Below are 245,018 nucleotides of genomic sequence, written 5' to 3' on the forward strand. Positions count from 1 at the left end.
GACAGAGGAGCCTGGTGAGCTACAGCTCATGGGGCTGCAAAAGAGTCGGACATGACTGAGTGACTGAATAACACTACAATTACAAGAGTAATACTGAGTTGACTGAGGAAAAAAAGAAGAAATCAAAGAGTAATACAAATGAGTGAACTGAGCCTCATGCCTAGACCCTAAGGCATAATAGGCTCAATCCAAATTAATAACTGATGATTGATAGTCAAGTGGAGAAAACGAAGCTGTCACATCCATCAGGATGAGAAAGGAAGAATCACTCAACTCTGTGCACAGTGCTCTGCTGTGAGGAGAACTCTTGAGGAAGGTGCGCCTCATTCAAAGCAACCTCGTGATCCCTCAAGGGCAGGCACAGCTCACCTGGGATCCAGCCGTCAGGAAGCTGGCTGCCACCTCCTGGTCTCTGGTGCTCACTGCAGGGAGGCCAGCACCAGCCTGAAGGACTGGCAGAGCTGAACAGGAAAGGAAAACAGGAGCAGGATTAGCACTGTCCTGCAGCAGCTCAGCCACAGGCTCTGCTGCCCGACACACAGAACCCCAGGAACCATAAGGAGCCTCCAGACAGGCCGGGCATGGGTGTACCCAATTCTGTTCTCAGCTGGGAAGAAGGGCCCAACCCACTACACATGGCCCTTCAGGACGGTTCATGCTCCCGAGTCACAGGCTCACAATAATCCCCTTTGAGATTCTGCAACACAGTAAAGTCACCTGTTACTTTCAGGAATTTGGTTTATCCACCCACTTAAAAAAAAAAAAAAAAATCCCTACATATCAGCTACATATGCCCTGGCGCTCTCCATATTAAGGATGTGAGGGGAAGGAGAAGAAATGACAAGACAGAGTGATCCCAGATAGCAGAAATTGAGAGATCGAGCTATAGAGAACAACTCCACTGCATCTGTTTCCTACTAAAGTCAAAGAGGAAGTCAGGGAAACGCAAAACTGCGCCCACAGGTGCCTTGGTTTGACCCCTCAGCTGAGGGGTCTATAAGGAAAGGGGAACGTGGGGTACAAAGCAGTTTTCTGCACCCTATCTTCTTACTGCTTGCATCTTACCCTGCTCCTGGAAGGCCTGCGTCCCCTCTCCAGGGTCCTGGCTGAGCTGCTCCTCAGTGCCTCGGTCAAGGTCTTGGATGCCTTCCCCATGGGGCATCCCCCACTCGGGCTTGACCTCCACGGGCCCCAGGTGGACACTTGGTTCCCAGGGGTCTCTGCAAAGCGTTGTCTCCTCCCGCTGTCCCTGCACGTGGCACGGAACCTAAGAAGAGTCCCCAACACCTGTTAGAACGAGGCCTGTGTAAGGCTGTCATGAAAGCCATTCCAGCTGCTGGGGCATGGACAAGCTGGCTCAGCTCTTCCTGAGCACAGCAGTGAAAAGGTGAAAAGGAAGCTAAACTGCCTTCATCAGGCTCTGAGATCAGATACTTGTCTGTATCCATGCCATTTGACAGGAGTCCCTTCAGCTCACCTCAGTATTGATCACATTCCACCATGAACAACATCATAGAGAGATAGTATCATTTCATTGAGAACTTTAGCCCAAAACACGCATTAGGAAAAAACATTCCTCAGTTAAAGATGCTGAAAACAAAAAATATAAGGCCTAAAGTGTACAGTGAATTAGTGAGGAAAAAAATTGTTCTACAAATAGCAAGGAAAACCAAAACCCACAAAAACAGGCCCTTCCTGGTCCACTTTTAAGCTCCTACTAAAGACAAAACAAAACAACTCTCTTAGACAACACAAGAAGTCAGGGTGACTGCTGTGGGAAAGGGGAGGATAAACTGAAGGAAGGTTGTTACCTGCAAGCAAAACAGTAATGTTCGGTCCTGTCCTCTCTTTCCTAGACAGCCAGCAGGAAACTGTACCAGAGAGGGACAGAGACATGACCAGAGTCCCAGGGAAGCCTCTGAGGTGCAAGTCACTCATTATGTGATCATCTGAGCCAACATCCCAAATGTGGAAATGGCACTGCTACAGACAGCGCTCCTGAGAAAAACTGTTCACCAAGAAGAATTCCCTGCAAGCCCACATACGTCTCCACCCAAAGAGGAAGGAGACCCCTGGGCCTTTGAAATCCATCCTAACTGCCTTCCTTTTCTTTCATTTTTGACCATACCACACAGCATGTGGGATCTTAGCTCCCTAACCAGGGCTTGAATCCAGTGCCCCCTGCATTAGAAGCCAGTGCTAACCACTGGGAGGTCCACCACTGCCTTCCTGGACGCAAGGCTCACAAAGGAAATATGGCCAAGGCCCTGCCCTGATGACCAGAAAAGCAGCCACCAGCCCTTCCACTGGCCCTGCGTCTTCCGTGGAAATGGCTTTCCTTGCTGAAAACTCCTCTACCCTCCAAAAAGTACTTCTAGTGGCCCGGAAGCAGAGAAAGGAGACTCTGCATGCACATCACCCACTCCCACTGCTTCATCAAACCTCTAGATTCTTTACCGCTTCCGTTCCAATCAACAAAGCATGACCCAGAACCCCCTTCTCACCCACCGCCTTGGCTTCCAGGGCTCTCTGCGTGAAGTCCTCCACCATGGCCACTAGGGCCTTGCCGCTCTCGGGGCCGTGCTCCCAAATCCAGGCGTAGAACTCCCGTGGCAGGATGGTCAGGAACTGCTCCAGCACTAGCAGCTCCAGGATCTGCTCCTTGGTATGCAGCTCGGGCCGCAGCCACTGGCGACAGAGCTCCTGGAGCTCCCTGAGGGCTTCCTGAGGCCCGGCCGCCTCCTGGTAGCGGAACTGCCGAAACCGCAGGCGAAAAGTCTCCGGGCTGGGGTCCTCCCTCGTCCTGCCCCACGGCAGCTCTTTCTCTAGTTTTACCACATGGCCACCCATTTGCTGCTGAGGCTCTTCTGCCATCCCTGGACGCTCTACAAGCATCTTCACACCACCTCCCAAAAGACTGAAGGTCTGTAGGGAAGAACAGACAGACAACAGGACAGCATAAATAAGACTCCAGGAAGCTCGGGGTATCCCAGTTCTGCCTCTACATCAATAAACATTCCACTGGAAAACAGGATAATGAGACATTTTCAAAAGACGAGACATATATTCTGAGTCATGTCAATTCAACTCAGTATTTGCTAACCACTTACGTGTGGAGGATAAATAGAAAACATACAAGACTTAGCTTATACCCACAAATAGCTTAGACTTTCATGAAGAGGATAATACTGAAGAATTTCATGAAGAGGATAATCATTAAATGGAGATGTATTATAACTAGGTCAGTCACCAGGGCCCACTCTTCCAAAATCAAAGAAAATATACATTAAACATATATCTATGACTGGCCCACAGAAGCTAGAAACACAAGAGGGAACAAAAGTGCTTGCCCTTTGAAACTCACAAACTGGTGCAGCAGATGGAAAAAAAATGTAAACAAATATATTTAAATTATAAATGAGAATTAGTTCTAAAAAGGAAATAAGAGGGTGTTAATGGGGACAATCAACTTGGAGAAGGCTTTTCTAAAGAAATGACACTTAAGATGAGACCCAACAAATGAATGAGAATGAGCCAGTCATTCAAAGAACTTTCCAGGCAAAAGCCTGGGGGCTAGACATTAGGAGGGCAGTCTGCAAACAAACCAAAGAGCAAAGTGGCTTCAGTAGAGTGACAGAGGGACAGAACACAGGGGAAGGAGGAAAACAGATTATCCAGGGCCTGAGCATGCAGTAAGGATTATGGACTTCACTCTTACTCCTTATTTTAGTGGGGAGATATATGTTCTTCAAAGGTCACTCTGCCTGCAAAGTGTCAGCAGAGTATAGATATGAAGGGTCAAGAAGGAAAGCTGCACTTACCGTAGTCCAAGCAGGAGATAGAGACTTAGATCAGGGAGGTGGCAAAGAAGCAGACAGTTAAGGCATTTTGCAGGCAAAACCAATAGCCTTGTTGGTGGCTAGAATGTGACAGTGTGCTCAGCCTAAAGAAAACAACAGAATGATATACATACCATTACTATAATTGATCAAAAGAATTCCAACTTATGCTTTACCATTTAGAAAGCATGTGAGCACACGCTCTCATTTAATACGGACAACCATCCTAGTGAGTGTACTGAAGAAACTGAGTATGTAAAAGGTTAGACAGATGATTGAGGTCAGCCTCCCAAAACACAAAAGTGTAGATAAGAAACATGGGAAGCCATAAAAAAAAAGAAAGGTTTACACAAGTTCAAGTACTCATGAGAAAGAAGAGACCTGTAGACTTGGGGTAGGAGAAAGCGGGGAGAATCGCCTTACATGTAGCAGAGAATAAGCGAATGGCAGTAGGCATTAATATTATCAAAGTGTCTGCTTAATATTCTATTGTGTTCGTGTATCTATCTATCCTTTTCAAATGTATTTACATTTTAACCCTATTTGTTTTCTCTGCTGCATCGAGATTTCTCTTTCCTGACTTTTTAGCTATTGAATTTGTTCATCCCACGATTGCATTTACCACATTATAGTGCGAATGCTTATCCATGTGTCTCCATCTACAAGATTCCCTTTGGTAAAGAAATGTCCTCATTCTGGGGAATTCCCTGGCGGTCCAGCGGTTAGTACTCTGAGCTTCCACTGCAGGAAGCATGAGTTCTATCCCTGGTCTGGGAACTAAGATGCCCTACTGACCGGCCCAGAGTGGGCCGGGGGGTGGGGGAAGCCCTCACTCACTCATCTTTTATTTCTAGCACTGCACAAATAGAAGGCGCCACTTTATTGTTCTTTGAATGAGCTTCTCGTTCTAAAATGACCACTTTTCACTCTTCAGAGTGTTCTGCTTCGGCTCAAGATATCCGGGTTCTGGAGACCTCCCCCGTTAAGCCAACCCTGGCCGGGCGCGACCAACCTCCCTCCTACCTGAGCCGAGCGCCATGCGGCGCCCCCGGGATCCCGACCCGCAAGGCCTCGGTGCTGCGGAAGGCAGCTCCGGGGAGACGCGCGCCTCAGCGTCAGCCTCGCCGCCACCGCCGACACCCGCAGCAGCCCCACAGCACGGAACCCGGGCCCCAGCCACCTCGGCCCCGCTACTCAAACTCGCCTCCCCTCACAGCCCCACACCTGAGGAAGGCTCGCCCCAGCCAGCGGCGAGCCGGAAGTGGGCGACGGACGCGGTCAGACAGGTGCGTTAAGGAGGGGCCCCTTCCGTTTCCTCTCTAGGACTCTCGGAGGCCGGTGCGTCTCGTTGATCCCCCTTCCCTGGGGACCGTTCGAGAGAGCGCGCCAGACCACCAGAGGCTCCACCCACCTGCCTCCGTTCTTGCTCACCGTCTGCGGGCCCTTAGCGCCTCCGTGCATTTGCATCTGGGCTCCGTTATGGGAAGGACGTTTCTCCAGACACACCGCGAGATAAAGCGCCTCCCTCATGGCACTTTAGATTAGAGCCCAGTCTGTCAACACATGTTTACTGTATCCTCCGGTGCTTTGTGCGAGGCTTAGGGTCAGAGGGTGACGGAGGGAAGCACCCGGGTATTGTGGTACGCATAAGAGGCTTCTACCCTGGGTACTGTGTGGGGGCGTTGGGTAGGGGCTAGTCAGGGAAGGTTTCCCGGAGGAGCCGGCACCTGAGCTCAGATTTGCTTCAGTTCAGTTCAGTTCACTAAAGTCGCTCAGTCCTGTCCGACTTGCCGACCCCATGAACCGCAGCACGCCAGGCCTCCCTGTCCATCACCAACTCCCGGAGTTCACCCAAACTCTTGTCCACTGAGTCAGTGATGCCATCCAACCATCTCATTCTCTATCACCCCCTTCTCCTCCTGCCCTCAATCTTTCCCAGCATCAGCGTCTTTTCAAATGAGTCAGCTCTTCGCATCAGGTGGCCAAAGTACTGGAGTTTCAGCTTCAACATCAGTCGTTCCAATGAACACCCAGGACTGATCTCCTTTAGGATGGACTGGTTGGATCTCCTTGCAGTCCAAGGGACTCTCAAGAGCTTCCCCAACACCACAGTTCAAAAGCATCAATTCTTAAGCGCTCAGCTTTCTTTATAGTCCAACTCTCACATCCATACATGACTACTGGAAAAACCATAGCTTTTACTAGACAGACCTTTTTTGGCAAAGTAATGTCTCTGCTTTTTAATATGCTGTCCAGGTTGGTCATAACTTTCCTTCCAAGGAATAAGCATTTTTAAATGTCATGCCTGCAATCACCATCTGCAGTGATTTTGGAGCCCCCCAAAATAAAGTCAGCCCCTGTTTCCCCATCTATTTGCCATGAAGTGATGGGACCAGGAGCCATGATCTTAGTTTTCTGAATGTCGAGCTTTAAGCCAACCTTTTCACTCTTTCACTTTCACCAAGAGGCTTTTTAGTTCCTCTTCACTTTCTGCCATAAGGGTGGTGTCATCTGCATATCTGAGGTTATTGATATTTCTCCTGGCAATCTTGATTCCAGTCCAGCCCAGCGTTTCTCATGATGTACTCTATGTATAAGTTAAATAAGCATGGTGACAATATACAGCCTTGATCTACTCCTTTTCCTATTTGGAACCAGTCTGTTGTTCCATGTCCAGTTCTAACTGTTGTTTCCTGACCTGCACACAGGTTTCTCAGATTTCCTGGGTGGACCCAAAAGTGAGGCCGGGTAGCCCCAGCATAAGGAGCACGACGAAGAACCCAGTGAGTGGTGGGCATTAGTGCTTCCCCGCACCCTCACAACCACTAGAGCAGGTGGCTGAGCTAACTACTTAGGGTGATGGATGACCTGGAGGCAATGGGAAGCCAGTGAAAGTGTTAGTTGCTCAGTCCTGTCGGTCTTTTTGCGATCCCATGGACCCTCCAGGCTCCTCTGTCCATGGAGTTCTCCAAGCAAGAATACTGGAATGGGTTGCCATTTCCTCCTCCTAGGGATAGTCCCGACCCAGGGATGGATTCTTTACCATTAGCACCATCTGGGAAGGCCAAAGCATGTGTTCTCCCCAGTTATAACCAGCCTAGCTGGGAGGCAGAGTGCTCCCCAGTATAAAAGCACCTCAAGACTATTAAGAGGCAACTTTAGAGGTGCCTGCAGGAGGCCTCTGGCTCTAGTGAGAGGCTCAGTGCCCATGTGTGGATTGGCTAACCTGGCTTTCTTTCCCAAGGCATAGACTTGTTAGGCTCAGACTCCCAGACCTGGGAGCTCAGTGTCAGGGAAGCTTCCACCTATTACCACTCCCAGCCCTTCCCCACAACACAGACATGAGAAAAGTTCCCTGTACTGAGTCACAGTTTTTGTCTGGGAACCCATTTTTTTTTTTTTTGTCTGGGAACCCTTTTTAATGTCACTATCTCAAACACCTTCTGCTGTGGTTATATTCTGTTCAGTTTTTATTTTCCAAAACCTCGTATCACTTGGTCATTTCCTGATACTCCTCCCTCCCCTCCTGCCCTCTAGGCTGCAAGCTGGTGTTTTGTTTGTTTTTCGGTCACACTGAACAGCACTCAAGATCTTAGTTCCCCGACGAGGGATGGAACCTGTGACCCTTGCAGTGGAAGTGTGGAGTTTTAACCACTGGGCCACCAGGGAATTCCCTTGTCTGTTTTCGGAGGTATGGATTAACAGACGGTAGTCCTCTTTTTATTGAAAACACATGTCCAAAAAAATCACTCAGAAAGCTCAGGAAGAATTAAAAAAAAACGTTTAACAAATATCAAACACACGCAGGATAGAATCACTGTGAGGAGGGGGAAGGGAGGGGTTGACTTGACACTCAAAAGCCTCATCAGAAACGGCAGAGACTGGGGGAGATTGAAGAGCCACACACACTGACACATGTGCACTGGACGAAGGGCAGGGCACAGACTGTCTGGGTCTAGATAATGGTTTCTTCCTTCAGCAGCGTCTCCTTCTGCATGGAGCTCAGTTCTCCTCCCAGACTATCCAGGTTTTCCAGGTACGAGATCTCTTGGGTGTCCTCAGTACTCTGGGAAATGGGCAACAAATGGCATCTAGGGCAGGCTATTTCTTGGATGAGGCAGATGGCACCTGGGTCACAGCAAAAGTTTGAGTCAGGAGAGAGAAAGTGTATCAAGCTCAGTGCCCTGGAGGTTGGAAATTCCCTCCTCTGACCTGATTCCTCTGGTCTGCACCTGCCCTCCAATTTAGAGTTTTACAGAAATAGCAGGCAAAACAGTACATTGACAGACAAAGCATACAAATAGATGTATAAACTCAAGGAACCATGGCCAGTGCTGGAAGTCATCTGAGCAATTGTCTAACCATTAATTGGTAAGAAAACCAGGTTTCAGAGAGGAAGGTCAAATACAAAGTCCAGGCCTCTTCATGCCCAACCCATTCAAAATTCTCAGTAAGTTTTGAATCTTACTGGAAGGAAGGGAGAGTGAATATTAAGGAACAAATGGAGATACCTGACTGGATAAGAAATGCTGCATTATGGCTAAGACTGAGATAAAACAACTTCTATTTTCAGCTTTACAGTCAACAAGATACTCCCCCACTAAATAAAACTTCTAAATATTTCTTCAAAAACCTATTTATAAATACATCATCAAGTTGGCATCAGAGTAAGACATTTTCAGAAGCCAAACCATAATGATCTTAGGAATCTAGAAGGTTAAGCAAACACACAATTAGCCTTCACCTTGGAGACATCTATTCAACCCAGGTGACCCTGAGTTTCCATTCAGTTGGCTATTTAGGACACAGAAAATAAAAGGAAAGCCCAGGTCCTGTGTGCAATGAGGGGATCTAGTAAGAGTCAACCACATGAAACTGGAACTTCAAAGTTGCCTGCACGGATTCAGAATTCACAAGCACAGGCTAGCTATTATGTGGGTCTGCAGCTAGACTCATAGTACCTAAGTATTTTGATTGAGATCCTAGGGTAGTTGTTGTGCACCCAGGCACCAGGCAGAAGCAAATGCAAATCCTTTTTTAAGGAAACACTTTAAATACAGGCCTCAAAGATCTGCCAAAAAAAAATTTTTTTTCAAGGAAAATGAGTTCACAGTCAAAACCCACAGAACATAGGAAGGAACAAGGCACCACAAGCCAGGGCTTGTAGAAACAAGGGCAAGTAATTCAACTTCAAAACTTATAAGATACAGAATATAAAGTGAGTATGTTTAACATGTATAATAAAAATATATTTAGAGCAGAGATTTAAAACATAAGGAAAAAGTATAAAATGAGATTTACAGGAAAATACAATGTTTAGTTATAACATAGATTCATTGAAATAAAAATTTAAAGGCTAGGTTAAATAGATCAGACACAGCTAAAAAGTGAATGGATAAAACTGAAGATATAGCTAGATACATTATTCAGAATGCAGCCCAGAAAGACAAAGACGGAAAATATGAAATAGAAACTGACAGACATGCAGGATAGAGTATTAAGGTCTAACAGAAGTCCTCCTGGGGTTCCACAAAAGACAAAAAGAAAAAAAAAGATATTAGGGAGGAGCAAAAAATGTTCTAGAAATACCACTCCTCAGCTTCAGTTCATGCACCAAATTGTACACTTTAAAAATAATGCATGGATGAAAGAAGTAATAAGGGAACAAGAAAATATTTGAAATTGAACAACAAAAAATATTACACATCAAAATGAGAGCTTCAAATAAAGATGCAATTCTTAGATGAGGAGTAAAGCTTTAAATGCCTACTTAGAAAAGAAGAAATAATCCATGAGCTTAGATCCTGATTTAGGAAGTTGAAAAAGGAACAGAAGAATAAACACACAAAAAAATTAAGTAGTGGGGAGGGAAGTTCAAAATAAGAGGCAAAAAGCAATTTTGTAGAAAACAAACAAGAAGGTTTGTTTCAAGAAAACTAAAAAGTTGATTCTTTGAAAAGACTAAAACAACTGATAAACCCTTGACAAACTTAGTAACGAAAAAACAGAAAAATCAGGTATGAAAAAGCATACAACTACAGATGCAGAACAAAATTTAAAAATATTTTGTCAATAAAATTTAAAACTTAGATAAAATGTATAAAGAAATATATAACTTGGCAAAACTGACTCAAGAAGAAACAAAATACCTGAATAGTCATGTAATCATTAAAGAAACTGAATCATTAACTTAAAAATTCTCCCATAGAAAAATACCATGCTCCTTCTACTGGAAAGCTTAGTTACACAATTAAATACTCAAGGTAGTAAAAATAAATGAAGCTTAGTTCCTCATATTAATATGGAGGAATCTCGAGATTATAATATCAATCAAACATAGCAAATTCCAAAAGAAAAAATACAGTATCATAATGCTGCTGCTGCTGCTGCTAAGTCACTTCAGTCGTGTCCGACTCTGTGCGACCCCATAGACGGCAGCCCACCAGGCTCCCCCGTCCCTGGGATTCTCCAGGCAAGAACACTGGAGTGGGTTGCCATTTCCTTCTCCAATGCATGAAAGTGAAAAGTGAAGGTGAAGTCGCTCAGTCGTGTCCGACTCTTAGCGACCCCATGGACTTCAGCCTACCAGGCTCCTGGGTCCGTGGGATTTTCCAGGCAAGAGTACTGGAGTGGGGTGCCATCGCCTTCTCTGCAGTATCATAATACTCATATAACATTTTAAAGTATGCAAAACTAAATAATACATTGTTTAAGGATATACAACCATGTAGTAAACATAACTGGCATAAATTTCACAATAATTGATTCCTCGGGATAGAGAAGAAGGTGAGAGAAGGAAGAGCCACATGGTGGGGGGAAAAACTTCAAAGATACTTAATATTCTAACATATTTCATTAATTTTAACAAGCCCATTTTTTTCCACATGTTAACATCTTGAAATAAAGATGTGCCTTACAAGCTATGAGCACCTTAGAATTATATTTGGCATCAGTCTTTTCTTTCTCAGTGGTACATAAAATAAGGGTGTAAATTCTAAACAATGGATTTGACAAAATATGGCTAGTTCTTAAATATATGGTGGAAATATGGGTGTACAGTTTATAATTACTTATATCTTACAGATATATCCTTTGTTATATGTTCAACATATAATAAAATTGAGTCTAAATAGGTTATGATCATGGGTCAGGTTAATATTGTGGGAAGAGGATGAGGAGTAGGGACAATTAGACAGGATCAGATGGGATGAAGAACTTAGATGATGATGATAAATAAAGAAAAAGGGATTCAAGTGAGAAATAAGATCACAGATTTCAAGCTAGAGAGATAGGGATAGAAAGCCTTAGGAACCAGGATGGTGTAAGGGAGCACATGAAATGTGCAAGTTTGGTTCTAAAGTCAAGGAAGACGGGAATGGGGAGGGTGAGGGTGGGGGACAGAGTTGAGGTAGGCCCTAGAGCGGTGCTGTCCAACAGAACCTTCTGCATCCGCACTGCCCAATGTGGAAGCCACTGAGCACGTAACAATGTGGTTTTTGAATATGTGAGGTGTAGCTGGTGTGACCGAGGAACTCAATTTCTAACCTTATTTCGTGTTAATTAATTAAAGTTACCTAGGCACATGTGAAGGCTTCCCTGGTAAAGAAACCACCTGCAATGCAGGAGACCCAGGTTCAATCCCTGGGTGGGGAAGATCTCCTGGCAAAGGAAATGGCAACCCGCACCAGTATCCTTGCCTGGCAAATCCCATGGACAGAGGAGCCTGGCGGGCTATGGTCCATGGGGTTGCAAAGAGTCAGACACGACTGAGTGACTAAACAACAGCAACAGCCACATGTGACTAGGGTTTTGAGCAGCACAGCTCTAGAGCACCCACAGCTCCTGAATCCAGACAGAGGGTGGGGAGAGGGCACCAGCCCCAAATCACTCACCAGCCACCATGAACAGAAGGATGCTGAAACCCAGGACATAGTAAGGCCACTGTATGGAGAACTGCGGGGGGCTGGGCTTCATCCGCAGACTCTGGATCTCCAGGGCATGCAGCAACAAGGCCAGGAAGGCACAAGCCCCTGCGGGATCACAGGCAGGCTCCCTTGGTCTCCTCCTGCCCCTGCTCCAGCCTTCCAGCACCTGCGTGAGGCTCCCTTCTCCTGCCCAGGCCCCTTTTGCTTTCAGAACCAACAACCTTCACCCACACACCTGTCTCACCCTCCTTCCTAACTCTTTGCAAAGCCCGTGTGCCTTGCCTCTCAGAAACCCCTTTCCCAGGTACCCTCTGTGCCTGTGCCCTGGGCCGACTCCAGATGGGCCCCGGGTGTGACGCTCCCACTGTGAGCGTTCCACGTCCTCCATCTGATGGGAGCTTCCCAGGGCAGGGCCTTGGTCAGCCTATTAAAGTTAGAAGGTTCTAGAGGGCAGAGATGGTCTCTTCCATTCGTTCATCCAAGAAACATTTGTATTTGGTTTATAGTCTATATTTCAATTATATTATAACTCTATACCAGGTTCCAGGACAGCTGCTAGGATAGAGATGATGGGAAAGACCCCCAGAGAGATGTTGCCAAGCCAAGGTGATGAGGGCTGTGCCCTCTGGAAGTGCAGTTAGGAGGAGCCCCAAGGAGGGGGTGGCTGTGCCCTGGGCAACTTCACAGAGATGGAAACAGAGGAGAGGGGCCCTAGAAAGTCCCTCTCCTGACCTCAGACAGAGACCATCCCCCCATCTTTGGACCCCTCCCCAAGGCTGGGGCCCACCTGCTGCTCCCCACCTGTGAGGAAACTGATGAAGGCTGACACAAAATTGTGCTTCCGGGTCCTCGGAAAGAGCTGAGACGCAAAGGACACCATGATGAAAGTGGTGAGGAAAGACAAGACAACGGCGGACAGCAGGGAGACTCGGCCGAGGATGACGTAAACTGCAGGGGAGGGCAGGAGGGAGAGCAGGCTGGGCCCCGGCACTCAGCCCAGAGGACGGAGCCCGGCCAGCCTCGGGTCCCCAACCGTGGCCTGGGGCCAAAGTTCCAACCCCTCATGGGTAGACCGCACATCATTAACACCTTCCCAGCTGCCTACTTTCGTCTAACCCCAAGAGACAGAGAAAATGTCCTTTCAGGCATGTTCATTCTGTTCTATCTGCCCCCACCAGTCCTCTGTCACCCCCCAAACCCCAAGCTGGCCCTGCTTCCCTCCCCCCGATCCCCGCCTTCAGCCCTCCATACTGGATAAGGGTCGAGGCTTCCAGCACTTGATATGGAAGCAGTTCTCAAACAGGCCACTGAAGAACACTTCCTGGGACTCCTCGTTCACCAGCCGCACCCAGAAGGGGAAGATGGAGACCAGCAGGATAAGCAGGTAGCCCAGGGAAGTCAAGGCAGGGGCTATGGCCCAGGTGAAGCCCTTCACATCTCTGTCCTCTATCGTCAGCATCACCTGGGGGAGGAACAGTGAGGAAGCCCCACGCGGCACCAGGTGATGGAGATGGTGCCCGTGGACACGTCAGCGGACGTGGGGCTCAGGAAATGTTTGCTTTGCTTTAATTAACCTTCCAGACCTCTTCAGCTGGCCTAGCCAACACAGAAAACCTTTTCTCTCACTAACTCACTGGGTGATCTTGAGTGTGTGTAGTCCCTTCTTTGAGCCTCGATTTCCACCTTGGTAAAATTTCCACCCTCCCAGCTCTAAAGTTCTAACTTTTCAGTTCTGTTTAACAGCCCCCGCCCCACCTCCCCACCGCCCCACCCCCTCCCTCACCCCACCGCAACTGGCCACAGAGCCTCTCCAGTCAGCTGTTAGCTACTGTCTGCCCTTGGAGATTTCAGAATGACGACCAGGCAGGGAGTGGAGTGCCTTTAAAACACCCCACCACAACTGGCCACAGAGCCTCTCCAGTCAGCTGTTAGCTACTGTCTGCCCTTGGAGATTTCAGAATGACGACCAGGCAGGGAGTGGAGTGCCTTTAAAACCAGGGCCTGGAGTGCCTTTACTCAGGGACTGGCCCTCTTGCCTCAGGACCTGGGGTTTAGATGGACAGGGGTCCACCTGGTCCTCTGCTGAAAAATGAGCAGAAAATATACACACAGAAACTTTTAAAAATAGTTTTAGAGTTTCATAGACCCTCCTGAAGCCCTAGGCTCCCTCTAGGCCTGGAGGTTGAGCCCCTCAGTTAAGGATCCCTCAAAACTTCTCCATCACCGCCAGCTGTATCAAGAAGTCTTCCTAGAAGGAACACCTGTGATATGGAAGGTAAGCACTGGCTGGAATTGGCTGTAGAAGCCGTGACTGTGTCCCAGTTTTATCACTTGCCCGCTGGGTAACCTCGGGGAACTTACTAAAACTCTCAGGACCTTGGGTTCCCCATTTGGAAAAGGGAGGAGATAACACTTGCCCATTGAGGTTCTTGGGCGGACCAAGTAACATGCTGCAAACAAAGCGTCAAGCACAGTGCTCAGGGCCCAGGCGCTTGGTGAAGGATTCACCTGGTCAGCCTCCTCTGCCTTCACCCAGCCTGGCAGCCCTGAGGAACGAGGTGGAGAGGGCCAAGGAGGGGGAGGAGAGGAGGGTCGTTGGAAGCCTGGGTGCAGCAGCGAGGGTGGGCCCTGTCCAGATGGCCCCCGATGACCATAGCCACATGGCAGTGCAGGAAGGTGGCATCCGGAGGTCAGAGGGACAGGACAAGGGAGATGGGGACACCCCGAGACAACAGCCCTTGTTTCTGCTGCCTCAGCAGACTGTGCCTGGCAGCGCCAAGCTTCCAAGCTGCACATAGCAAGTGAGGGGCTTCCCTTTCCTCTCAGCCCCCATGTGTGCCCAGGCACTGGGGCCCCTCCAAGGCCCTCATACGGACCCCTCACTGCAGCCGGGCGCAAGGAGCATCTCTGAGGCTTTGAGATCGTCTGATCACAACAGAAGAACTAGCCAGAGGGCAGAGGAAATCCACTGCTTATAGAAGAGTTAACAACTGTTCCTCTTTGACTGCTGTCAGAGCGATTGGGAAATTTCTAAAGCACTCTCTCTTTCTGTCATTCCCCAGTTTTTCTTCTTCCCACCTGAAAAAATTTATCCTGCCCTCTCTGCAAAGCTACCCTTTGAGATCTCTCCACCCTCCGGGCAGTACTGATGAGTCACCCGAACTTCAAGGCCTTGGTTTCCTTCACTCTAAGAAGATGAAGTCACTGGACCAGAGAGAGTTGAGTCCTGGCTCTAAAGCTCTCCAGGTAGGAGTCATGGCCGCATCTTGACCCCATCCTCTTCAGGGAATGGTGTACCCTGGACATTTTCAACTGATGCTCTGAGTCCCTTCCTGTCCCCAACCCCCACCCCTCTGAACTTCAACTTGTCTAAACTGACCTCAGTGTCCCCACATTTCAATCACCTGCTCCATCACCCACACTCTAGTCTGGAGTTCGTGCTGCCTTCTCTGTTTCTCCCACACTTGAACCTCATCAACCGTCCTCACCTTCTCAAGTTTTCTTTCATAAAGTCTTTAAAGCACCCACCCTCCTGACCCCACACCCCCCATGACTCTCTCCATTCCTGGAACACCACAGTCACCCCAAGCATCTCCAGTCTGGGTTTCTTCCCTGAGGGCAGGTCTCTTCCCCTTTAAGCCTTTTAAATCCCACATCTTCTGCAAACCTCAGCTTGGCCCTTTCTACTCCCTGGACTCTCCCAGCCACCAGTCTTTATCCATTCACTCCACAAAAACGAACTGTGTACTTACTGGGCGCCCCATGCCCAGCTTAGGCCAACGGGGAGAATCAGGGATGAAAAAAGACAGGAACTCTCAGGCTCTGGGTAACTACTGGGGAGAAGAGACACATAAACTCGTCAGGCAGTACAGTGCTTTCCCCTCCTCACCTGAGGTGACTCCGAGCTGTCCCCTGGCCCGCCCCAGCTGCTCTCCAGAGAGGAGGACCCTGCAGGCCTTTCTCCAGGGATAAGCCAGCCTCTGCATGGAGCTGCCCTCAGTGCTGGCTCTGGACAACTGGGCACCAGGGACATAAGCCAGACTCAAAGGACCACGGACATGTTACCATAAAGGGGGATTTGCAGATCCTTTTGTACTGATGAAGAAATATCTGGAAAGGAGAACAGACTGGTCCAGGATGCCACAGTCAGTCAGAGTGGACACAGGGACCACAACCCTGAACGGCCACCCCATCTCCTCACCTCTTCACCAGTCACCACTGGCCGGCAGTTGGGTTTGGGATTCCCAAAAGTAGAGGAGAAGGAGACAGAATGGGGTGAGGGGAAGAGGGTTGCCAACTTTTTACTTTGCCAAGAACATTCAAAACAAAACGGACTTACTATCATCTACTCTCACTGACGTTTCAATTATTTTGACAAGGGCCAATGACTGGAAGAGCTGCGTGCCCGCTGGGCCTGGTTCCCGCTGGCAGAGTCTCTCCCTGCGCTCCAGCGCCCAGCCCTGGAGCAGCCCTGTCAGCAGCCCAGGTGCAGTGCAGCCCAGATAAGTGTATCCCGGGCTGGAACCGGGAAGGGAACTGTCTGGGCCCCCCGGAGCCTCACTCCCCACGTGTCCCACCAGCCAGTAATCTGAGGTCACTTGGGCTGAAAGTGCCTTAGGCTGGGTGAGGGGTTCCTTCCACTGACGACCCTCCTCCGTCCTTAGTGGTCCCAAAGCCCCAGTGACATTATCCAGACCCATAGATGGGTCCTGACCTGGCCATTGGGCCCCAGATCCAGCCCGACGGCTCCCAACAGAAGGGTAATATTTGGCCTGGGGGGCCTCCTTCACGCCCTCCCCCTCCCAACCCGAGGTTCCACCTCCGCTCGCCCCTCCCCACCGGTCTCCAGTCCCTACACCTCCCCGGCTGCTGGCACAGCCCTTTGGCCGGTGGTCAAGACCCTCCTTTGCTCTCCGCCCGCCTCAGGCCAGCGAGGGGATGCTCAGTCTCCCCACGGAGCCCACCGAGCCGGAGCCCTCGGGGCCCTACGACTGGGGAAACCTGGCCTCCCAGACGGTTGCGGTCCAGGCCTTGCTCACCGGTACGCAGAATGGGGTGGGGGTGGGTGCACCCTGAAGTCCACCGGATTCGAATGCCAGCTCTGCCATCACCAGCAGGGTGCCCTTGGGGAAGTTATTTCTTCTTCCTGGGCGTCAGTTTCCTCATCTGTGAAAAAGGCATGATCATAGTGACTTCTCCAGCGGGCTGGCTGGGAGGGCCTGGGAGACGCGCTGCCGGACCTCGCGCTCACCCCCATCCCCCGCATTCCCAGTCTTTCCCTCGGCCTTGCCCTGCGCATGCACTCAGGCACATCCCACAAACCCCGCCCTGGCCGGCAGTCCTCTGCCCTCCGCTAAAAAGGCTGTGTACACCTCTCCCAAGGCGGGCTGGTTTTAAACTTAGGCTCTTCGAAGAGAGGCACTCTAGCTCCTAGCCCTGGTGGTTGAGCTGGGGGGCTAGTTTGTGTGGCAAGAGGGGCCACACTTGGAGCTGGATGAGTCACCAGCTCCCCGTGATTTGAGACTAAGCTCATCAAGGAAAGGCATTTATAATTCTTTAAGATTTTCAAGAACCAGGACCATGTCTGGCACCTCCACACACCTCTCCACTAGCAGGCACATATTCAAAGACAACAGGAAAGGATGAGAGCTGATGAACCATTAATTTATTGAATCACCTAACATGTGAGACGTGATTATCTACCATGTGAAAGAGGGCTTCCCTGGTGGTTCATATGGTAAAGAATCTGCCTGCAAAGCAGGAGACCCAGGTTTGATCCTTGAGTGGGGAAGATCCCTCGAAGGAAATGGCACTCTAGTATTCTTGTCTGGGGAACGCCATGGACAGACAAGCCTGGTGGGCTACAGTCCATGGGGTCGCAGTCAGGCATGACTGAAGCGACTGACATACATCATGTGAGAGGCTCATTGTATAGTCAGTATTCTACCTGTCATAAGGTTCAGACCCCAATTTGTAAGGCCTCAGGCAAGACAGGTCTTTCTTGGCTTAGTTGGGGCAAGGCAGAGTACAGTTGGGAAGGCCTGGAGCCAGGCCCGGGAGACCTCTCTGCCCTGCTCTCAGAGATGGTGTTTGATCACTCCATCCCAGAGGCTGTCGTTCTCCAGGTGGGAGGGGAAATAGTCAACTTCTAGACTCACAGCTTCACTTTTAGTCACCCTCAGGAAAAAGAATGTTTTCTTCACCCTATTCCCACCCCTACTTGGTTCCCAGTTCCCCAGGGATTCTGACTGGCTCAGCTCTGGTCACAAGCTCATTCCACTCCACCGAAGAAGATGCATCAGCTGTGCCCCACAGAAGCCAAGCAGGTAGAATCATCAAAGTTGAAGGTTTTGAGGAAGGAGGCAGATGAGACCCCCAGGGAATCGCGATTTCCAAGACAAGAATAGCAGGATATGTAAGGGAGGAGGCTGGGCCCTGCTCAGATGACACATTTCTTTTCTTGAAGTCAGATCTCCCCGACCACACATGCATAGAAAAGGCTCCTTGGAGGCCAAAGGGAAGTGATGCCAAGGGATGTTCCCTACCCATGTGCCTTTTCAGTAAAATCCATCTTGGCTAAGAGATGCGTGCACACACACAGGAGGATCCTGAGATGTACCAAATATGGACCAGGCAAATCAAAATGATTGGCCAAAGGAAAACCAGAAGAAATGCCCCATAAAAGTAATTCAAACTGTCACAAGGGGGCCACTCATCGACTCTCTCTCTCTCTCTCCCTGAGTCTATCAACACAAACTGTATTTTTGTCCCGTCTTTAATACTTTCACTATTTTCTGTCTTTGTGGGAATTCTTTTCTGCAAAGCCAAAGGGTCAGGGCCCTGGTCACTGACCACTGGTCTAGTGGCTAGGATCTGGTACTACCGCAATCTCTGGCTGGGAACCGAAGCCTTGCTCCAAGCAGTTGCAGGCCAAGGCCACTAGAGATCATATCAGACCACTTATCTGGAGCAGCCAAAGAACGTTCTAAAAAGGAAGAGGGATGGTGTTCTCAGAAGAAGGAGAAATTATGGCAGACTGTAACAGCATCTTCATACGCACCCTGTCACACTTAAATGTTGTTATACAGCAAATCTAAATCACTGGTATGAATATGCCCAAGCTACCTGGGCTTCTCAGGTGGTTCAGAGGTTAAAGCGTCTGCCTGCAATGCGGGAGACCTGGGTTCGATCCCTGGGTCGGGAAGATTCCCTGGAGAAGGAAATGGCAACCCACTCCAGTATTCTTGCCTGGAGAATCCCATGGACGGAGGAGCCTGGTGGGCTACAGTCCACAGGGTCGCAAAGAGTCAGACATGACTGAGCGACTTCACTCACTCACAGATGGAAAAACTGAGCCCCTGGTTAAGAACATGTCCAAACTATCACATGAATGGTTGCTAAAAAATCATGGGCGATTACTAAAAACATTAGGCTGTGGAGGAATAGATTCTTCACATGGTGCTGGAGCTTATCCTTCTCACAAATTACTAATTGCAAAAGAAACACCTATCTTTATACAGAAGAGATCTGGCGGTCACTCCCTTAAGCCGGTAAACCAACAGTATTACTTGGGGTAGAGTCATCTCATGTCACGTGCCCCTTGAGGTGACAGCAGTATGAAGGAAGCATCGCCTGTGAGGTGCTCTTTCCAGAAGTAGATCATCAGGCCTCTAGACCTCGTTCCAGTTGAGAGAAAATACAGAGGGTAAGGAGGAAGCTAAACGCCACCTCAGGAAAACAAGGAAATCAATTTCATGGAAAGTTATAAAAGGTAACTGTTCTTGACTCCTCCAGAAGTCAGTCATTAAAAAAAAAAAGGTGGGACTCTTCTAGATTAAAAGAATCTAAAGAGATATAAAGCCAAATGTAATGTGACTCTTGATTTTTTTTTTTTCTGATTTGAAATAAGCTAGCTATAAAACACATTCTTGGGACAACCAAGGAAAATCTAAATACAGACTACATTTTAGATGGTATTATGGAATTTAATTTTTTCTTAGATATGTTAATTGTCTTGTGATTACGTACAAGAATGATCTCTTAGAAAAAGCATGCCATAGTATTGGGTTTGCCACAAAGTTCGTTCAGATTTTACTGTTACAGGAAAATTTGAACAAACTTTTGGCCAACCCAATACTCAGGGTAAAGCTTACTTTCAAATGATTCAGGGCGGGGGAAAGCACATAAATAGAAAGCAAATATGGAAATATGGTAATACTGTTTATCTAAGTGGAGGATATATAGGGTGTTCATTAGTCTACTCTTTGAAGTTTTCTGTATGTAAATCAGATTAAAAGTCAGAAAAAACAAAGAGACCTTGCCTGAGAACACACACAGCCAGAACCTGACCTGGGTTTATCATTCAGCCACTCAACACAAGTGCCTTCTCTAATAACAGATGTCAGGTGAGGTGCACACAGTCCCTGCCCTCACCAAGCTTGCAACTAGCACAACAGGAAACTAGCACAAACAGATAAATCATTTTTTTAAAGTGTGATCAGTGCACAAAGAAGTAGAGCATGCTGTGGGAACTGTAGAGTGAGAACAATTCAGTCCAAGGGAAGACATGCCAAGGAGGCCCTTCTAGACAGAATCTTATGCCCAAACAGGGATTGCAATGTGCAAAGATTTTTACCTGCTCTCCAGCAAGAACTATTGTACATTGTACTTTGTGTATATGCACCAGTGTGCACAAACAGGACAAAAGTCTGACTTACCTTTATGATGGGTGTTTTCTAGTCAATTCTAGTTCTGCCTACTTTTTTCTTTTTACCCTTTGCTGGTCGCAACTCATTACAGTAAATTAATTTTGTGCCCCCCCCCCCGCCCCGAGTGGCTCTTAACCTACATTTGAAAAATACAATGGCACCCCACTCCAGTACTCTTGCCTGGAAAATCCCATGGACGGAGGAGCCTGGTGGGCTGCAGTCCATGGGGTCGCTAAGAGTCGGACACAACTGAGCGACTTCACTTTCACTTTTCACTTTCATGCATTGGAGAAGGAAATGGCAACCCACTCCAGTGTTCTTGCCAGGAGAATCCCAGGGACGGGGAGGCCTGGTGGGCTGCCATCTATGGGGTCACACAGAGTCGGACACGACTGAAGCGACTTAGCAGCAGCAGCAATGAATTTCAGAATGTCTGGCATAAGGGGTGGCCACAGAGGGCTGGAGAAGTCAGTGGGCAGAGCTGGGATGAGAACGGTCTTGTTGATTTCAACATGAGGGCTGTGATGGGCTTTTGTGGGGATGAAAACAGTCACTTCTGGATGCCACTGTGGAAATTTGTCTTCTTCTTCCTCCTATCTCCCTTTGCCCGAAGACTCTTACCTCTTCAACCACAGCATAGGAAATGCCTCTCTCTCGGGGGGCCCAAGGCTGTATTCAAGGTATGGCTAGGAACTGCCAAGCCAGCCCCTCCCAGGATAAGAAATTGAGAAAGTGTATGTAAGTATCAGAAATTTAGAAAGTGTATTCAAGTTATCGTCTCCTCAGGAAGCATTTTCGTGCTTTCCCAGGTCTAGAGTAGAGGGACAGACAAGGGAGGAGAGAACTGTCTGTTCGAAAAGTCGGTGGAGAGCCTGTGAGCTGGAGCTAGAACCTTTAGAGTTCTGATTCCCCTGGGTTCTGTGCTTTCCTGGTCCCATGCTCTAAAGGGAAAACCCAAGTTACCCAAATTGAAGTTTTACTGCATATAACACAACCAGAACCTATCAATAAGCAGGCTCGTAGGGCCCCCACCCAATAGCTGGTTCCACTCCCAGTGCAAAGGTCCCTCCCACCACTCCTTCCATCTAGCCTGGGTCAAAAAACTTAGGGCTAAAGAAAAGTGTCCAGTGGATTAATTAGCTAAGCCACTGGCAACCTGGATATAATCAGTTTCAATGGAGCAGAAGCAGTGCCCTGTGCTAAGTGAATGGCAGTTACAAAGATAACAGCAACTGGTGAAAAAAAATTTAAGGATATGAGAGCAAAGCATGTGTATGACTAGAATTCAATCAGAGAAGGAAAATCATGATGCGACAGACAGACACACACACACACCTGGCCCGATAAAGGCAAAGAAGAATCCAGGGGAAGGCAGACTAGTTTCAGGCCCAGCCCCAGTCAGGGGAGTCAACAGATCAGCAACAATACCACATGTGAGCTACAAAATCACTGCTGCCTCTCTTCTGCCCTCTAACTCTCCCAAGAATCTCCCTGAGAGCCCAGACAGACTGAAAAACAGAAGAAAGGAGAAGTCTGACACATGCAGTTCAGTCTACTGGATTCTACACATAGCAAAGCCCATGATGTGATACTGAGAAATTATTTGGCTTAGAAAATTGGCCCATTTATTTAAAGCTTCTATAACATATAAAACAAAGAGAGATTCAGTAGTCTGCAGGATACTGAGGAGCAAAAATGGTGGCCCTAGAAAACCCAAGAGCCACTTCCATGTACAGTGACAACCAACAGGACAGGTGAGATAGAAGGAAACTATTGGTTTCAAGGGTCATCCTGCTGCTTTCCTGATCCATGAGTCTGAATCCCCCTGATTTGTTCTTCCCTGGAATGGACCTAACTCATCCTGTTTTCAGAAGATGACTGTAGAGATTTGAAAAACCAACCATAGAATCTCTCTCTGATGTAGATCCTCAAGATCAAATAAAAAGTAGTGCAAACTAAAAGTTCCATTTCAGTCACCCCCTCCATGGCGTCACTCTACCCCTTCTGCGCCCCTTTCTGACACACAGCAAGGCTCTCCCCATACCCACCATTCCCCCAACGTGAACTGGCCAATGCTGAGTAAGGCGGGAACTCTATCTAAAGGTTCTCATGCACTGAATGCATAAGAGATTTGTCTACTGTGTGGATTCTCAGGTCTTAGTAAGAGGTGAACTATGACTGAAGACAGTCCACATTCTCTACAGGCAAAGGTTTTCTCCCCAGTGCAAGTTCTCTGATGTCGGAGCTGAACTCCGACCAAAGGCTTTACCACCTTCACTTCATTTATGGTTTCTCTCTTGTATGGGTTCCCAGGTGATGAATAAGGTATGAACTGTGCTTGAAGGTTTTCCCACATTCTTTACATTTGGAAGATTTTACTCCACTGTGAGTCTTCTGGTGCTGAATGAGGTAGGAGTTGCAACTAAATGCCTTCCCACATTCACTGCACTCATAAGGTCTTTCTCCAGTGTGAATTCTGTGATGTTTGAAAAAGAGTGAACTCCTACTGAAAGATTTCCCACACTCATTACAGCCATAAGGAGTCTCTCCTGTATGGACCCTCTGATGTTCAACAAGGTGTGAGTTCCGACTGTAAGCTTTCCCACAGTCACTGCACTCGTAGGGTCTCTCTTTGGTGTGAACTCGCTGATGTTCTGTTAGATGTGAGCTCTGGCTGAAGGCCTTTCCACATTTGGTACATTCATAGGGTTTCTCCCTAGAGTGGATTCTCTGATGTCGGAGGAGACTTGAGCTCCGGCCGAAGGCTTTTCCACACTCGTTACACAGGTAAGGCATCTCTCCCGTGTGGGTGACCTGATGCTGGATGAGGTGTGAGCTGCGCCGGAAGGCCCTCCCACACTCATCACATTCATAGGGTTTCTCCTCAGTATGAATTCTTTGATGCTGAGACAGATTTGAACTATGGCCAAAGGCTTTTCCACATACATGACACTTGTAAGGCTTCTCTTGCGTGTGGATTTTCTTATGCTGAATAAGGTATGCATTCCGCCTGAATAATTTCCCACAAACATTGCACATTTGAGATTTCTCTTCAATAAGAACATATGACTGCTGGATGAAGTCTGACATGTTACTGAAGTTTCGCCCATATTCATAGGGTCCCTCATGTTTGTTTTGTTCACATTCATCTCCTTCATGTGGTCGTGTCCCTACTTCAAGAGTTTTCTGCTTTATAATTAATTGATCCTCAGTCCAGGTCTCACCATCTGACAGAAAATACAAAAAAGGTATATGTAACAGTAAAAACTCCTGGTGGGAAACAGGATGATTAAAGTATTCCAGGTTATTTGGTTCAAAAAAGTATGAAAAATGGCCTTGAAGTACAGGGGGAAAAAATGGATACAAGCTGAGCAGATCTGGAGAAAGTAGTGAGTAAACTAAAGTGAGGATTTATAAATGAAGTACCTAATCAGACAAGTACACTGGAATTAGCAGAATAGGAAAACAGAGTTTGAGGAAAGTGAGATCTTCTCAGAACACAGGAAGGGTGATGCTGGGGATTCTGAATGGAGAGAGGCAGGGACTGAGCAGATAAACCAAAGAGAACTTCACGCAAAGGTTCTGTCCACATGGTACCCTGGCCACATGGGTTGTCACTGTGGTAACAGGAAATACTCCCCATAACCAGACGCAGCACCTTCCTCATTCCTGCTGTCTCTCTCCACAGACAGACGCTCACATGCTCACTCACATGACATACTCAGACCTTAGAGGAACCGTTTTAGAAATGGTGCCAACTGAGAGGATTTGATAAAGAGAGGGGGAGAAGAGGAGGAAATGCTTAAAGTATGAAGCATGGGGTAGCAAGAAATACTTCCGTTATCTATTTCAGCTCTATTCCATATCTTTCATGTCTATTTCTAAGAGAACCAACAAAAACCAACTCTGCACCCTAGTTGTATCTAAGGGAGACAATGGAAAAAATCCGTTTACTATTAATACATTTCTCCTCCTAAGTTTTACTTATTAAATATGACTTACTGAAGTGCAGTATGTTACAGAAAGAAGGCCTCGGCTTAGAGTAATATTTCTGGAAGAAGGGGACGCTGAGGAATATCCAATGTAGTATCATTTCCATTAGCAATCAAAGTAAAACACATGCAGCCCAGATTTTAGTAGGGAATGGTCATTGTCTTTAAGGAATTTAGTAATTATCTGATATCAGAGAACCATATTTACATTTGTTCTCCACCTCCAGATATGTCTTCTATACATTCCATTGGGATATTGGTTTTAATTTTTTGTGCGTGTGATGGGAACCTTTAAGATCTACTCTATAAGCAACTCTCAAATATACAACATGGTATTGCTAACTGTAGTCACCATGTTATACCTCAGCTTCCTGGGACTGACTTACCTTAGAGCTGTAAGTTTATACTTTTGACGCCCTTCATCCAGTTCTCCCACTCCCCACACCCCACTTTTGGCAACACCAACGTGTTCTCTGTATGCATGAGCTTGGATTTTTCAGATTCCACACACATGTGAGGTAATACAATGTTTGTCCTTCTCTGACTTATTTCACTTAGCATAATGCCCTCCAGGTCCATCCATGCTGTTACAAGGGCATTATTTGCATCTTTCTTATGGCTGGATAATATTTGTCTGCTGGTGGACACTTCGGTTGTTCCATGTCTTGGCTACTGTAAATAATGCTGCAATGAACTTGGATTTCATTTCCTCTGAATAAATACCCAGAAGTAGAATCACTGGATCATATGGTAGTTCTATATTTAACTTTATGAGAAACCTCTGTACCATTTTCCATAATGGCTACACCAATTTACATTCCCACCAACAGTACAGGAGGGTTCCTTTTTCACCACATCTTCATCAACACTTGTTATTTCTTGTCTTTTTGATAACAGTTATTCTAACAGGTGGGAGTGGATTGCTGGTTTACTGTTTGTACGTCCCCTTGCACAAGTGTTTACTTACCTGTTAGACTGCAAGCTCTGAGGGAGCAGAGAGAGACTTAGGTTTCTTCTCCATCTTCCTGATCTGGCCTCTGCCTGTTTTTCCAGCCTCATTCTGATCTTCTCCCCACACGAAGCCTCTTTACTACCTGTTGAACCACTCTCGTCACATGTGATGGCTGTGACATTCTAGATAAGGTGCCTTTTACTTGGCCCACTGCCCAACATGGTTGAGACTGTCAACCTCACTGCGCTCAAGCCCTGTTCAACATCACCTCCTCCATGAAGCTGAAGGTGATCCTTGAAATATTCCTCAAGTCACATAACAGTCACTCAGAACATTTTATTGAGCACCAACAACATGCCAGGTACAGTTCCAGACTCTGAGATCTGTCAATAAGCAAAACAAAAAAAATCCTCTTCCATTTTACTAAAGGAGATGGACAACAGACTATGTAAATTACATACTGTTAAAAGATTATAAAGATGCTATAAAAGCAAAAAAGCAAGGAACAAGGATTAGAGTGCCTGGGAGAGTGGGCAAAGGAGATGCAGTTTTAAATACCATGATCAAAGGAAGACTAAGAAAACGGCATTTAAGCAAAGACTTGAAGGAGATAAGGATTTCTGAGAAAGAGGATTACAAATAGAAGAAACAGCAACTGCAAAGGCACTGGGTATTCCTGAAGGCAAGTGTGACTGGAGCAGAATGAGCAAGAGAGAGAGGAGTAAGAAATGAGGTCAGAGACATAAAAGAGGATCAGAGAACACAGGCCACTGTGGCCACAGGTTTGTAAAGAGGTTTTACACTGAGCGAGATGGGAAGCCACTGAAGGGTTCTGACCAGAGGAAGACAATATCTGACACTTCAACAGGATCATGCTGGCTGCCATGCTGAGGAGAGACCACGGGGAGGCAAGTGCAGAGACAGGACAAGCAACCAGGCTGTGGCAACAATCCAGGTGAGAGACGATGGTGACATGAACCAAGATGGCGGCAGAGGAGGCGGTAAGAAGTAATTGGACTCTGGAGAGAAATGCTGACAGTCACATGGGTGGGATTCCTGACTGATGGATACGGATATGAAAGAAACAGGGGTTTCCCTCTAGATTGAGTAGCTGGAGGGATGGTGTTACCATCTCCTGAGATGGGTGGTGAGATGTGCAGTATTCATCAACCAGCTACAGCATCTCCAATAATTAAAAACAAGATTTCCAAGTGGCAGCTGTCATACCAGTCTCTTGAGATCGACTTGTCCCAAACTGGCACATACACTTCCAGTGTGCGAGTATTTGGTATATTCTTCAACTCTCCTGCAGCTTTAACATTTTTCGGAAAAAAAAAAAACACGGAAGGAGGCAACAGTGACCAGTGACTCTCTTCTCTGCTCCACATTCACTCAGTAAACAAATACTGTTGCTTCTACCTATGATGTACTTCTTGATTTTTTGCCCCTGCTTTCCTATTATCACTGCTAATATGCTCAAGTCAGATTCTAATCACCTCTCACACTAAACAGACCAGAATCTCTTCCTTGATCTGCAAGCTCATCTGCTAGCCTCCTGTGAAGCAAAGTTTATGTGCTTCAATTTCTAACAAACAAAATCTAAACTCTTTGGCTGGCCCGGTGTCCATCTTCCACGATCTTACACCACTCTGCCTTTACAGTCATCCTCTATCAGTCTACTCTGTGGTCCAATTACTCTGAACTGTTCCCCGAACATTTATCTCCCCACACAATTCCTTCTCCATTCAACTTTCTACCTCCACCTGCTACAGGTGGTTTCACTGCCAAGGGCCCAGATTCAATCCCTGGTCGGGGAACTAAGATCCCACAAGCTGCATGGTGTGACCCAAAACAAGAAAGAAACAGGTGGACAAACAGGAGTGGGAAAGACCCTGAGAAGGCAAGAGACAGAATCAGGAGAAAATGGTGCTGCCTATACCAAAGAACAAGAGTTTCAAAGAAGAGCAATCATGTCAATAAAAATACTAAGGGGTCAAAAAAAATTAGGGCTGAAGGAAAAAAAAGTGTCCAATGGATTCATTCGTTAAGCTACTGGCAACCTGGATATAATCAGTTTCGATGGAGTAAAAGCGGTGCCCTGAGCTAAGTGAATGGCAGTTACAAAGCTAACAGCAAGTGGTGAAGGTTTTTTTTAAGAGGTATGAGAGCAAAGGGAACAAAGGTGATTACACCTCTACTGCTGAGTCAACCACCAAGTCCCACAGGCTTCCATGTAAACGTCTCTAGCGTGTGTGTATTTATTTCCTTCTGGGCAGCCACCAGTCTATTTCAGGAGCTTGAGGGAGGAGCCTGCCCTGCACTGAGGTGACATGCATGGGACACTGGGATGTGTGTGATTTGGGGAGATAGAGGGTGTAGGCAACAGTGATGCAGAAAAAGGACACAAAGGCACAACAGCAGGTAAAGCAGAGTGTTTTTGGCATCTCCTCGTGCAGACACACCAGTCTGGCAGAGCCTGTATGGGGAAACATGGAGACAACGTTTAAAGCTGGGTTCAGATCACGCTGCAGAGGACCCTGAATGCCGGGACCCGAATGCCAGGTTATAGAGAATAGACTGTATACAGTAGGCACTGTGAACTAACATAAATAAATGAGTATTTTAGGAAGGTAAATAAGACACTTGGCCTTAGAAAGATGACCACTGAGGAGCCTGTGTAAGAGTCTATCCCTTCTGACCTAAAACCTGATTCTTTTCTTACTCTAAATTCTTTCAAGGCCAAACATATGACTTTCTAAGGCCTCCAGGGCCAATATCCAGTTGACAAGGCTCTCCTCTTGTGAACTTTCACACTGTTTATTATCCCATAATCTCTCATAGATAACTATTCCAACTCAACTCTAAGCTGGTGGCAGGGGCTAGATTTTCTTCCAACTTAGTCTCAGTACCTTGTAATAACAATTCAATAAATACTTGAGTTAAAAATTAGCCTAAAACAGAATTAGAGGCTAAACATGTAAAATAGTCTCCCAAACATAAACCTTCTCAAAATCCTTGATGTGGATTATCTAAGCCCTTGTCCCTCAATTAAATAATCCAATCCACTTTTTTTTAAAGGCCAAGATACAGCTTCCCAGGTACAGCTTCCCAGGTGGCACAGTTGGTAAAGAACCCGCCTGCCAATGCAAGAGACACAAGAAACATGGGTTTGATCCCTGGGTGAGGAAGATCCCCTGGAGAAGGAAATGGCAACCCATTCCAGTACTCTTGCCTGGAAAATTCCATGGGCAGGAGCCTGGCAGGCTAGTCCATGAGGTCACAAAGAGTCAGACATGACAGCGTGCACATGCGAGCACTACACACACACACACACCAGATAATGGGGGGATAGTAGATTGAAATTTCAATGCTGATGTCTACAGTTCAATCTCATTTTCCATCAGCGGGTGGCTGGCCTGTCTACTGTACTCCACAGGCAGGGCACTCTCTTGAAGTTTATATCCTGGGTGGAAAATGTATCTTTCCTAATGATGAAAGACAGCTTGCCAAGAGAAGCCCAGTCTTTTCCTGGTACTTGGGATATAGGACACACTTGGCTGGGTTCATTCACTTATTCAGTTTACTTAGCCTCTCAAAGGCCAAGCAAGTTAACAGGTGCTGGAATGACAGATCCGAAAGACTTAGTGACATGGACAGTGCTGCTGCAGGTCTGCTCCACAGTAAGAGAGAAAATATTAGTGATAGGCTTCATTTACATGTAACAGAGCTTTAGGTTAAAAAAAAAAAAGTAAGTGTCTCGAACCAGGGTATTTCTAAGTGCACGGTTAAGCATGTCCATCTGATCTGAGGCCTCAATGGAAAGGACAAACTTTAGAAACAGAAAGCAGCTAGGTCAGCTCCTCACCCTTGGTCTTTCGAGGCTCCTGCTCGGGGGATGGACACGGGGAATCCAGGGACATCTGCTCGGGCGGTTTCTCCATGGACTGGGTCCAAACCCCGGTGCCGCTCCAAGGCCAAAGTCTTCTCTACAAGTCTTCAGAATCCGACACAGGGGAGGGGCAGCCACTTCAGGACAGAGAGCGAGAGGGGACAGATGTAGGGGAAACAGTAGGTGCCGCTTCCCAAAAGGCTCCCTGCCGGGGGTCGGACGGAGGAGCCCTGTCCTCCCAGCAGGCAGGCTGGGCCCAGCCGCGGGGAGCGCCCGGCCGGCAGCACGCCCCACCCCGGTCCCACTGGGGTCCCCCCGGCCCGACTCTCTTCGCCGCCCCGCGGACAGCCGGCCCGGCCCGGCCCGGACACTCACGCCCTCCGCTGGCCGATAGCGGCAGCGTCCGCCACCACGGCCTCCAGGGAGACCGGAAACGCGGGTTCCTCGGCGCGCACTTCCGGGGCCATCTAGGCAGCTCGGAGGTCTAATCTCGATCGCGAGTTCCCTGAGGATCCCCTGCGGGGTTGGGCTCAGAGGCGTCGTGTGGGGGCTTCCTTAGGCGTTTGTCCTCCTTCCCGAGGAGAGATTGAAGGAGGATGGAAGAGATTTCTCTTTTTGACCCTCATTGCCTAGGTGGACTTAGGACCTAAATTGGTTGTTTTTTCTTTATCATTCCGGTGTGCACCCTCCTCCGCTCTGCTCCACCCATCTCTACACCCCCGTTTCTTTCAGATCACAGGCCACGATGACCCTGCGGGCCTAGACCGGTTATCTACTCCCTCCGTGCAGCCCGTTGTGGCTTCAACACAGCCTCCCTGTTTTGCCTGGCGCACACGAAGAGGAGGAACACACCAAACGGGTGAAAGAGGAAGAAAAGCCTTAGATACAGGGTCAAGATCCAAACGCCTACTGCACCTGGAGTACTGGTTTGCAGAGGCATTATCTCATATGCTGAAGCAGGAAAAAGGGTTAAGGCAATGAGTTGTTCATGATCAAGGATTCTCCTGGTAAAGTCAAAAACGACAGCTACCAGTTGTGGAGCACTGAAAACTGACATCCCATTAACCCTCACAACAGTCCCGTAAGTTGGTATTTTTTACCATGTGCCAGAAGCGGCAGTTAGTGAGTGAACTAGAAGCAGGATTCAAACCCTGGCCTGTTCAAACCAGAGCCTGGAGGCTAACCACAATCAGCAAAGAAAAATGAAGGAAGACTGGGGGGAGTATTGTAACATGAGAAACTGCTAGAAAGAAAAACTTGTAATTATGCCCGAGTTGTAAAATTTATAGCATGGATGACATACAAACATAAGAGAGTAACCATTTTCTTAAAGTGAAGTGAATGGGATGAGGCAGCAAAATAATTCTAAAATAAATATTTTCTCTTTGATTTGTACAGAGCACCATCTATTTGAAACCATTCTTGGATTTTTCAACTACAAATTGGCACTTGTCAAGAGCATTTGCCAGCGACTGAACAGCAAGGGCATTCACCATCTGCCAGTGCTGCTGCAGTTGCTGACCTTCGATGTTCCCTGAAGGGAATTCAGGGTGGAGAGTGAGGCACCCTACTGGTATAACAGGTCTTTAGACATATTTTTAGAACTGATTTCATGATCCCAATCCTTGCATCTCCTCATATCTAGAAAAGCACTAAATCCTTTCATGATGATATCAGCTCCTCGTGACTAGCAGAAACCCTTTTATAAAATGAGTGCTTCCAAAGTTTATGCATTTTTTTTTATGCGTTTGTCACTTCTAAGTCAGGCTTTCTCGAGAGCTAACATTTCCTCAATGGTTTCCGTCTCCTCCCTCCCTCCCTCCTTTTCATCTTTTTTTCCTTCCCTTTCTTTTTCAGAAACCACCTTATCAATTTCTAAGCATTTTGAATTCCTAAAATGTGAACTGTTAAGTGGTCTGCCATTTGGCCCTAAAACAACTCTGGGCTCTCATGGCCTGTTTTTATCTGTACCATATGATTTTATTTCATCAGAACTTCATGTATTTGGACAGTAATAAACAACACAGGCAATGGCATCCCACTCCAGTACTGTTGCCTGGAAAATCCCATGGACAGAGGAGCCTGGTAGGCTGCAGTCCATGGGGTCGCTAAGAGTCAGACACGACTGAGCAACTTCACTTTCACTTTTCACTTGCATGCATTGGAGAAGGAAATGGCAACCCACTCCAGTGTTCTTGCCTGGAGAATCCCATGGACAGAGAAGCCTGGTAGGCTGCAGTCCATGGGGTCACACAGAATCAGACACGACTGAAGCAACTTAGCAAACAACACAGAATCTAAGCCAAAAAAAAAAAAAAAGAGTGCTGCTTTGCATTGAACTCCCCCTTCACCATTGCATTGAAACCCCCCTGGAGAAGGGAATGGCAACTCACTCCAGTCTTCTTGCCTGGAAAACCCCATGGACAGAGGAGCCTGGCGGACCCCAATCTGTGGAGTCACAAAGAGTTGGACACGACTGAGCAACTAACACATACACATACACCCTTCACTGAAATCTTGTATGTTGACTTACCCCCACTGCTGCTTTGGAGCAGTCTCTCAGAGCTATCTGAGGTGCTGTCTCCCAGGCTACAATCAGCATTTTGCCCCAAATAAAACTTAACTCGCAATGCTCATGTTGTACATCTTTTTAATCGACAGATTTAACACTGGCTCCTTCATGCACTCAAATCTTGAAAGAAGTGTAAGACATAATGCCATATGATACAGATGTTAAACACATCAGTTTGCAGACTCCAGCAGGAATTGCCCGTTAGAAGGCATGTCCTACCACACACCCCCCACAGTGCCTAATGATTCCTCTAGTTATATTTAAGTTCTCTGAAGCTGAGCGCCGAAGAATTGATGCTTTTGAACTGTGGTGTTGGAGAAGACTCTTGAAAGTCCCTTGGACAGCAAGGAGATCCAACAGTCCATCCTAAAGGAAATCAGTCCTGAATAGTCATTGGAAGGACTGATGCTGAAGCTGAAACTCCAATACTTTGGCCACCTGATGAGAAGAAGTGACACTAGAAAAGACCCTGATGCTGGAAAAGATTGAAGGTGGGAGAACGGGACAATAGAGGATGAGATGGTTGGATGGCATCACCGATTGAATGGACATGAGTTTGAGTAAGCTCCAGGAGTTGGTGATGGACAGGAAAGCCTGGCGTGCTACAGTCCAAGACTCAGCGACTGAGCTGAACTGAAATGAAACTCAGGGTGTCCCTCCCTGGACAATGCTAGTCCTGCACTGGTAAATACTTGCTCATTCATTCCCTCATTTTTAGATTTTATGCTAAGTATCTCTAATATGGTGGTTTTGATATTATTATTTACACTAATAACTTTTGGGCACTTACTATATGACCAGTAGCTTTTACATTATCTCATTTAATATTCATGCTATTATTCACCACATTGTATAGCCAAAACTAGGAAGGCTAGGGAAAATGTCCAAAGTCATAGCTAATAAAGTTCAAACATAGGTAGGCCTAATTCCAAACTCATTGCTTTGACTAGTCTTTTTTACTCAATGGATTAATTCATTTGATTAGGTTAACTGTATCCATTGGCTGGCACTAAACATACTGTCTGGCAACTATATGACTGAATGAATGAAAGGACATACCAGGTTAAACTTTTCAATGTGAGAAATTCCAGTTTCTGAGATAACCCGCTAGGGGCTTCCTTTGAACTTCTTAAATTCTCAGTTACCCATGTGGTATGTCCTAGGATGAGGCATTCTCCGAAGACCTCATTACTGCCTTGAAAATGCCACATTCATTCTTCTGCGGGACTTCTGACATACTTTTGCCTTAAAACACTCCATGCTCTCCATCTTTCTAGTCTCCCTCTATCTACTCTTGCTCAAGCTGAAAACCTAGGACTCAAACTTGATGTTCCCATTGCCCACCCACTTTGCTCCACCGCTGAATATAACCAGAGGCGGTAAACAAACTTTGATAAGGATATGTACCCATCAGTAAGTTCTAGTTAGCAGAAAAAAGTGCATTTGGGGCACAAAGAAGTGTAAATATAAACCTACTGATGGCAGTGGGGATCTCTTAGCAGGAGATGGGAATTTGGGAGATCTAACCCGTGGCCTAACATTGTCAAAACCGTCTGTGGGAGGGGGATGGTTCTACCTAGCTTTCAGAAGATACTGGGGTATTTTCTCCCAGCTTCCTGGAGCTCTGGGAGCATTTAGGATCAGCTGAAAACTGATGGTGAATCAAGTATGTAATAGGGAATGAAGAGCTATCAAAGAAAATGTCTCTTCTCTGAGTTCTGAGATACGTTAGACACCAACATCAAGATGACGGAAAGCTTTAGAGTCAAATATCCCTGACTTTGAGCCATTAACTTGCTGTGTGATCCTATAGGTTCTTCAACCTCTCTACACCTCAGTGTCTCTGTTACAGTTTGTTCCCTTAAAGAGCTATGAGGATTGTTCAAATATGTGCATATATACATAGATGTGTACACAAGCAGGTGAAGAGACAAACTTAGGTGTCCCAACTATTAGATTTCTTCTCTTCCTTCCCCGTCTTCAAGACTAAAAAGACTAAGAACACATATTATATTGGATCAATTAAATATCAGCAAGCTTAAATGGACAAGTTACTTGTCCTCAAGGATTATTTTGATTTCTCATTTTAAAAGAATTTTTTGATTGAAGTATAGTTGATTTACAATGTTATGCTGATCTGGTTTCTCATTTTTTGAAGTTTTATTGAAAAAACACATTCTACCTAGCTCTACTCAACCCATTTACTTCATATGCCAACAGCATCCCAGTCAAGTAACCCTTTAAAGTTGTAAACATTTAGGCTTTATTCCAGAGTTCTGTGGAGGACCAAGCACTATACCTGCAGGAAGGAGTGACCTACTCCTGCTGTGAGTCAGCTTTCTGGAAAGAATTGAGTTGCAGACAGGAAGGTGATTCTAAGATCCCCAAGTACTTTGGGCTGAGGACTTCAGATTTTATTTGAAACAGATTCTCAAAGTATCAAACACACCTTTATTCAAGTGGAAGTACAAAAAGCACATTCCTAAGCCAAACGCATAACATGTGATTTTTACATTTCCTGATATTTAGAGATTACTCAACCTGCTGTTTCATAATCACCAGAGGTAACTACTGGTGGTCTCTATTAGTAGGATATACATATTCATAGATAGGAAAGAAAAAAAAAACATGCATTTTTTTTCATATGCTTTTACATTTAGATCAATTCATTTAGGTCCCTACCTTGTCCAGATGAGATCCTATGCTTGCTGATGGCTAAAAGGTAAAATACGGCAGTAGAACTACCCTAAAGCTTATTAGGCAGAAGAGGCTTACAAAGTAAGCAATGCATTTTTGTATTAGTTGGTAAGGATCCCTAGTATTTTAACAGGTGAACTCAATCGCTGGGACAACTACTAGAGTTTTAAATAACACTTGCTTTATTCACAAAATGTTATGATGCTTAAGATGGGAAAATACAATCAAATACTTTGACATCATCTGCAGAATCATGAACTCTTGCTAGGTGTTATGACAGTGACCCTGATCTGTGGAGCCAACGTCTGTGATCAGTTTCATCAATCAAAAAAAAAAAGTTTTTATATGGCCTGTAGACGCTTGTAAAATACAAAAAAAAAAAATATATATATATATATATATGATATGTAAACAATTCCAAACAATGAAGCAACTGTAACAGTTAAATGTTTACAGACTTTTCTGCCATTCTTGAAATACTATCTTGAGATACTACACAAAACCCGCAATATCAGATGGAAGGCAGTATTCCTTTATGAAGATCTCTGATCTCTTAACGTACGTTCTTTATGTTTTGCCCTATCGAAGGCAGACTTGAGTGTTCTGCTGGCCTTTAATGGACATAAATCATCCTGAACTTAGACATGCAGAATAGACACCAAATATAGCTAGGCTACCACCAGTATTGTCAGCTTCTAATGTCTTTCTCATCTCTCTTAGAAGGCTGTGAATGCTAACACAGCTAAGAACTTGGGCGTCACTTGAAAATGTTTAGCTTCTTGCCAGACTCAGGGGAAACAGAATCCTTCATACTCATGAACAGACAAGAGTGTGAAAATCCATTTCTTCTAAAGATATTTTGCTTAGGAAAGACACCCAAAAAGTAAGTAGGGATGGCATACCACTGGCTTAAAGCTTAAAACTAGGAAACGATCACTGAAGGTGCTTAAGAGAATGGAGAAACCAACATGAACCCAAATGCTGTGGCTGGAAAGGAATAGGATCCTCAGCAAAGAGCAGGCCCAAGAGTCTGTTTTGGAAAGAACTCTGGCTGAGAACAGTAGAAAAAGCTAAATGAGAGAAACTTTCCAGAAGTTATTGTTTTAACGTTGGTGTATTAATGTATCAGGGAAGCATTTATTGGACAATAAAAACCAATTTCAGGAAAAATAAAAATGTTTATAGGCCACATTAAAATAAAAAAGCTGGAGTTCCATAAATAAAGTATACATACCTACTTATAACACCTATTAAATAAAAGAATGCCATGAGAAAACAGCACTGCATTCACCAAGTCACTCCTCTGACTAGACTCTTCCGCAGTGAAAAAGACTGGGACTATGCATTAACTATTTTATACACAAATAATAATTTTCCCTTCAATATTTTGATATTAACTGAAGCCTGAAATATGGTGCTAAATTTTTCCACTTGCATTGTATCAGACTCCAGTCTGGTGTGGACATTCTGATGATGAAAAAAGACTTGAACTCCTACTGAAAGACTTGTCACATTTCCTATACCCAAAGGACTTCCCTTGGGTATGGATTCTTTACTGCTGAATGAGGGCTGGAAATATGGCTGAATCCTCCCACACATACACATTACATTCATAGGTATTCGGCATGAAATGAATTTGATGCTCAACAAGGTAGTTTCTTTGACTGAAGGCTTTTTCACATTCATTACAGCAATGGAATTTTATTCCAGTATCAATTCTCCAATGATACTAAGGTAGGAAAATAGTGTGAAGCATCTATCACATTCAATGTATTTGTAGGTTTTCTCATTGGTATGGGTTTGCAGGTGTCAAGAGTGCAACACTGACAACTTTCCAATGTTTGTCACATTCAGGTTTCCCTCTGGTATGAATTCCTCGATGCTGAATGAAGGTTGAGCTGGGACTGAAGGCTTTACCACAGTCAGGACACACGTGATGGCTCCCTGGTGTGACATATCATATGTTGAATGAGGCCTGAACTTGATTAAATGTCTCCCCATGTTCATTACATTCATAAGGTTTCTCTTTGGTATGAATTCCTTGATGGTGGACAAGGTGGGCTCTCTGACTGAGGCTCTTTTCCCACGCATCACAATCAAAGGCTTTTTCTCTGGTGAGGACTTCCTGTTGCAGGACAAGATCTGAGCTATGGCTGAAATTATCCTCATAATCATTACACTCATAGGATTTCTCTTTCCTATGAACTTTGTGATGCTGAATAAGGCATGCGGTTTGACTAAAAGCTTTTCCACTTTCACTAGATTCATGCGGTTTCTCTGTGTGAATTCTTTGATGCTGAATAAGATGAGAATTCAACCTGAAGTCTTTTCCACATTCATTACACGTATAGGGCTTTTCTCTGGGACGAATTCCTTGATGTTTAATAAAGGTCAACCCGCAGTTATTGTATTCATAGGACTTCTCTTCATCATGGACCTTCTGATGTTCAGCTTGATGTGAGGTGTGACAGAAATCACTGCCACACACAGTACACTTACAAGGCATCTCTCTATGAACTCTCTGATGTTGAGTGAGGTGTACACTACGACTGAAGACCCTTTCACAACTGCTACATTTATAAGATTTTGCTCTAGTGTGAACCCTCTTATGCTGAAGTATGTCTGAGCTCTGATTACAAGATTTGTCAGACGCCTCACAGGATTTATCAGATGCTTCACATTTATAGGGTTTTTCTCTAGTGTGTATTCTTTTATGTCGACTAAGACTTGAACTCTGACTGAAAGATTTTTCACATTCTTTACATTTGTAGGGTTTCTCTCTAGTATGAATTCTCTGATGTCTAGAAAGGGCTGAGCTCTGATGGAAGATTTTCTCACATGCATCACATTTATAAGATTTCTCAGTGGTAGGAATGCTCTCACAGTTACTAAGGTGGGAGAGTTCCATTAAACTGTCCTTATAATCATTACTGTGAAAATCCTGCGTTAGATTTATTTGTTCCTGTTTACCCGCTGAATTCTGGTTGAGGCTCACATCGTACTTATCAATGTCATCAACATTCTGTATTCTAAGAACTCTCTGATCTGTATCAAGAGTAGAGTCCAGACTGAAGCTTTTTTCAAGTTCATTACATTCATTGTTCTTCTCACTGGTGAAGGTTTTCTTACTGATTGTTATTTGCCTAAACTCTCTCTCCAGGAAGAGAAATTTTCTTAGGATTTCCTGAAGCCTTTCTAATCTGTCCTCAGGCTTATACACTTCTCTAGTCTCAGGAACTTGGGCAATATCCTTTTTGAATCTTCCTACTCTCACTTTGTATGAATGTACTTCTTCTGGAATTTTCTGCTTAGGAATCAACAGCTTGTTCTCGTCTCTGGTATCTCCATCTGATTCAATATATAAATAGAAAATGCAAATATAATCTGTACCCTGTGCTTAGAAAAAGAAAACTTAGAGGAGAAAACTAAATAATCTACAGTCTACCAGGGTAAGAGAAGTTTATTTACTTTGAAACACAGGCACAAAATCTCAACAGCAGATGTACGGGCATGAATAGGAGCAGTGAGGCAGGATCCAAGTGGTTCAGGGTGTGACAGAAACAGAGGGCAGGTTCAGCAGAGTAAGGAGATAACCAATTAAGGTGTTTCAACAGAGATAACAGGGAACTAGTTCAACAGAATTATAGATAAGTAACTTGAATAGGGACCTACTACATCTTATGGATAAGGGACAAAATAACTGGAAAGAGTTCATCAAAAAAAAAGGGGGGGGGAGGAAAGAGCTCTTTATTCAGGGATACAGACAGAGCTCTTCACTGACTTCCAAAGCAGCTACAGCTTGGCTTAACAACTAGACTCTACTTCCCAACTAGTTCATCTGATTGATTCTGCCTTACTCACCTGAGCAGTCATCTCTTAAGACTTCTCTATTCTTAGTTTCCAGATCAAAGACTTGTAGATCTTGTTCCAGCTGGGAGATCCCATCAGGCTTGAAAATTGGAAATCCTGCTCACAGAGAAGGAAATGGGATGTGGCATTTTACCCCCAGATACTACATTTTTCTCTTAATTAGTGGTTAATGGAGAGAGAAAGTAAATTCTTAGAAGACATTAGGAAGGCCTGGAGAGTGAGAAAGCCAAAGACCTTCAACACAGAATTCATGTTTGTGCTCTAGAAAGAGGTATGCTAAGGGGCAAGCTAAGGAGCATTTAAACATACTCAGTTAAAAATATTCATTTAAACATACTCAGACCAGGGAATTTGTGCATAAGTAAGTGTGTACCTATCTTCACAGAAATTATCACTCTTACTCTTTACCTATTGCTTATAGATCAATCTTTGTATCAGACCCAATCTATAAGTATTAGACCTGGTCAAAATGGAGGGTGTCAAAATATGACTCTGCTGGACTACAGGAAGGTCAATTCTCAGGCACCTGTTGTATGGTGAGCTAAACTGTAGCAATAAAATCAGTGAAGACTGAATAAATACTGCAAGGACCAATTTCAGGAAATAATTCATTTTAGGGCATATGAGGAAACAAGTAATAATATGACACATCCTTACCCCTTAGGAGCTATACTCTTGTTGAACAAATGTTTATGGGGTGCCCACTATATGCAAAGTATGTAGGAAATAAGAGCCCAGGCAGATACAGTCCATCCCCTCAAGGACCTTACACTCTAATTGCAGAGACAGAAACAACTTACTGTAATATTATGTAGTGAGGAAAGTGCAATAAAAGTTCATTTTCACATAAAATGGTCTCTCTGGCTTGCCTAATGGACTGCTAAGATCTAATCTCTTTTAAAGCAAAAGCAAGAGGCAGTCTGCTTCTGAGGGGAGAACTATTACAGTATCAAAGGGGCAGTTTTTACATGTCCTCAGCCCACAAAGCTTCTAGTAGCACACATGCAAGGTCTCACTCAAGCCCCTCATCTCCAAAAGCCTTTCTCTTCACGTACTGAATGTCTACAGAGCGTATTATTTGTTCCTATCCTGTGCTGTGCTTAGTTGTTCAGTTGTGTCCGACCCTTTGAGACTCCACGTGCTATAGCCCACCAGGCTCCTCTGTCCATGGGGATTCTCCAGGCAAGAACACTGGAGTGGGTAGCCTATCCCTTCTCCAGGGAACTTCCCAACCCAGGAATCGAGCCGGGGTCTCCTGCATTACAGGCAGATTCTTTACCAGCTGAGCTACCTGGGAAGCCCCCTTCTATCCTGACATATCTCTACATAATGGAGTTTTATAGACGTTTAAAAACTGTTTCTTGGTATTATCATTCCTATTTGATTTATAAACTTTGATAACAGAGACTATATACATTGTATCGTGCACTTCTTTCGACTCATTTACTTAAGAGCTACTCATTGACTGCTAATTTTGTGCCTAAGTGTCAACAGGTAATCAAGAAAACTATGATAAACCAATAGCTGTCCTATGAGATTCCACGTGAGAGTCTATGAGCAGGGAGACCAGAATAGATGTAAGAAAGGCATTTACTGTGTTTCTGAATTCTCTTGGGCATAAATAGAGTCAATTCTCTTTCTGGACATTTATTAATTTAGTTAAGATCATCTATGTCAAATCAAATAGTTTTTTCAAGTTTAAGGGAAAAAAAAGGGCATGAAGCAGCAACTACCCTACTCAAAATTCTGGTAACACAATTTGCAATTTTTAATAGATATTTATTAAGATATTTCTAAAAAAAAAAAAGATATTTCTAAGTATTTGATAATCAAAATTAATTTTCGTTACTCTTTGAAGTGAAAAGTGAAAGCTTTAGTCGCTTAGTTGTGTTTGACTCTTTGCGACCCCATGGACTGTAGCCCACCAGGGCTCCTCTGTCCATGGAATTCTACAGGCAAGAATACTGGAGTGGGTTGCCATTTCCTTCTCCATAGGATCTTCCTGACCCAGGGATCAAATCCAGGTCTCCTGCATTGCAGGCAGATTCTTTACCATTAGAACCACCAGGGAAGCCCCTCTTTACTCTATATGTACACTTAAATCACATACACAGAATAAAAAAGATCATCTTCGTGTGGGATTAGGAGTTTGATTTTAGACATGTGTTTAAGGTAATATGCAGGAAGGTATAAAAGAGAATGCCTAGCAGTGAGAGATACAAGACTGCAATTTAGAAAAGAAAACAGGATCCAATATACAGGCTTAAATTTAAAAGTCACTTGTATTATCAAAATATTAAGCTAAGATTCACTAAGCTTTGGTAGGTGCAAAGTGTCATTCCAAGAATCTTATAAACTTTCACTTACTCAATACTCACCACACCTTCATGAGATAGGAATTATTACTGTGCCAATTTTACAAACAAAGATTTGGAAAACTAAGATTCAGAGAGGTTAAGTAACTCACCCAAGGTCATGATAACCAGTGAAGCTAGGGCTCAGACACTTTTATTTCAGAAACTGGCCTTTAAATAATCTGCTAGTAAAATAAATAATGATTGTGAATGATATCTATCCCTTCCTCTAAATATGTACAGAAAGAGAACAGAAGACCAACATAGTGACAATGAAGCAAAAGGTGAAAACAGTAAAAAGAACAGAGAACCTGTAATTAGAACAATACATAGAGAGTCAGGATCCAACAGATTGAGAATCATGACTCTTAATTAAAAGGGATGTAAGAGAACATTTAGTGTCAAAGAAATGAAAATCTCTTTATAATAAAAACCCAAACCACTGGGCACAGTCTGAGCAATATTCAATTTGAGAAAATAGCATTATAAAGAAATAATTGAACACTCTCCTGAAATTTGTTTGTATTAAGAAATCTGATCCATAGCTCATTCTCTCTTACTGTCCTTTCCAAAAAAAAAAAAAATTTAAGTAACTACCACTAGCCCCGTACTTACATATATAAACTAATTTAATCCTTGGCATAACTCAGAAAGCAGACATTATTTTTCATGTTTTATAGATGAAAAAAACCATTATAATCCATTTATAAATAATCTCCTCAATCACAGGCAAATGGATCTCACAGTTAATATTCTTTCCAATCTATAAGAGTCACAGAGAGCACTAAAGCAGGTTTTCTTACTACTGGCCTGAATGCTTTTTTCCTAGATTTAAGTCAAAAATCTATGCTTTCAAAATATGCATTTGCTTTAAGTTTTTCCTATCTAAAATTACTTATTAAAACATTTTGATTTTTTAAACTGCAACCTTGATAGTGTTCTAATTTTTAACTTCACCTGATCTTTAAAAACAACATTTAAAATTCACCTCATTGTTTGTTGCCTGTACCAGTGTTGTGCTAAGATTTTAGCCATCTGAAAGCTTCATGCTTCTCTTCCTGATGGTTAACACACAAAATCTCTCCTTAGGAATACATTCTTGTGTAGATATCTATTTACGATGGAATGTATCCTTTAACAATTTTACTTTTTCTTGAATCCATGCCCTTTCTGCTCCCAAACTGTATAAACTCACGCTTGTCTGTCCAATTTATTGTGCCTATTTTAAATTATCATCAGAATACTGAGCCATAAAAATATACAAAACACCACATGTGGTTGAACTGACTGTCCTAAAGTATAAAACAGTGAAAAAGCATGGGCTTCAGAGTCAGATCTGAGCCCCTAACCTAGCTTTCACCCTGAGTGGATCACTTAACTTCTCTTAGCCTCAACCACCTCAGGTAAAAAACAGAATAACATCTGCTGAAAGAGTTACAGTAAGGATTAAGTGAGAGATACATAAAGTACCTAGTATCAGTGAATAGCTGTGGCAGTGAGAAACATTCTACACAAAATCATTTCTCTCCTCATGACATTGACTTCAAAAAGGAAGGGCTATGTGCCAAACATTCCTGATTTACCAACTCCCTCATCACCCAGCAGTTCTGTTAAGCAGGTTTCTAATGCTGTCGTCTAAGAGGGCATCTGCCACACTGCCCCATGTGAAATACAATCCATGTCTTTTTCCTGATCTTAATCTCCAGCACTAAGTCACAGATAATTTCCCTTTGGGCATGACCCCCAAGCCAGTATTTCACTCACTGTCAATAGTATATGCTTCTTTTTAAGATTAAGTAACGAAAATTTTTGCCTAGTATTTTATTACTCTGTTCCTACTCTGTATATTTACACTATGTAGTGGAAGCACTTAACCAAAAGACCAAGGCTCTGATATCTGTGACAAATACAGCTCAGAGGTACTGTCATGGGAAAAAGATATGAATTGGAACCCACAGCTGCTAAGTCAGAGGCTGAGTTATAAAGTGCTTATTTTACAATGCCAAACATTAAGCTAACTACAGGTGGAGTTTGCTGAATCCCCAAATATGAAAATGACTTCCCAAAGACTGTCAAAAATAGACAGTCAAAAAAAAGACAGCCTCAAGGAGAGGCTGAGCACTTGGTCAAAGAGCAAGTTGAGTAGTAGGGTTTCTTGAATGTAATTGTGCCCAGCATGTGCGAGTGTACAAACGTGTCCTGTGCATGTGCAGAGATGACAGAGGAAATGGGATCAAATTCAGCCTAATAGTAAGCTGTGTTATTAGGCTGAATGAAGTACTAAGAAGATGCTTTACTTCAAAAAGTAGACAGGTAAACTGTTGGAAATTATGTAATTATTAGGTAAAATTAACAGTAATTTACAATTACATATCACTTTGTAATTTACAAGTTGTTAAATATACATTGGATTTAATAGCCTGAAATAACCTGAATTCTTTTGCCCTCCCATTTGCCCTCCATCAAAGAGCCTTTAAGGAACACTTGATCCAGGAGGATTATATAAATGCATCAATCTATACAATACTGTAAAGAATAAAGGAGACAAAGACAGGACCCTGGAGGGGGTCACAGGGATTTAAAGGAAGGAAAAGACTAGAATGTTAAACATGAGGAAGGCCCAGGGGTCTCAGGAGATTCACGCAACAGATGGGGCAGTTTGTGTTCACTATGGAAAAGGAGGGGCACATAGCATGTGTTCCACAGTCTAGAATAACATGGAAAGGTCATAACTGAAGAGCTGGAGTCGAACTCTGTGGTTTCTGAGAACACAAGTCGATGACCACCAACCATGGCTTCTGAATGAACTCAAAATTCAAGGTTCAAAATTCTGGTTGCAACGGAGGGCATCCTTGGCCCTTGGAAATTTATCAAAGGTGATTTGAGGAGCTGCAATTTTACACAGTGGTAGCCTCCTGGGAAACATCTACTCCATCAATCAAGTGTAAGATCTCACAATCGTGGAAAAGGAGCTTCCGAGCGGGGACGAGCACTATCGATGGGAAGCCGACACCTGGGCCATCTCCTGGAGATTCCTGCTGAAAGGATGGCAAGTGTTTCTCCAGAGAAAGCACTTGCCTGGGTATGACTCAGGGCCGGGCAGGAATTCACACTATGAATCCGGGTGGTGGGAAGGCGGAGAAGTATGCCTACAAAGATCAAAGAGCCAGGAATGGAAAACACACTACAAACCTTCCCAGCGGGCAGGCTGCCTCCCCACAGACAAGAATTAATCAAGGAGACAAAACACCACCCTGGATGCCACCAGCACAGGCAAAGCAAAAAAGAAAAAAAAAGAGAAAGAAAAGAAAGAGTGTGATTAAGTACTTACATAACAAAGAAAAGAGTAGCAGAGACAGGCCAAAAAAGAAAGAGGAAAAGGAGCAATGTTCACACCAAGGCGGGTGCTGGCAGCTCCCCCTGATGCTTCTCTAGAGCACTACAAGTTGCCTCATCTCAGCTGCCAACTGCACCATCCAAATGACAAAGGAGAGACTTGGTCTAAGTGTGAGACACTACTGCTCGGGTGAAGCAGGGATTACTGTCTGGATGACTCACTGAAATGTACTGGCAGTAAGTCATGCCTTGAGATCAAGCCTCTGAAATTCTGCCTGCTTGCAGATGAATTAAGGGGTCTTAAGAGGTGAGGGATTACTCAATGAAGATTTTAGCCTATCTTGAAAAAAAAAAAAAGGCATTTCTTCTTCCAAGAAAAATGGGAAACTCTCAGATACAGGGGCACTGAATTACCAGGAAGAAAAGTGTCTGGTTGTGGGTTGGGAGGCCCTAGAGTCCCTCTCATAAAAAAGGGAAAGATACGGAAATTGAGAACTCGCAAAGCACCAGCAAGTTTCCCTTTAGTAACAGGGAACAGATGTCCCACAAAAGCAGTAAACGTTAACTGAGGATAAGGAGTAGAATGTCTCCTCTTGACATCCCCAAAGGAAACCCACTCCCAGAGGAGATGACCTTAAAGACTGAGGTCTCAAGAGGTTCTAAGACCTGGAATTTGAGCCCCACTCAGAGACCTCATACCTACTCAAAAACAAGGAAGTAAAGAAACCCTAATAGGTAAACTGAATAATAGGAAAGGCAATCCTTACCCAGTGAGACCAGGTTCCCATAATTCTCTAACATCACTTCTCTGTAGAGAGCCCTCTGAACAGGGTCCAGGCATCCCCATTCCTCTCGAGTAAGGTGCACAGCCACATCCTCGAATGTCACAAATTCCTGAAATAACACAGCCTGGCTGCTCTGGCGAAGGCGGCCACCACAGCATCACGGCCAGAGGACAAAGATGACACAGAGGGTCTGCAGTGTGCATTTACGTTGGAAAGGAGGGAGAACAGAGGAGCATCTTGGGAATAGGTTCCACAACCTTTTAACATCTAATAAGCACCCATGATAGCACCAAGGATAAAGGAACAGTGTTTACTGGTGGTATTGGGGAGATGGAAAGGTGTTTCTGTGAAGTCCGGGTCTCTGAGGAAGACAGGCACCCAAGCCGGGATCTGCTATTAAAAAAAGATCTCCAGGCAAGGCTCATGGATGGGATGAGGAAAAGGGCCACGCTCAATCAGCAGCAATAGTCCCTGAGGAAAAGCAGAGGGTTCCTCAGCTCACCTGGTACCTGGCTGTCAGGAGCGCAGCTGCCTGGTCTCCTGGGCTTCCCTCGTGGGGAAGAGAAGACACCTGGGGAACAGGTGGAGCTGAGGGAGGAGAAAGGAGCCAAGAGTGAGAGCAGCCCTTCCCAGGGTGCCCTCACAAAAGAGAGTCAGTGGGACCCTTCTTCACATCGACATTACAGCAAAACCAATGAATGTTTATCAGATACTGAGTTTGTCCTGCACCATCTCAACACCTGCATGCCCTCCTTCCACGTGTTTAGACCCATGATTCAGGATTTTATTATGAAATCTCATATTGCACTATACCCCCATGTCATGACATGAATGTCATGTCAAAAAAGTGAGCACCATTACCTGTTTTGCAGATGGCAAAGCCAAGCATAAAGGTTCGCAGTGACTCATCCAAGGCCATGGTTATTTAGTAGACTTCTGACCCTCTCTCAGACACTGCTCTGTAAACTTTTGAGAATGAGCACTGTCTCTGCAACCAGTGTGTAAAGCCCCCAAGAATAAGGAATGGTCATCTGTTTCCTCATAATCCTTTCTACACTAGCACAATGCCCCACAGCACTTAAAAGGCATTCGGTCGGTGTTCATGACACACAGGTTATTTCAGGCACTGCAGTTGGCCACAAGTAAATCTCAAACTTCATACAAAACAAAGGGAGTACAAGACAGATCAACCTATCTCTATAACACATAAAAATGTTATTTTACAGTCTGTATGTGATATGTATACATTGCTCCAAGCCCTGGGCTCAACCAAGGAATTAAATGGTTGCTTTCTTGATCAAAATTAGAGCAGTCAAAAACACTGCAGTTGCAACATAATGGCAGCTGGTAAAGCCCAAAAGGTCAAGGAGGGAAGAAACTTAAGTTAAAGAAACAGAGGGTAGGGACAGGTCCTAAATCTAAGAGGAAGTGAAAGCGAGGCAAGGACTGTGAGGGGTGGCAAAAGCAGCATTTCTTCTAACTTATGTGGTAACTGGCATGAAGTGAAAATTACATGAAAGAAAAAAGCCTGAATAGAGTGAGTGAAGACCACTCTGCCTATTAAAGGACAGGCTGACCTCCACAGAGGGGCCCCGATCAGGACTGAATTGAGCCACATCTGTCCCTCCCTTCCAGACCTCCCTCTAGGGGCCATCCTCTCATTGAAGCCCCTGGTCTCTCTCATCCCAGGCCCAGGAGCCCCTCTACATTCCCATTCTCCTGGATGGAAGTGTTCTCTCTGCCTTACCCCCAGTGAGTCCCTGTTCCATGTCGGTGTCCTGCACGAACTGAGGCTCTGGGGACAGACCCTCAGAGTGGGTCTCCAAGGACTGAAACTGGACCACTGGAGATTCTGCTGCTTCCTGGGCTGATACCTCCTCCATCCCTGTTCTGGAGGACAATGACCATCACTGCGGAGTGAGATGAGGAGAAATTATTGTAACAAGTTAAAATAGCCCATCATTTGACACCCTCATGACTTAACCAAGTATCTTACACACTGCAGACACAGTGAAAATACTTAATAACAATTAACCACCTAAATATAGAGCAGAAAGAAAAATGGACATCATTCACTTTCAGACAGTTAAGAACCATGTCATATGGTCCAAGTTTGCAGGTTTATTTGAACTCCACTAATTCTGAACTTGTAGAATTTTTTAAAATAAAGACAAGACAATTTAATAGTACAGAGATATCTGTTGGAATTCAAAATACCTGAAATTTACAAACTTCTTTCAAGGATCAAGTGTGTACCGAGAGAAATACATTAATTCTTGAGAAATACATTATTACTCGTTATTTTTTAAAGCAAGACCCTGAGGAATTATTTGGTAAACACTGTCAGCCCATTCTGAATTACTGAGTAACCCTGAGTGAATGAGTGAGTGAAAGTCACTCAGTCGAGTCCGACTTTTTCTGACCCCATGAACTACAGTCCATGGGATTCTCCACTCCAGAATACTGGAGTGGGTAGCCTTTCCCTTCTCCAGGGGATCTTCCCAACCCAGGGATTGAACCCAGGTCTCCCGCATTGCAGGCGGATTCTTTACCAGCTGAGCCACAAGGGAAGCCGTGACTGACGACTAAATTCCACTTTGGGGGTCAGACCCTTCGATAACTCAGACTAGGTGGGCAGGCCTCTTCCCATGACCCTGACAGGAACAGGGAAGGGCTGCGACTCAAACAGGTCGGACTCGTTGTCCTTCACACCCAAGGACGCGGCAGGGCCCCGTCCCCCTTCCACACCCTCAGAAAGGGCCCTCAGAAGGCCTCGCCCGGCGCTACCGTCCTCCCACTTCTCTGCTCTGTCAAGGAAAGGTCCCAAAAGAGAGAAGCGGGCCCCGGAAACCCATCTCACAGCAGGCCACGGTCACTGGGTCCTGATGGCCGGGCCCTCCGTCCGCCGGGCGTCGGGGCGAACCCTGACTGAAGAGAAACTGGTTGTCGCACCCCGGCCCTGCGCGCTCCTGGAGACGGGAACCGCCGTCAGCCGGAGCCAGGAGATTCCTGCTCCGCCCCAGAAGGCTAAACAAGGCTCCGACCCAACGCGACCTCGGGACGGCTTCCGGGGACTCACCAGGGTGGAGGGAAGGGCCGGGCAGCTATCGCGTCGCGGACACCCGTGCTCTAGAAGCCGGCCCAGGGTTTGGCGGGGGGGGGCGCGCAGAGGAGGAGCGCTCTAGACTGCTCGGAGGCTGCGCTTCTCTCTGGCACTTCCGGAGGCGGAGTCCGCCAGCGAGGACAGGGCGGGCCCCGGATGAGGGCCCCGGATGAGGGCCCCGGATGAGGGCCCCGGATGAGGGCCCCGGATGAGGGCCCCGGATGAGGGCCCCGGCTCATTTCCTAGGCTTTTACATGTCCTGCTGCCGGTCTCACCCTCCTGCTGACCCTGACTGGCCACTCTAGCCAGTACACAATAGTGACCGCAGCCGACCCGGATTTGGGAAGGCGCCCCCGCTGGCCCATCCCTGGCTCCAGCCAACCCTCAAGACTCATCGCAGGATGGTGGCCCTTGCGCTTGGGGGTGGGTGGGTATGAGGAATGAGGACGAATGGCCCACCTAGTGGTCCGACTTCCATGAATCAGCCGGTAGGGAGCTAGCAAGGGTACAAACCACGCTGATTAAAGCCAGTGTTGAAGGCGCCTTGGTGATATGAGGACCTCAGAAAATCCTAGGACTGAAACATAACACGGTTCTTGGGGGGAGGTAGGGGCACTGAGCAAGCTGGAGTGGGAGAGAGAGACTGGGAAAGTGTTGTGTTCCTGATGGAAAGGGCTGTGCAGCAAGGATGGATAGAGCAGGAGCATGTGAACAGGCAGTCCCAGGGCTGGCACAAAAGCCCCTGGGGCATTGTAATCTCCTGGATCCTTAGGGAATGTGATGTCCTGTGGTTGAGCTAGGTCCACCAGGAACTGGCAAGTTTCCTAGAGAATATAAACAGTGATTTGAAAGGGACTTTAGATACTTTTCCTTTGTTTAGGCTCACAAATCAGGTATTACCCTTTAATGATGTTTGGCATTTCCAATTAAAAATAAGAAAGATCAAGTGTGACAGTCTCCGTGCTTTTTCAAACTACATGAGCCTCTGGAATACTCTTATATGCCTTCCCTTTCTTCCTTGAGTATTTCAGGGATCTAAAACAACTTTCTATGACATAGTCTTTCTAGCCTACAGTATTTGTCACAATGGAGTCAGCATCATAGATAGGAAATTCATTGTTTTTTAAAAAATAAAGCACTGCTTAGTCAATTGCTTGTTGGACAGCTCCAGTTGAAAACTTTTTGTGTGTTGAACAAAACTATACCTCCTGTTGATGTCTGTTGTTCCTATTGAGATCTCTGAGACACATTACTTCCTGCTTGTCATTAACAACTTAGTAAGAACTAGGTCGTTTGCCCAATGGGCAACAAGTCAAACACTGAGAAAGTGAGGTTTGCAGCTGAGAGTTTATCCACAAGACAGCCGAGTGAGGACATAGGAGAACAAATCTCAGATCTACCTCCCTGTAGGTGAAGGGCATGAGATTTTTATGGGATAAAGAAGCAGAGGTCTTAGGTGTGGGGAAAAGTGAGGTAATCAGTGTTCTACACAGGCCTATCAGTTACAGGGTTCATAATGGGATGCATGTTACCAAATACAAGCACTTAGGGACTTCCCTAGTGGTCCCGTGGTTAAGACTCCTTGCTCCCAATGCAGGGAGCCTGGGTTCGATTCCTGGTCAGAGAACTAGATCTCACATACCACAGCCAAGAGTTCAAATGGCACAACTAAAGATCCCAAAAGCTGCAACTACGATTTGGAGCAGACAAATAAAAAAGTTTTTTTAGGTGAATAGTAAAAGATGTAATTTCTGTGATTGCATTTGACAGCCAAAATGCCTCAAATTGTAATTCCACTATTATCACTCAGAAAACTCCCTGGATACATTAGCCAAGCTCAGAATCTTATAACTATTTAGTATTGGAAAGAATAATTGCTCCCCAATGAACAAATATTTGAAAATACCATCGACTGAAAAAAATGCACAACTTAAAAGTTGGGATTTATGTTTCATTTGATGGACAAAACTGGGGACTTAAAGCCTGGAAAACAGCCTCTCAGGTGACTCTGAGGGACTGCTCTAAAGATGTTAGGAAGAAGCCAGATTATGTAGGACTTTGCAACAAAAACCAGATAGCCAGAACATCAAAATACTGTTAATTAAAACCAGATATCTCACATTAATGATTTTAGTGCCTTTCTATATGTGAGAAGATGCAGGAGTCTGGACTCTGAAATCATTACTTTGATATGCACCTTAACTTTCCAAGGCCACCTTAATTTTTGTCCATCCCAAATCCCCTCAGGGTGCACAGTTAGGGGTGGCTGCTGTGGCGGCAGGTTTGCTGGCCACACCTTCTTTTGTTCACTGCTCTGGCAAGCAACCTTTTGCGCCACGACCATTCAAGCAGCAATACCCAATCACGGTACCCAGAGAAGCAACCACTTTGGTTTTGAGAAACCACTCATCCTCAACTTCACTTTGATCTGTCTACATTTTTGCTTCAGTTCCTCTGCCATAGATACAGACACACGATCACTATTACTGTTTGATAATACCTAGAATTATTACGATACCTGCCATCAATAAGAAAAAGAACTGTGTAAGTTTCTGAACAGGAAGTACTGAGTGAAACTTAACCCCTGTTTTCCCCGCCGGGAAAAACTGAGCTTAGAAAAGACATCCCCAAAGCCCGAACCATGAATTGGGGAACAAGGACCAAAGTCCTCCGTTTTTCCTAGCGAGGACCACCCCCCGTACCCCCCGCAAAGCGCAGCGCAGACCCGGAAGGCAGGTGTTGACGCACTTCCGGCTTTTGTGACACTCTGGGTTCTGGCGAACGGAGGGACTGGGAACGGGTCCACTGCCCTTTGATCCCCAGAGTCACCTCCCTTTTCTATCCCAGCACCCCGGGCTTCTCCGGGGTTCACGGTGAGAGGCGGGTCCGGCCGGGGCGGAGGGACGGGGACGTAGGTGGACGTGTAAAACCGTGTTCCGTGATCCCGCTCACCACGCGAGTCTCCGAACGGGGTGGAGGGTCGTGTCCCTGTCCTTGGTCCCAGCCTCCGCCGTAGGAAGTGCCGTCTCCCTGCAGAGACAGCCGCGGATCCTTGGTTTCTGCATTGGGATGAGATACCTATGGGTCCGAGAGGCGGCAGCCTGCGTGCCCCGTCCTCGTCCCTGGTTTTCACCCCCAAGGGGTCGGGGACCAATGACTCTAGTCTAATTTCTGTGCTCCCGGGCTTACCCCATTTCCTTTCCTTCTGGCGAGGGTTTTTTTCCCTGGTGATCTCGAGGTGTAAAATGAGGAAGACCCCAGAGGCTACCAAGATCCACGTTTTGTTTTGTTGTTTAGCGGACAAGTTTGTTAAGCCTCGTGTTTACAGATCATACATACACTTCACCCTCTTCCTTTCAGTTTCTGAAGTTTCTGAAGGCTTTTTAAAAGGAGTGATTTCTGATAGAACACCAGGTGAATTTTTCAGTTGTGGGAGGAAAATGTGCTTGACTTGGAGGGCTGAGTAATGAAGGGAGTTTGTGGTGGTGCAGTGGAAAATGCGTTGGGTCACTTGAAGACTGGTCACCACCAGCCTTTCTCTGCCACCGATTTGCAGGATGCTTGGAGAAGGCAATGGCAACCCACTCCAGTACTCTTGCTTGGACAATCCCATGGACGGAGGAGCCTGGTATGCTGCAGTCCATGGGGTCGCTAGGAGTCGGACACGACTGAGGGACTTCACTTTCACTCTTCACTTTTAGGCACTGGAGAAGGAAATGGCAACCCACTCCAGTGTTCTTGCCTGGAGAATCCCAGGGACGGCGGAGCCTGGTGGGCTGCCTTCTATGGGGTCGCACAGAGGCGGACACGACTGAAGCGACTTAGCAGCAGCAGCAGCAGCTTAGACAAACACGAATTCTGGTATTGATCCTAAATAAAATAAACTGTCTCCAAGGGCCCACCCAACTAGGACATTCATTGATAAAGGGAAGTTAACTGAAAAATCCAGCTTGACCAAACCTAATGCCCCATCTCCATTTCCTGAAGCACCACCAGTATGCACAAAAGCACTGTTACTAATGAGAGACACTTAAGTGGCAGAGGACCAAAGAAAACACTTGTACAGGCCTGTGCTAAACAGATCATTTGCAATCAATAAGTTATGGAGAATGCATTGTAAGCAAATCAATGAAACCTTAATATTTGCTGGAGAAATAGGTTGGTTACACACTGTGGTGGGAGACATATAAATAACTTACCATGGACACATAATTTATTTTTCTATTTTAAACCTGTGCTTCTGTAACATTCCTCCTATTCTTACTCAGATATTTTCTAAATAACCTGACAATATAATGGAATCTCTTTAATTTCTAAATGACAAACCCTTCCAAGTATTGAAATGCCATGCCTATAATGAATTTGTTGAACATTCTACAAATAGGCAAAAAATGTTGACATTATATTCACTTAAACAAATATTTTAAAAAATATCTCCTGGTTGCAAGTAACTATGTTAAGGGCAACTTCAAGAAATGCAAAATAAAGCCCAGTCTTTCTGCTGCTTCTTGCCTAGAATACGAGCAGGGAAACACTCCAGGAAGGCCTGACCAGGTCCTGATCTCGGCCCTGTATCTTTTGAGTTTCCCTTGCTTGTAGTCTTCATTTTGATTCACTGGGAGGGAAGGCCTCTAGGAATGTGTTATTCCACATACCCCACTTTTAAATCTTTGATCCTATCTCAAAAACCAAGATTTCTTTTCCTTGATCTTAAAATACTGGAAATAAGATTTTTCAGATGATAGATCACTAAAACTGAAAGAAAGTGAACAAAGAAAATATAATAGTTGGAGGATGAAAAGCAGCAACACAAATGATGACAGAAAATATAAATGCTATAAAATGACTATCAGGAAAGTTTAATGGGTTTCAATACTTCTTTTTAAATAAATAAACATTTTAATTTTTTTCCTCTGTGCTCCAGTGGTGGTCTTGAACACCAAACTTTGGTGATCACTTTGTAAGACTGACTAGATGGCAGTGTAGCGGCATAGTTAGGACCCTGAGCTTCAGACTTGGGTTTGAGTACTGGATCCACCACACTATGTTGTTAGACACATTATTTAATCTTTCTCAGCTTTTAAAATAGGAATAATAACTGTGCTTCATTAGGTTTCCATGAGAATTAAATGAGCTGTGTATGCAAGGTACCAAAACTGCCTGGTACACAGCTAACATGAATAACAGTTATTCAGCATTGACATGTCACACCACTGGATTTCATGAATTGTCTTCACGGATGAGGTGTTAGCCCCATAGCAATACAATATTACCTTTTAATACTGCTATTAAATTTTTCAACCCTGCAGGATAGCAAAAATGGAGCTCATAAAACATGTAGGACAAAAAGGAAAGTCCTGCAGACAGACCCTATTTGGATTAAGTGACCCAGTTCTTTGAACCTGAACAATGACTGCTGAATCCAGGAATGCTGCAGATTTGTCTCCTAAGGATACCCGAGAGATGGAAGGCATAGTGATAGTAAAAGTGGAGGAGGAAGGGACAGATGATGAAGAAGACCGTTTTCCAACAGAAAGAAGTAACACAGAGTTATCACCCCAATTTCTTAGTCGTTCCACAACTATGAACGAGAGAGCCTTGTTATCATCATATTTAGTGGCATATCGAGTGGCAAAAGAAAAAATGGCTCATACAGCTGCTGAAAAAATTATTCTCCCAGCATGTATGGATATGGTACGTACCATCTTTGACGATAAATCAGCTGACAAATTAAGAACTATACCTCTTAGTGATAATACAATATCTCGTCGAATCTGTACTATTGCAAAACATTTAGAAGCAATGCTTATGACACGGCTACAGTCTGGTATCGATTTTGCAATCCAACTCGATGAGAGCACTGATACGGCTAGTGGTCCCACACTCTTGGTATATGTCAGATATATGTGGCAAGATGATTTTATAGAAGATCTGTTGTGTTGTTTAAATTTAAATTCACAGGTAACCGGATTAGATGTATTCACTGAATTAGATAAGTGTGTTGTTGGTCGATATAAATTAAACTGGAGAAACTGTAAAGGAATCTCAAGTGATGGAGCAGCAAATATGACTGGGAAACATAGCAGACTTCTTGAAAACTTGTTAGAAGCCACCCACAACAACGCTCTTTGGAATCATTGTTTTATTCACAGAGAAGCTTTGGTATCCAAAGAAATTCCGCCGAGCCTAATGGACGTGTTGAAAAATGCAGTGAAAATTGTTAATTTTAGTAAAGGAAGCTCATTGAATAGCCGACTTCTTGAAATATTTTGTTCAGAGATCGGAGAGAACCATACCCACTTACTATTTCATACAGAAGTTCGTTGGTTGTCTCAAGGAAAAGTATTGAGCAGAGTATATGAACTCAGGCATGAGATTTACATTTTTCTCATTGAAAAGCAATCTCATTTGGCAAATATTTTTGAAGATGATGTTTGGGTATCAAAATTGGCATACTTAAGTGATATTTTTGGCATTTTAAATGAATTAAGTTTGAAACTACAAGGGAAAAACAATCATATATTTCAGTATCTTGAACACATTCGAGGATTCCAAAAGATGTTATTGTTATGGCAAACTAGACTTAAAAGTAATCGTCCTAGCTACTATATGTTCCCTACATTGTTGCAACACATCGAAGAGAACATTATTAATGAAGAATGCTTAAAGGTAATAAAATCAGAGATATTAATACACCTCACTTCTTTGTCTCAAACCTTTCATCATTACTTTCCAGAAGAGAAATTTGCATCATTAAAGGAAAATATCAGGATAAAAGATCCATTTGCTTTTCAAACCCCAGAATCAATCCTTGAGTTAAATTTGGTGCCTGAAGAAGAGAATGAATTATTGCAGCTCAGTTCGTCATTCACGCTGAGGAATTATTACAAGACATTAAGTTTATCAGCATTCTGGATTAAGATTAAAGAGGAATTTCCACTGCTAAGTAGAAAGAGTATATTGCTATTATTACCATTCACACCTACCTATTTGTGTGAACTAGGATTTTCGATCTTGACACGATTAAAAACAAAAAAAAGAAATAGGCTTAATAGCGCACCTGACATGCGTGTGGCCTTATCCTCGTGTGTGCCTGACTGGAGCGAACTGATGAACAGGCAAGCACACCCATCACATTAAATACTATCTTTATGAACTCAGGTTTCTGTACTTTCATAGGTATCCTTCGTGTATTGTATTTAAGTATTAATAAGATTGTGATTGGGATTTACTAGGTTTCATTTTCCTATATAGTAAGTATTGCTCTTTGACATTGTTTGTTACATGAATGTATGTGTATGCAGGATAATGATGTAAAATATATTTCTACGAATTACCATCAATTTTTTAAAATAGTGCTCTTAACACTCTTAGTTTTACACTCAAATCTGTCACCTTGTCTACTGCTGCTGCCTTGCTTCTTGTAGGCAAAGCCCCTTTCAGGTTCAGTTTCTCACCATCTATGTGCCTATGTGCTCTTCCTTGTCTGATTTTTGTTTATTGGCTGCATTGGGGTGTTTTTTTGGGTAGTGCCACAGAGATTGTGAGATTGTAGTTCCCTAACCAGGGATCAAACTCAGGTCTCCTGCCTTACAAGGCAGATTCTTAACCACTGAATGACCAGGGAAGTCACAGTTCGTTTTTGCTATTATTTTCTGTTTTAAAAAATTCAGCTTTATTGAGATATGATTTACTTCTAGTAAAATTCACCCCTTTTGGTATATGGTTTGTTGAGTCTTGACAGAGGTATACAATTGTGGAACCACCCCTACAATCAAGATATAAAACATATCCTTCATCCCCAAAAGATCTTTCATGGCTTTGTTGTCAGTCCTTCTCTTGTACTACTGATGGTTTTGTCTTTTCCAGAACGTCATGTATTTGGCTTTTTTCTCTTAGCATAATGCTTTTGCAATCTATCCATATTATCGTATGCATTGGTAGTTTAATAGTGACTAATGTACCATTGTATGTATGTGTATCAATTAGCTTATCAATTCTTCAGTTGATAGACATTTAGTTTTTTCAAATTTTTTATTTGTTTTTTATGAACAAAGCTGCTATAAATATTTGTATACAGGAATTTGTGTGGACATATTTCTTTGGTAACAGCTAGCAGTGGGATTATTGGCTCATATGGTAAATATACATTTAATTTTATGCATTTTCTCCAGCAGTGTGTGAAATTTATAGTTCCTCTATATCTGAGTCAGCATTTTGTATTGTCAGGTTTCTATTTTAGCTATTGTATTAAGTTTAATAGTATCTCATTATAGCATTAATTTCCATTTCCCTAATGGACAATCATTTGAGCATCTTTTCACATATTTATGGCTGTGCATGTCTTCCTTTGGTGAAGTTCAAATCTGTTGCACATTTTAAAATTCAAGTGTCTTATGAATAAGAATTATTTTTATATATTGTTTTCAAATGATCACACCCGTGTTTTACAAATGTTTTCTCCCAGTCTGTGGCTTCTTTTTTCATTTTCTTAACAGTGTTTGAAGAGCAAAATTTTAAAATTTTGATCAACTTCAGTTATCAAGTTTTTTTCTTATATGGTTCATTCTTTGTGTGTTCTGCCTAAGAAATCTTTGCCTAATCCACGGTCACAAATTTCTGTTTTCATCCAACTGTTTTATAGAAGTTTTAGATTTTACGTTTAGGTCTATAATGCATTTTGAGATGATCTTTGTAAATGGCTAAAGGAGATTAAAGAGACATGACAAATGCAATGTATTACTTTGGCTTGAATCTTTCACTAGGAAAAAAAAAAAGCTATAAAGGACATAATTAAGTCCATTGTCAAAATGGACGCCCACCCCCAGGGACCTAACAGAGGTCTGCTGGCTTTACATCAAGATCCCAGTCAAGTCTGGTAAACGCAAATAGGGGCGGGGCATCCAGTAAACACACAGGCCTGGCGCTCCTCCCTCCCACTGCCCTCTGCCTGCGCCCCCTCCCCTGGCCTCAAGGCAGGAATCACGGCTAAGGGCTGCCCAAAGCGCGGCCGGACCTACCTCACATGCACCCAACCTGGACTCACACAGAAGTGGTGGTGAGGTGCCTGGCCCTGGCTTGGAGGTCCTGAAATTGAGGATTTTTGACATGAGAGATGGATTACAGGTGAGTGATGGCAGAACGTCTAATGGACCTTCATATATATTTCACATGTATCTGTGAAATGCACCTTGAAGAGTGCCTCACATATAGGAAGTGCTACACACATGTCTGTGAAAGAAGTAGGAAAGGAAGAAAGAGAAGGAAGGATTATAAATGAGTGATTTCAACTAAATGAGGGGTTGTAGAGCAGAGGGAGGCAGAAGTAACCAAATAAGGCTTAACAGAAGAGCTGAACACAAGACTATAAAGTGAACATTCAGAACCGACCATATGAACATGGCCTATGAAAAGACTTTACTTATGGGTTGTTTAGACACAGTCACTCAAGCATCCCTTCTGCTGTCTTTGCCTTTGACCTCTCTAAAGTCCTGTATTCAGACATACTTGTGCTTCAGCCTAGCCTAATGTAATTGTTCCAACCATCCCCTGCTCCAGTGGCAAATCCCATTTCAAGACTAACACCTTTACTTCTTACTTTTTCCTTTAGATTCTAAGATGAAAGAAAAAAAGAATGAAAAGGCTTCAAGACAGAAAATGGTGGGGGGGGCGGGGTGCGGGGAGTGAAACTTCCAGGACATTACTAGGAGAAACCAAACAGCATGCCAGTGATAATGGCAAGGCTGTGAAAATTCAGGCAATGAAGAAATGCTTAGAGAGACACCTGGGAAAATAACCCAGAAACAATATTTCTGTTGTCTTCATAAACAACACAGGGGAGAATGGGAAGGGTTCTGGCAGAGTCCCTGTGCCATCAGAAGACACAAGCCAGAGAGAAGCCCTACCAGTGTAAGGGATGTGAGGAAAGCTCTAGCCAGAGCAGACCTGGGAGTCCACAGCCAGGAGACACTCCAAGTGGGTGGTGAGTGCAAGAATAGCTTTCATCGTGATCATGCCTCATCATGCCCCACATGAGGGAGAGGCCACATCACTGCCTTGACTATCAGAAAACCTTTCATGCACCACCCAGAAGGTGCATCAGAAAATCCACACTAAAAAAAAAGCACAAAACGTAGTGGCAGTGGCAAAAGCTTCATACAGAGCTCAGTATTCTCATCACCACCAGTGACGGCACTGAGGAGAAAGCCCAGTTCTTGCGGAGAATGTGGGAAAAGCTTCAGGTAAAGCTCACACCTGGATGAGCACCAGAGGAACCAATCATAGGAGAGACAGACCCTAGAGTGCAACGTGTGTGACGCAGCTTCCAACCTCAGGATAACTTTTGGCTGCACAGGAAAGAAACCCTGCAAATCCTGGATGTATGGCACCAGCTTACTTTTACACTACAGAACCTACCTGGGGGAGGAAATTCATCAGCGTCAGGCATAGAAGAGGTTTGGTCTTTTACCTGAGATACCAGAAAACTCACAGCTCCAGAATGGTTCAACAAGGAAAAAACCTGTACAATTAGATTACCTTGGTCATAAGAAACTACACCGCCCTACAAGGGGTGAGGGGAAGGGCTGACTACGAAGAGGGGGCCTGTGGAGCAGAAGGACCCGCCAGAGGAGGACAGGAGGACACAGGGCCGGGGGTGAGGGTCGAAGGTGAGGAGTGGGCTCTTTAGAATCCCAGGACCGGGGAGAGGATGCAGCCTCCCTGGGATCTGGGCAGCTGGCACTGCCCTCCAGGGGCCAAGATAGCGAGGCTGAGGGGGTGAATCTGATCTCAGGTGGCCTCAGCCTGCAGAGGCTTGGAGCAGGGTTTCAGCTCCTGAGGTCATGGAATGACAGAGCTGAATCCTGGCCACTAGACCAGTGGCTGGTGACAAGGCCCTGGGCCATTGGCTTTGCAGAAAAGAATGGCCACAAAGAGGGAAAGCAGTGAAACAAGTAGTGTTTATTAGGAGGAAAGAGTACAGTACATGCGGGTAGACTCACAGTGGGCTCAGAGACAGTCACACCCTTGTGTAGTTTAAATCACTTTTATGGGACATTTCTTCCAGTTTTTCTTTGGCCAATCATTTTCATTTGCCTGGTTCAGAGTCCTTATTTGGTGTATCTCAGGGTCTTCCCTCATGTTTACAGGCATCTCTCAGCCAAGATGGATTCCAGCAAAGAGGCCTATTGGTAGCTTGGCATCACTCCCCTTTTAACCTCCAAGGAACTTTCTAGTCAGAAAGTCTCCTTGACAAAGAGAATGAGATATATGTGGTCGCTTACCTTCTGTCTGGGCAGGTCCCAGCCTCCTCTCTCAATTGTCCTGCGATTCTCATCTTGCAGTACTGGTGCACGGGAAATGAATTCTCAACTGCTCACCCTGGGGTGGGGGGGTACCCATCTACCTACTGCCTCAAATCCACCCCTTGCAAGAGGACTTTACAGGGAGAGGCAGAGGTAGTAAAGAATTTAAAGCAGGAAAATGAGAAAGGCAGTGTTTTCCCCGGAATGAAGTCAGAAAATTCCAAGGGAACTTTGAAGTTTCTGAGCTATTTCAAAGGAAAAGCTATCTGACCTGTAACAGGGGTGTCTGGATTTACTTGGGGCAGGGGGCCAGATGCTGAGATTTTAGGTCCGCAGTGATTCCCACACCAGGATGGTGGAGGGAAGAAGGTGGACAGTGCAGCACAGATTTACACTAGAAGGGCATGTGATCCTAACTCTGAGCACTTTGTTTCAGGTCCCTAAAGAAACTGCGCATTCCCATGGAGTTGGAGCAGGTTCTTCCAGGGAGGGGTGGGGCAAGGAAAGCCCTGGTCTGAACTGGGAGCTCTGGGCCGGGACAGGGGAGGGTTCTTTCCTGTACATCTAAAGTGCTCATTTAAGCTCCTGGCTTGAACAGGTTTAAGATAAAAGCATACAATTCTGTGGGCCACTTATGTCTAAAACTAAGGTGTGACTTTGCCAACAAAGGTCTGTCTAGTCAAGGCTATGGTTTTTACAGTGGTCATGTATGAATGTGAGAGTTGGACTATAAAGACAGCTGAGTGCCAAAGAATTGATGCTTTTGAACTGTGGTGTTGGAGAAGACTCTTGAGAGTCACTTGGACTGCAAGGAGATCCAACCAGTCCATCCTAAAGGAGATCAGTCCTGGGTGTTCATTGGAAGGACTGATGCTGAAGCTGAAACTCCAATACTTTGGCCACCTGATGCAAAGAGCTGACTCATTGGAAAAGACCCTGATGCTGGGAAAGATTGAAGATCTTCAGCTCCATCAGTATGGATGTCCAACTCAGATGCATACATGACTGCTGGAAAAATGACAGCTTTGACTAGACGGACCTTTGTCAGCAAAGTAATGTCTCTGCTTTTTAATATGCTGTCTAGGTTGTTCATAGCTTTTCTTCCAAGGAGCAAGTGTCTTTTAATCTCATGGCTGCAGTCACCATCTGCAGTGATTTTGGAACCCAAGAAAATAAAGTCTGTCACTGTTTCCATTGTTTCCCCATCTATTTGCCACGAAGTTATGGGACTGGATGCCATGATCTTCCTTTTTTGAATGTTGAGTTTTAAGCCAGCTTTATCACTCTCCTCTTTCACTTTCATCAAGAGGCTCTTTAGTTCTTCATTTTCTGCTGTAAGGGTGGTGTCATCTGCGTATCCGAGGTTATTGATATTTCTCCTAGCAATCTTGATTCCACTTTGTGCTTCATCCAGCCCGGCACTTCACATGATGTTCTCTGCATGTAAGTTAAATAAGCAGGGTGACAGTATACAGCCTTGACATACTGCTTTTCAAATTTGGAACCAGTTTGTTGTTCCATGTAGGGTTCTAACTGTTGCTTCTTGACCTACATATAGATTTCTCCAGAGGCACATAAAGTGGTCTGGTATTCTCATCTCTTGAAGAATTTTCCAATTTGTTGTGATCTACACAGTCAAAGGCTTTGACGTAATCAATAAAAGAAGTAGATGTTTTTCTGTAATTCTCTTGCTTTTTCTATGATCCAACGGATGTTGGCAATTTGATCTCTGGTTCTTCTGCCTTTTCTAAATTCAGCTTGAACATCTGGAAGTTCATGGTTTAGGTACCGTTGAAGCCTGGCTTGGAGAATTTTGAGCATTACTTTACTGTATGAGCATTAGCATACTGAGCGTATGAGATGAATGCAATTGTGCTGTAGTTTGAACATTCTTTGAACATATGGAATCAAAGATTAATTAGTCGTACTATCAATTACAATTAATTACCACTAAGTCTTCTCTTTCTTTAAACAACAGCATTAAGTAGAAAAGTAAATTCCGGATAACATAATATCAGATGAATATTTTTATGCTAATAGCATATGTGTGTATTATTCATTATATTTAATTTTTTGTTTAATTTTTTTGCCTAGTCCAGGGTCGGCTCTCTAAAAAGTCATTCTGGACTCCCAAAAGGAGGGTTTAAAAATACCCAGCTACACAAAGGTTCACCCGTGGAGATCTTGCTACAATCTGTGGGAAAAGAAAGTGCTTGGGGTAACCAACCTGGAAATCACGTGGCCTAGACCACTCCATCTGCGGCGGCTGATTGGCTCCGACCAGAACGGCAGTTGCGAAGAGACGTGAGTGCCCCGCCCCCTTACTCGCAAACTCCCCGCGACCGGCCATAGCGCTTACCCCGATCAGAGAGTTGTGAATCCTCCGAGCTTCCTAGAAGGTCCTCGGGTGGGGACGCTCTGCTCGGCCTGCGCTAGTGATCGGGCGACAGGCACAAAGATCTTCCGCATGGACACCTCAGGTGGAGGTTAGCCGAGGTCCCGACCTAATTCCGAGTCTGGCCTGGCGCCTCCATAATGGAGGCCAGCTCCATGGCAGCCGCAGGTGCATCCTGAGGACTTCCTGGAGGAGGAGGCACGGCGGGGGTCGGAGGCGCGGAGGTTTGGGGAGAAGAGAGCTAGGGTGATGGGCGGAGTGGGGTGCCAGGGGAAGCCACGGTGGCCCCGCCACAGGTGTGAGAGCTGGAGAGACAACCCCCTTTCCCTCGAATCCCGTGCCCCCCACCACGTCCCTCCAAACCCCCGGTCTTCAGGGCATTTACCGAGAAACTTCCTGAAGAGGCCAGCCTCTGAGTATCATGTCAGGTCCTTTGGCTTTAGAGAAGTTCAGAGTCCGATGAATGAATGGCTGGTTAATACTATTGTTTGCTTTGGCTTTGTTTGTTAGTCGCTCAGTCCTGTCCGACTCTTCGCGACCCCCATGGACTGTGGCCCACCAGGCTTCTCTGTCCGTGGAATTCTCCAGGCAAGAATACTGGAGTGTGGCACTTCCCTGGTGGTCCAGTGGCTAAGACCCTGCGCTCCCAATGCAGGGGGCCTGGGCTTGATCCCTGGGTCAGGGATCCCAGGTCAGGGCTTGATCCCAGATCACACATGCTGCAACTAAGATCCTGTACAGCCAAATAAATGCACATTAAAAAAAAAAAGAATGGGTAGCTATTCCCTTCTCTAGGGGAATCATCTGCACCCAGGGATCCAACCCAAGTCTCCTGCATTGCAGATTTTGTTATAAATTGAATTATGGATTCTGACTTCCAAATGCACAGTGCTCACAGCAGGTAATCTACTTTAGATAGTGAAAGGGTCGATGTCCCTCCCCCAGCCATGGAGCTATTGATCACAAATGCCTCCTTGGTTAAGAGGCAAGAGGGCTTACAAACAGTGTTTTTAAAGAAGGAGACCAGAATGTAACAGACTTTCTTAAAAATGCAGTTACATGAAACAAGGTTTGCCAGTGCCCAGAAAGGCACCAGAAAAAAGTGGAAATCCTCTGTATCTCATCATTTGTGTATTCCCTGAGAGAAACATTAAATTTATTATATTAAAGAAGAACCAAAGTGGAGGCCACAGTTTAAGTATACTCCCAGGCCAGCTACCCAGAGCTGCAGAACCAAAACTTTAACTGTCCTAATTTCCCATGAAGAGCTGGCTCTGTCCTTAAAGGAAACAAGCTTTCTTCACGTCTGGGTAACCTTGCAGCTTCCTAGCAGCTACAAACAAGTAAACTTGTACCGTGGTACTCTTCTGAAAGGACCGTCAGGTCTAGTAACCAGTCCCAAGAGAAAACAATGTACTTCCTCATTCCTGTGCACAGGAGGAAAATAATTTTCTCTCTACCCTTCTGAGTACTTAGCTGAGATTCCTGCAATAAAAAATGAAGACAAACAAGTTTCTTAACATGTATACCTCAGGTAAGAGGCTTCCCAGGTGGCACAGTGGTAAAGAATCCACGTGCCAGTGCAGGAAATGTAAGAAACATGGGTTCAAACCTTGGGTCAATATTCTTGCTTGGAAAATTACATGGACAGAGGAGCCTGACAGGCTGCAGTCCACGGGGTCGCAGAGTTGGACACGCCTGCACATGCACACACGCTTACCTTGTATAAACATGGAGATTCCCAAGGAAAAATGATTAACCCCTGAGATGGCTTAGAATTCAGGTCTATTGTAAATGCAGTCTTCATAGGGAAGGGAGTTGTTTAGTTGCTAAGTTGTATCTCTTAAGACTCTTGAAAGTTCATGACTCTTTTGAGACCCCATGGACTATAGCCCACTAGGCTCCTCTGTCCATGAGATTTCTCTGGCAACAATACTGGAGTGGGTTGCCGCTTCCTTCTCCAAGGGATGTTCTTAACTCAAGGATTGAACCCACGTCTCCTTCATTGCAGGTGGATTCTTTACCACTGAGCCACTGGGGAAGTCCTAGGGCAAGGGGAGGGAGGTTCTATACCTGGAAGAGGCTGAAACTGCAGTTAGGCTAAGTATTAGGTGTCGGTTTGCTGACATGGGGCTTAGCACAAGTGAGTCCACATGGCTTGTGAGATCTTAGTTCCCCCAACCAGGGATTGAACCTGATCCCCAACAAGGAAAGCACTGAGTCCTAACCACCAGACCACCAGGGAATTCTCCTTTTGCCCCCCCCCCAACCTTTTTTAAAAAACAGCTGTTTTTTTTAAGTGCCTGCAGCTCAAAATAATCAGTTTTCCAAAGTGGTATATTAGGGAGTGGGTTATTCTGCCGCCCATTTACATGTTTTATAAACTGAAGGGTAAGTGCGGAGGAACTAACTTCTTAAGACTTTCCATTTTGAAGCCCCCTTGTTAGCAGTTTGGTTTTCACTCCATAAACTGTTCATATCAAGTAAAGTCCTCTGAATTTTCTTTTGACAACAGCTGTGCCTGCTCAGTCGCTCAGTTGGTGTCCAACTCTTTGAGACCCCATGGACCCTGCCAGGCTTCTCTGTCCATGGAATATTCCAGACAAGAATACTGGAGTGTGTTTCCTTTTCCTCCTCCAGGGGATCTCCCAACCCAGGGATCGAACCAGAGTCTCCTGCATCTCTGGCATTGCAAGTGGATTCTTTATCACTTGAGCAGCCTGGGAAGCCCCTTTGACAACAGTTAGCTCTTTATATATCATATGTAGCCTAAAATCTCTGATAACTTCCCTAAAATCATTGTTATACTCTCTGAGCTGATTCTGTGTGACGTAGAAACAAACTGCTGCTACTGCTGCTAAGTCACGTCAGTCGTGTCTGACTCTGTGCGACCCCAGAGATGGCAGCCCACCAGGCTCCCCCGTCCCTGGGATTCTCCAGGCAAGAACACTGGAGTGGGTTGCCATTTCCTTCTCCAATGCATGAAAGTGAAAAGTGAAAGTGAAGTCCCTCAGTCGTGTCCTACTCTTAGCGACCCCATGGACTGCAGCCTACCAGGCTCCTCCGTACAGGGGATTTTCCAGGCAAGAGTGCTGGAGTGGGGTGCCATTGCCTTCTCCAAGAAATAAACTAAGACCGCCCAAATGAGAGCAGGCAAAGGTTCTTCAGGCAGAGCTTGCTATACTAAGTGAACTGGCCACTATCACGTTTGGCAGAGACTCAAAAGCAAGCAGGAGAAACTTTAGAGTGGAAAAAAGGGAAAACTCAACTATGCTGAGTTTTGAGGAGATCGACTTGGAAAACCTGGAGGCAGGTTAAGTAAAAGAAGCAGGACTCCCTTCCACCCGGCCTCAGGGAGCAAGCAAGCAGGGGAACCTATTCTTTGTTCTTGCTCCCCGCTCCTGCAGTATCGGCCCCAATAAAACCTTGCTTGGGGGGAAAAAAAAAAGGGGCAGGACATCCTATGTGATTTGGTAGGGGAGCACACCCGACTTTCTCTACTGGTCCTGGATGGAGGAGGGGGACACATGTTAGGGACAAGTTCACACTTGCCACCTAAGTCCTGATTGGGTGCCTGTTGCCACGTTGCTTCTGGTTTGGGTTCCAGGCCAGAGCTACAGGTTGCAGGTTAGAGTTCTGTTTTTTCCTATAGTCTGGTCCCTTGATATATTGAGTCTCTCACTGAGGTGCTGAAGAATATATTCTAGAGAGAGGGCGAGGGCAGAGGCACAGGTTTCCTAGGATAAAAATTAGAAATTGATCTAGCATCAGAAATTCCTAAGACCATTCTAGCGGCTGCTTTCATTGTAATCCCACATTCCAACACCAAACACTGTGACTTTGTACTACTCGAGCTTTGTTGGCCCCATTGGCATTCCCCATCTAAAGTCTGTCTAGTGAGAGAGCTTTGATTCAGGGCTGACCTTGTTTTCTTTTTTTCTCCAGCTTAGCCTGATGGCCAGGATCCAGCCCCATTTTGGAGACCAGGCCATGGAAGCCATGTTCCTGCCAGTCCCATGGAAGGTGAGCTGGTTCCCCCTGCCTCCACCTCCTCAGTGTAGTCTCAGCAGCCAGGCAGTGGTTTTCACATGGCCATTGGGGTTGAGCCATCTTTATCAGCTGGGGGGTGTTTCCTTCGTGGATGATATGATGCACAGAGCTTGAACTCTGGGGTCAGACAGGATCAAATCCAGGCTCTGTTTTAGACATGTCACCTAATCTCTCTGGGGCACAGTTTCCTTATCTGTAAAATGGGTCATGACAGTAGCTATCATGAGGATTCAGTGAAGTGAGGCTCTTGGAGTGCTTGGCAGAGGATCTAGTGATGTTTCGAGCGCCCTGTAAGTTTTAGCTGCCGTCACCACAGTTGCTCCGTGTTTGTGTCAGTGAGCATTCTTGAGTACCTACTGTGTGCAAGATAGATATGTCCTTTGTGCTGGGAGAGAGACTCTTACCCTAAGGACTTTACAAGCCGTTTAGGGAAGGAGATATGGAAACAAGCTCATATAATTCTGATCCCTTGGATTAAAAGGTACAGTAGAAGTTTAGGTACTGATGGTAACAAGAGGGAGGGTGATTTTAAGAAGTCAAGTTGAAAAGTCAGTGAAAAGTCAGGAGACACATGAGGAAGCCATTGTGACAATTTGTAAAGACCAGTCGTGGACAGGAGGGAGTTCAAAGGGAACAATTTGACCCCACTGGCCCAGCATGTCCACATTTGCTGAGGGAACACAGAGCTCTGCCTGCCTTTCTGGTGTCATCTCCCGCCTTCCCTGAAACAGAGGACCTGCACGTGGGGATGTGAACGCTCTTCCCCACCCCACAACCTCCCCACCACTGTGTATCCTGTTCTCCCCGCCTACAAGCAAACTCACCTCTGCATATGTTAACACTCAGCTCAAAGATCATCGTTTCTGTGAAATCTCTGATTTCCTGCGGTAACTGTATTGCTCTCCCCTGTATTCACACGTGGGCAGAGGGCTGGCGCGAGGCTCAGAAGGACACTCCAGGGGAGCTATGAAGACTGAAGTCAGAGGGGGGTTTGTGGGGTGACTGCAGATGTGTGTGTAGGTTTTCTTTACAGAACTGGTCCAGTTAGGGGTGGAGAGAGTGGAAACAAGAGGAAGGCAGGCATGGGAGCATCTCTGTAAAGACAGGAACAGAGTGTGCATCCTTGCCAGCCTCGGGGAGGGAGGCAGAGGAAGAGCACGTGCCTAGGGAGGACACGGCTGTTTCTCTGCTTCCTCACTTCACCTTTGCCCTCAGGCATATGGGGTGTCTCTACACATGGAGCAGTTCTGACACCAGCTGGGTGCCCCATGATTTGACTCAGTTCTGATTATCTGAATGACCACAGCAGAGACCAAACAGCCAGAGAAGCCTCACACACTGACCACGTGTCCCTCTAGAGAGAACATGTGTGACTCTAGTGCAGAAGAAAGAACATGCATGGCCTGAGGGTCAGAGCTTGAGTTGAGCCCTGAGTCTGCTAATTAACTGGATGAGCCTTGCCTGTAGGACAACAATAATACTGTGGCCCACAGAGCTGTGATAAGAGCTGCAGCTGTAATGAGTCTCTGTATTTCCAGGGGTTGCTGTCCTTTGAGGATGTGGCTCTGTACTTCACTAGGGAAGAGTGGGACATGCTGGACTGGGCTCAGAAGGCCCTCTACAGGGACGTGATGCTGGACAACTACAGAGACGTCGTCTCCTTGGGTAATGAGCTGGCTTAAGATTTGAGTGTCTACGCAAGTCCTTGGTTTCTTCCGTGCAATGCCCAAAGCAGAAAAAGCTCTGAAAACCAGTTTTATCATAACTCATTTGGCTATAAGGCCTAACCTGAAGTCATCAGGTGGTTAAACCTGATTTTATCCTGTAGGAAGCTATTTATCATCCTTTTTCTCATTTGGCCTCCATATATATATGTATAGCATAATAAATATCAGAAAGTTTTTCTAAGGTTTCAGCTCAACCCCTGTTGAGGGTGGTACATAATAGAAACTATACCCACACTCAAGTCACCTTTCTGAAATCTGGAAAAATTTTGAGTCCTGAAACAAATCAGGCCTTAAAGTTTTCAAGTAAGGGATTGTGGATAATGAGTAGTTTCCTTTTGTTTTAGAGTTTGAAGACATTCATCCCCCAGCCTGAATCCTCCACATCTGTAAGACTTCTAGGAGTTGAAAAGATTGTGGCCCATGCAGATTCCAAAGTCTACCTTCTTCCTCTCTTGAAAAGTCTTTCTTTCTTCTGTCTGAAAATGGTTTCCTTCTTTGCTTATACCATCACCGGGTGCCCAGGAGATGATTCTTCACTGACTTCACTTCTGTACCTCCTCAGCTTCCACCTTCCTGGGAGCCCACCCTTGTCTCATTCAATGCAGAGTCTCCTACAGAGGGAGGCTCCTCGACGGATTTTTCTTTGTGGAGCATGTTTGACCCCATGCTGACACTCTCGGCAGATTCTTGACCACCTTTGTGGGATTGTCCACCCACCACTGGATGCTTTAATGTTTATTTTTGTTTGGAAAGCATTCAGGGGCTCCCAGACAGCTGTGTAATCACAAGGGTCGCCAACCAGTCCACTTAAAACCATTCTGTTCTTCACTAGTACAGTATTGAGTAAGTTACATGAGATATTCATCATTCTTATTATGAAATAGGCTGTGTGTTAGACAATTTTGCCCAACTGCAGGCTAATTCAACTATTCTTGGCATGTTTAAGGTAGGTAAGACTAAGCTATGATATTCAGTAGTTTAGGTGTATTAAATGCACTTCTTTTTTTTTTTTTGAAATTGCCAATATTTTATTGCTTTGGCCTACAGAAACAGCCCTTTCGCATCATTCAACCTAATGAAATCCTATCTATTTTTCATCTATCAGAAAATTAATGTAAATGCATTCTTTTTTTTTTTTTTGAACCTGGACTGGCATCTCGTTTCATACATGACATTTCACATGTTTCAATGCCATTCTCCCAAATCTTCCCACCCTCTCCCTCTCCCACAGAGTCCATAAGCCTGTTCTATACATCAGTGTCTCTTTTGCTGTCTCATATACAGGGTTATCGTTACCATCTTTCTAAATTCCATATATATGCGTTAGTATACTGTATTGGTGTTTGTCCTTCTGGCTTACTTCACTCTGTATAATAGGCTCCAGTTTCATCCACCTCATTAGAACTGATTCAAATGTATTCTTTTTAATGGCTGAGTAATACTCCATTGTGTATATGTACCACAGCTTTCTTATCCATTCATCTGCTGATGGACATCTAGGTTGCTTCCATGTCCTGGCTATTATAAACAGTGCTGCGATGAACATTGGGGTACAGTGTGGAGATTCCTTAAAAAACTGGAAATAGAACTGCCTTATGATCCAGCAATCCCACTGCTGGGCATACACACTGAGGAAACCAGAAGGGAAAGAGACACGTGTACCCCAATGTTCATCGCAGCACTGTTTATATTAAATGCACTTCTAACTTACAATATTTTCGATGGATTTATGGGAGCTTCCCTGGTGGCTTAGACGGTAAAGCGTCTGTCTACAATGAGGAAGACCCGGGTTCGATCCCTGGGTCGGGAAGATCCCCTGGAAAAGGAAATGGCAATCCACTCCAGTACTATTGCCTGGAAAATCCCATGGACAGAGGAACCTGGTAGGCTACAGTCCATGGGATCGCAAAGAGTTGGACATGACTGAGCGACTTCACTTATCCTGTAAATGGGCTTCCCTCATAGCTCAGTTGGTAAAGAATCCGCCTGCAATGCAGGAGACCCAGGTTTGATTGCTGGGTTGGGAAGATCCGCTGGAGAAGGGATAGGCTACCCACTCCAGTATTCTTGGACTTCCCTTGTGGCTCAGCTGGTAAAGAATCCTCCTGCAATGTGGGAGACCTGGGTTCGATCCCTGGGTTGGGAAGATCCCCTGGAGAAGGGAAAGGCTACCCACTCCAGTATTCTGGCCTGGAGAATTCCATGGACTGCACAGTCCATGGGGTCGCAAAGAGTCAGACACGACTGACTTTCACTTACCCTGTCCTAAGAAGAGGATGGTGTGTGTATATACACACTCACACATGTAGTTTTTTGGGAGGGAGGTGCTCTAGGTCTTAGTTGCGGCATGAAAGATCTTTCATTGCAGCACACAGACTCTCTAGTTATGGTTCACAGGCTTAGCTGCTCTGCAGCCATGTGGGGTCTTAGTTCCCTGACCAGGAATGGAAACCTGTGAGCCCTGAATTGCAAGGCAGATTCTTAACCACTGGACCACCAGGGAACACCCCAACACATGTAGTTTTTAGAAACAAATTCATATCATAATTTACATGAACTTTGAATCATGCTACATGTGAGTTTTGTATTCTGCTTTAAAATACCTGGGGAGCCTTTTCCTGTTTTAAGAAATGTCCTTTGAATTCATGGATTTTCAATATTAGCCTAATATTCTGCCTTCATTGTATCTGGCTACACTTTAATCCTTCCCCTGTTGATATTTGGTTTATTTCCAGTTTCCACTGTTAGGATTCTGCTGAACATCTGGGGTGCATTAACCTTTGCCCATTAACCTTTGCCCTCATTTCCCTTAGGCTCTATTCTTAAGAGTGAAATGACCATGTCCACGAGTGTGAATATTGTTCAGGCTTTCAATCAAGATGCCGAGCTTTCGCAAAGATGGTGCTGATTCCTCTCCTCAGATAATCCTTCTGATTATTGTCCTGATCTCTGCTTGTTGCTGCAGCCCTGCCACCCAGACCCCCAGGGGTAGACTGAGCTCTGGGACCTCTCCTACCACTTGCTAACCACCACATCCCATTTACTTCCCCACGAGTAGGATTTCAGTTTCCCAAACCTGAGGTGATCTGTCAGCTGGAACAGTGGGAAGAGCCGTGGATCCTGGATCTGCCGAGAGCGGGGACTAGGAAGGCTTCCGGTAGTGCCTGCCCAGGTGGGTGAGGAGCAGACCTGGCCCCTGGGGGTCATGTAGAGTTGGTGACACCATCCAGGAGACCCCGCCTGCACCCGGATACCAAGCCGGGAGTTTGGCTTGTGTTCTCCTGCTTGTTCATCCCTACTGTCCCCTGATGGTGGTGGGTATGATCGTTGCCCCTGTTCCCCAGAGATAATCCCCAGCTGGATTTCAAGTCTGCAAAGCTCATCCTCTTTCTCCTGCAATAAAGCTCATTCTATTTCTACTAGAGGCAGGCTGGTGCTTTCTGACAGCTCTCAGGCCATTCTAGATACTCCTTTTTTCTACCCTCATCACTTACCCTTTTTCTGTACTTTCTCTTGTTCCCTTGCTTTCATTCTGTTTTCCACATCCCCTTGGTGTTTCTTGATGTTCCTGCCTTTTCCTACTTACTGTGTCCTGATGGCTGCTGCTTTCTACCCTTTACCACATCCCTCCGCTCCTTGGATTCTCAGCCTCAGCTCTGTTGACGTTTTGGGCTGTTTGATCCTGGGCCTCACAGGATGTCAAGCAGCATCATTGGCCTCCGCCTACTACATTCTGGCAGGACCATCCCTGGTTGAGAGTCACTGCTCTGTTTCATTGGCTTTTGTGCTGTTTCTCAGGTTCCTTTTCTTTTCTCTCTGACACACTGCCTCCATTTTAAAGCAGTCATTTCTCCCAGAATTGTGAAAAACATGCTTCTCTAGAAAGTACAAGATGCTCCCTCTCTCCTAGAGCTATGTGACTCTGCTGGGTACCAACAGGAAGCTGTTTTCCCCACTAGTGGAGAAGGGTGTGTTCAGTTCTCACATTCTCTGACACACTTGTGCATATGTTAGTTGGTTAGTTCGTGATGTCAAGAGCTCTTTCTGATATGAAAGCTGAGGGTCCTACAAAAATCAGAATACTGGCTCTTTAATATGGCGATGGAACCAGGTGAGCACTTCTTAGCCTCGTTTGAGTCTCTCATATCACAAACAGTTGCTTCTTTCCTTTTCTTCTGTAGCAGTCAGGTAATTTGCATATTCTTTTTATTTGGCTAGATTCGGAAGCCAGATTCCAGACGAAAGAGCTCACCCCAATGGAGAACACTTCTGAAGATTTAATGTTATGGAAGATGTCAGCACTAAAGCAGAAAACAGCCAAGGAGCCTTCAGAAGAGTTATGTGAATATAATGAACTTGTGGACATTTACGGATTTTCACTCCCTGCTACTGGTGATGAGTGCTGTAAGGACTTCCTTCAAAGCCTTAACCTTATTCACAGTCGGAGAGCTCAGACATGGACACAGCAGGGCAAATACGATGAGTACGGAAAACCCTGCCATCAGAGATCACAGCTTTTGAGGCATAAGAGAACTCTGACAAACGCAAAATCTTATGAATGCCACGAATGTGGAAGAGCCTTCCAGCGGCAGGCAAATTTTGTTCGACATCAAAGACTTCACAGTTCAGAGAATCCTTTTGAGTGTGACATATGTGGGCAGGCCTTCAAACAGAAGTCCACTCTGATCATCCACAAACAGTGTCACTCACAAAAAAAGCCATATAAATGTCACGACTGTGGAAAGTGTTTCCGTCAGATGGCATATCTCGTTGAACATAAGAGGATCCATACCAAAGAAAAACCCTATAAGTGCAGCAAATGTGAAAGAACGTTTAGTCAGAATTCAACGCTTATTCGACATCAGTTAATCCACAGTGGAGAGAAACCCCACAAGTGCACTAAATGTGGAAAAGCCTTTGGCCGGCACTCAACCCTTATGAGCCATCAACAGATTCACAGTAAACAGAATGCCCACAAATGCAGTGAATGTGGAGAATCCTTTGGTCGCAATGTCGATCTCATTCAGCATCAAAGGATCCACACAAAGGAGGAATTCTTTGAGTGTAGAGAATGTGGGAAAACCTTTAGCTTTAAGGCAAATCTTCATCGACATGAGGTTATTCATACTGGAGAGAGACCCTACAGATGTGACAAATGTGGAAAGTCTTTCAGTTGGCGCACAAGCTTTATTAAGCATCAGGGTACCCACAGAGAGCAGGTATCTGCATGATATTAACTGGAAAAGCTATCATTTAAAGTCCAGAACTTAACCGCTATGGCAAGTATGTATAACCTGATTGTTTCATGAAAATTAATAAACAAGAACTGGTTTTTCTGGGGGGACCCTCTCCTTGTAGCCAACCTTCTGGCTGCAGTAATTAATAGAGGACTTCCTTGGTGGTCCAGGGGTTAATACTCCGTGCTTTCACTGCAGGAGGTACGGATTTGATCCCTGGTGCCCCTGGTCAGGAAAGTTCCACATACCACACGGTGCTTCCTAGGTGGCTCAGCAGTAAAGAATCCACCTGCCAATGCAGGAAATGCAGGTTTGATCCCTGGGTGGGAAAGATCCCCTGGAGAAGGAAATGGCAACCCACTCCAATATTCTTGCCTGGGAAATCCCATAGACAGAGGAGTCTAGCAGGCTGTAGTCCACGGGGTCGCAAAGTTAGACACAACTTAGTGACTAAACAAGAACAAAGATATCTATTTACACATTTATCCTTATATATAAATTTCTAAGGACTATGTATATATATATGTCCCAATTCCTTTTTTTTTTAATTTTTCAATTTAAAAAATGTGAGAGCAAACATGTTTTCTTATGATCCGTTTGACTACCAAACCTGAGATGACCTGAATTTATTTGCTGGTGAAGTAAAGACTGTTTATCCCCACTAGTGTACATATTCACACATTTTGTTCCAATGTGTTCAGTAATGGAGTGCTGGCTTCCCTGGTAGTTCATCTGGTAAAGAATTCACCTGCAATGCAGAAGACCCCGGTTCAATTCCTTGATCGGGAAGATCCCCTGGAGAAGGGTTAGGCTACCCACTCCAGTATTCTTGGGCTTCCCTGATGGCTCAGACTGTAAAGAATCCACCTGCAATGTTGAAGACCCTGAGTTGGGAAGATCACTTGGAGGAGGGCATGGCAACCCACTCCAGGACTCTGGAGAATTCCCCATGGACAGAGGAGCATGGTGGGCTACAGTCCATGGAGTTGCAAAAAGTCAGACACAACTGAGCAACTAACCACAGCACGGCACATGGAGTATTAGTGCAAACCCCTAAGCGGTTTTATGTAAAATACCTATCTACAAACTGAAAAATTCTGATTTTTGAAACATTTATGCCCCAAGGATCAAGGATCTGGGGCTTTGAGAGAGGCACATGTCACATCAGTGAACAACTATTGGATTGACAATAAATAACATCCCCACTTTAAGAACTTTCCAAATGCCAAGCAGAAGCCCTGATAAGACAAAAAGTAAAAGGCAGCTTGGTTTCCTGATGGCAACTCTCTATACAGGTAAGAACCAATCTGGAAATCAGCAATCCACACCTGTTCAGTTCAGTCACTCAGTCTTGTCCAATTCTTTGTGACCCCATTCTTGTCCAGTTCTTTGGGACTGCAGCACACCCAGCTTCCCTGTCCATCACCAACTCCCAGAGCTTGCTCAAACTCATGACTCATCAAGTCAGTGATGCCATCCAGCCATATCATCCTCTGTTGTCCCCTTCTCCTCCTACCTTCAATCTTTCCCAGCATCAGGGTCTTTTCCAAGGAGTAAGTTCTTCACATCTGGTGGCCAAAGTATTGGAGTTTCAGCTTCAGCATCAGTCCGTGCAATGAATATTCAGGACTGATTTCCTTTAGGATGGATTGGTTGGATCTCCTTGCAGTCCAAGGGACTCTCAAGGGTCTTCTCCAATACCACAATTCAAAAGCATCAATTCTTCAGCTCCATCAGTATGGATGTCCAACTCAGATGCATGCATGACTGCTGGAAAAATGATAACTTTGACTAGACGGACCTTTGCTGGCCAAGTAATGTCTCTGCTTTTTAATATGCTGACTAGGTTGGTCATAGCTTCTCTTCCAAGGAGCAAGTGTCTTTTAATCTCATGGCTGCAATCACCATCTGCAGTGATTTTGGAGCCCAAGAAAATAAAGTCTGTTACTGTTTCCATTATTTCCCCATCTATTTGCCATGAAGTGATGGGACCAGATGCCATGATCTTCCTTTTTTGAATGTTGAGTTTTAAGCCAGCTTTTTCACTCTTTCACTTTCATCAAGAGGCTCTTCAGTTCCTCTTCATTTTCTGCCAAAAGCGTGGTGTCATCTGCGTGTCTGAGGTCATTGGTATTTCTCCCGGCAATCTTGATTCCAGCTTGTGCTTCATCCAGCCTGGCACTTCGCATGATGTACTCAGCATGTAAGTTAAATAAGCAGGGTGACAACATACAGCCTTGACGTACTCCTTTCCCAATTTGGAACCAGTCTGTTGTTCCATGTCCGATTCTAACTGTTGCTTCTTGACATGCACACTGATTTCTCAAGAGGCAGGTAAGGTAGTCTCGTATTCCTGTCTCTATGGGAATCTACCCTGAGGAAGAGCCAATTACAGGCAACAGGCTTCACTATAGGAGACTAGCTACCTGCCGTAAAGGCTTTCCTTAGGCTGTGACCAAAAGCTAAGCCATACAGTCTGGCACGTGGGCCTCGGACAATTTAAAATTATTAAAATAAACCCTTTGCTCACCAAAATGAATCCAGTGTGGGTCCTGAAGGAGACAGGGTGCCAAGATAGATGCTTTAGTCTGATCATTCGAAGTGGCAATGTGATCTCTGCTCACCAAGATGAATGGCCACAGAGGCCCCCAAGCCATGCTGTCATCATGTGCCAATGATGCCACATCCACTGTGACACCTGATGGGGCAATAATGATTACCACAGACTGTTCAGAATCTTGCCAGAAGTTAAGCTTGTGAGAAGCAAGGGCTCACAGACTCCACCTCCCCAACCCCACTGCACTGCCTGGTAGACAGCCCGGGTTGGAAGCAAGGATGTAGTTAGGAGGTTAATCAGATCAGATCAGATTAGATCAGTCGCTCAGTCCTGTCCGACTCTTTGCGACCCCATGAATCGCAGCACGCGAAGCCTCCCTGTCCATCACCAACTCCCGGAGTTCACTGAGACTCACGTCCATCGAGTCAGTGATGCCATCCAGCCATCTCATCCTCTGTCGTCCCCTTCTCCTCCTGCCCCCAATCCCTCCCAGCATCAGAATCTTTTCCAATGAGTCAACTCTTTGCATGAGGTGGCCAAAGTACTGGAGTTTCAGCTTTAGCATCATTCCTTCCAAAGAAATCCCAGGGCTGATCTTCTTCAGAATGGACTCGTTGGATCTCCTTGCAGTCCAAGGAACTCTCAAGCGTCTTCTCCAACACCACAGTTCAAAAGCATCAATTCTTCGGCGCTCAGCCTTCTTCACAGTCCAACTCTCACATCCATACATGACCACAGGAAAAACCATAGCCTTGACTAGACGGACCTTTGTTGGCAAAGTAATGTCTCTGCTTTTCAATATGCTATCTAGGTTGGTCATAACTTTCCTTCCAAGGAGTAAGCATCTTTTAATTTCATGGCTGCAGTCACCATCTGCAGTGATAGGAGGTTAATGGGAGGGCACAAACCCTGTCCCTTCAGTCCCCACCCCCGAGGCCCCCAGGAGCTTCCCTTGTACCTCTGTGCCTTTGCCTTTTAGACCCTGAAGTTCTAAGCAGGCTTTCGGATCTTCCAGAATAGGGCTCAGAAATTTATAAACAAAGATGAGCTAAGACACTAGATGTAAATGACTTTATAACTCCTCTTCCAGCTCCGATCAGGTCTTCTATCACTTTGTTAACAAAAATCTAGATTTACCATCTTGCCGGATGCTGTGCTAGGGCCTACGGGAAAATACAAAGAGTAACAAGATCCCAACTGTCCTGAACTGTGTGCCCCTCACAAAATTCATGCACTGTACGCCCTACCCCCCAGTGTGACCGTTTATGGCAACAGAGCCCTTAAGGTGGTGATTAAGGTTAAATGAGGTCATGAGGTTGGGTTCCTCAAGGTTAAGACTGCTGCTGCTGCTGCTGCTGCTGCTTAGTCGCTTCAGTCGTGTCCGACTCTCTGCGACGCCAGAGACGGCAGCCCACCAGACTCCCCGGTCCCTGGGATTCTCCAGGCAAGAACACTGGAGTGGGTTGCCATTTCCTTCTCCAGTGCATGAAAGTGAAAAGTGAAAGTGAAGTCGCTCAGTCGTGTCCGACTCTTAGCGACCCCATGGACTACAGCCTTCCAGGCTCCTCCATCCATGGGATTTTCCAGGCAAGAGTACTGGAGTGGGGTGCCATTAGTACCCTTTTAAGAAGAGGAGAGAGACACCGGGAGTGCAGGGGCATGGAGACAGGAAAGACCACAGTGAGAAGTCAGCCTTAGGCAAGCCCTGAGAGCTCTGAGAAACCCACCCTATGGACACCTCAGGACGTCTTGTCTTCAACGCCTTTCCTAATAAAACTAAAAATTCAGGGTAAGTCAAATCAGTAAGTTGGGCTGGAAATTGGGGAGGGAAAAGTGGAAGAGAAACACAACCTGCCGGGGGTACTAACCACACAGCTCCTCAGGGAACCGAAGGGCAGCAGACGCCACACGCCTGTAGGACAAACAGAACTGGTTCCAGAAAGATGACCGGAAGCGCGTCACGATCCCGCCCCCCAACTACCGGGAGCTCTACCCCCATAGGCGTTCTCTAGGAATCTAGGAGGTCTTTCGGTCTCCGTGGTTCCTCTATAAATTGAGGGAATTTAAACCTCTTCCTCAGTCTAAGAAATACCTAGAAGCAGGTCCTCACTACTGAGAAAGAACTGAGGAATTGATGGGGCGGAAGGTGCAGCTCATAAGTTTTGAGAACTATTAATAGCACATGGTACCTGTTTCTAACGGCTCTTTCTGCAGGGAAAGGACCGCAAGCTGGTGACCTGGACCTGGTCACACTCAGATGGCTCTGATACTTTTGTGGGAAAGAAAACAAAAAACCTTTGACCGAATCAATCACAGTCTTCCTCCCTGCCCCAGTACTGTGGCAAACATTTCTGTAGAATTCAACCTGTGTGCTCCATGCACCAATTTACTGCTGTAAATGGATGCAGGTTCTACTGTCCTGATCCAGATTGCTCTAACTTGCGTCAAACTGACCAGACAAAATATATGACCCCAGTGGTCTGTTTCCCTTCACTTTTGGAGGTTTGCAAGGTAAGATGATGATGGATGTGATGATTGAGTAGCAGCAAAAAAAACTTAACAAATGTTCAGGTCATAAAACTCTTTTTTAAGTTTTTTCTGCAACTAAGAGATGTAAGACTCCAGGTTGGCACAGTTTTCAGCTCACTAAGGGGTTTCTGGCAATCAGAGGTGTTTTTAAAGGGAAGAGGCTGCCTCGGGATGCAATGAACCCATCGGTGGAAGGGTTTCATGTAGAAAAGAAGCTGCCAGGAAGTGTTCTCTCCAGTTCAACACAGTTATTAAGCACTTGCTGCATGCACATGTCTACAACTGAATGGTGATTCCTCCATTGAGTGGGAGGTTGAGTTTGACAGTCCCATCAAATCCTTTACAAGATTCTATTAATGTTTTTACCATTTGGATCAAAATCTTTTTCACATAAACTGACAAGAAGTTTCATCACTTCGTAATGTTTAATCATCTAAGACAGTATAGTTTGGTGCTTAAGAGCTTAGCTTTTGGAGGCAAAGTGACCGTGGTTCAAATACTCACTCTGCCACTTGTTGGCTGTGTGACTTTGGGCAAATGAATTAACTGCTCTGAATGTCAAGTTTTTCTCAACTGTAAAATGAGGGTGCTATTAAGTGAAACCATTGCATAATGTGAGGATTAAATGAGGTGATCCACATAAAGCACTTAGCATGATGTTTAAAGCACGGTGGACATTAACACCAGGCTTTACTGAAGTTGTCATTCTCAATTGTCTTAAATCACCTTTAAGTCTTAATCACCTTTAGCTGTGTGATCGTTTGTAGGTGACAAGTCTCCTTAAATGCTTCCAAGGAGGCCCTCTGACACTCATACATTACATTAAGTTGGTGGATATTTGCCCCGAGTGTCATTTTCTCTCTTTAAGCAATCAGTGGCTTTCAGCCAGAGCCACTCAATTCCACATTTTCATTTTGTTCCTCAAAACTTACCCAAATTGGTGTATCCCTTCTTATCTGTATTCCATCCCAGTTCACCAAAGTGAGTGTCTCCCAACTGAATGGCCACCACATGCCTGGGACTACTAGTGTTCCGCCCACCATTGGTGATGGGTCCTTGTTGCCTCATGGTGAGTGGCCAGTCCATTCTTTCAGGACAATTCATGGCACCATACATCTCAGATCAGGTTGCCTAAAGCAGAGCCTGAGACAAGCATTCAGACCCACGTGATTTGTTGAGGACAGGAAGGGGAGGAGGGGATGGGAGCACAGAGGACAAAAAAATGGATGGAGTCTGACAACCAAAGTCTTGCCTCTGCCCGATCCACAAAGGGTGGGTCTGGAGCATACTGCACCTGCTTCCCACCCGGAGGCAAGTGAATCAGCCTTTGTAACCCTGTATCTCCCGGCTTCTGCCCCTGACCTCAGATGTGGGGTAGCTCCTCTCGGCCGCACTTAAGTGCGCTGGTCGCAGCCGCCCGCATCCGAGGTCAGGGGCAGCAGCCGAGAGGAGCTGTCCCTCCTCCAAGGTCAGGGGCGACAACCAGGAGGACCAACCCCACGTCCAAGGAGCAGTGGCTGCGTGGGTGCAGGAGGGCCTAGAGGAGCTATCCCACGTTGAAGGTCAGGAAGGGAAGCGGTGAGAAGATACCCCTCATCCAAGGTAAGGAGCAGCGGCTGCACTTTGCTGGAGCAGCCATCAAGAGATACCCCACGCCCAAGGTAAGAGAAACCCAAGTAAAACGGTAGGTGTTGCAAGAGGGCATCAGAGGACAGACACACTGAAACCATAATCACAGGGAACTAGTCAATCTAATCAGGCAATGGCACCCCACTCCAGTCCTCTCACCTGGAAAATCCCATGGACGGAGGAGCCTGGTAGTCTGCAGTCCATGGGGTCACTAAGAGTCAGACACGACTGAGTGACTTCACTTTCACTTTTCACTTTCATGCATTGGAGAAGGAAATGGCAACCCACTCCAGTGTTCTTGCCTGGAGAATCCCAGGGACGGGGGAGCCTGGTGGGCTGCCATCTCTGGGGTTGCACAGAGTCGGACACGACTGAAGCGACTTAGCAGCAGCAATCACACTAGGACCACAGCCTTGTCTAACTCAATGAAACCAAGCCATGCCTGTGGGACAACCCAAGATGGACAGGTAATGGTGGAGAGATCTGACAGAATGTGGTCCACTGGAGAAGGGAATGGCAAACAACTTCAGTATTCTTGCCTTGAGAACCCCATGAACAGTATGAAAAGGCAAAATGATAGGATACTGAAAGAGGAACTCCCCAGGTCAGTAGGTGCCCAATATGCTTCTGGAGATCAGTGGAGAAATAACTCCAGAAAGAATGAAGGGATGGAGCCAAAGCAAACACAATACCCAGCTGTGGATGTGACTGGTGATAGAAGCAAGGTCCGATGCTGTAAAGAGCAATATTGCATAGGAACCTGGAATGTCAGGTCCATGAATCAAGGCAAATTAGAAGTGGTCAAACAAGAGATGGCAAGAGTGAATGTCAACATTCTAGGAATCAGCGAAATCAGGGAACTCAAATGGACTGGAATGGATGAATTTAACTCAGATGACCATTATATCTACTACTGCGGGCAGGAATCCCTCAGAAGAAATGGAGTAGCCATCATGGTCAACAAAAGAGTCCGAAATGCAGTACTTGGATGCAATCTCAAAAATGACAGAATGATCTCTGTTCATTTCCAAGGCAAACCATTCAATATCACAGTAATCCAAGTCTATGCCCCAACCAGTAGCGCTGAAGAAGCTGAAGTTGAACGGTTCTATGAAGACCTACAAGACCTTTTAGAACTAACACCCAAAAAAGATGTCCTTTTCATTATAGGGGACTGGAATGCAAAAGTAGGAAGTCAAGAAACACCTGGAGTAACAGTCAAATTTAGCCTTGGAATACGGAATGAAGCAGGGCAAATACTAATAGAGTTTTGCCAAGAGGACGCACTGGTCATAGCAAACACCCTCTTCCAGCAACACTAGAGAAGACTCTACACATGGACATCAGATGGACACCAGATGGTCAACACCAAAATCAGATTGATTATGTTCTTTGCAGCCAAAGATGGAGAAGCTCTATACAGTCAACAAAAACAAGACCAGGAGCTGACTGGCTCAGATCATGAACTCCTTATTACCAAATTCAGACTTAAATTGAAGAAAGTAGGGGAAACCACTAGACCATTCACATATGACCTAAATCAAATCCCTTATGATTACACAGTGGAAGTGAGAAATAGATTTATGGGCCTAGATCTGATAGATAGAGTACCTGATGAACTATGAAATGAGGTTTGTGACATTGTACAGGAGACAGGGATCAAGACGATCCCCATGGAAAAGAAATGCAAAAAAGCAAAACGGCTGTCTGGGGAGGCCTTACAAATAGCTGTGAAAAGAAGAGAAGAGAAAAGCAAAGGAGAAAAGGAAAGATATAAGCATCTGAATGCAGAGTTCCAAAGAATAGCAAGAGATAAGAAAGCCTTCTTAAGCAATCATTGCAAAGAAATAGAGGAAAACAACAGAATGGGAAAGACTAGAGATCTCTTCAAGAAGATTAGAGATACCAAGGGAACATTTCATGCAAAGATGGGCTCGATAAAGGACAGAAATGGTATGGACCTAACAGAAGCAGAAGATATTAAGAAGAGGTGGCAAGAATACACAGAAGAACTGTACAACAAAGATCTTCACAACCCAGATAATCACGATGGTGTGATCACTCACCTAGAGCCAGACATCCTGGAATGTGAAGTCAAGTGGGCCTTAGAAAGCATCACTATGAACAAAGCTAGTGGAGATGATGGAATTCCAGTTGAGCTATTGCAAATCCTGAAAGATGATGCTGTGAAAGTACTGCACTCAATATGCCAGCAAATTTGGAAAACTCAGCAGTGGCCACAGGACTGGAAAAGGTCAGTTTTCATTCCAATCCCAAAGAAAGGCAATGCCAAAGAATGCTCAAACTACTGCACAATTGCACTCATCTCACACGCTAGTAAAGTAATGCTCAAAATTCTCCAAGCCAGTCTTCAGCCATATGTGAACCGTGAGCTTTGTGATGTTCAAGCTGGTTTTAGAAAAGGCAGAGGAACCAGAGGTCAAATTGCCAACATCCGCTGGATCATGGAAAAAGCAAGAGAGTTCCAGAAAAACATCTATTTCTGCTTTATTGACGATGCCAAAGCCTTTGACTGTGTGGATCATAATCAACTGTGGACAATTCTGAAAGAGATGGGAATACCAGACCACCTGATCTATCTCTTGAGAAATCTGTATGCAGGTCAGGAAGCAACAGTTAGAACTGGACATGGAACAACAGACTGGTTCCAAATAGGAAAAGGAGTACATCAAGGCTGTATATTGTCACCCTGCTTATTTAACTTCTATGCAGAGTACATCATGAGAAACGCTGGACTGGAAGAAACACAAGCTGGAATCAAGATTGCCAGGAGAAATATCAATAACCTCAGATATGCAGATGACACCACTCTTATGGCAGAAAGTGAAGAGGAACTCAAAAGCCTCTTGATGAAAGTCAAAGTGGAGAGTGAACAAGTTGGCTTAAAGCTGAACATTCAGAAAACGAAGATCATGGCATCTGGTCCCATCACTTCATGGGAAATAGATGGGCAAACAGTGGAAACAGTGTCAGACTTTATTTTTCTGGGCTCCAAAATCACTGCAGTTAGTGACTGCAGCCATGAAATTAAAAGACGCTTACTCCTTGGAAGGAAAGTTATGACCAACCTAGATTGCATATTCAAAAGCAGAGACATTACTTTGCCAACAAAGGTCCGTCTAGTCAAGGCTATGGTTTTTCCTGTGGTCATGTATGGATGTGAGAGTTGGACTGTGAAGAAGGCTGAGCGCCGAAGAATTGATGCTTTTGAACTGTGGTGTTGGAGAAGACTCTTGAGAGTCCCCTTGGACTGCAAGGAGATCCAACCAGTCCATTCTGAAGGAGATCAGCCCTGGGATTTCTTTGGAAGAAATGATGCTAAAACTGAAACTCCAGTCCTTTGGCCACCTGATGCGAAGAGTTGACTCATTGGAAAAGACTCTGATGCTGGGAGGGATTGGGGGCAGGAGGAGAAGGGGACGACAGAGGATGAGATGGCTGGATGGCATCACTGACTCGATGGACGTGAGTCTGGGTGAACTCCGGGAGTTGGTGATGGACAGGGAGTCCTGGAGTGCTGTGATTCATGGGGTCGCAAAGAGTCAGACACGACTGAGCGACTGAACTCAACTGAACTGAACCCTGTATCAGCCAGTCATTGGCTGGGAGGGGCGGGCAGCTGACTCCTAGGTGGGGCAGCTCTCTTCACCTGAGCCTCCAGAGAACCGGGCGAGCTGTGAGCACCTGGCGGCCAAAACTCAAGAGCAGCTGGGAGACAGGTATGGCAGCCTGGTAAAGGGGACCTGGCCTGGGCACGAGTGCACACACACACAATGAACAGGTATTCATTAGGTGTTTATTGTAATTCAGGCCATCAGCAGAAGCAGGACTTCAGCGGTGCCCCAAAGCCTCTCACCATCTCTCTAGCAAACATGTTCCGGTTAACCCTCTTCCATGTCATCATCTTTTCCCCACCACTCCTTCTGAGAGCTTTCCGAAAGGCAGGGCACACCAGACCAGGACCTCCCTGCTTCTATGAATGTTTACTTTCAAATCTAGTGGCAACCCAAGTTGAAACTCATTCTTTATCCACTATCTTATGGGGGAGATCCATCTCAGGGCAACTGGGAGTTGGCACACATACTGCTTGGACCACAACTCAATTCTCAATTCGATTTGGTCCAACTCCTTCTGTGGATAAAGCCACCCTCATTTGTTTGGTAACAGAGTAAAAACCAGTCCACAGCCTGGCCTGTCAGCTCTATTACCCAAAGGTCCCACTCCCCTCTCCCTAAGACGTGACAGACCAACAGTTTCTCTTGAATTTACAAACATAACTTCTCTTCTACTAGCTAACTGTGGTGCCAGGAGAATCAAAGACAAAACAAAAAGGTAGAGTGTGTTTCATGGAGAATTTGTTGACTGAATAAGGCAGTAAGAACACATACCATCCAGCCTCTGAACCTCGTTTTTGCCCAGATATAAATACTTTAAAAATCAATTTATTTCCAAAGGTTTTAAAATACTCAAGATGGGAATGACACCTGGAGCATTCCAGTGGCTGGCATTACCGCTAAGGTTCGTTGCTGAGATACCAACACCAAGATCATGCTGAAATTTCTCTCTTTCAGTGTGCTCTTCCCTGAATAGATTAGCTGTCAATGCAGAAACTACAAATGAAGTTTATTTCTGAGTTCATGAGGCTTCTCCCAGTGTCAATGTTCTTAGATTCACGTGAAGAATGAGTGCCTTCTGAAGGCTTCCCCCCACCCACTGTATCGTTCTCTTTCATCTAGACTCTCGCACATGAAGATGTAAATGAAAGCATTTCCCAGTGGGAAAGCAGATCTGTACTTGCTGTGGATGCTCCAGTGTCCTAATTTCTAACTGAAGGATCTCAACATATGTGGTACGTTTGATGGCTACGCTGAAGAAGATGCTTGAGGTTGTGACTACATTAGTTATAGGAATAGGGTTACTCTTCAGAAAGGCGTCTCTAAAATTGTGTAAGAGCTGTTCTATGATAGGAACCTCTAGACACTTCAGGTCTTTATGGGATCTGTCCTCTCGTGACTTCTCAGATGTTTAAAGAGGCTACAACTCCAACTGAAACTCATGCCGCATTCTTTACACTGAAAGGGTTTCTCACCAGTGTGGATCCTCTGATGTTGATTGAGATGTGACTGCAGAGCAAAGCCTCTGCCACATTCATTACACTGATGGGCTTTCAGGCTGGAATAGCTTTTAGGATGTTGTTTGATGTGGGGACACTGGCCAATGCTTTCTCCACACAGATCACATTTATAGGTTTTCTCTGCGGTATGAGTTCTGTAATGCTGAATGAGGTCTGAACTATAATGAAAGGCTTTGCCACACACGTCACACTTATAAGGCTGCTCTTGCAACTCAATCTTCTTATCTTCGATCACTGTTAAGTTCCAGCTGTATGCTTCCTCGCAAACACCATTCTGTTCATTTTTCTGGCCCATGTGGAGCACCTGATGTTCAATGAGGCTAACGTACTGAAAAAAGACTTCTCCGCATTCATGACACTGGTGGGACTTCTCTCTTGAGTGGAGCCTCAGATGCCCAGCAAGGTGTGAACGTCTCCCAAAGCCTTTCCCACACTCATTACACTTGAAGGGCCTCTCCCCGCTGTGCACACTCTGATGCTGAACCAGGTGGGACCTCACTCTAAAGGCTTTCCCACACAAGGGGCAGGTGTAGGGCTTCTCCCCAGTGTGGACCCGCTGATGCTGAGTCAGGTGCACACGTTGATTGTAGCTTTTCCCACACTCGTCGCACCTAAATGGTTTCTCCCCAGTGTGTATTCGCTGATGCTGGATAAGATGTGCGCTCTGAATAAAGCTCTTCCCGCATTCGTTACATTTATGGGGTCTCTCTCCGGTGGAGGGCTTTTTGTGGGCATAGGTGACTTCGCTGAAATTCATCCTCTTTGAAGAGGGCTGTCCTAGTATCTCTTTCATGGGCATTCCCTGCTTTCTCTCCAACTTGCCCTGGTGCTCGTGGCCTTCTCCAAAATCTTGAACTGGAGACACATTTCTTTGGAGTCTACCTGTGGGTTCCATGTCCGCTTCTGAAAACTCTGAAATTTTCTTCTTAACATTCAGTTTTGTATTCTTACTTCTTCTATTGCCACCTGCAAAAGTCAAGAGGAAATGAAAATGTTATCGGTCCTTTTACAGAAGAAAAGGATAAGGAGGATAATCAAATGAAACTATGATGTAATAGAAGTAATGGAGGAGTAATGTAATAGGAGGAGGGGAGCATGTGTGTGTGTTGGTGTCTGTTCAGTGAACAAGATAGAGAGCTTACTTTGGAGGGTGATGAGAAAGACTGAGGACAGATAGTCATAGGGAAAAGCCAAACACGTTATTACACAGAGAGGAGAGAAAGGAATTCTGACATAGGAGAGGCGGTAGGAAATGTGGAAGGGATCCTCACCCCAATATGAGTCATGGAGAGAGAATGAGACAGAACAAAGATACACAACTAGATGGTGAGAACTGACGAAGACCTGAAGAATGGGAAGCAAAGGTATATGAGGGGGACATGGAGTTGGAAGAATATCCAATTAGGAGCCAGGAAAAAAGAGAAATGAGCCAGAAGAAATGTTGTCGGGAGTTCCCTGGTGGTCCAGTGGCTAAGACTCTGCACTCCCAATGCAGGGGGCCAGATTCAGTCCCTGGCCATGGAACTAAACCCCCCATGCTGAGACTGAGAGTTCAAACGCACAACTAAGACCCAGAGCAGCCAAATAAATATTTAAAAAAAAAAACCATACAGTACAAGTGATAATAAAACAGAGGGTAACTCTCCGTCCCTGCCTACTACAGCTGCCACCATCCCCACACCGTCTGTCCGATGGTTCTAAGCTGATAAAACAATTCCTGCATTGTTTACGCTCTGAAGACCAACTGCTCACACCTACATCTTTGGGATTTCTCTCTGAAGTGGCGCTTGAGGTGCTCGATCAGGTGCGAGTGGCGCCCGAAGCTCTTCCCGCACTCAGGGCAGCTGTAGGGCCGCTCACCGCTGTGCACGCTGTGATGCTGGACCAGGTGGGAGCTGACGCGGAAGGCCTTGCCGCACACCTGGCACATGTAGGGCTTCTCGCCAGTGTGGACACGCTGGTGCTGGGTGAGGTGCACTCGCTGGTTGTAGCTCTTCCCACACTCGCCGCACTTGAAGGGCTTCTCACCCGTGTGGATTCGCCGGTGCTGGATGAAGTTGGAGGCCTGCAGGAAGAACTTCCCGCAGTCATTACACCTGTGCCCCCTCTCGCCGCTGGTGGGTGGCTTCCGGGTCACGTCGGTGATAGCCCTGAGCTCTCTCTTCTGGGGAGGGGTCTGCCTTGATCTCCCCACTGGCGGGTGGACCTGCCACCTTTCTACCATGCTGTGAAGGTCGCTAACTTCTCCAAACTCTTGACTCGGGGGAATAATTCTCTCAGGGCCTCCTGAAGTCATCCAGGATGACTCAGCTTCATCAGAAATCTGCTTTACTGTGAGTTCCACATTGTCGTTTCTGGACTCATAATCTGAGACGACAGAGGGAAAATGAAAACGTTAGCTTACTCCCTGCATTCAGGAATAGAAGAAAACTACATGAAACCAACAAGTGCAAGCAAGGCACAACTTTGTAAAGCCATCTGCAAAATGACTTCACAATACAGACATGGGATGAGGATCAATGAAGTTGGAAACTGAGGTAGGAAAGGGAAGACAGAGCCAGCAGGAATGGATCAATGGGATGAGATTGGAAAAGCAGTCAGACAATGACTTCCTCTTGGTACAGGACTTCCGTCCAGTAGCTGTTTGTGAACACCTGTGCTGTGTTAACTATTCTCAGTAAAATCTGATGCTGGGTGATGTTGCTAACCCAGTCCTCACCTTCCCCTTCCTATTCATTCACAGCCTGGAGAAGAAAAAGGATCTCTCTAGCTTTTTCAGTCCCCAAAGAATCTCAGTTTGGTGTGAATCAGTCTCAAGGGAAAAAAGCATTCTTTCTACACCCGGAGAGGCCTTACGATTGTTGAGAGCTAGGTCACCATTAGGTGGTCGTTGATGAAAGAGACACTTAAAAGGCTGCAGTCCATTCCCTGTGTAACTGGATCAGCAACACGTATTTCACTCAAAACATGGGAATTTAATAGAGTCTGCAAAGATAAACTTTCAGTGGTTAACAAAAATAGGAATGTTTCTTTAAAGGCTAGAGAGATAGATCATAGCCCATTGAGAACTTTCTAAAAAGATTTTTTGTAAAGAGAAAAATTGTTTTCAAACATTATATAAAACCTTCCTGGCACCCTGTCTGGCATCCTGTGTTTCTAAGGTTGGCTAGTTTCCTACTCATTCTTCTCAACAGCTATATCAAAATGTTTGATCCTGGTCCAGGAAGATCCCACATCCCACAGGCTACTGAGCCTGTGCCCTCGAGCCTGTGCCCTCGAGCCCGTGCTCTGCAATGAGAGAAGCTACTGCAGTGAGAAGCCCACACACCACAACTGGAGAGCAGCAACTAGAGAAAAGCCTACGAGGCAATGAAGACCCAGCACAGCCAAACAATGAATGAATTAACTAACTAAAAAAAAAAAGGAATTCAAAACAGCTTGGAAAATAATATGCAGAAGAAGTGTGCCAAGTTCTGCAACTCTGAAACCCATTAAATACCTATAAAGTGATTGAAAAAGATAAAACAATACTGACTCAAATTAGACCAAGAAATTAATTTTATAAGTAGGGAACGAAAGAAATTTGCATTGAATATAATATTTATACTACATAACCAATTCCTTGAGACTACCACTAAGATCCCAATAGACAAGTAAGCAGAGGGCATGTGCAAATAACTCAAAGAAAATACAAATATGTATCAATAGTAATAAAGGAAATAGAAAATCTGAAAGAGCAGTAGGAAATGTTCCTTTTTAAATAAAAGCCTGTGAGTGCACTAAACCCTCAGACAATGTAAACTGGGATAATGCTTTTCAAAAGAAATTTGGGCTTATAGTGGATGGATTCCATCTAAAGTCCACCAGCGTGCCTGACAGTACTCTTCCAAAAGAATTCATTCAAAAGAGGCTACAAGCCATAAGCTTCAAAATATTTACCATAGTGCTGAGGTATTCTATAATTGCTCCAGGCAGCACAGCCAAATATTAGTTTCCAAGATCATTAACTTAGAAATAGGTTGAAAATCTCACCTGGGGCACAAAATTCAAGAAGGAATAAGACATGTGAAATGCAGATGCCAAGGCGAATGTAACACAGGTAGGAGTGATCTGAGAATAGCAATGAGTGAGTGAGCCATCCACGCATGTGCTGTGCTGTGCTTAGTTGCTCAGTCATGTCCAACTCTTTGCGACCCTGTGGACTGTAGCCCGCCAGGCTCCTCTGTCCATGGGGATTCTCCAGGCAAGAATACTGGAGTGGGTTGCCACACCCTCCTCCAGGGCATCTTCCCAACCCAGGGATTGAACCCAGGTCTCTGGCACTGCAGGCAGATTCTGTACCGTCTGAGCCATCAGGGAAGCCCAATGGAGTGAACTAGCCAACCATACATGAGGGGCAAGAAAAAGAAGAATGCTACTGAAAAATTCTAATAACTACTTCACCAAACGGTTATTCAGCAAAGTCTGAGATGCTCCTCAAATGTGAATTACTCAGTTAACAAGGACTCAATTTGTCAAGGAACAGAGAATGATCACTACTACAAATCTATTAAGATCTGATTTTGTAGTTTTAAGCTAAACATAATATTTGCCCAATTGCAAATACTATCCCCAAAGCACTATCAGTTCTCCATTGTTCTCCTGGCATGCTCCGTCATGTCCAATTCTTTACAACTCCATGGACTGTAGCCCGCCAGGCTCCTCTGTCCATGGAATCTTCCAGACAAGAATACTGGAGTGGGTTGCCATTTCCTACTCCAATCATACTCTTACTATGATGGAATTAATCAGAATAAGCTGAATAAGAAAAAAAAAGAGAGAGAGAGACGGATAAAGCTGATTTACTCTCACAGAAAACCAAAATAACCAAAGTCATAGCAATTACACGCGTACGTGTATAACCACCACTGTGCTGTACACCTGAAACTAACACGACACTGTTAACCAACTATATCCGATATAAAATAAAATTTAAATAAATAAATATAACAGGCATGCTTTTACTGGACATGCTAGAAATACTCTTTATGGATAACAAAATGAAGATGTCCTACACCACACAAACGAAATCATTCTTACCCATGGAAGTCATACTCCCGTAATTCTCCTTCCGGTCATTCCTATAGAGGGACTTCTGAGACTGGTCCAAATGTCCCCATTCTTCCAGGATGAAGGACACAGCCACGTCAGCCACATCTTCAATTTTCACCAACTTCTGAAACACGAGATCACCATAAATCTCTATTCCCTAGGCTCAGAGGGGAGGGACTGTGCTTCACGGAGGGTGGGGGGAGCAGAACAGGAAAACACAGTGACCACAAACCCAGACGAGCCCCGTCTCTGGTTAAAGAGATAGAACCCTGATACAGTCAGGCTTAAGGCAGCTACATGCCCAAGAACCGACATGGTCCCTTGACATAGGCACAGGGACGCCGGCTCACCTGGGACCCAGTGGAGAGGAGAGAGGCTGTCAGCTCCTGGCTGTCCTTCAGGGGAAGGGAGGAAACTTGGAGAGCAGGAAGCACTGAGAGGGGAGAAAAAGAGGAGTCTGTGAGAATCTCTGCCCAGTTCCGACTGCCATGATGTTCTGCTTTTTCTCAAGAAACCACCATGGTGCCCTGTGGCACTGAGGCCACATTCTTCTGCTTGGCCGTCAAGACGTTCTACACTCTGGATAGAGTGTAGATAGTCCTGCTGCTGACTGGGGATGGGACCATTCCCCTAGAAAGGATGCTCTCTGCCCTGCCAAGGTCAGACCTCGTCACCTTGAAGAATCTCCACAGGCCCACATCTGCCATGAAGCTGAAGCACCGCCAAGAGCCCAGGGCTTCTTGAGCTTTAAGGTGCAAACACATCACCTGGGGGTCTTGGCACAGGGCAGATTCTGCCTCAAGGGTAACAGGGTGTTCCCCATATTGTGCATTTCTAACTAGCCAGAAGGTGATGCTGGCACTGCCGCTCTTGGGACCACACTTGGATCATCAGCAAGGCCTTAGTCCACACTCCCTTCAAAACATGACTGTGGTTGGTTTATAGACAGCTGACTAGTTTGCGTCCTAGTTGGTCTACAAGTAAGTCTACTCTGTGTGTTATGAGAACAGGCAGATAAAGTAAATCTTGCCTTTTGAAACCTCACTGTCTGATGGGCAGGGCTGACTGGAAGCCTTACTGCCAGCACAGGGCAGAGAGCATTATCCTCAAGGTTCACCCAAGTTCCAGCAGGAACAGAGTGGGGGCATCTGCCGAGTGGACAGCAGGAGGTGGGAGCAGCAGGAAAGCCTTTCAGCAGGAAGTGACTCTGGAAGGAGGGGTGGGATGGACCGAGGTGGGATAGAGGTGCCTTCCCAGTACAGTGACCCACACATGCAACGCCTGGAGGGTCTGGTTTCTAGATCCTGGTGACCATCTGACCCTCTGCGGTCACCTCTGCTGCTCCTTTGTCTGAGATTCATGGTGCATCCGGACCTGCCTCGTGCACCCTGACCTGGACAGATCCACCTGCTATCAACCTTTCACCTGTTGACTCAGACCTTCCTGTGGTGTCCCAGGTCCTAGAGATGTATTAACATATGCATATGGAGCCTACTTGTGTCCAAGGACTAGGAAGATGAGCAAAGACTCAAAAAAGAGGAGACAATGGTTAGGGATGAAAGCCAGAAACAGAGTTGGATCTGAACCCAGCAGTGTGGCTAGAGTCAAAATGAGACGTGAAAGAAAGGGATAAACATAGTCTATACTGAAGCAGTAATTATGAATATAGACTACTTTCCAATATAACTGGAATAATTAGAATAACTACATCCTAAATAAGTCCACTAATATTTTTTGAAGTTCCTGTGAAACCCACTGTTTCTAGCTTTTAAGAAAATGACCTTGGCCCTCTCAAGCTCAAATGAGTCCCAGGGACAGAAAACTAGCCCTCAGTGCTATCAAAGGCATGAGGGTGCAGCCTGCCCCAGAATGTCAAACCAACCACCCAATCCAGTATTTTCTGTTGGAATAAGCAAACTGGCTGGGTCTGGCCAATAGGGCAGAAAAGAGAAGCAACACAAAAGAGTTGGACATGACTTAGCAACTAAACAACACAACCAATATGGGGTCCCACCTCCAATCCGGATGGTACATAAATCAGATCATCTTACTAAATCTTAAAAATTCTAAATTCTAAAATATATCCAGGGACTTCCTTGATGGTCCAGTGGTTAAAACTCTGTGTTTCCAATGCAGGGAACATGGGTTCGATCCCTGGTTGGAGTACAAGGATCCCATAGGCAACAGGGCTTGGCCAAATAAAAAAAGAAAGAAACTATATCCCATATCAAGAGATTCTGATTAGAGATGACAGACTTGTGGACATATATCCTCATAAATGAGATACTAGGTATGCACTTTTCCTCCTTGACGTGTCTCATAGAGGTTAGTAACAATGAGGTGAGGGTGAGAGGGATTGAAGGAGAGAAAGAGAGGTCAGATGCTCTAAAGGTCCTTGTGAAACACAGCTTAAAATCAGTTTTCACATGAACGGCCAAACAGCCAGAAGTGCAGTTAGGAACCGGAGGGCTTTGTCAACATGAGCCTTAGGACAACAAAATGAATGAGGGAGAGCTGGAAAACTATTGCAAAACCACAATGATACTTTCATAAAAGACTTCTAGATCTTTTAACAGTACCTGTACTTAGACTTGTCTTCAGCCGCAATATAGGTTTCACATGGCCCTGGATATTAGTACAGCTCCTAGCCGGCCTCCAAGCTGACCAAGGACTCGATTCCCCGCCCCCACCCTTCCCAACCTCCAGATGATGCTAACTGCGGAGAGGCTGCCCAGACCTAGGTCTCTCGCTACAAAACAGCTTACCCACACAGCTGGGATGCCCACACCCATCCCACGGAAGCCCAGATTCTAACCGTCTTCCTCCAGAAGACGAGGCTCCTGTGGCTCATGTTCGGCCTGGGGATCCACAGGCAGAAGCTGGTGACTGAAGGACTCGGGCCCGGCTCCAGGTGGCACGCTCTTTGGAGGAAGCCCTTCAGGACACGCCACAATCTGCCAATCACAACCACATTAATCAGCATGTTACAGGAAGGGCTAAGAGTCAGATATACAGATGACATCACCCTTATGGCAGAAAGCGAAGAACTAAAGAGCCTCTTGATGAAAGTGAAAGAGGAGAGTGAAAAAGTTGGCTTAAAGCTCAACATTCAGAAAACGAAGATCAGGGCATCTGGTCCCATCACTTCATGAGATATAGATGGGGAAACAGTGGAAACAGTGACAGACTTTATTTTCTTGGTTTCCAAAATCACTGCAGATGGTGACTGTAGCCATGAAATTAAAAGACACTTACTCCTTGGAAGAAAAGTTATGACCAACTTAGACAGCATATTCAAAAGCAGAGACATTACTTTGCCAACAAAGGTCTGTCTAGTGAAGGCTATTTTTCCAGTAGTCATGTATGGATATAACTATATCCATACATATAAAGAAAGCTGAGTGCCTAAGAATCGATGCTTTTGAACTGTGGTGTTGGAGCAGACTCTTGAGAGTCCCTTGGACTGCAAGGAGATCCAACCAGTCCATCCTAAAGGAAATCAGTCCTGAATATTCACTGGAAGGGCTAATGTTGAAGCTGAAACTCCAATACTTTGGCCACCTGATGTGAAGAACTGATTCATTTGAAAAGACCCTGATGCTAGGAAAGACTGAAGGCGGGAGGAGAAGGGGATGACAGAGGATGAGATGGTTGGATGGCATCACTGACTCAACGGATGTGAGTCTGAGTAAACTCCGAGAGTTGGTGATAGACAGGGAGGGCTGGCGTGCTGTAGTCCAGGGGGTCGCAAAGAGTCGCACACAACTAAGCGACTAAAGTGAACTGAACTGAAGAAAGAGCCCAGCAAGTTCACGTTCTTCTTTCATTCACTCCTTGCCCAAGTATTACCTGTGTGTCTACAACCATCTGGGACTAATTACACAGTGGCTGAATAAACATGGCCTATGTCTAGTTGAAGACAACTTCCATTAAATACACTGACACACAAATAAATACACAATTATAAGCTGTGTTACATGTCAGAAAGGAGAAGAATGTGAGGCCGTGAGGCAGAACAGATGAGACCTATGTCAGACTGGGTAGCCAACGAAGGCTTTTCTGAGGAGGGGTCACTGAAGGCAACACTTGGAGGATGAAAGGAGTCAGCCAGGAGAAAAGTGAGGAGTGACCCAGGCAGACAGAGTGACATACTCAAAGACCGTCAGGCAGAAAGCCAGAGTTGGCCAAGTTTAGTCAAGTGGGAAAAAAAAGAGAAATGAGCTTGGAAAGATCAATACAGGACTCAACAATCACACTCAGAGACCCAGAAGACCAGGTTCAAGTGGGACAGACAAATGCCAAGACTGGGGCTAGTGCATGACTGGTGTGTATCTTTCTGCTCTTACACAACCTTAGGATATCCATAGCCAGTCTCTCTACAATCTGTCTCTTCTGGAAAGTACTAGCTCAATGGCATCGAAGCAGGTAATCAGATCCTGTTTTGAGATAGAATTGCTCTCCTCGCCTCTCACCTTCCCTTATGTTTCAAAAGCACTTTCAATTTTAACCCTCCTGGTCCTGACAAAACACAGCACAGGAATTACATTAAGAGGTGGCTAGGGACTTCCCTGGGGGTCCAGAGGTTAAGATTCTGCACTTCCGATGCAGGGGTGAGGGTTCGCCCCCTGGTCAGGGAACTAAAATCCTACATGCTGCAAAGCCAGAAAAAAAAAAAAAAAAAAAGGCTGCTCCAAGACAGAGAGGACAAGCAGAGTTTAAAAAAAAAAGAAAGGGAAAAAAAAAAGAGACAGCTGCAACACAGTTGTGGCAAATATGACTCTGCATGGAAGTGTGTGTCTCCTTTCGGACCTGCTCAGGCAAGTGAAGAAAATGCCAAGTAGGTCAAAGGGTACCTGGGGACCAGAGAAGCGAAGCAGCCCCAGAGGTCCCCTGAAAAGCAGACAGAGAAACCCAGGAGGAGGGACAGAGGATACAGCCTGGGAAAAGGCTTGCCAGAGACAAGAACTACCTGGAGATAAAGATGAGGAGCAATGTCAGGGATACAAAGGGCAGGAAGGGACAAAGGCAAACACAGTGAGCTGAGCAGGCTCTTAGGAAAACCTGCACCTCTGGGCCTCAAATCCCTGATTCCCACCCAGAAATGATCTGAGTGTTCCTTTCACAGATGGGGTGCATGTCGCAATGACAGAGGTCGATGTGTAATACCTGCTGTAAATCCTCCATTTAAAAACGCTCTTGGGGGACTTCGCTGGTGGTCCAGAGGCTACGATTCTGCACTCCCAGCATGCAGGGCCCGGGTTTGAGCCCGGGTCAGGGAACTAGACCCCACATGCCACAGTTAAAGATATCATATGCCGCAGCTAAGACCCAGCACAGCCAAATAAGTATTTTTAAAATAAATAAAAATGCTTTTTGCTTTAAACTAGGATTTTGAATATTTATTACTATAAAAGAGTAGGGTAAAGTTTGTCCGCAAGTCAATGTTAGTGTTACTAACTCAGTCTTGAGTTAGTGTTACTTACTCAGTCTTGTCTGACTCTTAAAGACCCCATGGACTGTAGCCTACCAGGATCCTCTGTCCATGGTATTCTCCAGGCAAGAATACTGGAGTGGGTAGCCATTCCCTTCTCCAGGGGATCTTCCCAACCCAGGGACTGAACCCAGGTTTCCTGCATTGCAGGCAGACTCTTTACCATTTCAGGCACCAAAGGAATAACCAAATGGCACCAAGAATCTTTACTTCCTGTCCTAACAGAAGCAATAAAAAGATTCAAACACTCCTGTTTGCAAGACAGACATTCAGCTCAGCTGCAGGGTCTGGCAGAGGGTCTACTGTAGCCCCCTTTGCTGCCCCCTTGCCTCGTGGGGTGAGCCAGCCCACGATCTGAAGAACCTGAGGATGCTCTGGAACACTGACACCTGAAGGTTCTGAAACACCCTGACCCAGAAGAGAAGAAGAAAGAGGCTGGTCCTGTACAATGAAGGGCAATGGCTATGAAGAATGAGGCAGCTTCTCTAGCTTCAAACTCATAGACCTAGGATCCCATAATTTTTGTTTCTTTGCTATCAAAAAAGAAAAATTAATGTTTCAGAGAATGTGGGCCTACCAACAGGAGGGAAGTAGAAAGTCAGGTGATAAATGAGTAAGAAAGGGTAAGAAATGACAAAGGAAGAGAAGAAGAACAACGTAAAGATACAGATCTTCCCTTAAATGAACAATTGATTTCAGGCCATCCCAACAAAAATATCAATAGGATTTTTGGGGTGGTAGAAGGTAAGTATTCTAAAGTTCACATGGAAAAAAGAAAACATTGGGAAAAAAAATTTGGAAGGGAGAAGGGCAGACCTATTGAATACCAAAACACTTTGCAGAGCTCAAATAATTAAAATACTGATATGTGAACAGACAGTAAGACAATAAAATAGAATAAAAAGAACAGAAATGGACCCAAATACATGGAAAAATTTGGTATTTAATAAAGATGACATTTTAATCAATCAAGGAAAAAAAGGGATTGCTTGCTGGGACAACTTGACAGACATCTGGGAAAAAAAACCGAGCTATAAACACCGCAAACACACCACTGCAAAATGAATTCCAGAAAGATCAATCATGTCAAAGGGTCAAACAAAAACAATAACACACAATGGAGAAGAAACAATGAGAAAGGTTTCTTATAATACTGTAGCAGAGACAGCCTTTCTAACTATGGTACAAAATCCAGAAATCATAAATTAAAAGATTTAAACTGACTGCATAAAAAGGAAAAAGAAAAACCAGCAAAGCAAAAAAATCTCCATAAGCAATGACAAACAACAAAAGGAGGAAATAACTCTTGCAACTCAGATGGCAGATCCAGTGCTTGCTTTTTCTAATAGGTGAATATAAACAGAGAGTTCACAAAAAAGGGTATATGCACAGCCTTTTAAAATATGTACAGCGATCAAGCTCACTCATAGTAAGAAAAAAATGCATGGTAAACTTGCAAATGGAATACTGCGTCTTTCAGATTGGCAACAATCTCAAAGCTGGATAACACTGTGATACCAGGCTTTGAGCAAAAAACTTCTCTGATACACGGCTGCTGGGGATATAAATTGGTATAACCTCCACAGAGGGCAATCTGTCAACAACTATCCAGACTACAGATGCGTATGGCCTCTGAGTCAACAACGGACTTCTCAGTTTTGATTCTACAACTAATGATGGATGGAAAGGATATTCGTGGTAGCAAAGTTTGTTAAAGATTCAGAGACAGTCTAAAGGAACAACTTAAATAGCCTTAAATTATTGTACATCCATACAATGGAACACAATGCAGTTTCAAAGAGTGAGGCAGCACTCTATGCACTGACATAGAACAAGCCAGGATACACTATAAGAAAAAAAACTGGACTTCCCTGGTGGTCCAGTGGTTAAAGAATCTGTCATGCAATGCAAGGGACATGGGTTCAATCCCTTGTCCGGGAACTAAGATCCCACATGCCAAGGAGCAACTAAGACCGGGCACAACTACTTAAGCCCACACTATCTGGAGGCCACATCACACAACTAGAGACTCCATGCACAACTAAAAGATCCCGTGTGCTCCAGTGAAGACCCAACACAGTCAAACAAAAAAGTTTTTAAAGAGCAGGAAATACATTTTAAAGAGAAAAAAAAGCAAGAGGCAGAAGTACAAGGTGATGTAAAAAACATTTGTGTTTTTTTTTTAAAACAGCATACACGTAGACGCTAACAATATACAGAATACAGTGTACCTCTGTAAGGACAGACAAGTATCATGGGACAATGGTTGCTTCTGGTGAGAACTCAGGCAGCTGGGGAGTTAGGGGTGGGAGGGGCACTTACTTTTCATTACAACCTTATGCACTTTTTGAATTTTGTATCATGTCACTCAAAAAACAAACAGGGTAATTTAAAACAAACAAAATCGCAGACTCTCTTCTCCAGATTAACACATGGATACTGCTTCTCTTTGCTGGAGTGGCAGGAAATCTCCACAGTGGACCTAATCCCAGGAGAACAAAAGAATATGAATGAAGCACCAGGGCGCTCAAGACCTCACCCCTGCTCAGCTGCTCCTGAACTCTCTTCCTCTCCTTCCTCATTGGTCTAAGGCCTCCTCTTTCACTCACCTGTTGCTGACGTTCCTCTAGTTCTCTTTGTATATTTTCTACCACGGCCACAGCCTCCTCTCCGCTTTCCGGGTGATGCTCTCTCACCCAGGTCTGGAACTCTTCAGGCAGGATGGTCAGGAACTGCTCCAGCACCAGTAGCTCCAGGATCTGCTCCTTGGTGTGTAGCTCCGGCCGCAGCCACTCACAGCAGAGCACCCGGAGCTGGCTGAGGGCCTCCCGGGGGCCTGACGCCTCGTGGTACTGGAAGTGCTTGAAGCGCTGATAAAAAGTCTCGAACACCGGCGGACTGTACTCCTGCATCCAGGTGCAATCTTCTTCTTCCACCTTCACTATCAGAAGGTCTTCTTGCTCTGGTGAAATCTCCGAGGGAGGGTCTAGGTCTATAACTTCCCCAGATCCTGTCATTATCATTCCAACTCAGCGGGATCTCGCTCCAGGTAAACTGGGTTACAGTAATCGAATCCGTTTCTCTGCTCTCTGAGATCTTCTGAAGGACACTTTCATTACTATGCAACCTACTGATATATTGGAAATCGTTATTATCAAAGAGATGACAAAGAGGTCATCTATCCTAAAGATGACCATGCAGCAGAGTAACTGACCACAACGTGTACTACAAAACAGCCATCACTCCACCCACAAAATGATCAACACAGAATATTTCTAATATTTAAAAAGTGTACAGGAGAGCAATAAAAATCTGACCTATGGCTTCATCAAACACAATTTTAGTGGTGAAGAACGTTATAATTCATATAAATAGTAAGACGACTTACTAACTAGTCCAGACGCAGCCGCTCCTTCTCTCTACCACAAGCCAAACTTAAGTCGGAACAGATGTCAAAAACGTTACAGTGGTCAAAGTTGGTCTCGTCCCTCAAGCCATAAGAGCTTGATTGACCAACGGGAGATTTCATGGGTCCCGAAGAGAACCAGGGTTTTAGGTACAGATTTTGCACCTGGATTGCGCAACATCGCCCCTGACCCCCGAGCCACGGAAACCAGCCTGGTCAAGGTTAGGGACAGGACCCTCAACTGGACACAAAGGCCATTCTTTTTGCTTAAGGCCCCCGTCCCTGGGAGCTCTCCTGGAAGACCAAGCGCCCGCAGCCAAGGGTGGGGAAAGACGGGTTTCTTCTTACAGACGGAGAGAAAAGCCGAAGCCGACACTTCGCAACACTTCCTCGCCGGAAGTAAGCATGTCCAAGCGTTCCTGACCAGCGGGGTAGAGCCAGAAATCCCACCCCCGCCCCCCACGAGAGCACTTCCGAGTCCTCTCTAGGAATCCCGGAGGTCCTTGCCTCGCCACAGGAGGAAAGTGCCCGCCCCAGGCTCCGCCCTAAGACCCGCCCCCGGAAGGGCTGTGGGCCAATCGGTTGGGAGATGGATCCCAGTCCCACCTCCAGCAACCCGGCCGTTCCCCGCCCACCCAGACGCAGATACTTCAACGCTAGAGCCGGGTGGCAAATAGCCACTCTCTGCCCCTACTCAACGCCACAGCCGTTTAAGCAGTCCGAGTCCGCCCCTTTCCTTGGAATAGGGGCAGAGGCCGGGACTTAGGTGTCCAAAGCCCTTGCTTGGTCACAGTTGCTAGTGTCTGACTGGAACTTGCGCTCCCTCACCCCCGGCGCTCTTCGCCGCGGTTCGAAGTAGGTCCGTACCTTTGTGCGAACCGGCAACCTTCACTTCTCTTTAATGGACCCGAATCCACTCGCCACTCCCCTCACCCCGTCTCCAGACACACCCACCTCCTTACAGCAGCGGTCAGCTCAGCCGGCGGAAACACCCAACGTCAGACCCGAGCCCCCGCGGCTCCGGGGACTACAATTCCCAGGAAGCACCGCGCGGGCCACGCCCTCTAGCCAATAAGGCAGGGGCTCTCTTCGCAGCCTCAGTCTCACGGTGCGGGAAAGCTGGGAGGCGTTTCTTCAGAGGCCCCAGGGGAGGCCTGAGTGTGTCGGGAGACTAGCCTCCTGGCTGCGGAGAGAAGGCGGAAGGTCCGCGTTCTTGAGAAATTCCTGAGCGGTGTTTTCAGGGCTTCTCTAGCCAAGAGGGGTCCCATCTTTAGTCTCATTTTGTATCCATTTGCGAAGTTACTCGACAGACAGGACAAGAGTCTTTGTCTTACAAGTCACGAAGTGAATGAGGCTCACGGACTCCACTCTGAATTAGAAGGCATATATCCTCCCGAAGGCAGGAGAAGGGGACGACAGAGGACGAGATGGTTGGATGGCATCACGGACTCAACGGACGTGAGTTTGAGCAAACTCCAGGAGATGTGAAGGACAAGGAAACCTGACTTGCAGTCCATGGGGTCGCAAAGAACCGGATACGACTTAAGCGACTGAACAACAGCAAATCCTTCGATACTCTCAGGAGTTTTATTTTTATATAGTACGTTGTGAATTTTCACTCAAATCAGAGATGGGATTTTGAGAATGGCTTGCTCGTGCCGTGGTCTACCTTATGAATGAAAAAATGCAAAAAATTCCTACTATCGTCAAAGAGATCTATAGCTGGAGAGGCTTAAATTGACACTGCGGTTTGTGCAATGTATTTTTATGGTTTCACTTTTTATATTTAGAATCGTCAAAAGTTTCGGCCAAAAAAACAAACAAACAAAGACGTGAAACCATTGAATCGCTGAAGTAGTAATTAGTGAAAGTTTATTGTGTACATACTAAAAAGTTAGCAAACCGGGAGCACTCAAAGCAAAACGTGGAAAGAGGGTCAGAGGTATATTGTTTTAAAGCATCTTATATAGGGTGGAGGCGTGCTTGAGTACTAAGTTGCTTCAGTCGTGTCCGACTCTGCGACCCTTATGACTATAAATTTCTCTTCCCTCTTGATACTAAGAATAGCTGGACTTCTCCTAAGCCATTATAATAGTTCGCTCATGTAACTGATCTTGTTTTCTTCTTGAATTGGCTGCTGAGGTTTCTCAAAGCAGAACTATGAGCTATCTTTTGTGAGTATACAGGAGTGTACAGTGGGTAAGTTCTAATCCTGTCCTATCCCTGGCTCCATCTTATTTATCCCTACTTTTTTTCCTTTTCTCACTTTATTTACTTGCACTGAATTGTTTTTTTTAAAAGATGAGACATTTCTTCAGTTAACTTCTATGAAAAAAGCACCAGAAAAGGCATTGGGAACACAAAAATATATCATTCAGTGATATCAGTGGGAGCAGATGAAAGCACTTGATGTTCTGCAAGTGAAGACAAAAGTTAAATTACAGGAGAAAGGGAGGAAAGAGCTAAGCAAATCACTAAATCATGATAAGAAACCAGTCATACAACCCAGACACTGATACTATTGGAGCCAAACTGGTAATCAACAGGAAAGAAGACCTATTAATACATCTCCTTTCTCTGGGAGAAGATGAAAAATGCTTGTACTGTCTTCATAGTACATAATATTCTCTTCTGGATTCTGTTACTAGTTACGTAGATGGATATTTTCTGGAGCTAGATTTGCCTGTGCCATAGAGTTTTATTTGTGAATTTGCATTGTCCTAATTCCCTTACCATCCTTGATAACCTGATCCTAGTCAAAGCCTTGTCCTGCAAAAAAGAACTTTTGACTTCCTGCCAGATCAGGATAGCGTTCCCACACAGATGAAGAAGTAGACTTGTGTAAAATTTCTGCCCTCCAGAGACTTTCAAACCACCTAGGGAGATGAGATGTAAACATTCAACAAGTTATCTCATTAAATTATCACATGTTGCTCCAGATTTGTAAAATGACAAAGATGAGCCTTGAGAGTAGTGAATTTTTTTCTCTTTAAGTGATTTTTAACATAAAAATTGGGCTTCCCTGGTGGTTCAGATGGTAAAGAATCTTCCTACAATGCAAGAGACCTGAGTTCAATCCCTGGGTGGAGAAGATCCCCTGGAGAAGAAACTGGCAACCCACTCCAATATTCTTGCCTGGAGAATTCTATGGATGGAGGAGCCTGGCAGGCTACAGTCCATGGGGTCACAGAGTCAGACAGGACTGAAGTGACTTAGCTCACACACTGGTGTAGTATATGTGCATTATATAAGATATTTGACAAGCTCTCAAGATGTTTGATTATATTTACATGGACTGAGCGACTAACACTTTCACGTTCAACATAAAAAATAATCCTGAAAAATCTGCCTTTGCCTGTTTCATGTCCTATTAATGTCCAATCAAAACAGATCACAACAGACTAGTACAGCCACTACAACTGCTAAAACCTAAAGTAGGAATTGACTACCTGTGCTTTTGCACAGGAAATAATTTGGAAATAATTTTTAAAGTTTATATTTTAAGCTTTAATCCATATAAATGTTGTATGAAATCTTGACCCTGCTTGGGAATTTGCATTCATAAATCAGGACATTAATTGTACTTAAACAAATGCTTTTTAAATGAAAGTACCCTTAATGTAACTTACATAGGGTTTCCCTGGTGGCTCAGTGGTAAAGAACTCACCTGCCAGGCAGCAGATGCCAGTTCGATCTGTGGGTTGGGAAGATCCCCTGGAGAAGGAAATAGCAACCCACTCCAGTATTCTTGCCTGGGAAATCCCACAGACAGAGGAGCCTGGCAGACTGCAGTCCTTGGGATCACAAACAGTCAGACACAGCTGAGCACAAAACACACACACATGTAGCTTAGATAATTCTTCACTTCTTAAATAATGCAGATGATTTAATATAAATGTTAAACTAAAGTATGCATGTGCTAAGTTGCTTTAGTTGTGTCCAACTATTGCCCATATATTTAACCCAGTTTTAAATTAAAATATGTCTTCAGTCCACATGGACTTTTTAAACTTATCTCTTCTGTGAAGCCTTCTACTGTACACTCCCCATCAGGCATGGTTGTTTATTTCCATCTCTGCTTATACAAATAGATGCTGCATACACCTCAAAGTATTGCGTTTACCACACTGTCCTGTAATTTAAGTGTCTGTCTCCATTAGGGGACTGTGAGCAACTTGAGGACAGGGAATATATCTTCCCAGTTTTGCATCTATAGTGTCAACTGTGATGCCTTAGCATGTAGAAGACACTCTACAAACCTTTCTTGCCTAAGTGTAACCGATGGATAAATGACCACTTTATTGTACAACTGGAACTTTTAACTTTCCCTGAAACCAAATTTATACAACTTTCTTCACAGATAATTTGTTAAGAATGACATTCTTTCTTTTGGTTATTCTCAAATAAAAGTGATGTTTATTAAACGTAGAAACAATTGAATGGTACATATTTTTATCACATATACAATTTTTCATATACAGTTATTGTTTTAAATTTATTTTACTATCATATAAAACATACTTTTAAAACATAAGACATATAATTTGACATATTCTCCAGCTTAGTATAAATGTTTAACATGGTAATGAGCCAACTTTGAGAAGAAAGTTGCTACAAAGCTAAGGCATGTGATTGCTTTTGAATGATTTTTTTTTTTGCAAAATTTTGATTATGTATTTCATACAAAGGAATGCAAGTGAAAAACAGGTTTGATATTTTTCTTTTCTTTTTTTTCCCTCTTTGAAACAATAAGATTCCTTCTCATACTTAATCTAAGGATGAAAGATTGTCAAGAATTCAAAAGGAATGAGATTTATTTTTAAAGGAGGAATATCCTTTAGTTCTGCAACCTTAAGGACTGTAAGCTCCACGCTACAAGGTGAAAGTGAAAGTCGCTCAGTCGTGTCCGACACTTCGTGTCCTCCTCTTTGCGATCCCATGGACTGTAGTCGGCCAGGCTCCTCTGTCCATGGAATTCTCCAGGCCAGAATACTGGACTGGGTAGCCGTTCCCTTCTCCAGGGGATCTTCCCAACCCAGGGACTGAACCCATGTCTCCCGCATTGCAGGCGGTTTCTTTACCGTGTGAGCCACCAAGAGTACCTCTGGAAAAGGTTAAAGATAACAAACCACAGAGATGCACGTCACTCTTCCCAGGAGCCTAGAGAGGCCCCGGAAATGCCCCGAGGGGTGGGCACCGCAGGGAGCCGGTGACGCACTTCCGACTCGGGCTGTTCGTAATTTTTTGTCGCGGGATTTGACAGCTTCAGGTAGGGTGTCGCAAAGAGTCGGACACGACTGAGCGACTGAACTGAACTGAACTGAGGTAGGGTAGCGGTTTCTGGGTAGGAGGAGTCTGGGAGGGGCCCGGGGAGGTGGGATCTCGTTTAAGACCCGACAGTCGGCAGCCGCTTCTTTGGGGAGATCCGATGTGTTCTGCGGCTTCTTGCTGGGTTTACTGTCACCTCAGCTGAAGGTGGAACTCCGGGAAAGTGCGCACGAGCGAGAGAAGGATGAGTTGGAGCTGGACCGCAAGTCAAAGCACGATCGCCCCTCCGGCCCTAGGTGATGGACTTTGGACAGTGAAAGTGGAGGAAGACTCCTTCGGAAGTGGGGAGTCCGACCGGCCCTGGGACTGTCCGGATCCCGAAACTTTCCGATGTCATTTTAGGCAGTTCCGTTATCAGGAGGTGGCTGGACCGGAAGAGGCGCTGAGCCGGCTCAGGGAACTTTGTTGTCGATGGCTGAGGCCAGAGGTGCACTCGAAAGAGCAGATCCTGGAGCTGCTGGTGCTGGAGCAGTTCCTGACAATCCTGCCCCAGGAGATCCAAGCCTGGGTGCGGAAGCACTGCCCGCAGAGCGGGGAGGAGGCGGCCGCCGTGGTGCGGTCTCTTCAGAGGCAGCCTGCTGGGACCTCACGCCAGGTGAGGAGTGGAAGTATTCTGGGAGTGGGGATGGAGGTGTGAGGGATGCTATGGGTTTCAGAAGTTCTTTACTTCCTTATTACATTTTGCGTGAACTTTAGTATGTGCATGAAACATTCTTTGTAGGAAGCGGTAACAAATCCGTCTAGGAAGAGGTCCTTGAGTTGTAGACCTTTCCGCACAAAACTGGCACAGAAGTATTGTTTATTCAGTGTAAGACACCCTCGTATCTAACTAGATTGTTTGGGAAAGAAAGATGTCAAGGTGGAAAGTGTCCTTAAACGATGTATAAGAACAGCAGTTCCCCACCACTTTGAATATGAGCATCCTTTTACTTTTTAAGGGCTTGGATGACTTCCTCCCTCCTCCCTCAATTGATAATGATACTGCAGAGAAGGAAGAGAGGCTGGAAATGGAGTTAATAATTGATCCTGCCTACATGATGAAGCCTCCATAAAACCACAAGAGTGTGGGGTTGAGAGAGCTTCCCAGTTGGTATGCGCATCTACTTAAGTGGGAGGGTAACTCAACCCTTCCCCCATCCCACCTCCAAGGGGAGAGAAGCTCCTGAGCTTAGGACCCCCCCTCCAGACCTTGCCCAACGCATCTCTTCCATCTGACTGTTGCTGTGCTTCTGACATAGACATGAGAAGGGGGTAGAAAGAGTTAGCAATGGAGTTATATACTCTCCAGTGAATCCAAAGAATGTCTGGACGTTGTAAAGACCTCACCAGACCTACTCCCATAATTAACATTTTAAGATAACAGAATTAGTCAGAAGGTTTAATCCAGAGACTGTCCTCAGGCAGGATACATTATTATTATATAGTCCTTGTAAAGACCAGACCTACTCCCATAATTTGCATTTTAAAATAACAGGATTAGCCAGGAGATTTAATCCAGAGACTGTCCTCAGGCAGGATACATTATTGTTATATAATCTTAAGGAATGTAGAGAAAAAAATTTGTCCTTTCTTCCTCCTTGAGAATTCCAGACCCCTCTCTCCTTTCGGACACCTAGACTTCTTATCAACCTGCCTAGGAAATGACTCTCATTCCCCTCTTTTCTTTTAGGAGAATTATGTTGCCAAGGGAAAGGGGCATCGTTTTTGTTCCATAACTACTTCCTGCTGTTTAGGGGTGTGGCCCCTAAATAGTTGAGGCAACATATTCTTCTAACCCTCGTATTGAGGGTCTCTGATCCAGGGATAGTTGGAGGAGGCAGTGGCACTCATAGGAGCTTGGACAACCATTTGTAACTTAAAAGCTTTTAGATGGTTAGAAAACTCCATTATACAGTTACAGACGTAAGGCAAAATAGTCATTAAACCAAGTTAAAATCAAAATGAAAAGTCACATTATGTCCATAGTTAAATCAGTCCATGTTAAGGTTGTTAGATGTCATCAGTTTAAGAAGAGGCATCACGTGCGATTGTTGAAGGTATTTGCAGACTTTGAGAAAGTCTTTTCCTTGAAGTGGAGATGTCCACCCTGGGAATCCTTCCACTGATGAAAAGGGGAGTGCTCCACAGACCCAGCAGTTAGACTGTGAAATGCTGCATAGGAGTGAGCCCAGGACAGGAAGGCATTGTCTTGAGGATCAAATGGCAGACTCAGGATTTTTGGAGTCAGCAGAAGTAGGCTCACATAGATTATCAGGCCCAGCCTTCCCAGAGGGACTTGTGGGATTGGCCCCCAGATTCCAATGTTTTTATGAGGACCTCGGTTCCTGGCTCAAATAGAGGCTTGCTTGACTCAGAGACTGGGTCAGGAGTCCTCTCCTGGAGTTCTGTTAATGCCTGTTGAAAAGCTGAGAGCTGAGTTACGTAACTAGTTAATTCCAAGGCTTAAGGGTCTATAACAATGTCTGATATTTAAGAAGCCTACTGTCATCCAAATATTAACCTTAGAATTTAAGATTCCATTTACAACATGAGAAGTCAGTACAGTAAGGTTTCATCCACTAATTATTTTTAAAGCTTCTGCTGCCCCAATTACTCTTAGGCAGTGGGGCCACCCACGTGAAATTACATCTAATTCTCTGCTTAGATAAGCAATAGGTTGCTGGTGAGCCCTTGGGGTTGTGTCAAAACTCCCAAGGCCATACCTTTTCTTTCAGTGACAAACAAATTAAATTCTGACCCTGTGGCCAAGCTCAGAGTGGGAGCTTGCAGGAGAGCAGTCTGAAGAACCTTAAAAGCCTTTTGAGTAACTGGAGACCAAACCAGTTTGTTGGTTCGGGCCTGCTGAGTTGCAGCTATCAGATCAGATCAGATCAGATCAGTCGCTCAGTCCTGTCCGACTCTTTGCGACCCCATGAATCACAGCACGCCAGGCCTCCCTGTCCATCACCAACTCCCGGAGTTCACTCAGACTCACGTCCATCGAGTCAGTGATGCCATCCAGCCATCTCATCCTCTGTCGTCCCCTTCTCCTCCTGTCCCCAATCCCTCCCAGCATCAGAGTCTTTTCCAATGAGTCAACTCTTTGCGTCAGGTGGCCAAAGTACTGGAGTTTCAGCTTTAGCATCATTCCTTCCAAAGAAATCCCAGGGCTGATCTCCTTCAGAATGGACTCGTTGGATCTCCTTGCAGTCCAAGGGACTCTCAAGAGTCCTCTCCAACACCACAGTTCAAAAGCATCAATTCTTCGGCGCTCAGCCTTCTTCACAGTCCAACTCTCACATCCATACATGACCACAGGAAAAACCATAGCCTTGACTAGACGGACCTTTGTTGGCAAAGTAATGTCTCTGTTTCTCAATATGCTATCTAGGTTGGTCATAACTTTCCTTCCAAGGAGTAAGCGTCTTTTAACTTCATGGCTGCAGTCACCATCTGTAGTGATTTTGGAGCCCAGAAAAATAAAGTCTGACACTGTTTCCACTGTTTCCCCATCTATTTCCCATGAAGTGATGGGACCGGATGCCATGATCTTCGTTTTCTGAATGTTGAGCTTTAAGCCAACTTTTTCACTCTCCACTTTGACTTTCATCAAGAGGCTTTTGAGTTCCTCTTCACTTTCTGCCATAAGAGTGGTGTCATCTGCATATCTGAGGTTATTGATATTTCTCCCGGCAATCTTGATTCCAGCTTGTGTTTCTTCCAGTCCAGCATTTCTCATGATGTACTCTGCATAGAAGTTAAATAAGCAGGGTGACAATATACAGCCTTGACATACTCCTTTCTCGATTTGGAACCAGTCTGTTGTTCCATGTCCAGTTCTAACTGTTGCTTCCTGACCTGCATACACATTTCTCAAGAGGCAGGTCAGGTGGTCTGGTATTCCCATCTCTTTCAGAATTGTCCACAGTTTATTGTGATCCACACAGTCAAAGGCTTTGGCATAGTCAATAAAGCAGAAATAGATGTTTTTCTGGAACTCTCTTGCTTTTTCCATGATCCAGCGGATGTTGGCAATTTGATCTCTGGTTCCTCTGCCTTTTCTAAAACCAGCTTGAACATCAGGAAGTTCACGGTTCACGTATTGCTGAAGCCTGGCTTGGAGAATTTTGAGCATTACTTTACTAGCGTGTGAGATGAGTGCAATTGTGCGGTAGTTTGAGCATTCTTTGGCATTGCCTTTCTTTGGGATTGGAATGAAAACTGACCTTTTCCAGTCCTGTGGCCACTGCCGAGTTTTCCAAATTTGCTGGCATATTGAGTGCAGCACTTTCACAGCATCATCTTTCAGGATTTGGAATAGCTCAACTGGAATTCCATCACCTCCAGTAGCTTTGTTCGTAGTGATGCTTTCTAAGGCTTGCTTGGCCTCACATTCCAGGATGTCTGGCTCTATAAAGGCTGGGCAAATTCCACCGTAACCCGGAATCCAATTACAGTAGCCTGTGATTTCCAAAATTCCTCTCACTTGTTGTAAAGTCATAGGTAGGGGATGATTTAGTATAGGTGTAAGTCTCATAGGTTTAAGCCTATGGCCCTAGTCCCTTCTGATATGATTAGGCCCAGATATCTAACAGATTGTTGACAAAGCTGAGCCTTTTCTCTTGATGCCTTGTAACTGCAGCCTGCCAAAAAGTTTAAGAAATCTTCTGAGGCTCATGAACAAGCTTCCTCTGTCTCAGCACAGAGCAAAATACCATCTACATATTGTTACATCACTGCTTCAGAGCTATTAAAAGTTTTGTAAATCCCATGACAAACTTTGTCCAAATAAGTGAGGACTGTCATGAAATCCCTGGGGCAAAACTGTCCAGGTTAACTGAGAAGCTGACTGCGTAGGGTCTTCTAAGGCAAAGAGAAATTGACTTTCCTCCGCCAAAGGCACTGAATAGAAGACATCTTTCAAATCAATTACTGAGAAATATTTGGCTCATTCAGGAATTTCAGACAATAGAGTACAAGGATTAGGCACCAAGGGGTGTAAAGGAACTACAGCCTCATTTATTATTTGTAAATCTTGAACTAGTCTCCATTTACCATTTGATTTCTTTATACCCAAAATAGGAGTGTTGCATGGACTGTTACATGGAATCAATAGCCCTTGCTCCTTTAAATTCTCGATGATGGGTTTTAACCCTTCCTTAACCTCAGGTTTCATTGGATACTGCTTCTTATGTGGAAATAAGTGCGGGTTTTTGAGCTTGACAACTACAGGAATAGCATTTTGTGCTCGACCCACAGATTTTCCATCAGCCCATACTCTAGGATTTATATTTTGTTCAATTAAAGGGAGAGAAAGGGAGGGCTCCATATTCATGAAAACAGAGGCATGGACCTTGCTCAGTATATCCCTCCCCAAAGAGGGTGAGGGAGACTCTGGCACGATCAGAAACACGTGTGAAAATAGCAAAGAATCCCAGTCATAACTGACAGAAACACTGAAGTAATACCTTTTGGCTCATCCAGACAGTCCCATTACGGAAGCAGATCGGGAAGAAAGTGGGCCACGGGCTTCAGTAAGCAGGGAGTAAGTTGCCCAGTATCTAAAAGTAAATCGACAGATTGCCCCCACACACAGTTATTGATACCCAGGGTTCCTCAGGTGTAATTAGGACGGGAGCTTGTGTGGGGACCCCCGGGCACCTTTAGTCCTGATTGTCTTGAGAATCTGACCCCTGAAACCTACGCCTCTGGGGGCAGTCTCTCCTCCAGTGTGGTCCCTTGCAGACCGGACATGGAGCCAGGGGCAGCTTAGATGCCTGAGGGCAATCCCACTTGAGGTGCCCCTCCTTTCCACAGTAATAGCAAGCCCATCCCTTTTCACCTGGGCCCCTCTGGGCATTTTTCTCAGGCTGTTTAAGAACAGTTCTCATAGCTATTGTGAGGGCTTCTTTGTCCTTTTCTACCTTTCTTTCTTTTCCTCATATTCCCTACCATAATAGACTGAGCCAGTTGTAACAGATTATCTAAAGACTGATTTGGCCCATATGCCCATTTTAATAGCTTACAGCGGACATCTGGAGCCAACTGAGTGAGAAATCTATCCTTTAAGATCACTTTTCCCTCTTCACTTTTGGGATCAGTCTCAGTGAATCTGCGAAGGGCTTCTCTCAGTCTATCTAGGAATTTACCAGGAGCTTCCTTCTCCTGTTCTGTGTTTGCCGATTTGCCATAGTTTACAGGCTTAGCACGTGCCTGCCTGAGTCCTTCAAGAATACATCTGACAAAATGACTCTGACCCCATCTTCCTTTAGCTGTGTTGTAGTCCCAGTCTGGTTCTGTAGTTGGGACCACCTGATTCCCAGTGGGGAGGACCGCTATCTTGTCCTCCCTCTTCCCTACTGATTCATTACCAAGCTATTCATCTCCATAAGCAACCGCTTTTCCCAAAACTCGACTCTTTGAGTCAGGAGTCAGCATTTGTCCCAAGATATACACCTTTCCAAGTAAGGTCATAAACAAGAGTAACACCTTTAAAAGCTCTAGTATATTTTTCTGGGTCGTCTAAATAGTCTCCCAGATCCTCCTTGATTCTTTGCATTTCTTGATAAGAAAAGGCTTATTAATATTAACTCTTGTAGACTGATTATTTCTCCTGGTGGGTGCTTCATGAAGAGGCAACAGCTTGTGTGGCTGTTCCTCAGTCTCTCTGGCTGCTCTGTGCATATGATCCCAGGAATAGATTGGAGAAACCTGCTTTTCTTTATCTCTTTGTCTCCTGTCCTCCTTCTCATCTAGCAAACTAGGAGGACTGGAGGGAGCTGAAGGAGTCACACCCAAATTTATACCCTTAGGACATAAGTCTGGCATATTTCACAGAGAGAAAAAGGGCAATACGTAGGCTACTTCTACCCATTTCCCTTGTTTTCTACAGAACCAGTCTAATTGTAAAACAGAATTATATATACTTAAGAGAACCTCCAATGGATACCGTGGCCATGCAGTATCACATAGGAAGACCACGTGTGTCTTCTTTAAGCTCTGGGGATCAAAACTATCCCAGTTTTTCAGGATACAGTTCACAGGATGAGGCTAGAATTGTTAGCTCCCATCTTGTCCTGAAGAATCCCGGACGAGCCCCCAAGATGAAAGGTTGTTGCTGAATCACGCAAAGACGCCAGGATTCTTGGCCTCTGGAGAAGAATTCTATCCATTCAATCCGGGGCCATAGACAAGACTTGATCGCTCAGAGCTTTTGTGTAATAAAGGTTTATTAAAGTATAAAGGAGATAGAGAAAGCTTCTGACATAGACATGAGAAGGGGGTAGAAAGAGTACCCCCTTGCTAGCCTTAGCAATGGAGTTAAATACTCTCCAATGAATCCAAAGAATGTCTGGAGGTTGTAAAGACCCACCAGACCTACTCCCATAATTAACATTTTAAGATAACAGAATTAGTCAGAAGGTTTAATCCAGAGACTGTCCTTAGGCAGGATACATTATTATTATATAGTCCTTGTAAAGACCAGACCTACTCCCATAATTTACATTTTAAAATAACAGGATTAGCCAGGAGGTTTAATCCAGAGACTGTCCTCAGGCAGGATACATTATTGTTATATAATCTTAAGGAATGTAGAGAAAAAAAAGTTTGTCCTTTCTTCCTCCTTGAGAATTCCAGACCCCTCTCTCCTTTCAGATGCCTAGACTTCTTATCAACCTGCCTAGGAAATGACTCTCTCACTGGGATGGCAGGTGCTGAGGGGAGGTCTCATGTTGTTACAGGGGTTGGTGACAGTCCGGGATGTGGCCGTGTCTCTAACCTGGGAGGAGTGGGAGCGTCTGTACCCAGCACAGAAGCACTTCTTCAGGGAGAGTGCACCAAAGGATCATGGAAACGCAGTCTCACCAAGTAAGTGCTGGGCCTCTTCCTGTCTCCAGCTGGGTGTGACTGGTGGAGGGTTTGCTTCAGAAAATCCCTGAGCCAGGCTGCCATTCACAGAGATTGAGAGCCTTCAAGCCCCTTTTGTGACTGAGGCAAGACTTTCTGTTCTATATTGTTAGGTGATAGACTCAGCTTTTTATTTTGCTGCATATTACAGCCATAGCACCAGGTGAAGCTCTGTGTACCCCCTCGAAAGCTATCCCCTCACTCCTTCTCCAGAAGTGATCAATATCCTGACTTACCATTTCTATGCCTGTTTTATATTCTTTCTACATATACATGTAGCCACATATACACTTGTGTATCAGTTCAGTTCAGTCACTCAGTTGTGTCCGACTCTTTGCGACCCCATGAATCACAGCACACCAGGCCTCCCTGTCCATCACCAACTCCCGGAGTTCACCCAGACTCACGTCCATCGAGTCAGTGATGCCATCCAGCCATCTCATCCTCTGTCGTCCCCTTCTCCTCCTGCCCCCAATCCCTCCCAGCATCAGAGTCTTTTCCAATGAGTCAACTCTTTGCATCAGGTGGCCAAAGTACTGGAGTTTCAGCTTTAGCATCATTCCTTCCAAAGAAATCCCAGGGCTGATCTCCTTCAGAATGGACTTGTTGGATCTCCTTGCAGTCCAAGGGACTCTCAAGAGTCCTCTCCAACACCACAGTTCAAAAGCATCAATTCTTCGGCGCTCAGCCTTCTTCACAGTCCAACTCTCACATCCATACATGATCACAGGAAAAACCATAGCCTTGACTAGACGAATCTTTGTTGGCAAAGTAATGTCTCTGCCTTTGAATATGCTATCTAGGTTGGTCATAACTTTCCTTCCAAGGAGGAAGCATCTTTTAATTTCATGGCTGCAGTCACCATCTGCAGTGATTTTGGAGCCCCAAAAAATAAAGTCTGACACTGTTGCCCCATCTATTTCCCATGAAGTGATGGGACCGGATGCCATGATCTTCGTTTTCTGAATGTTGAGCTTTAAGCCAACTTTTTCACTCTCCAGTTTGACTTTCATCAAGAGGCTTTTGAGTTCCTCTTCACTTTCTGCCATAAGGGTGGTGTCATCTGCATATCTGAGGTTATTGATATTTCTCCCGGCAATCTTGATTCCAGCTTGTGTTTCTTCCAGTCCAGCGTTTCTCATGATGTACTCTGCATAGAAGTTAAATAAGCAGGGTGACAATATACAGCCTTGACATACTCCTTTCTCGATTTGGAACCAGTCTGTTGTTCCATGTCCAGTTCTAACTGTTGCTTCCTGACCTGCATACACATTTCTCAAGAGGCAGATCAGGTGGTCTGGTATTCCCATCTCTTTCAGAATTGTCCACAGTTTATTGTGATCCACACAGTCAAAGGCTTTGGCATAGTCAATAAAGCAGAAATAGATGTTTTTCTGGAACTCTCTTGCTTTTTCCATGATCCAGCGGATGTTGGCAATTTGATCTCTGGTTCCTCTGCCTTTTCTAAAACCAGCTTGAACATCAGGAAGTTCATGGTTCACGTATTGCTGAAGCCTGGCTTGGAGAATTTTGAGCATTACTTTACTAGCGTGTGAGATGAGTGCAATTGTGCGGTAGTTTGAGCATTCTTTGGCATTGCCTTTCTTTGGGATTGGAACGAAAACTGACCTTTTCCAGTCCTGTGGCCACGGCTGAGTTTTCCAAATTTGCTGGCATATTGAGTGCAGTACTTTCACAGCATCATCTTTCAGGATTTGGAATAGCTCAACTGGAATTCCATCACCTCCACTAGCTTTGTTCGTAGTGATGCTTTCTAAAGCCCACTTGACTTCACATTCCAGGACGTCTGGCTCTAGGTGAGTGATCACACCATCGTGATTATCTGGGTCTTGAAGATCTTTTTTGTACAGTTCTTCTGTGTATTCTTGCCATCTCTTCTTAATAGCTTCTGCTTCTGTTAGGTCCATACCATTTCTGTCCTTTATTGAGCTCATCTTTGCACAAAATGTTCCCTTGGTATCTCTAATTTTCTTGACGAGATCTCTAGTCATTCCCATTCTGTTGTTTTCCTCTATTTCTTTGCATTGATCGCTGAAGAAGGCTTTCTTATCTCTTCTTGCTATTCTTTGGAACTCTGCATTCAGATGCTTATATCTTTCCTTTGCTCCTTTGCTTTTCACTTCTTTTCTTTTCACAGCTATTTGTAAGGCCTCCCCAGACAGCCATTTTGCTTTTTTGCATTTCTTTTCCATGGGGATGGTCTTGATCCCTGTCTCCTGTACAGTGTCACCAACCTCATTCCATAGTTCATCAGGTACTCTATATATCAGATCTAGGCCCTTAAATCTATTTCTCACTTCCACTCTATAATCATAAGGGATGAACAGTACGAAAAGGCAAAATGATAGGATACTGAAAGAGGAACTCCCCAGGTCAGTAGGTGCCCAATATGCTACTGGAGATCAGTGGACAAATACCTCCAGAAAGAATGAAGGAATGGAGCCAAAGCAAACACAATACCCAGCTGTGGATGTGACTGGTGATAGAAGCAAGGTCTGATGCTGTAAAGAGCAATATTGCATAGGAACCTGGAATGTCAGGTCCATGAATCAAGGCAAATTGGAAGTGGTCAAACAAGAGATGGCAAGAGTGAATGTCGACATTCTAGGATTCAGCGAACTGAAATGGACTAGAATGGGTGAATTTAACTCAGATGACCATTATATCTACTACTGCGGGCAGGAATCCCTCAGAAGAAATGGAGTAGCCATCATGATCAACAGAAGAGTCCTAAATGCAGTACTTGGATGCAATCTCAAAAACGACAGAATGATCTCTGTTCGTTTCCAAGGCAAACCATTCAATATCACTTTGTGTATGCATATATATAAATGTATGTAAACATATATAGTATTTTGACATGTTTTTATGGTATATATACGTTGTATTCGGAGAAGGCAATGGCAACCCACTCTAGTACTCTTGCCTGGAAAATCCCATGAACAGAGGAGCCTGGTAGGCTGCAGTCCATGGGGTCCCAAAGAGTCAGACATGACTGAGCGACTTCAGTTTCACTTTTCCCTTTCATGCATTGGAGAAGGAAATGGCAACCCACTCCAGTGTTCTTGCCTGGAGAACCCCAGGGACGGGGGAGCCTGGTGGGCTGCCGTCTGTGGGGTCGCACAGAGTTGGACACGACTGAAGCGACTTAGCAGCAGCCTCAGCATACGTTGTATTACTATATGGTTCTTTTGCACCTTGCCTTTTTTCTCCACATTTTTGGGATTTTTATCCATGTTGATAGGTGTAGCTCTAGTTTATTCATTTTAACATCTCTATATATTTCATCCTAATATTCACTTATCCATTCTGTCAACAGATGTTAAGGCTTCTAGTTTTTCACTATTACACAGAGTATTACGCCAATCGTTCTTGTCTGTTTCTCCCTGTGTTCTTATGAAGTGGGGTTAGGGGAAGAGAGATGGGTTGGTGGGTGTAGACACAAGTATAAAAGGAAAGAAACAAGATTTGTACAGGTAAGCACATTTGACAGGTTAATTAAAATAATTTAACTTCAGGAGTGGTTTCACAGAGAACATGAAAAGGGCTTTGGGGGCATTGTTTCTCTGCTAGCAGTTTCTTTCTTTTTTTTTTTTTTTGCTAGCAGTTTCTTAATCACTCCTGCCAGGGGATGAAATGTCAGCAACTCGTATTTTAATATTTCAGGTTCGGAAACCAGAATTGTGAACAAAGAATTGATTCCAAAGCAAGAAATTCTAGAAGTGGAGCTTCAAGGGCAGCTACAAGGATTTCAGGAGAAGGCTCCCCTATCTTCTGAGTGTGGTGATGCCCAGGACAGGAGAGAGAAGTCCTTGGGAGACCCCTCATCGCTGAAACGCGAAAATTCTCCTGAAGATCAGGGAGTCACCCACATCTCAGATCTCAGGAATGGTCCCAGCGAAGAAGGAGACGTCAAAAACAAAGAATTCAGGACCAGTGCTGAGAGTTCAGACTTTGTTGCTGGTCAGTACGTCCCAACAGCAGGGAGACCCGCCACTGGGGATGAATATGGGAACAACTGCCAACACAGGTTAGACATGGTGAAACCTCATGAATCTCTCAACAGTGAGGAAAATCGCCATCATTCGGGCCTATTTGAGACTCAGAGGTGGTTCCATGAAGAAAGACCTTATACATGTGACACCTGTGAGAAGAGCTTCAAACAGCGTTCCGACCTCCTTAAACACCATCGAATCCACACTGGGGAGAGGCCCTATGGGTGTTCTGTGTGTGGGAGGCGCTTCAGTCAGAGTGCGACCCTCATTAAACACCAGAGGACACACACCGGTGAGAAGCCCTACACGTGTCCCAGGTGTGGGGACAGCTTCCGACAGAGCTCAAATCTCAGTCGACATCAGAGAACCCACCTGGGGGAGAAGCACTATACCTGTAACAACTTCAGGGAAACCTGCCACACCTCCAGCCACTTTAGTCACCAGAGGACACACAATGAGGAGCGACCCTACTTGTGTGAGGAGTGCGACAAGAGCTTCAAACGCTGCTCCGACCTCTCCAAACACCAGAGGATCCACACCGGCGAGAAGCCCTACGGGTGTCCTGTGTGTGGGAGGCGCTTCAGTCAGAGCGCGACCCTCATTAAACACCAGAGGACACACACCGGAGAGAAGCCCTACACGTGTCCCAAGTGTGGGGACAGCTTCCGACAGAGCTCACACCTCAGCCGGCATCAGAGAACCCACCTAGGGGAGAAGCACTACACATGTAAGGAGTGCGGGGAGAACTGCCGCACCTCCAGTCGTTTTAGACACCAGAGGACACACAAGGCGGAGCGACCCCACACGTGTGAGGAGTGCAACAAGAGCTTCAAACGCTCTTCCGACCTCTCCAAACACCAGAGGATCCACACTGGTGAGAAGCCCTACGGGTGTTCTGTGTGCGGGAAGCACTTCAGTCAGAGCGCGACCCTCATTAAACACCGGAGAACTCACACCGGAGAGAAACCTTACAGATGTCTCGACTGTGGGGGCAGCTTCAGACAGAGCTCACACCTCGTCCGACACCAAAGAATCCACAGAAATAAAGTCCCATCATTTTGACCTGCTTCTGCATGAGTCGTTTTATTCCATTCTCTCTTTCCCTCCTTCTCTTTCTCTTTCCAGAAACTATATTCTTTGGAGTATTTCAGTAATCATGGATTGTATTGCCTTTTGCCATCACACCCAAGATAGACTGAGTTCAATTAGTCTCGGGATGCCCATTGAGAGCCTGTTGCCCTGAAGGAGGAGGGTCTGAGTCAGGAGCACCCCCTCTCCCCAGAACATACTTTCCGCAAGAGCAAAGATGACCCATCAGAGTTGTGCCCTTGTCACTCTTCAGGGACCTCCACTTTTGGACCAAACCTTTTTTTTTCCTTTGAACTTTTTATCTTGTATTGGGGGATAGCTGATTAACAATGTTGGGATAGTTTCAGAGGAACACTGAAGGGACTCAGCCATGCGTATACATGTACCCATTCTCCCCCGAACTCTCCTCCCATCCAGGCTGCCACATACCATTGAACAGAGAGAGTTCCATGTGCTACAATAGGTCCTTGTTCGTTATTCATTTTAAATATAGCAGTGTGTATGTTGCAGGAAGGGGGACCCCTTCCAGGGCCCGAAACTGGGCTCTTGTCTAACACTCGAAAATGAATTGTCCAAGGAGACACATGTGCTGACAAAGCAAGAGATTTTATTGGGAAAGGACATCCAGGTGGGGAGCAGTAGGGTAAGGGTGGCTGGCAGTCTTGGGTTTTATGGTGATGGGATTAGTTTCCGGGTGGTCTTTGGCCAATCATTCTAATTCAGAGTCTTTCCTGGTGGCGCACGCATCACTCAGCCAAGATGGATGCTAGCGAGAGGGATTCTGGGAAGTGGACGGACACGCAGTGTCTCCTTTTGACCTTTCCCGAACTCTTCCAGTTGGTGGTGGCTTACTAGTTCTGTATTCCTTATCAGGATCTCCTGTCATAAAACAACTCATGCAAATGTTTACTATGGTGCCTGGCCAGGGTGGGTGGTTTCAATCAGTGTGCTTCCCCTAACATGTACATGACCTTCCCAAACTCCCTAACTGTCCCCCTCTTCCAGTAACCATAAGTTTGTTTCGTGTCTGTGAGTCTCTGTTTTATAAGTTCAAAATATTTTTTTTAATGAAAGTGAGTCCTTTGTTTTTTTAGTACTGATCTCCATGGGATTTATTTACTTCTTTAGAAATGTGGTATCTCAGTGCCCTGACTAGGGATCAAACCTGCACCCCTGCATTGGAAGGTGAAGACTTAACTGCTGGACCACCAGGGAAGTCCCTAGTTATATACTTTTGAATTGTGATACTCCACCAAAAAATATGAACAAGTTTATTGTGAAGTACTGCCAACATATAGGCAAGCGTAGACTAGAACAATTTTAAAGAACATTCACAAATACACCACACAGATGAATCAATTCTTGAGTAGGACATATTTGCTTCATATCATTTTTAAGGAAATAACACACTTGTAATAAATACCATGTATACTCATGAGCCCTCCCTAATCCCATTCCCTCACCTTCAAGCTGACTCATCACCCAAGAAGATGACGTGTCTGTAGTTGTCCAGCATCACGTCCCTGTAGAGGGCCTTCTGAGCCCAGTCCAGTGTGTCCCACTCTTGCCTGGTGAAGTACAGAGCCTTGTCCTGAAAGGACAGCAACCCCTGGAAACAGACTCATTATAGCTGCAGCTCCTACCACAGCTTTGTGGGCCACAGTATTATTGTCCTACAGCCGAGGCTCATCCAGTGAATTTGCAGACTCAGGGCTCAACTCGTCTCCAACCCTCAGGTCACAAATGTTCTTTCTTCCACACTAGAGTCACACGTGTTCTCTCTGGAAGGACACATGGTCAGTATGTGAGGCTTCTCTGGCCGTTTGGTCTCTGCTGTGGTTACTCAACTCTACTCTGGCAGCATAGACAACAGGAGAGTGGACGGCTGTGGCTGTGACCCCATAAAACCACTCCCGGGTCCAGGTGAGTTCGCTGACCCTGCTCTGTGCACTCCCACCTTCCTCATCACACGGTTCTTCTGCCCAGTTCTCATACGAAAGAGATGGCGCCCTCCCAGGACACTGAGAATGGGGCAGCGTGCGGGCTGCTCCCACAGGGATGGACAGGCTACTGGGACTCACTGGCAGAAGCTTCTGGGCTGGCTGTCGTGGGTACCACTATCCGCCAGGTCTGAAGAGGGAGGAAGGGAGGGCTCACTGGGATCCAGAAAGTTGTTGGAGGAGCAAGACTTGAGCCCGGGCCTCAGGGGAGGCAAAGACTTTCCCCTGTGTGGTCCTCACCCCTCCTGTCCTCTCCCCCTGGGCCCCGAGGTCATTCTCTCTCGTCTCCTCCAGGGTCTTAAGCAAATGAGTCTTTTCCCTTTTCCCCATTGTGATATTGTGATTTAAATAAGAAATGTATATTTGGTCTTCCTGCCTGTTTCTGGCAGAGTTCCTAAAGTGCTTGGAATTTCTTAGGGGATAAGTGCAGAGGAGTATCTTTTAACTTGGGCTTTTCTCTTTGGTTTTTTATTTATTTTGGGCTGTGTTGGCGCTTCATTGTTGCACGTGGGCTTTCTCTAACTGAGGCAAGCAAGGGTTACTCTTTGTTGTGGTGTGCAGACTCACTGCAGTGGCTTCTCTAGCTGCGGAGCACAGGCTCTAGGTGCGCAGGCTCCGTAGTTGTGGTGCACCCGCTTAGTTGCTCCATAGCATATGGGATCTTCCTGGACCAGGGATCGAATCTGTGTCCCATGCATTGGCAGGAGGATTTTTATCCACTGTGCCACCAGCCATCAGGGAAGTCCTCCTCAATTTCTGAAGTAGCTGCACAGCCTCAGAGGTGAGATAAGCATCTTGTTATCATAACAAATCCCTCAGCATCTGAGTTTTATGTTAATGAGGAAAACTCCTAAGGATACACCTAGTTGCCAGGGGCCAAGGCCTGTGAGCAAGTTAGAACCTTCACCCCTAGCACCTGAGGGGAGGGGACAGGCTGGGGTTCAGTCAGTCCCCAGAGGTCAGTGACTTGCCCATTACACCTACGCAAGGAACCCCCATGAAAATGCAGACACTGGTTGCTGAACTGGTGGAGGTGCTGGGGGCATGCCCGGAGAGGGTTGGAAGCTCTACTACCCTGCCCCCTGCATCCTGAGCATCTCTTCCATCTGGCTGATCCTGAGTTCTATCCTTTTACAATGAACCAGTGATAAGTAAACTGTTTTTCTCAAATATTTATTTATTTGGCAGCGTCAGATCTTAGTTGCAGCAGGCGGGATCTAGTTCCCTGACCAGGGATTGAACCGGGGCCCACTGAACTGGGAGCTGTGGGGGTCTCAGCCACTGGACCACCAGGGAAGTCTCTAAACTATTATTTCCGAGTTCTGTGAGCCATTCTAGCATCAGTGGGATCTGGTCAGGGAACTAAGATCCCACATGCCTTCAAGCAACTAAGCTCTGACGGGTGCCACACTGAAAGATCCTGCAAGCTGCAACTAAGACTCAATGCAGCCAAATATGTTTTTTTTAGGTAGTATGCATTCTGCAGTTGTTGTATCTTCTATAATGTATATGTCAATCAATTCAAGATTGTAGACAGTGTGGTTCAGATATTCTATGTCTTTAATATTTTGTCTAGTTGTTCTATCAACTTCTGAAAAAGGAGTGTTAAAATTTCCAATTATAAAATTGCCCACTTTTTAAAAATTTGTCAGTTATTACTTTGTGATTTTGGAGGCTGTGATATTAAGCACATAATATATTAATAATCCAGAATTCTAAATTTTGTGTATAACACTAAAATCGCATTCATAATTGTAACCCAATTACACATTAAACAATTACTCACCTTGGTGAATTGATCCTTTTATCATCGTAAAATCCTTCTATATCTAAGATAATATCCCTGTTCTTGAATTCTGTTTTATCTGATATTAATATATCCACTCCAGCTTCCTTATGATTAGTGTTTTCATTGTATATTTTTTCATCTTTTGAATTTTCTGTATTTAAAGTATCTTTTACATAAATCAGACCAATGTTTTTTTAGCTGTCTCCCAAATGATACCTAATCAAACTTAGAAGCTTTAGCACAGCAAACTATAAGAAAAATGGAAAGACAGACTGCTATATAATTTTTGCAAATTATGTGATCAACAAGGACCTACTTTCCAAAATATACAAACAGCTCATACAACTCAATAACAAAATACCAAACAATCCAATCAAAAAAATGGGCAGATGATCTAAATAGACATTTCTTCAAAGAAGACATCCAAATGGCCAACAGGCACATGAAAAGATGCTCGATATTGCTAGTCATAGCAACATTTAAGCCAAAACTACAATGAGGTACTACTTCACACGAGTCAGAATGGCCATCATTAATAAGCCTACAGAGAATTTCCTGGTGGCCAAATGGTTAGGGCTCTGCACTTCCACTGCAGGAGGTAGGGGTTTGATCCCTGGTCGGAGAACTAAGGTCCTACCTGCCTTGGGACAACTAAGCCCATGTGACACAACTAGATTCTGTGCACCGTGATGAAAGATCCGACATCTCAACGAAGACACTGTGTGCAGCAACTAAAACCCAATGCAGTCTAATTAATTAATTTTAAAAGGTGATGTTATTAGCAGGAGAAAGATAAAGCAGAAACAAGGACACAAAGAGCTCTTGTCAGCTAATGTAGATTGTTAATATCCTTTCGGCTGCCTATAACCCTCTTATCCCGTTAGGTTGATCCTCGTGCAGAAAGAATTTCAGTCAGTGCTACTTTTCATCCTGGTTGCACATTGATTAACACGAGAATTTTTAAAATTATTTTTATTGAAGTATAGTTGATTTATAATATTGTGTTAGTTTCTCATGGACAGCAAAATGATTTGGTTATCACTTTTTCAGATTCTTTTGTTATAGGTTATTATAAAATATTGAGCATAGCTCTTTGTGCCACACAGTAGGTCCTTTTTGTTTACCAATTTTATATATAGTAGTTTGGATATGTTATTTCTGATTTCCTAACTTATCCCCCTCCAGGACCTTTTTCCTTTGGTAAGAAGTTTGTTCTCTATGACTGTGAGTCTGTTTAGTAAATAAGTTTATTTGAATCATTTTTTAGATTCCACATATAAATCATATCATATTTGTCTTTCTCTGTCTGACTTACTTTAGTATGATAATCTCTAGGTCCATCCTGGTCGCTTCAGTCATGTCCAACTCTTAGTGACCCTTTGGACTGTAGCCCACCAGGCTCTTCTGTCCAAGGGATTCTCCAGGCAACAATACTGGAGTGGATTGCCATGCCCTCCTCTAGGGGATCTTCCCAATTCAAGGATCGAACCCCCATCTCTTATGTCTCCTGCATTGGCAGGCAGTTTCTTTACCACTAGTGCCACCTGGGAAGACCAATATTTGGAGCTCTGTATAATAAGGAGATAGTGCATAATTATTTCATCAATTCACTGCCTTCTATTCACCATGAATTTCTCCATGTTGATGATAGGCTGAACACATACTGAAAGTTTTCTCACATTTCTTATATTTATAGCGTTTTTCCCCTGCATGAGTTTTCTGGTGTTGAATAAGAGAAGAACTCTGGCTAAAGGCTTTGTCACAATCATTGCATTTATATGGTTTCTCTCCAGTGTGAGTTCTTAGATGCTTTGTCAGGGATGAGCTCTGGCTGAAGGCTTTCTCACATTCTTTACACTTGTAAGGTTTCTCTCCAGTATGAATTCTCTGGTGTCTTATGAGAGCTGAGCGATCACTGAAGGCTTTTCCACATTCATGACATTTGTAAGGTTTCTCCCCAGTGTGGGTTCCTTGATGTTGAATAAGAGCTGAACAGTAACTGAAAGCCTTCCCACATTCACTACATTCATAGGGCTTCTCCCCTGTGTGAGTTCTCTGATGTTGAGTAAGGCCTGACCTGTCACTAAAGGCCTTCCCACACTCTTTACACCCATAGGGTTTTTCTCCAGTATGGACCCTCTGATGTTTAATAAGGGAGGAGGTGTCATTGAAAGCTTTCCCACACTCTTTACATTTATAGGGCTTCTCTCCAGTGTGTATTCTATGGTGCTGGATGAGGTACGTGCTTTGGTTGAAGGCCTTCCCACATTCATTGCACTCATAGGGCTTTTCTCCAGTATGAATGATATGATGTTGAATAAGCGCTGAACGGTGACTGAAAGCTTTCCCGCATTCATTACACTCGTAAGGTTTCTCTCCAGTGTGGATTCTCTGATGCTGGATAAGGGATGAGCTCCGGGTGAAGGCCTTTCCACATTCAGTACATACATAGGGTTTCTCTCCTGTGTGAATCCTCTGATGTAGGATAAAAGCTGAGTAGTAGCTGAAGGACTTGCCACACTCACTGCACTTCCAAGGCTTTTTCACTGAGTAAATGTTCTGATGTTTAATTGGGTTCGAACTTTCCCCGATTTCAGTACAATCCTCCATAGGATTTCTCTTGTGCTTAATTATGACTTGCCTTAAATCTTTCTTCAGATTTCCTTGCTGCCTTTCTAACATGCCTCCACATTCCCAGGTTTTTATCCATCTGGAGTCCCAGGAATCATCCTTTATAAGTCTTTCTATTATCAGCTCCCTTTCTGATGATACTCCTTCAGAACCTTCCTGCATTGAAAGGGACACTTTAGTTTCAGGTGTAGATTCAGAATCTGAAATAAATAAAGAGTACAGATATTTGTGTTCTCTGTGGAGAGAAAGAAAACTGCTGAGGTGGCAAGAAGTTAAAGAAAATTAAATTGATGTCCTTTAAAAATGTTTGAATGTTCTCAGAAAAAGCCTCATGGCAATGGCAGGTGACAAAGTTTCAGTGAATAACACTGATGGGGAAATGATGAAGCTGAAGCACAATACAAGGTCAGATAATGATGATGCTACACCTGAAAGAATGGGAAACTGAACAGACTAGCCAGGGAAGAAGATAAGCAGGCAGGATGAAAATAAATGTCAACAAAATAACTGAGGAAGTGGGCGGGGTGGGGGGATGAAAACACAGGTTGAAATTGGGCAATTTTGAAAAAGTACTGGACAAAAAAATCGCTTACACGAAGACATATATTAGTGACAACCTGCCAGGAGCCGGCATAATGTATATTGAGTGCATATTGCATATTGAGTGCAGCACTTTCCACAGCATCATCTTTCAGGATCTGGAATAGCTCAACTAGAATTCTATCACTGCCGGGAGCAAGCGTGAGGAGCTCCACCCATGACAAAGGTCATGAGGAAGGAGGCTCGGCATACGCAAAGGCGGGATCGAGCCTCAGGAGTCCCCCTGGAAATTCTCGAGCATCTAGCCCCCAAAACCAGAGTCTGCCTACTTTCTGCTTTGTGCTCTCACCTACACCTCTGACTTTACGGGGGGCTGTCCCCCACTACCTCTCTCTGAAAAAAGAGTTAGCTTACAGCTCCAGTTAATAATTCCTGGGTGTGACAGTGTTTCAACCTACAAACTCCTTTGGAAGTCCTCTAGCCTGCCTGAATAGGTTTTTCAGGCCATATGTGATTGCTCAGAGCCTCCCAACTGTGAGAGGCATGAGATGTTCTAAACTGTCTAAATACAGATTCCTTTGAGCAGTTAAAAGATTGATTAGAAATTGTATTGGTGAAGGGATTTTCACTTGTTGGGCCAATGTTTGCTGCTAAATTTCCATATCCCTTACCTGCTGTGTCCCTGGCAGTGTATTGATTAATATAATTGGTGTAAGTAGTAGCTTTAATGTTTGTAACCTGGGACCCTTGAGTTAATTCTTTTTCTTGTTATAGCCCACCACACCTTTGCTCTGTAGGAATGCAACTTTATCTAATGCTTTTGGAGGGTGGCTCCTGACCAATCACCTTTAGAGAAAAATTAGTTTTCTGAAGAAAGGGTCTTAAAATGTTAACAGGCCTCGGGGCCAGAAGATGATGCAAATCACCTAAGCTTTTGCATATGATTAGTTTGCAGGAAGAAAGCCTGGCTTGCTGCATGACTCTACCCCTTCCCCCATTATCCTCTATGCATAACTTAAGGTATAAAAACTACTTTGGAAAATAAAGTGCGGGCCTTGTTCACCGAAACTTGGTCTCCCCATGTCGTTCTTTCTCTCACCTTCTGGCTGAATTATTCAGCCTCTTTTCTCCACTGAATTTCCTCACTGAGCTATCCTTATTTCAGCCTCTTTTCTTCACTGAATTTTCCTACTGAGCTATCCTTATTCTATTACTCTTTATATCCTTAATTAACGTTTAATTAAGCATTTGTTTCCTGATCCTCGCCGACGCTGTCCCCGCTTCAAATTCCCTGGATCCACTGGGGCTGGACCCCGGCAACAACCATATTTGATTTTTAAAATCATTACCTTTAGTCCTTTTTTAAAAGCAGATTTTTTGTTTGTTTGTTTAGTGTATGCTTTCCCTATGATTTTGTGTCTCCACTAACCACTGCCTCCTCCCTCCCTCCATTCTTTCTTTCCCTTCTTTTCTTCCTCCTTTCCTTCTTTCCCTCTCTCTCACCTTTCTTTCTTCCTTCCTTTATTGCCAAAGTCAAATTTCTCAGATTTTGGATATCATCTCATCACATACTTGCTCCTGACTCACCACAGTCTGGCTTCTCTCCCCACCACTCAGTTGGAATTGCTCTCACTAAAGTCACTAACCATTTATATGTCACCTAAATCCAGTGGATTCTTTTCATCTGTAGATCACCTGGGCCTCTCAACAGCACTTGACACCATGTGCTCCTCCTAACAACATTTTCCTGGTGCTTTTCTCCCCATCTTATTGAGAGAGAATTAACAAACATTCTCTCTTGACTTCTGTATTACTAAGCTCTCCAGGTTTTTTCTCCTGATCCCTACTTATTTGGAAGTTTTCCTGCTGTTCCTTCTTCTGAAATGTTGATGCTTCTCAGTGTTCTGTCTTAGGCTCCCCTCTTTGGTCCCTGTCCCCCCGCCCCCCACTGTCTCCTTTAAAGACATCATCCCAGACTTCCCGCTGGTCTAGTGGTTAAGAATCCACCTGCCAATGCAGGGGACATGGGTTTGATCCCTGCTCCAGGAAGGTTCCACATGCTGCAGGGCAACTAAGCTCACGGGCCTCAACTAGTGAAGCCCACACACCCTAGAACCTACGCTCCACAGCGAGAGAAGCCACTGCGAGGAGAACCCCACGCACCGCAAGGAGAAGGTAGGCCTTGCTCTCTGAAACTGGAGAAAGCTCGAGAAGTGACAAAGACACAGCACAGCCAGAAAGATAAAAATAATAAATAAACAAAATTATATACTTATACATATGTATGTAAAGGAGCTGTCCTTTTTCATTTCCACAGATGGTGAACTTTGACTTGCCAGGAGAGAAAAGAAGCCCAATTCTGAGCTCAAAGTCATCAGGGATCCCCTACGGGATCAGAGCTCTCTGGATCGTAAGCAAAACTATGGCATTTGATGTCATTAGTCACAGTGGAAGTTTTATGTCACAGTAAGCAGTATGAAAAATAACTTTTTTTCAATAAAGTATTGAAAAATAACTTTCTTACCCCAAAATACCAGGTTCCCACAATTCTCCACCTTCATATCCATGCCCATGTGTCTTCGGGCAGAATTCATCTGTTCCTCCTCCACACAGGTGAAGTCCATTTCCTCATCCTTGACTGTCGTCAATTCCTGGAAGAATAAGTACATTCTTATAGGATTTGGTGATCTTTGAGGGAAGAGAACAATCTGGAATAGGAAGTTCTTTTTAATCTGAGCGTTAAAACTTTATTTTAACCATTTTAATGGAATATTCTAATTATTAGTCTGTGTTAGGGAAAACAGTAATAATAGCTAACCTTTCTCTTTTTTTTCTATGTATTAAGTCCTTTGAACAACCTCTTGTAATAATAACTATGTTAGGTAAGTACCATTATTAACATTATCTACAGATGTAAGGACAGATCTGAGATTTGCACCCAGGCAGTCTGACATCAAAGTTAGACTCTTGTTTTAAATTTACTTTTTATACAATTTTTACAGGTTACTAGCCAATATTTGTATAAAAAATAAATTTAAAACAAGAGTCTAACTTTGATGTCAGACTGCCTGGGTGCAAATCTCAGATCTGTCCTTACATCTGTAGATAATGTTAATAATGGTACTTACCTAACATAGTTATTATTACAAGAGGTTGTTCAAAGGACTTAATACATAGAAAAAAAAGATAAATGTTAGCTATTATCACTGTTTTCCCTAACACAGACTAATACAGGTTACTAGCCAATATTTCGGAGAAGGCAATGGCACCCCACTCCAGTACTCTTGGCCTGGAAAATCCCATGGACGGAGGAGCCTGGTAGGCTGCAGTCCATGGGGTCGCTAAGAGTCGGACATGACTGAGCGACTTCACTTTCACTTTTCACTTTCACTTTTCCCTTTCATGCATTGGAGAAGGAAATGGCAACCCACTCCAGTGTTCTTGCCTGGAGAATCCCAGGGACGGGCGGGGGGCTGATAAGCTGCCGTCTGTGGGGTCGCACAGAGTCGGACACGACTGAAGCGACTTAGCAGCAGCAGCAGCCAATATTAGAAAATATTGGCTATACTCCCCATGTTGTACAATACATTCTCTTTTTGCAAATATTTATTAGGCTGTGTCGGGTCTTAGTTGAGGGTCTTATGTGAGGCACAAAAGATCTTAATTCTTGGACTAGGGATTGAACTCACATCCTCTGCATTACAAGGCAGAGTCTCATCCACTGGACCACACTGTATGATACATTCTTGAGCCTGTTTTACACCCAATAGTTCATACCTCCCACTCCCCAACCATGTATCCCGCCCCCCACCCCTGCCACTGGTAACCACTAATTTTACATCTGTGAGTCTGTAAAGCTACCAGAATGCCACTTTTGGCCTCCCCTCCCTGCCTCACTGGCCACATCTTCTCAGTCTCCTTTGCTGTTTCCTCTTATCTCCCCGACCTCAAAGTGTTGGAAGGTACGGTAATAAGATCTCATCTCTTTTCTACCTACATTTATTTGCTAGTGATTACAGCTTCATAGTTTGAAATACCATTCACACAGATTCCTCCCAAATTTAAAGCTCCAGCCTGAGCTCCCCCCAGAGCTTCAAGTCTTCAAGGAAAAATTACTTTGGTTCAGTTCTCCAGATGAGATTTCCATGAACCTCCGAAGTGAGATGAAAGGAAGAAATGAGGACACACTCTGAACACCAAACTGAGATTTCACAGGAGGGAAATGAAACTCAAACTTGCCTGGAACTCAACAGGAAGAAGCTCTCCAATAGGTTCCATTTCTTCTGTGCTCTGTTCTTGGGACAAAGAAACATCTTCTGTAGTCATAGCTGGAAAGAGCAGAAGTAAAGCCATGAAGGGGATAAACTCTATCTTCCCACTTACAAATTCGCAAGGACAAAAGCTAGCACAAGCCAGAGGAATTATATACACAAGACCTACTCTACTTAACTCAAAAGGATTAGATACGGATAGAGGAAGATAATAACATGAAAGCACTTTGACCAAAAAGCTAAATGCACATATAGTATGTCAATATTTTGGTACAGTCCTATGGGAGTGGAAAAGCGTGACCTGTTCTTTACCACAAAAACAAGCACTGTGGAATATTCTCCCTTCTACAGCATCAGAGGGAATGTGTATGAGCACAGAAGCGCTGAAAGAGGAAGATGAGAGAGGGGAATGTATGACAAGGAGCCTTCTTCAATTCAGTTCAGTTCAGTTCAGTCACTCAGTCGTGTCCGACTCTTTTCGACCCCATGAATCGCAGCACGCCAGGCCTCCCTGTCCATCACCAACTCCCGGAGTTCACTCAGACTCACATCCATCAAGTCGGTGATGCCATCCAGCCATCTCATCCTCTGTCATCCCCTTCTCCTCCTGCCCCCAATCCCTCCCAGCATTAGAGTCTTTTCCAATGAGTCAGCTCTTCACATGAGGTGGCCAAAGTACTGGAGTTTCAGCTTTAGCATCATTCCTTCCAAAGAACACCCAGAACTGATCTCCTTTAGAATAGACTGGTTGGATCTCCTTGCAGTCCAAGGGACTCTCAAGAGTCTTCTCCAACACCACAGTTCAAAAGCATCAATTTTTCGGTGTTCAGCTTTCTTCACAGTCGAACTTTCACATCCATACATGTCCACTGGAAAAACCATAGCCTTGACTAAACGGACCTTTGTTGGCAAAGTAATGTCTCTGTTTTTGAATATGCTATCTAGGTTGGTCATAACTTTCCTTCCAAGGAGCCTTCTTAGTGATTTCCCAACATGATGGCTTACTGAGTTTCTCTACTTTGGGGTCTTCTCCTGACATGTGTCTGTTTCCCTTTCCCATCATGCAGGGGCACCTAACCTTTTCATTCTTATCCAGGGTATTTCCTCCACTTGTCCGCACTTTCAACTCCATGTTTATTTGCGTAATTCTTACCATTTTCCTCAACTTCAATGGTCAGATAATCCATGATCAGCTTTTCCTTGTCCTCTTGTTATTGCTAGGACTTCCTCCTAATTCACTGTTTCAGATGAGATAAACATGGACTTTTCAGCAATATATAATCCACTTCTTTGTATAAATCATTCAACTCTACTCTGAAGCTTCAGGGAGAGATTTTGGGGTTAGCCTTGCCCCACTGTGAAATTGATTACACTCCCTGGGGCATCTCCCTCTACGTCTACTCCTAGGAGGCTTATTCCTACACATTTAAGTCCTAGGGCCTCAGTAGTAACTATGTTTTACTTAGAACCTTCATAATTTAGCCTAGATTAAACTTCACAGTTGGAAGACCCTTCTCTGGAGTCCCCAGGTCAGTCACCTACGTTCCACACCAAGGCAAAAACAGGAGAGAGCCAGGGTAGTGACTGTGAGCCTTAGTCACACACCGGTTCTGTATGATGCACAAATTCTCCTAAGACCCTGAAGCACAGAAATGGTTATAAGCTGGCCTCTGATTAACGTCGCAGTAACTAAAAGTAGAGCTCCCACAGTTACTCAATCCTTCCTACTCATAAAACACAAGGCAGTTGATAGGTGGAATCCTTATACATGTGATTCTTCACTCGCTCTTTAAGACCCTGAAAATAAAACAGGCCGGGATTCCTTTGCACGTTCAGAGTCGAACCCCTTACTCTGGACCCCAAATATAGGCAGCCCCGAAAACTTTAATCCAGACACCCTCCCTCCCCTAACCCCCACTCCCGGTGGCTCAGTTGTTAAAAGAGTTGGCTTGCAATGCACGATACTCGGGTTCGATCACTGGGAGAAGGAAATGGCAACCTACTCTGGTATTCTTGCCTGGAAATCCAAAGGACAGAGCCGCCTGGTGACAGAGCCCCCATGATCCATGGGGGTCACAAGAGTCGGACACGATTTAATGGCTAAACCACCAAACTCTCATAGCTCAAGCACAGAAGAGAAATGAGTAAGACATGGACTCCATTCTTTTCTATCTGTCCCCAAAGTTCAGAACCTGCAGTGTTTCAGTGGAGTGACAGGACCTAAAGCCAACACCAGCGGGAGGCGCTCTAGCTCTCCGAACCTCAGAAGCCGAGCCCTCCAACCCTCACTCTCCCCTTCCCCAAATCCCCCGTCCGCCATGCCCCCTTCAGGCTCCCGGACTCCATTTCCCAGAGTACCTAGCGGCAACCTCGCTTCCGGGGCGCCCCTTAGCTCAGAACAAGGGTAGCCGCCGGCTCGCTACCCAGCCGGAAATACCCGGCGGAGCGCCCGAGGGGTGGGGCCGGGAGGCAGGCAAGGCCCAGCCCTTCTCCCGCTGAGGCCGGAACCTGAGAGCCTGGCCGGCGCCGCAGCAGGTGGCGTTAGAGCGGCGCGCTTGACGGACGGGGCGCGGAGACTCGCGCCTCTGACCCGGCTTTCTCTTACCTACGGACTCGTTGCGGACTTGGCTCCGGCTCCCGGGTTGGATCCCCTCCGGGCAGCGCTCTGGGAGGGGCGGGGGAGGCGGACACCGTCGCCTTCTGGACCCACCGAGCTGCGGGGAGACAAAAGGCTCGAGCCCGAGGCTCTGTCTGGAGTCGCATCTGCGCACTTGGAGGCGACCGCGCCGGGTCGGGGGTCCCGGCGGAAGGACTCCACTTCCCAGAGGGCTCGGGGACAGCGGTGTCTGTTCTGGGGCGTCTGCAGAGCGAGGGGAGAGAACTGCGGGCCTTCCTAGTCGGCCTCGAAGTGGAGATCATTCTCCACTTGATCTCTTTTCTGAATAAACTGAGAAGATCCGAGCGATTTTAGCGTTTGATTATTCGCTGGGGGTGGGCGATGCGGCGCTATGACACAAAGTTTTTTGCTAGTATTTCTTTCTTATGATAGCCTCAATTCTGGACACCGAATGCTAACGCTGATTTGGTTGAAAGCATTCTGGCTGATTTAAAAAGCATTGGACGGAGTGAGAAGCCGTTCTCCTGATAAATGAATAAAGTATGAGTTGGCAAGGAAAAGATGTGAGAAAGCAGCAAACAGGGAGAATTGTGCGGCCCTGGGAACGTCAGTAGATGGTTGGAAGGCATCACCGACTCAATGGACATGAGTTTGGGTAGGCTCCGGGAGTTGGTGGACAGGGAGGCCTGGCGTGCTGCGGTTCATGGGGTCGCAAAGAGGCGGACACAACTGAGCGACTGAACTGAACTGAGGAACGTCAGTATGGGGAGGGCCACTCCCTGGAGTCTAAGATCAAACAAGGCAAAAGATACTTCTACCCTCAGTGTCAGGAACACTGGAGGCTCTAGGTCTAGTTCTTCACAGAAATCCAGAGAAACCCACTGCATCTCAGTTGGCATTCTAGTCCAAATCACCATAGTCACCTAAACACTCTCCACCTCTAATCTTTCCTTTCCTCAATCCGTGCTATTCAAAGCAGCCAAGATGAAGATTTAAAAATTAAATCTATTTTGTCACTCTTCTCAGAACTTTTCAATAACTCCTTCTGCCCTGGAGTAAAATGTAAACTCCTTAATTAAATGAAAACATGTGAGAGAAACCAGACACAGAAGGTAACATTTTGTTTCATTTCATTTATAGCAAGTATTCAGAATAGATAAATCTATGGAAACAGTGATTTTCCATATAGTGATTTTTCAAATAGTGATTGCCTAAGGCTGGAGGGGACAGGGGCACAAGGGAATGAAGGGTGACTGCTAATGGGTAAAGAGTTGTTTTGGTGATATATATATATTAAAAAAAACTGTTCTAAAGTTGACTATGGTGAAGGCTGTACAAATCTGTGAACATACCCAAAGCAGTTCTGTGTACTTTTTTGCCCCGCCCTTTTCCTTGGAAGAAAAACTATGACCAACCTAGACAGCATACTAAAAAGCAGAGACATTACTTTGCCAACAAAGGTCTGTCTAGTCAAAGCTATGGTTTTTCCAGTAGTCATGTGTGGATGTGAGAATTGGACTATAAAGAAAGCTGAGCACCAAAGAATTGATGCTTTTGAACTGTGGCGTTGGAGAAGACTCTTGAGAGTCCCTTGGACTGCAAGGAGATCCAACCAGTCAATTCTAAAAAGAAATCAGTCCTGAATATTCATTGGAAGGACTGATGCTGAAGCTGAAACTCCAATACTTTGGCCACCTGATGGGAAGAACCCACTCATTTGAAAAGACCCTGATGCTGGGAAAGATTGAAGGCGGGAGGAGAAGGGGAGGGTAGTGGATGAGATGGCTGGATGGCATCACTGACTCGATGGACATGAGTTTGAGCAAGCTCTGGGAGATGGTGATGGACAGGGAGGCCTGGCGTGCTGTAGTTCATGGGATCACAAAGAGTTGGACACTACTGAGCTACTGAACTGAACTTAACTGGGCATGTAAGATCTTAATTTCCAGACCAGGGATTGAACCTGAATCTCTTCCAGCAGAAGCACAGTTTTAGCCACTGGACCACGAGGGAAGTCCTGACCATATGCTTTAAAAGAGTGAATTATATCTCAGTAGAGCTATTTTAAAACACATTAAATTTATAGTGGTATAACCAGGGACATTGTTTTACAGGAAGACTTTTATAAGATGTGTAAGGATGTAAAGACAGAAAAATCCCAGCAAAGTTGTCCATCCACACAAGAGCCTTGATTTTTCTCTGAGATGTTTGAATTTGGGTCATTTTAAGTTTTCTCATCAGAATGTCCTGTGTTTGACAAAATTTCTTTTAAAAAACATATTTTACTCTTAAAAACAACAACTAGTAATTGCATTCTTTACAAACTGGGGCAAAATAAAAACTCTTAGAGTTGTGACTCAAGTACATGAAGGTTTGGAGGGAGAGGGTCTCCATTCTGATCATATCATCTCTTCAGTCTCTGTTTTGTGTTTTGCTTCTCATATGTCAAAATCTCTTCAGATTGATTAGGAGACAGGGACCTCCTTGAGAGCCCAATTTATTTTATTCTCGACCACAGCTCCTAGAAGGGGGCTTGGACATCCTGGAACATTATGTGGGTGTGTGTGGGTGTGAGTGTAATCCTGTTATGATTTTGCAAATGTTTGGGAAATAAATTACCATAACCGCTCTTTAGAGTAACTCTAAAGAGGAGAAAACCTTCAGAAGCGAAGCAACCAGCATAGACAGCGGACTCCCCCAGCAGCGCCCGTTTCTCTTTAGAGAAGCCGGCGCATGGCCAGTGGGGCAGGTGAGTAAGTTTCAGGCACCTGGAGGTACTGAAGGGATGGAGGAAACGTCAGGCATGACCGGCCCCAGGCAGGTAGCACGGAGAGCCAGTCCTGCAGGAACATGGACCTAAGGAGGGGGAGCACAGGTCTGGTCCCCAAGCCACTTTCGTGCCCTCGCAGTAGGACTAGCTCCAGCTAAAGTGTGAGGAAGGGAGAACAATTCTTTCCCTGGATGGTGGAACTTCCCCCTGGCACCTGCTGATCCTTAGGCAGCTACTGTGTCAGTGGGAACCCACCCACCCTCACCCGCACAAACACACACATTCCTCTGGCTTAGGCGCTATGGGAACCTCGGTCCGGGAGAAGGGGCCGGACCAGCAGCGCTGCTCTGAGGATGGGCGGATCCTCAAAAGTCCAGGGACCGCAGGTTCTTTGAGCAGGCGAGGTTCGTGTTATCCGAGCCCCTTTCCCCTAACTCTGTCTATCTCTACTTTTTCCACCTTTCCACCTTGCTTGTTCGTTATCCAGTCGCTCAGTCGTTTCCGACTCTTTGAAACCGTATGGATTGCTTCCCTGTACTATTAATACATCCCAAACCCTCTGGACGCAATGGATCACAAATATTGAATTCTGCAACGGAGAAGTGAGGAAGTTAGCACATAAAATATAAAACAGACTAATACATAAAACACATTAGCTTGTCATCCGGGTAACTGTTATACCCTCAATCCTGAGATTTCACTAACTATTAACCTTTTAAAAGTCACACCCTGCAGACTTTCCTGGTGGGCCAGCGGCTAAGGGTTTTGCCTTACAATGCAGGGGACACAGGTTCGATCCCTCGTTCGAAAACTAATGTCTGCGACGCAGCCAAATAAATATACATTCAAAAGCGAAAACCCCCACCAACAATTTGTAGGCAGGGTTTTTTTTTTTTTCTTCCTCCTGCCCAGCAGCAAGGCTTATGACACTTTAATTCCCCTATCACTGATTGAGGGCTTTCCTGGAGGCTCAGATGGTAAAGAATCTGCCTGCAATGCAGGAGACCCAGGTTCAATCACTGGGGAAGATCCCCTGGAGAAGGGAATGGCTACCCACTCCAGTATTCTTGCCTGGAGAATCCTACTCCAATATTCTTGCAGAATTCCACGGACAGAGGAAACTGGCGGACTCCACGAGGGTCACAAACAATCCGACACGACTGAGCGACTAACACTTTTTTTCACCATGGATGGAACCCGGCCCTCAGCTCCCGTCCCTCAGCTCTGAGAGCACAGAGCCCTAACCACTGTTTACCTATCTATTCATTTATTAAGCTCAGAAACAGAAAGACTTTCAAACTGAAGAGGGATTGGGGCCGGCTTAATTAATTCATTAAGTGAAAGCTAAATCCTGGTAAGTCTACAACAGTCTCCATTTCCTTTAACTTGGGTTTTTCCTTGCTCAGGTCATGTATCTGGAACTTGATTGAATCACATCCCTCTGGGAGATACGCATTTAAATGAAATCTAAGTAACAGCATGGTAAATTCCAGAGTAATTTTTTCCCCACTCCAGTAGAGTTCAAAAACTCCATCATCAACATAGTAACTTTTTAATCAGCTTCACAGTGTATTGTCTTTAACCACAATGTTCAGGGGGCTTTTGACAGAGGAAGCTCAAACCATGAAGTTTGTGGGGTGGTGGTGGCTGGGGTGGGGTGAGAGGGCAGAGAACCTGACTTCATCAAAGTGACACAAATATCAACCCAGGGAGACTATACCATATCTGTGTGGGGACCAAATAAAACTGTTCACATCAGGGTGAATTCATTAGCGAAGTCTCCTCACGCCCTGTTTTGCTGTCCCATCTGAGGTCATCTGATGTCCCCTCTGAAGCTTAGTCCTGATAAGGAAAAGAACCAAACAACTGACATTTCGGCTCACCTGGGTTTTCTTACCTTTCAGTTAGTGCCTGTCTACTGCTGAATGGTTCACAAGAAGTCTCTCTGGACTAAGGAAAAGATAGGAGAAAATCTCCTGCTGGGAGCCCGCGGACAGACAATTGTTTGGTTCACTACCGAATTTATCTCTTGGCGCAAGAGAAAAAAGTACCTTGACCCCGACGTGATTTGAACACGCAACCTTCTGATCTGGAGTCAGACGCGCTACCGTTGCGCCACGAGGTCCTGGTGGTGGCTCCTCCTGTAATGCCTTAGGGGGACAACTTCAGAGGTTGTCAGGTGTGAGTTCTGTTCTGCTTTTGTTTTCTTTTACTGCTCTTACTACCATTTAGGAATGACTGTAAGCTCCTTGTCCCTTTTATGAGTCTATTCAAAGTGAGATGTAAATGAAGCAGGGTCAGGAGCTTAGGGCTCAAAGAATATTCGACCCCCCTCATTCCGGGAAACCCACTCTCCCTACAGAGGTTTTTTTTTTAGGGAGGGATGTTCGGGAAGAGACTGGAAAACGAGAAGTCCGGCTGTCAGGGAAGGCGGGGTGGGGTGACTGGCGCTCCGGGTGCTTTCTTTTTTCCCAGTCTTTCTGCAGGCGGCACGCCACGAGGATTTGGATGTTGAGGCCGGGGAGTGGGGGGGTGGGGGGCGGGGGTGGTGGTGGTGGTGTCACACCTACGGAGGAACACAACTTCCCTTTAACAAAAAGGGGCTTAGAAATTTTTTTGCTTTAAAAAAATAACATTCACACATGGGAGACAGGGTAAATTAGGAACTTGGGATTAAAACAAACACACTATATAAAATAGATAAATAACAAGGACCTACTCTATAGCACAAAGAACTATATTTTGTGCTATATCTAGCAATATTCTTTAATGGAAAAGAATCTGAAAAAGAATGCATCCTCAGTCATGTCTGACTCTGCAACCCTATGGGCTCCTCTGTCCATAGGATTTCCCAGGCAAGAATCCTGGAGCGGGTTGCCATTTCCTTCTCCAGGGGATCTTCCCGACCCAGGGATTGAACCCGTGTCTTTTGTGTCTCCTGCATTGGCAGGAGGATTCTCTACCACTGAGCCGTAGATGTATATATATCTGAATCACTTTGCTGCAACCTGAAATATTGTAAATCAATTATACTTCCATTAAAAACATTAAAAATTAGAAGTTTAATAACTCCAAAGTAGCCCAGAGAAATAGCAGTTTTGAAGAGGGCAATGTGGCATAAACAGACTGTTCAAGGTGATAGATCACTGTATGTCAGCATGCTGAAGAAAGGGTTAATTGAAAAGATAGAATTTGAAGATGCCAGAAAGAAAGATATAACCATATAACCAATGAAGCAAATCCCTTTCACAGTGAGACTGGCTCCTAGGTCCATGGGATTTCCCAGGCAAGAATACTGGAGCTGGTTGCCATCTCCTTTTCCAGGGGACCTTCCCAACCCAGGGATCGAACCTGTGTTTCTTGTGTCTCCTGCACTGGCAGGTGGATTCTTTATCACTGTACCATAGATGTATATACAGTGAGACTGAAGTAAAAAGTGAAAGTCGCTCTTTGCAACCCCATGGATTGAATTCTCCAGGCCAGAATACTGGAGTGGGTAGCCTTTCCCTTCTCCAGGGGATCTTCCCTACCCAGAGATAGACCCAGGTTTCCCGCATTGCAGGCGGATTCTTTACCAGCTGAACCACAAAGGAGGCATCCTAAGTCTTTTATTTCAGATTTGACTTTTCTAGCAAGAGAAGGGGGGACAGACGCGCTCCCATAATGCATTAAACAGGGATACTATGGATAATTTTATTTCACTTCTGGGTGGTGAGAGGATGACTCCTCTCTCACCCAATGAGGTCTGTGGCAGTAGTGGTAAATTACATGTGTAGAGGAGCCCTGGCGAGCTGCCCAGGCCATGGGGAGAGCGACTGAGCACATCAGGTTAAAGAAGGGGGATTAGAAGCCAGATGAACACAGAGCAGGTTGGTTATAGATGTCGGGGTTTCAGGGAAAATAATGTCATTAGAGAAACATTAATTTATTGGTGTTCAGTGCCCAAATTACACTCTGGCTCTCACCCTAGCCTCTGTTACCCAGGGAGGGTGGGGTAGGGGGTTGGGGGTGGGTGGCCACACTTCCCACGTCCCGCTTTCCTCTCCCCATCCTGGGGGCGCCAGGCGGGACAGGGGGAGACTGTCACCTATGGGCCAGAGAGGCCGGCGTGGACAGTAGGGAATAGGTTTGGCGGCCACGTGGCCCCAGCACCCGGGTGGTCTTGAAATGATGACAGAAGTATGAAAGTCACGGAGGAGCCTCCAAGGGGAACGTCAGCGCTCTTGCAGGTGGAGTTAAACTTCTAATTCTTAGACAGTCTTCATTAAATACCAATATGCAAAATGTGAAAAAAAGAAAAAGAAGGGGCATCTTGAGGCTTGTTTACCATCACCAAGGATGCTGCTGCTGCTGCTAAGTCGTTTCAGTCATGTCCGACTCTGTGCGACCCCATAGACAGCAGTCCACCAGGCTCCCCTGTCCCTGGGATTCTCCAGGCAAGAACACTGGAGTGGGTTGCCATTTCCTTCTCCAATGCATGAAAGGGAAAAGTGAAAGTGAAGTCACTCAGTGGTGTCTGACTCCTAGCGACCCCATGGACTGCAGCCTACCAGGCTCCTCCGTCCATGGGATTTGCCAGGCAAGAGTACTGGAGTGCGGTGCCATTGCCTTCTCCATCACCAAGGATACCAAAGCCTGAAAGATGATGCTGTGAAAGTGCTGCACTCAATATGCCAGCAAATTTGGAAAACTCAGCAGTGGCCACAGGACTGGAAAAGGTCAGTTTTCATTCCAATCCCAAAGAAAGGCAATGCCAAAGAATGCTCAAACTACTGCACAATTGCACTCATCTCACATTTGAGCTAGTAAAGTAATGCTCAAAATTCTCCAAGCCAGGCTTCAGCAATACGTGAACCGTGAACTTCCTGATGTTCAAGCTGGTTTTAGAAAAGGCAGAGGAACCAGAGATCAAATTGCCAACATCCACTGGATCATGGAAAAAGCAAGAGAGTTCCAGAAAAACATCTATTTCTGCTTTATTGACGATGCCAAAGCCTTTGACTGTGTGGATCATAATCAACTGTGGACAATTCTGAAAGAGATGGGAATACCAGACCACCTGATCTGCCTCTTGAGAAATGTGTATGCAGGTCAGGAAGCAACAGTTAGAACTGGACATGGAACAACAGACTGGTTCCAAATAGGAAAAGGAGTACATCAAGGCTGTATATTGTCACCCTGCTTATTTAACTTCTATGCAGAGTACATCATGAGAAATGCTGGACTGGAAGAAGCACAAGCTGGAATCAAGATTGCCGGGAGAAATATCAATAACCTCAGATATGCAGATGACACCACTCTTATGGCAGAAAGTGAAGAGGAACTCAAAAGCCTCTTGATGAAAGTCAAAGTGGAGAGTGAAAAAGTTGGCTTAAAGCTCAACATTCAGAAAACGAAGATCATGGCATCCGGTCCCATCACTTCATGGGAAATAGATGGGGAAACAGTGGAAAGTGTCAGACTTTATTTTTCTGGGCTCCAAAATCACTACAGATGGTGACTGCAGCCATGAAATTAAAAGACGCTTACTCCTTGGAAGGAAAGTTATGACCAACCTAGATAGCATATTGAAAAGCAGAGACATTACTTTGCCAACAAAGGTCCGTCTAGTCAAGGCTATGGTTTTTCCTGTGGTCATGTATGGATGTGAGAGTTGGACTGTGAAGAAGGCTGAGCGCCGAAGAATTGATGCTTTTGAACTGTGGTGTTGGAGAGGACTCTTGAGAGTCCCTTGGACTGCAAGGAGATCCAACCAGTCCATTCTGAAGGAGATCAGCCCTGGGATTTCTTTGGAAGGAATGATGCTAAAGCTGAAACTCCAGTACTTTGGCCACCTGACCCAAAGAGTTGACTCATTGGAAAAGATTCTGATGCTGGGAGGGATTGGGGGCAGGAGGAGAAGGGGACGACAGAGGATGAGATGGCTGGATGGCATCACTGACTCGATGGACGTGAGTCTGAGTGAACTCCGGGAGTTGGTGATGGACAGGGAGGCCTGGCGTGCTGCGATTCATGGGGTCGCAAAGAGTCGGACACGACTGAGCGACTGAACTGATCTTCAGGCTACCAAGTGCGGGGCGGGGCTTCCGTGGCCCCGCCCAATGACTACCAATCCCTAAGCAGCTTTCTGCCGGGCTTTTAAGACCCTTGCTGGGCGGTCCTGGGTTCAGCAGGCTTTTCATTTCCAGCTAGCGCAGTGATCCTGGAACCACCAGCGTCTCTGAGCTCCAAAAAATCCACCAACGAACTGTGGGACGTATTGTGACTCACCTGCGCAGACAGTAGGTGGGGTGAAGGAGGGGAAGGACTCTCCGCGGCGGGGGCGGAGCCCGCAGGCGCTGCTTCGGGTGACCCCGCCCTGGGGAGTCAGGTGGGGGTGGGGACGGGGACAGGCACCACGCCCCATTGTGACACGTCCCGAGCCTCAGCGGGGATTGGCCGGGCGGACGTGGGGTGTGGGGTGGGTATAAAGCCCTGGTCGCCAGGGCCAGCACTGGACACAGTCTTGGTGCCCAGAGGAGGCTCCTCAGCTCCTGCTCCTTCTGCTGGCCCCTTTCTTCCAGGCACCTTTTAAAGCTGACGCTACCGAGGTGACCACTTAGGGCACCAGCTCCTCTTCGGAGTCTCGGTCATGGACTCTGGTCTCCCATTTCTTCACCCCTTGGGGAAGCTAAAAACAAAGGCAGAGAAACACAGAAAAGCCATTGGGTTTGGAAGGAAAAACTATTATTCCGATGCTGGCGGAATTGTGGCAACAGGATGCCACCACCAGGATGAACACCAGGAGCTCAGTGACCCTCACAAGATTATGGGAAATCTCAACCAGCTTCAGGAGCTCTGGCTGACAAGGGAAAGAGACATGAGAGTGTGAAAGTACCGTGGGCAGTGAGATCCACTTGCAGGACACTGGAGCGCAAAAGAGAACCTCAGAAGGGATAGATGTCAGGTACTTGTCATAGCAAGTCGTTTCCAGTGTCGAAAAATCTGCAGACTTCTTTGACCAGGGAGATGGAAGAGGTCAGATGGGCAGGTACTGGATGCTTGGAGGAGGCGGAATCATGACAGGTGCTCACTGCTTGGAGCACCAGCCGGAGAGGAAGATGTGGGTAGAAACTTGGAACAGATCAGAGCCGAGTGAGCACCATCCACCATCGTCGGGTTCAGGGTCTGCAGGAGGAGAAAAGGGAAGGCATGCTGAGCAGTCAGCCTCATTTAGTGCATTTTCTTTTCCATCAAAGCAGATGAGTGAGCATGTGAGTCCCTACTAACGACTTCTTCATGGGGGAGTTGCCAGCACAATGGTTGTCCCACCTGTGACATTAACATGTACTCCTACCAGGCACACTTGGAGAGCAGTGTGTCCGTGGGATGAGGTCCACGCTCCTTGCACCCCGTGGCTCCCTTCTGAGCTGTGGGAGGCCTCCTTCCACCTGTCCAGGAACTGAGGGTGAGAGGTTTCTGGCAATCCCTCAAGGAATCTGGGTAATGGTTAATTATGGTCTTGTTTTGAACAGGCTCCCCCCTCCCATTGTCTTAGCATCCCACCAGGTCCAGCTACCTTGAGAATTCACATCCTTTGCATGGGGACCTCCGCAAAACATGAAAGGAGGAAAGACCTCATAAAGCTTTCCCCAGCATTTAAATATGAAAAATTTGAAATCTAATGGATGGCTGAAAGAATTTTACAGTTTATACCTGTATCCTGCAAACATTTATCATTAATATTTAAAGGCACTTAACTTTAGCACATATCCATCCATCCCCCATTCACCAACCCATCTTATTTTTATCCACTTCAAAGAAAACTGCAGACATCAGTAAACGGTATGTCAGTAGTCCTGTGCATGTGTTGGATTAGGCCCAGGGAGCCCCTTCTGTGCTGGCTGTGTCCACCCTGTTCCTCACCTTCATAGAGAAGCTGCAGGAAGCTCCCAGGTGAGGGAGACCCAGAGCACTCAATGGCAGGCAGGTCGTGTTGTTGGACAGCAAGAGAAAAGATTATTTTAATTGCACCCACAGGAATGGGATCAGAGAGCTGGCGACAGATTGAGATAACCTATTAGCCACTTGGCAGAGCTTGCTTTAGACTCTCATCTCACTTCTCCCTTTCGTTGGACTTCACTTCCAATTACAAAACTCAACGGGTTTTTATTCCCCCATTTTTAAAAACTGAAGTATAGTTGATTTACAGGCTTCTCTGGTGGCTCAAACCATAGAGTGTCTGCCTGCAATGTAGGAGACCCATATTCGATACCTGGGTTGGGAAGATCCCCTGGAGAAGGAAAGGGCAACCCACTCCAGTATTCTTGCTTGGATAATCGCATGGACAGAGGAGCTGGCTACAGTCCATGGGGTCACAAAGAGCTGGACACGACTGAGCGACTAACCCGTAGTTGATTTACAATATTGTGTTAGTTTCAGGTGTTTAACAAAGTAATTCAGATACATATTTCCAGGTTCTTTTCCAGTATTGGGTATTACAACTATTGCATATAGTTCCCTGTGCTATACAGAGGTCGTTGATACAAAATTACGTGTATATCTGTTATATATATAAGTGTGTATCTGTTAATCCCACACTTCTAATTTACTCCTCTTCCCTCCTTTCCCCTTTGGTAACCCTAAGATTTCTTTCTACATCTGTGCAAAACTCAATGGTTTTGAAGAGAGGATCTGCAGAGACCAATTTGAACTGTTTGCAACTTCCTAGAATTCAGTCACTTGATGAGACTGCTTTGGGGAGAGGGGTTTAGAGGAACTTGAGAAGGTGACAATGTTCTTCAAGACAAAACCTGCCCTCCTGAGTGGATTAGTCTCTGAACTGCTCCTGTGAGGCTGAGATGCTTCATCTGCGAATGACGCCTCTGATACTTGCCTCAGCTCTGCTGTGGGGTGCCATGTGTACATCTGGGCTCCATCTGCACTTTCTGGAGCCCAATTCCTGGTTCCCCCAGGAGCTGGTGCCCAGGTCTTCAGACCTCCCAGCACAGCCCCAGGTCTCAATGCCCGCAACCCCAGGCCACCCATCCAAGGGCCTTGCCCCCACGTGGGTTCTCTTTCTCAAGGTCCCAGTCCCTCCCATTTGAGCCTCTCCGTTGTCATTCTGGGTCACCTCATTTGTGCAGATGAAGGTAGGGGGACAGGACCACACTGAGGCTTGTTCACTGTCACCATGGAAACTGCCAGTGGAGTCAGGGTCCTGGATGCAGATGGAAGAGGCAGTCTCCCAGGTCTCCTAAGGGTGACTCTAGGAAGTGCTTCTGCTTGGCTTCCCTGCTCAGGCTCGACCATGTGCCCTGTTCTCCCTCAAAATCAGCCAGTGCTGGGAGGAAGCGTGGCCCTGGGGACCCTGGGTTTCCTGGGGGTGTTTCCCCTCTTTGACCAGACATGATAGTTGCAAGTCGCTGTCTCTGAGCTGCTGCAATTTCTCTGGTAACTGAGGCATCTCCTGGTTCTGTGAGAGATGACAGGACTGGAGAGAGAACAGGCAGGACCAGGGGACTGAGGCAGAAGCTGCAAGGGGCAGGATGTGGCAGAACAGGGCCTGGGACAGGGACAAGGATGGGGCGGTTCTGGAGGGCCTTCAACCCATGTCAAGATGGGAGATGGGGACCAGACTCCCACTGTGATGCTCTGGAAGCCATGACCTCCGACTGGGCAGATTTGGGGGGGACAACGATAAAAGCCCAGGTGCAGGCCAGATACTAAACAGAGAGGGTCTGGACGCAGAGATACGGGTCTCTGGCTCTGTGCCTTCTGCTGATCCCTTCCAGAAGCTCTGTAAAGGTGACCCTGCTGAGGAATCTGCCCTTACCCCAAGCCCCAACTCATCTTACAGGCACAAACTCAGGTCTTGGGCTTCCTGCGCCCACTGTCCCCTCCTCCACCTTGTTCCCCATCTCTGTCTAGGGCTGGGGCTGCTGCATTCGGCGCTCACATCTCCCGGGTCCAGCCTGGCTCAGTACCAGGCTTGAGGTCGTGGTAACAACTGCAGATCCTGGGCTCCTGTGCATATACATCTGAGGCCACCAGAGGGAGCTGCTGAGTGCTGGAAGCCGGGCTGGGACTGGGGCTTCAGGTGTAGGGTTGAGAAATGAGGTGTGTATCCGATGCCTTGGTGTTCCTGAAAAGTAAGGTGTCCCAATGAAGACTTCTGAAAAATTGGAGAATAATGTTTGAGATTAAATGAACAAAAGACAGCTTTAAAGCCATCCTGAATGTGACAGTCATTCTCTGTGTGTCTATAGTTTTTGCAAATGTGTATTGTTTCATGCAATCATTTTATATCAAGTGATACTGTGCCATGTTGAAAAAAAAAAAAGCCATCCAGTATTGTAGATAACTGTGACTGAAGGAAATGCAGGTCACAGAGGGAGATTAGAATAGAGAATGAGAAACTACGTCTTATGAATGTCTAGAGACAGTTTTCACAGGCGCAGAGAGGCAGTCTGTTGGATTTAGTGTTGGCTAAGAATCATTAAAACTTAAGGGCATGGCTTAGAAAAGAGCCCCAGGTTTAGAGGTGTGGAAAGTGAAGATTTTTCTGTTAAGGAAACATGGTAAGATGGACTCAAAGGCTAATGGCTATGGTAGGATAGGGTGAGGGGTGATTCTGTTCTGTGCCAGAATTTGAACTTGAAATTTTCCAGGACTCTAGTTTATTCTTAGGAACTTACCTCTCAAGACGAGAAGACACCAATTAAAACTGAACACTGGAACTAGCATTTAGTTCAAAATACATCCATGAATTGCAAGAGGTCTTTACAATATTAATGGAATGTTAATGGAAGTCAAAGAAGAAAAAAATCATTTTTGGAGGAGAAACATGCAAAAGACTCCTTCCATAACAAAGAATGGGGTGAAAATGAGTAATGACGATCAAAGGAGGTGAAGTTGTATAAAAAAAATAAGTACCAGAAAATGAACTCCGGGAATTGGTGATGGACAGGGAAGCCTGGCGTGCTGCGATTCATGGGGTCGCAAAGAGTCGGACATGACTGAGCGACTGAACTGAACTGAACTGAACTCAGGAAGAAAACCATGGCTTCTATGTTGCAGCTCAAGTTCTTTCTAGGGAGATGCTACAAGCTATAACCTTGTGGCTGGCACTTGATGCATCCTTTTTAAATTAATTATTTTAATTGAAGACTAATTACTTCACAATATCGTGTTTTTTGCCATACATTGACATGAATCAGCCAGGGGTGTACATGTGTCCCCCCATCCTGGACACCCCACCCACCTCCCTCCTCACCCCATCCCTCTGGGTTGTCCCAGAGCACAGGCTATGAGTGATGCATCTTTTTAAAGCCATTTTTTAGAGCAGCTTTAGGTTTGCAACAAAACTGAGAGTGGAGTACAGAGATTTTTCAAATACTTCCTGCCCACCCTACATGCATAGCGTCCCTGATTCTCAACACCACTCAGCAGACTATTACATTTTCTATGAAGAATGCATCTACACCAACACATCATGATCACCTAAAGTACACAGTTTATCTTCGAGTTCACTCAATGTATATTCTATGGGTTTGGGACAAGTGTATCATGGCATATATCCATCATTATAACAGCATAAAGAATATTTTAAAATCCTTAAAATCTTCTGTGCTCTGCCCCCTGCATTGGGAGCTCCAAGTCTTAGCCACTGGACCACGGGAGAAGTTCCATGTCTGACTTCAGTGTCTCTAGTGCTCAGTACATAGCAATACACATTTGGTGAATGAATAAGTGACTGATAAAAATGAGTTTGATAGTCAACTCCTCCCAAGTCACTTTCCTGAGGAAGCTATCATTTCCCTGGTCCAATGCCTCCTATCCACTCAGTTCTTATTTTTATTTTGACACACATTGTTTAATTTAAATCCTACAATGGTGCCAGGTAAGCATTATATCCCTATTTTACAGAGAAGAAAACTAGGATTCAGGCCACTGAAGCATCTTGCCCAAGTCAGAATTGCTTAACCAGAAAGGGTTATCGCCACCTTTCCAGAAAGAACAAGATGGTGGTGAGGCATCATCATTGCCCCTGGAGAAGGGGCAGAAAGAAGGAGTTGTGTATCCCTAGGGTTGGACTGTGAAGAAGGCTGAGTGCCGAAGAATTGATGCTTTTGAACTGTGGTGTTGGAGAAGACTCTTGAGAGTCCCTTGGACTGCAAGGAGATCCAACCAGTCCATTCTGAAGGAGACCAGCCCTGGGATTTCTTTGGAAGGAATGATGCTAAAGCTGAAACTCCAGTACTTTGGCCACCTCATGAGAAGAGTTGACTCATTGGAAAAGACTCTGATGCTGGGAGGGATTGGGGGCAAGAGGAGAAGGGGACGACAGAGGATGAGATGGCTGGATGGTATCACTGACTCGATGGACGTGAGTCTGGGTGAATTCCAGGAGTTGGTGATGGACAGGGAGACCTGGCGTGCTGCGATTCATGGGGTTGCAAAGAGTCGGACACGACTGAGCAACTGATCTGATCTGAGAGTATTGCTTATTTCCGACCTTAGGGTGCAGTCCCAGAGGGTGGACACATAGTTACTCTGGAATCAAACCTAAGTAAAGTGAAAGTCACTCAGTCGTGTCCCACTCTTGCGACCACTTGGACTGTAGCCCACCAGGCTCCTCTGTCCATGGGATTCTCCTCCAGGCGATCTTCCCGACCCAGGACTCAAACCCGAGTCTCCTTCATTGCAGGCAGATTCTTTACCGACTCAGCTATGAGGTAATCAAACGTATTTGGAATCTAAGCCTGGACACCGACTTTTCCTGGTAACCGGGGATTCCTTGAATCTCCCATCAAGCACAGTTGGGACAAAGATCTTAATATGCCCCTGTCATCCTTCACAACAAATTTAAGGCGACAGAGCAAGAAAGCTAAGATGCTCTTCCCCTATTCTTCCAACCCCCCTATTCCTCCAACCCCCCTTTTTTGGTCCTTTCCAATCTCCTCCTGGGGCTGGAAGCCCAAGGTGAGCCTTATCACTTCCACTCCCACCCCGTCACCAGCGCCCGCTTCCCGCCCGGCTTCCCCACTGCGGGGTCGCTGGGCTTTGCCTTCGTTACTTCGCCCTTCGACTCATGGCGCACTTGCAAGCCCAGCCTCCTCCCAGTCTCGACCTGCTTCCCGTGAGCCTTTGCTTCTGGTCCCCAGAGGGCATGCTCCCTACCCAGCAGTCCTTGCGCGGCCCGGCCGAGCGGACAGCCAGGACTCCAAGATGGCGTCAGTCGGTGAGTCTCCGGGTCCATTTAGGGCTACTCGGGTGGAGCCAGGAGTCGGGGTTTGGGGCCCAGTGACCAGAGTCGCACAGGGAAGAGAGGGACAGAGTGCAGGAGCCGCCTCCCTTTCGCTCAGGACCTTCGCCGCGCCCTCACTTGAGGCCTGCCGGACCCTCTGTTCAGGGTCCAGCGCCGCCCGACCCTCCTCGTCTCGCCCAGCGGTGCCTCCTGGCTGCCCAGAGCGGGCGCCGCTCGGCTGCGGCGGGGAGGGCGACGGCATCCCAGCGACGCGCCTCGGGGCCTGGGAATGCGCGCCTCGGACCACCCTCCTCTCCTCGCTGAGGAATGGCACTCTTATCCATGCTCTGGCAGTTTCTTTGCACCTGAGCCCTCAGTGTTAAGCGGAAGCTCAAATTCAGTTCCCAGAGGAGCTATGCTGGGACAGAGCCTGACACCACGGAAGGGTCGACGCTTGAGTGTGTGGAATAGGCTTAGAGAGGTGAAGTGACCTATTCAAGGTCACTGGGGGTGAGTGGGCTGAGCTGGGATTCAAGCCTAGGCTTCTGGGGTCTTGTGGTAAACTGAGCTTTTAATCACACAAGTGACCGTATGACCATCAGCCTTTTCGATGATATGCGTGTATAATCTCTACACTTACCAGACTGTCCACTTTGACTTTTTAAGAAATACTGAAACCACCGTATTTTAGCTCTGGATCCTCACAGTAACCTTGTCAGGAGGTCAGTGCCGGGAACGTTGATCCCATTTTATTTATTTATTTTTTGATCCCATTTTAAAGGTGAGGAAAGTAACGGGTCAGAGATGCGGTATGGCTTGCCTGTGGTCACACTGCATGATAATGGCAGAATTCTGATTCACGGGTCTGTCTCTTCCCTCAGTTTCTATATTCTTAAATCTCAGCCTGGAGACGTGTAAAGGGGGGTCAAAAAAGATGATAACGATGCTTTTTTTCATCTGTAAGAACGGGCATGAGAATATATATCCAGGGTGGTTGTGTTGTGTAAACAGGACAGCGTGTGAAAAGGAAACCTTGAGTCTTGGTTTCTTATTGTAGCAGAGAGTTGTGGAGAGCACTGTGAACTAAGGGTTAAACACCTGAAGTTTGTAAGGTGCTCGGAACACTGCCTGGGCCACTGTTGAGTGCTGTCATCCAGCTTTCCCTGCGTGACCTTTGGGTAAGGTCATGTCACATCTGACCCATCGGTGTTACCCAGGTGAAGGAATTGGAGTTCATGTACTGATGAGCTTTTAGGTGATATCTGTCACCAGAGCATAAAGCCACGAATTCAGTATCAGATAAAGTGATGGGAGTACCAAGAGTGATAGATGAGATCTGGGTTGATAGAGTGGCCACTCGGCTGGATTTCCTGTGGCCTATTTTTTGTATGATCTGTGAACGAAGAATAGTTTTTATGTTTTTAAAAAAATATTTGTTCAGGGACTTCCCTGGTGGTCCAGTGGTTAAGGCTGTGTGCTGCCACTGTGGGGAAGGGGTGGGGTTTGTGTTCCACTCCTGGTCAGGGAACTAAGATCTTGCCTGACTTGCAGTGTGGCATGTGTGCATGAATAGTTGTTTTTTGTTTTTTCTTTTTTTTTAAGACTATGTTACAGAGACCTTGTGTGACCTGCAAAACAAAACCTTTCACTCTCTGGTTGGATTTAGCACACAGAAGACACTTGTGTCTCTCCGTGTCCCTCCGTATAGATGGACAGTATGCTTTTTGAAGTCATAAAATCAAGTCAGGTAGTCACCTGCCCTCCCAAGAACCTGTGGTCCTTTCTTAACCTTCAGTGAAATTCTGTCATGACCAGGAACTATGTGTGGGGAACTCCCACCTTCAGATAGCTCACAGTCAGTCAGGGAGACAGATAATAATAATTCCTATTTACATAGTACCTGGAGCTTAGTAGCAAGGTAGGTACTATTTCTACTTTATTTTACAGAAGAGGAAACTGAGGCACAAAGAGGGCAGTAACTTGCCTGAGGGCACACAGCTTCAAAGTGGCACTAAACCCAGGATACTTGATGGTAGAGTCTGCTCTGTTCATCACCACGCTCTACTGGTATGAACCAGCCACTGCAGAGGAGTGTTGGGGGAGAGCCAGTATGCAGCCAAGGACTAAGGCCTTTGTGTTCTGCAGAGAGAGAAACTCTTGGAGTGAGGGAGTGTACATGCATCTCTGATGAATCTGATGGTCTCTTGGAGTTTTGTGATGGTGCTGTACTTGGCTCTCCTTAAGGCTAATGTGTGTGTGTGTGTGTGTTTCTGTGTTTATACATTTCTTGGTTTTGGTTACAGAAATGCTCTTTTCTTCATAGTACAGATACATAACTCTTGGAGCTACTCTCCATGGGGTTGCAAAGAGAGAGACACAACTGAGTGACTAAACCATTACCACAGAGACATGAATATGAAGAAAAATTAATGGTTGGCTTTTTTCTCCCGTGATGTGCCAAGGCACTTGTCAGCCCCTGAACGAGAATGCAAGATAATGTGAATGTTTTCATAGTTTGTGTGAATGTGCCATTAAGCCTGATGATGGCCCTTGCCCTTGATAAGAGTTCACGGTGGGATTCTCCCCCAGTGAACTCTCAAGGTTAGTTCTTAAGGAGCCCAAGCCTTTCCTTAGATCCTGAAAATGGAGAAGAAACCTTGGAATGGTGAAATCCAGCTCCTCTTGGTCATCTTTAAGAAGCAGCAGCGCCCTTGACTCCTTGCTCTGAAGAGTGCGCCTGTCAAACAATGTTTTAAAGTTGACGTCTGGGAAGAGGACAGCGGAGAGGCCATTCCCTCCTTTTATGAGCATTCACAGGGCCAGCCTCTCCCTGGCCACTTTCCTGTTTTACTCTTAAGCCCAGATATGAATACAGTATGGCCTAAAACAAGAGCCCTTCCTGTGTCCAGATTCTCATTGGGAAATGATCTGGGGCCCATGGGGCCTCGGGAATGGCTTTTACTAAGTCATTTGACGTCTGTGGTCTGAGGTGGGATGCTTGAGGTAGGAGTCAGATTGGCTTCAGGAGCATGGGAACCAGACCTGAGGTCGAGTTGTGCCCCCACGGCCTGCAGGCTCTCTGCCTTTGTTCAGGATTCGCCAGCTTCTCTGAGTCAGTTTTCCCCACTCTTCCTCATAAAATAAAGGCATCCATCCTCCACTTTTATCTCTTCTTCATGGCCCTTAGTTCTCTCTTTATAGTTATTCCTAGCAGGCTGTTATTCAGGATCTTGTTCTGCGATATATAGACTCTAGCTTAAGATAATGTATTTGGTGTGATATGTTTACCTGTAGTATTACTTATGTGCAGCCTCTGTTTAGTGATGTTACTGAATGCATCATTATTGAGTGGTTGATGTGACACAGACAGATGCTGTTTGTGTTTCCCGGGAGACCCTTTCACTGGGTGTGTTTTTGTGTTGTCCTTTTCAGTACCACTGAAGGAGAAGAAGCTCCTGGAAGTCAAACTAGGGGAGTTGCCAAGCTGGATACTGATGCGGGATTTCACCCCTTCAGGCATCGCTGGAGCATTTCAAAGAGGTCAGAGCCTTATGGGCATGTGTAAATAAGAGCAGGCCTCTGGGTCTTCAGGTCTTTTTTTTTGCCCTGAGTTAACTTGGCCAGTTTTAGACCTATAAGTTATGTAGAGGACAGAATCAGATTGTTAGGCCTCGAATTTCCGCATTTGATGGGTCCTGTGAAAGGCTGGCTTGTAAATATTTCAGATAAGGATATGTTTTCTCTTGTCTGGAATGTGTACCACTGCCTCTGTGTTAAAGAAATGTCATTAAGCCTTAAGAGGAAAATGAGCTAGAAGCACAGGGGATGCTAGTCTGCGATGCTCGCCTCCCTGCGAGCCCGGCCTTCCAGGATGGACATTTGAAGTGGTCTGCCTTTCAGGTCACAGTGCGTGACCAGGCAGATCAGTCCTGTGTCATCACGTCATGGGACCTGTGTGGTCGCCAGCCCCCCGGGGGGCAGGGCGGGGGGGGGCTCATTCTGTTTTCCTTTCTAATGCTGACCACCCTCTGCTGTCTTTTGCATGCTCTTTGCTCCTGCACTGAGGCCTGTCCTCAGCTTTGCCCTCTCCCGTTAGAATGTGTCCTCAGAGGCGTGGCCTCCCCCGTTCACAGGTTACTATCGGTATTACAACAAGTACGTGAACGTGAAGAAAGGGAGCATCGCGGGGCTCTCGATGGTGCTGGCGGCCTACGTGTTTTTAAACTACTGCCGCTCTTATAAGGAGCTCAGTGAGTGTCTTCTGGATTGCTTTGCCTCTGGTGGGGTCTCCCCTGACAGGGTGGGATTGGTTCACCGTCTCATTTAGAAGTCACCCCACAGACAGCTGAAGAATTGGAGGGACCTACCAGAATATAGTATGTTTTAAGGTAGAAAACTGTGGCAAAGAGAAAGGAAAAGTAAGATGAACGTGAGGTGAAAGCATTTAGGCAGCATTCTGTCAGATACTGCAGGCTCTGCCACAGGTTGGTGGGAAGTTTGGCTTCATCTTCCTAGCAGCCAGTGTGAAGAGGGCAGTGGGTTGCAGGCTGCAGTCCGCTATCTGTGGGCTTTGCAAAGCATGGCGTCTCCCATCCTGAGATCTGAGAGGAGTCTTATCTGTTGGAGAGGCCAGGAAGTGTCAGCAGTGGCCACTGACCGGGCTCCATGGACAATGTGCGCCATTGTCCAGCTCCCTGCCAGCCTGGGGCATCCTGAGCAGTGCTGGCCCTGAGGGTGGGCGCGTGGGTGGTTTTTCTGAGCGGGAATGCCTTCAGGGGCCAGATGAGCTCCTGATTCCACAAGCAGGCTGTGGGGCATCTCCTGAAAGTTTTCAGGAGGGCTTCACGGTTTTGGCCCGCTGCCCTCCCTGTCGCCCTGTGCTTTCTCCACACCTGTGAAGAACTCTCTACCATTTTGCCTTTCTGACTCCAGAACACGAGCGGCTCCGCAAGTACCACTGAAGAGGGCGCACTCTGCATTCCTGACCATCACCTTTGCCGGCACCCCTGAATCCTTTTACATCCTAATGGAGAATTAACATCCAATAAAAAATGACTGGTACTTGGACTGCCTCGCTGGCTCAGCCAACTGCCTGCCCTGTAGCTCCTGCTGCACGAGCTGGGGTGGGGTGCTTCTACCGCTTCCAGAAGGGACTGCGAACCTTGAGCTTCAGGATCTTGCCCCAGTGTCCCGGAGGTCACCTAGTGCCCCATCAACAGTGCTAAGGTGTTTTCCTTCTCTCTGCCTCACTTTTGGTCTTTTGTCAGCTGACAGACTCACAGTATAAGGCAGATGCCCTAGTTCCTAAGAATGTTCTCCCCTCCCCCATCTTCCTGCACCATCCTGGGCTATTGGGGTCTCAGGGGACCAGGTGCGTGGGCTCGTCTGGTCTTGCTGAGTAAGCCTCACTTGCAGGAAGGTCAGCGGGATGACACCGGTGGGAAGGGAAAGCAGAAGTCCCGACAGGAGCTCAGGCTGCTGTGTCCAGCAGCCTCTTCCTTACACTCCACCAGAGGTAAAGTGGCATCAAGGTCAGAACCTTTCTTCCTAAGGGGTGTGTAGTGAGCATACACACGCGTGGAGTGTGAAGGGTGGAGATGCTGTGGCTGATTACCTCCTGCAAGATATGAAGTGGAAAGAACCAGTCTCCCGACATCTGAGATGACGGACACCTGCCAGGCAACTGTGTCCATGACTAGGCTTCCAGGATGCCACCCCGAGGCCCCAGCGTCACTTCCTGTCGTGAGATTACTTTCACTAAAAGGGGAAAAGGGAGCACCGTCAAAGCTTATGCAGCCGGCAGCAAGAACCTTCTTGTCATGGAGTCCTGACGTAATGAAACACAGCTTACAAAACAAGCTTTAATCAACTTCATAAAAATGGTTCCTGTAATTAAACTCAAATAGGCCCATTTGCCCTGCAGGTTGCAGGTGCCAGCTTCACATTTCCAGGCTCAGAGACAGGCCTCTCCTCTGGGCCCAAGGTGTGTGACAGTACAGATGCTTGATGGCATGGGAGGTAGGTGCACAGGTGAACTGCGTGTCTGTGGAAAGGCTGGTGGCAGCTCCAGCTTAAGGTATACCTTAAACACCGTCAGGCAGATACGGCCAGAAGAAAAAGGCCATCACACGTGACAGCCTTGGCCCTGCACCTTTCCTCAGCCACGGCCACCAGGGAGCAGGACCCGGCTGAGGTGGCAAGCACACTTGAGCTTGCCCTGAAGGGCCACCTTGTTCAAATCCCACCAACAGATACAGCCTCTGATGCAGCAGGACAGGGAGGAAGCAGGCGTGACCCAGCTGCAGCTTCAAACGGTCCACCAGCCCCCAGTGTTTAAGGAGGCCCAAGGGGAAGGGCTGCCCTCCATACACAACTGCTGTAAGCACAAGCCCTTTCCCACAGCTTCCTCCCTCCTGAGGGTGGTGTGCAGCTTTGATAGCTCGACAAACATGATGCCAACCCAAGGGGCCAGACTGGAACACGTGTCCCCCTTTTAAAAAAGACATTACAGCAAAATAGGGATACTGACAAGACGTAGCCCGTAAGAATAAACCCCAGCGTGCCTGCCTACCAGCTCCAGCCAGAGCCGCACCAGCGCTGGTGTGAAACAGTTAAACACACACTCCCAGGAATGGCCCAGGGCGGCCCCCAGCACGGGGCCCCCCAGGCTGCTCTGAGCTGGGTCCAGCTGCTGTCACTGTCCGCTGAGAAAGGCCAAGTGCCCTTTGGTACATCTGTTGGCATAGTGTCCTTTTTCACCACACTGGGAACAGCAGGGAGGGAGGGAACAAACAGAAACATCGTTTCAGATGCAGTTCTCAACTGAGGCAGCACCCACCAAGCCCCAGGCTGGGGACAGGGATGCCGAAATTCCGGGGTATACTGACTCATTCAGGTGGAAAGGGAGTTCCAGAAGGTCAAGTGGCCCAGGAACCACAGGTATAAGAAAGTACATAGCCATGGCAGCCTCTGGTGTTCGGGTTCAGAAGAAAAGCCCACAGCACCAGAGCACCCTGCCTGAGCAGGGACTGAGCCCCTCTGCACTGGCCAGTCACTTACCTCTGAGGCACAGTTCTGGGACTCCCCAGGGACAGGGAGGCGGCAACGTGGGAGAAGCCCCCAGGCTCCTCCCCCAACTCAGGGACTCACTGCGAGGACAGAGGGTGGGCTGCACCCAAAGGGCTCTCCCTCCTGCGTACTTGCCTAAGCTACCCCTGGGCCAAGTTTGCTCATGGGATCAGAGAGACGGGAAAACTGGTTAGACTTGGATCACCAGATCTGGTAGAATCTCCTCAAAAACCTAGCACTGACCCTGGCTTCCTGTCCCTGCTGATGATCCAGACCCTTCCCTAGTTTCTCTTCATTCTCGTTACTCCTCAGAGGGCAGAAGGAGATTATAAGGAAGGAAAAGGCAGCCTCAACCACTGAACAAGGGGTTGGGAGACAGGTAGGGGCACCCACCCTACACCAGCTCTCTCAGTCCTTACTTCCTCAGTCGAACTCGGGGCTTTGGCCTGTTCTATCCCCTGACCCCACAGTCCCCAGGTTCTCACGCCTGTCTGACCTGCAGGTGTACATTGTGTGCACAAGTGGCCCATATAGCCACCAGCTGGGCCTTTGGTAGACATCGTAAGCAGAGGGAGGGACTGAGTACCTCCGCTTATAGCACCTGGCATGTCTACTGGCCTCCAGGATTCCCGAGGTGGCTTTAATATCAACTGTGCCCGCGGCAGGAAGGGGTGGTTAGGTTCGTCCCCTAGCCCCGTCTTTCTACGGAAGCTGGCTCTTCAGAGGCCCTGCTGATGAGTCCTGGAGGGGCGAGGTGACAGCACAGCTGACCCAGGACGCCCAAGGCTCCTCGCTGTACTTGAGAACTGCCTGGTTGGAAGCCATCTGACAACTCCCCCCCCCCCCTCCACTCACCTGCTTCCACAGCCCCCTTTCCACATTCTCCTCACTGGTCAGGGCTCAGGCTCATAAATTTGTGAGGCCTTCCCTACACACGTGGGCACTCCTAACTTTGGTGTCTGGGCACCTGCCTTGCCCTCCCTCAGAACAGAGACCCCTCCTGGGAAGGAGCGACAGCAGAGGAGGTGCTCAGTGAGTGACGGCCATAGTGGCTCAGCCCTTCCTGAAGGCAAGTTCTGGGGACAATATAAGCATATAGTTTTTGACTCAACCCTTCTACTTGTGGGTGCTCCAGACACCAGACAAGAGCTCACCAATGTCTGTCAGGCGCAGCGCTGTTTTTAGTAGCAAAAACTATAACTACCCACAGAGAACTGATAAAATTATGCAGCCAGTGAAATACACTGGAGTAACTTATCCTGACACAGACTCAGAACGTAAGGTAAAAGGGATCAGAGGACACTCCACCCAAGGGCCCTATTTACATTAAAATCCGTCTTGTCCTTGTGTGAGTAAGTTCAGAAGAGCACGTCTCTGAGTGGAGCCCCTGTAGGCACTGCGAGTGCAGAGGGCACAGCAGACGGAGCGTGGCGGGCGAATGGCCGAGCACAGTGGCTGCCCTCAGGAAGGGCGGGGATGAAGGACAGCACCCACTGCGCCCCCACACTTCTGCGTCCTCTAGAAGTCTTCACAAGAAACCTGCACTAATTCCGTACTCCATCTGACCCCCCAGATGATCTGAAGCCTCTGTGAACCTAGTTCTGCTGGTCGTCCCTGCTCGCTCACTCGCAGGTGCTGGTTTCCTTCTATACTTCTTAGTCACCAGCTCTCTTCTAGGGAAACCTCATTGTGGGAATTCTGTGTGGGCTGGGTTGAGAATAAATATCTCGAAGCTACGTTACCAGGGGGCTGTTTTAGATTAGAAAACTCAGCCTGTGGCTTTTTGGCCCTCACCAAGGCTCAAACTCAAGGAGGAAGGGCTTGCCCACCAGTGACGACCAACTCTGAAAGGACTTTCCTCCCCCACTTTCCACCCAGAGCCAAGAGTGAGACCAGTTTTCTAGTAAGTGTTTTTTAAAAGCGCGCCCTTTCCCTGAACATCCCATTTTGCGTGTGTGTGTCCTAATCTGATTCCTCACCAGGCAGATCTAAAGCTCTGTCCCTTTCCCTCGGGGGTGCCGTGTGGGGTGTGAGGACCCCGCCTCCCCCAGAGTTCAGGGCTCACTCCGTTCCTGGGCTCTGGAAGGCTGCCATCCCTTTCTTGCGTGCGCAATCCGTTCATTCAACAGCAGATGTTTAGTTGTTAACCTGGCCTTAGTGTGTCGTGGAAGTGGCATGGTCTAGCTCACCGGAGTGGCCCCGTTTTTCTCTTCCAATTAGCAAAAACAAAGATGTCTTCGTTCTTCAACATGAGCTAACTCTCTGGGGAAGGAGGGGATGGCCGTGGCCTGTGGAAGACGCCCCCGCCGGCCCCGGGACTCACCTTGTAGCATGTGACCTGCTCCAGCGGCCGGGGTCCTCGGCTGCCCGCGCTGCTGTTTTGACTCTGCATGACCCCGATGACCTGCGGAGTTCTCTGCTGGTTGGGAGAAGAGTTCTGACTCGTTAACTGGATCAAGGAGGACGACCTTTGTAATGGCGGATTGTTACTTTGCTGGAAAGAGTTACACAACACGGTTTTACTGCGGAAAACACGTGCAGGCAGACTACCGATGGGGAGAGGAAAAAAGAGGGCGGGCCTTCTCCCGCACGACCGTGGCCGTGGCCAGCGAAGAAGGGCTTTCGCGGCGGCCCCGCTCAGGAGAGCAGGCGGGAGAGAAACGCCTGGTGACGATGGCAGGAGCCGCTGCCCGAAAACACCATGCAGACACACAGAAACGAAAAATAAAAGTGGAAACAAAACACCAGAGAGACAGGTGGCCTCCGGGGCGGCGGGGCGAGGGCATGAGCAGGCCTTACTTTTGTTTGTGAGGTTCTAGCTTCAGGTCAGGATGAACGCTTGGTTCAGCCAGCTGTTTAGAGCCTACACGGCGGGCAACAGTCACAGAAAAGAGTCGGAGGCTGACACGCTGACCTGCGGTCTAGGGGCTGAGAGGGCCCTCCGCTAGGGAGCAAGGGGGACGGGGCGCCTCGGCAGGGCCTGGACAGCATGGCCACTGCCCAACCCGGTGGGACCCTGCCTCTGGGCCCATCATCGCAGGAGCCCTGAGCTGGGAACTGGGAACGCCCAGCTCTGCTAGTTTATCCCACACCCGCGGGAGGGTGGGGGTCAGGGTGGTGAGGGTGGCCGCATCCCCTCCCAGCTGCTCGACCTCCAGCACAGATGGAGGGCCAGGCTGGGCCTGGACAGCGGGCTGAGAGTCCAACCAGGTGAGAGGTGAGGCTTCACAACCAGCGGGCAGCTCATCAGCCTGCTGAGACCCTGCCGGGGACACCCGCCCGGCCTTCCTCTGGCACCCGCCCACCGTCCGTAACCAAACCCAAAGTGCCCTTGGTTTGGGGGGCACTGCCGCAGAGTCCCATGCATTCAGGGCAGTTCCCTCTCCTTTGCTTGAGGGGAATGGCCCGCTGCGGGGTGGGAGTGGGGCCCCCTCACCTAGGAGACTGGAGCCATCTGGTCCCTCAGCCTCTGTGCCCAGCATCCCTTCCCACGGTCGGGCCCGGCCAGAGAACCAGGCAGCCTCGCTTCTGCTCCCAGGTCTGCTCCCGCCCTGCCGGGCCCCTCAGGCGAGTCCCGTTGTGGAGGGAAGGGCCTGCAGCCAGCGCAGCAGACATGGGGCGCCCAGGACGCTCCCAGGCCCGCAGGCGAGACGGGCAGAGGAGCCCAGCAGGCGTCTGGCTGCAGCAGGCCGCCCTCCACCACGAGAAGGTGCCGGCCGCTCTGTCCCCCTTGGAGCTTCTGCTGGAACGCAGGTGACTCCCCTCCGCTCCGGCCCCCGCCCCCACCCTCCTCTCGCGGTCTCCCGCCAGCTCTCAGACAGACCCTGCACTGGGGCAGGCAGTGAGTGCGCTGCCAGGCCCTGCAGCACCGCGGGCCCAGGGCACGGTACCTTCGTGGGTGGCTGCGTCTGCTGCGGCAGTGGGGGCTGCTCGGTGGTTCCCATCGGCAGTTCAAATCGAGGGCTGGTCACGAGAGGAGAAGAGGAGGTGAGAGAGGAGCCAGGCGGGCGGGGCTCCCAAGTTCTGGCCCCAGAAAAATCCCAGCTGGCCTCTCGCCGAGCCCAGGGCCAACGAGCTACCTGGACGGAGGGCGGGGGCTGGCACTCAGCTCCGCCGGGCCTCGGGACGGATCTGAGGTGTCTGGACTCAGACCCAGCTCTGCCTACACCTAGCTGTGAGCCCCGGTGAGCGGTGCTAAGAGAGAGGAAGGAAACAGGGCTGGCGGGCACAGAGGCCCTCCCGGCACATACCCTGTGCTGCAGGGACAGCGTTAGACCTCTGCCCACAGAGTCCTGGTGGACATGCCCCCCCACTCCCCTGCCCATATAGAGGAACCCCTGGGTCACCTGTAGGCTGCCGGGCTTGCATCTCAGGAGGGGGACCAAGTCAGCAGCACCAGTCACCTGCCCACCACGTGGCAGCGAGCAGGACACGGCTGCCATGTGGGTGTCAGCAGTGTGGATGGAGGCAGCAAGGGGTGGGGGTGGGCTGACACTACTCTGGGTCCCAGTGCCGCCACCCACAACCACCCAAAGTGACAGATGGGCACTGAGGCCCAGGGGAGGGGCACTGGGCCCTGCTGGCAGGAGGACTGGGCTCTAGAGGCCACAGACCTGCCTCAGACCAAGCGCCCCCACCCGTCCCCACCTGCCCCTGGCCAGTGGCGGGGCTCGGAACCTCCGTGTTCCCATGTGTGAAATGGGGACATTCTTTCACACGAGGGTTTGTGAACCCCTGTCCAGGGAAGCCTGAGCTCAGTGTCTTCATGCAGGAGGCCCTGCTGGAAACTGAAGTTCCCTTCCTTGAGGGCACAGGTTCTTGGCTTGAGGTCATGTGTGTCTGAGTTTTTCTGGAGTACAGGGACCGGAGTTTTTATCTGAGGCCAAGATGGACTGTGACCCAGTAACGGTCAAACCTTGGTTTAGGCAGAGCCACGTCTGGGCTCAGAAGCAGCAGTGGCCCCTCCCCGCCTTCCACCCCTCCCCAGACCCATTGATGACACTGCCCAGTGATCAAAGCCCAAGTGGGCCCAGGAGAGACACGGGAGCACAGGGCCTGGTACTCACTGCATGAATTTACACGAGGGCCCCTCCGGGCAGAATCCCACGAGGTAATTGACACAGATGACCCTCCGCGTGTGCCGGTGCCTGCACAGGGGGCCTGCAGAGCCGAGCACAGGGCCACTCAGACCATCCTCTGACTGGCAGGTCAGAGCCCTGCCCACACCACCGCCCGGGGGTCAGAGTGCAAAAACAGGGCTTCAGATGCTGGCTCGGCCTCATGTTCAGCAGGGCTGGCGTGCAGGACACACAGCCTCTCAAACACTAGTCTCCTGGTCAGAAATCCAGGTGAGGATGCGTTCCAGGGGCGCCTGGCCTGGGGAGGGACTTGAGGGTGTGACAAAGCCTCACCAGCTCCCAAATGCCTAACACGATGTTTGTAGGAGGGGCAGGATGTGGGCAGAGGCGGGGAGGACAGGCCTCTGGCCGGGGGCCCCGCCACCCCACACCTACCGTGCTTGCAGAAGCCGCGGTCGTACCATGGGCAGTCCTTGATCTTGGACTCGGGGTCGATGTGCAGGAAGGGGCACTCCTTGTTGCTGCACTCCCCTGCGGGGACCAGACAGGCATCCACCTGGGGGAGCTGGACCCAGACCCACCCCTGATTCTCCGGAGGCCCGGGCCGCAGGACAGCAGGGAGGGCCGGGGGTTCCGGTGCCCTGTCCCGGCCCAGCAAGCCCTGAGACCCAGGGCAGTGGGTCTCGGAGCCTCAGTCTCCTGGCCTGTACCTGGGCTGGGATGGTCCTTCCCCCACAGTCTGTGCTGCCTCAAGGGTCACAGACACTGACAGAGACGGGCACAGGACACACCTCATCAAACTCGTCAAACAGCTCCTGGCTCCACCCCTCACCCAGAGGAGGTGTCCTGGGCATTGTGGGGGGGTCCAGATGTGCAAACGCACCAGCTGAGACCAGCAGGAAATTACCGGTCTGCTTTGATGCGCTCTTCATGTTGGGACAGGAAGAAGGTCTGAGGACTGCCTCTCAGGACAACAATAGGGAAGGTTTGGGAACTCACAGCTGGGGCCCTCTGGTTGCCGTTTAGTCTCTCAGTCATGTCCGACTCTCTGTGACCCCGTGGACTGTAGCCTGCCAGGCTCCTCTGTCCATGGGATTTCCCAGGCAAGAATTCTGGAGTGGGTTGCCATTTCCTTCTCCAAGGGATCTTCCCCCCGCCAGGAATCAAACCAGCTTATATTGCCTCTACAAAAAAAGCTACAACTATCATTAACAAGCCAGCAGGCATACCTGTCGGGCTGCTAAAAGAATTAAGTCGCTTCAGACAACAGTGCACAGCAGGCTTCCAGCCCCCTGCCTGAGGCCAGCAGTTCTGGGGCCAGAGCCCAGCCTCGTCCTGACCAACAGGGCTTCTTCCTGGGCAGCCTTGCCCAGGGTAGAACCGGGAGTCTAGTTCCGTCAGGGAGCATGCCAGCTCCACCAGGCCCTAAGCCGGCCCTACCACCCTGGCTTCTCCACACAGCTCACTCAGCTCAGCGGAGGCCACTGTCCCTTGAGCAGAGACGGAGGCAATCTCTGTTTCTCATGAAAAGAGGAGGACCTCCTGCCACCAGAAGACAGCGCCCCCCACCGGCTATTCTTAAAGAGTATTTTCAGGAGATCAGTCCTGAGTGTTCATTGGAAGGACTGATGTTGAAACCGAAACTCTAACACTTTGGCCACCTGATGCTAAGAGCTGACTCATTGGAAAAGACCCTGATGCTGGGAAACATTGAAGGTGGGAGGAGAAAGGAGACGACAGAGGTTGAGATGATTGGATGGCATCACTGGCTCAATGGACATGAGTTTGGGTAAACTCTGGGAGTTGGTGATGGACAGGGAGGCCTGGCGTGCTGCAGTCCACGGGGTTGCAAAGAGTCAGACACGACTGAGCTGAACTGAGGACAGACCAGCTCCTACCTGGGATCACACTTCTACAGAGAAGGCCTCTAGTCACCACTCCGGCAGCAACGGCTGACTAAGGGAGAAGGTTCACTGGTGCAGAAACAAGGCCCCCAGCCAGCTGCCCTGGTCCTGTGCCCACCATGAGACCCGGATCTGCCTTAACCTCCCAAAGTACCCGCGAGTGCTCAGAAAACGGAAGCACTACAGAGACGCGGGGGTCATGAGAGAATCACCCTAAGTTCCCACAACTGAAGGGCCCACTGAGGTCGGCAGGCGCCACGGGCGCCGGAGCAACGGCTCACACCCTGACTCTTGTGCTTGTGGAGCCTCAGGGGGGCTCCCCAGCCCACCCCCACCCCGGGGGAGCCGGGCTGGCGGGCCGGCCCCGCGCCTCACCGAACTTGGAGTAGAAGTAGCACTCGGGCATCTTGGTCATGTCGTACTCGTGCAGGAACTCGCACTGGTCCCCCTTCTTGCACAGCCCCCGCAGCCAGTGTTTGCACACCACCGTCTTCTCACCACTGATGTGGCGGAACGGGCACATGCCCCCTGCCGGGGAAGACGGGCGTGAAGACCCGGTGCGCCCGCGGGCCGCGTGTCCTGGAACATGGCAGCTGCCCTGGCAGAAGGCAGTGTGATTTCAGGCTGCACATGAGCACACGCTTCAGGTTTTAATAGTTGTGGATTTTATTGTAACTGGGAAAATCTAAAATATCCAATCGAGGTATCACAGATATTTCTGTAAGACAGAAACTTAAGAAGCCTAAGGGAGGTGGGGAGAAGGGGGGGCATTTTTCTTAATTTAAAGAAGAGTTCTGGTGATATGAAGACATGTCAACATTTGTAGGAGCAGTAAAGACTGGGGATGGGGAAACACACCTAGGGACACTGTGAGTCTGCCGAAAGCAGGGCAAACCAGGGATCCGAGAGCCTGTGGTCTGCCCAGGGACAGGGTGGTGGAGGACACCTCAGTGGGATATGGGGAGTCTGGGTCTCTTACCTTTGCCACAGGCAGCTTTCAAAAAGAATTCGCAGACAGCAGCCCCTGACTCTGGACAAAGAATGAGAAGTGTCAAACAGGGCGAGGTGTGACATCTGAACACGGGGGTGGGGACCCTTCTGGCCTTTAACCCACAGAGGAGTCAAAGTACAGGAAACAGAAACCCGGTCGAGCAAGGAGAAAAGCTCCCCACTGTAACACCCAGGACCTCCTATAAGCAAGATGCTTTCCAGGAGTCAGAAGTGGATGGGAGAAGGAAGGACGGAGCACAAGGTCACAGAGATTAATTACTCCCTGCCCAGACCTTCCAGAGGGCTGATTCAGGGGCTCTTTAACCTGAGGGCAGAGGGATGGAATGATCTCCTAGGAAGAACAAGCCAATGGGGACTCTCAGGAAGAACCTGCCCAAGAGAAGAGGTGGGTGCCTCGGAGACGCTATTCTGGAGGGAAGAGCGTCACTGAAGATACCAGAGCAGGACTGCTTTTGGTGTGCAACGTCAACATGGAATAATTAAAGGAGCACGGACTTCCGCTCCCACAGATGCAGTGGGTTCAGGTGAGGGGAGCAGGAAAATAAAAGCTGAGCACTGAGAAGCCAGTGGGGTCCAGGGCTGTCCCAAGGAGCCCGAGATTTCACCTGCCACGGCCACCAGAACAAACCGTCTGTGGCGTCTCAGTTTTCTCTATCAGCGGGCATTTCAGGAAACCCACCGACACTATCTCTAAAGACCACTTGCACGCCTCTGCTTGCTAACTTGCAAGAGACTCGTTGGCTTCTTGGAAGCAGGCAGATTTTGCTAGGACAGATTTAAGGTTACAGTAGTAGGAGTCACAGGGGTGTCATTTGTTTGCATTTCAAGAAAGTCTGAGAAGTCTTATCAATACATTAGAAAAGTACCACTTAAGAGTATTGCTGGGCCTTCATCCTTTACAGAGGTTAAGTTTGTTTCATTCCTTAAAGTCCACTGTCCTGGGGGTCAGGTTTTAGGCAGACAGCATAAAGGAGTTTGCCTTCAGGACAGAACTGATATGCCTACTCCACATCAGATGGGAATGGGGACTTCCCTGGTGGTCCAGTGGTTAAGAATCCACCACCTTGCAATACGGGGACAAAGGTTCGATCCCTGGTCAGGAAACTAAGATCCCACATGCCCCAGAGCAACTAGGCCCGTGCTCTGGAGCGTGAGAGCTGCAATGAGGATTCTGCTTGCCACAACTAGACCCGACACAGCTACATAATATTTAAAAAAAAAAAAAAAGACAGAATGAGGTGTAGGGATGAGAGAGGAAGGGCCGTGGCCTCCCTGGACTCTAACACACTGACCGTGAAGCTGGGCAGGCGGTGTGAGTGCCGAGGGCGCTTCCCCAGTCGGAGGCAGTACCTATGGCCAGGTGTGTCCTGGACCCTCTCTAAGAACAGGTTTGTTCTCACCTCTGCACCTGCCCTCACACAGAGTCAAGTATCTGCTTCCAAGCTGGAGTGGGGCGGGAGGGAAAGAGCTGCCCTGCATGGAGGAGGATGGCCTCCAGCTAGTGCCATCGGCCCAGGAAAAGGCCACATGTGTGAGTGAATGTACAAGTAGGAAGCGATCACGTGCGTGGACAAGTATGTTTAAGAGTATCTGAATGTGAGCAGCAGTTTATAAGCCATGTATAGTGGAGACAGTGTAAAGTAAGGCTGTTTGGATTATGTCTCTGGGGTGTGAGCATTATCTCACATGGAAGCGTGGCCTCTTGAGGGGAATGAGGCTGCAAGCAGACTCAAGCAGCCCAGGGACAGGCGGAAGAACGGGGCCCTGAAGCCCATGTCCTCTGGCAGTTACAGGAGACAGCCCGGGAACTGCAGATGGAAAGATCAAGAGCCCTGGTGAGCTCACCTGCTCCATCTGGAGCTCAGTGGTCTTTGGCAAGTCCTTTCCCCAACCCCAGGCCTCAGCTGGCCCATCTGTGGCTTGAATTCAATGATCTTTAAGAGCCCTCTGAGATGTAATGTTATAGCATTAGATTTCAAGTACGTCTGGAAAGGAGAATGGAAACTGCTCCTTTCTCTTAAAGTGCTAGACCTCTCAAGGAATTCCCTGGTGGTCCAGTGATTAGGACTCCCCGCTTTCACTGCCACGGCCAGGGCTCAATCCCTGGTGGGGGACCAAGATCCTAGCAAGCCCGGTGGAGTGACCAAAGTAAATAAATAAAAGTCAAGTGCTAGACATCCCACCTGAGTTGGGGGGTGGGGCAGGGAAAGCCAGGAGTCACCGTGTGATGGGGGAGACTGAAGTGAAGGGAACTTAAGTAGCTGCCTGGGTGGATGAAAGACCCAAAGGTGGGGTCCAGAAAAACACTGAGGGATGGGTTCCCAGGAGCGCGAGTCCTAAGAGAAAAATGGACCTGAGTCTTCTCAAGGTAGTTACGGGAGACAGCCCGGGAACTGCAGAAGGAAAGAGTCTCTGTAGGGGGTCTCCTACAGAGACGGGGAGGTGGGTCCTTCCCGCAGCAAGACTCCTCCAACGGCCCAGTTTTGACGAAAGCAAGAAGACGGCGCTCAAAGTGGAGCTGGAGGTGGGGAAACGGGCTATCTTAGTACGTCTCTGTAGCTGGGGAGTGTGTGCCAGTGGGGGCAGGATTTCCAACCCAGGATACCCGCCTTCTTTCAAGAGTTATTCTAACTGCCTGACGTCGCCCTGCCTTTCTGAAGCCTGCGTTAGAAAAGCCCCCGGGAACGGGGGCTCCCTTGTCAAAATAACGACGGGAGGGTTGTCCCAAGATCGGGGGGAAAAGGAGTCCCAGGACAGAGGGGGAGGAGCTCCCCGGCGGAGGGAGAAGGCGTCCGGGAACCAGTGGGGGAGGTCCCGGAGCTGAGTGGGTCGCGCCCTCGCCCGCCCGCCCCGACCCCGCGCTCACTGTCCATGCCGGGGAAGGGCAGCGGCTGCGCCCCGAGCTGCTGCTCCACGGCGATCTCCAAGTCAAACTTGATGTGGTCCACGCTGGCGATGATTTCCTGCATGGTGGCGGCGACGGCCACACCGGCCCGGCTCCCGCTCAGGTCCCCGGCCGCCCTCACACTTCTACCCGCCGCCGGCTCAGCCGCACACGGCGCCCCGCAGCCTCGCCTCGCCTCGCAGCCGCTGCCGCCGCTGTCGCCGCCGCCGCCGCCCGAAGGATGCCGGGAGCTCCCGGAGCCCGCGCCGGTCCTTTTCGCCTGTTCAGGCCCGGCCAATGGAGCGCAGAGTGCGGGCCGCTCCGCTAGGCTCGACTAGCCGCTCGCCGAACGCACCCCGCCCCGCCAACGTCCCCCGGCCCGTCGCCGACCTCAGTACGCGACCCGAAACTGCGCCGGGAGTTCGCGACGCGGAGTGCGCGTGCGCGAGTCGGCCGGGTCGCACCTGGGAGAGCGCGTTGGGGACGCGGAGCTGGGGACGCGGTGCGGCGTGGCGGGGTCGGGACTGGCCGTGACGCGAGGCGGGGCGGGCGTGGCGCGGGCTCGGGGGCCGAGGTGCGTGTTCACTGGGCCGGACTCCTGGAGTGAGTTTCTCGTTTGACCCTCTCAGGAGCCCGGGCGCCAAGCGAAGGCGGGCCAGAGGGGCTGCGAGGATCGCTGCAAGGGTCGGAGGTGTAGGCCTCTGCTGAGGAGACCGGTGTAGGCCGGTGGAGAGAGGGCTCTGGTCGGCCTGAGGTTTCCCGGGAGGGTCTGGGGAGGGGTGGGTACCCCGGGGGAGGACGGCGGCAGCGGGTCTCCGATTCAGGGATTATTAACCCCGGGCGGGTGGAAGAACTCGGGGAGGAAGAAATTACACCTTTATAAGTGAAACTTAGCAAGTATTTCCTCACCTGACGTTGTCTGTGCCCAAAACGAAGTCTTGATTGCAAATAGGGATGAGTGTAAATGATGGAGATAACAGTATCCACAACTGCTACAAACTCATTTACAGTCATCGCTGCTTCATCAGATCGACAGAACCTTGTTACTTAATACTTGGAAAAGAAGACTCTATAGTAATATAGCATGAGTTTATTTTAAAAGCATTCTGGTAGCGATTTCAGTATCAGTAATTACAATTCGCTGTCTTTTGATTAATGTGTGTAAACCCATTATTTAATGTGGCTACTTGAAAATTTAAAATTACATACAGGCTCGCACTGTGTTTCTGTTGGAGCCTCACCAGGTGCAGAATGGTCCAGATCGGTAGTTTTTTCGGTGCTCACCGTCCTGGGCCTGCACCCTGGTATCTTGAGATTGGATCGTTGCCATGGTGCTGTGTGCGTGATGTTATGGGTAACTCTGGTTTACAAGCATGGAGACTGAGGCCAGAGCAGCCAGTGCTCAGGGACGCGAGGATGCTTTGGTGGAGCTGCGATCTGAACCTAGGCTTTCTGACCTCAGGACTCGTGCTTGTACCACTTATCGGTCTTTCTGCCTTTTGGGACAACGAAGTTGACTTTCATTATTTTGCTGACCTATGCCAGGCCCCGAGGAGAACGCCGGAAATGGACTTCCTGAGGCTTGCCCGGCTCTTGTCCAGCCCCTGCCCCGTGGGACTGTCCATTGTGCGCCACCTTGACCCTCTCAGAGCCAGGTGGGCTGGAGGTAGGGCCGCAGGGTGGGTTTCGCCCGCGCCAGCAGCCTTCTCCAGCTCTCTCTCTCAGCTGCCCCTCGGCTCGCAGAGCCAGAAGAACACAGGCAGCCTCAGCCCTGACCCCGGCCAGCCCAGCCCCACGGCCACCCAGGAGGAAGGGGAGGAAGAGAGCTTTGGGACTCTCTCCGACAAATACTCCTCTCGGAGAATGTTCCACAAATCGACGGCCCAGCTGTATAACCTGCGGCTCAAGGAACAGAATACTGAAGAAGATGAGGAAGGGGAGCTGGAACCAAAACCATGGCGGGGCCCCAGAAACACCCCTTACTGGTACTTCTTTCAGTGCAAACGCCTGATCAGGGAAGGAAAGGTAGGGAACCTCTGGACTCTGCTGCTCCCAACTCCTGCTTCCGCGGTGCCAGTCTTTTGTGAGGGGCTATCCTGCTGTCCTGGTGGGTGCTCAGGGCTTCTCTCCCCTCTTTGTCTTCATTCCCCCCAGTGCTGCCTCAGGCGACCCTCTAGCCCCCTGGCTTCCCGTGCCCCCTCCTCGATGCCATTCTCATCTTCCTGTTACCAACCCAGCCATCCCACGGGCTCCCCATCTTTGTGTCCAGCTGCCTCCTCACCATCTCCGTTACACTTACCCTTAGTGGCCTGGAATTCTTGTTCCCAACCTCAATTTCTCTACACTTTCTTCATCTCCCTAATTGGTAACCTGGTTTTTCCATCCGTCTAGGCCAAATCCCTTTACCCCTAGTCTTCTTTCTCCCACCAACTCTGCCTTCAAAGTGTCTCCCATCCTAACTTCTCACAACCCTCCCCCTGAATGCCCAGGCCTAGCCTTCTCCTCCCCACCCCCCACCCCCCATCAGCTGTTATGACACTTGTCACTAGTCTCCCCGAGGCTCTCTCCACCTCTTACCCCGATGTGGCCTTAGACACGGAACCGTGAGCAGAGAGCAGGTGGGCTTTCTCCTTCCTCTAGCACTCCCCACGTATTCAGTGACAGTGGTGGTGTTCATTTTCTTAGGTGTTGATAATGACATTCCATTTAGGCTTAAAAATCTCTTGGCGGTATATGTTGAAGCTTTTGTGAATGAAGTGATACAATGTCTGGAATTTGCTTTAAAAAAAATTGAGTTGGAAGGAGGAGCGCAGGATATTGATGAATCAAGATTGGCCAAACACTAATAGTCGTTGTAATTACAGCTTTCTACTTTTGTGTGTATTTGAGATTTTCCGTAATGAAAAGTTGAGAAATAAAGAGAAGCCAGAGTTCTCATGATAGCATATGAAGCCTGCAAAAACTGCCTCTTCTCCCGCTCGACCCTCCCCTCCCTGTCTGCCTGCACCTCCCCTCCTTTACTCTCTCCCCCGCAGCCACCCCCCTAGCTCCCAAGCACACTCCTGCTTCAGGGCCTTTGCGCCAGCTGTTCCCTCAGTGAGCCACCTGGCTCCTTCCCTCACCTCCTTCAGATCTTCATTTATCTGGGCATTGCCCTTGTGCTCAGAGAGTTCCCCCACAGTCGTGGGGCCAAGAGCACTCATAGGTGGTGGGAGTCTGGTGGGCTTTCCTTCCTGGCCACCACGCAGTCCCCTTGCAGTGGAGCACAGGGACTGGGAGGCTGGTGGCAGAGGCCCAGGGTGCGTGTTTGGCTCCTGGGCTGGCCTGGGCTTGAACTCAGGGAGGGTCCCTTAGCCTCGGTCTCCCTCCCTCTGCTGAGCCCCCTTCCCTGTGTCCTCCCTTCCCCAACCCCTTCCCCAGCTGGCCGAGGCCCTGGACCTGTTTGAGAGGCAGATGCTGAAGGAGGAGCGCCTCCAGCCCCTCGAGTGCAACTACACAGTGCTGATCGGGGGCTGCGGGCGGGCCGGCTACCTGAAGAAGGCCTTCAGGCTCTACAACGACGTGAGCATGGGGCAGGGGGGCGGCAGGCCAGGCAGCCTAGAACACGGGCTTTGGGCCCCAGAAGAGTTGGATGCCGGTCCTGAATGTGTTCCCTGCTAGTGCATTACCCTGGGTGGCCAGTTTCGCCTCTCCAGCCTCAGTTTTGTGGTCTTAGCACAGGTGACATTACCTAGGCCAGAGTGTTTTATCCATCACGAAGGTGCCCTTTCCAGCTGCTCTTCACTGAGTGTCCTTCACATCTTTATCATTGTTGTTGATTACCTATTTGCCTGTCGTGTGTCTCCCCTCCAGAGAGTAAGCTCAGTGAAGACAGGCCTTGCCTGTCCTGGTAACCCCAGTGGCCAGTACCTGGCCTGTATTAAGTCCTTAGTATGCATCTGTGGAATATGTGAACACATACAGAGCGTACCCCCATCCTCGAAGCTGGGATCACTGTCTTTGTTTCTCCAGTGAAGACGCTGAGGCCTGGAGAGATGAAGTGCTGTGTCTAAGGTTACCTGTCTCGAGTGCTGATTTGGAGTTGAGCCCAGCCACGGCCTGAGAGCAGGGCTCTGTGCGCTCTGCGGCAGCTGCTTGCTGCCCTTGGTCAGGTGGCCCTTCTCTGGGAAATAGAGAGCACTTGGCTTTACCAGGAGCTTCTCAAGCTTCATCACCGGGAGGGCTTGCGAAGCAGTGTCAGCCGGGCAGGAGGAGGGCTGGGGAGGCCTGAGATGTGCTGCAGGGCTGTGCTCCCGGCTGCCGCTCCAGGGGCCACTCTCCCAAGACGGTCTCCTTGGTAACGGCCTTCCAGTGTGACCGTATCACCCCCGTTTTTCCAATGACAAGCTGATTGCCCACAACCCCTCAGTTACTAAACATTGGAGCTGGGGTTTGATTACCCCTCCTGCCCTTTCCCAGATCAGATCTTAACAGTTAGGGCAACCTGGGCGGCCAGAGGGCAGGAACAGTTACAGCGGCCTGCCGTAAGAGCACTTCAGGCCCAGGGTGGGCTGCTGAGTGCCTTGGGGAGGATGCTTTCTTGTTTGGTGCCTCTGGGGAGCAAGGCCAGCTCTCAGGGCCCCTCAGGTTGAGTCGGGTTTGGAGAGCCCAGCTCTGTGTGTCAGTCTGCTCTGCCTCTTAGCAGAGTCCTCTCTAGCCTCCTATCCCCATGTCCCATGCATCCAGCTGACCCCAGAGCCACCTCCAAGTTTCTCCCTGTCTCCTCAGATGAAGAAGCGGGACCTGGAGCCCTCAGACGCCACCTACACAGCCCTGTTCAACGTGTGCGCCGAGTCCCCCTGGAAGGACTCCGCACTGCAGAGCGCCCTGAAGCTACGGCAGCAGCTTCAGGCCAGAAACTTCCAACTCAACTTGAAAACGTACCATGCCCTGCTGAAGATGGCCGCCCTGTGCGCGGACCTCAGGATGTGCCTGGATGTGTTTAAGGTGGGGCCATCCCTTCCTTCCTGCTCCCCACTCAGAGTGAGTCCTGCAAGGCCGGGCTAAGGCTTTGCCCTCTGTGTTCCTCGTGTGGGAAGGTTCAGATGCTGATGAGACAGGCCCCCTGTCGGCCTCTGGGACTCACCGAGGAGTCCCTGTGGTCAGAGTCCTGGGTGGGACAGGAAGGCCCCCGCCCTGTGAGGGCGGCGGGGGGGGGGGGGGGGGGTCGTGTGTGCTGCCGTGTGCTGTGTCCTGCTGAGGGCACTCGCTGGTGAGATGCATAGCGCTGAAGAGGAATCGGTGCCCGCCGGGGCATCGTTCCAAAGATCTTACGAGGCAAGTCCTGTGGCCCCTGCTTCACCGATGAGGGAACTGAGATGGGCGTTTAACCGATTAGGAAACTGAGATGGGTGCTTAATGCTTCCCACATTTGTACAGCAGGCTAGCGGTGAAGCCGGGACATGAAGCCAGCTCTGGTCAGTTCCAAAGCCTCATGTGCACGGGTTGAGTGGCTACTGGGCAGATCTTCGAGGAGGGGCTGCACAGGAGTGATAGGAGCAGAGCCCGGAAGACAGGCCTGGGAAAGTGGGAGTGCAGGCCCCGGGGAGCTCTGCTCCGAGGCTGGTGCTGAGCTGGCCCATGCCGGATTCGGGCCCCACTGCTGAGGATATGCAGCCCTGGCCCTGCCGTGGGGTGTCTGTTGGTCCTGAGCCAGACCCAGTGGGCCTGAGTCTGGGCCTCGATTCACCTGCAGAGTCTCAGCAGGCCCGCTTCGTTCCTTCCCCCAGGAAATCATCCAGAAAGGGCACGTGGTCACAGAGGAGACCTTCAGTTACCTGCTCATGGGCTGCATCCAAGACAAGAAGACTGGCTTCCGATATGCCCTGCAGGTCCGTCCCCCGGCTCTGCTTCCTGTCCCTGCTGCGCTGCTCGCCCCGCCACCCCGTGCCTGTGCTGGGGGCGAATGATGATGCTGGGTGCACTTCTTGAGCACCCACTCCTGCCCTGTGCTGGGTGTTTTTATATTTGTGATCTTTTGGCCTTCCCAGAGCACACTGTTCCTGGAGTTTTACAGATGGGCGCACAGCAGGCACTCAGAAAGTGCAACTGAAGCCAACCCTTAAGTTGGCCTGGACTCCTCCAGAACCTGGCCTCTCTGGCCGTTCCTCCCCGGGGAGTAGGGAGAAGGGCTGGGAGAAGCAGAGGGGTAGAAGTGGGACACAGTTTGGGGAAGCGAAGTGGGCTAGTGATCTACCTGCCACTGCAGGAGACACAAGAGACACGGGTGTGATCCCTGGGCTGGGAAGATCCCCTAGAGGAGGGAATGACTATTCACTCCAGTATTCTTGCCTGGAGAATCAGAGGAACCTGGCGGGCTACAGCCCATGGGGTTCCAAAGAGTGAGACATGACTGAGCGACTAACACATATGAAGGAGGGGAGGAGGGTGCCTGTGTAGGGTCCTGGGGCTCTCAGTTTCCTGGGTCCTCATTTGCCCAGAGCCTGGAGTCTTTCCCATGCCCCATTTGCCCACTGGTTGCTGCCCCGATGCCTGCTCTGCTGAAGGCTCGTCGGAGAAGGGGCTGGGGGCTGAGGTCTGCCTCTCCTCGGCAGGTATGGAGGCAGATGCTGAGTCTGGGGCTCCAGCCGAGCCGGCATGGCTACAACTTGCTGTTGGCGGCAGCTCGGGACTGCGGGCTGGGGGACCCAGTGGTGGCCTCAGCGGTGCTCCTGAGGCCCAGGGAGGAGACAGCCCTGCTCCAGCCCCCGGCCAGGGGGCGGCGGACCAGGAGGAGAGCCCAGGTCGGGGCAGACTGCAGCCTGTCAGCCAAGCTGCACGTGGAGGCCCTGGAGAGGCAGCTGTTTCTGGAACCTTCTCAGGCACTTGAGGGGCCTCAGGAGCCTGAGGAGGCCAGAGCCCCCAAGCAGGCCCAGTCTGGGATGGAGACCAAGGCAGAGCCTGACCACCCGGTGGCTCTCACCTCTGTGGCCCCGGAGCCGCCTCCCTGGGGGCTGGAGGCCAACCTCCTGACCCCGGGGGCGGCCCCCTTGGCTGTGGTCTCCTTTGGGACCGTGAGCACCCCTGCCGACAGACTGGCCTTGATGGGGGGCCTGGAGGGCTTCCTCGGCAAGATGGCGGAGCATGGGCTTCGCCCTGACATCAAAACCCTCACGCTGCTGGCGGAGGTGGTGGAGCCAGGGAGCCCCGCAGAGTCCTCGCTGCTGAGCGTCTTGGATGCGCACGGGGTGGAGCCCGACCTGACCTTCTTCAACACACTGATGAAGAAGAAGAGCAAGCTGGGCGACCTGGAGGGGGCAAAGGTGAGGGGCTCGGGGATAAGGAGGCAAAGGGCTCCTTCCTCTCCTTCTTCCCTGGACTCTCCCCTGCAGGCGTGTCAGTCATTCTCACCCGAGGTGGGCAGAGTGCCCAGAGCCCCTGTTCCAGGCCTGGGCTTGGGTGACAACTGGGAATCGAGTGGTGGACCAGCCATACCGCCAGCCCTCCCAGGGGGGCCCCCAGTGATGGGGGCAGACCCCAAACAAGTCCTCGCACTGACGCAGCATTCGGGGACGTGTGGCCTGAGAGGCTGGTGGTTCCTGAGTGTCCCCACCCTTCAGCCCCTGCATCCTCCCCCCGCCAGCCTCAATGACATCATCCATTGTCACACTCACTTTGCTTGATGCTGTCCTGAGAGTTTTGCATCATCTGTGTCTTTACTGACCACACCAGGAAGCTCTGCCGCCCGTGGCTTTACCCATTTCACACATGGGGACACCAGGGTCCTCACGGTATTTTGTCTGTTCATACGTGTTTCTGTGTGCTGCCCTTTTTGCCAGAAGCTCTGACCTGGGCTCTTACGAGCATCAAAGATGACAGAGCAGCCTCTGCCTTCAGGCCCTCTGTGCCCATCACAGCTTTCTCGAGCCCCTCCCCGGACCCGCCCTGACCCCGCCGGCCTGAGCAGGCATCCTCTTCCTCTCCTCCTGCCTGGGGCTCCCTCCCTGCACTGCACACACTGTTGTCGGCTTTGTCTCCAGCCCTGGACCACAGGACCACCATCCCGAGGCCCCTGGTGCTCGAGCCACGTCCAAGTCCTGAGCGCAGTGTGGATGGTGGCTGGTCAAGGAGCAGGAGGGGCAGGAACATGGAGGATCCGGAGGAGAGATGGCCTGTTGGGGACCGGCAGGCTGGCAGGCAGGGTGTCCTCGCAGAGCAGCTGAATCCGGGGAGCCGAGCAGTGAGGTGCTGGGCAGGACCCCCAGCCTTGAGTGCTGGGCCGAGGCCGGCGCCCAGGGTGGGCAGCAGGGGGAGCCGCGAGGCCTTGGAGAAGAGCCGTGCCCTGGCATCTCCAGCATCCAGCCGCGGGCTTCACCAGAGAAGGCTCTTACTGGGCTGGTGGGTTACAGTTCACAGTGACGCTGCCTCTGTCCCCACAGGCCCTGCTGCCCGTCCTGGCAAAGAGGGGCATCGTCCCCAACCTGCAGACGTTTTGCAGCCTGGCCATTGGGTGTCGCAGGCCAGATGATGGCCTGCGGCTGCTCTCGGACATGAGGGTGAGTGGGCCCCGCCCACGCAGGCCCCGGGAGCGAGGGTTGGGGGTGTGGGGGCCTCCTGAACCCCCCAGGCCTCTGTCCTCAGGGTAAGCCACGGGGGAGCAGGGTAGGGAGAGTGGGGTCTCGAGCTTCCAGTGAGAAGGGTCATTAGTCCAGTTTGGGAGAAAGAAGACCCTGGTGAGGGGCCGCAGACACGAACACTGAGCCAGGGGTGTTCTCACTGAAGTGTGGCCGTGGGGTGAGATTGAGGGGAGCCAACCCTCTAGGGGCATGGAGGCCGTGATGGAAGCAGGGAGGGCCAGAATTTTCGGGGGACAGGTGTGCAGTGAACCCCCAGGAGGCATCTCCTGCCCATGGTTTACTGCCTGAGTGTGTTGATCTCAGAACAACCCTCTGCTCTGTCTCCAAGTTCTTCAGGGCTGAGAGGGCAGGGCCTCCAGCTGCTTGGGATGGAGCGTGTGGAGTGGGGAGTACAGCCTGTTGCTGCTGCGAGGTCCTGCCTGCCCTTCTCTCCCCTGGGGGCTGGTCTGCAGAGCAGGCCTGGGCAGCAGGGTGGCTCCCCAAGTATGACGCCCCACAGGGCCGCACTCTCCCAACCACCGCCATCCTCTCGCTGAATGTTGCAGGAGTCCCAGATGAGCCCCAACACCCACATCTACAGCACCCTCATCAACGCGGCTGTCAAGAAGCTGGACTACGCCTATCTCATTGACATCCTGAAGGACATGAGGCGGAACAGAGTCCCCGTGAATGAAGTGGTCATCCGCCAGCTGGAGTTCGCGGCCCAGTACCCACCCAGCTTTGACCGGGTGAGTGCACCTGGCTCTGACGTGCCCATCATCTCCCTGGCCAGCGTCACCCTCACGTCCACCCGACCCTCATGCTGACCTCCTGGGGTTGGCATCCTCTTGCTTTAAACTGTCCACGGCTTCCCTTGGGGAGGATCCTACACTCCTCAGACCATAGCTGGCCACTCCTTGTCCTCGTGACTTATCTTCCGTCAGGCCGCTCTCCCCTTGGTACCCTGTCAACCCCTGGCCTGTGGTCACTTCTAGATAACACGGGCCTCTTCCATGCCTCAGGGTTGGTCTTCCCAGCAGGCTCCCCTGCTTTTCACGTTCCTGCTTCCTTCTCATCCCGTTGGTCCCAGCTGAGGTGGCTCTTCCTCAGCAGGGCCCCGCTGGCCCCCTCCTTACGTCACAGCTCCTCTTCATCCTGTTTCATGGCCCGTACTCACACGGACTCACACGGACTCATGTGTGACCCTCACTAAGGAGAGTGTGAACACCCCTAGAGGACGGGACTGTCTGTCTTGCTCACCGGGGTCCCGGGTCCCTGCCCGTCGTCGGGTGCCTGGCACAGACTGTTGTTGAATGAATGGGGATGGCAGGAGGGTGGTGACAGAATGTTCTGTAGCGGCCACTTGTCTCCTTGCTGTTCCGAAGGTGTCAGGCTCTGGGGTTCTGGTTTTGAGGTCTACCTCGTCAGGCTCTGTGGCCTGATGGGTAGGGAGCAAGTCAGCCAGGACACACCAAGCCATGGGGCTGGGGTCAGGGACGGCTGTGCAGGAAGGACACTGAGTGCCACTGAAAAGAAGGCTTAGTAAGAATTAGTGCGACGGCCATGGAGAGTGTACCAGGCAGAGGGCGGGGCTGGGCATCTTTGACCGTCCGATGGTTTGTTTTATTGATTGCTTAGAGTGCTTTACATACTCCATAGACTAGGCTTTTGTTGGTTCCATATTGCACGTGTCTTCTAGTCCTTCCATATTGCAGAGTCCTCCGTGGAAGACCCACTAGGGGTCTTCTCAGGTTCAACCAAGAGTCACCAATTACCACGGGCCTAAACCTTATTGTATTCACTCATGATGTGGAGCTTGTGTCTGTTGTCAAATTTTTGCTGCAGGAACTTTCAGGCTCTATCAGATACAGCTCACAATTGCTCAACCTTTTGAATCAACTCGTTTATCATCATGTGGTAGCAGTGTTTATTTCATGCATCTTTGTCTTTTTATCTATGTGCTCCTGTGTCAACTTTCTCTTGGTATCTACCTGGCACGTCTTGTTTCCTTTTCTTTGTCCCACCTTTCCTGAGACCCTTGCAGCAGTGCAGAGGTGACAGTCAGGAGGGTGGCAGTGCCTGCGCCAAGCAGGAGGTGCTCAGCAGTGGGGGCAGAGCAGTGGCACCCGGCGAGTCTAGCTTTGGGGGGCTGGGGTGCCATCGCTGGCTAGAGGGGCTCAGCAGCACAGACTTAAAGGAAGTCTCTACTCTGTGTTGATCAGCTTCTCTGCCCTTTTCCTTTTGACTAACTGGAAGCAAGAACAGCTTCCCCGAGGCCTGAGCCACCTGCCGCGGTTTGGGGTCTGCTGTAGGTAGCAGGCAGTGAGTCTCATTGTGGCCCCTCTGAACTCCATGTTTTTCCAATTACAGTACAAAGGGAAAAACACCTACTTGGAGAAGATTGATGGCTTCCGGGCTTATTACAAGCAGTGGCTGAAAGGGATGCCAGCGGAGGAAACCCCCCACCCGTGGCAGAAGTTCCAGACGAAACCAAAAGGAGACCAGGACACCAGCACCGAGGCTGATATGGACAAAGGCCCTGGGGGCAGGTGAGGAGGAGGTCCTAGGAGACCCCCAGCAGAGCCGGAACAACGTGCACAGCCTTCATGGGGCTCTGTGGGAACCCCGAGTCCCCTTCACATGAAAGACACTGAGCGTGCCGGGGCAGCTGCAAGCACGAGGGCAAGTCCAGGGTCAGGGCTCCAGCTCAGGCATCAGCCTGAGGACAACTGCTGGCCCAGGTGCCCAACAAGGTCATGGCAAGCGCCAGAGCAGCATGGGCCGCCTTGGTCTGTCATCTCAGGCCATCCCCATCTGAGGGTGACAACGAGGAGGGTGAGTTTGCTCCAGGTCACATAACACAGATGAGGAGTCGGGATCGAGTCCTAAGGGCAACTAGTCTCCGGGGCCTGGTGATGTCCCCTGGGTGCCAGACCACTGGCTCTAAGAAGGGACGCAAAGCCCAAAAGCTTTAGTTTTTTTTATTTCTACAAATCACAGCTGATGAACACCAAAACCTTCCCACAGAGAGACCATGCTCCTAGTCGGGCCTGGGGACCACTCTGAGGAAGAGCTGCTCCCAGGAAGGGTGGCGTGACGGGCAGAGTCCTGCGCAGCCCAGAGTCCGGGGTGGGTGGAGGTTGGGGCCTGATGCTCAGCCAGAGCAGCCCCGGCAGCCACAGTGTGTGCACTCGATGATCCGGCCCTGTGGACAGAGGACCCCTGCGACCCTGTGCCAACATATGGGGGCCCCCCAAGGGAAGTGTGGCCATGGGACACCCACTCCCCATGGACCCTGCGGACAGAGGACCTGAGACCCTGCGCCCACATGCATGAGCCCCCCAGAGGGAGGCGTGACCATGGGACACCCACTCCCCTTGGACCCTCCTCAGAAACCCTCCATGATGGTGTGGGATGGGGAAAATTCAGCTCCCTTGTGACGATGAGAACAGCTGCTGTTGACAGTTAAATTTCTATGAGGATTTAACTTATACAAACTCCGTGTACATACTTGCCCCCAAAAAGGAAAAAAAAAATCTCTGAGTGATTCCTGTTATTCTGTGAAGCAAGCATGACACACCCTTCAATGAGCTGGAGGCAACTGTGCTGCTGCTCTCGGGGCTCAGTGCCAGGGGCCTCACGGTCTCCTCTGGGCTGGGAACTTTCTAATAGGGGTGTGGGGAGAACAGGGTGTCCTTGAATCTGTATGGCGGCAGGACAGTTGTACCCCGGCCCAGGTGTGTGCTCTAGTGTCCGGCCAAGGGCCTGCCCAGTACAGAAAAGGGGTTTATTCTCTGTTTCCCTCTTTTCTGGAGAAGCAAGACTGGTCTAAGGAAACAGGATCCAGTGGTGAAACTCAACTAAACCTGTTCTGGGCAGTGGACCGTGGGGCTCCTGCAGCTCTGCCCTGCGCCCGCCCCCCCAGACCTGCACAGAGCCTCCTCGGAGGGCAGACTGTGCTTGCCCTCCGCTGCTCCGCACGCCCATCCTGAGCTTCCAGAGGACTCGGGGACAGACCTGCCTGCTGAGCTGAAGCCCGTGGGCCAGAGCCGAGGCTCTCCACAGAAGCTAACCAGTGCTGCAGCCTGAAGGGACCGTGAGAAAGAGGGCATCTGGCCTGACCTCACTCATGGGCAGCTGAGGGGCTGTACTCACAGGCCGCTAACGGCCCAGTGACCCTCCTCTGCGCCTGCTGCCACTCCCCTTCAGGGGCGCCTGCGCACGGAGCTCACCACTGCACCCCAGCACCGTTCCCTAGCCGCTCCGAGAGTTCTGGCGCAAAATGCAGTGAGGCTCAAGTTAAAGTGTCACTGGAGCAACAGGAGGCCGGGAAAAAAGAGGGATGAACCCCTACTGCCTGGCCCACCCTCCCCTGGCTTAGCCTCCCAGCCACGCTGGGGTGGGGGTCATCACCCGCATTTCCTGTGTGAGGGTAGGAACCAGTAACTTGCCTGGCATGGATCCCTGACCAGAGGGGCTCCCTCTCACAGAGAGGGCCAGCAGAACACCCAGCCACAGGACAGAACATAAAACCTGTTGTGGTCAGCTGAACTGCTTATGCTAGCATCACACTCAGTTGTCAGACAGGAGGGGGGCGGTGGCCTTACCACTTCCAGCTTGCTTTTGGGGACCCGGCAGATGCAGTTTGTCCCAAAATTGGTGTCCCGAGTCTGAATGCACCGCAGGCAGCACAGGTTCTCATACCCCTGCTTTTTCCATTTTGCAATCAAGTTTTTATCTGCATAGCCTTCTTTAATACAGTACTCATACAGTTCTGCAAAAAGACGGGGAAAGGCCATCAGACCACAGTGTAACAAAGCTCTCCGGCCCGCAGCCCATCACTGCCCACCCTGAGAAAAAGTGTTGAGTCAACACTGGCCCCTTTTCATTTTTTGGAAACAGCAAACATCATGATACTTGCTGAGGTTTCAAGAATTATTTAAATCGGACGCCATTCAAGCTGGAAAGGCCAAGAGAAAATTCGGCCAGTTACCTCTGCTTATGGCTTTCCGCTTGTAGAAGAGGTCAAAGATGTAGCGGGTTTTCTGGTGATGGATCCTGAAGATGGGCCACAGAGATTCCACTTTCCTCTTTCCTTCGTGAGGTTCTGTCTCAGCTGTGGAGAAAACATGGGTGTTTGCTTTGTTTTGGAGACTAGGGTTAGTCTGCACAGGATATAGTATTGTCATATCACTGGGGATTTATAACTCAGCTCAACAAACAGGATTCTGTGATCTAAGCCAAAGGCAGGTACGAGGATTCGGCAACACCACGTGTCTGCTGTGGGTGAGAGCATGCTCTGGGTACCCAGTGTACAGCAGTGAACAAGACAGATCATAGAGCCAAGGTCTGGGGAGGAGGAGGCAGACCAGCCCCTGGTGGTGCAGGGTAACGGCCACGGAGAAGAAAGAAACATGGAAGGGGGTGGTGAGTCTAGTGTGGAAAGCCATGTAGCCGGATGGGATGATAGGGAGGTGGCGGTGGGGACCACGGAGCACCTCAGGCCTGGCTGTCCTAGAATTGGAACCTTCCCACGCTTTGGTGGTGGTGTTTAATTGCTCAGTCATGTCAAACTCTGAGACCGCATAGACTGTAGCCCACCAAGGTCCTCTGTCCATGGGATTCTCCAGGCAAGAATACTGGAGTGGGTTGCCATGGCCTCCTCCAAGAGGATCTTCCTGACCCAGGGGTGGAACCCACATCTCCTGCATTGCAGGCAGATTCTTTACCACTAAGCCACCAGAGAAGCTCCTGTGCTTAGAATCATTTCTTAAGGTTATAATCACAGCATTTCTCTTTGGACCTGTTTTCACAAGGTCGTGTGAACATTCTTGGATATCATTTTGGACAGGTCCACACACACAGTGGAAGGCAGCCTGCAGTGGGCAATGTGGAGTCCTGCCCCTGGGAAGGTATGAAGAGGCCAGGGGTAGGGCCCTCGTGGCTCAGGGTAGACTCAGGTTTCTGCCTCTTAGTTAATGCCCCAAATGGCCTATTAACTCCAGAACCTGAGCAACAATTCTTTTAAAGTGCCACTCTTAAAAAGTCTAAATACATGTTCATTATTAGACTTTCAACTAGTTCAAAGTACTTGTAAAAGCAAAGTTATTTACAAGTCCTGGTTACAGTCCACAGAAATAGTGCCTATACTTCTCAGTCACACATAAACACCCCCCCCCCCCCACACCCTTCTCTGTTCCTCAGTCCCTATAATCAGGCTCTGTTTGTCTAGGAACTTCTAGGGTAATAGTGGCTGTACAAAAACTTGAGTAGTAAGCTAGGAGATATACAAAGAGCTGGGCAGTTGTGCTGAGCTTAGGAAATACAGGGACAAACTAAAAGAGAAAACAGCAACTTTGCTTTCTAAGGTAACAGTGCCAACTGCGTCAGCAAGTGTGAGCTCTTCTACAGAACAGCTCAGTCAGAGGGACAGGCCAGCGGTGCCACTAGCTCTGGTCCTCGGCGGCCCAGAGCGTGGCTGCAAATCCCAAAGGCAAACGTGAGTTGAAGGCAACAAACTGGAGGCTGGCAGCCCTGCCGGCCTGGAGGCAGGCTTTGGTTCCCCCACAGATGCTTTTTTTTAGGTTTGAATGTTAAATTGGAAGAGTTCACATAGAAAACCTGATTTCTTGCTCATCTTGGGGGGAAAAAAAGCAGCAAATCTGGAAAAGCTGAGGCTGCATCTGACGTGACAGAAAGGGCCTGGGTGGGCAGCAGCTTCTGCCCACCCCAGAGCTTGCTGCTGTCCCCAACACTGCATCAGCTCTGCCACCACCTGCCAGCCACTCTTTTTCTTTATAGTGGAAGTGAAAGCAACAGGAAACTGGGGCTTAAAACCTGCATATTAAAAATGGGAAAGCCAAGAAGAACTAGATGGTTAAAGAAAAAGAACACTTTTGACAGTAAAGAACATCTTATCTATCTAAATGCTCTCCCTTCAAGAAGTCATCCCTTAAAAAGAGGTTTATTTTCTTTAGAAAGACGGTAACAATAACCCTGTGTACGAGACAGCAAAAGAGACACTGATGTATAGATCAGTCTTATGGACTCTGTGGGAGAGGGAGAGGGTGGGGAGATTTGGGAGAATGGCATTGAAACGTATAATATCATGTATGAAACGAGTCGCCAGTCCAGGTTCGATGCACGATACTGGATGCTTGGGGCTTGTGCACTGGGACGACCTAGAGGGAGGGTATGGGGAGGGAGGAGGGAGGAGGGTTCAGGATGGAGAACACAGGTATACCTGTGGAGGATTCATTTCGATATTTGGCAAAACTAATACACTATTGTAAAGTTTAAAAATAAAATAAAATTTAAAAATTAAAAAAAAAAAAAGGTTTATTTCCAAGGACTCACAAATTACCTCTTCTATCACAGCAATCTCTTTAAATTCCTTTATGTTGAATAAAGATCTGTTTGGAGGAAAAAATCAGCCCCAAATGACCTTGATTATTGCAAGTTCTGGGTAGTTAATAGAAGTTACCTGATATACTCAACTTCAAAAAAAGGAAGCAAAGTTAACATCCACTTACTAATTATTGCTGAAGGGATAACTTCAGAATAACAAGGGTTAATTACCAAAAACCTTTAAGAAAAAAAGATTGCTTTAAAAAGCAATTCAGTAAGTAGTTAACACTGTGACAGGGCCAACAGAAGAGGATAGCGGAGGATGAGACAGTTGGATGGCATCACCAACTCAACAGACATGAATTTGAGCAAACTCCAGGAGATAGTGAAGCCCAGTGTGCTGCAGTCCATGGGGTCACAAAGAGTAGGACACGACTTAGGGACTGAACAACAACAGGGCCAACAACGCTTGTGGCTTCAGGTTAAATTTCCCAAAACTGCACACTACACTGATACACCAAGTGCAAGATCACTTAACACTTAGGGGGAGGTGAAGACTGTGCATTCTGGACAACTGGTAGATGATGCAAAAATAAAGCGATGATGAAAACAAACCCACAAGAAAAATCCAAATAAAAACATTTCAGAAAATTTGGAGTGAAAACAGGATTTTCCAAGTAAATACATTTCGTATGATTTTAAATATACTTTTTGATGAAAGTGAAAGAGGAGAGTGAAAAAGTTGGCTTAAAGCTCAACTGTTGATTCAGAAAACTACGATCATGGCATCTGGTCCCATCACTTCATGGGAAATAGATGGGGAAACAGTGTCAGACTTTATTTTTCTGGGCTCCAAAATCACTGCAGATGGTGACTGCAGCCATGAAATTAAAAGACGCTTACTCCTTGGAAGAAAAGTTATGACCAACCTAGACAGCATATTCAAAAGCAGAGACATTACTTTGCCAACAAAGGTTCGTCTAGTCAAGGCTATGGTTTTTCCTGTGGTCATGTATGGATGTGAGAGTTGGACTGTGAAGAAGGCTGAGCGCCAAAGAATTGATGCTTTTGAACTGTGGTGTTGGAGAAGACTCTTGAGAGTCCCTTGGACTGCAAGGAGATCCAACCAATCCATTCTGAAGGAGATCAGCCCTGGGTGTTCTTTGGAAGGACTGATGCTAAAGCTGAAACTCCAGTACTTTGGCCACCTCATGTGAAGAGTTGACTCACTGGAAAAGACTCTGATGCTGGGAGGGATTGGGGGCAGGAGGAGAAGGGGACGACAGAGGATGAGATGGCTGGATGGCATCACTGACTCGATGGACGTGAGTTTGAGTGAACTCTGGGAGTTGGTGATGGACAGGGGGGCCTGGTGTGCTGCAATTCATGGGATCAAAAAGAGTCAGACATGACTGAGGGATTGAACTGACTGACTGTAAATAATTCTAAGTAGACTATTTGATTTATACTCCCTAAAGGTCTTATATACTCAAAAACTTTTTTGAGGACCTTCTCATTTGTATTATCTTACTTTCTGGCATTTATGGTATTCCTATCAGTTAAAAAGCCAAGAAAACATGTCAGTGTCAGGCAGCCTTGCTGGTGCAGCTTGTCTCTTCCCATTTATCTCTGGGACACAGCCCACCCAGACAGAAACTCTCCAACTCACCTTCTCTCATTTTTTGATCTAATTCATCCAGTGTTGGCTCAATCAACTCCCACCCATCTGGGGGAGCTTTCCGGCTTCTTTTGACTTTAGGCATTTTTTCCCAGAAGATAGTCTGCAAAAATCTGTGGGGAAAAAAAATTAAAATGAATTGGTTTCTGAGCCTCAGGATCCCCAGAGGACTTCACAAGCCACAACTCTGGTGCACGTTAATATCCGTAAGTCTGTTTCCTCATCTGTGTAACGGAGAGAATCTACTTATGGGGCCATGTGAGGTCTTGATTATATGTAATGTGCCTGGTATTTAATGTTTGCTTAGTAGGGTTTTGCTATTATCATACAAAGAATAAGAGACACACTGTCCCTGAGAAGGTGATATTCTAGCAAGGAAATGCAAAGTGGAAAGGGAATTATAACACAGTGTGAGGGAGACTGACTGGGAGAGCAAAGATGAGTGTTTAAAAAGGAAAAAGAGAAAAAAAAAAAGGAAAAAGAGTGAAACCAAAGTACCTTAGGGTCTGCTTCCCAAGAGTATAATAGAAAGATCTCAGGTCTCTTCAGTTACAGGCTCGGATTCTTGTCCAGCTACGACTTTGGAGAGGTCACATTCCCTTTATGGTCCTCAATCTTGTCTATAAGGTGAGGACAGTGTATTAACTGGATTGCCAAGGTCTCTTTTAAACCCAACAAACATACTATATAAAGGAAGTCATGTAAAGCCCAAAGAAAAGACCAGCCCAGATCTACATAGCAAGTCATTTTTCAAACCGCAAGGCATTTCATAGCTAGCAAAGAGAACTCAGGGTGGGACTTCCCTGGTAGTCCAGTTGCTAAGACTCTGAGCTCCCAATGCAGGGGGCCTGGGTCCCATCCCTGGTCAGGGAACTAGTTCCCACATGCCGCAATTAAGAGTTTACATGCCTCAACAAAGACCCGGTGCAGTCAAATAAATATTTTCAAAATATTTTTTTAAATACACTAAAAGAGAACTCATGTTAATTAGCTTTAAGCAGAGCAGACTCCTCTCCCACGCTCATTCAGTTCCTCCCTCCTGATATGTTTACGAAGCCCCGCCCTCTTCGCCCCATCGTGAATTCTCAGCAACAACCTTACAGAAGATCAAACTCAGGGTTGCACAGAGCTGGGAACCGGCAGAGTTTGACTCACCAGGGGCTCCTGACTCCCAAATCTGAGGTCTCTACACTTGTCTCCCCTGCTCTGAAGCTAGAGACGAATGGAATCTGGTCCCTGTCCCAAGGAGCACGGGCTGGGTGGACAAAGACAAGGGAATGACCACTCTGCTAAGACCCACGGGGAGTGGAGGGCCTGGCCCAGCTTGGGAGTCAGTGGAGGCCTCCCATGGGAGGTAAGAGCTAAGAAGCAACCTGGTCAGGAAGAACGAGATGTGGGGCGGTGTTAGAAAAGTGGTAGCGCTCGGGAGGGGCGGCGAGCAGAAAGGCGTTCGGAAGAAGCTGAGTGAAGACGCTACAACCCGGGTTGTAAAAAGGCTCAGGGAGACTACGGCATCTGAACCGGGATTACAAGGAAAAGCAATATTTAGACAACAAACGTTCTAGGCGAGGAGGGAAATGCGCGAAAAGTAAGGGCGGGGAAGCCTAGAAGCAAGGGAACCCCCAAATTTCCCATGCCCTCCGCGGACCCAGCAAGACGCCGCCTAGTCTCGGGAACTCACTTCGACCTTCGGGTCCAGAGGCCCGAACCTGTCCCAGTTGGGCTGTTCAGATCGCCTTCTGGGCCAACGCAGACGTCCGATCCCTGGCCCCCAGCCGTTACCAAGGTCCTAGAGAAGAGAAGGGAAACACTCACTAGGCCCTCCGTCGCGATACAACGTCCCTTGTGTATCCACCGCCTCAGCTTCCCCAAGTATCTCTTCAGGATGAGGTCCTCGCGGAGCCCCGCCCCATGGAGCGCGGCGATTGCGTTACCTTAGGTGTCCGCAGCCCTGCCTGTGTAGAATTCCAGCGCCGCTGTCTCCTTTCGTCCGCACTGCCCGGCGGGGTGGGTTGGCAGGCTCCCGCGCCTCCCGCGGCGGGGGTTGGGAGGGGCTCTGTTGCCCAGCAGCGCGCGGCGAGCCTGGGCTCAGGCGGTGCGTGGGCCCGCCCGGCCTCCCTGAGGGCCGCGGTTCTCGCGGCGGCGCGGCGCGCTGAGAAGGGCCCGGGTGGCGGGGCGGGGGGGCGGGAAACTGGCCTGGCGGAAGAAGTCGAGCCCGAGGAATTTCCGGTTCCGGTGTCAGCTCGAGGCGCCGCCGCCGCAGCCGCCGGAGCCGCGATGCCTAAAGGAGGTGAGGGGCGGGCGCGTGTCGCCCGCGGGCCTCGAGGAGCGGCCCGAGTCCGGCTCCCGCCGTCCAGTCAGCCCGCGGGCGCCTCAGAGAGCGACTCGGAGGGAGAGCGTCCGCTCCGCCTGAGGGCCTGGGCTGGGCCTCGACGCCCAATTGTCCCGCTTGGAGAAACTGAGGACCGTAGTAGTGGCCTCGAGCCGCTCCCGCGGGGGGCTGAGGAGATTTGGAGGCTCTGGGTCCTCGCCCACCCGGATGGCCCATCTAGGGCGCGTTCTCTCGGCTTGGGGGGGTCTGGAGTTTCCTACCCCTTTCAGGCTCGCCGGGGACTGAGTCACCGCGTCCCGCGCCAGAGGCGGGCCCGCCTGCCTCGCGCGTAAAACGTGGGCCTTCTCGGGCTCTGGGCGAGCTAGGCTTGCCTGTTGCGACCTAGCTGGATGCTCTTGAGCCTGGCCGACCTAGCTTTGACTGCCCTTTTCGAGCGGCTAGACGTGGGCCTTTGAGCCAGCCGCATAACCTCCCTGTGTGTTTGCAAGTATAGGGGTATGATTGTATCTACCTCATAATACTGATGCGAGTCTTGAAGTAGGCGATCCACGTGGAGGGCGCTGTATGCTGCTAATAGTCGCTAAGTGTCCAGTAAGCATTATCTATTGTCACTCCTCAGACTTTGCCAGTTCCTTGGCCAAGAAAGTAAAGAATCCATGGCGTCCCCGGTACGTTTGTACACCGTTCTCCATCCTCTTCCCCTACACTGTCTAGCCTTATGGCCTTGAACAAGTTGTTTAACTTCTCCCAGCCTGTTTTCCCCATCTGGAACACCTAGCTAATAACCCTTAGCCTGGAGAGTTGGGATCGGGGTCTTACATAGAGCCCTCGCCGTGCCTGACTACTCCTGGCGCAAAAGAGGTGTTCAGTTAATATTGGTCTCTCCTGTGACATGTTGGTTAACATGTCTCAGCCCACAGGAAGATCTGCTTGGAGCTTTTTCAAACCTAAATGACTTCCTGACTCTGCTCCCAGAGATGCTGGGGTTTTCAGAGCTGAATCTCTTTAAACGTAGTTTTCTAGTGGTTTATTCTGTGGTAGGAAGAGCTTGGTCTCCTCTGTGTCTCTCAGTCTTATGTTCTGCAAAAGGAGGGGTATTAGGGGTACCAACCTGGGTTCGATCCCTGGGTTGAGAAGAGTTCCTGGAGAAGGGAAAAGCTACCCACTCCAGTGTTCTGGCCTGGAGAATTCCATGGACTGTGTAGTACATGGGGTCGCAAAGAGTCAGACACGACTGAGCAACTTTCACTTCTGGTGCCAGAATTCTAAGAGCCCTACTTAATAGGTGCTTTGAGCCAAGGTTGGCGGTTACAATTAGAAAATCCTAAATAGGGATACTTGTTTAAATGACTTGGCCTTTTGGCTTGTGAAAGCTTTATGGGCAGATAACATTTACATTTTTGCTGGTGTTAATTTGCTTGAAAAGTAAGAGAGAACATGAAGATGTAAAAGTGTAAAATTCTCTAAGAGCCAAGGACCAACTCTTGTCTTTGTCATGAAACCTGTGAAACATTTTCAAAGGTGTGGAGAGCTTCTAATAAAAGTTACTGTAGACCAAGTTAAGATCAGTGTCCCATAGCCAGACATGCAGGGTCAGAGCCTGTAGTAGTCAATTTTGAGCTGTTTCTATTCCTTAGACCATTAAGAGGGCAAGAAATGTTGGGGTTTTGGATGGCAAACTTGATCTCTCACAATAGGACTTTGATGATCCTTGACTGAGACACCCTTGGGAATCCCAGGTAGTCATTAAAAATGGGTGGTGTGGTCTGTAGCAGCCCAATTATGGCTCTGCAGCTGCTGTCTAGGAAATTAGAGGAGGCTAGTATCTCTGCTGCTGTCTCTGGAGTTCAGAGCAGCTCTGGCTGCCTCATTATAGATTCTCTGCTCTCAGTGAGAGGGTCATGAGAAACCAGGTGGGCTGCAGCTTCCAGGAGAGGTGAAATGGATCCAGGCCACAGCCACCAGCATCCTCCAGAATAGCTGAGAAGGTGCCGCCCTGCTATGAAACTGGCTGTTGGCTTTGTGTGTGTGTGCTCAGTCGAGTCCAACTCTTTGCGACCCCATGTACTGTAGCCTGCCAGGCTCCTCTCCATGGAATTTTCCAGGCAAGAATACTGGAGCATGTTGTCATTTCCTCCTCCAGGGGATTTTTATAATCCAGAGATCGAACCTGTGTCTCTTGTGTCTCCTGCATTGGCAGGTGGATTCTTTACCACTGAGCCACCTGGGAAGCCTGTGGCAGGGGTCAGTCTAGTGTCTTGGTTTGAGAGAGTCAGGCTATAAAATTGATTCTCTGTGATGAACTTAAGTTGCTAGTTACATTTTTAACTCTTAGAAGGTAGTCAGTTTTATTTTCAACTTTACCTTTGTTTGGCAATTGTGTTTCTACTCCGAGCACAGAAAGTTTTCTCATATAGGTTTTAAGTTTTCCCTTTCTACCATAAATACCACTTAAATAATTATTAAGTAGCTTATATTCCCTGCATCTGTAGTAAATTGTCATTGTGACCAGTAGCTTTGTTTTTTCTTTTCCCCCCACACCATGTATTATTGGGAGGTGAGTGGGTATGTAATATCTTACCAAAAAACCTGATTGAACTTTTTGGTCAACCCAATATATATACACACTAGAAGAGTAACAGTTATAGCAAACTTACTTTGTAGTGCTCGTCTAGTGCCGAGCACTGATCCAACATCTTCACATACGTTAACAAATCCATCTTCACAACAATCCTATGTGGTAGGGAAACTGAGACTCAAAGATTAAGTACCTACCCAAAGTCACAAAACTATTAAGTGGTAGAGCTGAGATTTGAACCCAGGGATTGGACCCCAACATTTGTGCTCTTCACCACTCTGCTTTAGCTTTAAGTCTCCTTGTCTATAAAATGTGACCAGCCGTGATGTGCACCTTAGGTTTAATCTGGGACTCAAATGAGCCCCTGGCTGTGACAGAGCATTGCAAATAAAGAGCACTGTAGTGACAGCAGGGGTGAGGGTTACCCCTTCTCGTGATTGCATCTGAGTCCTCTGCGTGTGGATGAAGGGACCAGGGGACTTAGCGGGTCCCTCCCTGTGGTGCCCCCCACCCGGATCCCCCCTCAGGCCTCGGTGGTGGGAGCCGCATCCAGCAGGCGGTTTGGGGCTGCATCAGGTGATCACATGTCCCCTCTTTTGTCCCTTTGAACAGGTGAGGGGGAGGTACAGGTGGGTGGGCGGTCTTGGTGAGGGGCAATGGAGGTCGGCAGCCTCTGCTGAGAGCAGCTCAAGCGGGACACAGTCTGAAGTTCAGGGCAATCAAGGGAGCTAGCTGCCTTCCTGTTGCCTTCCTAAACTTCCGGTCCTTGTGCAGGGAGAAAGGGAGGCCACAAAGGCCGGGCCCGGCAATACACGAGCCCTGAGGAGATTGATGCGCAGCTCCAGGCTGAAAAGCAGAAGGCCCGGGTGAGTACGCGACTCTTCGGGCCACTCCAGTGGCCCAGGGTGGCACCCAGAGAGGCCGGGCAAGGACCACCCATCCTCTGGAGGAAGCCAACACCTGGGGTGTGGTTGGAGGGGGCGGGCGGCAGGCCTTTGGTTGACCACTTAGAGCTTTGTTTTCTCAGCAGTGGGTCCCTGCTCCTGTGTTGTGGGGGCTCTCCCTTACCACGGCCCTGCACATCTGCAGCGCGGGCGCTCCACACCCACCTTGTGTGATCTGGCCTCCGCCAGCCCTGCTGGGACTTGACACCCTGCCTTCCCCCTCCCGCCACTGGCGAGAGTGCCATCCGTGCTTAGCACCCCCTCCTGCCTGCTCCCCTCACTGGTGCTCCCCACCCTTCCCCCTCCAGTCTCAGCTTAGGAGGTCCCTCTGTCCCTCCGTGCTTTTTCCAGCCCACTGTCAGGAAACAGAGCATGTTTCCGTCGTTGGTGTCCGTGACCCTCCCACACCATTAGATCCTCACCTGGATGAGGGCCACAGGGAGCTGTCAGTGCGGATGACTGAAGCGTGACGTGTGAGGAAGAAGCCACAGTCGGGGAGGGTCTGATGGAGCAGCCTGCGGCTGAGCAGGACCTTGGAGGATGTGTGGGCAGGAGCTAAGGGGGTGGAAATGCTTACGGTTTTTGTCAGGGATGTTTCTAGTAGGGAGGCAAGAAAGGTAGAGGGAGGCGGCGCAGCAGGGCATCTTTGTGGGCAGTTTGGAGTGACTGACCTGCCCCTGACTGTGGGAGTGGAAAGTGGGGGAGGGAAGAGGCTTGCCTGGGAAAACGAGTACAAACTGGCAGCTGCATGTGGCAGCAGGGACAGTGGGAGGGAAACCGAGCGGGACAGTGGTTTCCAGCCCCACAGCCAAGTCCTGTGGACTCTGGGAGACAAGCTGTGTACCAAGGCGGTCCCAGGCACCTGGGCTGAAAAGAGGAGCAGGGCCTTGTATGGCTGTGTGAGGGGTTGGTTCACAACCCCTGGCAAAGGCTTGGGAAAGGCTTCTAGGCTGTGGAGCCAAGTGAACAGGCTGCCTGTGACCCAGGTCCCCCGTGGGGCCAGCGCAGCAGAGTAGGACTCTTACCATACTTGGTCCCAGCCTTCTGGGGGCTTAATTTCTCAAGGTTCACAATCTGGGGCAGGAGGGATGGGAGGATCATGGTCTTGGGAGTTTGGTTTGCATCTTTTGATTCCTCAGATTGCCCATTTCTGAAACAGGAAGAAGAGGAACAAGGAGAAGAAGGTGGAGATGGGGCTGCAGGTGACCCAAAAAAAGAGAAGAAATCCCTAGATTCAGATGAGAGCGAGGATGAAGAAGATGATTACCAGGTACTGAGTCTGATGGGGACCTGGGTTCTAGACTCATCCATTCAGCAAATGTTCATCAGTGGTTTCGCAGCCCCCGTGGTACATGCAGACAGAGTCTTTCCACTTAAGGGTTTGCATTGAAATAAGATAGAGACAATAAGGAAGTCCGTGAACAGTATAATTTCAGGTAGCCAGAAATATCATGAATAAGATGATCCATGATTGAGGATACATGATTGAGGAGTGGTGCGTGGTGAGAAGGTGACTTTTAAACTGAGATCTGAAAAACAAGGCGGAGCCAGTCACATGAAAATTGTTTGGCTGAGTCGTTGAGGCAGCCAGGTTAGCAAGTGCAGTCCGGGGGTCAGAATAACCTAGGCAGGTCCAGGGAACAGAGAGGCTAGTGGGGCTGTGACTTGGTGGGTAAGAAGTGGAGTTAGGAATGGAGGAGGAGCAGTTGGCAAGGCAGCACGTGTGCGGTTGTGAAGGGGTTTTGGTTTAATTGTAGCAGGTAGTGGGCAGCTGGTAAAGTGGGATGTGGGCGAGAGAGCACCAGTGCGTGCGTGCGTGCTTAGTCACTTTAGTCATGTTTGCCTCTTGTGACCCTGTGGACTGCAGCCTGCCAGGCTCCTCAGTCCATGGGATTCTCCAGGCAAGAATACGGGCCAGATTTGCTTATATCTGCACAGTGAGTTGTACAGTGTTGAGTGTAGAAGCCGAGAGCTGGTAGCAGGTATCCAGACAAGAAATTGTAACTTGACTTAAGGGGGTGGCAGTCAGATCAGATCAGATCAGTCGCTCAGTCCTGTCCGACTCTTTGCGACCCCATGAATCGCAGCACGCCAGGCCTCCCTGTCCATCACCAACTCCCGGAGTTCACTCAGACTCACGTCCATCGAGTCAGTGATGCCATCCAGCCATCTCATCCTCTGTCGTCCCCTTCTCCTCCTGTCCCCAATCCCTCCCAGCATCAGAGTCTTTTCCAATGAGTCAACTCTTCACATCAGGTGGCCAAAGTACTAGAGTTTCAGCTTTAGCATCATTCCTTCCAAAGAAATCCCAGGGCTGATCTCCTTCAAAATGGACTGGTTGGATCTCCTTGCAGTCCAAGGGACTCAAGAGTCTTCTCCAACACCACAGTTCAAAAGCATCAATTCTTCAGCGTTCAGCCTTCTTCACAGTCCAACTCTCACATCCATACATGACCACAGGGAAAACCATAGCCATGACTAGATGAACCTTTGTTGGCAAAGTAATGTCTCTGCTTCTGAATATGCTATTTGGTTGGTCATAACTTTCCTTCCAAGGAGTAAGCGTCTTTTAATTTCATGGCTGCAGTCACCATCTGCAGTGATTTTGGAGCCCAGAAAAATAAAGTCTGATACTGTTTCCACTCTTTCCCCATCTATTTCCCATGAAGTGGTGAGACCGGATGCCATGATCTTCGTTTTCTGAATGTTGAGCTTTAAGCCAATTTTTTCACTCTCTACTTTCACTTTCATCAAGAGGCTTTTGAGTTCCTCTTCACTTTCTGCCATAAGGGTGGTGTCATCTGCATATCTGAGGTGACTGATATTTCTCCCGGCAATCTTGATTCCAGCTGTGTTTCTTCCAGTCCAGCGTTTCTCATGATGTACTCTGCATAGAAGTTAAATAAGCAGGGTGACAATATACAGCCTTGACGTACTCTTTTTCCTATTTGGAACCGTCTGTTGTTCCATGTCCAGTTCTAACTGTTGCTTCCTGACCTGCATACAAATTTCTCAAGAGGCAGATCAGGTGGTTTGGTATTCCCATCTCTTTCAGAATTTTCCACAGTTTATTGTGATCCACACAGTCAAAGGCTTTGGCATAGTCAATAAAGCAGAAATAGATGTTTTTCTGGAACTCTCTTGCTTTTTCCATGATCCAGCGGATGTTGGCAATTTGATCTCTGGTTCCTCTGCCTTTTCTAAAACCAGCTTGAACATCAGGAAGTTCACGGTTCACATATTGCTGAAGCCTAGCAGTGGAGAAAAGTGGGCAGATTCAAGCTGTGTTTTAAAGATGAACTCGTTGGGATTTGTCCGGGGTTGGGGTGGTGGGACTAAGGGGAAAGAGAAACAAGGCCTTGCTCGGGCTTGTGGGGAAGAACGGGCTGAGTCTGCAGTTCTGTTTTAGATGAGTTAAACTTGGGATGTCAGGTATCTAGGTAAGGTATGTCCACGTACCGGTTGGGTAGAGGTACCTGGAGCTCTGTGCAGTGCTCTGATGAACAGGTGTTTGGAAGCTCTCTCCCTGGTCTCTTCCGAGATCAGCCGAGATCGGGCGCCTTCAGGCTGATAAGGCCGGAGACTCTCCCTGGTCTCTTAAAGAGAACAGCTGGGTTGACAGGGCCTGAAACTTTGATCAAACCTGTTGCATCAAGCACTTGTGCTCTCATTACTTTCTACACTTTGCCTGGGAAGCTGGGAGGTGCAAGCTGCAGGTCCGCCTCCCAAACCTGCAGACATTGAGCTCGTTCCCAGGTCCCACTTCCCCGCAAGCAACTGCTCTGGAGACCCAGCATGGCTAGCAGCCAGGCGTGAGGTTCCATGGAAACGGCTTTCAGAGGCTGAGCTCTAAGTGAGGGAGTACCTCTGTGCTGAGAGCTTGTGAATTGGGCTTGGGTTCACATCTCCTGTCTACTTCTTGGTTGATGTCAGGCATTTTATTGTGTCTCTGCTCTGCTGCCTGTGAAACTAGGGTGACAGTCCCTGGTGGCCTGGACACGGCACAGGCTGGACTTGGTCACCCGTACTCCCGCTGCATCTCCTGGGCTGGTTCAGACACGCCTGAGCTCTGTTCCCACCGTGACCGTGTGATCTGAGTGTCACACGGCCTGGGGAGGAGCAGTTTGTTCTAGTCCAGGCAGGCTGTGGAGATGGGGGTGGCCCTCGGGCACTGCAGAACCAAGTTTCTCCAATGTCCGGCTTCTTGTCCTATCTTAGCAAAAGCGCAAAGGCGTGGAAGGGCTCATCGACATTGAAAACCCCAACCGGGTGGCACAGACAACCAAAAAAGTCACACAGCTGGACCTGGACGGGCCCAAGGAACTGTCACGGAGAGAGAGGTAACTGCTGCTTCTGAGCCTCGTGGCTTCGGCTGGGGGCTGAGGCCCCAGCTCCTCTGCCCTCACTTCTGGGCCCTGAGGTCTCCAGTGGCCGGATGGGGGCTCCAGTTGTGGTGTTTATTTCTATATGATCTCATTCCCCAAAGGCCCTTTAGAAGTTTCTCGGGAACAAAAAAAAAAAAGTTTTTTTCACCAGTGGAAACATAGGGAAAATGCAACAGCAGATTCAGACCTGAGCGTTACACTTGAGGTAATCCCTGGGGATGCGGACATGCTACAGCCCCTCCCTCAGGACACTCTGCTCCAGGGTCACCTCCCTTATCCAGCCTGATCAGACCCTCCTGACCTGCGTCCGTCCTTGACGTCATGGCTGTGGGGTTGGGGGCCTGTACTGATGGGCAGTGTGGGGAGACCCACCAGTTGCCCAGTCCTCTCTCGTCTCAGATGAAAACGAGGCTTCAGAGAGCTCCCTGTGGGCGGTGTGAGGCTCGCACCTGAGGGCTAAAGTGCCCTGCACATGGCTCGTCTCTGTTTTCATGCTTACCTAGTGGTGTCTGGGGCCTCACAGGAGGTTGTGGGCCACTAGGAAAAGCCACCGTGATTTCTCTCCTGATTGTGCTCTTTGATTTAAATCCACCTTGCTGTGCTGACCCCATGAGAGCTGAATAGGGTCTCTGTAAACCCCACGGGGAAGGCCCACCAGCTTGGGGTGTGACTGAAGGCTGCCTGAGACCCTCCCCCTCCAACTGCCTTCTCACCACTGAGGACCGCCCACCCCCCAAGGTAGCAGAGTGACAGACGGCCTTTACTAACTTGCCTGTGAGTGTCTGTCAGGGAGGGGCCACTTGGCCACAGCCCCTCCTCCACTTGGGCCTCGGCCCCAGTGTTTGGCCTTGATTCTGGCTCCCGCCTCCGGCTCAGCTGACTGGTGGGGAAGATGTCCCCTGTGACACCCCTTTACCCAAACAGAGAAGAAATTGAGAAGCAGAAAGCGAAAGAGCGTTACATGAAGATGCATTTAGCGGGGAAGACAGAGCAAGCCAAGGCTGACCTTGCCCGGCTGGCGATCATCCGAAAACAGCGGGAAGAGGCTGCCAGGAAGAAGGAAGAAGAGAGGAAAGGTAAGTCTGAGCCACTGGCGTGGCAGCCTGACCCTGGCTCTGGATGGAGTGAAGCCCTGTACTTCGATGTCTTGCTGTGAGGTGGGTTTGGGCCAGATTGCTCAGGAGGCTGTGTGTGTGTGTGTGTTTCTGTCAGATGGAGGTGGGCGTTCCTGCCTGCCACCTCCCAGGATTCTGGAAGGGTCCAGCAGCAGGAGAATTGAATCTCAGCAGAGCAATGTCCACAGCATTTGAGGGAGGCCTCAATGCACCTACTTTGGAGGCTAGAAGGTTCCACTAAGTCTCTGGTGCCTTGTATAGCCAGGAGACCTGCTTGGCATCACCATTGTATGTCTCAGGGGCTTGGGAGGGTGTGGTGGGCTGGGCTTCCCAGATGAAATCTGGCCCAGGTGTCCCTGTTCCCCATGCCTTCCTTCCAGTGGGGCCGAAGGTGGTAGGGTTCTTCCAGGCCAGGTTGGCTGTGAGGAATTGGTCTGGTTTAAAGGAGTGTTTGTCTCAGGACCTTCTGGCCTTGTGCACTCCTTTCTCCATCTGTGGGGGAGCCATGAGTGTTGGGAATCTTGCTGTCCTGCATTCTAGAGGCCAAGAGATGCCCCGGAGAAGGCAATGGCACCCCACTCCAGTACTCTTGCCTGGAAAATCCCATGGACGGAGGAGCCTGGTAGGCTGTAGTCCATGGGGTCGCGAAGAGTCGGACATGACTGAGCGACTTCACTTTCACTTTTCACTTTCATGCATTGGAGAAGGAAATGGCAACCTGCCGGGGACCAGCCCCAGCTGATCCAGGGTACTCGAAGGAGAGACGGCGTCGGCGAGGGTCAGGATACGATAGTTTCAATTAGATATTAATTAGAGATATAAAGAGTAATAGACTAAGGATAGCTCAGTAGGAAAATTCAGTGGAGAAAAGAGGCTGAGTAGCTTGGTTTACGCGGGGGACCAATAAAACTTCAAGACAAGAAGCTTGCACCACTTACGTAGGCCGCAGGCGTCCTTCCGTTCTCCCGAAGGAGAGGAGACACTGAGGCCTCCCCGGTCGGATCTTAGAAGCCCAGGCAAAATTAGTAAGCTTGGTGGGTTCCGCGCTCCAGATGGAGACTCAGCCAGAGGGAGAGAGAGACATGGGGAGACCAGTATTTTGAGAAACTGATCCCAATCCTTTATTTTCCAGAGTCTGTTTTTATACACTGAGATGTTATACAAAAGTCACGTGGGGACAGCAGTCCTGACTTTTATTAAAGTCAGGTGCTTCACACAAATGTATACAGAGGTCTTAGGGGTGTTACATCATCTTCTGGCCAGGGGGGCCTGCTGACAATTTACGACCCTCTCCTTGTGACAGCGGTCAGTCAATCAGGACACTTATTTCTCCAGGGCTGATTATTCTCAAAACAGACGCCACCCAAGTAAAGTTACACTCCTACAGGGTGAGGGTGTAGTGGGTTTTAGTTAAGGAAAGAATTTACTTAGCCTAAGGTCTAACGTGATTAATATCAAAGGTTAATACTTATTTCTTCTATATATTCATTAATGTGTGTAAGGGCAGGGGATGTGGAGACTTAGCAACAAACATTGGCTCAACAAATGAAAAACCCTTCACCAACACAATTTCTAATTAGCCCATTATACTTATACTAATAGTTTTCTAACTTTTCTAAGGAACCTGTTTTTAGAAGGTTTAAAGCATCTCGTGCCTCTCATGGTTGGGAGGCTGTGAGCAATCACATGTGGCCGGACGAGCCTGTCAGGCAGGCCAGAGAACCTTCAGAGGAGTTTGTAGGTTAAAACACTCTTGCCACACCCAAGAGTTTTTATTGACTGGAGCTCTAGGTTAACTCCTTCTCCGAAAGAGGTGGTGGGGGACAGCCCCCCGTAAAGTCAGAGGTGTAGGTAAGAGCACAAAGTAGTAAAGTAGGCAGGCTCTGGTTATGGGGTAGACGCTCGAGGATTTCCAGGGGGACTCCTGAGGCTCGATCCCGCCTTTGCGTATGTCGAGCCTCCTTCCTCATGACCTTTGCCATGGGCGGAGTACCTCACTCTGGCCCCCAACAGCAACCCACTCCAGTGTTCTTGCCAGGAGCATCCCAGGGACGGGGGAGCCTGGTGGGCTGCCGTCTATGGGATCGCACAGAGTCGGACACAACTGAAGTGACTTAGCAGCAGCAGCAGCAGAGATGCCCCAGGGCATTATCACCACGTTGGAGATACCAGGTGATCTCAGCTGCCCATCAGTCGCTTGTTTCACAAACCCCAAGCAGGAAAGGGCTGTGTGTGTGACTGCTTGAATGTTGCTGATTTCAGACTTCAGAAGCCACAGGGAGAGGTTGGAATTACAGAGTTCTGGGAGCAGGCTAAGAAGAGTTTCTATCTGCCCAGTAGATTGCATGTTGGTGGGCCTTTGTGGAGGGGGGTAACCACCCAAACTCAGCAAGAATGTCTGGACACGTGGGTCCAGTGGCTTCCATGGGAGGGCGTCAGGCAGGGCCCTTCTTGGTCTCTTCCTCATCTGCCAGCTGAGCCAGTTGCACAGACTGTTCTCTGAGGCCTCCTGAACCTACATTTCGCTGATTCTGGGGTGTGCGGGGCTGTGTGTGTGGAAGGGTGGTTTCGTCTTTTTGTGACTCTCTCTCTTCCTATTTCTCAGCAAAAGATGATGCGACCTTGTCAGGAAAACGAATGCAGTCTCTCTCCCTGAACAAGTAGAACCTGTGCGAGGAGAGACCAGGGAACTGGGCCGTGCTGCCAGGACCTCTGCTGCGTCTCACCCGCCCTGTGCCCTGGCGCCGCTGCAGCAGCCCCTCGTGGCGAGGAGCCCCCCATGGCCTGGGACCTCCTCTTCATCTTGGCACGGAAATCGTTTGGGGGGATGGTGGGGGGGGGGCTGGGGGAGGGGCAGCTGCTATCTTTGAGACAGAAAGATGCAGGACAGCATTTCATATGTAACCATTCAAATGTTTTGGCTGTTTTTAGAATTCAGAACCCTTGTTGGGGGGTACCTGGGAGGTAGGTTAAGAGGAGCTTCCGTTTGTCTGGTAGATTGCAGGGCAGGGGGCAGCTGGGGCTGCAGTAGGGGCTGACAAGTTTGTGATGGCCTGTCTGCCCACCCCTCCCCGGTCTGTGTTCCCTGGGTGCTCACTCAGAGAGGCTGGCAGCTGGCAGCCCGTGCCCATGGGTCCCTGAGGGTCACGGCTCATCCCGGCCAGTCCCCTCTGACAGATGCTTCCCCTGCCCCTCCCACCCCACTCCCTGCCCCCTACTCTGGCCAGGCCCTCGCCTGTTCGTAACCTTGCCCACAGATCACTTCGAGAAACCTGTTTACTGTGCAGCACCCAGGCACAACACGCTCCACAAATCCAACTTGTATATTTGGCAAATTAAACTTGACATTATCGTAATCCTGGTTCTGTGGTCGCTCTTGGGGGCCCCCATGCCTGAGCTGTTTTCACCCAGCAGGACCCAGTGTCCCTCTCAGACCCACCCCACGGGGTTCCGGTGCCACCAGTCCTGGGTACAGGGACTGGACCCTGGGCATCCGAGCCAGGAAGGACCACAGGATACAGGAACCACCCGTCTCTTCTTTAACCACCCAGGGACCTTAAGCCAGAGGGGCTGGGGCCTGCGCGCAGGTTTGAGTCCTGTCCTCCTGGTGTCCCCTGGTGGTGCCAGCCCCAGGATTTCAGTGCTGGGAGGAAGCGACCCAACACCCAGCACTACTGCTTGGCCTTACTTGTTACTACCTCGTTCGCGGTGGGTGGCGGTCGGGAAACCCAGGCTTGGCTCAGTCACGTGGGTTCCGCCACAGTGCCTATCTTACTATGCGGCCAGCCCTCTGGAAGGGGCGCCACTTCCCAAACAGCAGCCTCCTGAGTGGTGAACAGGTGCCAGGCACAGGTTTGCTCAAGAATAATGGGGAGCTGGGGGGCTTCCCAGGTGGTGCAGTGGTAAAGAACCTGGTTGCCAAGGTGGGAGATGCCAGAGATGCAGGTCTGATTGCTGGGTGGGAAGGGCCTCTGGAGAAGGAAATAGCAGCCGCATTCAGTCCTCTTGCCTGAAACATCCCATGGACAGAGGAGCCGTCCATGGACAGGGTTACCATCCATGGGGTCACAGAGTCAGATGCGGCTGATCACACAGGCACATGGGGAACCATATAGCCTGATTTTTATTTCCTGATTTAAAAAATCCGTGGGTGTCCTCCAACTCCAGAGGTTATTCTGAGAACAGAGAGGCCCCAGGACAGTGGGAGAGAAGCCACCTTTAGGTACCATTTTTCCTGTAAATGTGGGCCTAGTTCACCGTTAGAAGATCTATTGATGTAACGCATTACCTAGACTAAAAACCATGTGATTTAAAAAACCCAGTAAAATAGGTCCTAAAAAAATGAGCAGTTATTAGAAACCAACCTCAAACATCAAATAGAGAAACAGTAATTTCCTTTAAAGCCCAGAACCAGCCCAGAGTGTACAGTCACCACTCTTGGCATCTGACTGCTGAGTGAGTGACCCTGGCAGCTCCCAAGCTGGACTGCGGCAGGAAGCAACCACAGGGGAGCCGCCTCTGTGTGAAGATCAGCTGTGCTGGCAAACGGCAGGAAGCTACCAGTGCCCTGCCCAGACTGACCCCTCCTCCAGACACACAGGCCAGCGTGTCTACAGTTGCGTTTTTATTACCTTCATGTTCTGAAGCAGTTCATGACCACGAGTGCTTTGAGAACAGTTTTTACAATTAAAGCATTTCTTCAAGAAAAAGACAATCGTTCCTTCCAGAGCCAAGAAGCAGCCTCCCGTCCCTCCCCTCCTGCGGGAACAGCCCCGGTGGGGACCCCACCCAGTACCCTAGAAACTCAACAAAGCGGCCTCAGCCTCCCCGACCCGCTTCTTCAGCCTGGGCCAAGGGCAGCACACTGCTCGCAGGTCATACAATCTTGAGGTCCTTCAGGGCAGACTCCAGGCTCTGGGAGGAGACAAGCAGGACAGACAGGTTGGTTCTCAGCTGTCCTGTAGACACCCCACCACCACCCGCAGGGACCTGGTGCCAGACACAGAACCTGGCCTTTGGGGTCAGGCGATCTGGGTTTGAATCCCAGCCCTGAAGGAAGGTGCTGCAGAGGGTGCCAAGGGGTCCTCACTCCACTGAGGGGCCCTTCTGCAGGGACGAAGGGCTGGAGTGTCCAGGTGGCTGCCAGGGAGAAGGTGGGGGGTAGGGGGCCCGCCCTGGGGACCTGGGGGGAGGCAGGGGTGGAGGGCAGGCCTCACCCTCACGTCCCAGATGCTCATGCCGCCGTCCATGCCGGTGGTGCAAAACTGCGAGCACTTGGCCTTTCCCCCACTCAGCACCGAGATCTGGCTGCAAAGAGAAGGAGGGCTTTACAGATCCCACCCTGCCCTCCAGGAGCCCCCCGACTGCTGGGGGAGCCCGCTTCTGTGAGGTGTGTGCGCCCGGCTGGGAAGGATCACAGAGGACAGGGCTCCTGAATCTGCTCTAGGGGCAAGCAGCAGCCTGTGTGCAAGGGACACAGGGCGGCGTGGGCAGGGGACGTGCGCCCAGGGAGTCAGTGACAACACGGTGTTGTTGATGAGAAGCAGCCAAAGGTGGGGCTGGGAGGAGGCGGGGCTAGTTCCAGAGAGCCTTGGAAGGCAGGCAAAGCGGTCTGGTCTGAAGACATGGGACCCGGCGGCCACAGGAGGGCTTAACAGACAAGTGTCAAGGCCTGGCCGTGCTCTCTCATCTGCCACGGGTCGGACACCCACGGCTGGCAGGATTCAGGGTCTCTCGCTCCGATCCCACCTAGCTCTTCGAGGAGACCGCTGCCACACTCTCCATTCCGCGCCTCCCCGCCAGGTTCTACCCCCAGAGCCGCTGAGGCTCAGGCCCCGCCCGCTAGGAGTCCGTGGGTCGCTGCCCGGCCACCCCCCAGACCCGCACACCCGGCCCTGCGACAGTCCCACACCGTCCCGGGGCCGCAGAGGGAGGCTGCCTGCTCGCCCACCGCCTGATACTAGTCCCGCCGCCGGAAGAGACGGACCCGCCTTCCTAAGTGGACCCGCCCCCAGGCCCCGCCCCCACCTGACGCTGTTCTTGTGCAGCGAGTCCAGGCCGGCGCCCGCCGCCGCACTGCCCTCAGAGCTCGCCTTCTTGTCGAGGTTCTGGAAGCGCTCGCGGGCCGTGAGGCCGCGCTGCGAGCTCTGCTTGGGCACGTCCAGCCGCCCACCGAAGCTCAGCTTCCCCGCGGCGCTGTCGTAGGTGAAGAGCACCGGGAAGCAGTCGTGGCCCTGCGGCGAAGGGCAGGGCGGGGTGCCACTGGAGCGCTGGCCAGGGCAGGCGCAGCGCCCCCATTTTCCTCTAGGGGAACCCCAGGCCCTGGGGGAGGTGCAAGGCTAAGGCACCCCTGGCCACCAATCCAGGGGGAGCCGGAGGCAGGGCGTGGGTGTAGCGCCAGGCAGCCGATGCCCGCTCAGGGACCCCGGCTATAGTAACAGGGGCCAGATGTTGGGGCTGAGCACCTAAGAGCGGCCCCCTCTGCCCGCAAGGCCAGCATCCGGTTGAGAAAGCTGGTCTGGGACTCCCCTGGGAGGCCAGCAGCCCCGCTCCATCCAGTCACATGTGCTCTGGGGGAGACACGGGACCCTTCCCTAGGTAAAGTGGGCCTGATCCCTCCGGGACCCCAGTAAGTTTGCTGAGGCCTGAAGAGAGACTTGACAGAGCTGGGCAGGAGGGACGGAGGAAGAGTGGCACCTTTCTGGACACACGGTAGGACCCCCACCCGCCCCTGCCCACCACAAACACCCATTCTTTGAGTGCGGTGTGGCCCTGTCATTTCCATTGGCCAATAAAATGTAAAAGCAGGAAGGTCTGGCCCAGGGCATATCTCCCCACTTCCCCTGTCTCCAGATGGGAGACAGAGCCCCGCTCCCAGCACCCAGACCAAACAAAGTGAGCAAGAAGCAAACATTTCCCGTGTTAGGCCACTGCAGTTGGTGCCTTTGGGAATTTTTGTTGTCACCCCAGTGTAACCCCACCTATTCCGCATAGAGATATAGATGGACGGATGGATGGATGGATGGGAGGGAGGGAGGGAGGCAGGAGAGGCACGAGCGGGGACAAATTGAGGGCTGCCTGGGCATCTTGGGGCCCCTGGGAGACCTGCTGTCACCAGCCCCTCTCCCAGGCCCCCTCCTTACCGCTGCCACCAGACTGCTCTCCGTGATGAAGGTGACGGCCAGCAGCGGCAGCGTTTCAGAGGCCAGAGTCGCGACGCTGAGAGAGAGAGCGCAATGTCAGCCACGCTGGCTCCTGGTTCTCGGTGCCGGGGCGCACCCCAACTCGGGTGACCCGTACTCACGCCATCTTCTTGTCAGCATCAGCCAGGCACACGGTGCTGTCGTGGCTGACCCAGGCTACACGACTGCCGTTGGCCGAGAAGCAGACGCCATGCACCCAGCCGCAGCTACTGCTGGACTCGAACATCAGCTCCCCGAACGGCATCTTGGAGCCCCACGGGGTGGGTGCTGGCCGCTCCTCCACCTCCTTGATGTAGGCTGAGAAGATCCTGCCGGGAGAGGCAGAAAAGGGGATGGATGGGATCTGAGAGGGACCCAAGAAGGACCCCCCACTGCCCCGCTCTCCCAAACTGGCCTGTTGAGGCCAGAGCACCTAGCTGAGTTTGTGGGTACCCGGGCTGGCTTTTCACGACCTGCGCCTTCATGCTTGGAGAAGTCTGGGCCTCAGTGCCCACTTGTGCAATGGAGTGGGGCCAGGACGTCTCCCAGCTCCAAGTCCTGGGAGCTCTCAGGACCGTATCCGCTCCGTGCCCGGGGCCTCTGGTGCCTGCTGTAGCCTCACGGCCCAGGGGCGATTCAGAAACGCAGGCCATCTTGCCTGGAGCTGGGAGCCAGAGGCCTTGGGAGACTCAGGGGTGCTGGGCCCAAAATGAGAAACAGCCAGTGGCAGTTGGAGTCTCTGTGTTCCAGGTCTTAAGATGACAAGGCAGAGATCGTCCCAGCCTCAGTCATTTATATCTCAGTGTGAATAAAAACACCCACTCTTTTTCCCTCAGATGGAAATCAGGAAGCTGAAGGAGTGGGAGGTTCTAATGAGGACAGGACGGCCTAGAAAAGGGATCCTGCTGACATTAAAAAGTGGCAAAGGTGTATGTCCTTCTAAGACTCCCCATAGGCCAGACAGAGGACCCAGGAACAATCCTTCAAAGAGCAAAACCTCACAGAAGCTGGACTGAGGCCCAGGTCACCCGCTGGCAGCAGAGCTGGTCTGGAAGGCGGGGCTCTTGTGACAGGGCTCCCCACCACCCTCCGACCCCCGATGAATCCTGTGTTGACGGCGGGGCCCCCACTCTCACCGGCATTTGAAGTCGCAGGAGCCGGCGGCCAGGAGCACGCTGTTGGGGTGCCAGTCCAGGCTGAGGACGGTGGAGCGGATGGGCTTCTTGATGTGCTTGCACACCCACCTGGACACGGCGGCGGTCACACAGGTGTCAGGGGAGAGAGGGACAGACAGGTGAGCGCCCTCGGACCTCAGCGCCTCGGGCTCCAGGCTCCCACTGGGCCCTGCAGACCACAGAGGTCCCAGGAGGGAAGGGCCCAGGCCAGCTGGGTCCCTCCCTGGATAGGAGCACCACGCTGGTCACCTTTCAACCTCGCAACTACCCTGGGGCCGCCAGGTTAAGGAGAAGTCTGCTCACTGGTCAGGGTGGGACCTGAACTCGAATCTCTCGGACCCCAGTCCGAGCTCCCGCCCGGCCTCTGCCTCAGCGACCCAGGGGAGAAGGTCGTGACGTGGCTGGAACTCGTGAGTGGGCCCTGGAGCATGATGGCTGGTGCCGTGGGCAGATGATTTGCCTCAGGGCTTTGCTGGAAAGTGGGGATGGCAGCGGGGCTTCCCTCATAGCTCAGTCGGTAAAGAATCTGCCTGCAGTGCGGGAGACCCAGGTTCATATTCCTGTGTTGGGAAGAGCCCCTGGAGAAGGAAATGGCAACCCACTCCAGTATTCTTGCCTGGAGAATCCCCTGGATAGAGGATCCTGGCGGGCTACAGTCCACGGGGTCGCAAGAGTTGGACACGACTGAGCGACTAAACCACCACCACCACCAGGGATGGTAGCAGACGCCCAGTCCGGGGAGCTGCAGGGTCACTGCGTACAGGGCTTAGTGTGATGCCCGCAGAGGCGGCCCTGGTGTGGCTTGTACCCTTATTACTAGAGGGGGCTGGGGGAGGGCCAGGCGCTGTGCAGAGAGCCCCTCGCCTCACTGCCAAGGGCTGGAGAGGACACCCTTCTCGGGTCCTGTGAACAGGGTCCTGACTCCCCGCCTAGTGGCTTTGTGGGACCCTCCTGTCCCACCACCTGTTGGTCTGAAGCCCCAGGTCCCTCCAAACCCACTCTGACCCCGCCCAGGCACCCACCAGTCATTTTCCTGCTCGAAATAGCAGATGGAGATGACACGGGAGCCACTGCCCACAGCGAACTTTTTCTCATTGGGGGCCCAGCGCACACAGCGAGCGGCGCGGTTGATGCGCAGGATGACAAGCGTGGGCTTCCACGTGCGGCCCTTCAGCGTCCACACGTAGGCGTTGCGGTCTGTGCCACAGGTCACGATGCGGTTACTATCTGGGGCCCAGTCAATGCCTGTGGGGTGGGAGGAAGGACTAGGCTGGGGCCATCCAAGCAGAGGTGGCTCGACAGTATCCACAGAGGGGCTTCGAGGTCACAATCAGGATTGAATCAGGGAGTGCTGCTAGAGTTCACTGGGGGTGTTACAGCTCTCTCAGCTATCAGTAAACACACCGGAAGGCCAAGCCAAGAGACAAAAATAGAAATGGGTCCCTGGTAATGCTGATGTGCTGGATCAAGCCTTTCCTGAAGCCCTCAAACTTCTGTGTTTTTCAGTAACATGAACCCATCCATGTAACTGCTTTATAACTTAAGCCAGTCTGAATCAGGGTTCTCTCATCAATGCTTGCAACCTGAACTCTCCTACCTAAGAGTAGGTGGACGGCCTGGCTCTGCCTTGCCCTGCCCTCGTTCAAGAGGGTGATCCCAGCAGCCCAACCCACCTGTCACCTGCCCGTTGTGCTCCTTGAGTTCGTGCACCTGGACCCACTTGTTCCCGCTCTTCTCATAGATGTGCACCTCGTGGTTGTTGGGGCAGATAGCGATCTCTGCAGGAGAGACGGGCGGACGTGCTCAGACTCCCCTTCCCTGCCACGAGTCCCCCTCTTCACGGGCCACCTGGGCAGTACCTTGTCCTTCGTCACTGGCCTCTCCTCTGCCTCAGGTCCCGCTGGACGGCCTCCTCCTTGGGACACCTCCCCAGGACTTGGCCACTCCTTACCTGTGCCCACTACCCCCAACATCCCTAAGGCAGTCTTGCAGCTCTCCCTGCCTCCCCCCGCCCCCACCCAGCTCTGCCCCCTGGGGATACTAGGCTCCCGCCACGGTTTCTGGGCTGTTCCTGATGACCCTTGGGGTCGCTGCACCCACCCTGGCCTTTGCACGCTGACTTCCTTCACCTCCTTTGCATGCTGACTTTCCTTACTTCCTTCGGGTCTCCGTGCAAATGCCACCTCCCCCGAAAGGCCTCACGGGCCACCCTTTCGCTTTCCCCTTACTCTGCTTGTTCCCTTGGAGCTCATTTCATTGCAGGCCACATTTCCCACCCCCAAACCCTCACGAGCAGAGGACAGGCTACCTGCCCTGCGCCCACAGTAGTGCCCAGCACAGGCGGGGCTGCCCTCTGGTCTCTGACCCTCAAGGCCCGCTCGCCTGGCTGCCCTGCTTGGGGTCCCTTCTCTCCTGACACTCAGGATCTCAGGGTCAGGGGTGAAGCAGGGGTGCAGCTGGCACAGGGAGCCTCGGGGACTCACGGGTGCGGTCCTTGTTCCAGGCGTGGCAGCTGATGGGCTCCACCAGGAAGCTGTGATAGGCCATGGCTGCTTGGCTTCTGTGCCCAAGACAGGGAGGGAATGCAGGTCAGCATCCCTTCTGGCCTCGGGGGAGGGTGTCATCACCTGTGCCTCAGTTTCCCTGCGGGTGGAGCGCCGTCCCCCTCCAGGAGCACGCCAGGCCTGCTGGCCTTCGCGTGTGCTCTTTTCCCTCTGCAGGGAAGGTCAAGCCTGATGGTCCTGGGAGGCCAGTTCCACGTGCTAACCCTCTCCATGCCGCCAAATGCTCCCCCCGTTCTGTCCAGCAAACTCCTACTCATCTGGAAAGACCCAAAGTGAACTTGAACCCCTTCCCTCCCCGCCTCAGCCTCCCAGAGTCACAGGGAGCCCTGGGTGGAGCCCAGCCACGCTGCTTGCCAGCTGTGTGACCCCGGCACGTCACTCGCCCTCTCTGAACCTCGGTTTCCACATCTGCAAAATGGAAATAGGAATCCTGCCCTCCCCCGCTTTCCCGGAGATTTAAGAGGGTGAAATAAGACAACACATCACGCCTGGCACATAGTAGGTGTTCATGAAACAGCAACTCTTGGTCTAGAATGGATGTGCTGGCCCTCGGCGTGCTTCACCTGTGTAGGGTGGGCCTCCCAGCGGGGGCTGATCCTGGACACACGCACCTCAGGCCTTTGCATAGGCTGTTCCCTCAGCCTTCAAAGCTCTTATCCCAGATGCCCACATGGCTCCCGCCCTCCCCACTGCCATTCAAGTCTGGGTCCAAGGCCACTTTCTAAGCCAGGCTGCCGCCCGCCCCAGCCCCAGACTCTCCCAGTTCAGTTCAGTTGCTCAGTTGTGTCCAACTCTTTGCGACCCCATGGACTGCAGCACACCAGGCCTTCCTGTCCTTCACCAACTCCCGGAGCCTACTCAAACTCATGTCCATCGTGTCAGAGATGCCATCCAACCATCTCATCCTCTGCTGTCCCCTTATCCTCCCGTGGTCAGTCTTTCCCAATGAGTCAGCTCTTCACATCAGGTGGCCAAAGTATTGGAGTTTCAGCTTCAGCATCAGTCCTTCCAATAAATATTCAGGACTGATTTCCTTGAGGATGGACTGGTTGGATCTCCTTGCAGTCCCAGGGACTCTCAAGTCCCTTGTTTTCCCCTCAGATAACCCTACTGAGCACAGGTTGCATTGTCCTCCTTTATTCTGCGGTGTCTTTTTCCCCTGCTGGAATGTAACTCGCTTGATGGAGACATATACTTCTGGCCATCTTGTTCGCACTGCAATCCCCGGCGCCTAAATGCTTGGCACATATAAGTGCTCGATAAATATTTGATGAACACAGTTGTTTACTGCCATTAGCATCCAGCCTGAGTAAGTTATTTTTTTAAATGTTAAAAAAAAAAAAGGCCAAGCAACATTTCCTGAGCGCTCTGTATTCACCAGCTCTAAGCCCTCCTGTATTCTCAACTTGAACCCCAGATGACGGCTGTGGAGGCGGTGGTTTAGGGGGGGAGGCCACCTGCCCAGACCTGCAGCACCCCCACCCCCCCATGTCTGGGTGTCCCCAGGCCTTCAGCCACCTCCCCCATCTGACCGGGAGGTTTGTGGCCCAAGGCTGGGCCCTGGGAAGGCCACTTCTCAGCCCAGGCCTGAGCCCTGATGGCCCTGGCTGCTGCTGGAACCCTGGGGTCTCTCTCTGCCCCCAGCAGGGGTCTCAGCCAAGACCCCTGAGGGAGGAACAGCGCTGAGTTGGGGCCTATCGAGCTGCGGTGTCACCCACTGTGCTGCTGGGGACTCTGGTGCTCAGCGACCACAAATCCCACTTTAATTTATAGCAGGAAGTCCTGCAAATTTCCCAAGGCAGCAGCGGCCAGGCGCGCACAGGTGCACAGACAGGACGGGGCAGGGCCCACCTGGTCCCTCAGCCCCAGACCCAGTGGGTCCTCGGGCAGCCTTTGCTAAGAAAGAAAGTGGACACTCACAGCCAGGCTTGAGGCCACACACGTTCGTGCATGGTTAGCCTTGCACACGCATGACTGCTCCCCCACACACACGTGTGCTCAGCCTTGCACACACAAACACGAACACGCAGCTCCCAGGGCAGCTGCCTCCCCAGCCTCTGTCTCCTTATAAGGCCTCTTTTGTGTACAGTAAAGACCCCGGAAGTGGTGCCTGGGAGCCACAGGCCTAGGTCAGCGGGCCAGACGGGGTTTCCCCAGTGCTTCTGCTGCATCCGGGCTGGGCAGGCAGGGGGTCATCCATGTCTACACCGCAGATGCCAAGATGCAGGGTGGGTGCACCAGGCCTGTCCGCTAAGCTGTGCTTATCTGCCCTACTTTCCCCTAGGTCACCAGTGGTGGTGGGGGGGGTGGAGGTATAAGGTTAGATGCCCACTTTCAAACGCCAGCCGTGTTCTTCTTGGCCCTGACTCCAGGGGAGGCTGACCATCCTGGAGCCCTTCACCCTAGGTGGCCCAGAAGGAAAGAAGCCTCATGGCTGCAGCCCCAGGCGTCCTGGGGACTCAGAGCAGAACCTGACTTCCTGGTTCTGTCCCAGTCCTGCTGTGTGGCCGGGTACCTCTGCCCTTGTGGGCTCTTGGTGACAGTGTCCAGACCTGTGGGCCGGACTCCTAACAGTCTAGTGACATTTCAGGGTTTCAGGCTATGAAGATGGAGAGGTTGGGTCTGCAGAGGACAGATAACACAGCTGAGAGGACTCGGGGAGCCCTGGCCATTTGTTTCCTGGGACCCAAAATTTCTCAGTGTGAGAGGGAGGTACGGTAGCGCAGTGGGACAGGCAGGCTCAGAGCACACCTGTCAGCGAGTCACACCTCAGTATAAATTCAGATGGGATACTCCCTCGTCTACTAACCCACACCTTAAAGCAGCGAGGGGGTGCAGCTGAAAGGAGTGGGAAAGAGGAAGACAGACGTGTTTCCCCTTTTTCATAACTTCTGCAAAGCAGTTGAAGCCAGCAGGGCCTCCCAACCCCCACATGTTACAACTGAGGAAGTGGGAGCCCAGGGAGGGGTGTGGCTTCTCCAGCCACTGTAGCCTTGGGGCTCAGCCTCCTGGCTCCTGGGTCAGGGGATCATTCTGTGTGATCAGACCCAGGAAAGCAGCCTTCACACCAGGCCACCAGCCATAGGAACTGTGCCTTCATCATTCCCAGGGAAATCTCCGCCCTGCCAAGGGGCTGGGGGTGGGTGCCACTGCTCGCCAGTCACCCCAGAGGAAAGTGCCCTGGGGGCTGCTCTGCCCAAAGATGTGGACAAGGCAATGCTGCAGTGCTGCCTTCTGGTGGAGACTAAGGCGGGATGAGGCCATGGCCCCGGGGACACTTACCCACTTATCCCTGTGACCCTGCCTCTGAGCCAGCTCTGTGGACCCACTTGCTTGTCGAGGACAAAGAGAGAGGAGAGGACCCTGGGGATGGCATTGCAACTGGGACCCCATGACTAATGCTCCATGCCCCCATCACCCTGGAAACAGTGAGTCTGGGGGAGCATGGCCAAACCCCAACAGACTCCCCCTACTCCACCGCTACCCCACTGGCTCCAAGCTGCCCGCTACCAACCTGGAGCCAGGATCTTTCTGTGCTTCAGGTAGCACTTCCCCCGTGTCTGGCATATGGTGGTGCTCAGGATGAATGGATGGGGGAATCACCCAGGGCTGGGGTTTGAGGGTGCAGGGAAGGGACAGCAGCCTGAAGGCTGGAGGAGCTTTGGGTGTCCAGGCAGGGGGTGCCAAGGACCACATACCAGGGTGGGGACATACACTCCATGGGCGCAGGGGTATTTGTTTTGTTTGTAAGTGCTTCCCCAGTACCAATCAGAGTGCCCAGCACATAGTAGGTGCTCAGTAAATATTCCTTGACTGTGATTGCATGAATGAATCACATCTATCTTAGTTTATTCCTTACAGACCAGCCCTATTATTTCACTGGTACATATATGCAACTTGTAAATATTTACTGGGGAGTATGTGCTCAAGGCTTTTTCCTGATAGGGTCCATGATCAGAAAAGCTTGGGGATCTTTCATTTAAAAGGTCCTCTGTGAGGATCTGGGGAGAATACAGCTCCCTTCCAAAGCAAAGCAAACCAGGTGAAGCTCCCAGCTGCTCAGCCAAGGGTCTCAAGCCTCACGTCTCTTCCCTACACGCTGGGTTCACATCCCGATTCTCTTGATACTGACGGGGTGCTCCCTGCCAATGCTTCTCCACATCTCTGTCCAGAAAAGGCTGGGGCTGGACGAGGCACTGGGTGTACGTCCTGTCTTGCTTCCAGAGAAGCTTTGCCAGCCCGGCCTTTTCTGCATCCAGAGGTTTGGCTGCATTTGAGGCTGAACTAGGCAGGAGCTGCCTGGAGCAAAGAACTCTGCTCTACAGACACTCAGGGAAGTCCCCACCCAGCTCAGCCACCCGAGGGAGCTGCCAGCAAGCCATTTTGCACTGGTGCTGAGCTGTTACTCAACTTCCTGTTGTGTGTGGAACAACCCTAGTCACCCCAACAGACCAACCGATCCCTCCTCCCCAACTCCACTGCTGAGGTCTTACAAGCCAGGCAAAGTCAAGTCAAGCAAGACAAGTGAAAATCATCCTAAGGCACCATAAAACTTTAGCTAAAAGAATACAGACCAAACAAAACCCCCAAACACATGAAACTCAATGCTGGCAAGACTATGGAGAAATTCTCATTTGTTGCTGATTTGTAAGTCTCTCTGAAGGGCAGTTTGGTAACATCCGATTCCAAACCAACCAGGTGGAAACAAATGGAACAAAATAACATTAACAGGAACTTAAAAATTGTTAACATTTTTTTGTGGCATAAATTCATTTCAATGCTAAAAAACACAGCCACTGCCTTTTTTTTTTTTTAAAGCAAACATGTTCATAGTAACTCTCTTTATAATGGTCACAAGACAGAAAAATGCAGATGACTACAAACATGGAAAGAGAAACAGCGAACACGTTGGGATAAGATGTATGTGGATTACATACACATACCTAACTAATTTACTTGGCTTCTTTAAATGCCCAGAATTTACCCAGGACTTTGACATACATTCTCTTGTATGCCCTAAGAGAAGCCCAAGAACTCTTCTAGTGTTTGTTTTAACCTTCATGTTGTAGAGTAGGAAATGGATGCAGACAAAAAGCAAACTGCGCCAAGTCACCCAGCGCCTAAAATGGCACCGTGTGGGATTCTGACCCTAAATCTCAGAGGTGATAAGCTTATAGGCAGGCCTTATAATAAAAGCAAGGACAGTAACAGCCCACATTTAGCCCGTGTGTGTGTCTGGCACGCTGCCAAGTGTCTTAGACACATGATCACATGTAAGCCTCCCAGCTTGAAAGTTCCTCATTTTCCAGGTAAGTAAAGTTGTGGCCCAGGGCGGTTAGGCGGCTTGCTAAGGTCAGTGGCCAGTGAAGGAAGACCCTGGCGCTCTTAGCAGCTTCTGGTCTGGAAGACCTTGCCAGCCAGGGTGCTCTTAATCACCGGGTAGCAGTGGCCGCCAGGCGGGAGGGGTTCCCGGGACAGCCCAGATGAAACGGAGAGCCCTCCAGCTCCGCGACTGCACCGGGCCCGCTAAGGCTGCTTCATGCCAGTAAACCTCTGTGTCACCGTCGCCGCCCCGAGGTCCCGGCCCTGCCCCAGTCCTGGCCGCGGCCCCTGGGCCGCCGGAGAGAGAGGGGCCGCTCGGAACGCGGCGGTCCAGCGCCCGCGAGCTCAGGAGGTCCGCCTTCCGGACCCGGGCAACCCCCCACCGCATCGGACCCCTTCGACCTGGCCCCGGGGTCGGGGGCGGGCTGGGGGCCGGGAGAGAAGGAGGGAGAGGGGAGGGGCGAGGCGGGCGGGGGCGCCAGCTCATTTCCCCGCTGGAGGAACCCGGAAGGCTGAAGGATGGAGGGGAAGTGACTGGGCGTGGGGGCCCTCCGGCTCGAAATAACGGGGACCACCGACGGCCGGGCAGAGTCAGGGGTGGGGGGACGGTAGAGAGGGGAGGCCGAGACGGCCGGGCGCGGAGGTGGACGCGCGGACCCGCGCGCCCCGAAGGCACGGAGTGTGGGGAGCGCTGCGGCGCCCTCGCCCGAAGGAGGTCGCTCACCCGCCAGCACCCCGCGCCCCGAGCGCGCCCGCTCACGTCCAGGGGGGCCCTCAGTGCCCCTTCTCGTCCCTGAGCTCCCCGCGGCCCCCCATCTCCTGGCGACCCCCCCGCAACGCCCTCCCCACCTGCACGCGCCCCCTCCCCGCGCTCCCCTCGATCCCGCCCTTCCGGGCTGCCCCCGCGCCCCCCTCACCTCGGGGCGCCGCGGCCGCGGACTCTGGGCAGTCGACGCGCCGAACCGGCTCTGGGCGCCGCGCTGCGCGGCCACTTCCTCGTGGGCGGGGGGCGGGGCCTCCGGGCTCAGCCCCGTGGGGACGGGGCGGGGCCGGGCGGCGGGCGGGGAGCCCCGGGCCTGCCCTCCCTCCCGGCCTGGGGCCGCGCCCACACGGGCCGTCCGGAAGGCATGCTCTGCTCTCCGCCTGTCTGTCGGGGAGACGGAGCTTCGGCGAGGGGCGCCCGCCTCTGTCGGCCTCGGGCCCCCTCCCAGCGGGGACCAGACCTCCGTCCGGGAGCGGATGCCGCGGGTCGCCTCATGTGCGGGGCGTGTGGGCAATCAGGGGCAGTCTGGGCCGCCTGCCCGCCGCCGGGGTCCTCACGTCAAAACGAAGGCGCCGCCCTCGGCTGGTCCAGCCCCTTCCCAGGGCCCACTTCCTGACCCTCTTTCCACCGCAGACCGCTTCCCGTCCTTAAGTTACAGCGGACTCCCAGCCGCCTGAATGTGGTGGGTCTTGGGCCAGGTGGTCCAGGAGGGTCTCTCCATCCCTGCCCCCTGCCTCATCAAGAGGGATGACCGGCAGGTGGCCCTTCCCCCAGCGTTCGCTCAGCCAGACACCAGGTGGCATGGGCGGATGGTGTGGGGTCTCAGGAGGTTCTAGACACCCACGTGTCTCCCGGCTTTGACCCTTGCTGTTCTTTCTGCCTGGAACATTGTCATGTCATGTCATGTCCACACCTGGCCCACTTACCTTTATCTTGCAGGACAGGAGTCAGTGTCTCTTAGGTCACTTTGTCCCTGACCCCCTCAACACAGTCCTGGGCTCACCAGTCCGGGCTCCCATTACACAATCCCAACCTGCGGGGGGCCGGGAGGAGGAAATGCGTCAAAGGTGAGGAGCACTTTGAGATGAGCACACAGGGTATTTGGTAAACTTTAGCTCCTTCCTGGCTCTGGGCAGACACTGAGGGGCTATTAGCAGGACCCCCACCCCCAACTCCACACCACCACATCCAGCCGTGGCAAATATAAGTGATGGCTTTAGTCAGAAAAAAGTTTCAAGTGAACTGTACCGGCTACCCCCCCTCCCATAAGGACAAGTGCACTTCAATGCCGGAGGTGACACTTGAATCCTTGGGTTCCACTTACCTCTCCCCAGCTTTGCAGATGCCCAGGGAACTCCCCCAGGTGGGACTGAGCCCCACCTCTGATGGTGGCCTCCTCCCTCTGCAACACTCTCACCCGATCACCTAGTCCTGGACTTGTGACCTAAGAGTTGGTCAAAGCAAAGCCCAGGACTTCAGATGAAGACAGAGAGGAAAGCAATACCTTCTGGAATTTGGGAAGCCTGATGACACAGGGCGGAGAAGGCAATGGCACCCCACTCCAGTACTCTTGTCTGGAAAATCCCATGGACGGAGGAGCCTGGTAGGCTGCAGTCCATGGGGTCGCTAAGAGTCGGACACGAATGAGCAACTTCACTTTCACTTTCCACTTTCATGCATTAGAGGAGGAAATGGCAAACCCACTCCAGTGTTCTTGCCTGGAGAATCCCAGGGATGGGGGAGCCTGGTCTGCCGTCTATGGGGTCGAACAGAGTCGGACACAACTGAAGCGACTTAGCAGCAGCAGCAGATGACACGGGGAGTAGGGGAGTGAGGGTGGTGGGGATTGAGATGCAGAAAGTCCCAGAAAATGACCACAGCCCTCCCTGGTCAACCTCCAACGGCAGCCTGAGCTCAGCCTGCCTCCAGGGGTTTCAGATACGTGAGCCATGAGCCGGGGAATCCACTTCTGAGTTGTTTCTCTGTTACTCATCCCCAGCAGCTTTCTAACAAATATGCACATCCAAGGCCTCCCCTTCCCTCATTGTGAAACTGAGCTGATTTGATGAGCCAATGCTAGAAAGCGTGTTTGTGTTATTTGCTCAGGAGGCACTCGGTAGGCATTTGCCTAATGAATCAATGAATGAAGGAACTCGTGGGGTCAGAATCTTGAACCCAGCTCTGACTCAGCTGCTTAACCTGGAGTGTAACTTCAGACCACTCTTCTTGCAGTGCCTGGGTTTCCGCATCTGTAAAGTGAGGCTGAGTCCTAACAAGCCCTGCTCGCCTACCTCACAGGCCTTGCAGTCCTTGTGGGAAGACCCAAGCGACAGGGAACACACCTCAAGCTGGGAAGCGACGGGGGGTGTTATCTGAAATGGCTCCATTGGGGGACAGTGCTCTAAGCCTCCAGTGGAGCAAGTCCTTGGGTGGGGAGAACCTGGAATTCCAAGAACTAAGATGTGTGTCTTCCTGGAATCTGCCTCCCCCGGTTCCCTGGGATGAAAATGCGATACACTCCCTTCTTTTCTGCCTTCTCAGGGTTCCCAGGAAGACAGCCCCGCGCCCCTGCCGATTTCTCAGGGCCGGCCCACTTGGGGAGGGCTGTGGGCCCAGGCCTGGTGCAGGGTCTCAGGCTCACCAACTCCTTCCTCCCCGGCTCTCTGCGCCTTCCTCCCCGGCTCTCTGCGCCTTCCTCCTCGCTGCACTGGCCTTACTGCCTCTCGGTCACAAGGGGGCAGCCTCGCTCTGGGCTTCCGGACTCAGGCGGTGGTGGGCCGGCCCGGGCAGCAGGAGGCCAGGGAGGGAGTCTTTCCAGCAGCGCCCACCCTGGTCTCCTTCAGTCTCAGCCCGTGCCCACCCCCAGATGGGGACACTGGGTCTCTCCCTGAGATCAAAGGATGCCACCCAGTACCCTGTGGGGAGGAAGAAAGAGGAGAGACCCTAAGCCTCCTTCCAAGGTAAGCCTGAGATGGCCGAGGTATGCCGCATGGAGGCCAGGTACACACGCCGAGTGCGCCTCAACCTGGGCCTGCTCACGGCCCAAGCCACGCTGAACCCATGTGGTGTCATCTGGGGGCTCTGAACAGGTTTGATACCACCCCTTTATGTCTCAGCGCAGAAAGAATTCCACAAAGTGATAGATAATAAGTGATTTATTAGGGGGCTTGTGAGGCTTACAGGCAGGTGGGCGAAGGGCTGCTGCAGCCCGAGAACTTGGTGGGCTACAGGTTTATAATCAAAGGAAAAGTGGGGAGGGGGAGAACACCTGTTTCTTGAGTAGACGTCATGCTTCCATCATCAGCTCCCCCTCCAGGCTGGGCAGGGGAATTGCTTGTCCTGACACGGCCACCAATGACTGTTTTTCATGAGAGCAGAGAGCATGTCCGAGGGATTATTACCTTTCTGAGCTCACTGGGCAGGATGTGGGGCTCGTGCCACCATTGTCTCATTGTTTTGGGGGCATATCTCGTGCGTCTGTCGCATGGTTTTGTTGCCAAGCAAGCCTGCTTGGTTCTGTGGTTAAGCAAACCTGCTCGTTAGCTTACAGCAGCTAGCTGTATTTTTTTCCTACTTACAGTCCCATATTTTTTTCTACTTAGTCTCCTCATGGGATTGGAGAAGGCAGTGGCACCCCACTCCAGTACTCTTGCCTGGAAAATCCCATGGACGGAGGAGCCTGGTAGGCTGCAGTCCATGGGGTCGCTTAACTGTTTAAATAATCACCTACTGTGTCTCTTTATTCTGTCCCTATCAATCAACATGGCTCAATGAGAAACCTAGGTCTACCAGGAGACCCCACAGGTATTGCCAGGGGTGGGGCGTGGGGGGTGGAGATCCCTTCCTGGTTTCAGTGACAGCACCCATATCCCAAATGTGGTGCTGGGTGGCCAGGCAGCTCCCCTCCCTGCCCCGGCCCAGCAGGGAGCATGCTTGGCGGTTCCCCCCTGGGCTCTGGAGATACCAGCCCTTACTTGCTCTCTGGACTTGAGTTTTTTCATCTCTATAATGTGGCAGTCCCAGTTTCAAGCCCGCTGTGAGGAGTGCATGCCTGTCGACCGTTCCCCTTGGTGTTGGCACGGGGACCTTGGTGTGAGGCACACCTTGCCGTGTTGGACCGAGCAAGAACCAGCAGTGTTGGCTCCTCGTCAACCCCCACTCAGGTGAGTGACTCTACCTTAGTGGCTTTCAAACTGTACTGTGGTCACGATCCCCATGGGTACACGCTGTGGCCTTTTCCACACTCCCCCATGTGTCTGAAACAGAAGTGACTCCACGTGGTGCAGAATGCTTTCTCCTACAACCTCTGGATGGGCTCTGACCCTATTTGAAAAACTGCTCCCAATCCTATTTCTTCCCTTTCTTTTTATGCTGTGCCACCCGGCTTGCTGGATCTTAGCTCCCCGACCAGGGACTGAACCCATGCCCCCGGCAATGGAAGTGCGAGTCTTAACCACCAGACTCCTAGGGAACTCCTTCCTACCCTTTCCTGAATGGACCTTGTGGACTCCTTCTCTGTTACTGCTGGAACTCACACAGCTGGGGAGGCAGGGGGGCGGTCCTTGAGACCACGCAGGTGCCTTCTCTTTCAGCGCTGGAGGTCAGAGGCCCACAGCCCGCCTCAGTACCTGAATGGGTGCTGGAGGTTTCTGGAGGCCCCAGGGGAGAACCAGGCTCCTCCTCCAGCTCTCAGCGTCTGCACCATTTGCGGACGCTACAGCAGACGGACAGAGGCAGGTGCCAGGGGCCGGGATTCCCTCCAGGAGGGAAGTGGTGCTTCCCGTGGGTCAGCAGCAGGGCAAAATATGCTCTTTTCAGAACATCACGATGTCCTTTGAGAACGCAGTTACCCACGTTAATAGTACTAGAGTCATGTGGGAACCACTGCTCATTTCTGGGCACGCGGCCAGGCCACGCTCAAGGCCATGCTGTATTCATTTTCCCCGCCAGTCACTTTTTCTTTGTTGCGCCTCTCAGGAGTCTTAGCCTTGAAATGTCAAACTTGGCTTCTCCTTATGATGAAGATAACTGAGTTTGGGTATAATCATCTCTAAACCAAAATGACAACATGTGCTTTTTCTCTCCCACTGCACATCTTGCCCCCCACCACACCCACAGGGAAGAGGCGGCTCGGCAGAGGTCTGTCTGTCGTCTCTAAACAAGCTGGGAACAGGGTGCCTCCTCTGCCCAAGTCCTGCCGGGTTAAAGACTGCACTAGAGAAATGGTTCTTTTGGTTGAAGGGTATACCAGATGGCTCGATTCAGGAAACTAAGTCTAAGATTCTGCCCCCCAAATTCACTAGTCTGACAAAGAATTCACCCACATTTCCCTATTAAAAATGCAAACAGTATAGGGAAAACAAAACCCAAAACATATTCAGTGTTTTTATTTTTTTTTTAGCAGACAATTTACATACCTCCCCACCCCTTCCTTTAAGTTAGTGTTGACAACGTCCATAATAAACTACTTAAAGAGAAGCTTTGGTCAAGAATGGAATGAAATTGCAAAACAAAACAAAAACAACCCCCCAAACAAAACCCAAATCACTGCTGCTTTTAAAAAACCAACATTTTCACCAATTATATTCAAACAACACACACAACGAGGTTTGCGCCACGTGCATCTTCAGTGTTTCCTGGCGGCGGGCTCCCCTCCCGGTGCGAATGGCAGCGCTGCCCCAGCGCAGCCGGTCCGTCCTCATGCTGGGTCTGGAGGCTCGCTCAGCTTCACATTATCCGAAGACCCTGGATGGAAGACTCTAAGGTCTGGGGAGCAGCGGGGAGAACACGGATCATCACTAGGGACTGGCCAGCCCAGCGTTTCACCCATTACCCCACCTGCCTCGGAGACCCGGACTCGCCAGGACAGGGCGCCCCCTGCTGGTCCTTCCAGGCTGTGCGCTGCCTTGTCCCCAGGCCGGGAGCTACACCCCGGGAGGGAAGGCTCCTATGTGCTTATATCATCTGTGTCGCTGGCCCCGCACTCTAGTGCCCTGATGGCAGGCACTCCCACGTCTGTAACCCCCACGCAGCCAGTCGGGTCCACAACACCGAGCGTGGGCTCACAGGGGGACGGATCACAGAGGAGGACGTGCTCACGAGCGCACAAAAGGAGAGGCAGGTTGGCCGCAGGGATCAAAGGAGGACGGCGCTACCCACCCAGGTGGAGCTAATTACACAGGTGCGGACGCCCCAAAGCGGCGAAGTAACAAGGGGGAGAGACTTGTAGGGGCAGAAACATCAATCGTCGTGGAAGCCCTATAGGCAGAGGCAGAGTTCTGTGAACATTTCACTTCTGGAGGTTTGGTCCGCCTCTCCTCCCCCGCCACCCGCCCGACCCCGAAGCTGGAGGCTGCAGAAGCCTCCGGGGTTTGTCCCTCACTCACAACACCCCTCCATCCGGCCCCCTAAGTCTCGCTGGTCCAGAACCTTCTGGCCACCCCCACCATAGCTGGAGGCACGTCCTGGTCACTTGCTCACTAGGCCCGGAGCCCAGGCCGCCCACACATCATGGCGGGCGCCTCTCCAAGTGGGCTCCAGAGTTGCCCCCACTGCCCACAGACATGCCAGGCTCCTCCAGGGGTCTCTGCCCAGCCCACGGTGACCACCACAGCCCAGACCACTTGCTACCTGAAACTCACCCCGCCTGAAGAGGCCGCTCAGGCAGTCTGTGCAGCACCCCCCAACCCCACACTCCCCAACGGGAAAACAGGTGCTGACTCCTCCTCACCCAGCTCCCCGACCCTGTCCTCCTCTCTCTCCCGCCAGACGAGCCCTTCCAGGGCCTTTCATGGCCAATCCTCAGGGCCAGCCCCCGGGCCCGGCACCCGAAGGCCGGCAGCCAGTGCTGGTCAGAGGAGTTGGTGTGGCTCATAAAAACATAGCTACAGAGTTCGACCGGGCTGGACCCAACCCCGGGCCTGCCGCGAAAGCAGCGCTCGGCTCCCCGTCGGGGACTGTGCGGACACCTCAGTGAGACAGAGCGGCTCTCTCCTGCTAATAGCCCCTGGGGGCAGCCCAGCGCACCACACTCCTGCCCAGCGTTACAGGTGACGGTTGGGTTAAGGGCACGGGGAACAGTCTTCTCACAAGAAGAATTTAAGCACCAAAGAGATGTGTTCTGAGAGGTACAGACAATACCTTGAAATCCCAAATGGTCATGGCTCCGTCAATGCCGGTAGTGCAAAATTTGCGACAATCTTGCTTGTCCACCTCGTAAATAGACACTTGACTGAAAGGAAGCACAAGCAAGAGACAGTGAGGGGCGTGGCGGAAGCGAACGCAGCCTTCCTAGACGCGCAGCGGCGTTTCCAGGAAACCAAGTGTCCACCAGTTCCTTTAAGGTGTCTGTGGATAGTAGTCTGGGGCACCCTGACTCAGAAAATGCTCAGATGAATTTTATTACCAGGTATCCAGAAAAGAGACTGCCAAAAGGGAAAAGTTAAGGATGGGCATTAACCTTAGGGATGTAAAGAGAAGCAGGGCGATCCGGGCCACACAGCGCGGCCCTGGGGGAGCAGGGGGCGGGCACAGCCACAGTTAGGACAGGCTTTCTGAACAAACTAGAGGCCCCGTGAAGCATGGCTGAAACCCACCTGGCTCCTCGTGTGCACCGTGATGCTGCTGAGAAATCTAACTGAATGATCTTACTTGTACATATTACTTGAAATCTAGGACTGAAGTGACAACTACGGTCACTTTTCAGACAGGGTCTGACTGACCTTCCTGCCGGATGCTCCCTACGAGAGGAACACGCCGTTCAGGACGGTCTCCTTTTGTTCTCAGTCACGTTTCTGAGACAGCGAGACTCAGAAGAGGCTGCCTGAAGGCAGGGCCCGTGCTCTGCGTGTGGAGGACAGGCTGACTACGGGGTGCGGGTGGAGCTGGCTCTCTGTGACAAGCTGGAAACAAGGGCCCGCAGTCGGGAAGCTACAGCCTCCTGTCACCCCGTTCCTGAAGGGTCGCCCGGGCCCGGAGGGCACAGACAGACCATCACGGGACTGGCAGGAAGCAGAGGGGAGCGGCGCCCCCTGGCGGCCGGGCGGGGCACCTACGTAATGCTGTTCTGGTGCAGCGTCTCCAGGGCCGTGTTGCGGTCCTCGGTCGTGGCCCGCTTGTCCATGTTGCGGAAGCGCTCCATGGCCGACATGTTGCGCTGGATGCTCTGTTTGGGTATGTCCAGCTTGGAGACGAAGGTCAAGCAGCCGCGGTCGTCGTAGTTAAAAAGCATGGGGCAGCAATCATGGCCCTGAAATGGGGGAGCTGTCAGGCCGGGTTGCGGGGGTGCCCACCAGCTCCCCCAGCGGACGGTCCCACCACAGAGGCCTCTGGATCCGTTCCTTCTACGAGGCTGCTGTTCCCTGTGCCTCAGCCTCAGGGCACACAGCCTCAGTGCACGGCCTGTTCTGGTCTCAAGAATGAAACGCAGGGCACGTGCGGGAAGATAAGATAAATACTTACAGCAGCCACGACGCTGTTCTCTGAGACGAATGACACACTCAGGAGGGGCAGGAACTCTGTCTTCAGAGTTGAGACCCTGAACACGAGAACCCGGTTAACACGCACTGGAAGGGGCCATGCAGCCTCGTCAGACACGGGGGGTGACAGAGGACATGTTCTCAAGGGGCGTCACAGCGTGAAGGACAGACACTTCGCGAGAGGAGCCCTGTGAGGACTTCCTTGGTGGTCCAGTGGCTAAGACTGTGCTCCTAATGAAGGGGGTCCCAGATGAGGTCCCCTGCAGGGAAGTAGATCCCACACGCTGCAATGAAAGATCCCACATGCGGCAGCTGAGCCCCTGCGCAGCCAAATAATTAAAGTGAATAAATCTTTTTTTTTTTTTTAAGAGAAGCCCTGTGACCTCCAGCAATCTCCAGCATGGGCCAGCCCCGAGGTGACCTGCAGCAGCAGGGGCCTCTGCCCCTCTGGCTGTGCCCCCTCTCCTGGTTCTGTTGCCCTGGCCTTGGCCCCCTGCCCCGTTACCCACATGCCCTCCTCCTGCCCACCTGAAGTCCACCCTGATTTCTGAAACTCGGCCTGGGTCTCATCACCCCCACAAGCAGCTTTCCTGCACCACTGCAGCCTGCAGGGCTTCCCCTCTCTCTGGCCTCCTAGAGCTGACTGTCACTGTCACGACCGAAGGCCCTTCTCTGACACCATCCTCGTCTGGGCTCACAGGGGCTCCTAGTGGGCCGGGACCACAGATACTCATGGAAGTCTAGTCTGTGCCCGTCAGGCACTGGGCCTGCAGCTATGGCCACTGACGAACAAAACACAGTGTTAGCCAGCCAGGACCTCACACATGAATGGGCCATGTGTGTGGGTACATGTATGCTTCATGGTCATCTGCCAAGAAATGATAGATGCAGCAGCAAATGTGCTGATTGATGAAGGAGGATCATATGCCGCAGAAATGCGTCCATGGTTGTGCTCAGTCATGTCTGAGTCTTTGTGACCCTATGGACTGAAGCCCGCCAGGCTCCCTGGCCATGGGATTTTCCAGGCAAGAACACTGGAGTGGGTTTCCACTTCCTTCTCCAGGGGCTCTTCCCTACCCAGGGATCAAACCTTCATCTCCTGCACTGGCAGGCAGATTCTTCACCACTGAGCCACCAGGGAAGGCTCACACGGCTCCATGTGAAAGTCACCCCTGCAACCTCCAACTGCCTCCTCCGCCAGCATGACTGGCATTGGATTAAAGTCCTAACACCTCATCCGAGGCTTTCCTGTGGCTTACCTAGCTCTTACTACATGAAATACTTATGTCTGAGATGGAGAAGGGTGGAGGATGTAATCTGACTTGCAGCACCGGAAAAGGCAAATAATACATCAGTAGGACGGTAGACAGGGGCTTGTGAGCATTTGCTCAGAGCTCATTATGCGTTATAGTAAACTACAGAAAGCAAGCAGCCATGACATCAGAACATGACTGAAGGACAAGGAGCAAATTACTGTACAGGATGCACAGCATAATCCCACTGGCGTTGAAAATGAAAAGATGTGTGTGTCTATATATGTGCAGAAAAATCATCTTGAAGATGATGTAATTTAGGATTGGGGGGAATGTTTAAAAAAATTTAAAAACAAAACAAAAACCAACCAGTTCAATCCAAGTAGTAAAAAAGACATTCTCTTTGAAATGTCATTTTGTTCCCGCCATGGGGCAGGGGGAATCAGATGTGAGGGCTTCCGGGAACAGGGTGCCAGGTCAGGAGACCCTTACAGGTGGGCTCCCTCTAGCTGCCAGTGGAAGGATGCGCCAGGAAAGAACGGAGATTCATAAGCGGCAAGGACTGCGGTCGCCCCCTCTGCCCTCCAGGCATGAGCAGCAGATGCGAGCTCTGAGCTCTGAAGGATGCCCTCCGCCCTCCTCAGGGCTGAGCTGGGGCCTCCTCACCCCGAGTCCCTGCAACCCTGCCCCCTCCAGCGTGCACCCCGGGTGGGCTGGCTGCCAGGGGTCGGCCATCACCAAGGCCCCGGGTGAATGGAGCTCTGCTCACCGACCACAGAGAGGAAGAACACATCCCCCACTTCATCTAAAGCTGTGGGATGACGCTCACGTGCTGTGAGGGATTCTCAGGGATGGATTAACTGCCACCTGAAGGAACTCTGGGACCAGGAGCAAACCAGGAGGCTCCTTCGGAGGATTCATGATGGGTATTTCCATTAACAAGTGTTTCTGGAAGGGAAACCTGAATCTTCAAAATCTCCCCAGATGGACCATCTAAACGTGTGAAGGTGACTTTAAAGGCTGCTGTGCAGCCAGGTTGGGACTTTTACGCTCGTGTCCTGTACTTCCACCAGGACTGGGAGGCCTCAGGCCAGCTGCGGAGAGACCCCACGCTGCTCCTCTGTAAGCCCAGACAAAGGCTAATACTCACTGCACGCTTTTGGAGGCGTCGGCAACAGACACGGTGCTGTCATGGCTGACCCAGGCCAGGCGGCTGCCACTGGCCGAGAAGCTGACCCCGTGCACCCAGCCGCCGGTGCCGCTGCCCCCGAACTCGGACATCAGCTGACCGAAAGGCATCTTGCTGCCCCAGGGCGTGCTGGCTGGCTTCTCATCCACTTCTTTAATGTAGGCAGAAAACACTCTGTGGTTTAAGGGCAGAGAGAGAAGGAAAAAGGAATGAAAACATCCATATGTACTACTAGAAACAGGCCATGGGCAGCTGCTGGCAGGCGCCCCAAGACGCAAAGGTACCAACTCAGCAAAACCAAAACCTGACGACAGGCAAGTTCCCACATGCACCTCTCAAGAAGGAGAAGGTTCGGCGGGCTGCCTCCGCGTCAGTTCAAGTGTGGCCTACGGCCCATGAGGCATCGCTCTTCGGGCACAGCATCTGCAGGTGATAGACACAGAAGCCCTTCCCCTTCCCTCCTGGAGGGCATCTGGAGGAGGACCATGCTGTCCTGCCTGCCCCTCCCCAGCCCACGGCGGTCTCTGCTAAACGAGGCTACCCGCCATTATTCTCAACAACAGTGGTCCAGGAAGCCCACAGGGACAAACAGCAGGAGAGGGGAAACGATTTGCCGCCCTGCAGGAAACCACCGGTACTAACTCATTTGAAGAATGAAAGGGACATCCCAAGAGAAAGCCAAGGGCACCAGGGAGGCTGAGGGGGCAGGCTCTCCCTAGTGTCAATGTCCAGCCTGGGTAGCAGGGCTCGCCTGGGATGAAGACGGGTCCTTTACAGCCTCGGGTCATCGGTCTCCTTCTCTAATTCCAAGACTTAATTCTGTGGGAAGCTGTTCTGACCCAGACGGAAGCAGAAGGGCTGGAGAACAGCTGGGAGTCGGTCCTTCTAGTCCCTTGGCCCTCCAGTGCTATTTCTTTGTACGGCTTCGCTTTGAAAACTTCTGAACCCTAACTGCTACACTGCTGCTCAAGCAGAAGGGTCAGCGTTGTCCCCAAAGCACCTGATGCTACCGTCCTCTCATCCCACAGCCGAATTCTTACACACATCCTTAAAAAACAAACCAAAAGAACTTGGGTATTCTTGGATATAAATCATTAGACAGGTTTTCTGGAATGTCTTCACACAGCTTACTAAAGAAAGCTTGCACCCCCATCTCCCAACCCACGAACCAGCGAATAATGAAGCAACATATATTTGCTTTTCTTTTGGCTAAAGGCTGGGGGGCGGGGAGGGAGCCTTCTTGATAAAGAACAGCTTTAAAAAGCAATTACATCGTATGATCCTTAAAGCGCTCAGCAAAGTGGCCCTGTTTCTTCCAGGCCCATGCTCATGACAAATAAAGAGCTTCAGCTGAGAAGGAACCCAGCAGCGCCCTGTTCAGCTCTGTTTTGCTAATCTCAGCCTCACTCTGGAACGCACCGAGTCCCCTGCCAGGGTTGTGAGATGAGAAACGACCTGTGGGGGTGGGGGACCCTGCACCTGCGCCCCCCTCCCCCCGCCAGAGGACACTTCCTGGTTTGGCCCCTGCAGCCCCTCCACCTGCCCCTCCTCGCCCTCTTCTTTCTGCCTCCTGATTTCCGCAAATGCTGGCATTCCTTTTCTAGATCACAAGCTCCTTTCATCTCTTGAGTCCTCGTGGGGCCCGGCACAGTCCCTTACAAAATAAAGGAACCGCACAAACACTTGCTGAAGGACGGAGAACGAGGAGCTGAAGGCTGCTGCCAACCCTCGCCTGCTCCCACCTGCATTTGAAGTCGCAGGATCCCGCGGCCAGCAAGACGTTGTTGGGATGCCAATCCAAGCTGAGGACCGTGGAGCGGATGGGCTTTTTAATGTGCTTGCTCACCCACCTACAAAAGGAGAAAACCCATTTCAGTTTACCCACGCATCAAGCAACCGTCCCCAGGTGACCCACAGATGTGCGCCAGGTGAAACCAGCCCCACAGGGCTCCTGCTGGAGAGGAGGTGCGTCTATAAAGGAAAAGAGCAAGGGGGACCCGCAGAGGCCCTTCTGCTCCTTTTCACCCTTTGACATTTTCACCAGAACAGCCGGTTCTGAACTTTCCTGGCTACCAGGGGATCCTCGTTAGGGAGTGTATTTGTAGATTAATTCTGGTACCACCGCCCCCCACCATGGACTTTCAGATTCCTAACCTTAGGAATAAAAATGGAGGTTTGACATCACTTAAATTTTTATTACAAATAACTCAGTGATCTGTTCCTTCGTTTTGGGTTAAGTTTGGGTTGGTTGTAAAATAGTTTAATTCCCTTTCTAAGTCTCTATGAAGCTGCAAATTTATTTTTTCACAGAAAAGTCAAGAAATGAGAACCTCTTGCTGAATATGAGCCTCTGGCTAATTCTCTGTGCATGTGTGCTAAGTTGCTTCAGTCGTGTCTGACTCTTGTGACCCCATGGATTGTAGCCCACCAGGCTCCTCTGTCCATGGGATTCTCTTGGCAAGAATACATAGGAGTGGGTTGCCATGCCCTTCTCCAGGGGCTGCTCCCGATCCAGGGATTGAACCTGGGTCTCCTGAGACTCCTGCACTGCAGGCGAATTCTTTACCACTGAGCCACCTGGGAAGCCTATGGACTTCCCTGGTATTCCAGTGATCGAGACTCCTCCTGCCAATTTGGGGGCATGAGTTCAACCCCTGGTCAGGGAACTAAGATTCCACATGCCAAAAAAGATTCCAAACAACAACAACAACAACAACCCCAAAATAGTTTATTTATATCTAAGATCAGTCATCATTCTGGCCTAATTCAATTTCTGTCCTTAAACTGCTGCTTAAAAACCAATCCCGTTCTATTACTCAGGAGCTGGGAGACTCACTCTTGAGCTGAATGCTAGGTCACTTTTCTAGAGAATCTTTCTCATAGGGGCCTTTCTGGAAAACAGACAGCAGTCTGATGTGTTTTGTGCCAGTTATTTGACATTAAAGGCCTTTAGAGGTTTTTTAAGAGTCCTTGCATCCCACCAATGAAGTACCGTGCCATAGCTGAGACATCCCACTGAACACACGTCTTGTTCAAGGGACAGTACTGTGTCCCACAGTTAAGCCCAATTTACCTGTACTGAAACTATTTTTCAATGAATAAAAATGCCAAATCACTGAGGTTGAAGGCTACCCAGGAAAAAAGCTGCTTCTCCTGTTACAGTGACCTTCTGAACAATTTCTTGCGGGCAGTATTTTGTTATCCTTATTTTAACAGGGGCTTGAAAGAAAGGCCACCAGTCTTTAATTCATAATTCAGTCTTGTTGCAAATTCACAGATGATCAAAATTTCTGAGGTTTTACTAAACTACATAATGTAACATGACCATCCCTTCCTTTCCTTGCTTCAGACAGGGACACAGGAAGAATACTGTGTACTCGGCTATTTTTAGTACAAACACAAACACTGCCAGTTTCGCACTAAATGACAATTCCGTGTTGGAGGGCATTTACCACCCTTTCTGAACACGTGCCGGGTAGAGCAGAGTGGTTTCCTTATCAAAGTGAGCAGGAAGGAGTAGCTAAAATCAGTTACTTAGCCATAAAATACACCTGGGTATTTTGACGGGCTCAGCTACGAGTGGTTTACAGTATAAAGCATGTACAACAGGCTGATTTATTTCTGAGATTTTGGTCAATTTTTACTTCAGCAGTTTAGATAAGTAAAATGTTATACCAGGACACAGTTTTCGTTAGCAAACTTTAAAGACAGGAGAATACTGCTCTCTGTAGGAATTCTAGATATTTTAGTCAATAGAGATAGGGGAAAAAAAACTATTCCTTAGGGCATGGGGACTCTTTCAAGTTTATGATTTATATACATCAGGGTAAGAAAACAGCAATGTAGACAGTGCAGAGTGAAAAGAGTCGTAGCATCTTAAAGAACAAACAAGTTAGGAGATCAGAACATGGAAACTACAGCTCGATATTAATGTGAGGAAGATGTGAGATTGGACTTGTACTCAGAAGAAGGAAAAAATGCTCAGAGAGATTGGAGAATTTCAAAGGAAAAAAACATCTCTGGATGTGGAAGAGCTCAAGTTATAGTTAAGCCTGTACCCAGCGCCTCAAGAAGTCACCGAGGACACAGCGGTCCAAACACACAACTCCACAGACAGAAATAAAAATACTCGGATGGCGCTCACCAGTCATTTTCAGACTCAAAGTAACAGACGGAGATGAGTCGTGCTCCACTGCCCACGGCAAACTTGTTCTCTAGCGGGGACCACTTGACGAAAGTGGCCGCCCGGTTAATTCTCAGGATCACCAGGGTTGGCTTCCAGACACCATCCTTCTGACTCCAGACATAGGCGTTGCGGTCGGCCCCGCAAGTGACGATGCGGTCACTCTTGGGAGCCCAGTCAATACCTGCAAGTGAGACATGGTGGGCATCAGCTCCGCCTGGCCAGCCGCAACAGACGGGGCACTGGCAGGTGGGCCGGGCTGGAGGTGGGCCTGGGACCTTCCTCCCCAGCCCGTCCTTCCCCACCGATGGTCCTGATCACCAAGGCAAGGACGCTCCTCTGCAAAGTTCTGTAATTCAGGATCTTCTGAAGGCCAGGCAGAACAGAGCTTTATAACTGTGGAGCTTCCAAACCAAGCAGGGGCATTCTCACCACCCACTCCCATGGCTTTAGAATTCTGATCTGAAGACCGTTGTCTAATATAGCAATGTACAGGGTGAACGACCTTCAGTATAGAGAGGGCAAAATATAAATTGTGATTCTTCTGAAGGTAGCTGCTATTTAAACTAAACAAAATGCCTTTCCTATATGATACAGGTTCTGTGAGAGTCTTTGAGTATCTTTGTATCTAAACTAGGAAGAGACCTAAACAGAGTCAGTACTGCCGGTGCTCACTCAGCTGTGTCCAACTCTTTGCGACCCCATGGACTGTAGCCCGCCAGGCTCCCTTTCCATGGGATTCTCCAGGCAAAAATACTGGAGTGGGTTGTCATGCTCTCCTCCAGGGGATCTTCCTGACCCAGGGATCAAACCCCCTTCTCTTAAGTCTCCTGCATTGGCAGGCAAGTTCTTTACCACTAACGGAACTCTAGCACCACCTGGGAAGCCTCTCTGAAGGATCCCAAAGTCAAGGGCAGTTTGTTATACACCAAGAGTAAAATCTGCTATGACTCAGTCATTTTATACTTACTGATGAAGTATTTTCCATAAATATAATTTAACATTAAAGTTATAGAAATACCACTAAGAAATTTTTATTATAGGTGTTTCCTTAAAAATAATCAACATTCTTAACATTTATATAAAAAAATAGGAATCAAAGTCTCCATTAGTCATAAATCGCAGTGACTTTAGGAGTGTGAGGAGTTTATATTCATTCACCTACCGGAGCAGTCAGCTCAATTATTCATACCACTAAAGGGACAAAGATGGGGGAGTATATTCTCAGTGATGTGCATTTTTTATTTAAAACCATTCATTACAGGATAGCTTTGCAGCCTTTGTTATTAGATTTAAATTTTTATTTTTAACTACAACAGCAAACCCACATATTATCACAAGATACACATCACAATGGGACATACAGGAAAGTAAAAAAAGCTCTACTTCCATCTCATATCTACACATGTTCCTCCCTCAAATGACACTAATATCATGGCAAACATTTTCTTCTGCTTTCAGTAAATTAGCAGTGGTTATACATTATGTTAGAACACGGATCTCACCACAATAATTTCCCAAAACATCCTTTTGTTGTATGTTTGGTTTCCAATCACTTATTATTAATAGAATAGATAAAATCGGCATGAACATTAAGGCACATACCTTCTTGCTTTGGTTAAAATGATCTATGATACATTCCCAGAAATGTAATGCAAAAGCACATACTTGTTAAAAAGTGAGGAAGGCAGACGGTCAGTAAAAGGCAAGTTCTCATCTCTTGCTAATTTAGTGCTGCATCTTTTTTTTTTTCTGTTTTCCTGCCATGAGAAGACTTCAAAAGAAAAGGAAAGGACTCGAGCGTCTGTCCCATCTTTTCCTTTACAAACTGCATTCCAGGATAACCAGACAGTAGGTGAAGGTAAGCGTGTCCTTTATAAATGCATTCCAATTAATAGAGAGGAAATGCTAGAGAGTCTTACCATGGTGCAGCCACTTCTAAAATAACGGGTAGGGGAAAGATCATCAACAGTTGCTAACATCACAGAGAGAAAGATGACCTGACATTACGTGCCTCCTTCATGAACCTGCCATCTCCTAACCTCAACCAGCAAGTCACGGAAACAGAGCATGAAGGAACCTGTGATGCACTGAGTGCCTGCAGTCTGCAAAACCCAGGCTCTGGCAGACACTGCAGGACCGACAACCGATCTCTCCAGTTTCCTAACAAGCAAATAGCAAAGGAAAAGAGAAGGAACCCATGAACTGGAGAGACATCAGTTAATCCCAACCATGTGTGTACCTTATGAGGATGCCAGTTAAAGCAACTGACAACTGTACTGGTTACTGTTTGAAGACTCCTTATCTTTTAGAGACAGGAACTGAAAATGTGAGATGAGGCAATGTCTGGGATGTGCTTGAAAACAGAACAGGAAGAAGGAAAGTGAGTTGAGAACAAGACTGGCTACCAATTGGTAATTGTTGACTCTGAGTGATGGGTATATAGGGGCTGGGCTCATTGCATTACTCTTTTATATGCCATCTGTTTAAAACTCCACAGTAAAATCTTTTTTTTTTTTTAAGAGATGGTGATCAAATATTTAACAACAATAAAGTCAAAGAAAAGCACCAGACTCTGCTGTCCTTTGATGCACACCATATTCTTTTCCTCTGTACTACTGAGCAGATTTTTCTTCTAAAAAACTTCAGAGGGGCGTTTGCTTTTTCCATAGTTACTATCTCTCTGAGAAAGTATGTCTGATCTTTGGTCTCCTGCCACAGAGTTATATTTAGACTTTTCCAACAACAGTTTTTTCTTCAGATCTAAAAAAGAAAAATGTCATTTGAGCATCTGGACAGAAAACAGGCCCAAGTACAAAGGATTCCAAAGGAGAAGCAGGGGAGAGAAAGGACAAAACTATTTCACTTTCTTGGCTAGTTCTTTCGTCTTTCATCTTGGCCTTTTCTCATTTTTTCAGTATTTCCTAATGCTAAAATTCCAATTTAAAATATGAGGGTGCTTATTTTTAGGTTGCAAGGCCACCGGCAAAGGGACTTAATGGAAATAGGCCAAACCTCATAGAAATAAGGCCGTGGGAAAGAAACAGCAACCAAAATAGAAATTATGTCTTTGATGCTAGTTTGGTAATACAGCCAGTTGGCCCCTGACTGGCATCACACACAAATCACTGGTCAAAGCCAGAAGAGACAGTTTTTGCTGGGGACACAATCTAAGGGGTGCAGAAGGTCAAAATATGCTGTTTTTTTCTGATGCGGGAAAGATATCTTTATGCTAATCAGAATCAGAGGCAAAACTCAAGGGTCCCAATTAAAAAAAACAAAACATTTACCATCAGTCCCTGTGCTGCCCACTTAAGTGCAAAAATTACTTCGAGAAGAAGGGAGACCCAAGACAGACGTGAGAAATTTGTAAGTGAAATGTTATGGAGAGTAAGTTTTGATGTGCTTGGCCAAATTGTTGAAAGCAAGAGGCTCAATCACTCAGCCAGAAAACAGGATAAAAAAGAAACTACAGTAGTTAAGGGTCAAAGAATAAAGAGTTCTTCCCGAACACAGCAATAAGTGAGTATGTTTTTTTTAAAAAAAAAGCTGTCAGATAGGATTTCCCAGCACAGTAATACATTCTCTTGAAATCTGGCCATCAAGAAACGGTTCACCAAGTTCTGAAAACCTTTGTAAAAATGCTCCATTTTTCTCTCTCCTTTACTTGACGCTTTCTTAACAACACTGCTCTGATGTTACCTTCCCCAGCTATTCATTGAGAGTTTTTGTCAAAGATGAACGTTACTGCACACTTAGGAATCTGCCTCAGAACCACCGCTTTAAGATCCAGTCTTTTACAAATTGACAAGAAGAAAGGACACAAAAATTCAGTGGAAGAGTGGTTAGGAGTTATGAACAGTGAAGTTATGAAAAAGAAAACCCAGGTGGCTAATAAACAGTGGCTCAACCTTTCTATGCAGAGAAGGCAATGGCAACTCACTCCAGTATTCTTGCCTGGAGAATCCCAGGGATGGCGGAGCCTGGTGGGCTGCCGTCTATGGGGTCGCACAGAGCTGGACAAGACTGAAGCGACTTAGCAGCAGCAGCAGCAACCTTTCTATGAACCAGGGAAATGCAACTCAGAGAGAGACCGCCACTCACTAATGGGCCAGTCTGACTCTATCAAGCCTGGGAAGGCCAGCTCTCCTGTCAGGGTGGGTGGGATGAAGGCGAGCTGACGATGCCTGGCAAGGCTGAGATCTGCATAGCCCTGGGGTGCATCAAGTCTCCCAGAGACAAATATTCGCTCCTGGACGGAGATCTTCCTGTTGCTGCTGCTGCTGCTAAGTCGCTTCAGTCGTGTCCGACTCTGTTCGACCCCATAGACAGCAGCCCACCAGGCTCTCCCGTCCCTGGGATTCTCCAGGCAAGAACACTGGAGTGGGTTGCCATTTCCTTCTCCAATGCATGAAAGTGAAGTCACTCAGTTGTGTCCGACTTTTCTAGACCCCATGGACTGCAGCCCACCAGGCTCCTCCGTCCATGGGGTTTTCCAGGCAAGAGTACTGGAGTGGGGTGCCATTGCCTTCTCCGGGAGATCTTCCTAGGCACGCTCAATTTAGCACTTCAATGTCACAAGGAAAAAGTGGAAATAAATGTTTTTCAGTGCAGGAATGAATAAACAAATGAGGCATGAAATGCTAACCAGTGGGTAAAAGCAATCAGCTGGATCTACCTCCACCTACATACTTCTTCCCTGGTGGCCTAGCTGGTAAAGAATCCGCCTGCAATGCGGGAGACCTGGGTTCGATCCCTGGGTCGAGAAGATCCCCTGGAGAAGGAATGGCTTCTCACTCAGTATTCTGGCCTAGAGACTTCCATGGACTAATCCATGGGGTCGCAAAGAGTCAGACACCACTGAGTGACTTTCACTTTCATCAACTCCATGCACGTGAGTCAGAGCAGCCTCCAGGAGAGTGAAGGACAGGGAAGCCTGGCATGCTGCAGTCCACAGGGTCTCAAAGAGCTGGACACAACTGAGTGACCGAACGATAACACATATTCATGCAAGTGAAACTATAAAAAGCAGACGGGGACAGTATCATACCAAACTTCAGACCGCCTTCTGGGGGACAGGAATGGGCACGGGGGTGAGAGGGTGCGTTACCATTGTCTAGAATAACACTTCTTATAATCCAATCTTTCGTTTCCCAAATTTTCTGGCACAGGAAAAAAGATAAACAGCGGCTAATTCTGGGTGGCAGGAATATGGGTATTTGGTTACACTCCTCTTTGTCCTTTTCGATATTTTGGAATGTCTTCCTCGCCCCAAAAACAACATACAGGAAAGTTCTGGGAGACACGGTGTTCCCTCAGGACTTGCGAACCCAGCCTGGCTGGCAGTTTCACCCAGCTGTCTGACGTGCTGTCTGGTTCTGGCTTTCATGTCTCATCTCCATCTAAGCTGTTTAGTCCCCAGAGGCTGTGTTTTCAGGAACACTAGCAGAGTTCTGTGTACCAGCGGGGCTCAGAGACACACTTCAAGACCGAGGTCAACATTAGGATATTTTCTCAAATTCTCTAAAGACAGCTCAGTAAGTGCTGCACGACTCTGAGTAGGGTGGCTGACTTCTTTACTAGGCTGTCTGTCTACAAGAGTGTGCAGTGCTGGGAAATGCCGCACTGAGCCCACTCCCTTTACCTGTGATGTGTCCATTGTGTTCCTTGAGTTCATGGGCCTTCACCCACTGGCCCCCGTTCTTCTTATAGATGTGGACCTCGTGATTATTGGGGCTAAGGGCGATCTCTGGAAAAAAAAAAAGTCAAAGGTTAATATTTGAACCTGTCACCAAAAAAGGTATCTGTTACAGCGGGCTTTTTTTTTTTTTTTTTCAGGCTGTGCCGCATGGCTCGTGGGGATCTTAGTTCCCTGACCAGGGATTGAACCCAGGTCTTGGGAGTGAAAGCATGGAGTACTAACCACTAGATGACCAGGGAATTCCCACAGTGGATATTTTACTTATCTATTTACTTATTAAAAGAAATTTTTTTTGGCTTCGCTGGGTGGCATGTCAGGCAGCATGTGGGATCTTAGTTTCCCGAAGGGACTGAATCTGCACCTCCTGAATTGGAGCATGACCACTAGACCACCAGGGAATTCCTACAGTGAGCATTTTAAAAACAGATTGAAGGAAGGAACAGGAAGGCAATTCTAGAAAATGGTTTCCAATTTTGGCTCCTAAAGAATTCCTTTATTATTTTTACCTCTACTTGGAGCCCATATTTTAAAGCGTTTTAAAGAGAAACTAAAAATTTCATTTTATTAGAAACATACACAACTATCAATTAAGGATTCTAACCAGTAACAAACAAACAACACAGCTATACTTAACTGACATGATTTTGGGCCACAGTAAAATATTTGACGTTTTAGTTTACTGTCTGATGTTACGAATGATAAATATTTAATTTCTGTAGACTTTCTGAAACACCACAAATAGCTTGTAGGTTCTTATTATTGCTATCATGAATCGAAATAGGAACCACTCGTTTACTAAGGAAAAATACCTTTGATTCTACTGATAAAATAAATTGAAGTTTTTCTTTACAATAAAGCCAATATAAATCACAAAATACAAATCTGTTTTTAAGAGAAATCTCTTTAACCAATCTAAAATATTAAGAATATACATATATAATGGACTTTTTGAACTTATATGATATTTTTCTCCTTTCTAGTTCATCCATTTTTAAAAAATAAAAATTGATTTCTTAAAATTAAAGTCTATGACCCAAACTTTAGGTCAATCATTTAACAGCTCCCTCATCTATCATATCCCCTTTTCTTCACTCCTTAGGAAAGCCACATCTGTTTAAAGATGAAACTACGGAATAAATACCTAGCTCTAAAATTCTAAGACTTTAAGTGCTTTCTGGAAACCAGTTACATATTTCTTTAAATCTCCAAGATGTGTGTAGGGATTTCAAAATCCAAATCTAAATTTAAACCTGAAAACTATGTTTCAGATTAGAATGTGGCCTAACAAAAAAATGTGACTTTTAAGATACTGAGTATATCGACTAGTTTAAATGAGAAAAATTATAACTTATGTTTCTATTAAACATAATTGGAAATATTCTAAAACCCTATTTTTAGATGGGACAGTAGAGACAGAATTATAGGAAACTAAGCTATGAAGCTTTAGGACGTGATCACAAAGTAGAAGCTCTGGATTCACCATTCTGCCATGGTTCAAATATCCATCTGCTGCTGCTGCTGCTGCTAAGTCACCTCAGTCGTGTCCGACTCTGTGCGACCCCAGAGACGGCAGCCCACCAGGCTCCCATGCCCCTGGGATTCTCCAGGCAAGAACACTGCAGTGGGTTGCCATTTCCTTCTCCAATGCATCAAAGTGAAAAGTGAAAGTGAAGTCACTCAGTCATGTTTGACTCTTAGCGACCCCATGGACTGCAGCCTACCAGGCTCCTCTGTCCATGGGATTTTCCAGGAAAGAGTACTGGAGTAGGGTAACATCACCTTCTCTGAAATATCCACATAGAGGCCCATATCTAGGTTTTCACTTTATTCAACAACAACCTTAAGTATACTGTTTATGTGCCAAAGATTTATTCAAAAATAAGAGCAAACTGGGACTTCCCTGGTGGTCCAGTGGCTAAGACTGTGCTCTCAGTGCAGGTCCCCCTGGTTCGATGCCTGATTAAGGAACTAGATCCCACATGTGGCAACTAAAGATCCCACATGCCCAGACAAACAAATAAATTCATTAAAAAAAAAAAAAGTAAACCAAGTCTGAATTGCTTTAAAAGAGATAGTGAAGCTACAGATTCAAAGTAATCCTTATCAAAATCCCAGCTGACTGACCTAGTTCTCTGAAGCTATGTCCCTGTTTACATATGACACTGAAATATGTGATTCTTAAAAATCAGTGGTATTCTTAAGAATCAGTGGTACTGAGATAAAGGAGCCAAGTCGATACTTGGCATACTTACGGGTACGATCCCTGTTCCAGGCATGACAGGTGATTGGCTCCAGTAAAAACTGATGCAGGGACATTATTCTTAGTGTTTTCAAAGGATAGAAGCTGCAACAAGAAATAGAAAAAAGCATTTAAAATAGTAGGCAACCCATATTTAAGTTGTCTGGGGATCCTGAAATGTTTGGGGAATAAATAAAACATTATTCTCTCATTAAAAGAGAATCAATCTCAACTTCAAATCTTAATCATTTAAATACAGTTAGCACTGTAACCACCAATGTGGAATTTATTCTGTCAAAGGTCATCAAAGGACTCTAAAACCATGAGTTAAGGACTGCTGGGGTATGAGATAGTCATAGTCTCAAAAGAACCACCCACAGATTATTTACTAACTGCAAACAAACAAACAAAGAAACATGCCTTTACCATAAAAAAAAATCTGTCACCACCTTAGCCAAGTAATCTATCTTAATATCATTAAGTAGTGGAACAATAATCTGATGGGCTTCCTGAAGGGAGGCAGTTTGAAGTGCACATCATCGCTTATAAGTAGTGACCACTTAATACTTCCAAGAGAGCAAAACGGGCCCTGTTAATAATTGTGCCATGAAAACAGGACACAGGGCTACTATGAAGAAGCTTGGTAATAAAAGAGATGGTGAACCTACCTATGAAATATTTATGCCAAATATTTATGCTAAATCCATTCAAGATCTAATTTCCAGTTTATAGGAAATAAAGGAGAGTGGCCTTAGTTACATAACATAAAGCGGAAACAGTTAAAACCAGAAATGTGTGCCATCCTATAAAAGAACTGACCGGGACCATTCAGAAAAGCTGGAGTCGGAGTGGGGTGGCTGTCTTACAAAAGTCACTGAATTGTACACTTAGTTTTTCAATTCTCTGGCCTCGCTGCACTGCACGTGGGATCTTAGTTCCCCAACCAGGGACTGAACTCCTGCTGCTTCTGTTGAAAGCTCGGAGTTTTAACCACTGGAGCACCAAAGAAGTCCCTGGGGGAGGTTGTTCTAGATTAAAAGAGCTATAAAAACCAAATTTTATAAATGAAACTTGACTGTAAATCTACATTTTTTAAATAGCCATCAAAAATATATTTTGTAAAATAGGAAAAATTTGAATTTAGACTACCTATCACATAACATGGAATTATTTTCCATTTCTTAACTACGATAATGTGTGTGTTAGTCGCTCAGTCATGTCTGACTCTTTGAGACCCCATGGAAGGTAGCTTGCCAGGCTCTTCTGTCCATGGGATTCTCCAGGCAAGAATACTGGAGAGGGTGCTGCTAAGTCACTTCAGTCATGTCCGACTGTGCGACCCCATAGACAGCAGCCCACCAGGCTTCCCCGTCCCTGGGATTCTCCAGGCAAGAACACTGGAGTGGGTTCCCATTTCCTTCTCCAATGCATGAAAGTGAAAAGTGAAAGTGAAGTCGCTCAGTCATGTCCGACTCTGTAGCGACCCCATGGACTGCCGCCTACCAGGCTCCTCCATCCATGGGCTTTTCCAGGCAAGAGTACTGGAGTGGGGTGCCATTGCCTTCTCCAACTGGAGAGGGTAGCCATTCTCTTTTCCAGGGGACCTTTCTGGCCCAGGGATGGAATCCGAGTCTCTTGCACTGGCAGGCAGATTCTTCACCACTGCGCTGCCTGGGAAGCCCAACTATGATAATGGTTGGCCATAGGTAGGAGAATGTTCCGACTCTTAGGAGATAGAGATGAAGCTTTAGGGATGAAGTCCCCTGTAATTTATTTTCATTCCTTCAAGACAACAAAGTAGATGTATAAAAGCTAATGTGGCAACATGTTAACAACTGGTGAAGATTAGGCAGGTGTTTGTTATTTATCCTCTAAACTTGTTATTGTAACTAAATGAAAAGCAGAGTTTGTGAAACTCATTAAATAAAAAATCCTATCAAATTCTCTATTTTTACAGGCATCCAAATCTAGAGAGACTGATGAAGCAACCTTTACCTGAAATAGGAGAAATGTTTTCAAAGTAGCCAGGTGCCCTCCCCCCACCCTTACCACCTCTCCCCTTAAAATCATTTCTAAGAGGCATTCTCACAGCACTGAAGATTCTATGGTTTAAGTACAAGTCAACTTAGGGTGGAGACAGAAATGTGAGACAGGAATTCTGATGTAAGCAGGAAATGAATGGGAAGGCCACCAGAAGGTTATGAGGTGAACAATAAGAATTCAGCAGACAAAGCAGAAATCAATCTCAGTGGAAAGCAAAGGAAATGCCTCTGCTAATTGTTAAGGAATCCAAGGGTCAAAAAGAGATAAATATACCCTTAAATAAAACATCTGATATCTTGAACTGGCTGAGAAATGTGTTTTCCATTCTATTCTAGGAATGACGATATTCAGGTAATTAATCAAACAATTATTTGTTTATTTATTTATGACTTCGCTGGGTCTTCACTGCTGCAGGAGGGCTTTCTCTAGCTGAGGAGAGAGGGTCATAGCAGAGCACAGGCTCCAGAGCACACAGGCCGCAGTCGTCGCGGCCAGCACGCTCAGTAGTTGTGGTGCCTGGGCTTAGTTGCTCTGTGGACCAGGGATCAAACCCATGTCCCCTACATTGGCAGGCAGATTCTTAACCACTGGACCACAGGGGAAGCTCAAGATCATTAATTTTTTTTTTTTTACTTGTACATGTTCTGCAAGTTGCAACTCACAGGTGAAGTCTCTAACTGAAAACTAATTTTTTTTTAATGAATTCAAGTAAAACCGCCTAAATTTCTTCTGAAAAATAAATTTCCAGATGCTCAATGCGTAATTCTTTTTCTCTGATGCTTAGCCATTACAAAAGGCTTTACTCAGTTACTCAAAATAACATAAAGGCTTTCTCATTCGAAAACTCAGGGTTATAAGCAATGGAGCAAAGCCTTCAAAAGAGGTAAACATTTACTCAATGGCATAATTAACTTCTAAAATTGCACTTCTAATTTTGTTGTATCATTCAGGTTCCATATTTGGACCTACACTCAGGACCTGTACTTCTATAATCATGTGGCTATTTTAAGTCTGTAGACCAAAACAACATTCATGTTCGTCCAATTCATAAGACACCACCAGTGAACACAGCATGTGTTCATGAAACTCAGTGAAAGGAGAATAATGACAGCTTGGGTTTTTTTTTTTTTTTTCCCTAGGAAAAAGAAACCTTCTGTCCTAGGGTGATAATTATCATTTCTAAACTGTGATTTCTACTTAAGTGAAAACTGGAAAGCTTGTCTTATTGAGGATAGAGATAAGAAAAAGGGACAGACAAAAAAGGTGATGATATTAACAAACTTCTACTTATGACTTTTTAATGGCCAGCATGGAGAGGGAGAAAATGACTTCTCTGTAGCACAATATGACTCCAGGGGACCCGTCCATCCCTCAGTTCCTTTCTCTACCTATCACTTGAGTCATCCTAATGTTTGGTTAGCCATGGGTGGTGGAGCGAAGGGGACCTGGGTTTGAATCCTGGCTTTGACACACACTAGCCAGGAAACCGTGGGCAGGTCACTTGCTATCTCCAAAACTCATTTTTCTTCATCTGTGAAATGGACATAGAACTGACATAGCAAGGCCAGTGGTAGGAGGATTAAATGAGAGAACACGTGAACACATGTGGTTCAAAGCCTACCCCCAAAGACATACTCAAAAAATGAGTTCCCTTTCTCCCTCTGACCCAAGGCTTTTGAACCTGCCCCAGAAATACACCCCAGGGAGTACCCTCTCAATTGGAAACACCTACACAGGCTTTACCTTCCTGGCCCTGGAGCTTTAAAGTAATTGTACAGTAGGGATGTCAGTTTCCTACTTAAGGTCAGTGTTTGAGACTGTGATTCATCCAGTTTTTAATTGCTCTCATCACCCAACCCAGCAATACCAGGTACTCTGACAAGGTCACCACACCCTCTACAGTGTTCAGAGACAGGTTCCAATTCCAGCCTCGACCAGCAGACTAAACCTCATTAGGGAGAACCTGTTTAGGATTAGTTAACTAGATGGAATTACTGATCCTCTCCCTCCTAGCAGGAGGTTTATTTTTCCAAGATGATCCCCTCCTTTAACTGTGATAAGCAGATGAATTAACCTTGGAAGGTCTCCGAATACTTTGAGGGAGAAGCAGCCACTTACATCTACCTACTCCCTCACCTGGCAAAAATATCCTCCTGAATGATACCTCTCCTTTTTTTTTTTTTTTTTATAGATACCTGAAACACCCAGGGTCTATTGGATACTAAAAGGTTAGATTTAAAAACTGATTAAAGAAAGAGGGCAGAACTAGGATAATTTAGGTAATTTCAGCAAGGAGTTGAATTAGATAAAAGTAGGTTAGCACTGCCTTCTGATTCCAAAGCCCCAGTATGAGAACAGATGGCTTTATAATAAAAGATTCTAAACTACAACGTATTAAAGAAAGTGAAGTAGCTTAGTCGTGTCCAACTCTTTACGACCAGATGGACTATAACCTATCAGGCTCCTCTGACCATGGGATTTTTCAGGCAAGAATACTGGAGTGGGTTGCCATTTCCTTCTCCAGGGGATCTTCCCAACCCAGGGATCAAACTCAGGTCTCCTGCATTGCAGGCAGATGCTCTACCATCTGAGCCACCAGGAAAGCCCACAATGTATTAAAGGGCCTACCATATTCCCAGCAGTGGAGCAATACCAGGTTGGGGCCAGAAACATAAATCTGACACTTCTCTGGTCCACAAATCTGGGGAGAGAAGGGTAGAAGAGGAAGGGAAGACACACAGAGAATGTAAGAAGCACGAATAAAACTTAACTGAGCACATACTAAGGGACAGGGGCTATCCTAAGCAATGTATGCAAACAAGCTCACTGGAGCCTCAGAAACCCCTTAAGGATCTTATTAATGTAGATGAGAAAACGGGGATTCAGACGAGCAACCTTCCCAGGGCCATCCAAGCAGTGGTGGTGCCGGGATGGGAGGGAGGCTGGGCAGTCCAACTCGAGGATTAGAAATGAGAAAGGTGCTTAAAAAAAAAAAAAGGTTGCACGCAGGACTCGGAGCGCCAGGGGTCGACCATGACTTAGGGGAAGGCGGCACTCAAGCGGGGAGATTCTTAAAGAACTCGGCGGAGGCTTCTTCGCGGGTTCGGAAAGGTTCCCCCTATAAGCTGAAGGATACAGGGCTGCCCTAGACAGGAACAGACATTCCAGGGGCGCTTACTGCGCTCAGGGACCCTATTCTAGACGCTGAAGAAAGGAATGAACTGTGCCTCGCGACGCGCGATCGGGGGTGAGGGTGGTGATCCCATTCACTACAATTTTAGCGCCTGTGATAAATGCCCACGAAGGAAGCGCAGGAGAAGCAGTCTTTCATTCTGGCATTGGAGGAGCATCGGAACTTGAAAATCGCTGAGAAATGGATCTGGGCATGTGGGGACCCCAGGGCTCGGCAGGCCCCCAGAGAACACCGCCTCCCCGCCCCCTCCCCCGGTCCGCCCCTCCCCTCCGCCTCCGGGCCCCGCGGCCTAAGCCCCCGCCTTACTGCCCCCGCAGGTTCAGATCGGGAGCGAGGCCGGGCCAGGGGAGGTTAGCAGGGCCCGAAGCTCGCCCCTGCTGCCCCTTACCTGGGATCGGGGCCGTACGGACGGGCTCGGAGCGTTGAATTCGCGGACTCTGGTCAGTCGACGCGAACAGGCTCCGGCGGGCGCAGGCGGAGGACCGAGGCCCAGAGGGAGCGGCTGACAGTTCCCGGAAGTGGCCACGGCGCCTGCGCGGCGCGGCGGCGCGGGCTGTCGGCGCACGCGCGCCATGGGGCGCGCGCGCCGCGGGGAAGGGTCGGGCGGCTCTTCAGGAGTTTGCGTCCAGGGAGCGCTGGGAGCTGGTGGCGGGACAACGTGGACCTCTTAGTGCTTTCCTCGCAAAATGTCCTGAGACTCGCCGACCGAAGTGTGGGGCCTTGGCGTTTTCACAAGTGCTTTGGTCACGGAATGAATTCCTGAGAATTGGGACCTTTTGAACCAAACGGACCGACAAATCCCTACTTTTTTTTTCCTCCCTCTGTGAGGAGGCCTCTTCAGAGCCCGCCCTCCCTCTGTGGAGGTCTCTCCAAGGAACGTTCTCTACCCTTCTTGGGTCAGCATCGTTCCCTGCTCCCGAGGTGGCGCCACAGGACCTAGGAGTTGGGGGAGTTCAGCCGTCCCTCAAACTCAGGAAGACAGTGACTTCAACCCCTCTTTCCACCAGACTGGCTGCCCTTGAACTCAGAAATTTTGGACCAGCTCTCCTGGCCCTGGGGTGATTGACCCAGAAACTTGTCAGGTGATGTTCACCAAAGTGAACTTGTCAGATTCCCGACTTCACAGCCACATATACTGTCTTCTCTGGGGCTGTTTATTCAGTGCTAATGCCCTGGAATAATTGGTTATCTTTGGTCCCATGGCTGCAAGGTCTTTGGTCCTAGGGCGTTCTAGGGCACATTGAGAGTGGAAAGATCATTTTCAGTTAATTATTCCTTCCTGGAGACAGCATCCTGGCATGGGAAGGACCGCACGTGGAAGCGAGGATTCCTCCTATGTCTCCAAGTCAGATGAACGAATCCGAAAGTATGTAGAGTTGTTACCCAGAGTCAAAATACCAAGTGCTTAACTTAGATACCACCTCTTTACAAAGGACAGTTCCTTTTTTGAAGGGATTTATAGTCTGGGTAAATGAGAGTGACACATAGAAATCAATAATACCAAACTCTTTATGATAAATGACAAGGTAAGAAATAATTTAGCCCCAGAAGAGTAACAATGAGACATTTTAACGTTAATCACTGATTCTATCTTTTGAGTTAATATTTTGCATTTCAGCCTAAACAAAGCTTACCATTCGATGCATTTTCTTTCATATTTTGTGAGGCATTCTGGATGGTAGACTCTTAGTTCCTCAGGGGCTCTTAAGTGAAACCATCATATTTTATAACTGAGGAAACAGGGCCAGAGGTTTTTGAGACTCCAGGAAGATTTTGACGGAAGTCAGTGGCAATGCTGACATAATTCCTAGTCCAGAACATTGCCCCCTTATCCCATCATGGTCTGGTGTAAGAACATTGGAATTACAAGGAAATCAAGTTATTCTTCGTGTGTGTGTTTTAGACTACTGTGATGACCCTAATCTAGTATCCAATATGAGGACTGTGCCCTTTAAAAAATCAATTCCAGGGAAGTTGGTACTTAGAAATGGGAAACAGGAGGAATGAAGCGGTTCGACACTGCTGTGGATGATTTTATTTGCATTATTGATTCATTTGGAATTGATTTTATCAAGAGTGTGCCTCTCCTATCTCATTGTGCTTTCTTCTTTATGTCTGGATGTAGGATCTCTTTTTTGGTAGGTTCCAGTCTTCTTTATCGATGGCTGTTTAGCAATTAGTTGTAATTTTGATGAGCTCTTTAGAGGCAGTGAACTCAAGGTCCTACTACTCTGCCATCTTGTCCCATCCCCCTCAATTGGAATTGGAATAGGACTAGATTGGAGTTTTGGTCAAGCTTCAAGTCATGAAACAATGAGTATTCACCAAGTGCCAAGTATTGTCAGGCATTCTGTGCAGTGTACAGAAGAGTTGGGTGAAGTTCCACTGTCCTCAAAGAACTTTGAGACTAGGGTGAAACCAGTTCACAGATGTCTTAAGTAGAAGGAAATGCATAGTACCTCGAACCTGGAAGTGCCTAGGTAATGTCTGTTGAACGAAACGAATAAAAGAAACGGTCTGGAGATTTCAATTGGTCACTCCCAGTTGTGAATGGGAAAGGGGGTTTGTACAGATAGGAACATCCAGAACATAACCAATCATACGTTGGAAAGATTATGTGTTTGCAAAGATCTAAGAATTTCATTCTGTTCAGGAAACCTTTGATATAGTATCTGGAATGTGGATTTGGAGAGTAAGAAGATTGGTTCTTGTTTGTGCCACCAGCTGAATGACAGTGAGCACTTACCACCAGTCTGCCTCCACTTCTGTCTCTTGCATGGGTTAATGCTAGCTACCTGTTCCCCACAAGACTCTTGAAAATATTATTGAATCAATACCTATAAAACTTACAAGTTAACACGGACTTCTCTGGTGGCCCAGTGGTTAAGACTCTGTGGTTCCACTCCAGGAGGTGTGCGTTTGATCCCTGGTCCTGGAACTAAGATCCCACATGCCATGTGATGTGGCCAAAAAGTTTAAAAAAAAAAAAAAAATTAACAAAAGGACAAAACCATAAATGCATACTTTTTGTTAATAATGCCTATGATTTAGATATTGTCCCAAGTGCTGGGTGTGGTCCTAACGAGGGAAAATTTCCTGTAGAAAAGGTCTTATACAATTCAGTGCGGAGGGATTGAAAAATGCATGCAGATTTTTCCACTCTAGGCTAATCATCCAGTTCATTTCTGTAGCGAAGAGGTGGGGCCAATTTATGGGATGCCTAGGGAAGTAAGATAGTCTCAGATGGCTTCCCTGGTGGCTCAAACCATAAAGAGTCTGCCTACAATGCAGGAGACCCAGGTTCAATGCCTGGGTCGGGAAGATCCCCTGGAGAAGGAAATGGCTACCCACTCCAGTATTCTTGCCTGGAGAATCCCATGGACAGAGGAGCCGGCTACAGCCCATGGGGTCACAAAGAGTCGGACATGACCGAGCAACTAACGCATAGCTGATTCACAGTGTTGTGTTAGTTTCAGGTGTTCAGCAAAGTGGTTCAAAGGCTGATCATCCAGTTTATTTCCATAGCGCAGGGATGGGGCCAGTTTATGGGGTGTCTAGGGATGTAAGATAGTCTCAGATGTATGTAAATAGCATACTGTCACAAATACCATACTTAGAAGAGCAAGCATGTAAGCATACTTATGAATACAAAGTATCATTTTCCTAATTTGGTAAGTGAAATCTGTAGTCACCAGCCTGTAAATCTCCTGAAGGGCCACTTCTTACACATTTTATTTCTAACACATTTTTAAAATGTTTTTTATGCAATCTATTATTAAAAAAAAAAGTATGATAGCTTAAAAGAGTTCATTAACTTTGGAGATAAATAGAACTCTATTTATCTATTTATCTAGTTCAAACTCTGACTCTGCAGTTTACCAGCTACAGTACGTATGGAACTTTGGGCAAGTCAGTCAACTTCTCTAAGTTTCCATCAAATAAGGAGAATAGTTCTCAGGTCTTCTCTTGGATTCATTTTTAAAACAATTTTGGCCACCCCATGTGGCATGTGGGATCTTAGTTCCCTAAGTGGCATATGGATTCCCCGCCCGTGTGGCATATGGGATCTTAACTCTGCCAGTGAAAGTGCCGAGTTTTAACCACTGGACCATCAGGGACGTCCCAGCAACCATTAAAAAAAATTACCCAATTTGTCATATTTATTTTGCTAAATCCTAGTGCATTAATGATATGTCTTTTACACATTTACATTGTTTATTTGCTTTATGGTACATATCTATTAAAGGTAATATTTAATTCTCATCAAATATAGTGCATGTCCTGTACTGCTCAACAAATGTAATCACTATGGAGGTCATTAAGCATTAAATAATTACATAATTAGTGATGTTTAAAGAATTGTTCTATAGGTGTTTAGAAGGTCTTTAGTGATATCTTTTTTTTTAATTGTATTTATTTTATTTTTGGCTGTGCTGGATCTTCACTGCTGCGTGGGGTTTTCCTCCGGTTGTGGAGAGCAGAGACTACTCTCTAGTTGCGGTACACGGCCTTATTGCAGTGGCTTCTGTCGTTGTGGAGTGTGGGCTCCAGGCATGAGGGCTTCAGTAGCTGTGGCTCCCAGGCTGTAGAGCACAGGCTCAGTAGTTGTGGCACACGGGCTTAGTTGCTCTAGCGCATTTGGGATCTCCGTGGACCAGGATCGAACCCATGTCTCCTGCATTGGTAGGTGGATTCCTCACCACTGAGCTACCAGGGAAGCTCCTGAAAGTTGGTTTTTTAAAAATGTCTGTAGAAAAAAAGTATTACAGGATCACTGCTCCAAAACCTCAGGATACATTTTTCATTAGCCTAAGCCAGATTTCAGGGTTCAGAAGAGAGAACAGTCCCTTATAATAGCCAGCAAGTTCCCTTCCAGTCTTGCGGATTTACCGTACCTCAAGGTTGGCCTTTTCACAACAGATCTCCAACCTCAGTTCCTGGTAGCGTGTGGGTGTTAGGGCAGCAGTCTGTGATTTCTGGAAATACCCAAAGTTGTGCTCCCTGGGGGTTGACCCAGAACCTGCTGGGTTCCCTATAAGGACCCAGGATTGGATCACATGTGAAAGGAGGACGAGGAAGCTAATTGGTATATGTACCTTCAAATGTCCCTGGGATTTGCTTTAATCAGATATGGGAAGATACACAGATGTGGAAATGATTGTCATGAAGGAGAAAGTTTATTCACTCAGAGACCTGTCCCTGGAAGCAGAAGGTACACCATGACATGCCACGCAGGGCCTTGTTGGGAAGCCCCAGGGTTGGTCAGGAGCCAGAGGAGCAAGGGGAAAGCAGGTGCACGAGCTTTCGTTATGGTTCCCACAGGAAGGAAAGGGGGCGGCTGGGTGAGCAGGGTTAGGATTGGCTGGTGGAGTAACTTCAGTGGGCTCTGGGGCAGAGGGGCGGTCTCTCGTCTGGTCCTGGTCCTGGGATGATTAGGGAGGGAAGTACTCCCAAGGTACACGAACAGGGCAGAGGAGGTGGTTCAGAGTGTGGGCTCTGGATTGGTGAGCCTGTGTAGGAGAGCCATTTGCTGTCCCTCAGCAGCCCTGGGAGAGGCCGTGACTCCCCAGCCAGGAGTCCCCAGGTGCCAGAGCTTTAAGAATATAGGAAATAAAACATATGTGTTTAATATAGCCAGTGATACAAAACTTAGCAGTCTTAAAAACTATCCCAAAACATTTACCAAAATCATGTAAATAAACGTTTGCTCCACTTACTCTACAGAAAGTGAAAGTGAAGTCACTCAGTCGTGTCTGACTCTTTGTGACCCCATAGACTGTAGCCTACCAGGCTCCTCTGTCCATGGGATTTTCCAGGCAATAGTACTGGAGTGGGTTGCCATTGCCTTCTCCAGGGGATCTTCCCAACCCAGGGCTCGAACCTGGGTCTCCTGCATCGTAGACAGACGCTTTACCATCTGAGCCGCCAGGGAAGTAACTACTCTACAGAACATGGTGCCAATGCCCTGGTTTCAGTCATCATGGATAACAATTAATATTATTTTGCAAGACTGCGTGGATTATACCCTCTTAGATCTTTAAGTCATTCTGAAATTACAT

General features: G+C 48.4%; 14 protein-coding genes, 2 long non-coding RNA genes and 1 other non-coding gene across 56 annotated transcripts; 7 read left to right on the top strand and 10 right to left on the bottom strand.

Moving 5' to 3' along the window:
• Positions 1–2,120: 2,120 nt before the first annotated feature.
• ZSCAN25 (zinc finger and SCAN domain containing 25) lies at positions 2,121–5,225 on the bottom strand. Its single transcript, NM_001076159.1, is given in 3 exon segments — positions 2,121–2,925; positions 3,822–3,943; positions 5,064–5,225. A coding segment is annotated over 1 exon segment (459 nt). The 5' UTR covers positions 2,896–2,925; positions 3,822–3,943; positions 5,064–5,225; the 3' UTR covers positions 2,121–2,436.
• Positions 5,226–7,598: 2,373 nt separating this feature from the next.
• Positions 7,599–29,740, bottom strand: TMEM225B (transmembrane protein 225B). Of its 6 annotated transcripts, none has more exons than XM_059881283.1 (7): positions 22,521–22,752; positions 16,804–16,930; positions 15,517–15,594; positions 13,016–13,226; positions 12,566–12,712; positions 11,732–11,869; positions 7,599–7,967 (listed from the first exon to the last, which is right to left on the bottom strand). In XM_059881283.1, exons 3-7 carry the CDS (start codon positions 15,526–15,528, stop codon positions 7,795–7,797), a joined length of 681 nt encoding a protein of 226 aa, XP_059737266.1. In that variant the 5' UTR covers positions 15,529–15,594; positions 16,804–16,930; positions 22,521–22,752; the 3' UTR covers positions 7,599–7,794.
• Positions 13,527–31,939, top strand: LOC112444278 (uncharacterized). The gene is made up of 3 exons (XR_009492933.1): positions 13,527–15,010; positions 30,038–30,386; positions 30,704–31,939. It is a non-coding gene; the product is annotated as an uncharacterized lncRNA (long non-coding RNA).
• On the bottom strand, positions 31,939–48,072 carry ZNF655 (zinc finger protein 655). Of its 8 annotated transcripts, none has more exons than XM_010819497.4 (6): positions 47,999–48,072; positions 46,667–46,829; positions 45,422–45,507; positions 44,902–45,028; positions 38,436–38,540; positions 31,939–37,922 (listed from the first exon to the last, which is right to left on the bottom strand). In XM_010819497.4, exons 2-6 carry the CDS (start codon positions 46,800–46,802, stop codon positions 36,532–36,534), a joined length of 1,845 nt encoding a protein of 614 aa, XP_010817799.1. In that variant the 5' UTR covers positions 46,803–46,829; positions 47,999–48,072; the 3' UTR covers positions 31,939–36,531. The 8 variants fall into 8 exon arrangements, with proteins under 8 accessions (XP_010817799.1, XP_024840483.1, XP_024840482.1 ...); XM_024984715.2 differs by having other exon boundaries at positions 47,872–48,072; XM_024984714.2 differs by having other exon boundaries at positions 47,780–48,072.
• Positions 48,073–50,781: 2,709 nt separating this feature from the next.
• Positions 50,782–74,688, top strand: ZNF789 (zinc finger protein 789). 7 transcript variants are annotated; one of them, XM_024985079.2, is made up of 6 exons: positions 50,782–50,895; positions 61,420–61,629; positions 65,666–65,743; positions 67,309–67,435; positions 70,556–70,669; positions 71,716–74,688. In XM_024985079.2, the coding sequence occupies exons 3-6, from the start codon at positions 65,675–65,677 to the stop codon at positions 72,726–72,728; spliced, it is 1,323 nt and encodes a 440-aa protein (XP_024840847.1). In that variant the 5' UTR covers positions 50,782–50,895; positions 61,420–61,629; positions 65,666–65,674; the 3' UTR covers positions 72,729–74,688.
• Positions 74,689–83,251: 8,563 nt separating this feature from the next.
• Positions 83,252–99,614, bottom strand: ZKSCAN5 (zinc finger with KRAB and SCAN domains 5). Of its 7 annotated transcripts, none has more exons than XM_015460457.3 (7): positions 99,547–99,614; positions 97,796–98,313; positions 92,511–92,649; positions 90,046–90,128; positions 89,684–89,819; positions 86,363–86,971; positions 83,252–85,570 (listed from the first exon to the last, which is right to left on the bottom strand). In XM_015460457.3, the coding sequence occupies exons 2-7, from the start codon at positions 98,207–98,209 to the stop codon at positions 84,453–84,455; spliced, it is 2,499 nt and encodes an 832-aa protein (XP_015315943.2). In that variant the 5' UTR covers positions 98,210–98,313; positions 99,547–99,614; the 3' UTR covers positions 83,252–84,452.
• Positions 99,615–99,728: 114 nt separating this feature from the next.
• Positions 99,729–116,892, top strand: ZNF394 (zinc finger protein 394). 2 transcript variants are annotated; one of them, NM_001077955.1, is given in 3 exon segments: positions 103,939–104,515; positions 111,642–111,768; positions 115,495–116,892. In NM_001077955.1, coding segments are annotated over 3 exon segments (1,929 nt in total). In that variant the 5' UTR covers positions 103,939–104,104; the 3' UTR covers positions 116,886–116,892.
• A 594-nt stretch (positions 116,893–117,486) lies between these two features.
• Positions 117,487–139,936, bottom strand: LOC112444276 (zinc finger protein 892). Its single transcript, XM_024985094.2, has 9 exons — positions 139,801–139,936; positions 135,938–136,096; positions 135,582–135,680; positions 133,796–133,877; positions 133,380–133,537; positions 130,749–131,036; positions 128,112–128,200; positions 126,397–126,523; positions 117,487–123,532 (listed from the first exon to the last, which is right to left on the bottom strand). Exons 1-9 carry the CDS (start codon positions 139,934–139,936, stop codon positions 122,319–122,321), a joined length of 2,352 nt encoding a protein of 783 aa, XP_024840862.2. The 3' UTR covers positions 117,487–122,318.
• Positions 135,584–135,655, bottom strand: TRNAW-CCA (transfer RNA tryptophan (anticodon CCA)). Its single transcript has one exon. It is a non-coding gene; the product is annotated as a tRNA-Trp (tRNA).
• A 6,792-nt stretch (positions 139,937–146,728) lies between the features above and the next one.
• ATP5MF (ATP synthase membrane subunit f) lies at positions 146,729–151,819 on the top strand. The gene is given in 4 exon segments (NM_001113719.2): positions 146,729–146,752; positions 150,191–150,298; positions 150,892–151,008; positions 151,691–151,819. Coding segments are annotated over 4 exon segments (267 nt in total). The 5' UTR covers positions 146,729–146,739; the 3' UTR covers positions 151,720–151,819.
• Positions 151,820–152,605: 786 nt separating this feature from the next.
• Positions 152,606–164,945, bottom strand: CPSF4 (cleavage and polyadenylation specific factor 4). Of its 3 annotated transcripts, none has more exons than XM_005225003.4 (8): positions 164,686–164,945; positions 161,788–161,838; positions 161,184–161,336; positions 159,340–159,435; positions 158,893–158,986; positions 157,717–157,789; positions 156,150–156,320; positions 152,606–153,521 (listed from the first exon to the last, which is right to left on the bottom strand). In XM_005225003.4, exons 1-8 carry the CDS (start codon positions 164,786–164,788, stop codon positions 153,453–153,455), a joined length of 810 nt encoding a protein of 269 aa, XP_005225060.1. In that variant the 5' UTR covers positions 164,789–164,945; the 3' UTR covers positions 152,606–153,452.
• Positions 164,946–165,010: 65 nt separating this feature from the next.
• On the top strand, positions 165,011–176,844 carry PTCD1 (pentatricopeptide repeat domain 1). 7 transcript variants are annotated; one of them, XM_024985443.2, is made up of 9 exons: positions 165,011–165,097; positions 166,249–166,728; positions 168,124–168,264; positions 169,471–169,689; positions 170,472–170,573; positions 171,297–172,004; positions 173,121–173,237; positions 173,864–174,046; positions 175,668–176,844. In XM_024985443.2, exons 2-9 carry the CDS (start codon positions 166,270–166,272, stop codon positions 175,848–175,850), a joined length of 2,112 nt encoding a protein of 703 aa, XP_024841211.1. In that variant the 5' UTR covers positions 165,011–165,097; positions 166,249–166,269; the 3' UTR covers positions 175,851–176,844. The 7 variants fall into 7 exon arrangements, with proteins under 7 accessions (XP_024841211.1, XP_024841210.1, XP_005225092.1 ...); XM_024985442.2 differs by lacking the exon at positions 165,011–165,097 and adding an exon at positions 165,150–165,306; XM_005225035.5 differs by lacking the exon at positions 165,011–165,097 and adding an exon at positions 165,150–165,277.
• On the bottom strand, positions 176,263–184,476 carry BUD31 (BUD31 homolog). Of its 6 annotated transcripts, none has more exons than XM_005225167.5 (7): positions 184,138–184,209; positions 183,478–183,577; positions 182,821–182,942; positions 182,314–182,435; positions 178,291–178,413; positions 177,905–178,071; positions 176,263–176,502 (listed from the first exon to the last, which is right to left on the bottom strand). In XM_005225167.5, the coding sequence occupies exons 4-7, from the start codon at positions 182,405–182,407 to the stop codon at positions 176,452–176,454; spliced, it is 435 nt and encodes a 144-aa protein (XP_005225224.1). In that variant the 5' UTR covers positions 182,408–182,435; positions 182,821–182,942; positions 183,478–183,577; positions 184,138–184,209; the 3' UTR covers positions 176,263–176,451. The 6 variants fall into 6 exon arrangements, with proteins under 6 accessions (XP_005225224.1, XP_005225223.1, XP_005225225.1 ...); XM_005225166.5 differs by having other exon boundaries at positions 184,004–184,209; XM_005225168.5 differs by lacking the exons at positions 182,821–182,942; positions 183,478–183,577; positions 184,138–184,209 and adding exons at positions 184,004–184,111; positions 184,257–184,476.
• A 74-nt stretch (positions 184,477–184,550) lies between these two features.
• On the top strand, positions 184,551–197,032 carry PDAP1 (PDGFA associated protein 1). Its single transcript, XM_002698216.7, has 6 exons — positions 184,551–184,612; positions 188,007–188,098; positions 189,336–189,446; positions 192,395–192,516; positions 193,486–193,637; positions 196,282–197,032. The coding sequence occupies exons 1-6, from the start codon at positions 184,600–184,602 to the stop codon at positions 196,338–196,340; spliced, it is 549 nt and encodes a 182-aa protein (XP_002698262.1). The 5' UTR covers positions 184,551–184,599; the 3' UTR covers positions 196,341–197,032.
• Positions 197,033–198,283: 1,251 nt separating this feature from the next.
• ARPC1B (actin related protein 2/3 complex subunit 1B) lies at positions 198,284–210,877 on the bottom strand. Its single transcript, NM_001014844.3, is given in 10 exon segments — positions 198,284–198,590; positions 198,893–198,983; positions 199,704–199,909; positions 200,819–200,894; positions 200,980–201,186; positions 201,994–202,101; positions 203,055–203,277; positions 203,706–203,810; positions 204,516–204,592; positions 210,836–210,877. Coding segments are annotated over 9 exon segments (1,119 nt in total). The 5' UTR covers positions 204,580–204,592; positions 210,836–210,877; the 3' UTR covers positions 198,284–198,551.
• A 62-nt stretch (positions 210,878–210,939) lies between these two features.
• On the top strand, positions 210,940–228,463 carry LOC101904992 (uncharacterized). Its single transcript, XR_003032690.2, has 3 exons — positions 210,940–213,641; positions 214,699–214,844; positions 227,557–228,463. It is a non-coding gene; the product is annotated as an uncharacterized lncRNA (long non-coding RNA).
• On the bottom strand, positions 216,053–239,440 carry ARPC1A (actin related protein 2/3 complex subunit 1A). Of its 2 annotated transcripts, XM_005225061.5 has the most exons (11): positions 239,348–239,440; positions 238,395–238,467; positions 233,737–233,828; positions 231,428–231,532; positions 225,745–225,967; positions 223,343–223,450; positions 221,562–221,774; positions 219,142–219,217; positions 218,736–218,929; positions 217,822–217,912; positions 216,053–216,447 (listed from the first exon to the last, which is right to left on the bottom strand). In XM_005225061.5, exons 3-11 carry the CDS (start codon positions 233,798–233,800, stop codon positions 216,409–216,411), a joined length of 1,113 nt encoding a protein of 370 aa, XP_005225118.1. In that variant the 5' UTR covers positions 233,801–233,828; positions 238,395–238,467; positions 239,348–239,440; the 3' UTR covers positions 216,053–216,408.
• Positions 239,441–245,018: the final 5,578 nt, after the last annotated feature.

This window comes from Bos taurus, chromosome 25 (genome assembly GCF_002263795.3).
Source record: "Bos taurus isolate L1 Dominette 01449 registration number 42190680 breed Hereford chromosome 25, ARS-UCD2.0, whole genome shotgun sequence".
Lineage (NCBI taxonomy): Eukaryota > Metazoa > Chordata > Mammalia > Artiodactyla > Bovidae > Bos > Bos taurus.

What these genes read in the sequence shown, in the direction of transcription:
- CPSF4 (XM_005225003.4), bottom strand. Translation starts at nt 164,788, where the DNA reads ATGCAGGAAATCATCGCCAGCGTGGACCACATCAAGTTTGACTTGGAG. An exon ending in AGACGCAGCCACCCACGAAG is followed by an intron (nt 156,321 to 157,716) that starts GTACCGTGCCCT and finishes AACTCTTTCCAG; the next exon opens with CAAAGTAACAATCCGCCATT. An exon ending in AGCAGGTCACATGCTACAAG is followed by an intron (nt 153,522 to 156,149) that starts GTGAGTCCCGGG and finishes TGCTGTTCCCAG; the next exon opens with TGTGGTGAAAAAGGACACTA.
- ZNF394 (XM_005225119.5), top strand. Translation starts at nt 104,332, where the DNA reads ATGGCTGAGGCCAGAGGTGCACTCGAAAGAGCAGATCCTGGAGCTGCT. An exon ending in CTGCTGGGACCTCACGCCAG is followed by an intron (nt 104,516 to 115,494) that starts GTGAGGAGTGGA and finishes TTAATATTTCAG; the next exon opens with GTTCGGAAACCAGAATTGTG.
- LOC112444276 (XM_024985094.2), bottom strand. Translation starts at nt 139,936, where the DNA reads ATGGGGCGTGGTGCCTGTCCCCGTCCCCACCCCCACCTGACTCCCCAG. An exon ending in TTCTTCCTGTTGAGTTCCAG is followed by an intron (nt 126,524 to 128,111) that starts GCAAGTTTGAGT and finishes TTATTCTTCCAG; the next exon opens with GAATTGACGACAGTCAAGGA. An exon ending in TGGGAACCTGGTATTTTGGG is followed by an intron (nt 123,533 to 126,396) that starts GTAAGAAAGTTA and finishes TATTTATTTCAG; the next exon opens with ATTCTGAATCTACACCTGAA.
- BUD31 (XM_005225168.5), bottom strand. Translation starts at nt 182,407, where the DNA reads ATGCCTAAAGTCAAAAGAAGCCGGAAAGCTCCCCCAGATGGGTGGGAG. An exon ending in AGATCAAAAAATGAGAGAAG is followed by an intron (nt 178,414 to 182,313) that starts GTGAGTTGGAGA and finishes TTTTCTCCACAG; the next exon opens with CTGAGACAGAACCTCACGAA. An exon ending in CCAAAAGCAAGCTGGAAGTG is followed by an intron (nt 176,503 to 177,904) that starts GTAAGGCCACCG and finishes CTCTGTCCACAG; the next exon opens with GGCCGGATCATCGAGTGCAC.
- ZNF655 (XM_010819497.4), bottom strand. Translation starts at nt 46,802, where the DNA reads ATGGAGGAGGTATCAGCCCAGGAAGCAGCAGAATCTCCAGTGGTCCAG. An exon ending in TGGGAACCTGGTCTCACTGG is followed by an intron (nt 38,541 to 44,901) that starts GTAAGGATTGCC and finishes CTCTGTGAGCAG; the next exon opens with GATTTCCAATTTTCAAGCCT. An exon ending in CTTAAGAGATGACTGCTCAG is followed by an intron (nt 37,923 to 38,435) that starts GTGAGTAAGGCA and finishes ATATTGAATCAG; the next exon opens with ATGGAGATACCAGAGACGAG.
- PDAP1 (XM_002698216.7), top strand. An exon ending in GAACTGTCACGGAGAGAGAG is followed by an intron (nt 192,517 to 193,485) that starts GTAACTGCTGCT and finishes TTACCCAAACAG; the next exon opens with AGAAGAAATTGAGAAGCAGA. An exon ending in GAAGGAAGAAGAGAGGAAAG is followed by an intron (nt 193,638 to 196,281) that starts GTAAGTCTGAGC and finishes CCTATTTCTCAG; the next exon opens with CAAAAGATGATGCGACCTTG.
- TMEM225B (XM_059881283.1), bottom strand. An exon ending in GAAGCCTCGACCCTTATCCA is followed by an intron (nt 12,713 to 13,015) that starts GTATGGAGGGCT and finishes CCTCCCCTGCAG; the next exon opens with TTTACGTCATCCTCGGCCGA. An exon ending in CTTCATCAGTTTCCTCACAG is followed by an intron (nt 11,870 to 12,565) that starts GTGGGGAGCAGC and finishes GTGATCCCGCAG; the next exon opens with GGGCTTGTGCCTTCCTGGCC.
- PTCD1 (XM_015460514.3), top strand. Translation starts at nt 165,955, where the DNA reads ATGGTCCAGATCGGTAGTTTTTTCGGTGCTCACCGTCCTGGGCCTGCA. An exon ending in GCTTCCGATATGCCCTGCAG is followed by an intron (nt 170,574 to 171,296) that starts GTCCGTCCCCCG and finishes TCTCCTCGGCAG; the next exon opens with GTATGGAGGCAGATGCTGAG. An exon ending in GGCTGCTCTCGGACATGAGG is followed by an intron (nt 173,238 to 173,863) that starts GTGAGTGGGCCC and finishes TGAATGTTGCAG; the next exon opens with GAGTCCCAGATGAGCCCCAA.
- ZKSCAN5 (XM_015460457.3), bottom strand. Translation starts at nt 98,209, where the DNA reads ATGATAATGACAGGATCTGGGGAAGTTATAGACCTAGACCCTCCCTCG. An exon ending in TCCTCTCCACTGGGTCCCAG is followed by an intron (nt 89,820 to 90,045) that starts GTGAGCCGGCGT and finishes CTCGTGTTTCAG; the next exon opens with AAGTTGGTGAAAATTGAAGA. An exon ending in CGGGAGTATGACTTCCATGG is followed by an intron (nt 86,972 to 89,683) that starts GTAAGAATGATT and finishes CTGTCGTCTCAG; the next exon opens with ATTATGAGTCCAGAAACGAC.
- ZNF789 (XM_024985079.2), top strand. Translation starts at nt 65,675, where the DNA reads ATGGCCAGGATCCAGCCCCATTTTGGAGACCAGGCCATGGAAGCCATG. An exon ending in TCCTGCCAGTCCCATGGAAG is followed by an intron (nt 65,744 to 67,308) that starts GTGAGCTGGTTC and finishes CTGTATTTCCAG; the next exon opens with GGGTTGCTGTCCTTTGAGGA. An exon ending in TTCCGGTAGTGCCTGCCCAG is followed by an intron (nt 70,670 to 71,715) that starts GTGGGTGAGGAG and finishes TTATTTGGCTAG; the next exon opens with ATTCGGAAGCCAGATTCCAG.
- ARPC1A (XM_005225061.5), bottom strand. Translation starts at nt 233,800, where the DNA reads ATGTCCCTGCATCAGTTTTTACTGGAGCCAATCACCTGTCATGCCTGG. An exon ending in TTTGAGTCTGAAAATGACTG is followed by an intron (nt 223,451 to 225,744) that starts GTGAGCGCCATC and finishes CTCCTTTTGTAG; the next exon opens with GTGGGTGAGCAAGCACATTA. An exon ending in AGAACAGCGTCGTGGCTGCT is followed by an intron (nt 218,930 to 219,141) that starts GTAAGTATTTAT and finishes CCCCCATTTCAG; the next exon opens with GGCCATGATTGCTGCCCCAT.